Below are 273749 nucleotides of genomic sequence, written 5' to 3' on the forward strand. Positions count from 1 at the left end.
TATTCTGATTGGCTAATTGCACATCACATGTTATTCCGTAAGCAATTGCATGAGACAATAACATTTCATTCATGATGACACGAGGTCCCACAATAAAGTTCACAGGTGAATTAAAAATTAAACTTCATGAAAATCGTGTTTTTATAATCCTAGCTAAAAAATGTAATTATAAGTATTGAATGCTTCTTTTTGTAACTTTATAGGGTTGTAAAAGCGTTGACCGTGCGTACATTTTTAGAATGAAGCGCTTCCGCGCTTCATACAAAATGTACTTCGGTCAACGCTTTTACACCCCAATAAATTTACAAAAAGAAGCATTCAATTCTTAAGTAAACATATTAACTTCCTTATATACAATCGAATTTGTCTATAGGTTACACAAAGCTGGTTCTTGAAAAGTTTGTATCAGGGAAAACATTTTTCTTTGACTTTTAAAACACGTAGTGGAAACGGATTTCCTAACCATTCACATATAATATTCCGTATTTCTAATTTTTTGTTCGATAACGTAAATAATACGACTTTTTTTTATGACTACGTGAACTTGTGCCATTTATTTTTGCTTGTCTTTAGGAAGACAATTTACAATTGTGCAGTAACGGAGACACTTATACATAACCTTATAATTCTGTTTGGAAACCAAAATAAAATTCCCAATATATAAATATACATGTATTATATGTCGTGTACATGATTGGAATTTGTAGATATAGCTACCACAGAAAAATCATCATGGATTTCGAGGCTTTCATATTCAAGGTTTGGAATTCTACCCATGTTGAAAACCTGTGGAGACCTCTACAGTTTCTTAAAACATCAATTATTTTTTTGTAAATTGAGTGCCGTCTCCCTGAACATGCTAACACTTAAGTCAGGATCTCTTTTCATTTTCATATTTTTTTCCCTGTTTGTCTCTGTTGTCTTGATTGTTGGAACGATTAGTGGTATCTAACAATATTTCCGGAAACTTTCTGAGAATTATGAATATTTCTTCTCTGTCAGATATGGATCATTACCAACGATAAAATGAAATGCCGTACATCACATCTTATAGAGGTTTAAATTTCAAATTTTCATCAATAACTTAAGATATAGAGCAATTTTGTCTTCAACATTTCAAATGTTAAAGGGTACATTTGTATTTTTTACTTCGATTTGAAGGAAATTTATTTCAGTTTTTTCTGTGACAAAGTACAAGCATGTCGGTATTGCAACAATGTACGATTGACATAATCCCGGGAAAATAATAAACAGATAGGTATGAAAAAGAAAAGATATGGGGTATTCTGTATCAGACGAAAGAAAAACTATTAGTGATGAATCCCATAAATATTCACAGTGCAAGCAGTAAATAATATCTACATTGAGCAAATCGATGAGGTCATGTTTATTGTAGAAACGATGGATGCGACCCCGATAAAGTCATGATCAATGAAAAAATATTTTACTGTGTTAAAAAAAACTTCGACTTAAACAACGAAAACTTACACGTTGGACATGAAATATTTTGTCGATGAAGAAAATTAAATTATGTCACTTCTGAAATAAGTTTGTCGATAACGTAACTTATTCTGACGGTAAAGAAACGCGAATTCGATCACTTCTCTGTTACGGGCTGTACATTTGTATTAATAATGGGCTTAATATGAGTCAGAAAAGAGTAGAATAGTGGGTCGCGTTGGGGTATAAGCGTGACGCGGGATTGCCGATTTTTTGTAAGCGTGACACGTGAAAGTCAAATGATTGTGTCGTGAAAACGGTAAATAAAGTATAGCGGGACACGGAAAATTTCCAAAAATGAGAACTGCATAGTATAATATAAGCGGGATACGTGAATCTGACAAAACAGTAAGCGGGATCAGGGATCATACCCCCCCCCCCCATGAGACCCCAGAATAAGATATTTATTTATCTTTATCGTATTGTTACAGTCATGCCTTCAATAACAAATGTATTCTATGCATGCATTTTTTTTTATATTTTTGGTCCCTTTTTTAAGTTTGTGGTCTCCAAATTTATAGACAAAGGTCCTTATGGATATTTGGGGTTCTTTGACATGCTGAATCTAACCGTGTATCCAGTTTGGGGATTTTTTGCCAAGTTACCGAAATAGCCCACATAGAGGTCCAAAGGGTCTAAGACCATCAAACATGAATTGTAGCATGCATGTCGTGTACAATTATCCAAATGTGCATTGTTTGACCTCTGTGGTAGTATCCACTCGCGGATCTAGAAATTTTCATAAGTAGGGGCCCAATGACTGCCTAAGAGGGGGCCCGCTCCTGTGATTCCATATAAAAGTAACCAAATGTTTTCCCCAAAAAAGGGACAACCCTCCTAAATCCTCCTCTGGTATCGAGCTGTGCATTACGGATCATTTTTTTTTTTGTATCAAGGGTGCTCTACGTCACGTACCAATGCAAACAAAAAAGGTCGCCCACACACCTTACATTTCATGTTTTAATTACTGTGGATAATTTATGCCACATACCGTTTCACCTTATACAGTAAAAATCATGCAAGCAACAATCGAGTCAAGAACATTTATTCTACCAAAAACTATATATTTTTCAGAATATGGAAATTGAAGCAGTTGAGGGTACAACTTAAAAAGTTAATCTTTTATAAGCTTTTCTGTCACCATTGCGTTTCAAGATGCATATTTCTCTGTTCGCAAGTGTATGTATTGCGTGGAAGATAACGTCCTCAAATGTACTCGTCTCAATTTTACACAGACTGCACTTAAACTCCGCCATATCAATCTTTGACTGCAAAAAAATACAAAAATATCTTTTAAATTTTTTTTTTAATCAAGGAAAAACGTAATTTGAAGAATACAATTTGACATTTTGAGAAGCGTTTTTGTTACAAATTTGAAAAGCTATAGATTTGATAAAGAATGAATGAGACGTTTGTATTTCAATTTGAAAATACTTTATCATAAATTCTAAAGTGATCAACTAAGTTTTTTCATTTGTTTGAAGTGCATTTATCACATAATTCTACAATGAAAATTCCTCGCATCTTCGAAAATTCCACATCAGAAATGCCTGCACTAACAGTGATAATTTATCGCATCTATAGTTAAAATGGATCGCTTTCAATAATCGATATGCTATATTATGTTGCTTTTATAACACTTATTTGAACTTTAATGCTATGTTTATACATAATATAGACATATCACTATGAAAATATGTAAAAACTTTCCTTCAAATCAATTAATTTGGTATTTTCAAAACGTAAACATATACAGTTTTCCCATGATCCTTTATTCTACAATAGACATACCCGCATATGACAGTGAAAATGAACTAACTGGATTCCTACTTTATATACACTGCACAATTAGAAGTTTTAAATCTTTTAATGTTGATAATTATATTAATGATCTCGATAATATACATTTTTTTACATGATTCAGATGAATGTATAGATGATATAAATTTGGTATATAATGATTTTGAAACTAAAGTCTCTGATTTGATAAATTGTCATGCACCAATGAAATACAGATACCCTCGAAAAAAACTCGGCACCATATATGAATAAACTGAGCTTTCTCATCATAGATACCAGGACTAAATTTTGTATATATGCCAGACGCGCGTTTCGTCTACAAAAAGACTCATCAGTGACGCTCAAATCCAAAAAAGTAAAAAAGCCAAATAAAGTACAAAGTTGAAGAGCATTGAGTACCTAAATTCCTATAAGTTTTGCCAAATCCAGCTAAGGTAATCTGTGCATGAGGTAGAAATGCCGAGAACTAAGAAAAGCCTTTTTTCACAAACAAATGCTGAGAACAAAATGTGAAAAATACAAAACAAGCAAAACTTGGGAAACATATAGAAAACAAAGAAATATGGTCACAAAATTAAAAAGAAAATCAGTGAACATTTATTTTCAAGAAAGATGTGCTGGAGGACAAAAATCAAAACACTTTTGTAGCACAGTCAAACCATTTTTATCTAAAACGTCTACCTACATCCAACAAAAAATTGTACTTGTGGATGATAATAACATTTAAACGACACTAAAGATGTTTGTGACTACTTAAATATTTTTTTTGTTAATGTTGCCAATGACATAGGCAAAGGTACTATTATTGAAGAAAAAACCCAATCCAGTATTTCAAAAAATTAAATCTAGCATACAACATGACAAATCTTTTGATTTTAAACCTATACATGTTGACACTGTAGACAAACTGGTGAAAAAGATCAATATAAAAAAGCTACTGGTGTAGATCAGATATCATCTAAACTATTACGAGCTGGTGCTCTCGTACTCAACAAACTCATAACAACATTAATAAATAACACTATAGAATCCAGTGAGTTTCCAAACAGACTTAAAGAAGCTCAGGTCGTACCATTACATAAAAACAATGATCCACTGTATAAAAATAACTATAGACCTGTGAGCATTTTACCAACAATTTTAAAAGTATATGAAATGGTCATGTCTGACCAGTTGACTGAATTTTTTGAAAATATATTTCATGCTTTTTTATGTGCAATCAGAAAAGGTCATGGATGTCAGACCACTCGACCACTTGGGCTTCATTTTTATGAAGCCTCGGTGGCCGGGTGTTACCTTTCCACATCAGTTTTAATCTAGCGTCGTACTACAGTACATGATATGTAAGGCATGTAGATGTTACATATATATAGAGCCCAGGTGGTCGTGTGGTCTAGCGGGACGGCTGCAGTGCAGGCGATTTGGTGTCACGATATCACAGTAGCATGGGTTCGAATCCTGGCGAGGGAAGAACAAAAAATTTGCGAAAGCAAATTTACAAATCTAACATTGTTGGGTTGATGTTTAGACGAGTTGTATATATTATATATACGGGGAAAAAGACATGTCCATCGCAATATTCAGACAGTAAAACATATCCTTTTCAAATATGCTCAAGCACACTTCAAGTTTTTTTTAAAATATAAATCCTATCAGAAGATCAACTGCAAAACAATCAATAAATATTTTCTACTAACATGAAAAAAAAACATGTCCATCGCAATAATGCCAATATTCAGTAAAAAATATCCCTTTCAAATATTCTATGGATCGAGCACACTGTGACAGTTGGAAGTCAGAAGATTATTTTTAGATGGGCGTTTTTCAATAAAAATGTGATTTCTTGTCCTAGTCACTTTTAAAAAAATGTGTTTGATCTTTAGTATTTTTTGTGCAGTCAGTACATTGAATTAGATTTAACATTTTAAGCAACGAAACACTATTTTATAGGAATTAATAAAATATTGATTCCTGAATGGTTAAAAAAACCCAAAATGGCATGTCCCTAGAATCCCCAACTGTTACGGCAACATTCATACTCTAAAATATTGTAAAAAAGGTAGAAATAAATGTTATTTTTACTTTATATAACTTGAGTTCTTTAACTATTCAAAAGTATGTTTAAAACCATCATATTTTAATAAACAGCTTTTTACAAAGAATTTTTATTCTTAGAAGTTGTGTCCCTGACATTTCTGACAAAATGTCCACTACGAAACGACGTCATTAAATTTTGCTAATAAACAGTTTTATTAAATCAATTTTTGCAGGAACTATAACACTATAGGGTGTAACTACAGAAGTGATGCTTGAAAGTTATAACGTTGGCAAAAAAAAAAAAATCAAAGTACTGAAGTACTGAAGTACTGAACATCAGAGGACCTCAAGTTGTGTTGAATTATTGATAAATGACAGGTGTTTATATTATACCGGACAGATATGTTCACCTTACAATATAGTACAAATAATATAATTTGCTATGCTATATTATATCTGAGATACTGACTTGAACTAGGATACTTAACTTTGAATTATCAATGATTATGTGGTCAAATGAGAACTGTTAGATTTGCATTATGACCATATATTTGCACACATACAAAAATAGTTAGCATAAAACTTATAATAGAGAATCAACATAGCAAACAATTCTTCGAGTAGCTATATAGTCACTCACCAATGCTCTGACACTAAAGAGGTTTAAGACAATCATATTAAAACAGACAAATTGTAATATTGGAGCTAAATTAAAGATACCAGATGAACAGCAAACTCATAAACCGAAACTTACAATTCCATGACTAAAACTAAAAAAGACATGCAGACAAATACAAGTACACTAAAAACAACATAGAAAACTAAAGACTGAGCAACAAGAACCCCACCAAAACTTGGTGGTGATCTCAGGTGCTCTGGATGGGTAAGCAGATCCTGCTCTACAAATGACATTTATTAACAATGTTTGTTCATGTAGTATCCATGGCCAGGTCTTCTACTTTCTGGAACATTTAGCTTTTGGATCAATCACTAATGGAGTGGATGTTAACACAGCAATATTACTATCCCTTATTCTAGATTTCTGTTGCAGTCAACAAAAACTTTTTTAATATTCAGAAATAGCTTCACTGAGTTATCTTGGTTTTATTGCAACACAGTCAATCATTTATCCATTATATTTAAAAAAAAATAAATAAGAATCTGCAGCTATACATGTACATTGTACGCCCCCCTCTGAATCCGCCACTGACAGTATATATACATATGTACAAATGTATAATCTCATTCCATCATTAATATTGGTCATTGTTGGTATAAATTTATCTTTAAGCTATCTTCTAACAGATACTTAGTATATAGTATGGTTAATAGTGTGAAACCACTGATTCACTTCTTGTCCAAAATGGCCTAAAATATTAACTTTAACATAATTTATAAAGCTCCAAAAAGTTCACAATTTAGTTTCTCAAATATGGGTATATTTCTAAAGTCTTAACGCTCAATAAATCAGTTCTTTTCATAAAAGTACATTTTATGTTCCAAATTTTGTCAAAACATGATGATTTAGGGCAATTTTCAGACCCGAAAGCTTTAAGCCTTTAAGAATAAAGATTTGGCCACCACCTACAGTGTACCATCCAAAATGTTTTGTGACCAAAAGAATCCAAATCTGATATATAATTCATCAATATAAAAACTTTTTGGATCTTGGATGGCAGCCATTGCTGCCAAGTTTAATTGTTCCAACAACAATTAAAGTTTTACAATAGTTACATGTATCTGTGGTATAATTTTCACAATTATTCAATAGTTTTGTTGTGTATGATTTACAAAAAGAAAAATAGTGATGGCAAGACTTGAAGAAGGCGGCCTGATTTTTTTAAGTGACATGAACAACAGAGTCAGTGTGGGGCCACTAAGCTAAACTGCCCGCTTTGCACCAGTCAATATAAATGAATGCCTAGGGTGGGAATCGAACCCACATACACCAACTCTGTTGTCCCTATATTTTTAAATGAACAAAAAATTGTCAAAAACATATTAAAAAAAATGTATAAATTGGTTAAAATAATTATCAATTTATACATGAAAATATCTATAGATAGCTCAAAGGTGTCAGTATTCACCTCAGAAACTAACAAAACCTTTGAATAGACTTATTAAGAAGGGATATAGTAACGATACTGTTATCAGGTCATTAAAGATTGCATATTTTGGCGTTCATATTGATTCACTTATCGGGTCTTTGCATTGGAACTGAACAACTTTATTCAAAAAACAGTTGTTGGCATGACAAGTTATGTTCTTCTTATATGTTGTGATGGTATCATTGGTATGATAATAAACCCCTAACAGGAAGGATTGTGCTTGATATTCATACGATAAAATCATAATCTTTCAGTCAGTTTTATTGAAGTCTGGAGCTGGCATGTCAGTTAACTGCTAGTAGTCTGTTGTTATTTATGTATTATTGTCATTTTATTTATTTTCTATGGTTACATCTTCTGACATCAGACTCGGACTTCTCTTGAACTGAATTTTAATGTGCGTATTGTTATGCGTTTACTTTTCTACATTACTCATAAATGTAAGTGATCATATTTGCGCAATTTAAGATCTCATGGGTGCTCGTAGTGACAGTTAACTGATTGTATTTGCTCAAGTAATCATGTATGCGTGAACAAATGTCTAATTCAAATACCTAAAATTTTACATGGATATGGTTACACAACTTAATAATTTTGGCAATACATGTAATGTGACATGTATTGTATTGTCCAAAATTATACAATACTACAACTACAAGGAAGACTTAAAAAACATAACAGTTACATTTGTAATCTATATTTATACCTCTAAAACTGTAAGGATTCTCCAAATATATCTAGAGGCTAGTAAATGGTACGGACAACGCCACTAATTGTAATTCAGTAAATGTGATTCACCCAAATTCTGACTTTCAGTGTAAAATAAGACTCTTGCTTTTACGAGCGAGCAAGAGTCATAATTCACACTCAAAAATAGTCCATCTCTATCGGAAGAATAAGAAGTCGAAGATTCTCTGAATATTACAAAAAATACAATTATTTCAACCAATAATTATATATAATTACTTACAAATTCATTAACAAAATCCACTTTTTTCTAGTCAAGGGACATAATTCAAATATACTAATGCAAGTAACTAAGTCGGAGAAGGAGCGAAAATCCGAAACAATACCTTAAAAACAGAAAATAGTTCAACGTGTGTGTCCAAAGTGATCAATCTACTTGTTATTTACGAAGAAAAGAAATTAAACTTAAAAAATTGTTGAGATCTTTAAAAAAACCAAATAGTTGCATTTAAGAATACAAAGAAAGTAACCTTATCTTTAAGGGCCTTGCAGGTTCTTGTTACTCCTACACAATCTGCTGGTATTGTCAAAATGGCTGCGGAGGACGCGGCCTGAAATAATATTTTAATATTGTGTCAGATTAAATATTCCTGATTTTGCTACTAAAATATTATTATAGACAAATATGCTACAAACGGTTTAAAGATGTTACTCTAAATCAAATAATTGAAATATAATTACCTTTCAGGGGCGGATCCAGGATTTTGGAAAGGGGGGGGGCGAAGATTTAAAAATTTTGGGACCTTTTTTCGGCTAAAAAAAACATAAAATAAGTGTAATATGCACACTTTAAACGGTTCCTGGCTTGGGGCATGTATATTTTATAGTTGCTGTATTAAAAGTGTAAGGGTTGGACATTTTTATGGACATGGACATTCGATGAAATTTACAATACGACCAACACGAGTTAAAAAAGAAAAACAAACAGTATTTATCAAAATGTTTGATTGATATGTTTCACCCAACATAACTTAGAGAACCGAAGTGAGGGGTTCCAAATCCCACAAAGATTACGAAAGTGTCTGAAATGACAACGAATTTAGAATGATGGTCGACAAATGGAGACATAAAGGTCACACCCAGTAGGCAGGTAACAAAGTATTCACTATATATAAGTCCGGCAAAACAGACATTCAAGTCAGACACGCAAACTCCGGCCACATTTTCATCATGTTCATTTCATGCTAAATAATTTTGTTGGAAATTTTCGTTTTTAAAAGCAAATAACTGGACAAGACTATTGTTTTCAATCCAGATACGGTTCAGAATTTTTGTTTAAGGCAAGAATCAGAGTCAATTTTTCTCTCTCAAATATCTAAGACTGTCTCCTCAAATCAAATGGTTCGTACCTGAGACTTGAAATTTTTCTAGAGCTTATACTAAAATTGAGAATGGAAATGGGGAATGTGTCAAAGAGACAACAACCCGACCACAGAAAAACAACAGCGGAAGGTCACGAATAGGTGTTCAATGTAGCGAGAAATTTCCGCACCTGGAGGCGTCCTTCAGCTGGTCCCTTAACAAATATAGTTCAGTGAAAATGAACGTCATACTAATTTCCAAATTGTACACAAGAAACTAAAAATAACATAATACAATACTAACAAAGGCCAGAGGCTCCTGACTTGGAACAATCGCAAAAATGCGGCGGGGTAACAGGGGTTTATTATATTCAACTTTGTTATTTATAAAATAAGCTGGTGCATTTGGGGTTAAACATGTTTTCGTAGATAAATGATATTGTGGAACTTTCTTTTTCTTGAGAGTGCAATAGTCTATAGAGTATTTACTATTAATTTCTGTTTGGTGGAATAGTGAAATAGAAGTCAATACGTTCTTGCTCAATCCTGTGTTGCTTTGAAGGTTTCCTGATTGTCATGACATCCTTAGCCTAAGCAATGTTTATTACTGTAATTTTGATTTCAAAATGACCGTGTGCCGTTTTTTCAACGCACTGGTCAACTTCACCATAGCAAATCACATGACTTTGACGATCAGTAAATACCACCGAAAAATATCTTTATAAGTAAAGAATTGTCGTATAAAAAATAAATACTCGGGAAATGGCAAAGTTCACGAAGTCTAGTCTGATAAATAATTTTCCAACAAAAAAAAAAAAAAAAAAAGTCCGAGCAAAGGCAAAAAAGTATGCCCTCTACGCCCCCCCCCCCCCCCTGAATCCGCCACTGCCTTTCTGTGTGTAATTGCGTGAATTGATTTTCTCTCGTTTATCTTCAAGCTCACTCTTGCTCACCTGATGAATATGCATTCTTGATATTCATCCGCAACAACAATTTTTCGGTATATCATTGATATTGAAGATCGTTTGATTAATATACGAATATTTCTAACAACAAAACTTTTTCATATTAATAATTTGCATTTAAAAAAATCAAAAAAATCTTAGTATCCATTGAAAACGTGAATTTAAAAGAAGCGACAAGGAATTTTATTCTGCACTATTTCATAATGTCGGTTATTTTCCCAACACTAATTATATATGCATTTCTTTGATCTTTGAAGATCTTTGAAAAGTAGGCGATGGCAATACACCCGAGGCCCCTCAGGGGCCTCTGATGTAAAAATGAGCACATCAAATCAAGGACGTATAACTAATCGGGTGATATCAAGCCGATACCGGGAGTTTCCTATCCTTCTAATATACGTCCTTGCAGTTAATTTGAAGGAAATCCATTGAATACTTTTAAACAGTTAGTGAAGTTTCAATAAGTCCGATCAAAGATGTTTAGGTCATATTTCATTTCAGGTCCAAGTTTTTGGCATGAATAATCTGTTTTTTATTTAGATCTTTTTATTTAGATCTTTTTTTTTTTTTTTAGATCTTTTCATTCAATAAAATTTTAACTTGAAGAAAATCCATTCAAAAATAAGTAAGGGTATAATTTTTGAACAAATCATGTGGTATATATCTTTCAGGTCTATTCAGGTCTTTTCGGGTCCACTTTCAGGTCTTTAGTGTATCCCATTAAAAATGGCTACCTTTGAACGATGCTATTTGTGGTTTTCATTTCTCACTCTCTTAAGTTGTGAGAGCATAACGTTTAGAGAAAATGACACATTTAATGAAGAGCTCTTTGTCAAACCATTTAAAAGTGGCCACGAGTTATTTTTTTTCCAGTTTACAACACTCTGGAACTCGAGAAAGCCATGTGAGTATATATCCGTGTTAAATGGCAATGCTATACCTCAAAATTCTCGATAACTATGAAGACCTATGAAGTATAATAGTCCAAGCTCGAACGACCGAATAACATAGTTATTATCCGAAAAACACTTGTAATGACAGAATAACACTAGAAATTTTGATATCAGCACATATTGGTGACTTTTAAACATTAAATAATATTATAAATATAAGCAATGCCAATCTGTATCTAAACTGGACCCCTGTTGTGTTCACTTATCGCTTCACTGACAACATGTATGGCCTAAATCCCGTGGTCAGAATTCTGACCACGGAATTTAACAATTCGACGAGACTTGTACATCATGGGCTATGTTTAATTATGTATTATACTGATTGCAAATCAAAGAAAAATTAGCACATTTATTATCCTACTGAGTTCTGTAGGGAATAAAAGATACCGGCTCAGTTTGTCAAGAACATGCTAACACGCTCGTTGGTCATTTATCTGCGCTACTACCATGGGGTTAATTAACAGATACTTGTTTATTTTGCGGCATCGAAGTATTAACATTTGAGGTCAATTTCCTATCACTTTAATTGGCCAATCTTATTAGCAAATCATTGAATTTGTAAGACTCGTCCAATTAATGCCAATGTGACAATAGCTCCAACCCGTTCCTTCGGTGCGAAGCTTAAGATAGAACGGCGGACCAGTTTAATCTGTATCTGTATGTAATCTTCACCTCCTTTATAGGAGATCAGTGATTTCTCACTAAAGTATAAATAGGTCATGTATCCATCTAAACTGGACCCCTGTTGTGTTCACTTATCGCTACACTGACAACAGGTATGGCCTAAATCCTGTGGTCAGAATTCTGACCACGGGATTTGATAATTCGACGAGACTAGTGCATCATATGCTATGTTTATTATGTGTTATACTGATAAGAAATCAAACAAGAAATTAGCACATTTATAACCCTACTGAGTTCTTAAGGGAATAAAAGATACCGGCTCAGTTTGTCAAGAACATGATAACACGCTCGTTGGTCATTTATCTGCGCTACCACAATGGGGTTAATAAACAGAGACTAATTTATTTTGCGGCATCACTATAATTGGTCAATTTTATTAGCGAATCATTGAATTTGTAAATCTCGTCCAATTAATGCCAATGTGACAATGGCACCAACCCGTTCCTTCGGTGCAAAGCTATAGATGGAACGGCGGACCAGTTTAGTATCCATCCACCACAATGTTAAAAATAATCCATCACCAGTTATATAACATCATGTACACTTGGCTAAAACAGACTTTCTATATATGGACCATAATTTGCTATTGGGCTCCGTTTCCTATAACTATAGAAAAGTGATAAAATGTGAATTACTGTAAGAAAAGTTGTAACTACATCTAAAGATGCCATTATTTTTATCAACATACAAGTGTATGCTACTCTTCCCTAGAATTTTTTTTAAAATATACAAATTTCAAAGATTCTACAACCGTATTTTTGTGTCGTTTCTCGCGTTACTTTTTGCTTCCAAAGAGCATATCGCTGACTGATTTATAGATAATGGTCACCGGCAAATTCGTAACTTTTGCTTTCAAATAACAAAGAACATCGACCAATAAGAATAGTGAGAAGAAAATGCAGAGAACTATAAGTATTTATGTAGCAGATGTAAGAACAGTGGCGTGATTTTTGTGTCCGATTTCGTAACGCAATTTTTAGATGATGTAATCTGCTTTGTTGTAATAGAATTCTTAAAAACAATATGCAAATATGAACTCTCGCGAGATGTTCAAACAGGTAAATCTGAGATGATTTACATTCTTGTTTTGATCTTCGTAATAATTAAGTAAGAAAATTACGTTATCGTAATAAATGCGTTACATTTCACACGAAACAGAAGTCCAGTTATTTATTAAAATTGTTTTTGTCCTTAAGTTCTAATCATTTCCGGTCATACGTGAAACATGTGACTAACATGTGATAACGCCATTACGGCCGGATGTACGAAATACTAGGTCTAAACATTGTTTTTGTTTCCAACGGGATGTTAGCAAACATAATCTGTAGACTTGTTTCGTCTTGTTTAAAAGAGGAAAATACAATTGTCAAAGAGATTGCGCCGGTGGTCTTATTTTTCCTATGTGCATAATGTTACATACGATCCTGTGTGAAAATAAATGCCCAATGACTTGACAAAATCGATTTCATATTTGACAGATGTTAGAACACACTTCGTTTCCCGATAATGACGTGAAGAGTCCTTGGAAAAATCAATCGAAATTACGTCTCTTATCATTGTACCAATGCTCGTTGGATTGATTTAACTTCAGCAGTAAATATTACTGGATATTTTAGGTGAATAAATATAATTTAATAAAAAATACATGTTAATATACCTTTACACTTGGAATGTACAAAGTTGGAGTCTTTGTCACATTTTTTAATTAATATTTTTTATTCATGTTCTGCAAACACTTATCAGAAACGCAATAAACTTGTCAAAGGAGAAGTAAACTTTTACCATGCATGACTTGAAAGGAAGTACTTTATTGATTTTAGCCCACTAAAGTAGGTTAAAATGTGGAAACCATGTAGATGGTGTACAGGTCACAAGTATCACATTGTGCCTATTTTAAAGATTTTAATTCCAAGTTAAAAGTTTTTTTCTTTACTGGATTTAAAGACTGTTACATTGCCAATGATTTGGAATAAATTGTATATAACTGGAATATCAAAACCAAATATAAATCAGTGATATTGTTTGCCTTAAATTAGTGGAGAATAAAGGCTTTTTCCCCTGGAAAAGAATCCCAATTTGAAAAAAAAATGGCTTAAAATTATTCCCCAAAAGACCACTTTTTTCCCAAACAGTGCAGTCTCAGTAGTAATTGTGCATAAATACAAACTGAAAAACACTCATTTAAACAATTTTCTGGCCTAAAATGACTATATGTGCACATTTTGAGGGTCTATTTATGTATCATCACTCACAAAATGGAGTCTTATTTTAAAGCAGGGTTTGACTCATGAAAATGGGTCTGTAAATTAAAGTTTCAGTCAAACTCATGGTTTATTTTAAATTTCCCAATTTGATGAAAATGACGCATATTTTCCCAAAAAAAAAAGGTAGAGGTAGTTTTGAAAAAAGCCAACAATATCACTGTAAATACATTTTTTTGGCTTAAACATCAAGATACAACGATTATGGTATCCTGTATCAATGAAGAAAATATGGAAAATTCTGAATAAATTGTACTAATTGTTTTAAAAACAAGCACATATTTAGGAGTTTTATAATACTGTTACATTTAAGATGGATTTTAAGAAAAAGTATACTGTTTAGATTATTTTAAGCAGATTTTGCAATAAAATAAAACTAAAAATATGCTTTCGGTTTCTTATGGTTTCCTGTCAGGTTTAAAAAAAACTTTATTATAACATTGAAAATAGATTTTAAATATTAACATGAAGCAAGTAACACTAGTAATGGTGTTTATTTATGCCTTTTGAATTATATTGTGCAAAATAAAGAAAATAAAGATTTGTTTCCTGTTTGGTTTCCTGTCGTGAAACGGTGAATCAAAATGTATTAATTTTTTCTCGAAAAACTCAATTGTTCCATTCATACTATTCTAACACCAACACAGCCCACAAAATAAAAGTTAAAATTTTAGAACTTATAAAAAAGGATACAAAAAGAAACCAAAGGCCGAATACCAAATTATGGTCCATATACAGTCAATAAAAGTGTCTCTCTATTTACTAATATTTCATCGTTATTTTAAAACTCATATTTGTGATATTTATAAAAACTGTAATAAAAGCTAAAATTCTAAGTTTATTTATATATAGCCTATTTAAAATTATTCAGATCTAGTTCAATTGGATAATATTAAAATAATATTCAATATTAAAATTTAAAATAGAGTATAGTTAAATCTTAGCTTTATATTTAAATAGATGAGTTCTAAATTTGTATATATATATATATTTAATGGGTTATGCTAACTTGAGATGTCCCTATTGTTTCCTCCAACAATGATATAAAGTGTATTTAAATAATACTATAGTATAATAGATACTGGCTACAGTTCAGGGTATGAAATTAGCAGGGGCCTACAGGCCAATGGCCTTTAAAATTTGGTGTGGGCTACTGGAATTTCTGCTTTTCTTGTATAGGACTATATACATTGTATGTGGGCAACAAAATTTATTATGTGGGCGACCATTACCAAAGTCGTTTCGTAACTAGTCGATTCATAACTTACTAGGTCGTTTCGTACCTGAGATGTTTTGACACCTTATATAAATATATAATAATAATATGAGTCATAGGTTACTTTAAAAATAATAAAAAGACCTATTGATGTACATATATATCTATATTTATTTATTAAAATAATTGATTGCACATAATTTTACACTTTACAAGTACAATTTTGCACACATGCGAATAGAACAGAAGAATTTAAATTGTCCATCATCATTTAGATGTACCCCGTCTTTATCAAAGTATTTAGTCTTCTGTCACGTGCTTTGATGTCTCCAATACTTACACCGCTCTTCTTTATGTTGCTGAGTTCTTTATTAATCTTCTTTTTTTCTATCATAAGTTGTTTCTTTCCTGTTTCTTGTTTTTAGTCTGACTATATTGGAGCCTATAACTACAGAAGGAACACCTAAGCATGCTAAGCGCTTGACATCTTTTGCTAGTTGTACAATCTCTGAGGCTTTGTGTGATGCAGATAATTTGTCTCATATGTCATTCTCCCCAATCTGTATGAAAACAAAGTCTGCTTTAAATTTCTTCACTATATGGAGATCAAAATGTCTCAATGACTTTACTTTTCTCCCGCCTACCCTGTGAAGCTTTGTTTCGACAGAACTTGATAAGTCGGATTGAAACAGAGAGGGATGGCATAACGGCCTTAATACCCAAGCTGTCATCAGCAACCCTCCGTTCTACCTTCTTTGTTGACTTTAACACGGGGAGACATCATTTCTTCCTCTACAGGTCAAGTTAGTATCCGAAGGTAAACTAAAAAGGTATCAGCGTGTTAGGACCCATTTTATCCGGCCAACTTAGACCTTGTTTCATGTTTATACCAGGGTTTTTCAGATGAAAAATCAGGCTTTATGGTAGTATAAACATGCAAGCAAAGAATAACATAGTGATGTCTCTGAAAGAAAGAAAAAAAAAAATAGAGTAAGATAAGCATTCTAAAAAAAACCCAATTTAACTCCGTCAACGCTGGTCCCCAGCCTGGGTGAAAAAAGAGTAGGGTTATGCATTGGCATGTAAAAGTGAGAAAAAAGTAGAAAATGATTATTTTTAGGTCGTGTGCCATTGGTCATGTGCCATTTATCAACTTAATCACTTTACACCTAACATAATTACTTTTTATTAACTATCATTAGTTGTCATAAAAACATTAAAGCTGTTACCGATCGTAATTACCAATTAGCCAATTAGTCAATAATTAAAAAGATTTGAGAAAGTTTTAAATTAAAAACATTACAATATTGTTATTATAAGATGAACAATTTGATCATTTATAAGTAATAACTTTAACTGTTTCATTTAAACTGATTAATTTAAACTAACACTTTATAAACACTAGAACACACCCGTGATGTCGCGGGTCCGTGACTGAATTAAAGTATATAACTATGCGCAAGCCTTATTTTAGTATTAGTATTGTCATCTGATAAAGTCATGCCGATTATAAGATACAGTTTTCTCTACTTTCAAATCTTTCTGTTTGAACCCGTGGAACTGGAACTTATCAATTATTGGTAATATTATTTTTTTGGCAAACAAAATGTCCTTGAATGGAGTATTTTTTAATCAACAGCATTGTCCTATAATAGTTAAAAATAAAGTTGAATTCTTAGATTCGCTGTTTTACGTCATGCACGCTAACAAATTAAAAACTGTACCCGTATACGCCTGATTTTTTAGACCAGATTTTTATAGTATTCTTATTGTTAACTTAGAAATTCTAACTGATTAAAATACTACAATAGACCTGTAACAATTTGACAATTTAGTAGTGTCAACCCTGTGATTATGACCCGTGTATATAGCATATCAATCCTGAATAAGCATATTAATCCTGAATACACCGTTTGCTGGTGCGCCTGTCAGATGCGGAACGTACAGATAAGGTAATAGGTAACAGGTGAATATACTTTTGGTATCGGTATCGGACTTGACCCAGAACTTCTTAATTATTGGCAATGTTAATTACGTGGGAAACAAAAGGGCCTGGAGTGGTGTAATTTTTAATCTACACCTTTGTACTATATTAGTTGTATATAAAGTTGAATTCTTTGATTCATTGTTTTTACGTGATGACGGCTGACAAATTGGACCTCGTAATTTTAGTATTATAGATATATAATTACGCCAGGTACGAAACGTCTCAGTTACAATCATCGTAGTTATGAATCGACCAGGTACGAAACGACCAGGTTACGAAACAACATGCATTCACAATGATATAAATATTATTGTTACCTTGGAGACAAATTGCTGGAATGCAGGGTTGGGTAAGGAAACAAATAATTACGAATGTAACAATAATATTTGTGTCTATAGCAATATTGCGTCATTGTTTCATCTTCATCAATGCACTGCAATGTACGATGAGACTTGAAATAATAATATGTATTAAAATAAAACTTGAAAACTTTTATTTGATATCAACAATATATTGCATACAATTTTTCAAAGTTCTATTTACTTATTACAGGTATGTTGTTTTTGGAGCATGTTTAAGTCAGACACTTTTTAGTGAAACCACTCCAAGCAGCCATTACAAACTCATGATATGGCATTGTGCACATCTTTATTGTTCAATTCTGTACTTCTTTGAAGTTAAAAATTTCAGTCTTGGTATTGTTTTAGTTTAGATTCAAAAGCATTCACAATTTATTTTTTTTTCACTTAAAACAAATTTGGTAATAGGAATCACTTCATGAAGTTCATCCATTGTTCAAAGTATAATGACAATAATAAGGGTAAGAAACGAACACTTTTCTTTGTCAAAGTTCTTTACAATGAACCATTGAACTATATGTTTTGCCCGTTTGGCACTACTAAACTGTAGCAGTACATATCTTTAAGAACATTTAAAACAATTTATATTAATTATATTATTCATGTTAAACTATTAAAACACATTTTTTTTTAACATGAATAATATAATTAATATTATTATTAAAGTCATAAGAAACCTCAAATTAAAAAAAAAAATATATATGTTTTTTTTATAACTTTAATACTGGATAGTTTTCTAAGTTTCAAGTTGATTGGACTTTAACTTCATCCAAAATTACCTTGACCAAAAACTTTAACCTGAAGCGGGATGAATGGACACACGGACGAACAGATGGACGGACAAACGAATGGACGCAATGACCAGAAAACATAATGCCCCTTTACTATTGTTGATGGGACATAAAAAGAAAATCCGCATAAAAGCATGCCAAAATCTTTAGTTGCTTGCACTCCGTTTTCATCTAGCTACACCCCTGGGATTTAAGTATAAAGGGAAAATTCATGACTTTTTTAGTTACATGTATAGTTTATGTATGTTCATTATGACATAAAAATACATATTCACAAAGTTTTATTGGTTTTATGAACAATTATAAAATCAAATCACTGTAAGCACTGTAGGCAATTTACCAAAAACCAAGGGAAACATAATTATGAAAACTGTGGCAGTGTTGCTTCAATTTTTTTTAAGATTTGAAAGAACAAACATTTTACCTTTGTATAATTTACATTTATTTTTTTAGTTTAAATGCCAAATTAAAGTTTTTACTCCAATTTCACGGTCCACTGAACATGCTGAACAAAGAAAAAAAATAGTGCGAAGCTCAGGTTAAAGGTAGATTTAATACGATGGCAAACATTGAAAATTTTTTGGTCGTATATTGGTATCAAGTTGGCGTTGTCATTGTCGTTTTCGTCCAAAGACATTTGGTTTTCGCACTATAACTTTAGTGTTAAAGTGAATAGAAATCTATGAAATTTAAAAACAAAGTTTATGACCACAAAAGGAAGGTTGGGATTGATTTTGGGAGTTTTGGTCCCAACAGTTAAGAAATTAGGGGCCCAAAAAGGGCCCAAATAAGCATTATTCTTGGTTTTCGCACAATTACTTTAGTATAAGTAAATAGAATATCAATGAAATTTAAACACAAGGTTCATGACCACAAATAAAAGGTTGGGATTCATTTTGGGAGTTGAGGTCCCATCAGTCTAGGAATTAGGGTCCAAAAAGGGGCCAAAATAAGCATTTTTCTTGGTTTCGGCACAATAACTTTAGTATAAGTAAATAGAATATCAATGAAATTTAAATACAAGGTTTATGACCACAAAAGGAAGGTTGGGATTGATTTTGGGAGTTGAATTTAAAATTAAAATAGAAATCTATGAAATTTTTACACAAGGTTTATGACCACAAAAGGAAGGTTGGGATTGATTTTGTGAGTTTTGGTTCCACTAGTTTAGGAATTATGGCCATAAAAGAGCCCACATAAGCATTATTCTTGGTTTTCGCACAATAAATTTAGTATCAGTAAATAGAAATCAATGAAATTTAAACACAAGGTTCATGACCACAAATAAAAGGTTGGGATTCATTTTGGGAGTTGAGGTCCCATCAGTGTAGGAATTAAGGTCCAAAAAGGGGCCAAAATAAGCATTTTTCTTGGTTTCGCACCATAACTTTAGTATAAGTAAATAGAAATCTATGAAATTTAAACACAAGATTTATGACCGTAAAAGGAAATTTGGGATTGATTTTGGGAGTTTTGGTCCCAATAGTTTTGGAATAAGGGGCCCAAAGGGTTCAAAATTAAACTTTGTTTGATTTCATCAAAAATTGAATAATTGGGGTTCTTTGATATATGCCAAATCTAACTGTGTATGTAGATTCTTAATTTCTGGTCCCGTTTTCAAATTGGTCTACATTAAGGTCCAAAGGGTTAAAACAAAAATTGAATCCTTGGGGTTCTTTGATATGCTGAATCTTAAAATGTACTTAGATTTTTGATTATTGGCCCAGTTTTCAAGTTGGTCTAAATTGGGGTCCAAAATTAAACTTTGTTTGATTTCATCAAAAATTGAATAATTTGGGTTCTTTGATATGCCAAATCTAACTGTGTATGTAGATTCTTAATTTTTGGTCCCGTTTTCAAAGTGGTCTACATTAAGGTCCAAAGGGTCCAAAATTAAACTAAGTTTGATTTTAACAAAAGTTGAATTCTTTGGCTTCTTTGATATGCTGAATCTAAACATGTACTTAGATTTTTGATAATGGGCCCAGTTTTCAAGTTAGTCCAAATCAGGATCTAAAATTATTATTTTAAGTATTGTGCAATAGCAAGAAATTTTCAATTGCACAGTATTCAGCAGTAGCAAGAAATCTTCAATTGCACAGTATTGTGCAATATGAAGAAATTTTCAATTGTACACTTATTGCGCAATAGCAAGAAATCTTCAATTGCATAGTATTGTGCAATAGCAAGTATTTTCAATTGCACAGTATTGTGCAATAGCAAGAAATATCTAATTGCACAATATTGCGCAATAGCAAGAAGTTTTCAATTGAAGTTATCTTTCTTTGTCCAGAATAGTAGTTGATTCAACTTAAATCATTGTTTTATACAATATACAATGTATATTCACTTTTACTACCAACTGATAAATTAAAACAATCTTTACCATTCAATGATAACAAGCACTTATTTTTACATTATAATATTTTATGATGTATTTAAATGAGTAGTTATCATGGTTATTGTTGCAAACTCCATTAGAAATTTGAATTGAGATCAGTTTTGGAAAAGGGAAAGGGGGATGTGGAAAAAAAATGGGGGGGGGGGGGGGGGGGGAGTGAGGGTTCAATTTTTCTCATTTCAGATTTCATAAATTAAAAGAAAATTTCTTCAAACATTTTTTTGAGAGGATTAATATTCAACAGCATAGTGAATTGCTCAAAGGCAAAACTTTTTTTTAAGTTCATTAGACCACATTCATTCTGTGTTAGAAACCTATGTTGTGTCAACTATTTAATCACAATCCAAATTTAGAGCTGAATCCAGCTTGAATGTTGTGTCCAAACTTGCCCCAACCTCTGCGGTCGTATAAAGCTGACCCTGCATCTGGGGTCTGATTTTGGGGGTTATGGTCCAAACTGTTTAGGAATAAGGGACCAAGAAAGGGGCCAAAAACAATACTTTGTATCAATTGCTTATTTCTTGACCAATTTCAAGGGTTTTATTCTTGAATTCTTGGGGTTAATATGCTGATTCTAACAGTGTATTTAGTTTTTGGTGGAAGAAGACTTCAAGTCTTCTGAAGGCCTATGGTGCAGACTTTAAAATCATTGAACCTCTGTATGCCGCATTCGTTTCTGTGTATTACAATTTCATAACAACTTCCGATTCCTGACACCGATTTTTACACATGATTAAGCATCTGAACCATTTAATTTGTAATTAAGGATTGAAAAACAATCACTATCGTAAATATGCACCTTTTAATTTATGTAAATTATTAGATTTCATCTCATCTACATGAATGTTATTTGTGTACTTGTAACCTATGTTTTTACTGTAGATATTTGTAGTACGCATGCATGAATTTGGTATCAGGACAACTTGCCCCGTTTACATGTTCTCCCTTGGTCTGTTTGTCCTGAGTTCTTTCGCCCATATAGTATGTTCGCCCTGTGTTCATTCTCTTTACTCTTATCAATGACGTTTTATGATACGTAATTAAAAAATATTTAAATTAAGGGTATATCGTTAAAAACTCTAAAACACTATTTAGTGAAAATCATCGGTTCCTTATTTTGTTTCCAAGGTAAGACAATCGTGTTAAGCCAATCAAATGTTTCTCATGATCAATTAATAAGCCAATCAAAAACGTTTTCTCAGAAGATTATTCTAACATGTTAGATTTTGAACTTGTGTTGTTTTTATCTAGTTGTAAAATCGTGAGCATGGCATGTGAATTTATCTGCCATCAGGTTCTTACGCAGCTTAAGGATGATTGACAAAATTCAATGATGCAGTACTACCATAAAGTTAATAAATAGTATTTTTTTTCACTAATTTATTGACGTAATACTTGTTGTAACATTTTTGTATTCAATTAAGTCATTTAAAGGACAATGTAGTATTCTTTTTTCACAAAGACCTACAAACAGGTTGGGACCATTCTCCCCCCTCCCATTATGAGCCAGGAGTCCCTTTAATGAGGGACTGATCCTAGAACAAGGGGTCATTTTACTGTTGAAAAAAAAAAAGAAAGAACATTTTTAAGATTTTTAACTCAAAAACTTTTCTAAATTAGCGGTCAAATTAATAAAGGAGATATAAGTTTAGAAACATCACAAAATTCTTTTGACATGTTTTGACCATTTAATACTTTCATCAACTAATATGAATATAAAGGTTTTCATTTTTTACAGTGGGTTGTAATGTTCTTCCCCTCATTTGAAGTGTTGTTCCCAACCTGTTAAACGGTCCATCTTTGTGCATAATTCATAATTCAACAAGCATCTAATATTCTTACACAAGAAATTAAACCCTGGTCTGCTAGCTACATGTTCATCTCTTCTACCGATTTAATAACTAGAATCATGCAAACAGAATTAGGAAAAAGGCATGTAAGTTTTTTCTAGACAATCCAGATCGAACAAAATACTTCGCTAAAAATTGTAACCTTTAAAATTGTTGTCGCTCACTAAAAAAACCCATAGGAACTTTCAAAAGTTGGCGGGTATGTAACAAGTCTTACTATTTTTATGCCCCATTTATGGGCATTATGTTTTCTGGTCTGTCCGTCAGTCCTGCTTCAGGTTAAAGTTTATGGTCAAGGTAGTTTTTGATGAAGTTGAAATCCAATCAACTTGAAACTTGGTACCACATGTTCTTTATGATATGATCTTTCTAATTTTACTGCCAAATTAAAGATTTTACCTAAGTTTCACAGTCCACTGAACATAGAAAATGATTTGTACGGATGGGAAATCCATGTACTAATGACACATTCTTGTTTAAGAAAAAAAAATATGTCATAACGATAATGGAACAAAGCAGGCTGGGTTAGTGGGGCTGCTTTTATGGTAATTCAAGTAACCTTTTATTCACCTTCTTCCACCTCAGAGCTATCAGCTCTTTGATTGGAATTTGTTCCTTGTTTCTAAATTTGTCCACATTGGGGTGCAAAGGGTCCAAAATTAGATTAAGCATTTCGAAGAACCCCATATATTCAATTTTTGTTTTTAAATCAAACAACGTTTTATTTTGGACCCTAATTTGGACCAAAATTAAACTTAAATTTAACTTTGTTTGATTTCAACAAAAAATGAATGTATGGGGTTCTTTGATATGCTAAATCTAACCATGTATTTAGATTTTTGATTTTTGGGCCCTGTTGGTGTAACACCACTAATTCAGGCCCGGCCAGAAAGCACATACCAGAAAGTAGTACATATTTAACACAAAATAGTTCCTACGCATGAGTGTAACTTTCAAAATATGTAGAATATTTAGGTATTTTTGGTATCAAATGAAAGCTGAAGGACTGGTGATCATTGTAGAACACTTTTGGACTTTTAGTTTTGAATATTTAAAAAACTGCACCAAATTTTAAAAAGAGGGTACTTTTTGTCTGTTTGTCAGATCTGAAGTACCTGTATTGGTACATCTGAAGTTCCGGGAACCAGTTCTTTCTTATATGCCATGCAAGGTATGTTGATTTTTTCAGTACAAGACACCATTAAGTGTTGCTTTGAAATGCAATGATTGCCACTTTATTTGAACTTAAAATAAAAGAGGTGTGCCTGCTGGAAACGGAGGAATTTAACATAGAAAGCAATGGGACCATGAATTAGTGGTGTACTTCCTGTTATCAAAGTGGTTCACATTGCGTTCAAAAGGGTCTAAATTAAACTTTGTTTGATTTCATAAAAAAATGAATTCTTGGGGTATGCTGAATCAATCCATGTATTTAGATTTTGGATATTGGACCATAATAGGTATTTTATTTTAATTTAAGTTCATTAGACCACATTCATTCTGTGTCAGAAACCTAGACTGTGTCAAAATCAAATATTTAATCACAATCCAATTCAGAGCTGTATCAATCTTGAATGTTGTGTCCATGCTGGCCTCAATTGTTCAGAGTTTGACATCTGCGGTCATATTAAGCTTCGCCCTGCAAAGCATTTTATTTGTAAATGTTATCATGTTCACTTGGTGATTTAAATACTCCCTCTTGAGCTCCTTTTCTAAGGGCATCAATATTTCTTTCAGAATTTTGATTTCTGATGTGAATCAATTTTGCACATTTACCAAGCAAGGCTTCATAGGGTGATCCTCCAATGCCTAAATGTTAGGACTCACCAAAAGTTGTAAAATTAACAGTTAGATTAAAAGCCACCGCAGAGGCACATTTTGCAGTAAGAGCTTTAATGTTACAAAGAAACTTATTATTATTTTTTACAGTCAATATTTATTTATTTTTTTTATTTTATTTTTTGCTTAAGAAATATTTTCTCTCAAAATAAGTACGGTCATTCGGGCGTGACGCAATTTATTGAATGACATCATTGTTTGGTATGTTCATGTGACGTCAAGAACATCAAGTTTTCATATTTGTTTGGCACACTAAATGCAACTATAAAAATACAAAACACACGAAAAAATACAATAATAAACATGATAAACAAAATATTTTTAAAACAACAGCACGCAAATTGTAATGTTACCCAGGTGCTTTGGATAAGTAATTGAGCATTTCTTTTAAGGCTTTTAAAATAAGACAAAAGTACAACTAAAGGTTACCCAGTGAACAGTTCATATAATATAACTCTCCTGTTGAAATATATGATAAAGCGTATAAAACATGGCAAAATCCGTATCACATGCCGTATCACCCTCGACCAATATCATCCCTCAGGCCTTAAGGCTTTTGGGCTGATATTGGTGTCTCAGAATGATACGACATATGATACAGATTTTGTCATTTATTATTCTCTATTTATCAAAATGGTTACCAGAATATTTATTTCTAAAATCTGCCAGGCCCCTATCTCAAATTCAAATTGTTATCCCCTAACATATAATGAATATTATTTTGTTACAAAATGTATATATATGATAAACAGATCAATACATGGGGAAATCTGTGTCACATGCTGTATGAAACCACTCAACCAATATCAGAACTCAAGACCTTTGGCCCTTGGGACTGATATTTGTTTCTCCTTGTGGTACAGCATGCGATACAGATTTTCTCATGATTTCTATATTATATAGATATACATGTATATAGGTCTGATGTTTAGAAAATTATAAATGTCCCTAGAATTTATTAAAAAAAAAGATTCCATCACTCAGTTCTGTAAAACATTTAGTGAATATATATATTTCAGTTTAGACTTGTTTATTTTTATTTCGTTTGGGGCTGTATTATTTTTTCCCTTCGGTTTATATAATCTATTCATCCTATTTCATCCTGTTTCGACCTCTTTGAAATTCTAATTTTGATTTCTCAAAGACTTTAGAACTATTGAAGACAAAAAGATGTGTTATGATGCCATTTTTAGAGAATTTCTGCTATTAGGGACTAAATAACACAGAAATTAACAACTATAGGTCATTGCCCTAAAAAATTAGTAAAACTCATACCACATAGTCAAGCTTGAAAAGGCCCTTCTATGACAAATGCAAGCTTAAGACAATTCAAATATATTTATAAACGAGAAAACTAACTTCAACCTTTACAACTCCCTGATTCATCTGTAGTTCATTTTATGTAATCATATTGTAAATATAATTTAATGACAATGTGAGGAAATGTCCTTTACTTTATCTTTTTCAGATACTCATTACAGATTATTTCCAAGATCTTTGGGTGATGTTCTGTCAACTTATAATGTACAAGAATTGCACTTAACACAAGCACAAGGATTTTGGAAACACAAAAAGTGGGGGTATCCTCCAGAAGATGCACCACCTGGTGTTGAATTATGGGTGTGGTTCAAACTTGGAACATTAAAGTAAGTAATGACTAAATGTTAAGAATGAAAGATTCTTTGATAGTTTTATATAGTGGTATAATGCTGTGACATTGTTGGCATCTGTGTTGTTTATTTCCCAAGACAATAGTTTTCCAGACAATTACTTCTGTAAAAGTATTAATGAATATGACATTATACCACATGGTTCCATTTATACCACAAAAGGAAAGTTTGGATTGATTTTGGGAGTGATTGTCCTAATGTTTAAGGAATAAGGAGCCATAAACTGTAGGAATTAATAGTGTCCCTCATGTGTCCCTCATTTCTTAGTAAATACTGTCCATGGACACAATTTCCTATGAAAATATGTCCTTAGGTATGAAAAACATGAACATTATATGTTATTCAGGTCTTAGACAGGGTATATACTGTGACATTCCTGGCTTAGAGTTGATATCCCTTGAGCCAAAGGAGAAGCGGATATAAGCCCTAAGCCGGGAATGTCACAGTATATACCCTTTCTGAGACCTGAATTACACATATATTACGGATTACCCCTGACTTAATGTTATTTTCCAGTGCAGGTATTTGTTGACAACACATATATAAGTTGAAAAACCCAACCTGATCTGTTCAGCATACGTGAAGGATTTTCTAATTTGCTGTGAACATAATTTTATCGTGTATGTTATAATTTATAATAACACTTTTAACATTAAATTTAAGTATTAAAAGTGTTAATAGCGTGATTTTGTATCAAAAATGTATTATTGACTGAAGCACGTCATTTTTTCCCTCTGTGAGCCTCTGACAGTTGGCTAGCTTTTGACTACGTCATATGGTAACCGTGGTTATGATGACATTTTTAGCTCACCTGGCCCGAAGGGCCAAGTGAGCTTTTCCCATCACTTTGCGTCCGTCGTCCGTAGTCCGTCGTCGTCCGTCGTCGTTAACTTTTACAAAAATCTTCTCATCTGAAACTACTGAGCCAAATTTAACCAAACTTGGCCACAATCATTATCAGGGTATCTAGTTTAAAAATTGTGTCCGGTGACTGGGTCAACCAACCAAGATGGCCGCCATGGCTAAAAATAGAACATAGGGGTAAAATGCAGTTTTTGGCTTATAACTCAAAAACCAAAGCATTTAGAGCAAATCTGACATGGGGGTAAATTTGTTTATCAGGATAAGATCTATCTGCCCTGAAATTTTCAGACGAATCAGACAACCTTTTGTTGGGTTGCTGCCCCTGAATTGGTAATTTTAAGGAAATTTGCTGTTTTTGGTTATTATCTTGAATATTATTATAGATAGAGATAAACTGTAAACAGCAATAGTGTTCAGCAAAGTAAGATTTACAAATAAGTCAACATGACCAAAATGGTCATTTGACCCCTTTAGGAGTTATTGTCCTTTATAGTCAATTTTTAACAATTTTCATAAAATTTGTAAATTTTTACTTACATTTTCCACTAAAACTACTGGGCCAAGTTCATTATACATAGAAATAATTGTAAGCAGCAAGAATATTTAGTTAAGTAAGATGTACAAACACATAACCATCACCAAAACACAATTTTGTCATGAATCCATCTGCTTCTTTTGTTTAATATTCATATAGACCAAGGTGAGCGACAAAGGCTCTTTAGAGCCTCTAGTTTGATTATGGGCCCAGTTTTCAAGTTGGCCCAAATCTGGGTCCAAAATTAAGCTTTGTTTGATTTCAACAAAAATGATGAATCTAACCATGTATTTAGCTTTTGGATATTGGAGTTATGGCTCAAACTGTTAAGGAATAAGGTGCAAAAAGGGGGGAAAAGGGTTTCCAGGTTGATGGACAATGACTTAAGTACAAAACATTATTTAAAAGCAGTGTAAGGTTGGTAATTGAAGCTGATTTAATATCTCACCCAAGGGTCCACAAACCGTCATATATACCAGTCATGACTGATTAGGAAACTCAAAAGTCTGAACTTAATTGTTGGGATTTTGGTCTTTTTTTTTTTACAGAAATAATATCGGTCATTTTGTTGAGATCGGTTTTCTTTATCTCCATTTTGAACTTATTTTTAGCTCACCTGGCCCAAAGGGTCAAGTGAGCTTTTCCCATCACTTGGCGTCCTGTGTCCGTCGTCCGTCGTTAGCTTTTACAAAAATCTTCTCCTCTAAAACTACTGGGCCAAATTAAACCAAACTTGTCCACAATCATCATTTGGGTATGTAGTATAAAAAAATGTGTCCGATGACCCGGCCATCCAACCAAGATGGCTGCCACGGCTAAAAATAGAACATAGGGGGTAAAATGCAGTTTTTGGCTCATTACTTAAAAACCAAAGCATTTAGAGCAAATCTGACATGGGATAACATTGTTTATCAGGTCAAGATCTATCTGCCCCTAAATTTTCAGATGACTCAGACTACCTGTTGTTGGGTTGCTACCCTTGAATTAGTAATTTCAAGGAAATTTTGTGGTTTTTGGTTATCATCTTGAATATTATTATATATAGAGATAAACTGTAAACAGCAATAATGTTCAGCAAAGTAAGATAAACAAATAAGTCAACATGATGGAAATGGTCAATTGACCCCTTAAGGAGTTATTGTCCTTAATAGTAAATTTTTAACAATTTTCATAAAATTTGTAAATATTTACTTACATTTTCCACTAAAACTATTGGGCCAAGTTCATTATACATAGAAATAATTGTAAGCAGCAAGAATATTTAGTTAAGTAAGATGTACAAACACATCACCATCACCAAAACACAATTTTGTCATGAATCCATCTGCTTCTTTTGTTTAATATTCATATAGACCAAGGTGAGCGACAAAGGCTCTTTAGAGCCTCTAGTTTGATTATGGGCCCAGTTTTCAAGTTGGCCCAAATCTGGGTCCAAAATTAAGCTTTGTTTGATTTCAACAAAAATTCAATATATGGGGTTCTTCAATATGCTGAATGTAACCATGTACAAATGTATTTAGATTTTTAATATTTGGGAATGGTTATCAAATTGGTTCACATTGAGGTCTAAAGGGTCCAAATTTGAACTTTATTTGATTTCATCCAAAATGATGAATCTAGCCATGTATTTAGCTTTTGGATATTGGAGTTATGGCTCAAACTGTTAAGGATTAAGGTGCAAAAAGGGGGGAAAAGGGTTTCCAGGTTAATGGACAATGACTTAAGTACAAAACATTATTTAAAAGCAGTGTAAGGTTGGTAATTGAAGCTGATTTAATATCTCACCCAAGGGTCCACAAACCGTCATATATACCAGTTATGACTGATTAGGAAACTCAAAAGTCTGAACTTAATTGTTGGGATTTTGGTCTTTTTTTTTTTACAGAAATAATATCGGTCATTTTGTTGAGATCGGTTTTCTTTATCTCCATTTTGAACTTATTTTTAGCTCACCTGGCCCAAAGGGCCAAGTGAGCTTTTCCCATCACTTGGCGTCCTGCGTCCGTCGTCCGTCGTTAGCTTTTACAAAAATCTTCTCCTCTAAAACTACTGGGCCAAATTAAACCAAACTTGTCCACAATCATCATTAGGGTATGTAGTATAAAAAAATGTGTCCATTGACCCGGCCATCCAACCAAGATGGCTGCCACGGCTAAAAATAGAACATAGGGGTAAAATGCAGTTTTTGGCTCATTAATTAAAAACCAAAGCATTTAGAGCAAATCTGACATGGGATAACATTGTTTATCAGATCAAGATCTATCTGCCCTGAAATTTTCAGATGACTCAAACAACCCGTTTTTGGGTGGCTGTCCCTAAATTCGTAATTTTAAGGAAATTTTTCTGTTTTTGGTTATTATCTTGAATATTATTATAGATAGAGATAAACTTAAGGAGTTTTGCCCTTTATATTCAATTTTTAACCATTTTTCGTAAATCTTAGTTATCTTTTACAAAAATCTTCTCCTCTGAGACTACTGGGCAAAATTAATCCAAACTTGGCAACAATCATCTTTGGGGTATCTAGTTTAAAAAATGTGTTGCTTACCCGGGCAACCAACCAAGATGGCCACCACGGCTAAAAATAGAACATAGGGGTAAAATGCAGTTTTTGGCTTATAACTTAAAAACGAAAGCATTTAGAGCAAGTCTGACATTGATTTAAGTCAAGATCTATCTGGCCTGAAATTTTCAGATGAATTGGACAACCCGTTGTTGGGTTGCTGCCCCTGAATTGGTAATTTTAAGGAAATTTTGCTGTTTTTGGTTATTATCTTGAAATTATTATAGAAAGAGATAAACTGTTAACAGCATTAAGGTTCAGCAAAGTAAGATTTACAAATAAGTCAACATGACCGAAATGGTCAGTTTACCCCTTTAGGAGTTATTGCCAGTGTAGTGTTATAATCCTGAGGGCCCTCCTAATAACTTTTGTTTATATGCCCCAGGGGAATATTGGCTAATGATTGCTGATCTACCTGAGTTTTTGATTCACACCTGACTTTTGATCACGAGCTCAGAACTATTAAAATTGTAAAGAAATTAAAATTCCACATAAACAACAGTCTTCATTATTTAATTATTATTCAGCTAAGACAATACCAATTCTGATTTAAGATAAAACTTGTTTAATTTAAGTTAAAAAAAGTATTTTTTCACTGCTAACACACATGCTTTTTACTATGTAATATGCATGCTTGAAATTCTCTTCCGCAGATTAGACAATAAGTTGTAAATTTAAAATGATTTCATGCTAAATTAAGCAAGTGCAACTATTATCACTAATACTATTACACTATTTAAGGCAATATATTAAAAAGCCGATGATTTCCTGTGAATTTGATAAACAAAACTAATCCCGGAAACGAGTCTGGAATTGTCTGTTTTAGTGTTAATCGCATTACATCCGATTTGAATTTTGACTTCAGAATCGAAAGAAACTTTAGCGATGACTGAGAAAATTATACTTTTGAGTCATTAAAATTATTTCAATTTTAAACTGTTACCTTCCCTTTATTGCTCTTCATTGATTTTAGGAAAATGGAAGGATAAATCATGAAGAAAATTCGATACAACAATCAACATTGAAACAAGTTCGTTGATGCTTCGAGTATGAGTGCAGTAATGATAATTCAACCATCTTTTTTTGAAAAGGGGCACAAACTTTATTAAAAAGTTATTTGAAAATGACCGAAATTAGGTGAAAAAATTTCCGGATCCTTGATCTCACCTAAACTGCTCTTAAATTATGTATATATTGGAAATTTGCCAAAAACTTTATTATTAATAAATTCCATTGGAAATTTGCCAAAAATTGAGGTTAATGAACTTCATTGGAAATTTGCCAATATAAAATGTTGCGTTGGAGTTATCTTTCTTTGTCCAGATTCCAGAATAGTAGTTAAATCAACTAAAATCATGACTGAATGACATTTTATATTTTATGATGTATTTAAATGAGTAGTTATTGTTGAAAACTCCATAAGAAATTTGAATTGAGATCATTTTTGGAATAAGGGAAAAGGGGAGGTGAAAAAAATTGGTGGAGTTCAATTTTTTTTATTTCAGATTTCAGAAATGAAAAAGAAAATTTCTTCAAATATCAAAGGATTAATATTCAACAGCAGACTGAATTGCTCAAAAGCAAAAAAAAAACATTTTAAGTTCATTAAACCACATTCATTCTGTGTCAGAAACTTATGCTGTGTCAACTATTTAATAACACTCCAAATTCAGAGCTGTATCCAGTTTGAATGTTATCTCTATACTAGCCCCAAGCGTTCAGGGTTCGACCTTTGCGGTTGTATAAAGCTGCGCCCTGGGGGGATCTGGTTTGTTTCTTTTCTTTCAGAAACTGTAAATTCATGTACCATTTTCGCGATAACATTCCCTGTTTGACTATTTTCCCTTTGAGGCACAATGTGCGATTGTGCATTGGGAACTGACGAGTAATGGTCAACATAGATCATATGAATAAGTGTTGGGCTTAACATCCAATTATTATCTATAGACAATATAAAAATGTAGGTGTTAAATGTTAAAAAACTTCTAAATGATAAATGGAAAGTAACCAGTAACTGTTTTAATCATAGTTATTTTACTTTTTGTACAAAATCCAGCATATAGATTAAAAAAAGTAATTTTAATGAAAATCGTAGCTAGTATCCGTTTAATGAACTACTGCAACAGTTTGTCATCACAACTCCTCTGAAACCACACAACAGAATTTCATGAAACCTTTTAAGATAATAAGGACATAATATGAAGATGTGCATATGGACAGGAAATTACGATTCATTTTTTTTTCTAGGAGTTGCGTCCCTTTGAACTTACTTGCCTTAATGTACTACTGCAACAGTTTGTCATCGCAACTCCTCTAAAACCACTCAACAAAATTTCATGAAACTTTGTAGATAATAAGAACATACTACGTAGATGTGCATATCGTCAAGAAATTACGATTCAATTTTTTTCCAGGATACGCCCCTTTGAACTTATTTGCTTTTATGTACTACTGCAACAGTTCATCATCACAACTGCTCTGAAACCATACAACAGCATTTCATGAAACTTTGTAGATAATAAGGACATACTATGCAGAAGTGCATATCGACAGGAAATTCGATTCAATTTTTTATGCCCCACCTACGATAGTAGAGGGGCATTATGTTTTCTGGCTCTGTGGCTCCTTTGGTTAGTCCCTCTGTGCGTCTGTCCGTCCGTCCCATTTCAGGTTAAAGTTTTTGGTCAAGGTAGTTTTTGATGAAGCTGAAGTACAATCAACTTGAAACTTAATACACTTGTTGCTTATGATATGATCTTTCTAATTTTAAAGCCAAACTAGACTTTTGACCCCAATTTCACGGTCCACTGAACATAGAAAATGAAAGTGGGAATTTCAGGTTAAAGTTTTTGTTCAAGGTAGTTTTTGATGAAGCTGAAGTCCAATGAAATTGAAACTTAATACACTTGTTGCTTATGATATGATCTTTCTAATTTTAAAGCCAAATTAGACTTTTGACCCCAATTTCACAGTCTACTGAACATAGAAAATGAAAGTGGGAATTTCAGGTTAAAGTTTTTGGTCAAGGTAGTTTTTGATGAAGCTGAAGTCCAATCAACTTGAAACTTAATACACTTGTTGCTTATGATATGATCCTTCTAATTTTAAAGCCAAATTAGACTTTTGACCCTAATTTTAGGGTCCACTGAACTTAGAAAAAGAAAGTGGGAATTTCAGGTTAAAGTTTTTGGTCAAGGTAGTTTTTGATAAAATTGAAGTCCAATCAACTTGAAACTTAGTACACATGTTCCCTATAGTATGATCTTTCTTATTTTAATGCCAAATTAGATTATTACCCAATTTCACGGTCCATGGAACATGGAAAAGGATAGTGCAAGTTGGGTATCCGTGTACTTTGGACACATTTTTGTTTTCTAGGAGTTAATAGGCCCCTTTGAACTTATTTGCCTCAATGTACTTCTGCAACAGTTTGTCATCGCAACTCCTCTGAAACCACACAAGTGACAACTGAATTTCATGAAACTTTGTAGATAATTAGGACATACAATGTAGTTGTGCATATTGACAGGAAATTATGATTTGTTTTTTTCTTCTTATACAAATTTCTTTTCTTACACTTATTTAATTTCTCCAATGACAATGTGGGGACGTGGGGTATGTGAGCGTGCTCACTAATGTCTTTAATTTTCCAAGGACATGGAATACTTTAATAACAATAACTACAAAACATTGTCCATGTGGATAGACCTTATTTCATACCGGTAACTGTTAATGTAAAATGCTGTCCACTTAGGGAACAATATTTCATTACAAATGGACTTAATTTAATACCAAAATTCTGTATTTTTTATTGCCTTCTTCTCATAATTAATTTAGTAAAGTTGTTAAAAACTGATTTTTATACTTTACACACTTTCTTTGTCTTATTGTCATAAGCATTGATTGGGTATTTCTGAGAACTTCAATGTCTCTATAATCCCTTCCATCCACTATTTGTTTGTTTATATTTGTATATTAATTGGTTTCTTTTCAATTGTTTAGATTTTATCAAACTTCAAGTATATTAAAACTTTTTAATGACCTTTGTATTACTTCCTTTGGAGGACATAATTTAAAAGCAGCTACTATGCAAACTTGTCCTGTGGGTGGACACTATTTCATGACTTTGACAGTTAAAATCTGTCCACTTAAGGGACACTATTTCATGGCAATGGACATTATTAAATACCAAAATTCCATGAAAAACGGTTCAAGAGGACATATTTTCACAGAACACTATTATGTCTTACAAAACAAGCATTTTCTGGTTTCCAGACAATAACCTTAGTATAAGTGTAGTGATCTTTATGAAATTGTAACACAAGGTTCCATACCATGAAAGAAAGGCAAGGATTGATTATGTTGGTTTTGTTCCTTATAGTTACAGAAAAAAGGGTCCAAAAACAAAACTTTTTAATAGGATTTTTGAAGAAAATATTGGTTATTGATTAATGGATGTACAGCTCGCAGACTGGTGGCTTTTTCAGGTTTTATCTTCTCCCTTTATGGTTTAGTCCGTTTGGTATCATGTGAGTGTTTGACATGATCACTTGCAATTAGAGATTCAGACTCAGAGCATTGGTTTGAAATTGATGTCGAAAGTTTGGAAATCATGACGAACTTTCAACTTTGCCCTGTGTGTCTTTATACTTGGAAGAGCAGGGTTCATTAAAAAAAATATTTTCCAAAACAAAATTATCATTATTTGCATATAGAAATTTTGTAAATGGTTGTTGTATCCTAAGTAGGGGTGGCCTTTGTCATTAAAGGCATGATTTTACATCTTAAACTTTAGAATTTTGGTGGGATTGTAAAACAAGTTGCTTTCTTAAAAAAAAAAAGCAATACGTGATCCAAGGACCGCTGACTGCTGGAGTCATTTGGTATTTTGAACCCCCTAAAAAGTGAACCTGGTGTCAAAATACCATGGGGTAAAATGACCGGGTGGTCATTATACAGCATGTTTTTTTGACCCCAGGGTCATGTTTATACGACTGCAAAAAATGTTTTTGGTCGTATATTGGTATCACATTGGCATCCTCATCTGTGTTGTCCTTGTCATTCGGTTTTTCGCACTATATTAATTTTTAGTATAAGTAAATATAAATCTATGAAATTTGGACATAAGGTTTATGACCACAAAAAGAAGGTTGGGATTGATTTTGGGAGTTTTGGTCCCAACAGTTTAGGAATTAGGGGCCAAAAATGGCCCAAATGAGCATTTTCTTGTTTTTTCGCACTATAACTTTAGTTTAAGTAAATACAAATCTATGAAATTTGACACAAGGTTTATGACCACAAAAGGAAGGTTGGGATTGATTTTGGGAGTTTTGGTTCCAACAGTTTAGGAATAAGGGGCCAAAAAAGGGCCCAAATAAGCATTAATCTTGGTTTTCGCACAATAACTTTAGTATAAGTAAATAGAAATCAATGAAATTTATTCCTAAACACAAGGTTTATGACCACAAAAGGAAGATTGGGATAGATTTTGGGAGCTGAGGTCCCAACCGTTTAGGAATTAGGGGCCAAAAAGGGCCCCAAATAAGCATTTTTCTTGGTTTTTGCACCATAACTTTAGTATAACTTAATAGAAATCCATGAAATTTAAACACAAGGTTTATGACCATTAAAGGAAGGTTGGGATTGATTTTTGGAGTTTTGGTCCCTACAGTTTAGGAAAAAGGGGCCCAAAGGGTCCAAAATTAAACTTTGTTTGATTTCAACAAAAATTGAATTAATGGGGGTTCTTTGATATGCCAAATCTAACTGTGTATGTAAATTCTTAATTTTTGGTCCCATTTTCAAATTAGTCTACATTCAGGTCCAAAGGGTCCAAAATTAAACTTAGTTTGATTTGAACAAAACTGAAATCCTTGGGGTTCTTTAATATGCTGAATCTAAAAATGTACTTGGTTTTTATATTATTAGCCCAGTTTTCAAGTCAATCCAAATTGGGGTCCAAAATTAAACTTTGTTTGATTTCATCAAAAATTGAATAATTGGGGTTCTTTGATATGCCAAATCTAACTGTGTATGTGGATTCTTAATTTTTGGTCCCGTTTTCAAATTGGGTCCACATTAAAGTCCAAAGGGTCCAAATTTAAACTAAGTTTGATTTTAACAAAAATTTAATCCTTGGGGCTGGTTGATATGCTGAATCTAAAACTGACTTAGATTTTTGATTATTAGCCCAGTTGATAGATAGTCAGTCCAAATCGGGGTCCAAAATTAAACTTTGTTTTATTTCATCAAAAATTGAATAATTGGGGTTCTTTGATATGCCAAATCTAACTGTGTATATTGATTCTTAATTTTTGGTCCCGTTTTCCAATTGGTCCACATTAAAGTCCAAAGAGTCCAAAATTAAACTAAGTTTGATTTTAACAAAAATTGAGTCCTTGGGGTTCATTGATATGCTGAATCTAAAAATGTACTTAGATTTTTTATTATTGGCCCAGTTTTCAAGTTGGACCAAATCAGGATCCAAAATTATTATATAAAGTATTGTGCAATAGCAAGAAATTTTCAATTGCATAGTATTCAGCAATAGCAAGAAATCTTCAGTTGCACAGTATTGTGCAATAGCAGGAAATTTTTCAATTGCACAATAGCAAGAAATCTTCAATTGCACAGTATTGTGCAATAGCAAGTATTTTCGATTGCACAGTATTGCGCAATAGAAGAAATATTTAATTGCACAATATTGCGCAATAGCAAGACATTTTCAATTGGAGTTATCTTTCTTTGTCCAGAATAGTAGTTGAATCAACTTAAATCATTGTTTAATAAAATATACAATGTATATTCACTTTTACTACCAACTGATAAATTAAAACGATCTTTACCATTCATTGATAACAAGCACTTTTTTTACATTTTAATATTTTATGATATATTTAAATAAGTAGTTATTGCTAGGGGCCATTAGAAATTTGAATTGAGATCAGTTTTGAAATAAGGGAAAGAGGGATGTGAAAATAAAATTGGGTGGGGGGGGGCGGGGGTCATTTTTTTCTCATTTCAGATTTCATAAATAAAAAGAAAATGTCTTCAAACATTTTTTTGAGAGGATTAATATTCAACAGCATAGTGAATTGCTCATAGGCAAAAAAAAAAGATTTTAAGTTCATTAGACCACATTCATTCTATGTCAGATACCTATGCTGTGTCAACTATTTAATCACAATCCAAATTTAGAGCTGAATCATGCTTGAATGTTGTGTCCATACTTGCTGCAACCGTTCAGGGTTCAACCTCTGTGGTCGTATAAAGCTGCGCCCTGCAGAGCATCTGGTTCCCACATGGTATTTTGAACCCACTTCCAATATACTGGACCAAATTAAACCAAACTTGGCCACAATCATCATTGGGGTATTTAGTTTCAAAAATGTGTGGTGTGACCCGACCACCCAACCAAGATGGCCGCCATGGCTAAAAATAGAACATAGGGGTAAAATGCAGTTTTTGGCTTATAACTCAAAAACCAAAGCATTTAAAGCAAATCTGACATGGGCAAAATTGTTTCTAAGGTCAAGATCTATCTGCCCTGAAATTTTCAGATGAATCTGACAACCTGTTGTTGGGTTGCTGCCCCTGAATTAGTAATTTAAGGGAAATTTTGCTGTTTTTGGTTATTATCTTGAATATTATTATAGATAGAGATAAACTGTAAACAGCAATAATGTTCAGCAAAGTAAGCTTTACAAATAAGTCAACATGACCAAAATGATCAGTTGACCCCTTTAGGAGTAATTGCCCTTTATAGTCAATTTTTAACCATTTTTCGTAAATCTTAGTAATCTTTTACAAAAATCTTCTCCTCTGAAACTACTGGGCCAAATTAATCCAAACTTGGCCACAATCATCATTGGGGTATCTAGTTTAAAAAATGTGTGGAGTGACCGGCCAAACCAACCAAGATGGCCGCCATGTCTAAAAATAGAACATAGGGGTATAATGCAGTTTTTGGCTTATAACTCATAAACCAAAGCATTTAGAGCAAATCTGACGAGATTAAATTGTTTACCAGGTCAAGATCTATCTGCCCTGTAATTTTCAGACCAATTGGACAACCTGTTGTTGGGTTGCTGCCCCTGAATTTGTTATTTGAAGGAAATTTTGCAGTTTTCGGTTATTATCTTGAATATTATTATAGATAGAGATAAACTGTAAACAGCAATAATGTTCAGCAAAGTAAGATTTGCAAATAAGTAAACATGACCAAATTGTCAGTCAACCCCTTAAGGAGTTATTGCCCTTCATAGTCAATTTTTAACAACTTTTTGGGTTTTTTTGTAACTTGTTCAAAAATGTCTTCTCTGAAACAACTGGGCCAAATTTAAAAAATGTGTCTGATGACCCCACCTACCAAACAAAATGGCTGACATGGCTTAAATTAGAACATAGTAGTGAAATGCAATTTTTGCTTTATATCTTTGAAAATAAGACATTAAGGACAAATATTTCAAGATTTAAATGTCCATCAGAATAAGATCTATCCCCTCACAAATTTTCAGATGAATCCAACAACCTGTTGTTGGGTTGCTGCCCTAAAATTAGTAATTTTATTATTTTAAGGAAATTTTGCAGTTTTTGGCTATTATCTTGAATACTATTATAGATAGGGATAAACTGTCAACAGCAACAATTTTCAGATCTACAAATAAGTCAACATTACCAAAATTGTCAGTAAACCCCTTAAGGAGTTATTGCCCTTAATAGTCAATTTTTAACAACTTTTCATCATTTTTTGTAATTTGTACAAAAATCTTCTTTTCTCAAACTTTGGACCAAATTGAACCAAACTTAGCCACAATCATTACTAGGGTATCTATTTAAAAAAAGTGTCTAATGACCCGGCCTATCAAACATGGCTGACATCAGTAAATACATTACCAGGTGAGCGACACAGGCTCTTGAGAGCCTTTAGTTTAGCTCACCTGGCCTAAAAGGCCCAGTGAGCTTGCCCATCACTTTGCGTCCAGCGTCCGGCCTCCTGCGTCCGTCATTGTCCTGCGTCGTTAATTTTTACAAAAATCTTCTCCTCTGAAACTACTGAGCCAAATTTAATCAAACTTGGCCACAATCATCATTGGGGTATCTAGTTTAAAAAATGTGTCTGGTGACCCGGTCAACCATCCAAGATGGCTGCCATGGCTAAAAATAGGACATAGGGGTAAAATGCAGTTTTTGGCTTATAACTCAAAAACCAAAGCATTTAGAGCAAATCTGACGTGGGTAAAATTTGTTTGTCCTGAAATTTTCAGATAAATCGGATAACTCGTTGTTGGGTTGCTGCCCCTGAATTTGAAATTTTAAGGAAATTTTGCTGTTTTTGGTTATTATCTTGAATATTATTATAGAAAGAGATATACTGTAAAGAAGAATAATGTTCAGCAAAGTAAGATTTACAAATAAGTCAACATGACCAAAATGGTCAGTTGACCCCTTTAGGAGTTATTGCCCTTTAAAGGCAAATTTTAACCATTTTTCGTAAATTTTATATATATTTTACAAAAATCTTCTCCTCTGAAACTGCTGGGCCAAATTAATCCAAACTTAGCCACAATCATCTTTAGGGTATTTTGTTTAAAAAATGTGTGGTGTGACCCGCCAAACCAACCAAAATGGCGGCCATGGCTTAAAATAGTACATAGGGGTAAAACACAGTTTTTGGCTTATAACTCAAAAACCAAAGCATTTAGAGCAAATCTGACATGGGGTTAAAATTGTTAATCAGGTCAAGATCTATCAATTTTTAACAATTTTCACAAAATTGTAAATTTTTACTAACATTTTCCACTGAAACTACTTGGCCAAGTTCATTATAGATAGAGATAATTTTAAGCAGCAAGAATTTCAGTAAAGTAATATGTACAAACACATCACCATCACTAAAACACAATATTGTCATGATTCCATCCTCTGCCTTTGTTTTATATTCACAAAGACTAAGGTCAGCGACACAGGCTCTTTAGAGCCTCTAGTTTTAATTGAGAGGTTTTTAATAGGGGGTTAAAATTTTACTAAGCCATGGTATTTAGTAAAATTTTCAAATTATCTTTTCCATCATGTTAATTACAGACAAACTACTTATTGGAGTATTATAACTATGTTAAGGAATTAGAATAGCTAGAATTTTGGAAATGAGAGGTCTATAGTAGGGGGTTCAATATACCGTGAAGGGTCTAATTACCATGGCTAAGTAAAGTTTTCAAGAAGTCTTTTCCAGCATGTTAAGTTCATACAAACTACTTATTGGAGTATAATAACTTTGTAAAGGAGTTACAGTAGCTAGAATTTTTGGAATAAAAGGTCTATAGTGGGGGGGTCAAAATACCATGGTTTTGGGGGGGGGGGGGGGCAAAGTAAAATTTTCTACTGTAACTCCTTTACATAGTTATCATACTCCTCCAATAAGTGGTTTGTATGTGTTTTACTTGCTTGAAAAAATATTTTGAAAATTTTACTTTGCATTGTCATTTTGACCCCCTACCATGGTATATTGAATCCCTACTATAGACCTTGGATTTAAAAAAATCAGCTGTTATAAATCTTTTACATAGTAATTATATTCCAATAAGTATTTGTAAGTATTTTCCTTGCTTGAAAAGATGTTTTGAAAATTTTATTTAGCCATGGTATTTTGACCCCCCTGTGGTATATTGAACCCTCTACTATAGACATCTCATTTCCAAAATTCTAGCTATTCTAACTCCTTAACATAGTAGTAATACTCCAATAAGTAGTTTGTATTTTATTTATAGAAAAAAAAGGTTTGTTTTTATTTATAGAAAAAATAGCGAAATCCTATATATAAAAAAAAAGAAAGATTTATACCCCCTTGATTGGCACAAAACCAACATTTATGTACATTCATGATTATGAATTATGAATTAAAGACTTAGTATCTCAAGTAAGTCAATTTACCATGTGAAACATTTTTTCTCAATCTTTCAGCATAGACAAACAGTGGTCAGATCTTGTTAATGCTCTCGGTGGTCTGTTTTGCTCATCTCTGAATTTTATGGATTTGAAATCTACTGTGAGTCCCCACTGGTCCTTTAGACCCCAAGGTGTGGCCACTAAAAGTTATCATATGAAATCAATGTATCTGAGATATTCAGCTTTACCCAAAGAGATAGTATGTACAGAAAATCTAACACCATGGAGGAAATTATTGCCTTGTGATAAGGTAAGAGTTTAAAGCATGACACATAGACTTGTATAATGTAGCCTTACACTTCGAATTGGGTGGTTATTGTTGATTTTTTGTGCCTCTCCACAAAGTGGTTGTGAACACCTATACTATAAGCCTTATTTGTCATTTTGTCATTCTGCATCAAACAATATTCATCTTTCTTCTAAATACTGTCACATATTGAGATACTTTTAAGTATGTGAGTAACTCATTGATTTTACCGGTATGTTTGGTTCTGCTCCACAGATTTTTGCTGAAATTACAGACTTTATATAGACTTTGAAAATTTATTAAAAATAGCAGTTATCTGGAAAGTAAAAACAACAAAAATACTGAACTTCACTTTTACATTTCCACTTCTGAAAATGACCTCAAGCTTTTAATAATGTCGATCCGACACATCTAGGTTCATAACATATACATGTATATATCTTTTGTATTTTGTCTGAATTTTTATACGACCGCTAAAATTGAAAATTTTTTGGTCATATATTAGTTTCACGTTGGCGTTGTCATCTGCGTTGTTGTCATCGACAGCATCGTCGTAGTTGTCATCGGCGGTGTTCGAAGACTTTTAGTTTTCGCACTCTAACTTAAGTTTAAGTCAATAGAAATCTATGAAATTTAAACACAAGGTTTATGACCTTAAAAGGAAGGTTGGGATTGATTTTGGAAGTTTTGGTCTCAACAGTTTAGGAATAAGGGGCCAAAAAGGGCCCAAATAAGCATTTTCTTGGTTTTCGCACTATAAATTAAGTTTAAGTCAATAGAAAACTATGAAATTTTGACACAAGGTTTATGACTACAAAAGGAAGGTTGGGATTGATTTTGGGAGTTGAGGTCCCAACAGTTTAGGAATTAGGGACCAAAAAGGGGCCCAAATAAGCATTTTTCTTGGTTTTCGCACCATAACTTTAGTAGAAGAAAATAGAAATCTATGAAATTTAAACACAAGGTTTATGACCATAAAAGAAAGGTTGGAATCGACTTTGGGAGATTTGGTCCCAACAGTTTAGGAAAAAGGGGCCCAAAGGGTCCAAAATTAAACTTTTGTTTGATTTCATAAAAAAATGAATAAATGGGGTTCTTTGATATGCCAAATCTAACTGTGTATGAAAATTCTTAATTTTTGGTCCCGTTTTCAAATTGGTCTACATTAAAGGGATAATTTGCGATTTTTCACTTTTCATCTTATTATGTTCATATACCATAAAAAATATATTCACCAAGTTTTATTTTGATATGAAATCTAATAGAGAAGAAAATTGGGAATTATTAATTTTATTTTTTGAAACTTTCTGACTTATGTGACGTAGTTTAAGTCTTTGATGCATGCCGGGAGTGAAAATATCTCATTTAAGTCTTGTTCGTTAACCATCTAATAACGCGGTTTAAAGCGCATCGACGACTTTTGGTGTAGCTATTAACCAACGAAAAATAAGTGATTGCCATGAACTTTTAAAATTAGATCGTGTGGATTTTTTAAAACGAGTTTTTATAATAAAAGTAAATCATACAATAGAACATTTTTATGATTTTTTTTTCTAAAAATACTTTAAACAAACATATGAAACAGACATGATCGATAGTGTATTAAAAATACATGTTTGTATTCTGACCTTTTTGCTTCATTCCAGCAATCATTTTCACTTGCTTGTACGGTGGAAACAATAAAATGTGTATTGTTTTGTGACACCTAAAGAATGTGGAATGCGTAGTTTAACCCAAGGTAATTAAAAGATTAGTATTATGTAATTCTAATCTTTTGATCTTCATTCAGCGAAATCTAGGCGTCGGGGTTCACTGGCATTTCAGGTGTGAAAAATATTTCGTATCAATTGTAAACGGGAGTCAGACAAAGTTTCAGACACATAAATGTAAAATAAAAAATTAAAATTGATAAACGGGAATAATGGGAATAATAAGATAGGACGATAACTGGATAGCTATTGTATATTTTTAGCTCACCCGGCCCAAAGGGCCAAGTGAGCTTTTCTCATCACTTGGCGTCCGTCATCCGTCGTCATTAACTTTTACAAAAATCTTCTCCTCTGAAACTACTGGGCCAAATTAAACCAAACTTGGCCACAATCATCATTGGGGTATCTAGTTTAAAAAATGTGTGGCGTGACCCGCCAAACCAACCAAGATGGCTGCCATGGCTAAAAATAGAAAATAGGGGTAAAATGCAGTTTTTGACTTATAACTCAAAAACCAAAGCATTTACAGCAAATCTGACAGTGGTAAAATGTTTATCAGGTCAAGATCTATCTGCCCTGGAATTTTCAGATGAATCAGAGAACCCGTTGTTGGGTTGCTGCCCCTGAATTGGTAATTTTAAGGAAATTTTGCTGTTTTTGGTTATTATATTGAATATTATTATAGATAGAGATATACTGTAAACAGCAATAATGTTCAGCAAAGTAAGATTTACAAATAAGTCAACATGACCAAAATGGTAATTGACCCCTTTAGGAGTTATTGTCCTTTATAGTCAATTTTTAACCATTTTTCGTTAATTTAATATATCTTTTACAAAAATCTTCTCCTCTGAAACTGCTGGGCCAAATTAATCCAAACTTGGCCACAATCATCTTTGGGGTATCTTGTTTATAAAATGTGTGGCGTGACCCCCCAAACCAACCAAGATGGCCGCCATGGTTAAAAATAGAACATAGGGGTAAAACGCAGTTTTTGGCTTATAACTCAAAAACCAAAGCCTTTAGAGCAAATCTGACACTGGGTAAAATTGTTTGTCAGATCTATTTGCCCTGAAATTTTTAGATGAATCAGAGAACCCGTTGTTGGGTTGCTGCCCCTGAATTGGTAATTTTAAGGAAATTTTGCTGTTTTTGGTTATTATTTTGAATATTATTATGGATAGAGATAAACTGTAAACAGCAATAATGTTCAGCAAAGTAAGATTTACAAATAAGTCACCATGACCAAAATGGTCAGTTGACCCCTTTAGGAGTTATTGCCCTTTATAGTCAATTTTTAACCATTTTTCATAAATCTAAGTAATCTTTTACAAAAATCTTCTCCTGAAACTACTGAGCCAAATTAATCCAAACTTGGCCACAATCATCTTTGGGGTATCTAGTTTAAAAAATGTGTGGTGTGACCCGGTCAACCAACCAAGATGGCCGCCACGGCTAAAAATAGAACATATGGGGTAAAATGCAGTTTTTGGCTTATAACTCAAAAACCAAAGCATTTTGAGGAAATTTGACATGGGATAAAAATGTTTATCAAGTCAATATCTATCTGCCCTGAAATTTTCAGATGAATTGGACAATCGGTTGTTAGCTTGCTGCCCTCCAATTGGTAATTTTTAAAGAAATTTTGCCGTTTGTGGTTATTATCTTGAATACTATTATAGATAGAGATAAACTGTAAACAGCAATAATGTTCAGCAAAGTAAGATCTACAAATAAGTCAACATGACCTAAATGGTCAATTGACCCCTTAAGGAGTTATTGCCCTTTATAGTCAGTTTTTAACAATTTTCATTAATTCGGTAAATTTATGTAAATTTTTACCAAATATTTTTCTCTGTTACTAATGGGCAAGGTTCATTATAGATATAATTGTAAGAAGCAAGAACGTTCAGTAAAGTAAGAACTTCAAACACATCACCATCACCAAAATACAATTTTGTCATGAATCCATTTGTGTCCTTTGTTTAATATGCACATAGACCAAGGTGAGCGACACAGGCTCTTTAGAGCCTCTAGTTTAATGTAATTATAAGTCTGTTTCAACTGGCAAGAATACGGCCACTAAAGCGGACAAGCAGTTTATTCTTTAAATTGCTGTCATTGAATATCAAGAGAGAAAATAAATTCCGAAATTGATTTGAAACTTTGATTCTCTATAGTTTTCCTGGAAAATATTCACATCCCTTTGTATTATTTTTTCAATTTTTTTTTCACTTGATTGGAAGAGTCAGATAGATGAATTACGTTTCACGTAACTAGTAAGAGTGGGGCGATATTTGAATGAAATCAGCCGATTATTGATTTTCTGTCAAAATCTTAATGAGTTCAAAGTGAATTCCTAGTATTGTCTGATCGGTAAAATCAGAGAAACCCTAAAAAAAGTAAATAAACAAGATGGATGAAAATAAATCGTTATATATTTCTTTGGCAAAATTCTTTCGCAAATGACGAATTTTAATCGCCACAATTGTTATCTTTTCGCAAATTGCAAAAATGGTGATCGCCAGCGGAAACCCTGGTTGCAAACTCCATTAGAAATTTGAATTGAGATCCGGTTTGGAATAAAGGAAAAGGGGATGTGAAAAAAAATTGAGGTGGGGGGGGGGGGGGGGGGGTCAATTTTTCTCATTTGAAATTTCATAAATAAAAATAAAATTTCTTCAAACATTTTTTTGAAAGGATTAATATTCAACAGCATAGTGAATTGCTCAAAGGCAAAACAAAAATTTTAAGTTTATTAGACCACATTGATTCTGTGTCAGAAACCTATGCTGTGTCAACTATTTAATCACAATCCAAAAGTTAGAGCTGAATCCAGCTTGAATGTTGTGTCCATTCTTGCCCCAACCATTCAGGGTTCAACCTCTGCGATCGTATAAAGCTGCGCCCTGCAGAGCATCTGGTTGATGTTTGGCCCCGGTTATCAAATTGGTCCACATTGAAATTTAAAGGCCCAAAATTGAACTTTATTTGATATCTTGGGGTTTTTTGTTATGCTGAATCTAACCATGTATTTAGATTTTGGATATTGGAACATAATAGGTAATGTTTTAAGTTTTTAAGTTTAAGGTCTTAGACCATATTCATTATGTGTCAGAAACCTGTGTTGTTTCAAATATTTAATCACAATCCAAATTCAGAGCTGTATCAAGCTTGAATGTTGTGTCCATACTTGCCCCAATGTTCAGGGTTCGAACTCTGTGGTTGTATATAGCTGTACCAAGCATCTGGTTAAAAAGATTCGAATTTCTTTGAACTGTTTCTCTCATAAAGAAACTGGACAGATTATAGCTACTAAATCATTGATTATAGCTACTAAATTATTGATTATAGCTCTTACACTTGAATTGTACATTGGATTTTCAATTACTGCTAATTTTATACGACTGCAAAAATTAAAAAAAATTTGGTCATATATTGGTATCACGTTGTCATTGTAAGCGTTGTCCAAAGACAGATGGTTTCCAGATAACTTTAGTGTAAGTAAATAGAAACCAATAAAATTTTAACACAAAGTTTATAACCACAAAAGGAAGCTTGGGATTAATTTTGGGGGTTATGGTCCCTAAGGTTTAGGAATTAGGAGCCCAAAGGGGCCCAAAACAACCATTTTCTAGTTTCAGGACAATAAGTTGTTTATAAGTATTTCAATTGCTCTGAAATTGTACCACAATGTTAAATACCAAAAGTAGAAGGTTGTGATTTATTTTTAGGGGTTAAGAAGGCAAACAGTATAGGATAAAGGGCCAAAAAGGGACCAAAAACAAGCATTTTTGTAGTTTTAAGACAAGACTGAAATTATGCCTTAAGATTCCATACTACTTAGGGATTAACTTTGGGGGGTTATGGCTCAAACCTTATGGGTGAATTCAAAATAAATGAGGCGCAGCATATTTGGCCAATTTACTTAATTTACAGACAGTCTGAATGATTTGAGGCACACCATATCATGTGTCATGATATTCTGCACTTGTATACGGACAGTGCAAGGTTAGCCACTAGTCCAATGCCCCAGACTAGTGAAATTTTATATGGACTAGTAAGTTATTGCAAAACTTTGTTTGGACCTTTAAGAAAAATGATGGAATATTGGTCTTCAGACTAGTAGTTGAAAAAGTTTTTGGTGCAGACTGTAAACCGAAAATCTAGGAGATATCTTCCAAAATAATGAATTGGTGCATGAAAATTATGCTAATGTCAGGAGTGCAACACCTTTTTGTGACATAAAAAAAAGAGACTTTTTTCAAAGTCTTGCCTTTTAAAATGAAAAGATTTATCTGTTGTTTCAAAAACTTCAAAGTATATACCTTTAATTTCCAATAATGATTAGACATTTGAGGCATAACTCAAAAAAGTGTAGTACCCTGTCAGGAATGCAACACACACAATGTTCCTTCATCCAAGCATATCTTGGATGTGCAGGATGAAGGTCATTCTTAGAATATGAGCCTTCGGTCTCAAGTAATGAATTAGCTTAACTTCTCTTTGAGGGGTGAAGCTTACATATAATATCTCTGTTTAAAGAAACAAACTATACCTGACCAGACCATAGCTGGCCAGTGACCTTGACCCTAGTATATAAGCACCTGTTCCATAATAACTTGTCATAATTTAAAGCAAGTTTGTGTCGACCAAATATAAAACCCAGTGGAAAAGGGTGGGTCTGACTGATAATCCCTAGGGTGGGAATTAATTAGTTTCGAGCCTCAGGCTTCTAAGAATGACCTTCATCCTGCACATCCAAGATATGCTTGGATGAAGGAACATTCTTATTCATATTTCGCCTTCGGTCTCAAGTAATGAATTAGCTTGTTTAAAGTGTAGACACAAACTAAAAACAATTTTTATATAAATGCCAACATTTAATAAAGGATAAAAATCACAAGATCATCCAGTAACTACAACTGAAGAAAAGTGTTTTAGTACTGATATTATTTACTTTCCTGTTATAGAACTTGAAAAAGTTTTACCATATGTCCAGACAAAACTGTTGCCATAATGTCCTTAATAGAACATCCTGAAGCTAAATGCACTTAAGAAGAGGTTCCTCTAAATAAGTTAACCTTAAAACCTCGGATAAAATTAGAACTCTCTCTAACTATCTAAACTTTACGAAAAGACTTAGATGAATTCTCTCACCTATTTTGTACACAAAACATGATAAATCATTGTCTTAACAACACAAAGTTTTGGTTTATCAAAACCTTTGATCACCTCATAAGGTAAACTAACTAACAGATCTAGTATTTTTCAAAAACTCATGTATATGAAAAAATAAAGTGCCATGTCTCTGAATGAAAGACATAGAATGTAAATCTACAGCTGATAAAGATAGTACTTTAAGGCAGATGTAGTCAAGGCAAATAAAGACACAAGTATAAAAGACAGTCTTCAATGTTAAATACTCCAATGAATATTAAGAACCTAAAAAAGATAGCACTAAATTCATCTCCCAAGTGAAAGAGTATCTAACTCTTCAATTGCAGATTCAGGTTTAAGCAACCTTACACAAATACATGTAGTAAACAAACAAATTAAGTAACATCTTTTTCTTAAAGGATAAAGTCTGTTTCAACATAGAACAAGGAAAATTCACATTAAACATGCTGAATATGAAAAACTTGCGTTTTACAAAAAATTCAATAATCACTAACATCCTTTTTAGATGGTGATAAGGAATTGATCACACCAAATAATGAAATTTCTCAAAAAATATTGATAATGCTTGATTATAGATGCAAGGTCTCCAAGATGAAGTGTACATATATTTTACAAATGATTCTGAAATCTCCTGTTTATATTAAAGTGATTTCTGAGTATAATACACACGTTTTTACCCTACTGCACAATCAACCCTTCAGGTGTTGGTTCACTTATATTTTTTACAATATACAGTTAAATTAAGTCTCTTCCTGACGGAAAGACATTATCTTCAGTATACAACATTGTTACTAATTTTTAGGCAGTTAAGCTGCCTTATGCGAGCACCCTGGATGTGTGTGCTACCCAATAAATGCTCAAATACGTGCCATTGTTATCATCTAGCTGGCTACTATATTATTTGTAACTTATTGGACAGTTTTTTTATACTTTTCATTCTGGATTACAAAAAATATGACCAGAAAAACCTTAAATGATCGTCGATTTTCCCAAAAGTTTCGAAGTTGCACATAGGAAGTAGAGCCCATTAGGAATCCATATGTAGTTTATTATCCCCTGAGCTTTTGGCTAAGATGTCAAAGAACAAATGTATGAAATATCTAATCGCCAAAAATCTCTAAAGACAAGTAGTTAAAATTTCCCAAATTGCAAAAGTCGTAGGAATATTGTTTGTCGTCAATACATAGTCAACTACGTATATAAGTTCAACTGATCACGCTGTTGGCGGCAATTTTGAATTTAAAGAAGACGAAATTTTCGTATCTTTTTAAGTTGGACGCAGGGGTTCAAATTAGCGTTGGTCCGAGGTCGTATCTGAGGTCTATGACCTTTCACGTTTGCAGTCGGGCTTTCTATTTGGTTACTAGCTACGCACGACATGCCCGACAGACCTTGAAAGAATATAAAAAATAACTGTGCAAACATTTTTACCAAAGTTTCCTAATAAACGATCTCCAACTTATTTTCATGATAACTATTCATGACAGCGATGTTCAATTTGTTAAACCGCTAGCTTTATACATAAAATCGCCGATAAATAATGTGTAAATCCGAGTAAAATCGTATCTCACTATCTGTCAAAAACAACATTGAAACCAGAATGGCTGCCGCGAGATTACAATATCGGATCCGATTCCGGAAGCGGATAAGGGTAATCCCGGATTTTGCTATCAACTAGAAAAATCCAGACAGGTGACAAAATACATCTATGCATGGTAAATAAATATAAACACTAGAATTGAAAACCAAAAGACATGCAAAAGAAAGAAAAGGCAGAAATATTTGTACACCAATTTTGATGTGAAAATACAATACATTGTGACAGCTGGGAACAGTTTATCTAACAATATACATGTTCCTGGTAACAGCATCATTTTTTTTTATCAGTGATAAATGTTGGTAATGCATGTTAAATGCTTTTCAAGTTAAACATATTACTGCAATTTCAAGGGGTATTTTTTTCTTCTCAATTTTGATAGGTCAGTTAAAATAGCTGGAAGTTTCTTATATAAAACAAAAGATGTGGTATGATTGCCAATGAGACATTTTTACTATCCACAAGAGACAAAAATTACCAAAAACTTGGTAACAGTCAAGATCCCGGCCCACCCCTAAACCATATATATTCATGTATGGTACAATATAACAAATCATATGAACTATAGGTGGAGTTCGTGGGGCCACTCTAGCCCTTTCTGTTTGAGAATTTATAATGGTCGAGATCCACAATCTTAAACAATATATATATTTATGTATGGGACAATATTACAAATCAAATGAATTATGGTTACTGTACACCCTCCTGTTTGAGAACTTGGAAACATTTGAGATCATCACCCCTTAACCACATATACTCATGTATAAGACTATATAACAAATCAAATGAAATATAGGGGAAATCCCTGTTGTCAACCTACCCCTCGTGTTGAAGAACTTTGAAACAGTTGGGATCCCCAACTCTAAATTAAATGAAATATAGGGAGAGTCCCTGCAGTCACCGGATTGATAAATTGGAAACAGTCGAGATCCCCACCTATAAATTAAACCATATATATTCATGTATGAGAACTAATCAAATGAAATATAGGGAGAGTCCTTAGGGCCACCCTACCAACTCCTGTTTGATAACTGAGAAACAGATGAGATCCCCACCCCTCAACCATATATATATTCATGTATTGGACAATATAACAAATCAAATGAAATATAGGGGAAGTCACTGGGGTTTCCCACCCCCTCCTGTTTGAAAACTTGATTACGGCAGAGATCCCCACCCATAAACCACGTTCATGTATATTCATATATGGGACAAAAATCAAATGAAAAATAGGTTCACCCCACACCCTCTTGTGTGTGTTTTGAGAACTTGTAAAAGATTGAGATACCAATGCCTAAACCATATTCATTCATGTTTGTCATTTCAAAAAAGATTGAATGACATACAAGGTCAATCACATAGGCGAAACATAGGCATATCACTTTGCTAGACCCTAACACCTGTCATTTTATTCCAAACTTAGACATGGACTTGGGGTGAAGGTGGGAGTCATTCACATTTACTATGGACAGGTCAGTCAGACCTCACCATTGATCCCTGTAGTAGTAAACATTTGTCTGATTTGTGTCTCATAACTTTTGTACTTTACAACACAAACTCAGTTTTCTTTCCAGGGAAGCAAGTTCATTCATACTTTTACAAGCTCGTACTAAAGTCAACTTGAACTACTGTTTGTATCATTTTGGTCTTTTGTGGATAGTTGTCTCATTGGCAATCATACCACATCTTCTATTTTATATACTAACAGTCAACTAATACGAACAATTACGATCAACTAGAAGAACTGCAATCATTGCAAATTCGTACCACTGCTGAGTCATGAAAGACTCATGACCATTCGTGGTAATTAGCGTGGTAATAAGCGTTGCTATTGAAGATGGTGGTAAATGGTTATTTTCGTGCAATGTGATCGCCGTTTTTTATTTCACGTTCAGTTTTGCAAGACGATGTCTCGTTAAACATGTTCTGCTTGTGTATCGTGATTTTCATAGTCTTATTTTGCGTGCTCTGTATTTTTCAAATAAAATTCAAACACTTGGCAGGGATTGTTAAGAAATACTTTTTTTAAAGCCGTAAACCAATTATATCATAAATGTGTATACTAAATCGAGAATATCAAGGAGCTCATCAAGTAAAACACAGAGTTAATAGGCTCTATATATACAAGAAGACATTAACTCAGTCACAAAAGGTTCAAATAAAAGTATTTATTTTTCGTGCAACATTTATTACAGAAATTGTTATGTCTTATTTCATGTTTTTTTCGTGCAAGCACCCCCCTTTACCACCCTCATTGAGAACCTTGATAAACTATGAATTATTTGCCTTAATGATTTATTCATTAAATGGACATAGATGTACAATTATATATGAATGTTTAATGTTTGTTCTTTTAAATCTTTAAAAAAAGTTGAAGCAACATTGCCACAGTTTTCATAATTATGTTTGCCTTGGTTTTTGGTTAACTGCCTACAGTGCTTACAGCGCTTTGATTATGCTTAGCAGTTTAACTGGCAAATAAATTAAAATTGGTCTTAGCAAAGAAAACCAACTCTGAGCAAGCCAAAAAGGATAACCAAAAGAGCCTTCTGAACTTTATCACTAATAATTTTCTTTATAATTATCCCCAACAATGAAAAAGATGGGAAAATATAAGGTCTTAATTCTGATCATGAAAAATACAAACATCTCTGAAAGAAGCTTGTTGGTCTAAAGACAATGAAGTAATTATCTACAGATTTGAAAATGAAAATGTAATAACAACAAAACAAATACATCTTCTTTCAATTGCCATCCTTTTGAATCTGTAAATTTTTTAGACATATGATAAGCATCAAAATTTTCTTACCAGGAATAAAAAGAGCTGTGATAAAAATGTTCTTTCTTGAACACCAAGCCCAAATAATGAAATATTTGTAGTAAGTATGTTAAGTGACAAAGAGGTTATACCTCCTATTGCATAATAAAAGCTACTGAAATAGTATTTTCTGATTGTATAACTCTCTGTGACTAAAACTTTTTCTCCAAAAGAAAAATATAGCCAACAATACTATGAAATCTATATTAAATGAGTGCATACTCTTAAAGAACCTCCAATAAATTCTACCAACAGAAACATTTTCTTCAAATTTGGATCCCAAATCCTTCTTTTGTCAGAGGAATCTGGTTCAATCCAAAAACTTATTTGGATGGGTCTATAAATCAAATTTTTAATTTCTGATTTTAAATTGTTAAAAAATTTCACCTATCATGCCTATTGATGATAATAAACACTGTAACAACTATACAGTGTTTCAACATTATTTCTCGCCATGTTTCTGCAATGTAACATTCCCACAGATACTACATTAAAAGCATTCGTCACAAGACCAATATATGATGTAAATCATCTAAAATACAGTTACACAATTCTATTAAAGAAAAATTTCCCAAGGGAGATAACTTTACCATTTCTCATCTGTCAGAAAAAACTTAAATAGCTCAGTATCAATAATGAGACAAAGGAAAACAATGTGCTTCCAAGGAATGAGTACCAACTTCTCAAAATTTATTCCGAAGCACAGCTTATCAAGCATTTGCACCACTTCTTCTGTATTCACAATACAATCATCTAAACTCTGATCCATAATAAAAGAATCATCAATGGGTTCGAATCCCGGCGAGGGAAGAACCAAAAATTTGTGAAAGCAAATTTACAGATCTAACATTGTTGGGTTGATGTTTAGACGAGTTGTATAAACTATAGCATGTATATACTTCAAGTGACATTATTTCATAAATACATAAGACAGGTTTTAAAACCTTAGTAAAAACTCTTGATGCAGAAGCCAATCCAAAACAAAAAACATAAATATCATATCAATGTCTTTTCCACATGAATCAGGAAATTGTGATATAATCATAAATGATACCTAAATATGCATCTGTGAGATCTATAGATGTTAGCTCTCTCTCTCTATGTATATAGATAATTATTCTAAAAAGAATTACATCTAAACAAAAGATAAATGGTCCTGCTCCAAATGCTGATTAGCCACAAACTAAGTTTGTTTGAATTTTTCAAATAGATACAGGCCTTGAAGACCAATCTTTCTTAGGAACTAAGAAAATATAGGAAATAAACTGATTTTCCATTGATCGATCAACCTCTTAAATAGCTCCCTTAGCTATCAATTTTTGGACTTATGAAAATAATTCATCCTTATGAAAGGTGAAATGTATTTAATTCAAAAATGATAAACCTTGTGGTACATCATTAAAAATAATTTTATAACCATTTCTTAATATATCTAATATCAATAGATCATTAGAAACATTTTCCAAATCATAATATTTAAGTTATCTACTGTATATATAGCAAATGGTTGAGAAAAGTGACCTCTTCGAAATTCTCTGTTCCCTTTTTGGAAACCACTCCCTCTCAATGAAGGGAATTGCCTACTAGTATAGTACACTAGTTGACCAACAGAGCATCTGCAGTTAAAAAACTGATATTTCCTTTCCCATAACAGCTGGAAGTAAATTAATTGCTAGACCTGGAACCTCTTCCCAGGAATCTATAATTTGCTTTAGAATCTTTGTATAAACACAAAATTGCTTTTTGCAATCATAACTAGAAATGTGATAAAGCAACTATCACAACAGAATTACAAAAAAGTTTTATCATCTAAATATTTCTGAGCATCTCCTATGGGTTTAACTAGAAACAAAAAACAAACAAATAGAATTTTACAATAAAATCCTTGTATTATCAAGATCCAATGGCTCATTCTTACAACAAGAAATAGCCAACTCAACAATAGGGGTAATGATCAACCCCTTAAGAAAGTATCTCTGGGTTTCCTGCATCTTTGAAACCACAGAGTGGGCCTGTCTAGGCAGTGCCATTTCGATTTTAATTTATCCTCGACACACTAGGATTGTAGCAGTTCTCAGTGTGATAGTATTATTTCCTCTATGAACTTTATATTTTCCTGATTTTATCAAAATCATGATTAAACTGTTCAACAAACAGGATGAGATAATGGACCATTAATCTCACTAAAAGAAGCCTTAAAGGCTTCTGAAAACCTTAATGCAGGATCAAAAGACGTATCAAATTCAACTCCGGCTGGACTATCATCAGCCATGGCACAAACTCCAAAAAGTGGTACATACACCATATCATTTCAGTAGATCAGATCAAAAATTAGAACTAAATCTTCATAAAAGTAAGCCTCTAATGGCAAAATTCAAATAAAGCAGCAGGTTTCTCTACAAACTGCTAGAGTTGAAGGCAGTGAAACTGTCTCAAACCTCATGATTCATACAGGTTCTTTACTACATTAATAATAATGAGTAAATGTATCAATATACATGCCTATCTTAAATCTCAACAGCACTTTCGTGAGAAACATTCACAAAACAAGTAGAATTTGAAGTTATACAAGTAGCACTAGATTTTAAAACTTACTTTTTATACGACCGCAAATTTTGAAAAAAATTTCGTCGTATATTGCTATCATGTTGGCGTCGTCGTCGGCGTCGTCGTCGTCGTCGTCGTCGTCGTCCGAATACTTTTAGTTTTCGCACTCTAACTTTAGTAAAAATGAATATAAATCTATAAAATTTTATCACAAGGTTTATGACCACAAAAGGAAGGTTGGTATTGATTTTGGGAGTTTTGGTCCCAACATTTTAGGAATTAGGGGCCAAATAGGGCCCAAATAAGCATTTTCTTGGTTTTCGCACTATAACTTTAGCTTAAGTTAATAGAAATCTATGAAATTTTGACACAAGGTTTATGATCACAAAAGAAAGGTTGGGATTGATTTTGGGAGTTTTGGTTTCAATAGTGTAGGAATTAGGGGCCAAAAAAGGGCCCAAATAAGCATTATTCTTGGTTTTCGCACAATAACTTTAGTTTAAGTAAATAGAAAATAATGAAATTTAAACACAATGTTTATGACCACAAAAGGAAAGTTGGTATTGATTTTGGGAGTTTAGGTCCCAACAGTTTAGGAATTAGGGGCCAAAAAGGGACCCACATAAGCATTTTTCTTGGTTTTCGCACCATAACTTTAGTATAAGTAAATAGAAATCTATGAAATTTAAACACAAGGTTTATGACCATAAAAGAAAGGTTGGTAATGATTTTGGGAGTTTTGGTCCCAACAGTTTAGGAATAAGGGGCCCAAAGGGTCCAAAATTAAACTTTGTTTGATTTCATCAAAATTGAATAATTGGGGTTCTTTGATATGCCGAATCTAACTGTGTATGTAGATTTTTAACTTTTGGTCCCGTTTTCAAATTGGTCTACATTAAGGTCCAAAGGGTCCAAAATTAAACTTCGTTTGATTTTGACAAAAAATTAATCGGTTGGGTTCTTTGATATGCTGAATCTAAAAATGTACTTAGATTCTTGATTATCGGCCCAGTTTTCAAGTTGGTCCAAATCGGGGTCCAAAATTAAACTTTGTTTGATTTCATCAAAAATTGAATAAATGGGGTTCTTTGATATGCCAAATCTAACTGTGTATGTAGATTCCTCATTTTTGGTCTTGTTTTCAAATTGGTCTACATTAAAGTCCAAAGGGTCCAAAATTAAACTTAGTTTGATTTTAACAAAAATTGAAATCTTAGGGTTCTTTGATATGCTGAATCCAAACATGTACTTAGATTTTTGATTCTAGGCCCAGTTTTCAAGTTGGTCCAAATCAGGATCTAAAATTATTATATTAAGTTTTGTGCAATAGCAAGTCTTTTCAATTGCACAGTATTGCGCAATGGCAAGAAATATCTTATTGCAAAGTATTGTGAAATAGCAATTTTGTTTTTAATTAGAGTTATCTTTCTTTGTCCAGAATAGTAAGCAAGAAATATCTAATTGTAAGAATTTTTTTTATTTGGAGTTATCTTTCTTTGTCCAGAATCAACTTAAATCTTTGTTATATATACAATATACAATGTATATATATATTCACTTTTTACTACCAACTGATAAATTAAAATAATCTTTACCATTCAGTGATAACAAGCAGTTTTTTTACATCTTAATATTTTATGATGTATTTAAATGAGTAGTAATTGTTGCAAACTCCATTAGAAATTTTAATTGAGATTAGTTTTGGAATAAGGGAAAGGGGGATGTGATTAAAAAAATTGGGTTCAATTTTCTCATTTGAAATTTCATAAATAAAAAGAAAATTTCTTCAAACATTTTTTTTGGGAGGAATAATATTCAACAGCATAGTGAATTGCTCTAAGAGAAAACAAAAATTTTAATTTCATTAGAACACATTCATTCTGTGTCAGAAACCTATGCTGTGTCAACTATTTAATCACAATCCAAATTTAGAGCTGAATCCAGCTTGAATGTTGTGTCCATACTTGCCCCAACCGTTCAGGGTTCGACCTCTGCAGTCGTATAAAGCTACGCCCTGCGGAGCATCTGGTTACAGGTTCTGTTGCTTTGTCAATTATTTCCAATTGCCATACCATTATGACCTATTATAAAACTACTAGGTTTTATAACTGTTTAAGAAGAGGATTTATTCAAAATACCTCTTGATTTCCTATTAAATTTATCATCTTTAATTTCTAAAACATTCCAGAGGTGATGAAAATCATAACCATCACCCTAGTAAGTGTAAACATCATTCTAAACATCTTGCAAAAACAATACATTTGCATAAACAAATTCAGCCATTGTAATACAAAAATGTGTACCTGTGCAGGTAAAACACGTGTAAATTGTGAAGAGTACTCACGACTTTCAGGTGAATAGAAATACTTTTAAATCTCTACCTGTTTGACAAACAGGAGTATGAATTAAGTAACACATGTGCCGTACATCTTACTAATACAAAAACTTAATGAATATATAAAATTGTCATACATTGTAGACAATAAAATATTTAATTAATTTCCATGAACACTTGTCATACATCGTAGACAAGAAATTTTTAAATTCATTTCCATCAACACTTGTCATACATCGTAGACAATTGAGGAATTATTATTTGTAAATAACAAAATAACTTTAGAACTTGTCCTACTTCGTAGACAAATTAATGTAACTTTAATAACTTTCTCCCAAATTTAAGATAAAAATAAAATAACTAAAAAGAACTCACGTGAAGTGTCCACTTCACCCTCAAGAAAAATAATGACAAGTTATTATGGAACAGGTGCTTATATACTAGGGTCAAGGTCACTGGCCAGCTATGGTCTGGTCAGGTATAGTTTGTTTCTTTAAACAGAGATATTATATGTAAGCTTCACCCCTCAAAGAGAAGTTAAGCTAATTCATTACTTGAGACCGAAGGCGAAATATGAATAAGAATTACCAATTTGTATCAAATGGTGTATTTTTAATTCAAGGATTGCAATGTATGTACAAAAGACATTTAAACTTTCAAAACAATATCTCATCTTTCCAATCAAACAAATATTTCACTGCTGGAACTAGCCAATTTAATGAGCATACCCTACATGGTCAGGAGTGCAACATTTTGACTTTTGACAGTTACCATGCTAAAATAATCACTTTATATAATCACAAAATATAAACTTTTGCTTTATTTTTCTGGAGAGGCAGTATATGAGACTGGATTCCTGTAAAAAGGAAAAAGATTTTATTTTTCCAATAGGGCTATTTATTCTAGTATCAGGATTGCAACACTTTTATAATACAATTATTTAGCTTTGATATTTATCATTGATAAGTACTTTTATATGTAAATTATTGTCAATGCATTAATTCTTACCATTAGTAGAGATGTTTAAGCAAACAAACAAAAAATAGTATTTTGTTATTGATTTATTTATATGATACAGTTTTCCAATTGAAAATTAGAAGAAATCGTATTGATAATATATGATTTCTGCTATTTTTCATTTATATTTGTTGTTTCTCATTTCTTAAAGATAAATATTACTTAGTGAATGAATCCTTGAAAAGAATTATGAATGCAAAACACAATCTTTTATAGTTTTAGTCCATTTTATAATTGTTCTACATATTAAACAGTGTCAGGAGTGCAACAGAAATCTTGGAAACAGGTGAAATGGTGGTATATTTCTATGTACATGCAGAAAAGCAAATTTAATAGATATGTATGACCAAAATCATATGTTTGCTTTGAGAATATTTATCATTTAAAAAAAGATTCTTTTAAGGATCCAATTGGTGATCTACTTCAACTACTTTTTAGCTCACCTGGCCTAAAAGGCCATGTGAGCTTTTCTCATCACTTGGCGTCCTTCGTCGTCATTGTCGTCGTCGTCTGTCGTCGTTAACAATTTTTCAAACATCTTCTCCTCTGAAACTACTGAATGAATTTGAATGAAACTTAGCATGATTGTTCCTTAGATTATCCTGCACAAAGTGTGTGCTTCAATTTTTGATCCGTCAAAAAACATGGCCGCCGTTACTTAAAATAGAACATAGCCTTAGGGGTCAAATGCAGTTTTTGGCTTATATCTCAAAAACGAAAGCATTTAGACTTAATCTGACATGACGTGAATATGTTCATTAGGTCAATATCTATCAGCCCTGAAATTTTTAAGGAGTTATTGCCCTTTAAAGACTTTTTTCACAATTTGTTTATCATGTTGACTTACTTTAAAAAATCTTCTCCTTTGAAACTGCTGTATCAATTTCAGCCAAACTTAGGCTAAATGAGTTTCAGAGTATCTAGTATAAATTTTATATTTCATTTCCTTGTATGTCAAGAAACATAGCTCCTATGGCTAAAATAGAACATGGGAGAAAATGATTTTTTTTTGCTTTTGAAGAAAATAGGACGATTCAAAGAACATTTAAATAAATTGAAAAGCCAAAATAATCATTGATGAGAGATTTAACCAAAAAATTAAGGTGAGCGATTCAGGCTCTTGAGAGCCTCTTGTTATACAACCGAAAAAATTGAAAATGTTTTGGTGGTATATCGGTATCAACTTGGCGTCGTCGTCCACTGCGTCGTCCACTGCGTCGTCCGAATACTTTTAGTTTTCGCACTCTTACTTTAGTTTAAGTCTATAGAAATCTATGAAATTTGAACACAAGGTTTGTGACCACAAAAGGAAGGTTGGGATTGATTTGGAAGTTTTGGTCCCAACAGTTAAGGAACTAGGGGCCAAAAAGGGCAAAAATAAGCATTTTCTTGTTACTTAAGTACAAAGCATTATAATTTAAAAGCAGTGTAAGGTTGGTAACTGAAACTCATTTTAATATCTCACCTAAACTGCTCTTTAATTATGTATATTTGAAATTTGCCAAAAACTTTATTATTGATAAATTCCATCGGAAATTTGCCACAAACTTTAGGTTAATGAACTTCCTCGGAAATTTGCCAATATAACATGCTGCATTGGAGTTATCCTTCTTTGTCTAGAAAAGTAGTTAAATTATTTTAAATAATGACTGTATGACATTTTATATCTTATGATGTATTTAAATGAGTAGTTATTGTTGAAAACTCCATAAGAAATTTGAATTGAGATCATGTTTGGAAAAAGGGAAAGTGGGAGGTGAAAAATATGGATAGGGTTAAATTTTTCTTATTTCAGATTTCAGAAATGAAAAGAGAATCTCTTCAAATATCAAAGGAATAATATTCAACAGCATACTGAATTGCTCAAAAGCAAAAAAAACCATTTTAAGTTCATAAGACCACATTCATTCTGTGTCAGAAACCTATGCTGTGTCAACTATTTAATCACAATCCAAATTTAGAGCTGAATCCAGCTTGAATGTTGTGTCCATACTTGCCCCAACAGTTCAGGGTTCAACCTCTGAGGTCGTATAAAGATGAGCCCTGCGGAGCATCTGGTTTTATATGATTTCCAAAACCCAAGTAGAGTGAGGTGAGCGATACAAATATTTGCTACAGGATGATTCTTGGAAAGTATAGAATTGTGTGTATGTCTTTTAAGTGGTAACAGATATCAACCTTCTATAAACTGCAAAAATTATCAGTAGTTTAAGACCTTCAATTTGAGGTCAATGTAGGATCATGATGAAATTTGACCTTGACCTTTAAAGTTAACTATGACATTGACCTTCTAATATTTGAAAGGTCAAGTGGTGCTGAGTTAAATAGTGGTAGTCCCTTGTCTTTACGACTTCCAGTTCTCACGTTTTGTATTGCATCATATATTTGATTCATTGTGACCTCGATGAATTAAGGAATTGTCCCAATTTTTTGGGTGGGGTCATTGAGTGCAATTTTTCTCATTTCAGAATTCAGAAATTAAAAATAAAATTCTTCAAAAGGACTGTTTCGGGATAATAACTTTTGAATTAATAAATGGAAATCAATAAATTTTTAATTAGTTAAAAGAAATTAATAAATTTTGAATTAGTTAAAAGAAATAAATAAATTTTGAATTAGTTAAAAGAAATCAATAAATTTTTAACACAATGGTTATAACCACAAAAGGAAGCTTGGGATTGGTTTTGGGGGTTATAGTCCCAAAGATTTAGGAATTAGGGACATAAAGGGACCAAAAACAGCATTTATTTAGTTTCAGGACAAAAAAAATATGTATACTATTAGTATTTCAATTGTTCTGAAATTGTACCACAATGTTTAATATCATAACTTGAAGGTTGGTATATATTTTAAGAGGGGATTGGGAAACAATCTAGGAATTAAGGGCCAAAAAAGGGCCAAAACAATAATTTTTCTAGTTTTACGACAATAACTGTGATCTTTCTGACATTGTAGCCCATTTAGTTTCCATATATATCACAGGTAAGGCTTGGATTCAGTTTGGGGTTAATTTTTCAAAAAAAAAAGGGCATAAAAGAAGCATTTTTCTACTTTACAGACAATTACTTGTGTTTAAGTGTATATATGGATCTCTATAAATATTTCTATAAAATACAAAAAAGGTTCTATACCGCTAAAGGAAGGTTGTGATTGATTTTGGGGGTTATGGTCCCAATAGTTCAAGAAAAAGGGGCCAAATAGGGGGCCCAAAATAATCATTTTTGTATGAATCTCTCTGAAATTAAACCACAAGTTTCCATGCCATGAAGGAATGGTTTGTATTGACTTTGGAGGGGATGGTTATGGATCAAAATGTTTCGGAATTACGGGCAAAAAAGTGCAAAAACTGGGTATTTCTGGTCAATTGACAATTGAGACAATTTAAAAGCAGTGTAAGGGAGGTAATTCTAAAACATTTAACATACAATGTTGAGTATGTTCGATATAACCTCCCTTACACTACTTGTATACTAGTACTATGTATAAAGAAATTTCAGGTTTTGAACTTTAATATTGCCAAAAAAGAGGTAGGGTAGGGGTTTTCTGAAATTCATTTTTTTTCTTCAAATTTCTCAAATCCCAAATTTGCGAAAAGTTAAAAGAAGAAATCTTTAATTGCACAATATTGCGCAATTCATTTGTAAGATCTTGACATATGTTTTGTGTCAGAAACTCATACTAGTATGTAAAACATTTCAATGCAATCCAAATTGAGAGCTATATCGATCTTGAATGTTGTGTTTATACTTGTGCCAACTGTTCAGGGTTCGACTTCTGGGGTCATATAAAGCTACGCCCATGCGGAGCACCTGGTTACCTTTGTTAACGATCATCAGATGTTCAACATCACAATAAGAGAAAATTGTTAGATCATTTGAAGACAAGTAAAATTATTCTCATCCGTATTTAAAAAAAAAATTATGACATATTTTATACATAAAGCACCATTTATGAAATATTATATCATTTGGTTTCAAGTTCACAGAAATATTTTACTTTTATATAAAATAGAAGATGTGGTATAATTGCTAATGAGACAACTTTTCAAAAGGGACCAAAATGACACGGAAATGTTTAATTTTGAATTTTAAATAGACTTTGATTGAAAAACATTGTGTTTTGTTGTGTATACTAGAATATGTGTATTGTGTGTTTATCTAGATATGTTTTTTTCCATTGGGTATTTATCTCAAAATGTATGATATTTTGTTTATTGTGTAAATAATTACTAAAACTTTTTTCATTTTGTATGCAAAATCTTCATAAACATGGAGGAAATAAAGATTCATTATTATAAAAAAAATGAACGAAAAACAAATATTTAACACATAAACAAATGACAACCACTGAATTACAGGCTCCTGACTTGGGACAGGCACATACATACATAATGTCATGAATGTGGCAAGTTAGATATTTTAGTTGGATCTTAACCCTCCCCCTAACCTGGAACAGTGGTATAACAGTACAACATAAGGCCACAATTAAAAATATTTTGGTTTGCCCAAACCCTACCCAAAGGTTGAGACAATGGGTAGGTGGGTAGGCATTTTCTTTTTTTTTCAAAAAGAGAAATTGAAGTATTGGGTGTTTATTAGTCTTCATGCCTATCTGATTAAAAAAAAACTTCTTCAAATCAGGACAATAAAAGAATTTGAGTAGGCAGCTTTTTTCTGGGTAGGTAGCGTTTGGGCAAACAAACCTATTCTTTTTTATGGCCTAAGAAGGAACTATAAAAATCAATTGAAAAAGGTTTAACTCTTCAGATGGACAATAAACATCTTTATATGGTATAACATCTCTGCTGCAAGTTTATTGTTTTTCTGTTTAGTATCAAATTCATATTAACATCCATTTTGTTACATCTTGTGATCAATTTATTTGGCAATTGCCAATGGCAGTCAGCAGGTTTAAGAACATCAGTTGTTTGACCTGTTAGTCAAATGCGTTTTGTTAAAATATACTTTTCCACTTTTTTGGTCTATTGGAAAATGTTGTTTGTGCTGTTTTTAGACCCTTCTACAACGAAATTTGTTTTACATGTACATGTATAAAAATTGTTGTTTTTATCCACCACAATCATAAGTTTGAAAGTAGTTTTCAATTTAGACTTGTTTATATTTTTTAGTTTGGGCTTGAATCATATTTTCCCTCCAGTTTATATGATCCCTTCATCCAACTTTGACTCTTTAAATTCAAGAGTCTATCCTAAATTGAGATAAATTATATGGCCTTCCTAATTCTGTTTCGATCCCTAACATCACTGAAGAGAAATTTATTGTCGAAATTAGGATCTGGTGTACAAAAAATGTTTTTTTTTGCACCTCATGTTTGTGGTATAACATCTTTGCTGCAAGTTTATTGCTTTTCTGTTTAGTATAAAATTAAGATCCATTTTGTAACATCTTGTGATCAATTTATTTGGCAATTGTCAACGGCAGTCAGCAGGATTTAAGAACATCAGTTGTTCGACCTGTTAGTCAAATGCATTTTGTTAAAATAAACTTTTTCACTTTTTTGGTCTTTTGAAAAATGTTGTTTGTGCTGTATTTAGACCCTTCTACAACGATATTTGTTTTACATGCACACGTATAAAAATTGCGGATTTTATCCAACGGGGTCATAGGTTTGAAAGCAGTTTTCAATATATATTAATATAGTTTCAACTAATGTCTAGTTTCAATTTCAGAATACTGTTAATTCAGAAACTATTGTGTGCATTTATTATTGCATTTTTTTTCATTTTTGTCCAAAAGCAATTTTTATTTTTGCACTATTGAGAAAAATCCTACATAGTTCATATAAAATTTTTCAAAATGCGAGTTTAAATTTTTGCCATCATAACACTGTCACATTTTTAGTAATAATGAAAATATTGCAATAATTTCTGAATTGACAGTACCATTTTAATCTCTTTCTAGGTTGGGTTATCAAGTCTTTTCCATACAGCTAAGTTGTATGATTCATCATATCATTCAATAGGCATTCATGTCAGACCTATCTGTCTGGTAAGTAGTTAATACATGGGATTGGAACCAAACTTGCATATATATCAAAAGCTCTTTTTTAATAGCCTAGGTGGTCTAGTGGTCTAGCGCGTGGGACATAGTGCAACAAGATTTAGTGCAACGATATCTCAGGAGCATGAGTTTGAATCCCAGCGAGGGAAGAACAAAAACTTTGCTAACTCAGTCTTTGTGTAATAAAGAAAATTAAAAGTTAAAATTCTCAATTCATCATAAACTTGATAAAATATTATAGAATAACAAAGTCAATCACATAGCTTCAAAAAGCAAAAATGTTTAAATTAAACTTGTTTTTGAAATAAAGAAAAAGACTGACAGTTAAAAAAATCTGAGATTTTATTCTAATGCATATACATAACAATAGACTGTCACTACCTGCTTTTAGAAATAATTACAACTACATATTAACTAGAGGCTCTAAAGAGCCTGTGTCGCTCACCTTGGTCTATTTGAATATTAAACAAAGGAAGCAGATGGATTCATGACAAAATTGTTTTTTTGGTGATGGTGATGTGTTTGTACATCTTACTTTACTGAACATTCTTGCTGCTTACAATTATCTCTATCTATAATGAACTTTGCCGAGTAGTTTAAGTGGAAAATGTTATTAAAATTTTACAAATTTTATGAAAAATTGTAAAAAAATTGACTATAAAGGACAATAACTTAAGGGTTCAATTGACCATTTCGGTCATATGGACTTATTTGTAAATCTTACTTTGCTAAATATTATTGCTGTTCACAGTTTATCTCGATCTATAATAATATTCAAGATAATAACCAAAAACAGCAAAATTTTCTTAAAATTACCAATTCAGGGGCAGTAACCGGGCACATTTTTAAACTAGATACCCCAAAGATGATTGTGGCCAAGTTTGGATTAACTTTGGCCTGGCAGTTTCAGAGAAGTTTTTGTAACAGATTTTCTAAGATTTACAAAAATGGTTAAAAAATGACTAAAAAGGGCAATTACTCCTAAAGGGGTCAACTGACCATTTCGGTCATGTTGACTTATTTGTAAATCTGACTTTGCTGAACATTATTGCTGTTTACAGTTTATCTCTATCTATAATAATATTCGAGATAATAACCAAAAACAGTAAAATTTCCTTAAAATTACCAATTTAGGGGCAGCAACCCAACAACAGGTTGTCCGATTCATCTGAAAATGCAGGGCAGATAGATCTTGACCTGATAAACAATTTTTACCCCATTTCAGATTTTCTCTAAATGCTTTGGTTTTTAAGTTATAAGCCAAAAACTGCAAAATACCCCTATGTTCTATATTTAGCCATGGCGGCCATTTTGGTTTGTTGGCCTGGTCACTGGACACATTTTTGAAACAAGATACCCCAATGATGATTGTGGCCAAGTTTGGTTTAATTTGGCCCAGTAGTTTCAGAGGAGAAGATTTTTGTAAAAGTTAATGACGACAGACGACGATGGACGCTGCCGCCAGATGCAAAGTGATGGGAAAAGCTCACTTGACCCTGTGGGCCAGGTGAGCTAAAAAGAAGATGTAGTATGATTGCCAATGAAACAACTGTCCACAAGAGACCAAAATGACACAGAAATTAACAACATTAGGTCACTTTACGGCCTTCTACAATGAGCAAAGCCAATACTGCATACATAGTCAGCTATAAAAGCCCCGAACCCGAAATGACAATGTAAAACAATTCAAATGAAAAAACTAACAGCCTTATTTATAAAAAAATATAAACAAAAATCAAATATATAACTCATTAACATACGACAACCACTGAATTCTGACTTGGAACAGGCACATACATACATAATGTATTGGGGTCCCAACCTTCCCCTAACCTGGGACAGTGGTAAAGCAGTACAGCATAAGAACAAACATGTTTAGATATGTTAACAAACTTTCCTTGAAAAACTGTAGGGAAATTGTGAACTGAATTTCTGGATCCCATGAAAGAATCTTTTTATAAAAAGGGCCACCCAGTCAAGTCATACAATAACTACCAATCATGTCCAAGTCCTTTAAAATCTGAAAAAGATGTAGCTAGTTATACTCATTCTTGATTTTAGTAATGTGCAAAATGCCCCCAAAATCCTAGCCTAAACCCTGATTACATGAGATATAAGGCATGAAGATGGAATTGTTACAGATCAGCTGAATTATCTATTATAAAGGATCCTACAAATTAATGTAAGATACAGTCACAGAAATAATTATATTCATAAGCACATCTGAACCAGTGACAACTCTACTACAGATTTATCCATTGGATCACCAGCAGAGATGGGGATACAAGACTGACAATATATTCTGTATATATAATCCGTCTAAACTTTAGCCCAACAATGTTAGATCTGTAAATTATATATACAATGTATACATATTTTATGTAGATATAAAAAACAGAAGATGTGGTATGATTGCAATTTAGACAATTATACAAAAATAAGGAATATATTGTGGATTTTTTATTATTCGTTAGATACCAAGTTTCATGGGTACAGGTGAGCCACATATTTAAATGGTCAAGGAAATACAAATTCTGATTTTCTTTGAAGACCAAGAAATTGTGCAATTTTTTCCATTTTATCCACATAGAAATATCACACATCTTTAGATACTTGATACAGGATCAGATAAATTGGCATATGAGTCTGTAAAGAGTATTAATCAATGTTCTTTAGACTTTCTAAGTTTGGATATTTAATTTTGTATTAATTGTTTTAAGCTTTCTGATTACTTTATTCAACTTTGATTGAGTTTTAGCTTCACTTAGCTTTCAGAGTAGTATGTAATTTATGTGAGATATTTTTATGCGACCACAAAAATTAAAAACATTTTGGTCATATAATGGTATTACGTCGTCGTTGTCTGCGTCATCATCATCAGCATCGTCCAAAGACGTATGATTTCCAGATGATAACTTTAGTAGAAGTAAATAGAAATCTATGAAGTTTAAACACAAGGTTTATAACAACAAACGGAAAGTTGGGATTGATTTTGGGAGTTATTGTCCCAATAAGGAAAAAGGGGCCAAAGGGCCCAAATAAGCATTTTTTGGTACATGTATATGGATCTCTCTCAAATTATACAAGTTTGCATACCACAAAGGGATGGTAAGAATTGGTTTTATGGCTCAAACCCCTTAGGAATTAGGAGCAAAAGAGGGATAAACAAGGGTGTCCTAGTTAATGGACAACAAACATGATTTTAAAGCAGTGTAAGGGAGGTTATTCAAACACAACATTTACAATGACCTCCTTTACACTGGGGTTAAATTATGTATAAAGAAATGTTGTCTTGTCTTGAGGTGGTTAGCTGTCAATTTATTTGTAGAAGTTACAATTTTAAAAATGCTGCATATAAATGTTTATTTAATTTTAGCCAGGATTATGTACGTCATTTCTATTTTAAGACTTTTATGATGTATTCAAATGGGTTATTATGGTTGCAAACTCTATTGGAAATATGAATTGAGATAATGACCATATCTTCAGGGAAAGAAATTTATTTTTAAAAAAGGGTGAGGTTTTAAAAAAATGAGGTTTGTGGTGGTGACAATTTGTTCTCAAGATTTCAGAAATTAAAAATAAAATTTCCGTAATTTTTAAACGACCGCAAAAATGGATTTTTTTACGTTGTATATTGCTATCATGTTTGTGTAGTCGTCTGTGGCGTCCGAAAACTTTTAGTTTTCACACTCTAACATTAGTAAAATTGAATAGAAATCTATGAAATTTTAACACAAGGTTTATGACCACAAGAGGATTAAGTTGGGATTGGTTTTGGGAGTTTTGGTCCCAACATTTTAGAAATTAGGGGCCAAAAAGGGCCCAAATATTTTTTCTTGGTCTTCGCATTATAACTTTATTTTAAGTAAATAGAAATCCATGAAATTTTGACATAAGGTTTATGACCACAAAAGAAAGGTTGGGATTGATTTTGGAAGTTTTGGTTTTTTAACAGTTTAGGAATTAGGGGCCAACAAAGGGCCCAAAAAAGCATTATTCTTGGTTTTGCACAATAACTTAAGTATAAGTCCTTGGCCAAATCTAACTATGTATGTAGATTCTTTATTTTTGGTCCCGTTTTCAAATTGGTCAACATTAAAGTCCAAAGGGTCCAAAATTAAATTAAGTTTGATTTTAACATAAATTGAATTCTTGGGCTTCTTTGATATGCTGAATCTAAACATGTACTTAGATTTTTGATTATGGGCCCAGTTTTCAAGTTGGTCCAAATCAGGATCCAAAATTATTATATTAAGTATTGTGCAATAGCAAGAAATTTTCAATTGCACAGTATTCAGCAATTGCAATAAATCTTCAATTGCTCAGTATTGTGCAATAGCAAGAAACTTTCAATTGCACAGTATTCAGCAATAGTAAGAAATCTTCAATTGCACAGTATTGCGCAATGGCAAGAAATTTTCAATTGGAGTTATCTTTTGTTGTCCAGAATAGTAGTTGAATCAACTTAAATCATTGTTTTATACAATATACAATGTAAATTCACTTTTACTACCAACTGATAAATTAAAACAATCTTTACCATTCAGTGATAACAAGTATTCTTTTTACGTTTTAATATTTTATGTATTTGAATGAGTAGTTATTGTTGCAAACTCCATTAGAAATTTGAATTGAGATCAGTTTTGAATAAGGGAAAGGGGGATGTGAAAAAAAATTGGGGGGGGGGGGGTCAATTTTTCTCATTTCAGATTTCATAAATAAAAGAAAATTTCTTCAAACATTTTTTTGTTTTGAGAGCATTAATTTACTCAAAGACAAAATAATAAAATTTAAGTTCATTAGACCACATTCATTCTATGTCAGAAACCTATGCTGTGTCAACTATTTAATCACAATCCAAATTTAGAGCTGAATCCAGCTTGATTGTTGTGTCCATACTTGCCCCAACCGTTCAGGGTCCAACCTATTAGGTCGTATAAAGCTGCACCTGTGAAGCATCTGGTTTTTTTTGCAAAAATAAAGGGGGGAGGGGGTGGTTTGGTGTATTACACTTAAGCAAAAAATGAATACAAATTCAAATCACATAACCAATTCAAGTTCTTTGAGTACCTTTATTCTCTGTCAGAAAACTATTATGTGTCAAAAAAGTGATTATTGTGTCTTTATTTGCCCCATCTGTTCAGGGTTGGACCTCTGCAGATGTATCCAGCTGCACTTGGCGAAGCAATTTATTCTTTATTATGGAAGAGTCATGGGAGTCGAAATAATATTTCATCTATATATCCCATGCCACAATTGAAGAACAAGCCTTGTCTTATACTGCTGAATATGCAGTTTCTGTCAAACGAACAAGAGCTTCCTGTGACTTGTTTCCAGCAAACAACACACCTTTTTTAAAACCTTAATTTGCCTTGGCTATATTTCAATAAGAGTGTGGGTATTGCTTTACGAAATGTTTGATTGAGTCACAACAACCATAACAACTATCAGGTTTATTTGGATTGACAGATTTGTTGATTTTTTATAGGACCACAAATTGGTATCATGTCCTCATGGTCTGTGTCGTCCAAAGACATTTGGTTTCCAGACAATAACTTTAGTATGAGTGAATAGAAAGCACAATGTTTATAACCACAAAAGGGAAGTTGGGATAGATTTTAGGGGTTGTGGTCCTAACAGTTTGGGAATCAGAGGCCAAAGCGGGGCATAATTAGCATTTTTCTAGTGTCCAGACAATATCTTGTGGAACGGTGTATGGATATCTCTGAAATTATACCAGAAGGTTCCATAGCAGAAAGGGATGGTTAGGATTTGCTTTGGGGGGTTATGGCTCAAACTGTTTAGGAATTATGGACAAAAAAAGATGGAATAAAACAAGGTTGTCCTGGTTCATGGACAATTACTTTTAAGTCAAAAGTTTAGTTTGAATGACTCCACTGCTTTTAAATTATTAAATAGGTAATTATGATTGCAAACTCCATTGGAAATTTGAAGTGAGATTTTGAAAATTTGAATTGAGATTTTGAAAAATCTCTTGAGGGAAAGGATTGAGTTTTTTTTAAAGGGAGAGGGGAGGGTGAGTGTAAAAAAAGGGGGGGGGACTAAAAAGAAACTGTTGTGTGGATATTTGTTTCTTAATATTTCAAAAATTAAATAGAAAATTTTATTATATTTTTTTTTGCCAAAAAAAAAGGCAGGGTAGGGGTAAAAAAAAAATAAGGGAGATTTATTTTTTTTGTGTTGGGGGAGGGTGGGTCGGTTAAATTCTCAACAGCAAAAATTTAATATAAATTCAAATCATATAACCAATTCTAAGTTCATTTGCTAGTTATGTTGTGTCAGAAACATATAATGTGTCAAATATTTAATTACAATCCGAATTCGGACCTGTATCAATGGTGAATACTGTGTTTATTTTTGCCCAACTGTTCAGGGTTGGACCTCTTGGGTCATATCCTGCTGTGCTAGGTGAAGCAATTTATTCTTTGTTATTAAGTTTGCTTGGTGGCCTATAGCTATAATCGCTTGTTCTTTTGTAGCATGATTTCCTCTGAATCATCTACCTTGTCCAAAACAATTGTTTGAATAATTTAAATCTTCATTCGCCATACATGCATGATGATGCAGATTCCACTCTAATTCTGTCTCCTATATCTTTGCCTGCTTGCTGTCTTATTATATTTTATAAAGAGAAGTTGGCATCTGCTTGAAGATTGCTTGATCATACCTAACAGTTTCAATTTAAAGTTTTAAGCTCACCTGGCCCAAAGGGCCAAGTGAGCTTTTCTCATCACTTGGCGTCCGGGGTCGTCCGTCGTCGTCCTGCGTTAACTTTTACAAAAATCTTCTCCTCTGAAACTACTGGGCAAAATTTAACCAAACTTGACCACAATCATCATTGGGTATCTAGTTTCAAAAATGTGTCCAGTGACCCGGCCAACCAACCAAGATGACTGCCATGGCTAAAAATGGAGCATAGGGGTAAAATGCAGTTTTTGGCTTATAACTCAAAAAACCAAAGTATTTAGAGCAAATCTGACATGGTGTAAAATTGTTTATCAGGTTCATATCTATCTGCTCTGAAATTTTCGGATGAATCCGACATTCCGTTGTTAGGTTGCTGCCCCTGAATTGGTAATTTTAAGGAAATGTTTGCTGTTTTTGGTTATTATCTTGAATATTATTATAGATAGAGATAAACTGTAAACAGCAATAATGTTCAGCAAAGTAAGATCTACAAATAAATCAACATGACCAAAATGGTCAATTGACCACTTTAGGATTTATTGCCCTTTATAGTCAATTTTTAACCATTTTTCGTAAATCTTAGTAATCTTTTAGAAAAATCTTTTCCTCTGAAACTACTGGGCCAAATTAAACCAAACTTGGCTATAATCATCATTTGGGTATCTTGTTTAAAAAATGTGTCTGGTAACTCGACTAACAAACCAAGATGGCCGCCATGGCTAAAAATAGAACATGGGGGTAAAATGCAGTTTTTGGCTTATAACTCAAAAACCAAAGCCCTAAGAGCAAATCTGACAGCCAGTAAAAATGAAGATCTATCTGCCCTGGAATTTTCAGATGAATCCGATAATGGGTTGTTAGGTTGCTGAATTGGTAATTTTGAGGAAATTTTGCTGTTTTTTTGTTATTATCTTGAATATTATTATAGATAGAGGTAAACTGTAAATGGCAATAATGTACAGCAAAGTAAGAACTAAAAATAAATTAACATGACCAAAATAGTCAATTGACCCCCTAAGTAGTTACTGCCCTTCATAGTAAATTTTTAACAATTTTCATAAAATTTGTAGATTTTAACTTACATTTTCCAAAGAAACTACTGTTACATATAGAGATAATTGTAAGCAGCAAGAATGTTTAGTAAAGTAAGATCTACAAACACATCACCATCACCAAAACACAATTTTGTCATGAATCCATCTGTGTCCATTGTTTAATATTCACATAGACAAAGGTGAGCTACACAGGCTCTTTATAGCCTCTAGTTGGTTTTGTTATGCCCCACCTACGATAGTAGAGGGGCATTATGGTTTCTGGTCTGTGGCTCCGTTCGTTCGTTCGTCCGTCCGTCTGTCCATCCGTCCGTCCGTCCGTCCGTCCGTCCGTCCGTCCGTCCCATTTCAGGTTTAAGTTTTTGGTCAAGGTAGTTTTTGATGAAGCTAAAGTCTAATCAACTTGAAACTTAATACACTTGTTGCTTATGATATGATCTTTCTAATTTTAAAGCCAAATTGGACTTTTGATCCCAATTTCAAGGTCCACTGAACATAGAAAATGAAAGTGGGAATTTCAGGTTAAAGTTTTTGGTCAAGGTAGATTTTGATAAAATTGAAGTCCAATCAACTTGAAACTTTATAGTTCACATAGATATAGGAAGATGTGGTGTGAGTGCCAATGAGACAACTCTCCATCCAAATAACAATTTAAAAAGTAAACCATTATAGGTTAAAGTACGGCCTTCAATACGGAGCCTTGGCTCACACCGAACAACAAGCTATAAAGGGCCCCAAAATTACTAGTGTAAAACCATTCAAACGGGAAAACCAACGGTCTATTATCTATATAAACAAAACGAGAAACGAGAAACACTTATATATTACATGTTCCCTATTAGTATAATCTTTCTTATTTTAATGCCAAATTAGATTATTACCCAATTTCACAGTCCATGGAACATGGAAAAGGATAGTGCAAGTGGGGCATCTGTGTACTTTGGACACATTCTTGATATACAATTTTTCAAATTCTGTTACATATATACTCCTCAATTTAACTAACCTTTCTCCGCCTATATCTATCAAATTCAGAATATCCTTCTTAAGCTTCACTTATCTCATCTTTTTTGAAAATTTTGTCCATAAATTCAATGAACTTATGTACTCCATCATCTGTATTTAAGGCTTCTAAACTTAAGTCGCTAAACACTTAATCTCGAATAGAATTTAGTCCTTCTTCAGGGAGTGACAATGCTATCTCTATAGCCATCTTCTTTTTGTCTATATCAGTCAAGGCCTTCCATGCTTTAATTTCATAAACCCATCAGCTATTCAGTTACTGTTCAGTTAATACAGGTGATACTTTAATTATAGTTGACTGATGCTGAAATCCACAGTACACTTGTCTTATCTACAATACACTTGGCTAAACTACAATACACTTGGCTAAACTACAATACACTTGGCTTATCTACAATACACTTGGCTTATCTACAATACACTTGGCTAAACTACAATACACTAAAAGCTAATCTTCACTAAGATGGTTGTCTCTTAACTACACTAGAAATCACAACCCTGAAATAAGTCTTTACACTACAACAATGTAATTTCCCTACAAAAATCAATTTCTAATCTGTTTTCTTCAAAATTGGACGAATTCACACTCTGCTGCCATGTAAAACTTGGTTGGTTAAGAATATATTATAACTCCAGCTCCTATGGAGATAAAAGTAAACATAACATAGTAATATAAATATAAAAGTGTGAGCTTAATAACTTGAGCAAAGAAAATTACCTACCTGGGCAAGTAATTGTTTCTGGGGAGATCCCGGCGGGAACCCATCCCTAGATTTTCCATCATCTATCATGGAAATTTTCATGGAATTCCATGGAATATTTTTCCATGGAATTCCATGAAAATATATTCCATAGAGTTTCTTTTTCCATGGAATTCCGTGGAAATATTTCCATCATTTCCATTTAAAATTGATTGCTTCAATTAATCTTTTGGCAATATACCCTGTTTACTGTACCTGTAATAATGAAGGTGTAAAAACTAGGTGTCATGCTTTTAAGCTCACCTGGCCCAAAGGGCCAAGTGAGGTTTTCTCATCATTTGGCGTCCGGTGTCCAGCGCCGTCGTTAGCTTTTACAAAAATCTTCTCTGAAACTACTGGGCCAAATTGAACCAAACTTAGCCTCAATCATCATTGGGGTATCTAGTTTAAAAATTGTGTCTGGTGACCCGGTCAACCAACCAAGATGGCTACCATGGCTAAATATAGAAAATAGGGGTAACATGCAGTTTTTGACTTATAACTCAAAAACCAAAGCATTTAGATCAAATCTGACACGTGTAGAATTGTTTATCAAGTCAAGATCTATCTGCCCTGAAACTTTCAGATGAATCGGACAACCTGTTGTTAGGTTGCTGCCCCTGAATTGGTAATTTTAATGAAATTGTGTCATTTTTGGTCATTATCTTGAAAATTATTATAGATAGAGATAAACTATAAACAGCAAAAATGTTCAGCAAAGTAAGATTTACATATAAGTCAACAGGTCCAAAATGGTAAGTTGACCCGTTTAGGAGTTATTGCCTTTTATAGTCAATTTTTAACAATTTTTCGTAAATCTTAGTAATCTTTTATAAAATCTTCTTCTCATAAACTACGTAGCCAAATTAAACCATACTTTGCCACAATCATCATTGGGGTATCTAGATTAAAAGTTGTGTCCTGTGACCCGGCCAACCAACCAAGATGGCCACCATGGCTACAAATAGAACAGAGGGGTAAAATGCAGTTTTGGGCTTATAACTCAAAAACCAAAGCATTTAGAGCAAATCTGATAGGGGGTGAATTGGTTTATCAGATCAATATCTATCTGCTCCAATATTTTCGCATAAATTGTACAACTGGTTGTTAGGTTGCTGCCCCTGAATTGGTAATTTTAAGGAAATTTTGCCGTTTTTGGTTATTATCTTGAATATTATTATAGATAGAGATAAACTGTAAACAGCAATAATTTACAGCAAAGTAAGACCTACAAATAAATCAACATGACCAAAATATTCAATTGACCCTCTAAGTGATGACATCAAAAGATCGATGTAGGATAAAAAAAACTTAAATCAAACAGTTTTGGGGTGGGGGTGGGTTAAAATTCTGCAAGTTTTGTATATCAAAAATCGATTTTTATACGACCGCAAATTTAGAAAAAATTTTCGTCGTATATTGCTCTCACGTTGGCGTCGTCGTCTGCGTCGTCGTCGTCGTCGTCGTCGTCGTCGTCGTCGTCCGAATACTTTTAGTTTTCGCACTCTAACTTTAGTAAAAGTGAATAGAAATCTATGAAATTTTAATACAAGGTTTATGACCATAAAAGGAAGGCTGGTATTGATTTTGGGAGTTTTGGTCCCAACATTTTAGGAATGAGGGGCCAAAAAGGGCCCAAATAAGCATTTTCTTGGTTTTCGCACTATAACTTTAGTTAAAGTTAATAGAAATCTATGAAGTTTTGACACAAGGTTTATGACCACAAAAGAAATGTTGGGATTGATTTTGGGAGTTTTGGTGTCAACAGTTTAGGACTTAGGGGCCAAAAAAGGGCCCAAATAAGCATTATTCTTGGTTTTTGCACAATAACTTTAGGCTAAGAAAATAGAAATCAATGAAATTTAAACACAATGTTTATGACCACAAAAGGAAGATTGGTATTGATTTTGGGAGTTTAGGTCCCAACAGTTTAGGAATAAGGGGCCAAAAAGGGACCCAAATAAGCATTTTTCTTGGTTTTAGCACCATAACGTTAGAATAAGTAAATAGAAATCTATGAAATTTAAACACAAGGTTTATGACCATTAAAGGAAGGTTGGTATTGATTTTGGGAGTTTTGGTCCCAACAGTTTAGGAAAAAGGGGCCCAAAGGGTCCAAAATTAAACTGTGTTTGATTTCATCAAAATTGAATAATTGGGGTTCTTTGATATGCCGAATCTAACTGTGTATGTAGATTCTTAACTTTTGGTCATGTTTTCAAATTGGCCTACATTAAGGTCCAAAGGGTCCAAAATTAAACTAAGTTTGATTTTAACAAAAATTAAATTCTTGGGCCTTTTTGATATGCTGAATCTAAACATGTACTTTGATTTTTATACGACCGCAAATTTTGAAAAAAATTTCGTCGTATATTGCTATCACGTTGGCGTCGTCGTCGTCCGAATACTTTTAGTTTTCGCACTCTAACTTTAGTAAAAGTGAATAGAAATCTATGAAATTTTAACACAAGGTTTATGACCATAAAAGGAAGGCTGGTATTGATTTTGGGAGTTTTGATCCTAACATTTTAGGAATTAGGGGCCAAAAAGGGCCCAAATAAGCATTTTCTTGGTTTTCGCACTATAACTTTAGTTTAAGTTAATAGAAAACATGAAATTTTGACACAAGGTTTATGACCACAAAAGAAAGGTTGGGATTGATTTTGGGAGTTTTGGTTTCAACAGTTTAGGAATTAGGGGCCAAAAAAGGGCCCAAATAAGCATTATTCTTGGTTTTCGCACAATAACTTTAGTTAAAGTAAATAGAAATCAATGAAATTTAAACACAATGTTTATGACCACAAAAGAAAGGTTGGTATTGATTTTGGGAGTTTCGGTCCCAACAGTTTAGGAATTAGTGGCCAAAAAGGGACCCAAATAAGCATTTTTCTTGGTTTTCGCACCATAGCATTAGTATAAGTAAATAGAAATCTATGAAATTTAAACACAAGGTTTATGACTATAAAAGGAAGGTTGGTATTGATTTTGGGAGTTTTGGTCCCAACAGTTAAGGAAAAGGGGGCCCAAAGGGTCCAAAATTAAACTTTGTTTGATTTCATCAAAATTGAATAATTGGGGTTCTTTAATATGCCGAATCTAACTGTGAATGTAGATTCTTAATTTTTGGTCCCGTTTTCAAATTGGTCTACATTAAGGTCCAAAGGGTCCAAAATTAAACTTAGTTTGATTTTAACAAAAATTGAAACCTTGGGGTTCTTTGATATGCTGAATCTAAATATGTACTTAGATTTTTGATTATTGGCCCAGTTTTCAAGTTGGCCCAAATCGAGGTCCAAAATTAAACATTGTTTGATTTCATCAAAAATTGAATAATTGGGGTTCTTTGATATGCCAAATCTAACTGTGTATGTAGATTCTTAATTTTTGGTCCAGTTTTAAAATTGGTCTAAATTAAAGTGCAAAGGGTCCAAAATTAAACGTAAGTTTGATTTTAACAAAAATTAAATTCTTGGGCCTCTTTGATATGCTGAATTTAAACATGTACTTAGATTTTTGATTATGGGCCCAGTTTTCAAGTTGGTCCAAATCAGGATCTAAAATTATTATATTAAGTATTGTGCAATAGCAAGTCTTTTCAATTGCACAGAATGGTGCAATGGCAAGAAATATCTAATTTCACAATATTGTGAAATAGCAAATTTTTTTTTAATTAAGAGTTATCTTTCTTTGTCCAGTATAGTAAGCAAGAAATATCTGCAAGAATTTTTTTTAATTGGAGTTATCTTTCTTTGTCCAGAATCAACTTAAATCTTTGTTATATACAATATACAATGTATATTCACTTTTTACTACCAACTGATAAATTTAAATAATCTTTACCATTCAGTGATAACAAGCAGTTTTTTTTACATCTTAATATTTTATGATGTATTTAAATGAGTAGTAATTGTTGCAAACTCCATTAGAATATTTTAATTGAAATTAGTTTTGGAATAAGGGAAAAAGGGATGTGATTAAAAAATTGGGTTCAATTTTTCTCATTTGAAATTTCATAAATAAAAAGAAAATTTCTTCAAACATTTTTTTGAGAGGATTAATATTCAACAGCATAGTGAATTGCTCTAAGAGAAAACAAAAATTTTAAGTTCATTTGAATACATTCATTCTGTGTCAGAAACCTATGCTGTGTCAACTATTTAATCACAATCCAAATTTAGAGCGGAATCCAGCTTGAATGTTGTGTCCATACTTGCCCCAACCGTTCAGGGTTCAACCTCTGCGGTCGTATAAAGCTACGCCCTGCGGAGCATCTGGTTGATTATGGGCCCAGTTTTCAAGTTGGTCCAAATCAGGATCAACAGTTTTGTATTAATATTATATTAAGTATTGTGCAATAGCAAGTCTTTTCAATTGCACAGTATTGTGCAATGGCAAGACATATCTAATTTCACAATATTGTGAAATAGCAATTTTTTTTTTAATTAGAGTTATCTTTCTTTGTCCAGAATAGGAAGCAAGAAATATCTTATTGCAAGATTTTTTTTTAATTAGAGTTATCTTTCTTTGTCCAGAACTAACTTAAATCTTTGTTATATACAATATACAATGTATATTCACTTTTTACTACCAACTGATAAATTTAAATAATCTTTACCATTCAGTGATAACAAGCATTTTTTTTTACATCTTAATATTTTATGATGTATTTAAATGAGTAGTTATTGTTGCAAACTCCATTAGAATATTTTAATTGAGATTAGTTTTGGAATAAGGGAAAGGGGGATGCGATTAAAAATTGGGTTCCATTTTTCTCATTTGAAATTTCATAAATAAAAAGAAAATTTCTTCAAACATTTTTTTGAGAGGATTAATATTCAACAGCATAGTGAATTGCTCTAAGAGAAAACAAAAGTTTAAGTTAATTAGAACACATTCATTCTGTGTCAGAAACCTATGCTGTGTCAACTGTTAAATCACAATCCAAATTTAGAGCGGAATCCAGCTTAAATGTTGTGTCCATACTTGCCCCAACCTTTCAGGGTTCAACCTCTGCGGTAGTATAAAGCTACGCCCTGCGGAGCATCTGGTTGATTATGGGCCCAGTTTTCAAGTTGGTCCAAATCAGGATCAACAGTTTTGTATTAATTATTATATTAAGTATTGTGCAATAGCAAGTCTTTTCAATTGCACAGTATTGTGCAATGGCAAGAAATATCTAATTTCACAATATTGTGAAATAGCAATTTTTTTTTTAATTAGAGTTATCTTTCTTTGTCCAGAATAGGAAGCAAGAAATATCTTATTGCAAGATTTTTTTTTAATTAGAGTTATCTTTCTTTGTCCAGAACTAACTTAAATCTTTGTTATATACAATATACAATGTATATTCACTTTTTACTACCAACTGATAAATTTAAATAATCTTTACCATTCAGTGATAACAAGCATTTTTTTTTACATCTTAATATTTTATGATGTATTTAAATGAGTAGTTATTGTTGCAAACTCCATTAGAATATTTTAATTGAGATTAGTTTTGGAATAAGGGAAAGGGGGATGTGATTAAAAATTGGGTTCAATTTTTATACGACCGCAAATTTTGAAAAAATTTTCGTCGTATATTGCTATCACGTTGGCGTCGTCGGCGTCGTCGTCGTCGTCGTCGTCGTCGTCGTCGTCGTCGTCCGAATACTTTTAGTTTTCGCACTCTAACTTTAGTAAAAGTGAATAGAAATCTATGAAATTTTAACACAAGGTTTATGACCATAAAAGGAAGGCTGGTATTGATTTTGGGAGTTTTGGTCCCAACATTTTAGGAATTAGGGGCCAAAAAGGGCCCAAATAAGCATTTTCTTGGTTTTCGCACTATAACTTTAGTTTAAGTTAATAGAAATCTATGAAATTTTGACACAAGGTTTATGACCACAAAAGAAAGGTTGGGATTGATTTTGGGAGTTTTGGTTTCAACAGTTTAGGAATTAGGGGCCAAAAAAGGGCCCAAATAAGCATTATTCTTGGTTTTCGCACAATAACTTTAGTTAAAGTAAATAGAAATCAATGAAATTTAAACACAATGTTTATGACCACAAAAGGAAGGTTGGTATTGATTTTGGGAGTTTTGGTCCCAACAGTTAAGGAAAAAGGGGCCCAAAGGGTCCAAAATTAAACTTTGTTTGATTTCATCAAAATTGAATAATTGGGGTTCTTTAATATGCCGAATCTAACTGTGTATGTAGGTTCTTAATTTTTGGTCCCGTTTTCAAATTGGTCTACATTAAGGTCCAAAGGGTCCAAAATTAAACTTAGTTTGATTTTAACAAAAATTGAAACCTTGGGGTTCTTTGATATGCTGAATCTAAAAATGTACTTAGATTTTTGATTATTGGCCCAGTTTTCAAGTTGGCCCAAATCGAGGTCCAAAATTAAACATTGTTTGATTTCATCAAAAATTGAATAATTGGGGTTCTTTGATATGCCAAATCTAACTGTGTATGTAGATTCTTAATTTTTGGTCCAGTTTTAAAATTGGTCTAAATTAAAGTGCAAAGGGTCCAAAATTAAACTAAGTTTGATTTTAACAAAAATTAAATTATTGGGCCTCTTTGATATGCTGAATCTAAACATGTACTTAGATTTTTGATTATGGGCCCAGTTTTCAAGTTGGTCCAAATCAGGATCTAAAATTATTATATTAAGTATTGTGCAATAGCAAGTCTTTTCAATTGCACAGTATTGTGCAATGGCAAGAAATATCTAATTTCACAATATTGTGAAATTGCAAATTTTTTTTTAATTAAGAGTTATCTTTCTTTGTCCAGTATAGTAAGCAAGAAATATCTGCAAGAATTTTTTTTAATTGGAGTTATCTTTCTTTGTCCAGAATCAACTTAAATCTTTGTTATATACAATATACAATGTATATTTACTTTTTACTACCAACTGATAAATTTAAATAATCTTTACCATTCAGTGATAACAAGCAGTTTTTTTGCATCTTAATATTTTATGATGTATTTAAATGAGTAGTAATTGTTGCAAACTCCATTAGAATATTTTAATTGAAATTAGTTTTGGAATAAGGGAAAGGGGGATGTGATTAAAAATTGGGTTCAATTTTTCTCATTTGAAATTTCATAAATAAAAAGAAAATTTCTTCAAACATTTTTTTGAGAGGATTAATATTCAACAGCATAGTGAATTGCTCTAAGAGAAAAAAAAAATTTTAAGTTCATTTGAATACATTCATTCTGTGTCAGAAACCTATGCTGTGTCAACTATTTAATCACAATCCAAATTTAGAGCGGAATCCAGCTTGAATGTTGTGTCCATACTTGCCCCAACCGTTCAGGGTTCAACCTCTGCGGTCGTATAAAGCTACGCCCTGCGGAGCATCTGGTTCTCATTTGAAATTTCATAAATAAAAAGAAAATTTCTTCAAACATTTTTTTGAGAGGATTAATATTCAACAGCATAGTGAATTGCTCTAAGAGAAAACAAAAGTTTAAGTTAATTAGAACACATTCATTCTGTGTCAGAAACCTATGCTGTGTCAACTGTTAAATCACAATCCAAATTTAGAGCGGAATCCAGCTTAAATGTTGTGTCCATACTTGCCCCAACCTTTCAGGGTTCAACCTCTGCGGTCGTATAAAGCTACGCCCTGCGGAGCATCTGGTTACATATATCCCTATTTGGTAAATCATTTTTTCCCAAATTAAGTCAAGAGGGGGGTGTGGGGGTCATTGAAAAATTAAGTTTTTTATCCTACATTGAACTTTTGATGTTGTCCCTAAGGAGTTATCGCCTTTATAGTCATTTTTTAACAATTTTCCTATAATTTGTAAATTTTTGCTAACATTTTCCACTGTAAAAAACTAGGCCAATTTAAAGATAGGGATAATTGTAAGCAGCAAGAATGTTCAGTAAAGTAAGATCTACAAACATATCACCATCACCAAAACACCATTTTGTCATGAATCCATCTGTGTCCTTAGTCGAATATTCACATAGACCAAGTTGCATGAGGTGAGCGACACTTTTAAAAAGACTCCCAATTGAATACTGTTATTTGCCTATATCTTGAATATTTTATATATAAATTTTAATAAAAGATTATCCATTTATTGTTTTTTTTCCATTTTTATGTTTTAAGTAGAAATTATTGCACAAAAATGTATAAATCCATGTGCTACCCTTCATTTGGCCTCACACTATGGTCATACCACTTCCTGTTTTCTACACAAAGACTTATGAAAAACAGATGGCTTTTTTTTCACTGGCTCACATGTCTTAAATTGCTGATAAAGAATTAATGTATGTAATTTGTGTGTACATTTTTTCTATGACTTTCCATCTCAAAAATATTCTAAGTCAAGCTTCTATAATTTTTCCATAAGTCAAGCTTCTATAATTTTCCATAAGTCAAGATTCTTTCCTCTTTTCCATCTCAAAAATATTCTTAGTCCACTTTCCATCCTTTTTTTTATCTACAAAGTTTTATTAGTCTACTTTCCATCCCATTTTCCATCCATCAAGTATTTTTTCCATGGAAAGTTTTCCATCTTATGGAAAGTTTTCCATCTTATGGAAAGTTTTCCATCTTATGGAAAATGATGGAATAAGTAACACATCTATCTAAGTTTTCAATCTGTGATGGAATATTTTTCCATGACATTCCATGGACCCCTTGGAAAAAAACAAAGTTTCCATCATTTTCCATCATTTTTTCATGGGAAAGTTGAAGTGCATGGACAATCCTGGGATGGGGATTAACCTATCTGATGAATTATTTAATTGGGTGATTATAATTTGAATTTTAAAGGCCAAACACATCAACCCTAAATTTGACGATCATTATTTTGTAAGAAATAAGTGTTTAAACAAGTATTTATTGATTTTTTTTTAATTAAATTTAAGACCTTTGAAAGTCTTATTTACAAAATTTTATGTCTTCTGCAGGAACCAAAATGTTCTTCAGCATCAGTTGAACTCAAGCAGACATTGAGTGTTGTCTTTGACAAATCCTACTCCAAAGTTGGAAAACAAGGTTTGTTTTATTATAAGTTTGACTTTATATTAGTTATCTGAGTACAAATGTATTAAGAATCTACTTTTAACCGTTCATGATTTATGGTGCGATTACACATCAAATCAATTTTGAAGAATTTACGCAATCGAAAGCCAGTATAGTTGCATGTTCAAAGATTATTTTTATGCCCCAATTATTGCCATTATGTTTTCTGGTCTCTGTGTCTGTTCGTCCTTCCGTTAGAACATTTGTCTGTCTGTCCCATTTCAGGTTAAAGTTTTTGGTCAAGGTAGTTTTTGATGAAGATAAAGTGCTATCAACTTGAAACTTAATTTACATTTTTCTTAAGATATTATCTTTTTAATTTAATGCAAAATTAGAGTTTTGACCTCAATTACATGGTCCACTGAACATAGAAAAAGATATGTCGCCACAAAAGACAACACTTAAATTTTCGGAGCATTGTATTGGTTTATTAGGTCGACAGGTTTGGACAACAAGCGTGCTGTCTTCAGGACAAATATATAGTTGAAACAAAACAGTTCAGTACATATTTTGCGGTTATTGCGGTTAACTGGAAGTTATGTTGCAATTATGGTTGTTACGACTACTTTATCAATAAAAATAGAAAGTGTGAGTGAAAAGAAAAATAGTTAAGATGAATAGAAAATGATAGTGTGATTGGGGCATCCATGTACAATGGACACATTCTTCTTTAACTAGCTTTTATATTTTAGCTCACAATTTTTATACCACCGCAAATTGCTGTATAGTATTATGTTATGTGTTGTCTTGGTCTTCATCTGAAAACATTTTGGTTTGCAGATATTAACATTAGTATCGATCATGGATCTCTTTGAAAATTTAGCACACGGTTCCATGCCCTTGATGCAGAATTAGGGTCATACATAATTTCTTTTGCTTTAAGGACAATGGACAGTCCTAGATTTTACTCTAGGGGACTGAGTCTACAAGGATTTTTATGCCCCACCTACGATAGTAGAGGGACATTATGTTTTCTGGTCTGTGCCTCCGTTCGTCCGTCCGTCTGTGCGTCCGTTCGCTTCAGGTTAAAGTTTTTGGTCAAGGTAGTTTTTGAAGAAGATGAAGTCTAATCAACTTGAAACTTAGTACACTTGTTCCCTATGATATTATCTTTCTAATTCCAAATTAAAGTTTTGACCTTAATTTCACGGTCCACTGAACATAGAAAATGATAGTGCGAGTGGGGCATCCGTGTTCTTGGGACACATTCTTGTTTTCATCTTTTTTTATTGAAAATCATAAATCAATTCAGAGAAAACAAATCCTGGTTTCAAACTAAAACTAAAGGCAACACATCAAATATTAAAGGAAAACAACAAAACAACAGAAATTCTTAAGTTCAACAAATATCCAAACAACAATGCAACACACACAGAAACGAACTATAAGATAATAATTGCCATTTTCCTGACTTGGTACAGGACATTTTAAGAAAAAAATGGTGGGTTGAACCTGGTTTTGTGGCTAACCAAATAGTTATCAAAATTACCAGGATTATAATTTTATACGCCAGACGCGCGTTTCGTCTACATAAGACTCATCAGTGACGCTCAGATCAAAATAGTTAAAAAGCCAAATAAATACAAAGTTGAAGAGCATTGAGGATCCAAAATTCCAAAAAGTTGTGCCAAATACGGCTAAGGTAATCTACTCCTGGGGTAAGAAAATCCTTAGTTTTCGAAAAATTCAAAGTTTAGTAAACAGAAAATTTACAAAAAATGACCATATAATTGATATTCATGTCAACACCGAAGTGCTGACTACTGGGCTGGTGATACCCTCGGGGACGAAACGTCCACCAGCAGTGGCATCGACCCAGTGGTGTAAATAGTTATCAAAATTACCAGGATTATAATTTTATACGCCAGACACGCGTTTCGTCTACATAAGACTCATCAGTGACGCTCAGATCAAAATAGTTAAAAAGCCAAATAAATACAAAGTTGAAGAGCATTGAGGATCCAAAATTCCAAAAAGTTGTGCCAAATACGGCTAAGGTAATCTACTCCTGGGGTAAGAAAATCAAATGTCTTGTTTTCATGGAAATGTAAATTATAACACTAAAAAAAATCACACAAATAGTTATCAAAAGTACCAGGATTATAATTTTATACGCCAGACGCGCGTTTCGTCTACATAAGACTCATCAGTGACGCTCAGATCAAAATAGTTAAAAAGCCAAACAAATACAAAGTTGAAGAGCATTGAGGACCCAAAATTCCAAAAAGTTGTGCCAAATACGGCTAAGGTAATCTACTCCTGGGGTAAGAAAATCCTTAGTTTTTCGAATAATTCAAAGTTTTGTAAACAGAAAATTTATAAAAATGACCATATAATTGATATTCATGTCAACACCGAAGTGCTGACTACTGGGCTGGTGATACCCTCGGGGACGAAACGTCCACCAGCAGTGGCATCGACCCAGTGGTGTAAATAGTTATCAAAAGTACCAGGATTATAATTTTATACGCCAGACGCGCGTTTCGTCTACATAAGACTCATCAGTGACGCTCAGATCAAAATAGTTAAAAAGCCAAACAAATACAAAGTTGAAGAGCATTGAGGACCCAAAATTCCAAAAAGTTGTGCCAAATACGGCTAAGGTAATCTACTCCTGGGGTAAGAAAATCCTTAGTTTTTCGAATAATTCAAAGTTTTGTAAACAGAAAATTTATAAAAATGACCATATAATTGATATTCATGTCAACACCGAAGTGCTGACTACTGGGCTGGTGATACCCTCGGGGACGAAACGTCCACCAGCAGTGGCATCGACCCAGTGGTGTAAATAGTTATCAAAAGTACCAGGATTATAATTTTATACGCCAGACGCGCGTTTCGTCTACATAAGACTCATCAGTGACGCTCAGATCAAAATAGTTAAAAAGCCAAACAAATACAAAGTTGAAGAGCATTGAGGACCCAAAATTCCAAAAAGTTGTGCCAAATACGGCTAAGGTAATCTACTCCTGGGGTAAGAAAATCCTTAGTTTTTCGAATAATTCAAAGTTTTGTAAACAGAAAATTTATAAAAATGACCATATAATTGATATTCATGTCAACACCGAAGTGCTGACTACTGGGCTGGTGATACCCTCGGGGACGAAACGTCCACCAGCAGTGGCATCGAAAAATTGATGCCATCGCTTAATGCCATCGCTTAAAAAACAATATGAATTTATTTTTATTTCCAATTTCATAGTCTGCGCTTGTGCATACTTTTTTTTAATCACTTATGAATTAAGAGTATTGCCATGAGAATGTGCTATCAATCAAAATGAACGTTACAAAGGATGCTGCATTAGAATTGCACTTTATTGTACAATAGCAAGAAGTCTATAAATACACAGTTTTTGGAAAGAACACAGTTTTTCGCAATAGCAAGATATCTTCAATTGCACAGAGTTGCGCAACAACACAGTATTGCACAATAACAAGAATTCTTCAATTGCACAAAATGGAACAATAGCACAGTATTGCACAATAGCAAGAAATCTTCAACTGCATAGTATTGCACAATAGCAAGAAAGCTTCAATTGAAAATAAATACATTTTTTTACCAATTTTAATGGGATTAAATTTAACTCGTTAATTTTTTTTGGTTCTAACCTTGTATTACTTTTTTGGATATTGAACCCTATTTTTAAATTGGTTAACATTGAAGTCAAAAGGGTCCAAAATTTAAGTTTGTTTGATTTCATCAAAAACTGTATTATTGCAACTGTATGATATGCTGAATCTTGTTGTGCATTAAGATTTTAAACCAGAATTTCAAAGTAAAAATTGGATATAGAATTAGGTATGTAAGGCGGGCAGGCAGGCAATCAGGGGACTGCCTAAATGTTTCGATTCATTTTCAAACGCTTTGCCAATTTTAAATTTAGATACATTGCATGATGTTTTCTGTGACTAAATGAAGGTTATTTAGTTCAATTTTCACCCCTTTAGCCTTTCTCGTTTTTGATTTCATCACCCTTTCAGTAGATTATTATTGATGCTTATTATGTGATTGACTTTTTTTCCTATGAACAGCATGGGTGAAGAAATCCACTAGCCCAATGCCTAAGCATAAATTTACAACTCTGCAATTGAAAGTGTAACCAAATATGACTGACAGACTAGTAACAAAAAGTTCTCTCTATTCTATCTTAGCAAATAAAATTTAATTAAGTCATCTGGAATTCAAATTATTTAAACTGAAATTTTATGTTTTAAAAATATCTGTGACAAACTTTTAATACAACCACAAAATATTTGCAGTCCTATATTGTTATCATGTCTATGCAGACATTTGACTTTCATACAATAACTATAGTATAAGTAAATATAAATCTATGAAATTTTAACACAGTGTTTATGACAAAAAAAGAAAGGTTGGGTTAGATTTTGGGGGTTATGGTCCCAACAGTTTAGGAATTAGGGTTAAACAAGGGCCCTAATAAGCATTTTTCTAGTTTCCAGACAAGAACTTGTGGAATGGTGAATGGATCTCTGAAATTATGCCACTAGTTTCCATACCACAAAGGGATGGCTCAAACCATTTAGGAATTAAGGGACAAAAAAGGGGAAAACAAGGGTTTCCTGGTTAATACAACAAATGGAAGTTTTTAACAACCTTGACTGGCTTTACAGCCCTTACGCAATTGGTTATTCTTAATGTACAATTAATTTTATACAAAACATAATTTAAAAGCAGTGTACGGGAAGTAATTCAAACACAACAAGACAATTTGTTCTCAAGATTTTAGAAATGAAGAAGAAAATTTCTTCAAATATTTTTTTTGGGGGTTGGGGGGAGGATCGCAATTTGAAACAGTATAGACCTGAAAACTATCCCGATTTTCATGGTATCATCCTGATTTTCATCCCTCAACTCAAATCCCGATATCCGGATCGTAAAACAGGGCAAAATCCTGATTATCTACGCTAATCAATGGTCACACCACGTATCACTATTTGTTGTTGCAAGTAATCAGATTACCTGATAGCTCATAACAATCCTCAAAATTAATTATTACTTGAAAACAGAAATTTGGACAGATGGCCTTTCATTTTTAATTAATTTATCATACAAGCACAATTTGCACCATTTATCGAAGTCCCATGACAAAATTGTAATTATCTGACAGTTGAGAACTGTAATGAACTCTTGAAGAAGACTTCGTTTATATTGAAATCCGTTTAATTTTTAAATCAGACATGTGTCTTTTGATGTAAAATCGATGCCATTTTGTAATCACTTCTACTGTGTATAAGCCTCCGCCGGTAAGAGCACCTCTGAACTCAAAGAGAGATAACTCAAATTTTATCCATATTCTCATTAATACTGATAAACTCTATCAAAATCTATATAATTCATCCTTTTAACTTGAGGACATTTAGGTTTAGTTCTTTTGAGTCATAGTTCAAAGACCTCTGTGGTCGTATCCAGCTGTGCTCAGCAAAGCAATTTATTTTCATCATGCTTGAAGATATGGCTTGATAATTGGTATATTATTACATAGGCAGATCCAGGGGGGGGGGGGGGGGGGGTGTTTCCAGGTGTTGGAATCCCCCATATTTTGATTTTTTTTTTTTAAATGGCTGGATCCGCCCCTGTTATTACCATGTCATGATAAAACTATATTATATATTTTTATCATGACATGTTACAGTTTTTGATTTGGTCTGATTATTTTTTCTTGGACTTGGAAAAGTCACTCATATAATCAGTTTTCCACACTTTGTAGTCATGTTTGCAGTTTGACTTGATATTTTGTTTACCCCATGGCAAGTTATAAAACACGTTAGCATTTTGTTCCAGTAAAATGAATTTAATCCCGTAGGGGACTATGTTTTGCCATGCAATACTCTCAGAATGCTGGTTGCTATTGACATGAGCTCCCATTAGCTCTTTCATAAATTTTTTATATGACCTTTAGAAGTAAATGGAATGTTATTCTTTGAAAAAGCGACAGGCTCATCATACACTAATGACACATAGTCGGATTTGTCATCCTTGCGTGTGATTATTCTGTATGGGCTATTTTGGGAGGAAAACGTAGAAAAAGGCTGTCGGATATTGTTTCCGTCATTGGACGGAATTTTTATTCAAACTTGACTTCTAGTTTGCGTTTTTCTATGTAAGTTGAATATACATATACAATGAATAAAGTGTATTTGCTATCTGCTATCATTTTCAAATTTACTACCCACGACTGTCACAGAGTTTATTGAATATAATATATCGCTTAGTAAACTAAGAATTGAAAGTAAAAGCAAATACACTTTATTTATAGTAATGAATGTTCATAATTTCCAGATAAATGCCAACATTATCATGTGTTATTGAAATTTTAAATAGAAAACATAAAAAAGGGACTGAACTTTGGAAAAAAAGGAGGAGCTGGGCTTGAAAAACAAATGTCCTAAGACAGTAACGTCCCCAAGTACCTATGACTTTTGATACCTTTCCTGAAATTCTCTGGTCATCTTTTACAAAAATTCTCCCTACAACACTTAACATACTTTGAACACCGCTTTAATGTCCACGATCGCATGGGTGTTTTCTAGTTCTATTGATTGCTGTACTCCATATAACTTTGTACATAAGAACACTAACTTTTTACTAAAATGAATGAGAAGGATATATGTCATGGTGTGTTATTTGGCTTATATTTTCTTATAGTTTGATTTTGTATAAAAAATATGTTTTTATTTTTAGAAAGAAATTTTATGTTTATATTTTGTAGAATTTTAATTAATTTGTTTAACTAATTTTACCTATGATGTGGCATTAGTACTTGAAATGTCACAGTTTGCTCAAAGCACCGTGTTTTGAAATATTAATTGTTATTAGAAAATGTAACTTGGATATTTGAAGATTTTATCAAAACATTATAGGGTAAGGCTTTGTAAATTATAGCCTATTTTTATACGACCGCCCAAAAAAATTGTGTTCTTATATTGGTATCACATCGTCGGCACCCATCATTAGATTTTCCATGCAGTTCAACTTTTTCCATGAAAAAATGATGGAAATTTCGTTTTTTTCCATGAAATTTCATGGAAAATAAAGGCAACAGTAGTATACGGCTGTTCAAAACTCATAAATCCATGGACAAAAAACAAAATCGAGGTAACAAACTAAAACCGAGGGAAACGCATTAAATATTAGAGGAGAACAATGACATAACACTAAAATGTAACACACACAGAAATGGACCGAGCAACAGACAAAATCCCATGAGAATAACAAATATAACATCAAAACCAAATACATGAATTTGGGATCCAGTAGACAAGTACAGTGACATGTCTTATCGCAATGTGAATTTACACTCAAAAATAAGAGAAAACAAACGACAAAACATTAAAATGTAATACACACAGAAACAAAACTATAATATAACAATGGCCATATTCCTGACTTGGTACAGGGCATTTTTAAAGGAAAAAATGGTGGGTTGAACCTGATTTTGTGGCATGCCAAACCTCACACTTTTATGGACATGTGAAATATAACATCAAAATGGCCACACAACACCACAGGACTACAATATAAATAAATTGGAGAATACAATTGACAAAGAATCACAGGAACAACAGCCAAACAAAAGGCAACAAGTTAAAAATGTTAATACGCCAGAAGTGCATTTTGTCCACACAAGACCTACTAGTGACGCCCAGATACGAAAGTTTGAAAGCCGAAACAAGTACACAGTTGAACAGCATCGAGGACCAAAAGATAAAAAAAGTTGTGAAAAAATCGGCAAGGTTTTTCTGTTAGTTACCAGAACAGCCCTATTATTTAGAATAATTTATACTTTTTCAAACAGTAAATTTTATAAAATGACTATACAAAAGATGTACATGATAAAACTGAAGTATTAACTAATTACAGGAAACAACTGAAATACATTACATAACCAGACATTTGAAACACAAAAGTAGACACATCCAAATAAGTTTAAACCTCAACGCCAAGTGAGGTCATATTTGAAAGTGTAAAAAATTACCAAAAAAATGACGTCATTTGAATTTGTAACAGATCATCAAAAAATGAAAAACGACGTCAAATGAAAAATATTCCATAACAGATGGAAAACTTATATGTGTAACTTATTCCATCATTTTCCATGACAAGATGGAAAACTTTCCATGGAATTCAATGGAAAAAAACCTTTTTGGATGAAAAATGGAATGGAAAATAAACTAATAAAACTTTGTAGATGGAAAAGAGGATGGAAAGTGGACATAGAATATTTTTGAGATGGAAAAGAGGATGGAATTTTGACTTAGAATATTTTTAACATGGACAAATTATAGAATGTTAACTTAGAATATTTTTGAAATGGAAAATCATGGAAAAAATGTACACATAAATTACATTCATTAATTCTTTATCATTAATTAGACATGTGAGCCAGTGAAAGAAATGTAATAAGCCATCTGGTACGGGGACCTAATTATTTGCCCCATTGGAACGCATTGAAAATCATAGTACAATCAATGGGTCCTGTGCAATAAATAATTTTGATAGCCACATTGGGACTTCTGGTTCATGTTAGGCATTCATTTTGAAGTGTCTAAGTACAATCTCAGTGCCTCATGACCGGCATTCTTTTGCAAAATTTGTTTTAATTGACAACAGTGTCAGTCTGTCTATTTCCAGGGAAGAATAAAGGCTAGAATTGAGGCAATTTACTCTGTGTACTGACGCCAGATTACATTTGAATCAATCAAAATTTTTACAGAAATTCAAACTAGAAAACCTACCCTTTCAAATAAATCTACATTCAGTTAAATAACTAGTGAAATAATAACACTACATAATTTATAACAAAAGTTATATATTTTTTTTAAGAACTACATTTGTGGGTACCGGACTGGTTGGCCTAACTGGGATCCTTTTCCATCTGTTAATCATTAGTCTTTGTGTAGAAGACAGGAAGTGATATGAAGATACAGTGTAAGGCCAAATGTAGGGTAGCACATAGATTTATACATTTTTGTGCAATTATTATTACTTAAAACATAAAAATGGTAAATAAACGATAAATGAATAATCTTTTATTTGAAATATATATAAAATATTCAAGATATAGGTAAATAACAGTATTCAATTGGGGCTTTTTAAAAATAAATCAGATAACTCCTCATACAACCCCCAACACATTGAAAATTTGAACTTGCAATGGATATGCAGGCAACAAACAAAGATGTCTTCTCTCCTGAACAAAATCCAAAGTTATATTGGACTTAGATTAAATAGTTCCAAATAGTTCTTGACATTGAAAAGTGCAGATTTATTCTCTGATGACTTGCATTGACTGTTGGATTTAGGATCATATTTTTGGTAAGTACACTGAATTAGATTCTACCATTTGAATGGGTGCAAGCTCCTTTAATTCAACTTAATGAAAACACCTATAGTAGATTTTTCACTTATAATTATAATGTTTTCAGATGGAAATATTATTATTTCCTTTTTTTCTCTATTATTTTCCATGGATTCCATGTGTTAATCTAATGTCATTTGGGCTATATAAAGAGAGATAACTTAATATTATGTTTGAACACTAACTGGTTTCCTGTTGAAGTTATCCTCTTCCTGTTAATGGTGAATTGTGTAACATGTGCTAATAATTATTAAAGTATTAAAACTAATCGATGTCCTTCTGAGTGCATTAACAAATGGTAGCAGAGCGTGGTTTTACAATTACAATGCAAAACTGAAATCATACGAACTTTACAAGCAAGAACTTTTGGCCTGGAAAGAAATAACCGATTTAGATAAGAAAAAACAGGGTGTTGTAATTGCCTTATCCCTACCTGAAGATGATGAATCAAAAATAAGAGAAAAAGTGTTTGATCAGATAAGTTTAGATGATTTAAAGGAAGACACAGGTTTGACCACACTAATTACTTTCATGGACAAGCATCTTGCAAAAGATGATTTAGCTGACAGTCTTGCAAAATTCGAAGACTTTGAAGATTTTCAAAGGGGTCCTAATCAATCAATTCAAGATTATGTAGAAACATTTGATGCTAAATATCGAAAAATCGAAAAGAAAAACATGAAGTTGCCCTCTGAAATATTGGCATTTAAATTACTGAGAAGAGCAAAAATTACAAAAGAAGAAAAAATGTTAGTCCTTACAGGCATGAATTATGAAAACAAACCAACATTGTATGATGAAGCAAAGAGATCTCTAAAGAAATTTAAGGGTGAAATGTGTGATTCGGACAAAATTTCTGCCTCAATAAGTAGCATTAAACTTGAACCTGCTTTTTTGGCTGAGAATGAAGAAGCCCTCATGGCAGCAGGGTATTCTAGAAATAGACAAAAACCATTTCAATATAATGCTAAGGGGGATTTGTCAAGAGGTAGAGACAATTTTTATAAAGGATTTAATAAAAGTCAACGGGGTGGACAAACAAATTGGACAAAAGGAGGCAGCTCTACAGTAAAGAAGAGTATAAATCCAAAAGGTTCAGACGGCACATTATTGACATGTAGTTCTTGTGGATCTTTTCGACATATGATGGCAAACTGTCCACATAGCTGGGAGAATATGCAGGAGAAAGTAAATATAACAGAGGAAGAAGAAGTAGTCATGTTTACAGGGAATGTGCGTGAGGATATCACTCGTCTTGGGATAGATGCACGAAACTGTGCTGTTCTTGATAGTGCATGTAGTAGCACGGTTTGTGGACAATTATGGATGAGAAGTTATGTTGACTCTTTAAATGAAACAGATAAAGCGAAGATTTTTAAGGAAGATGGCAACAAGGTATTTAAATTTGGAGGTGGAACACGGTTAAAATCAATTGGAGAGTATAGTCTGCCAGCAGTTATCGCAGGTAAAGATGTCACAATAAAAACTGATGTTGTAGATTCGGACATACCACTTTTATTGTCTCGAACAGCAACGAAAAAGGCAGGTGTGAAAATGGACCTGGAAAATGATACTGCAGAGATATTTGGTCAACATATATCATTGAATTTAACTTCATCAGGCCACTACTGCATTCCAATAGATAAAACTGAAGAAATTCCAGTCGCAGATGTATGTGCTGTGAGACTTGAAGAGTTAGACTCGAAAAAGAGATATGCAACCTTACTGAAGTTGCACAGACAATTTGCACACCCACCAATGAAGCGTTTAATTGCCCTTTTGAAAGATGCTGGGGTATGGAAAGAGGAATATGAACAAGAATTGTTGACTATAGAGGAACAATGTGAAATTTGTAAGCGATATGCAAAAACTCCACCAAGACCAGTAGTGTCCCTACCTATGGCATCTCAATTTAATGAAAAAGTGGCAATGGACCTAAAACAATTGAATGGACGGTGGATTTTGCACATGATCGACATGTGGTCACGGTACACTGTATCTGTTTTTATTGATAGGAAAAAGACAACAGGTGTTATTGAGAAAATGATGACTAATTGGATCGGAATATTTGGTGTTATGGGAACTATATTAACAGATAATGGCGGTGAGTTCAGCTCAGATGAAATGAGAGAGGTTGCATCAATACTAAATGTTAAAGTTTATACCACAGCTGGTGAAAGTCCTTTCCAAAACGGACTATGTGAGAGAGTCCATGCAATTACGGATACTATGCTTATGAAGCTAGAAGCAGATTATAGACAGGTGAATAATCAGAGCCTTCTTTGTTGATAATATTAAATGGTGTCCAGGAGACAAACAATTAGCAAACTGCATGACAAAGTTTGGAGCTTCATCTTATGAACTTTTGCAAGTTATTCAAACAGGAAAAATGTTGAAGGACTTTGTTTAAAATTGTGAAATAACTCATAGCATTTTATCATTTTATGTTTGTCACATGGGGCAGAATAATCCCCTAGATCTGAGGGTAGTCTAAACCCTGTGACGATCTTGAAAGTAGAGGGAGTGTTAATCTAATGTCATTTGGACTATATAAAGAGAGATAACTCAATATTATGTTTGAACACTAACTGGTTTCCTGTTGAAGTTATCCTCTTCCTGTTAATGGTAAATTGTGTAACATGTGCTAATAATTATTAAAGTATTAAAACTTATTGATGTCCTTCTGAGTGCATTAACACCATGGAAAACAGATTCTAATACTTAATGGAATTCCATGGAAAAATATTCCGTGAAATTCAATGAAGTTTTCTATGAAAGATGATGCAAAATCTAGGGATTGTCGTCTTCGTCATAGTCAGCTTCTTCCCTAAGACACTAAGTTTCCGAACAATACTTATAGTTTAAGTGAAATGAAATTCAAACAAGGTTTTAAACCACAAAAGGAAGGCTTGGATTGATTTTGAGGGGTAATGGTCCCAACCGTTTAATAACAAGGGACCAAAAAATGGTCTAAATAAGTATTTTTCTAGTTTCCAGACAATAACTTGTCTATAAAAGGAGGTTATCCAATTCCATTAAAGGAATACTGTTATATATATGTTTGATTACCTCCCTTACACTGCTTGAAAATTAAATATTAAGAAAGGATGATAAGCTGATATTTTTTTGTACGACTTGAAAAAAAATTTGGGATCATATAATGGTTTGATTTTAAACATATTTTGTTCATTAAGATATGAAAAGGATTGAGCAACAGGCACAGCCTTTAAAAGCTCTCTCCATCTCATCATCTGCGTCGTCGTCAAAAATTGGATTCTTGGGATTCTCTGATATGCTGATTCAATCCATGTATTTAGATTTAGGATATTGGATCATAAAAGACAAATTTAATTTATTTAAGTTCATTCGACCACATTCGTTTTGTATCAGCACCTATGCTGCGTCAAATATTTGATAACAATCCAAGTTCAGAGCTGTATCAAGCTTGAAGGTTGAGTCTATACTGGTGCCAATTTTTCAGAGTTTGACCTCTGCAGTTGTATCAAACTACCTCCTTTCAAGCCCTTTATTACTAATGAAAGTACTATTAACATGTTGAGACATATTTATTGCCATTGACTTTAGTTGAAACAGCGAGACATAGCAATCCTACATTCTGTCATTGGGGAGGGGGGGCGGGGTCGTCATCGTTGTTTTAGTTGGCGGCGTTGGTTTCCACAAATATTCTCTCTATGGTTAAAAAATTTGAAATTTTAATAACTTTCTTAAAATATCCTGGATTTCTAAGAAACTTGGACGAAAGCTTGTTTATGATCATAATTTATGATCCAGAAACTTTTTTTGTAAAATGAAACATCCAATCCATTTTTCTGTATGTTATTTATAAATGGACTTAGTTTTCTGCAGAATATATTCACTCTATGGTTAAAGTTTTTTAAATTTTAATAACTTTCTTAATCTATTTTAGATTTGTACCAAACTTGGATAGAACCTTCTTTATGATTAAAAGCTAGTATCTAGAAGGACATTTTTTTTTAATTTTGTACCTGTTTATTAGTATTTTACTTATAAATTGACTTGGTTTTTTTCCAGTTTTAAAACATAACATACAGTCTGCAGTTAAAGTTTTTAAAACATTTATTAGATTCATAAACTATCCTGGATTTTTATCAAACTTATACACTAGCTTCTTACAATATCCAGAGGAATATTTTTATGAATTTTTTCCTCTATTTTGTTGAGCTTGCGATTAGCAGAAAAAGTAGGCAAGACACTGCGTTTTCGCGGAACCCTTACAATTTTTTAATTTTGGTATTTAGTATAAATATTGTTGTGAAATTTTGGAAAAAGAGTCAGTGTTTCAGGAGCCTAACCTCTTACTACTCATGTCATTATACTGGACCTATCTACCAATTGACTGTGTTACATGTGTTGAGACTCATAATTTAATTTTGGAAAATACGTTAAGAATCTTTTATTTTGAGACTCTTACATTTTGAGATTAAGGTGGTATCTAACACTTCAGGGAGATAACTCTGTAAAATCAACTAAACGTTTTAATTACGTTTTGTCGTTAAGGGAATATTAAGCTTCTCAATGATCAAAATTAGTGTTTGTCAAATTGCTATTTAACCAGTGTAATTTTTCAGATAAATTGGTTGGTTCAAATATTTTGAAATTTTTATATTTTTGTCTAAGGGTCAAAGTAAATACTTTGTCAAAAATATATGAAAATTAAACGAACCAAATTAATTTTAGTGAAGGTGTTTGGTACCACTTTAAGTTCATTTTATGATTATGTAGTTTTGGCATTTTATACTTTTATGCCCCACCTACGATAGTAGAGGGGCATTATGTTTTCTGGTCTGTGCGTCCATTCGTCCGTCTGTTCATTCGTCCGTCCGTTCCTTCGTCTGTCCGTTCCTTCGTCCGTCTGTTCGTCTGTCTGTCCCGCTTCAGGTTAAATTTTTTGGTCGAGGTAGTTTTTGATGAAGTTGAAGTCCAATTGACTTCAAACTTAGTATACATTTTCCCTATGATGTGATCTTTTTAATTTGAATGCCAAATTAGAGGGTTTATCCCAATTTCACGGTCCACTGAACATAGAAAATGATAGTGCGAGTGGGGCATTCGTGTACTGGGGACACATTCTTGTTATATTGTAAACAGAAATAGGTTTACCTTGGAGTTGATATTTAGATTTGATACTTTGTATTTTAAATAGATTATTATTATTTGGCATTGTTTACTAATTGATTATTTTCATTATTCATTTAAATTGTTATCGCTGATTAAATTATGAAAACCTTCCTTGCGTTTTAGCTATGCCTATCAGAACATTTAGTCTAGCGATAGACTGACACCCCTGTCCCTTGGTTCCAGCACAAATGCGTTAGCTCCCCTTATCTAACAATGCTCTGTGGTACCTTGGTGACAGATAAACAAATAATTTAAAATAGGCAACATCAATGTCTGCACAACAGTAATCCTGCTAATAATTCAGATTTTGTTTAAATTACACATATTGTATATCATCATATCACCTCATTATATGTACTTTTTATAGCAGATGACCTTGAGGGCATTTAAGTGTATTGTTGACTCAGACATTTCTACCCACTTGACATGTTTTTGACCCATTACAGAACGTATTACACGGATATTATACAGTGTAAAATAACAATCCTTATTATTCCACTGTATGTATATTGATAGCTAAATCAATATTTGATTGGTTGAGATTATCCCACTTATCATTGAACAAAACTTCATATTCCCTTCTGAGCATCATATTCCACTCTGATCATCATATTTCCCTCTGTAGATCAGGACCTCATCGTATGAAATTACGCACGGTTTATAATGTTCATTAAGTTTTGACTGTGTTTTTATACGACCGCAAAAATTGAAAGTATTGTATAGTGATATCAAGTTGGCATTCATCGTCAATGTCGTTCAAAGACATTTGGTTTTCGCACTCTAACTAAAGAAAAAGTAAATAGAAATCTATGAAATTTAGACACAAGGTTTATGACCATAAAAGGAAGGTTGGGAATGATTTTGGGAGTTTTGGTCTCAACAGTTTAGGAATTAGTGGCCACAACGGGCCCAAATAATCATTTTTCTTTGGGTTTTTTAACTTTAGTATTAGTAAACAGAAATCTATGAAATTTTAACATAAGGTCTATGACCACGAGGGTTCGGATTGATTTTAGGAGTTTTAGTCCAAACAGTTGGTCCAAAAACAGGTCCCAAATAAGCATTTTTAGCTCAAATGGCCCATAGGGCCAAGTGAGCTTTTCCCATCACTTGGCGTCCGGCGTCGTCGTCGCCCGTTGTCGTCGTCGTTAGCTTTTACAAAAATCTTCTCCTCTGAAACTACTGGGCCAAATTAAACCAAACTTGGCCACAATAATTATTGGGGTATCTAGTTTAAAAATGTGTGGCGTGACCCGTTCAACCAACCAAGATGGCCGCACAGGTAAAAATAAAACAGAGAGGTAAAATGCAGTTTTTGGCTTATAACTCGAAAACCAAAGCATTGAGAGGAAATCTGCCGGTGGTATAATTCTTTATCAGGTCAAGATCTATATGCCCTGAAATTTTCAGACGAATCGGACAACCCGTTGCTGCCCCTGAATTGGTAATTTTAAGGAATTTTTTTCTGTTTTTGGTTATTATCTTAAATATTATTATAGATAGAGATAAACTGTAAACAGCAATAATGTTCAGTAAAGTAAGATTTACAAATAAGACAACATGACCGAAATGGTCAGTTGACCCCTTTAGGAGTTATTGCCCTTTATAGTCAATTTTTAACCATTTTTCGTAAATCTTTTAGTTAAAGTGAATAGAAATCTATGAAATTTTAACACAAGGTTTATGACCACAAAAGGAAGGTTGGTATTGATTTTGGGAGTTTTGGTCCCAATATTTTAGGAATTAGGGGCCAAAAAGGGCCCAAATAAGCATTGTCTTGGTTTTCGCACTATAACTTTAGTTTAAGTGAATAGAAATCTATGAAATTTTGACACAAGGTTTATGACCACAAAAGAAAGGTTGGTATTGATTTTGGGAGTTTTGTTTTTAACAGTTTAGGAATTAGGGGCCAAAAAAGGGCCCAAATAAGCATTATTCTTTGTTTTCGCACAATAACTTTAGTTTTAAGTAAATAGAAATCTATGAAATTTAAACACATTGTTTATGACCATAAAAGGAAGGTTGGTATTGATTTTGGGAGTTTTGGTCCCAACAGTTAAGGAATAAGGGGCCCAAAGGGTCTAAAATTAAACTTTGTTTGATTTCATCAAAATTGAATAATTGGGGTTCTTTGATATGCGGAATCTAACTGTGTATGTAGATTCTAAACTTTTGGTCCCGTTTTCAATTTGGTCTACATTAAGGTCCAAAGGGTCCAAAATTAAACTAAGTTTGATTTTGACAAAAAATGAATCGGTTGGGTTCTTTGATATGCTGAATCTAAAAATGTACTAAGTTTTTTGATTATTGGCCCAGTTTTCAAGTTGGTCCAAATCGGGGTCCAAAATTAAACTTTGTTTGATTTCATCAAAAATTGAATAAATGGGATTCTTTGATACGCCAAATCTAACTGTGTATGTAGATTCTTAATTTTTAGTCCTGTTTTCAAATTGGTCTACATTAAAGTCCAAAGGGTCCAAAATTAAAATTAGTTTGATTATTACAAAAATTGAATTCGTGCGATTCTTTGATATACTGAATCCAAACATGTACTTAGATTTTTGATTATGGGCCCAGTTTTCAAATTGGTCCAAATCAGGATCCAAAATTATTATATTAAGCAAGAAATTTTCCATTGCACAGTATTGAGCAATAGCAAAAAATCTTCAATTGCATAGTATTGTGCAATAGCAAGTCTTTTCAATTGCACAGTATTGCGCAATAGCAAGAAATATCTAATTGCACAATATTGTGTAATAGCAGCAATTTTTTTTTAATTAGAGTTATCTTTCTTTGTCCAGAATAGTAAGCAAGAAATATCAGTTTTGGAATAAGGGAAAGTGGGATGTGAAAAAAAAATTGGGTGGGGTGGTTCAATTTTTTCTCATTTGAAATTTCAAAAATAAAAAGAAAATTTCTTCAAACATTTTTTTGAGAGGTTTAATATTCAACAGCATATTGAATTGCTCTAAGAGAAAACAAAAATTTTAAGTTAGAACACATTCATTCTGTGTCAGAAACCTATGCTGTGTCAACTATTTAATCACAATCCAAATTTAGAGCTGGATTCAGCTTGAATGTTGTGTCCATACTTGCCCCAACCGTTCAGGGTTCAACCTCTGCGGTCTTATAAAGCTGCGCCCTGCGGAGCATCTGGTTAACCATTTTTTTCGTAAATTTTATATTTCTTTTACAAAAATCTTCTCTGAAACTACCAGGCCAAATTAATGCAAACTTGGCCACAATCATCATTGGGGTATCTTGTTTTAAAAATGTGTGGTGTGACCCGCCAAACCAACCAAGATGGCCGCCATGGCTTAAAATAGAACATAGGGGTAAAATGCAGTTTTTGGCTTAAAACTCAAAAACCAAAGCATTCAGAGCAAATCTGACAGGGTAAAATTGTTTAACAGGTCAAGATCTATCTGCCCTGAAATTTTCCGATGAATCTGACAACCCCTTGTTGGGTTGCTGCCCCTGAATTGGCAATTTTAGGGAAATTTTGCTGTTTTTGGTAATTATCTTAAATATTTTTATAGATAGAGATCAACTGTAAACAACAATAATGTTCAGCAAAGTAAGATTTACAAATAAGTCAACATGACCAAAATGGAGTTGACCCCTTTAGGAGTTATTGCCCTTTATAGTCAATTTTTAACCAATTTTAACTCACCTGGGCCAAAGGGCCTAGTGAGCTTTTCTCATCATTGGGGTATCTAGTTTAAAAAATGTGTGGCGTGAACCGCAAAACCAACCAAGATGGCCGCCATGGCTAAAAATAGAACATAGGGGTAAAATGCAGTTTTTGGCTTATAACTCAAAAACCAAAGCATTTAGAGCAAATCTGACATGGAATAAAACTGTTTTTCAGTTCAAGATCTATCTGCCTTGAAATTTTTAGATGAATCTGACAACCCGTTGTTGGGTTGCTGCCCCTGAATTGGTAATTTTAGGGAAATTTTGCTGTTTTTGGTTATTATCTTGAATATTATTACAGATACAGATAAACTGTAAACAGCAATAATGTTCAGCAAAGTAAGAAATACGTGAACATAACCAAAATGGTCAGTTGACCCCTTTAGGAGTTATTGCCCTTTATAGTAAATTTTTAACCATTTTTTCGTAAATTTTATATTTCTTTTACAAAAATCTTCTCCTCTGAAACTGCTATGCCAAATTAATCTTAACTTGGCCACAATCATCTTTAGGGTATTTAGTTTAAGAAATGTGTGACAAAAACTGCATTCTACCCGCCAAACCAATAAAGATGGCCGCCATGGCTTAAAATAGAACATAGGGGTAAAATGCAGTTTTTGGCTTATAACTCAAAAACCAAAGCATTTAGAGCAAATCTGACAGGGATAAAATTGTTTATCAGGTCAAGATCTACTTGCCCTGAAATTTTCAGATGAATATGAGAACCCGTTGTTGGGTTGCTGTCCCTGAATTGGTAATTTTAAAGAAATTTTGCTGTTTTTTGGTTATTATCTTGAATATTATTATAGATAGAAATAAACTGTAAACAGCAATAATGTTCAGCAAAGTAAGATTTACATATAAGTCAACATGACCAAAATGGTAAGGAGTTATTGTCCTTTGTAGTCAATTTTAAACAATTTTCATAAAATTTGTAAATTTTTACTACTGGTAACATTTTCCACAGAAACTACTGGACCAAGTTCATTATAGATAGTGATAATTGTAAGCAGCAAGAATGTTCAGTACAGTAAGATGTACAAACATATCACCATCACCAAAACACAATTTTGTCATGAATCCATCTGCTTCCTTTGTTTAATATTCACATAGACCAAGGTGAGCGACACAGTCTCTTTAGAGCCTCTAGTTCGTAAATCTTAGTAATCTTTTACAAAAATCTTCTCCTGAAACTACCAGGCCAAATTAATACAAACTTGGGCACAATCATCATTGGGGTATCTTGTTTAAAAAATGTGTGGCGTGACCCGGCCAACCAACCAAGATGGCCGCCATGTCTAAAAATAGAACATAGGGGTAAAATGCAGTTTTTGGCTTATAACTCAAAAACCAAAGCATTCAGAGCAAATCTGACAGGAAGTAAAATTGTTCATCAGGTCAATATCTATCTGCCCTGAAGTTTTCAGATGAATCGGACAACCCCTTGTTGGGTTTCTGCCCCTGAATTGGTAATTTTAGGGAAATTTTGCTGTTTTTGGTTATCTTGAATATTATTATAGATAAAGATAAACTGTTTACAGCAATAATGTTCAGCAAAGTAAGATCTACAAATAAGTGAACATGACCAAATCGGTCAGTTGATCCCTTTAGGAGTTATTGCTCTTTTTACTAAATTTTTAACTATTTTACGTAAATCTTAGTAATCTTTTACAAAAATCTTCTCCTCTGAAACTACCAGGCCAAATTAAAACAAACTTGCCCGCAATCATCATTGGGGTATCTAGTTTAAAAAAAATGTGTGGCATGACCTGGCCAACCAACCAACATGGCTGCCATGACTAAAATATAACATAGGGGTAAAATGCAGTTTTGGCTTATAACTCAAAAACCAAAGCATTAGAGCAAATCTGACGGGGAGTAAAATTGTTTATCAGGTCAAGATCAATCTGCCATGAAATTTGACGATGGATCGGACAACCTGCTGTTAGGTTGCTGCCCCTGAATTAGTCATTTGAAGGAAATTTTGCTGGTTTTAATACGACTGCAAAATTAGAATTTTTTTTCGTCGTATATTGCTATCACGTTGGCGTCGTCGTCGTCGTCTTCTTCATCGTCGTCGTCCGAATACTTTTAGTTTTTGCACTCTAACTTTAGTAAAAGTGATTAGAAATCTATGAAATTTTAACACAAGGTTAATGACCACAAAAGGAAGGTTGGTTATGATTTTGAGAGTTTTGGTCCCAACATTTTAGGAATTAGGGGCCAAAAAGGGCCCAAATAAGCATTTTCTTGGTTTTCGCACTATAACTTGAGTTTAAGTGAATAGAAATCTATGAAATGTTGACACAAGGTTTAAGACCACAAAAGAAAGGTTGGGATTGATTTTGGGAGTTTTGGTTTCAACAGTTTAGGAATTAGGGTGCAAAAAGGGACCCAAATAAGCATTTTTCTTGGGTTTCGCACCATAACTTAAGTATTTATAAATAGCATTCTATGAAATTTAAACATAAGGTTTATGACCATAAAAGGAAGGTTGGTATTGATTTTGGGAGTTTTGGTCCCAATAGTTTAGGAATAAAGGGCCCAAAGGGTCGAAAATTAAACTTTGTTTGATTTCATCAAAAATTGAATAATTGGGGTTCTTTGATATGCCGAATCTAACTGTGTATGTAGATTCTTAATTTTTGGTTCCGTTTTCCAATTGGTCTACATAAAGGTCCAAAGGGTCCAAAATTAAACTAAGTTTGATTTTGACAAAAAATGAATCGGTTGGGTTCTTTGATATGCTGAATCTAAAAATGTACTAAGTTTTTTGATTATTGGCCCAGTTTTCAAGTTGGTCCAAATCGGGGTCCAAAATTAAACTTTGTTTGATTTCATCAAAAATTTAATAATTGGGGTTCTTTGATATGCCTAATCTAACTGTATGTAGATTCTTAATTTTTGGTCCCGTTTTAAAATTGGTCTACATTAAAGTCCGAAGGGTCCAAAATTAAACTAAGTTTGATTTTAATAAAAATTGAATTCTTGGGCCTCTTTGATATGCTGAATCTAAACATGTACTTAGATTTTTGATTATGGACCCAGTTTTCAAGTATTGTGCAATAGCAAGAACGTTTCAATTGCACAGTTATAAATTCAGAAATAGCAAAAAATCTTCAATTGCACAGTATTGCGCAATAGCAAGAAATCTTCAATTGCACAGTGTTGTGCAATAGCAAATATTTTCAATTGCACAGTATTGCACAATAGCAAGAAATATCTAATTGCACAGTATTGCACAATAGCAAGAAATATCTAATTGCACAATATTGTGAAATAGCAAGAAATTCCAATTGGAATTCAATTGGAGTCATCTTTCTTTGTCCAGAATAGTAGTTGAATCAACTTAAATCATTGTTTTATACAATATACAATGTATATTCACTTTTACTACCTACTGATAGATTAAAACAACCTTTCCCATTCAGTCATTGTCAGTGATAAAAAGCACTTTTTTACATTTTAATATTTTATGATGTATTTAAATGAGTAGTTATTGTTGCAAACTTCATTAGAAATTTGAATTGAGATCAGTTTTGAAATAAGGGAAAGGGGGATGTGAAAAAAAAAATTGGGGGGGGGGGGGGGGGCAATTTTTTTCATTTCAGAATTCATAAATAAATAGAAAATTTCTTCAAACATTTTTTTGAGAGGATTAATATTCAACAGCATAGTGAATTGCTCAAAGGCAAAAAAAAATTTTTAAGTTCATTAGACCACATTCAATCTGTGTCAGAAACCTATGCTGTGTCAACTATTTATTTTAGATAAATTCTTTAGTGGGAAATTATGTTACTAATTAAATACTGAATATAAAGCTGAGCATCGTGACCATTGATCCTAGCAGTTAATACCAAACACATGCACACACTGTTGAATCAAAACAGTTCCATAGACTGTTCATTCTTGCTATCTGACTTTGAACTTATTCTCCTGAATTTACATGTACTCAGAAAACAGATAATTGGATATTTTTCAACTAGACTTTAATTCCATTTACTATGATTTAGCAAAAAACAAAAGCCAACACATCCAGGCCCGTAGCCAGGAATTTCCAAAGGGGGGATCGTTGGACTCACAAACTCTACTTTAAGTCACATTTCGAACAGAACATTGACTTTAACAGTGCTTATTTGTTTTGAAGGTGGGGTTCCTCGAACCCCCCTGGCTACGGGTATGACATCCACCAGAGACATGTGAAACGCATCTGAGTGTTTAAAACAACTGAAACAACTGACATTCAACATGACAAACAGGCTTACATTATTACTGAACTAGTATATATATTTGTTTAGGGGCCAGCTGAAGGACACCTCCAGGAGAGGGAATTTCTCGCTACATTGAAGACCTGTTGGTGACCTTCTGCTGTTGTTTTTATACGCCTGTCTTAAAGACGGGATGTATTATGGTATACCGTTGTCCGTCCGTCCGTCCGTCTGTCAGTCCGTAGTCCACACTTCGGACAATAACTCAAAAACGCTTTCACCAATTTCCATGAAACTTAAGTGAATTGTTTAAATCTATTGACGTAAGCTCCCTTTCGGTTTTTTTTAAATTTCAGATTTTAAGTTTTTGATTTATGGGGCTTTATTCATACAAAAAGGGGGATTTTTAACACTTCGGACAATAACTCTAAAAGGCTTTCACATGAATGGCCATGAAACTTTAATGAATTGTTTATATCTATTGATGTAAGCTCCCTTTCAATTTTTATAAATTTCAGATTTTACATTTCCGTGTTTTGAATTTTTATGCTTAAAAAAGGGGGGATTTTCCAATTTTGGGACAATACAGTTTTCATAATATTACGGTTGCCTTGATTTTTTTTAACTGCCTTCAGCGCTAATTTACAGCGTTTTGATTGATTATGGACCCAGTTTTCAAGTTAGTATAAATCGGGGTCCAAAATTATTATATTAACTTTTGTGCAATAGCAAGAAATTTTCAATTTCACAGTATTCCGCAATAGCAAGAAATCTTCAATTGCACAGTATTGTGCAATAGCAAGAAATTTTCAATTGCACAGTATTGCTCAATAGCCTGAAATCTTCAATTGCACAGTATTTTGCAATAGCAAGAAATGTTCAATTGCACAGTATTGCGCAATAGCAAGAAATATCTAATTGCACAATATTGCTAAATACCAAGAAATTTTCAATTGCACAGTTTTTTGCAATAGCAAGAAATATTCGGCACAGTATTGTCTCGTTCTCAAATTGGTCTACATTAAGGTCCAAAGGATCAAAAATTAAACTTTGTTTGATTTCAACAAAAATTTAATATCTGGGGTTCTTCAATATGCTGAATCTAACCATGTATTTAGATTTTTAATATTTGGGCCCGGTTATCAAATTGGTCCACATTGAGGTATATAAAGGGTCTAAAATTGAACATTATTTGATTTCATAAAAAATTGAATTCTTGGGTTTCTATGATATGCTGAATCTAACCATGTATTTAGATTTTGGATATTGGACCATAATAGGTAAACGTCCAATTTAAAATTTTTAAGTTTTTAAGTTTAAGTTCTTTGACCACATTCATTTTGTGTCAGAAACCTATGTTGTGTCAAAGTAACTACGTACGTACCAAGAGAAAACGAAAACGGGATCCATCAAAAATTTATGTTTTGTTACCTGACCAACAAACCAAGATGGCCACCATGGCTAAAAATAGAACATATGGGTAAAATTCAGTTTTTGGCTTATAACTCAAAAACCAAAGCATTTAGAGCAAATCTTACATTGGGTAAAATTGTTTATCTGGTCAAGATCTATCTGCCCTGAAATTTTTAGATGAATCAGACAACCCATTGTTGGGTTGCTGCCCCTATATTGGTAATTTTAAGGAAATTTTACTGTTTTTGGTTATTATCTTGAATATTATTATAGATGGAGATAAACTGTAAACAGCAATAATGTTCACCAAAGTAAGATTTACAAATAAGTCAACAGGATCAAAATGGTCAGTTGACCCCTTTAGGAGTTATTGCCCTTTATAGTAAATTTTTAACCTTTTTTCGTAAATCTCCATGATCTTTTACAAAAATCTTTTTCTCTGAAACTACCGGTCAAATTAATCCAAACTTGGCCACAATCATCATTGATGTATCTTATTTAAAATTTTGTTTTGTTACCCGGCAAACAAACCAAGATGGCCGCCATGGCTAAAAATAGAACATAGGGGTAAAATGCAGTTTTTGGCTTATAACTCAAAAACCAAAGCATTTAGAGCAAATCTGACATAGGGTAAAATGGTTTATCTGGTCAAGATCTATCTGCCCTGAAATTTTTAGATGAATCGGACAACTCTTTGTTAGGTTGCTGCCCCTAAATTGGTAATTTTAAGGAAATTTTGCTGTTTTGGGTTATTATCGTGAATATTATTATAGATAGAGATAAACTGTTAACAGCAATAATGTTCAGCAATTTAAGACTCAACAATTATTCAAAATGACCAAAATGGTCAATTGACCCCCTAAGAAGTTATTGTCCTTTATAATCAATTTTTAACAATTTTCATAAAATTTGTAAATTTTTACTAACATTTTTTTTACTGAAACTACACGGACAAGTTCATTATAGATAGAGATAATTGTAAGCAGCAAGAATGTTCAGTAAAGTAAGATGTACAAACACATCACAATCACCTAAACACAATTTTGTCATGGACTGGCTGCTTTCTTTGTTTAATTCACATATATCAAGGTGAGCGTCCCAGGCTCTTTAGTGCCTCTAGTTTCGGGGAATCCCAGTATATTCCAATCAAAATCACAGTATATTTCCACTGGGATTTACATCGGGATCCTGCTTCTTTTTTTGGGAATCCGGAAATTTTATCCCAGTATATTTCCACTGGGATTTACATCGAGATCCCGCTTCTTTTGCTGGAATCCGTAAATTTTATCCCAGTGGAATTAGGCAGGATTCCAATTGAAATCTCACAATATTCAAGTGGGATCCCAGTATATTTCAACCGGGATTTACATCGGGATTCCACGTCTTTTGCAGGATTCCTGAAATTTTATCCAGGTGGAATTAGGTGGTATCCCAATTGGAATCCCATCCTAATTCCAGCCGGAATCCCAGTGGAATCCCAGATTTATTTTCTTATGGATTTATTTAATCACAATCCAAATTCAGATTTGTATCAAGCTTAAATGTTGTGTCCAAACTTGCTCCAACTGTTCAGGGTTTGACTTTTGCGGTCGTATAAAGCTGTGCTCTGTAGAGCATCTGGTTTTAAATAGCCCTAGTAAAGTCATTACCGTTTTTGTTCAAGTTATTCTGGAACTTTAAAAGTCTTTTATACTTATAAAGTTAGTATAATAGTACCAGATTTATTCCAGCGTAAAAACAAAAAGACAACAATTAATTTAATTTTGATCCATACTGTGTATCAATGTTTATGTCGTGTTTAGTTATTTAAACAAGCAAATAAGAAAACAAAGTACGTACATTCATATCTTATAATCTGATAGTAAACAAAGTATAGGCATTGGAATAAAACATTCATTCTCCTTAGCTTTGAGAGATATGAAGATTTGATCACCCTAAAAAAATCAAACATTTCTTAAAATGTTCATGAAAATATTTTTTTTAAAAAGAACAAAGAAAATGTTTTGTCCTGAGAAATATAAATATCAAGAATACCGAAAATTTGTGTTAAACGCATTATTAGAAGAATATATCAAGAACTTTTTTTTCGCAACAAAAGCAAGAAAATTTGAGTCTCTTTTCCAATCTAATTTATTAGAATAACGAGTTATTCAAGAATTGAATGCTTCTTTTTGTAACTTTATTTGGGTGTAAAAGTGTTGCAAAAGTACATTTTGTATGAAGCACTTCATTATAGAAATGTGCGCACGGTCAACACTTTTACAACCCTATGAAGTTTCAAAAAGAAGCATTCAAAACTTATAATTACACTTTTTAGCTAGGATCAGGAAAACACGATTTTTATCATGTTTTTATTTAATTAATCTGTGCACTTTGCACTTTATTGTGGGACCTCGTGTCATCACAAATGGTAAGTTTTTTTGGGTAATGAAGTTAATTGAGGAATAAGGTGAGATTGCAGTGTAGCCAATCGGAATAACATATTTTAATGAAACATACATCTAATGTAATTACAACAGAATAGTGTCCACCATGCACTTGCACTGCCTTATACTTAGAATAGTTGAATAGAAGGATATACAAATGAATGAAAATTGTATATAAATGTTATACAAATATTTATGTATTAAATAACAACAAAGCAGAGTATACTGATAACAGAGATAACAGAGACATATAGTCATATATACATATATTTTCTGGTCTGTGCCTCTGTTCGTGCATCCGTATGTTCGTTCCTTCTTTCGTCGTTTGTCCTACATCAGGTTAAAATTTTTGGTCAAGGTAGTTTTTTCATGAAGTTGAAGTCCAATCAACTTGAAACTTAGTACACATGTTCCCTATGATATGATCTTTCTAATTTTAATGCCAAATTAGAGTTTTTACCCAAAATTCAGGGTCCACTGAACATAGAAAATGAGTCATGTGGGGCATCTGTGTACTGGGGACACATTCTTGTTTCAATTATCATATTTAAAGTGGTAATATCGCAACAAATAGAATAAAAATATAAGGAGACAAGGATCACCTTGTCTATAGACTTATTCTTTAAAGAGAAAACTGATTAGTGTTCTCCCTGATTTATAGCTGATTTAATATTGATATAAAAATATTTGGTTTTTGCAAAAGCTAAAGGCAATAGATTGAAACTGTTCAAAGAAAAATTGATCAGCAATTGATAATATTGACTTTTAGGTGACTTCTTCAATTTGCTAGTTGATTCAGTTTTTATATCATTGAATACATTTTAATTGTAGATTGGAGTTTTAAGAAGACATTGGGACAGTCATTAAGTTCACAGTGTTCTATGGCCACACTTAGTAAAATATATGTTGATATAACATATCAGCAGGTATGATCAATTTAAAGGGAAAATTCGCAAAAAAAAGAAAAAATATATTATGTTGTTTGTGCATACAAACACAAATTTATTGATATTATTATTTCTTATTAACATGGATTTTAAATTCAGATTGTCAATTTTCTACATGTAGCCATCTTGACGTCTTCCTGATTAAAAACAACTAGCATGTTTATCTATTGTCATAAAAATTCATAATATCTCATAAAATTAGTAGATTTATAGCTAACAAAGTCCTTATACTTGAATAAAGTAACATTATTTGCTAGTGGAAAATTGTTTGAATGTTAATTAGGCTTAAATTAAAAATTGTTGTTTCCTCTCTGTGATTAAAGTAAGATGACTCTGGTAAATTTTTCCAATATTCCATTACTATGGGAAGATTATATATTTCTGTTTTCCTTTATAGTATTTCTCAGAAAAGTTCTAATTGTTTTGGGTAGGTTCCAATTACAATTTTTCACTTTAGCATTCGGCATCAGTTAAGAGCTTCTGGAATAAAGTGGTGGCCATGGTGTACTGTTTTGTGTTTGAGCGTATATGAGTTTGTGTTTGAGCATATGTGTGTTTGTGTTAGGCGTTATTACACTTCTTTCATGTATGTGTCTTTAGGGATCAAGTAAAGCAGATAAGTTACATCAGCATTTCTGCTTCATTTGAGTTCTGACATAATTGTATACACCATATTGATTGTAGGATCAAATTCCTTTACGAGATGAAGGACAAATGCTGTTGGACATTTTTAGCTCAAGTGAGCTTTTCTCATCACTGTCCATTGTCTGTTGTTTGTCGTCGTCGTCCGTCGTCGTCAAAACTTTTTACATTATGAACTTCTTCTAGAGAACCACTGAATGGAACGAAACCAAACATGGTATGAATGTTTCTTTTATGAGGTGCTGACCAAGCGTTGTTACTTTGTAGCCGATCCATCATCCAAGATGGCCGCCAGCGGGGACTTAGTTTAACATAGGACCCTATGGGAAATGCATACAAATGACTTCTTTTAGAGAATTACTGAAAGGAATGAAACCAAATATAGCATGAATGTTTCTTATGAGGTGCTGACCATATGTTGTTACTTTGTAGCCGATCCATTATCCAAGATGGCTGCCAACGGTGGACTTAATTTAACATAGGACTATGGAAAATACATACAAATTTCTTCTTTAAGGGAATCACTGAATTGAATGAAACCAAACATGTTTGTTCCTTTACTTTTGAGGTGCTGGCCAAGTGTTGTTACTTTGATGTCAAATTTTATATTTTTAGCTCACCTGACCTAAAAGGTCAAGTTAACTTTTCTCATCACTTGGCGTCCGTCGTCCCGCGTCCGTCGTCCGTCGTCCGTAAACTTTTACAAAAAATCTTCTCCTCTGAAACTACTGGGCCAAATTTAACCAAACTTGGCCACAATCATCCTTGGGGTATCTTGTTTAAAAAATGTGTACAATGACCTGGCCATCCAACCAAGATGGCCGCCATGGCTAAAAATAGAACACAGGGGTAAAATGTATATTTTGGCTTATATCTTTGAAATCAAAGCATTTAGAGCAATCTGACAAGGGTTAAATTGTTGATCAGGTCAAGATCTATCTGCCCTGAATTTTTCAGACGAATCAAACAACTTGTTGTTGGGTTGCTGCTCATGAATTGGTTATTTTAAGGCAATTTTGCTGTTTTTATGCCCCACCTACGATAGTAGAGGGGCATTATGTTTTCTGGTCTGTGGCCCCTGTTCGTTCGTCTGTGGTTACGTTCGTCCGTCTGTGCGTCCGTTCGTTCAGGTTAAAGTTTTTGGTCAAGGTAGTTTTTGATGAAATTGAAGTCCAATCAACTTGAAACTTATTACATATGTTCCCTATAGTATAATCTTTCTTATTTTAATGCCAAATTTGATTATTACCCAATTTCACTGTCCATTGAACATGCAAAAGGATAGTGCGAGTGGGGCATCCGTGTACTTCGGACACATTCTTGTTGGTTATTAATTTGAATACTATTATAGATAGAGATAATCTGTAAACAGCAATGATGTTCAGCAAAGTAAGACCTACAAATAAGTCAACATGACCAAACTTGTCAGTCAACCCCTTAAGGAGTTATTGCCCTTTATAGTCAATTTTTAACAATTTTTCATCATTTTTTATACGACCGCAAAATTTGAAAAAATTTTCGTCGTATATTGCTATCACGTTGGCGTCGTCGTCTGCGTCGTCGTCGTCCGAATACTTTTAGTTTTCGCACTCTAACTTTAGTAAAAGTGAATAGAAATCTATGAAATTTTATCACAAGCTTTATGACCACAAAAGGAAGGTTGGTATTGATTTTGGAAGTTATGGTCCCAACATTTTGGGAATTAGGGGCCAAAAAGGGCCCAAATAAGTATTTTCCTGGTTTTCGCACTATAACTTTAGTTTAAGTTAATAGAAATCTATGAAATTTTGAAACAAGGTTTATGACGACAAAAGAAAGGTTGGGATTGATTTTGGGAGTTTTGGTTTCAACAGTTTAGGAATTAGGGGCCAAAAAAGGGCCCAAATAAGCATTATTCTTGGTTTTCGCACAATAACTTTAGTTTGAGTAAATAGAAATCAATGAAATTGAAACACAATGTTTATGACCACAAAAGGAAGGTTGGTATTAATTTTGGGAGTTTTGGTCCCAACAGTTTAGGAATTAGGGGCCAAAAAAGGGCCCAAATAAGCATTATTCTCGGTTTTCCCACCATAACTTTAGTTTAAGTAAATAGAAATCAATGAAATTTAAACACAAGGTTTATGACCACAAAAGGAAGGTTGGTATTGATTTTGGGAGTTTAGGTCCCAATAGTTTAGGAATTAGGGGCCAAAAAGGGACCCAAATAAGCATTTTTCTTGGTTTTCGCACCATTACTTTAGTATAAGTAAATAGAAATCTATGAAATTTAAACACAAGGTTTATGACCATAAAAGGTAGGTTGGTATTAATTTTGGGAGTTTTGGTCCCAACCATTTAGGAAAAATGGGCCCAAAGGGTCCAAAATTAAACTTTGTTTGATTTCATCAAGAATTGAATAATTGGGGTTCTTTGATATGCTGAATATAACTGTGTATGTAGATTTTTAATTTTTGGTTCCGTTCTCCAATTGGTCTACATAAAGGTCCAAAGGGTCAAAATTAAACTTAGTTTGATTTTGACAAAAATTGAATCCTTGGGGTTCTTTGATATACTGAATCTAAAAATGTAATTATATTTTTAGCTCACCTGGCCCAAAGGGCCAAGTGAGCTTTTCTCATCACTTTGCGTCCGGCGTCCGGCGTCGTCGTCCGTCGTCGTCCGTCGTCGTCGTCCGGCGTTAACTTTTACAAAAATCTTCTCCTCTGAAACTACTGGGCCAAATTAAACCAAACTTGGCCACAATCATCATTGGGGTATCTAGTTTAAAAATTGTGTCCGGTGACCCGGTCAACCAACCAAGATGGCCGCCATGGCTAAAAATAGAACATAGGGGTAAAATGCAGTTTTTGGCTTATAACTCAAAAACCAAAGCATTTAGAGCAATTCTGACATGGGGTAAAATTGTTTATAAGGTCAAGATCTATCTGCTCTGAAAATTTCAGATGAATAGAACAACCTGTTGTTGGGTTGCTACCCCTAAATTGGTAATTTTAAGGAAATTTTGCTGTTTTTGGTTATTATCTTGAATAATATTATAGATAGAGATAAACTGTAAACAGCAATAATGTTCAGCAAAATAAGATTTACAAATAAGTCAACATGACCGAAATGGTCAAATCACCCCTTTAGGAGTTATTGCCCTTTATAGTCAATTTTTAACCATTTTTCGTAAATCTTATTAATCTTTTATAAAAATCTTCTCCTCTGAAACTACTGGGCCAAATTAAACCAAACTTGGCCACAATCATCATTGGGGTATCTAGTTTAAAAATTGTGTCCGGTGACCCGGTCAACCAACCAAGATGGCCGCCATGGCTAAAAATAGAACATAGGGGTAAAATGCAGTTTTTGGCTTATAACTCAAAAACCAAAGCATTTAGAGCAATTCTGACATGGGGTAAAATTGTTTATAAGGTCAAGATCTATCTGCTCTGAAAATTTCAGATGAATAGAACAACCTGTTGTTGGGTTGCTACCCCTAAATTGGTAATTTTAAGGAAATTTTGCTGTTTTTGGTTATTATCTTGAATAATATTATAGATAGAGATAAACTGTAAACAGCAATAATGTTCAGCAAAATAAGATTTACAAATAAGTCAACATGACCGAAATGGTCAAATGACCCCTTTAGGAGTTATTGCCCTTTATAGTCAATTTTTAACCATTTTTCGTAAATCTTATTAATCTTTTATAAAAATCTTCTCCTCTGAAACTACTGGGCCAAATTTAACCAAACTTGGCCACAATCATCATTGGGGTATCTAGTTTAAAAATTGTGTCCGTTGACCCGTCAAACCAACCAAGATGGCGACCATGGCTAAAAATAGAACATGGGGTAAAATGCAGTTTTTGTCTTATAACTCAAAAACAAAAGCATTAAGAGCAAAACTGGCATGGGGTTAAATTGTTTATCATGTCATGATCTATCTGCCCTGAAAATTTCAGACAAATCGATAGTCAATTTTTTAACAATTTTCATAAAATTTGTAAATTTTTACTAACACTTTCAACTGAAACTACTGGGCCAATCATTATAGATGGTGATATATGTACGCAGCAAGAATGTTCAGTAAAGTTAGATGATTAGATCAACAAGCACATCACCATCACCAAAACACAATTTTTTCACGAATCCATCTGTGTCCTTTGTTGAATATTCACATATACCAAGGTGAGCGACACAGGCTCTTTAGAGCCTCTAGTTTATTATTGGCCCAGTTTTCAAGTTGGTCCAAATCGGGATCCAAAATCAAACTTTGTTTGATTTCATCAAAAATTGAATAAATGGGGTTCTTTGATATGCCAAATCTAACTGTGTATGTAGATTCTTAATTTTTGGTCCTGTTTTCAAATTGGTCTACATTAAGTCCAAAGGGTCCAAAATTAAACTTAGTTTGATTTTAACAAAAATTGAATTGTTGCGATTCTTTGATATACTGCATCCAAACATGTACTTAGATTTTTGATTATGGGCCCAGTTTTCAAGTTGGTCCAAATCAGGATCCAAAATTATTATATTAAGTATTGTGCAATAAATAGCAAGAAATTTTCCATTGCACAGTATTGAGCAATAGCAAAAAATCTTCAATTGCACAGTATTGTGCAATAGCAAGTCTTTTCAATTGCACAGTATTGCGCAATAGCAAGAAATATCTAATTGCACAATATTGTGTAATAGCAGCAATTTGTTTTAATTAGAGTTATCTTTCTTTGTCCAGAATAGTAAGCAAGAAGTATCTAATTGCACAATATTGTGAAATAGCAAGAATTTTTTTAATTGGAGTTATCTATCTTTGTCCAGAATCAACTTAAATCTTTTTTATATACAATATACAATGTATATTCACTTTTTACTACCAACTTATAACAATCTTTACCATTCAGTGATAACAAGCAGTTTTTTACATCTTAATATTTTATGATGTATTTAAATGAGTGGTTATTGTTGCAAACTCCATTAGAAATTTTAATTGAGATCAGTTTTGGAATAAGGGAAAGTGGGATGTGAAAAAAAAATTGGGTGGGGTGGTTCAATTTTTCTCATTTGAAATTTCAAAAATAAAAGGAAAATTTCTTCAAACATTTTTTTGAGAGGTTTAATATTCAACAGCATAGTGAATTGCTCTAAGAGAAAATAAAAATTTTAAGTTCATTAGAACACATTCATTCTGTGTCAGAAACCTATGCTGTGTCAACTATTTAATCACAATCCAAATTTATAGCTGGATTCAGCTTGAATGTTGTGTCCATACTTGCCCCAACCGTTCAGGGTTCAACCTCTGCGGTCGTATAAAGCTGCACCCTGCGGAGCATCTGGTTTTTAATAATTTCCAGGATATGGTTTTAAAAGAGAGCAATTTCATGAATACTTGGAAGAAGATGTTTTGTCTGTGATATAGGCACTTGTTTCAAAATATTTCCCCCTATGTACCTTAATGTTATATTTATGTTACAGAATTTTTTTATTAGCTCACCTGGCCCAAAGGGCTATCTGAGCTTATGCCATCACTGTCGTCGTCGGTCTAAACTATTTCAAGAATCTTCTCCTCTGAAACTACTAGGCCAAATACTTCCAAACTTTAACTGAATGTTCCTTAGGGTATCTAGTTTATAAATTGTATCCGAAGTTTTGATCTATTAACAAACATGATCGCCATTGCTAAAAATAGAACATAGGGGTCAAATGCAGTTTTTGGCTTATATCTCAAAAACGAAAGCATTAAGAGCAAATCTGACATGGGGTAAAAATGTTCATTAGGTCAAAATTGTCAATTGACCCCTTAAGGGGTTATTGTCCTTTAATGACATTTTTTCACAATTTGTTCATCATATTTGCTAACTTTTAAAATCTTCTCCTCTAAAACTACTCAACCAAATTCAACCAAACTTCAACTGAATGATCAGTAGGGTGTATAAAATAAAGTTTGCGTTTTATTTCTATTTCGTCTAAAACATGGCCATCATGGCTAAAAATAGAACACAGGGTAAAAATGCAGTTTTTGGCTTATATCTCAAAAACTCCAGCATTTAGAGCAAATAAGACAAGAAGTTAAAGTATTTATTAGGTCTACCTGTCCTGAAATTTTTAGCCGAATTGGGTAACTTGTTTTTCAGGTATAATGCCCCTGAATTGATGATTTTAAAGAAATTTTGCAGTTTTTGGTTATTATCTTGAATATTATTATAGATACAGATAAACTGTTACTAGCAAAAATGTTAAGCAAAGTAAGATCTACAAATAAGTCAACTTGACCAAAATTGTCAATTGACCCCTTAAGGAGTTATTGTCCTTTAAAGACTTTTTTCAAAATTTGTTCATTATGTTGACTTACTTTAAAAAATCTTCTCCTTTAAAACTGCTGTATCAATTTCAGCCAAACTTAGGCTAAATGAGTTTCATAGTACATGTATCTAGTATAAATTTTATATTTTATTTCCTTGTATGTCAAGAAACATAGCTCCTATGGCTAAAATAGTACATAGGAGAATTTTTATTTTTTTTTGCTTTTGAAGAAAATAGTACGATTCAAAGAACATTAAAATAAATTGAAAAACCAAAATAATCATTGATGAGAGATTTAACCAAAAAAAATAAGGTGAGCGATTCAGGCTCTTGAGAGCCTCTTGTTCTGAACCAAATGCCTGTGATCTGTGATTTAGAGCAGTTTGTCGCATCGCACTAAGAAACTTGTTGGTGATGAGGGTAGATTTGACCTTGCTCATTTGTGACATTTTTGTCTAAATATTTGAATGTAACAGAAACATATTCATAAGATAATGAAATAATTCTTTATATTGGTATTGATGAATTTTCAACATTTAAAAAACAAATAAAAGAAATTATAGGTAACATAAATGTCTTTGATAAACTAATGAAAAAAACGAGTATCTAGTACACATACAGATTTTGTAACGATTTTAAATTCAATAAAAAAAAGCTATATATTTTAAAGATAAAATTATAACCCTGTTTAACAGGTCGAGAACTCTAGATTTTCTGACGTCAGAATATATTTGCATAGTAATTTCCAAAACACAAGGCCAATATGGCCTTGCAAAAACCGACCAATCGACTCAATGAACCACAATGCATTGTGGGCTACTATGAGTAAACTACTACTTAAAACACGTGGAATTAGTGGGAAAACAGTCAACTAATATATTGTCTGGGACTCTCATTACCAAAGTTTTTATTCTGCACACATATTTAATGTAAAATATATAACGTAATCTTCAATTTGCATTCTCAGATTAAAAAAATATTGTTTATTGGCTTCACGACTCGACTTTCTTTTTCGCCGTGCAAAAGTAGTTGAACCGGTTTTGTGCTTTGTTATGAATTGAACCTGCATTAATTTTTCGACATGACACAGTGAAATATCCAATGAAGTGACCACTGTCCAGTAAGAAAATCATTTGGGCTCGTTTAAACTGTATAATGTGATTCCCAAATCATTTCTGTCTAGAAAAACACGAAAACTTTCATTGAAACACTTCTTTCTGTACTGATTGTGTATTTTTTGTTTATTAGGACCTGAACTATATGTAAGAACATCATAATATTCAGTATGCTAAAAATAAGTGTTATGAAAGCGGCAGGGGCGGATCCAGCCATTTTAAAAAGGGGGGTCCTAACCCTGGACAAAAGGGGAGGGGGTTACATCTACATGTGCCAATCCAAATGCACTTATCGTCCAAAAAAGGGGTCCATCCCCCGCCTCCTGGATCCGCATCTGAGCGGGTACGGTATATAGCTCAATACATTTTTTTATAGTTTCATCCATCGATAATATCCGTTTGTTGCTAATTTTATCACAACATATACCTCAGAGGTTTTTTTTATCGTTCGTCTGCTGTCTTGTTGACATATGTATAATATCTCCAATATTAAAAGTATCTGGATCATAGTGGGTGCCATATTACCTATTATTTTTTTTCTAAAACTCGCTTTGTATATAGAAATAAGAAGATGAGGAATGAGTGCCAAATAAGACATCTTTCCAACAAAGACATAATTTAGTAAAGTAAGCAGTTTCAATGCTGAAAAGTAAGCTATTAATGACCCAAATATTACTTGTGTAAAACAATCCAAACAAAATTAAACCCAAATAAACCGGCCCAATTAAATATATAAAAGAACAAGAAATCTATCCCATCAAAAAAATATATATTGTATATATAGGAGCCTGTATTTCAGTGGTTGTCGTTTGTTTATGTGTTACATATTCGTTTTTCGTTCATTTTTTTTTTTATATATAATTAAGGCCGTTAGTTTTCTCGTTTGAATTGTTTTACATTTTCATATTGGGGTCTTTTATAGCTGACTATGCGATATGGGCTTTGCTCATTGTTGAAGGCCGTACGGTGATACATAAATGTTAATTTATGTGTCATTTTGGTCTCTTGTGGACAGCTGTCTCATTGGCAATCATACCACATCTTCTTTTTTATTATAGGTCCAACTCTGCAATTTTCACAAAACATATCAAATTTTCCACCTTGTCGCACATACATATGGATAAAATCATTACAGCTTATTACCTAATGCATGTAGAGCAAAACTTTGGTTAGCTTGCTTGCTTTGTTTGTATATTGTACAAAATATAAAATATACAAGTTAAACTATGCCTTTATATACATTGTTTAAAGATGTCACTCTTATTTTCAAAGCTTGTATAAACAACTATACAAACAAAGCAAGCAAGCCAACCAAAGTTTTACTTTGCAGGTATAAGAAATCAGCTGTAATGATTTTATTCAGTTTGGCAAATGTCCGAGCCCGTTAAAAAACGAACAAACTGAAACTACAGTTGCTGACTTCATTACCTTTAAAACAAAGGGAACAGTTTGGAAGTCCCATATACTGAAATGTGACAAAAAAAAAACTTATAGATTTTGTTAACACTGCCATGTATGTAAATATTTCTTCGCCTTTTTTATGAACACAAAATTCAAGGATCCCACATTAATTATCTTTTCGAACATTGCTGTACTTGTGAATATCAGCGACGGCTTACTTTACACTAGTAAGTTTGTCTCATGGGTAATTGTCTTTTTTCTCTGTTGTTTCGTTGCTGTCTGGTAGACAAATACATGAAATCTCTGTGCCATCATCAAACATGTTAATGGCTATATATTGGGTAATTCAAACCCCTTTTTCTTCACATAGAAACAAATCTTCGCTAATCTGAGCATGGAAGTAATACTCTATATCACGAACAATAAATGAAGATATACAAAATGAAAAACTAAGCGAAATTGTGAATCCCGCATTGCACGAAAAAATGTGTTGTATATCAGTAAATAACACGTGTTCTTGGTTGCTTGTAAACACATAGTAGTCCATCATGCATTGCGACTCATTTAGTGGATTGGTCAAAAACCTAGGTAAAAATAAATTGCGTCACATGTAAATAAACAATTACATGTGCGATAACATAAGTATGCTAATTTATGCATTTCCATATAAGGTAGTGGTCCTGACCTGTTTAAGGTAGACAATCAACACACTGACTTTATGAAATTGACTATAAAGGGCAATAACTCCTTAAAGGGTTAACTGACCATTTTGGTCATGTTGACTTATTTGTAGATCTCAGCAGCAACCCAACAACAAGTTGTCCAATTCATCTGAAAATTTCAGGACAGATAGATATTGACATGATGAACTATTTAACCCCTTGTAAGATTTGCCCTAAATGATTTGGTTTCAAGTTATAAGCCAAAATCTGCATTTTACCCCTATGTTCTATTTTAGCTCACTCGGCCCAGAGGGCCAAGTGAGCTTTTCTTATCACTTGGCGTCCGGCGTCGTCCGACGTCCGGCTTCGTCCATTGTCCTTCGTCTGTAAACTTTTACAAAAATCTTCTCCTCTGAAACTACTGGGCCAAATTTATACAAACTTAGCCACCATCATCAATAGGGTATCTAGTTTAAAAATTGTGTCCGGTGACCCGGCATACTAACCAAGATGGCCGCCACGGCTAAAAATATAACATATGGGTAAAGGCAGTTTTTAGCTTAGAACTCAAAAACCAAAGCATTTAGAGCAAATCTTACATCGGGTGAAAGTGTTTATTAGGTCAAGATCTATCTGTCCTGAAATTTTCAGATGAATCAGACAACCCGTTGTTAGGTTGCTGCCCCTGAATTGGTAATTTTAAGGAAATTTTGCTGTATTTGGTTATTATCTTGAATATTATTATAGATAGAGATAAACTGTAAACAGCAAAAATGTTCAACAAAGTAAGATCTACAAATAAGTCAAATTACCAAAATGGTCAATTGACCCCCTAAGGAGTTATTGCCCTTTATAGTCAATTTTTTTTTTTTCGTAAATCTTAGTTATCTTTTTTTTTAAATCTTCTCCTCTGAAACTATTGGGACAAATTAAACCAAACTTTGCCACAATCATCATTGGGGTATTTAGTTTTAAAATTGTGTCTGGTGACCCGGCATACCAACCAAGATGGCCGCCATGGCTAAAAATAGAACATAGGGGTAAAATGCAGTTTTTGGCTTATAACTCAAAAAACAAAGCATTTAAAGCAAATCTGACATGAGTAAAATTGTTAATCAGGTCAAGATCTATCTGCCCTGAAATTTTCAGATGAATCAGACAACCTGTTGTTAAGCTGCTGCCCCTGAATTGGTAATTTTAAGGAAATTTTGCTGTTTTTTGGTTATTATCTTGAATATTATTATAGATAGAGATAAACTGTAAACAGCAAAAATATTCAGCAAAGTAAGATCTACGAATAAGTCAAACATTACCAAAATGGTCAATTGCCCCCCTAAGGAGTTATTGCCCTTTATAGTCAATTTTTAACAATTTTTCGTAAATCTTAGTTATCTTTTAGAAAAATCTTCTCCTCTGAAACTACTGATTCAAATTTCACCAAACTTGGACACAATCATCATTGGGGTATTTAGTTTAAAAATTGTGTCCGATGACCCGGCATACCAACCAAGATGGCCACCACGGCTTAAAATAGAACATAGGGGTAAAATGCAGTTTTTGGATTATAACTATAAAAAAACAAAGTATTTAGAGCAAATCTGACATGGTGTAAAAGTGTTTAGCAGGTCAAGATCTATCTGCCCTGAAATTTTCAGATGAATCAGACAACCTGTTGTTAAGCTGCTGCCCCTGAATTGGTAATTTTAAGGAAATTTTGCTGTTTTTGGTTATTATCTTGAATATTATTATAGATAGAGATAAACTGTAAACAGCAAAAAGATCAGCAAAGTAAGATCTACAAATAAGTCAAATTACCAAAATGGTCAATTGCCCCCCTAAGGAGTTATTGCCCTTTATAGTCAATTTTTAACAATTTTTCGTAAATCTTAGTTATCTTTTAGAAAAATCTTCTCGTCTGATGCTACTAGTCTAAATTAGTTCAAACTCAGCTACAATCATCATTGGGGTATTTTGTTTGAAAATTGTGTCGGGTGACCCTGCCAACCAACCAAGATGGCCACCATGGCTAAAAATAGAACATAGGGGTAAAATGCAGTTTTTGGCTTCTAATTCAAAAACCAAAGCATTTAGAGTAAATCTGATAGGGGTTGATATAATTGATCAGGTCAAGATCAATCTGCTCTAAAATTTTCAGATTAATTGGACAACTGGTTGCTGCCCCTGAATTGGAAAATTTAAGGAAATTTTGCCGTTTTTGTTATTATCTTGAATATTATTATAGATAGAGATAAACTAAACGACAATAATTTACAGCAAAGTAAGACCTAAAAATAAGTCAACATGACCAAAATTGTCAATTGACCCCCTAATGAGTTATTGCCCTTTTATAGTCAATTTTTAGCAATTTTTATAAAATTTGTAAATTTTTACTAACATTTTCCACTGAAAGTACTGGGCCAATCATTATAGATAGGGAAAATTGTACACAGCAAGAATGTTCAGTAAGGTAAGATCTACAAACACATCACCATCACCAAAACACAATTTTGTCATGAATCCATCTGTGTCCTTTGTTGAATATTCACATAGAACAAGGTGACCGACACTGGCTCTTTAGAGCCTCTAGTTTTCATTTTCAGACAATAACTTGTGGAACAGTATATGGATTTCTTTGAAATTCTACCACAAGTTTCGATACTACAAAGGGATGTTGGGATTGGCTTTTGGGGGTTATGGCTCTAACTGTTTAGGAATAAGGGGCAAAAAAGGGGAAAGTACCGTGATTTGTTTACCTCCCTTACACTGCTTTTAAATTATGTATAAAGAAATGTTGTATTGTCTTGAATTGATCAGCTATCAAATTGTTTAAAAAAAATACTATTAAGGGGGTCATGGGTCTAAATCAATTTTTTTATTTAATATAGGATTTCTCTATATTTTTTTTGGTCGCATATTGGTATCATGTTGGCGTCGTCATCTGCATCATCGTTGTAGTCGTTGTCCGAATACTTTTAGTTTTTGAACTCTAACTGTAGTAAAAGTGAATGGAAATCTATGAAATTTCAACACAAGGTTTATGACCATGAAAGGAAGGTTGGGATTGATTTTTGAATTTTTGGTCCAAACATTTTAGGAATTAGGGGCCAAAAAGGGTCCAAAAAAGCATTTTCTTGGTTTTTCGCATTCTAACTTTAGTAAAAGTAAATGGAAATCTAGGAAATTTTAACACAAGGTTTATTACCATTAACAGAAGGTTGGGATTTATTTTTGAATTTTTGGTCCAACTATTTTAGGAATTAGGGGCCAAAAAGGGTCCAAATAAGCATTTTCTTGGTTTTTCGTACTATAACTTTAGTTTAAGTAAATAGAAATTTATGAAATTTGGACACAAGGTTTATGACCACAAAAGGAAGGTTGGGATTGATTGTAGGAGTTTTATTTCCAACAGTTTAGGAATAAGGGATCCAAAGGGTCCAAAATTTTACTTTGTTTGATTTCATCAAAAATTTAAAAATTGGGGTGCTTTGATATACTGAATCTAACTGTAGGTAGATTCTTAATTTTTGGTCCTGTTTTCAAATTGGTCTACATCAAGGTCTTAAAGGTCCAAAATTAAACTTAGTTTGAATTTAACAAAAAATAAATCCTTGGGGTTGGTCCAAATCACTGTCCAAAATTAAACTTTGTTTGAATTCATCAAAAATTAAATAAATGGGGTTATTTGATATGCCAAATCTAACTTTGTATGTAGACTCTTAATTTTTTGTCCTGTTTTCAAATTGGTTTTCATTAAAGTCCAATAGGTCCAGAATTAAACTAAGTTTGAGTTTAACAAAAATTGAATTCTTGGGCTTCTTTGATATGCTGAATCTAAACATGTACTTAGAATTTTGATTTTGGGCCCAGTTTTCAAGTTGGTTCAAATCAGGATCTAAAATTATTATATTAAGTATTATGCAATAGCAAGAAATTTTCAATTGCACAGTACTCAGCAATAGCAAAAAATCTTCAATTGCACAGTATTGTAATATAGCAAAAAAATTCAATTGTACAGTATTGCGCAATAGCAAGAAATCTTCAAATGCACAGTATTGTGCAATAGCAAGTATTTTCAATTGTACAGTATTGGGCAATAACAAGAAATATCTAATTGCACAATATTGTGCAATAGCAAGAAATTTTCAATTGGAGTAATCGTTCTTTGTCCAGAATAGTAGTTGAATCAACTTAAATCATTGTTTTATACAATATACAATACTTTTACTACCAACTGATAAATTAAAACAATCTTTACCATTCAGTGATAACAAGCACTTTTTTACATTTTAAATAAATAAATAATCTTTATTTCAAGAGGATGATCCCATTAGTTAAAAATAATCTTCCTGAGAGTCCTTAAAATAATAATAGCATAGTTATAAGTACACAGAGTATTATAAAGTTATATTATACACAATATACAATTGTATTGAAATAATAATGAAAAAGCAGATTAGTTTGCACAATTGATGAAAAATTTGTAACATTTTGTTTTATAAGATACAGGTGTATTACTCATTTTGATTTCATTTGGTAAACTGTTTCATATTTGAGAACCTGAATATGTAAATGTTTTCTTTTTAAAAAATTGTTTTTGGTTTTGGAAGATTTGATAGTTTTTCATCAGCTGAAAGTGAGTTATAGTTTTGATTATCAGTAAAAAGAAAAAAATTTCTTGTAAATAGTTAGGAACCATACCATTAATTGATTTAAATACAAGTTTTGCCTTTTGGTATTGAATTCGTTTTTCCACATTTAACCAGTGTAAACTATTAAACAATAAACTGGATTATGTCATTATGTCAGCTTTTACTATAACCCTAGCATATTTCTTTAATAACTTATTATTAAGTTTATTTATTCCACTTTCACAACAACTTCCCCAAATATTGCACCAATAATCAAATAATGGCAGAATATAAGCACTAAAATAGATAATACGTATATGCATAGGTAAATATTTTCTTATCTTTTGTAATAAATTGATTCTATTTGATATAGTAATTGACATTTTATCTATTTGCTGATTCCAATTTAAGTTTTTGTCAATATACAAATGATATATAAACCAAGTAGTTTTTCACAATCTACATTTTCTATTTGTTGATTTGAAACATTGATATCTAAACTGTTTCCAGTTGAACCAATACTTATTGATTTTACACTTTTTAGCTCATCTGGACGAACGACCAAGCGAGCTTTTCTCATCACTTGGAGTCCGGCGTCCGTCTTCGTCCGTCGTCGTCCGTTGTCGTTAACTTTTACAAAAATTTTCTCCTCTGAAACTACTGGGCCAAATTTAACTAAACTTGGCCACAATCATCATTGTAGTATCTAGTTTTGAAAATGTGTTGCGTGACCCGATCAACCAACCAAGATGGCCGCCATGGCTAAAAATAGAACATAGGGGTAAAATGCAGTTTTTGGCTTATAACTCAAAAAACAAAGCATTTAGAGAAAATCTGACATGGGGGTGAATTTGTTCATCAGGTCAAGATCTATCTGCCCTGAAATTTTCAGATGAATCGGGCAACCCTTTGTTGGGTTGCTGCCCCTGATTTGGTAATTTCAAGGAAATTTTGTCCGTTTTCGCTCATCTTGAAAATTATTATAGATAAAGATAAACTGTAAACAGCAATAATGTTCAGCAAAGTAAGATCTACAAATAAGTCAACATGATCAATATGGTCAGTTGACCCCTTATTGCTTAATAGTAATTTTTTACCAATTTTTCGTAAATTTTGTAATCTTTTACAAAAATCTTCTCCTGAAACTACTGGGCCAAATTAAACCAAACTTGGCCACAATCATCATTGGGGTATCTTGTTTGAAAAATGTGTGGCGTGCCCCGCCCAACCAACCAAGATGGCCGCCACAGCTAGAAATAGAACATAGGTGTAAAATGCAGTTTTTGGGCTTATAACTCAAAAACTAAAGCATTTAGAGCAAATCTGACAAGGCTAAATTGTTCATTAGGTGAAGATCTATCTGCCCTGAAATTTTCAGATGAATCGGACAACCCGTTGTTGGGTTGCTGCCCCTGAATTGTTTATTTTGAGGAAATTTGCTGTTTTTGGTTATTATCTTGAATATTGTTATAGATAAAGATCAACTGTAAACAGCAATAATGTTCAACAAAGTAAGATTTACAAATAAGTCAACATGACCGAAATGGAGTTATTGCCCTTTATAGTCAATTTTTAACAATTTTTCGTAAATCTTAGTTATCTTTTAGAAAAATCTTCTCCTCTGAAACTACTGATTCAAATTTCACCAAACTTGGACACAATCATCATTGGGGTATTTAGTTTAAAAATTGTGTCCGATGACCCGGCATACCAACCAAGATGGCCACCACGGCTTAAAATAGAACATAGGGGTAAAATGCAGTTTTTGGATTATAACTATAAAAAAACAAAGTATTTAGAGCAAATCTGACATGGTGTAAAAGTGTTTAGCAGGTCAAGATCTATCTGCCCTGAAATTTTCAGATGAATCAGACAACCTGTTGTTAAGCTGCTGCCCCTGAATTGGTAATTTTAAGGAAATTTTGCTGTTTTTGGTTATTATCTTGAATATTATTATAGATAGAGATAAACTGTAAACAGCAAAAATGATCAGCAAAGTAAGATCTACAAATAAGTCAAATTACCAAAATGGTCAATTGCCCCCCTAAGGAGTTATTGCCCTTTATAGTCAATTTTTAACAATTTTTCGTAAATCTTAGTTATCTTTTAGAAAAATCTTCTCGTCTGATGCTACTAGTCTAAATTAGTTCAAACTCAGCTACAATCATCATTGGGGTATTTTGTTTGAAAATTGTGTCGGGTGACCCTGCCAACCAACCAAGATGGCCACCATGGCTAAAAATAGAACATAGGGGTAAAATGCAGTTTTTGGCTTCTAATTCAAAAACCAAAGCATTTAGAGTAAATCTGATAGGGGTTGATATAATTGATCAGGTCAAGATCAATCTGCTCTAAAATTTTCAGATTAATTGGACAACTGGTTGCTGCCCCTGAATTGGAAAATTTAAGGAAATTTTGCCGTTTTTGTTATTATCTTGAATATTATTATAGATAGAGATAAACTAAACGACAATAATTTACAGCAAAGTAAGACCTAAAAATAAGTCAACATGACCAAAATTGTCAATTGACCCCCTAATGAGTTATTGCCCTTTTATAGTCAATTTTTAGCAATTTTTATAAAATTTGTAAATTTTTACTAACATTTTCCACTGAAAGTACTGGGCCAATCATTATAGATAGGGAAAATTGTACACAGCAAGAATGTTCAGTAAGGTAAGATCTACAAACACATCACCATCACCAAAACACAATTTTGTCATGAATCCATCTGTGTCCTTTGTTGAATATTCACATAGAACAAGGTGACCGACACTGGCTCTTTAGAGCCTCTAGTTTTCATTTTCAGACAATAACTTGTGGAACAGTATATGGATTTCTTTGAAATTCTACCACAAGTTTCGATACTACAAAGGGATGTTGGGATTGGCTTTTGGGGGTTATGGCTCTAACTGTTTAGGAATAAGGGGCAAAAAAGGGGAAAGTACCGTGATTTGTTTACCTCCCTTACACTGCTTTTAAATTATGTATAAAGAAATGTTGTATTGTCTTGAATTGATCAGCTATCAAATTGTTTAAAAAAAATACTATTAAGGGGGTCATGGGTCTAAATCAATTTTTTTATTTAATATAGGATTTCTCTATATTTTTTTTGGTCGCATATTGGTATCATGTTGGCGTCGTCATCTGCATCATCGTTGTAGTCGTTGTCCGAATACTTTTAGTTTTTGAACTCTAACTGTAGTAAAAGTGAATGGAAATCTATGAAATTTCAACACAAGGTTTATGACCATGAAAGGAAGGTTGGGATTGATTTTTGAATTTTTGGTCCAAACATTTTAGGAATTAGGGGCCAAAAAGGGTCCAAAAAAGCATTTTCTTGGTTTTTCGCATTCTAACTTTAGTAAAAGTAAATGGAAATCTAGGAAATTTTAACACAAGGTTTATTACCATTAACAGAAGGTTGGGATTTATTTTTGAATTTTTGGTCCAACTATTTTAGGAATTAGGGGCCAAAAAGGGTCCAAATAAGCATTTTCTTGGTTTTTCGTACTATAACTTTAGTTTAAGTAAATAGAAATTTATGAAATTTGGACACAAGGTTTATGACCACAAAAGGAAGGTTGGGATTGATTGTAGGAGTTTTATTTCCAACAGTTTAGGAATAAGGGATCCAAAGGGTCCAAAATTTTACTTTGTTTGATTTCATCAAAAATTTAAAAATTGGGGTGCTTTGATATACTGAATCTAACTGTAGGTAGATTCTTAATTTTTGGTCCTGTTTTCAAATTGGTCTACATCAAGGTCTTAAAGGTCCAAAATTAAACTTAGTTTGAATTTAACAAAAAATAAATCCTTGGGGTTGGTCCAAATCACTGTCCAAAATTAAACTTTGTTTGAATTCATCAAAAATTAAATAAATGGGGTTATTTGATATGCCAAATCTAACTTTGTATGTAGACTCTTAATTTTTTGTCCTGTTTTCAAATTGGTTTTCATTAAAGTCCAATAGGTCCAGAATTAAACTAAGTTTGAGTTTAACAAAAATTGAATTCTTGGGCTTCTTTGATATGCTGAATCTAAACATGTACTTAGAATTTTGATTTTGGGCCCAGTTTTCAAGTTGGTTCAAATCAGGATCTAAAATTATTATATTAAGTATTATGCAATAGCAAGAAATTTTCAATTGCACAGTACTCAGCAATAGCAAAAAATCTTCAATTGCACAGTATTGTAATATAGCAAAAAAATTCAATTGTACAGTATTGCGCAATAGCAAGAAATCTTCAAATGCACAGTATTGTGCAATAGCAAGTATTTTCAATTGTACAGTATTGGGCAATAACAAGAAATATCTAATTGCACAATATTGTGCAATAGCAAGAAATTTTCAATTGGAGTAATCGTTCTTTGTCCAGAATAGTAGTTGAATCAACTTAAATCATTGTTTTATACAATATACAATACTTTTACTACCAACTGATAAATTAAAACAATCTTTACCATTCAGTGATAACAAGCACTTTTTTACATTTTAAATAAATAAATAATCTTTATTTCAAGAGGATGATCCCATTAGTTAAAAATAATCTTCCTGAGAGTCCTTAAAATAATAATAGCATAGTTATAAGTACACAGAGTATTATAAAGTTATATTATACACAATATACAATTGTATTGAAATAATAATGAAAAAGCAGATTAGTTTGCACAATTGATGAAAAATTTGTAACATTTTGTTTTATAAGATACAGGTGTATTACTCATTTTGATTTCATTTGGTAAACTGTTTCATATTTGAGAACCTGAATATGTAAATGTTTTCTTTTTAAAAAATTGTTTTTGGTTTTGGAAGATTTGATAGTTTTTCATCAGCTGAAAGTGAGTTATAGTTTTGATTATCAGTAAAAAGAAAAAAATTTCTTGTAAATAGTTAGGAACCATACCATTAATTGATTTAAATACAAGTTTTGCCTTTTGGTATTGAATTCGTTTTTCCACATTTAACCAGTGTAAACTATTAAACAATAAACTGGATTATGTCATTATGTCAGCTTTTACTATAACCCTAGCATATTTCTTTAATAACTTATTATTAAGTTTATTTATTCCACTTTCACAACAACTTCCCCAAATATTGCACCAATAATCAAATAATGGCAGAATATAAGCACTAAAATAGATAATACGTATATGCATAGGTAAATATTTTCTTATCTTTTGTAATAAATTGATTCTATTTGATATAGTAATTGACATTTTATCTATTTGCTGATTCCAATTTAAGTTTTTGTCAATATACAAATGATATATAAACCAAGTAGTTTTTCACAATCTACATTTTCTATTTGTTGATTTGAAACATTGATATCTAAACTGTTTCCAGTTGAACCAATACTTATTGATTTTACACTTTTTAGCTCATCTGGACGAACGACCAAGCGAGCTTTTCTCATCACTTGGAGTCCGGCGTCCGTCTTCGTCCGTCGTCGTCCGTTGTCGTTAACTTTTACAAAAATTTTCTCCTCTGAAACTACTGGGCCAAATTTAACTAAACTTGGCCACAATCATCATTGTAGTATCTAGTTTTGAAAATGTGTTGCGTGACCCGATCAACCAACCAAGATGGCCGCCATGGCTAAAAATAGAACATAGGGGTAAAATGCAGTTTTTGGCTTATAACTCAAAAAACAAAGCATTTAGAGAAAATCTGACATGGGGGTGAATTTGTTCATCAGGTCAAGATCTATCTGCCCTGAAATTTTCAGATGAATCGGGCAACCCTTTGTTGGGTTGCTGCCCCTGATTTGGTAATTTCAAGGAAATTTTGTCCGTTTTCGCTCATCTTGAAAATTATTATAGATAAAGATAAACTGTAAACAGCAATAATGTTCAGCAAAGTAAGATCTACAAATAAGTCAACATGATCAATATGGTCAGTTGACCCCTTATTGCTTAATAGTAATTTTTTACCAATTTTTCGTAAATTTTGTAATCTTTTACAAAAATCTTCTCCTGAAACTACTGGGCCAAATTAAACCAAACTTGGCCACAATCATCATTGGGGTATCTTGTTTGAAAAATGTGTGGCGTGCCCCGCCCAACCAACCAAGATGGCCGCCACAGCTAGAAATAGAACATAGGTGTAAAATGCAGTTTTTGGGCTTATAACTCAAAAACTAAAGCATTTAGAGCAAATCTGACAAGGCTAAATTGTTCATTAGGTGAAGATCTATCTGCCCTGAAATTTTCAGATGAATCGGACAACCCGTTGTTGGGTTGCTGCCCCTGAATTGTTTATTTTGAGGAAATTTGCTGTTTTTGGTTATTATCTTGAATATTGTTATAGATAAAGATCAACTGTAAACAGCAATAATGTTCAACAAAGTAAGATTTACAAATAAGTCAACATGACCGAAATGGAGTTATTGCCCTTTATAGTCAATTTTTAACAATTTTTCGTAAATCTTAGTTATCTTTTACAAAAATCTTCTCATCTGATACTACGTGGTCAAATTAAACCAAACTTGGCTGCAATCGTCATTTGGGAATATAGTTTAAAAAATGTGTGGGGTGACCCGGTCAACCAACCAAGATGGCCGCCATGGCTAAAAATAGAACATAGGGGTGAAATTCAGTTTTTGGCTTATAACTCAAAAACCAAAGCATTTAAAGCAAATCTGACACGAAGGTAAAATTGTTTATCAGGACAAAATCTATCTGCCCTGAAATATTCAGATGAATCGGAAACCCCTTGTTAGGTTGCTGCCCGTGAACTGGTAACTTTAAGGATTTTTTGCTGTTTTTGGCTATTATCTTGAATATTATTATAGATAGAGATAAACTGTAAAAAAAACAATAAATGTTGGCAAAGTAAGATCTACAAATAAGTCAACATGACCGAAATTGTCAGTTGACCCCTTTAGGAGTTATTGCCCTTTATAGTCAAGTTTTAACCATTTTTTTTGTAAATCTTAGTTATCTTTTACAAAAATCTTCTCCTGAAACTACTGGTCCAAGTTAATTATAGATAGATATAATCGTAAGCAGCTAGAAGGTTCAGTAAATTAAGATGTACAAACACATCACCATCACAAAAACACAATTTTGTCATGAATCCATCTGCGTCCTTTGTTTAATATTCACATAGACCAAGGTGAGCGACACAGGCTCTTTAGAGCCTCTAGGTGGCATTTAATTTCATACAATTTTATGATGTATTTAAATGAATAGTTATTGTTGCAAACTCCATTAGAAATTTGAATTGAGATCAATTTTGGAATAATAGAAAGGGGGATATGAAAAAAATTTAGGGGGGTTTCAATTTTTCTCATTTTAGATTTCATAAATAAAAAGAAAATTTCTTTTAACATTTTTTTGAGAGGATTAATATTTAACATAGTGAATTGCTCAAAGGCAAAACATTTTTTTTAAGTTCATTAGACCACATTCATTCTGTGTCAGAAGCTTATGCTGTGTGAACTATTTAATCACAATCCAAATTTAGAGCTTAATCCAGCTTGAATGGTGTGTCCATACTTGCTCAAACCGTTCGGGGTTCAACCTCTGCGGTCTTATAAAGCTGCGCCCTGCGGTTGTATAAAGCTGCGCCCTGCGGAGCGTCTTGTTTTCTGTTGAACTAAGAAGAGAAATTGTGGTAATATCGAAATTAAAAAAGAACTAAATACAGAAATCGCTTGTTTTTTACAATTATTTAGTTTATGTACAGCTTATTCGAAAACAACAATAAAAAATATGGGTCATTGATGAGTAAAAAAAGATATTTCAATTTTAATGCCAAAAAATGGCGTTTATTCACCAAATGAATATAATATGGAGCTTTTTCAATGATATCTACATTTTAAATGTCACCATAGGCCGACACGAATTGATTTTTTGGAATGATTTTTGTATCATATGATAAAGTAACCACTACTAAAGGTAATAAATAAAAATTGTAATGAAAACTAAAAGTTTATTTTTTTTCTTAAAATCTTATACCGTGAGCCGTCTTAATTAGTTATCAAAAGTACCAGGATTATAATTTAGTACGCCATACACGCGTTTCGTCTACATAAGACTCATCAGTGACGCTCAAGTCCAAATATTTATAAAGCCAAACAAGTACAAAGTTGAAGAGCATTGAGGATAAAAAATTCCAAAAAGTTGAGCCAAATACGGCTATAAAGGTAATCTATGCCTGGAATAAGAAAGTCTTTAGTTTTCCGAAAATTTTTACGTTTTGTAAACAGGAAATTTATAAAAAAAAAATGACCACATGATTGATATTCATGTCAACACCGAAATGTTGACTACTTGGCTGGTGCTGATTAAGGAACATTAATTATGATTATGTATGTCATTTTCTATTTTAAAACTTTTATGATGTATTAAAATTGGTTATTATGGTTGCAAATTCCATTGGAAATTTATATTGAGATTATGACCATATCTGGAGGGAAAGCATTGTTTTTTGAACGACTGCAAAAATTGGTCGTATATTGGTATCACTTTGTCGTTGTCTCGGTCTGCATTGTCGGTGTCGTCCAAAGATGGATGATTTCCAGATAATAACTTTAGTATATAAGTAAATAGAAATCAATAAAATTTTAACACAAGGTTTATAATCATTAAAGGAAGGTTGGCATTGATTTGAGGGGTTTTGGTCCCAACAGTTTGGACAAACGGGTCCAAAATTAAACTTTTTCTCATCACTTGGCGTCCGTCGTCCGTCGTCTGTCGTCTGTCGTTAACTTTTACAAAAATCTTCTCCTCTGAAACTACTGAGCCAAATTAAACCAAACTTTGCCACAATCATCATTGATGTATCTAGTTTAAAATTTGTGTTTTTGACCCGGCCAACCAACCAAGATGGCCCCCATGGCTTAAAATAGAACATAGGGGAAAAATGCAGTTTTTGGCTTATAACTCAAAAACCAAAGCATTTAGAGCAAATCTGACATGGGTTAAATTGTTTATTAGGTCAAGATCTATCTGCCCTGTAATTGTCAGATGAATCAGACAACCCATTGTTGGGTTGCTGCCCCTAAATTGGTAATTTTAAGGAAATTTTACTGTTTTTGGTTATTATCTTGAATATTATTATAGATGGAGATAAACTGTAAACAGCAATAATGTTCAGCAAAGTAAGATTTACAAATAATTCAACATGACCAAAATGGTCAGTTGACCCCTTTAGGAGTTATTGCCCTTTATAGTCAATTTTTAACCATTTTTCATAAATCTTAGTTAACTTTTACAAAAATCTTCTACTCTGAAACTTCTCTGCCAAATTTTACCAAGTATAGCCAGAATCATTATTAGGCTATCTAGTTTAAAAATTGTGTTTTGTGACCGGGCAAACCAACCAAGATGTTCGCTACGGCTAAAAATAGAACATAGGGGTAAAATGCAGTTTTTGGCTTATAACTCAAAAACCAAAGCATTTAGAGCAAATCTGACATCAGGTTAAATTGTTTTTCAGGTCGGGATCTATCTGCCCTGAAATTCTCAGATGAATCAGACAACCCATTAACGGGTTGCTGCCCCTTAATTGGTAATTTTAAGGAAATTTTACTGTTTTTGGTTTTTATCTTGAATATTATTATAGATGGAGATAAACTGTAAACAGCAATAATGTACAGCAATTTAAGACTCAATAATAAGTCAAAATGACCAAAATGGTCAATTGACCCCCTAAGAGGTAATTGTCCTATATAATCAATTTTTAACAATTTTCATAAAATTTGTACATTTTTACTAACATTTTCCACTGAAACTACACACACAAGTTCATTATAGATAGAGATAATTGTAAGCAGCAAGAATGTTCAGTAAAGTAAGACGTACAAACACATCACAATCACCTAAACAAATTTTGTCATGAACTGTCTGCTTCCTTTGTTTAATTCACATATACCAAGGTGAGCGACACAGGCTCTCTAGAGCCTCTAGTTTTGATTTCATCAAAATTTGAATTATTGGGGTTCACAATCCAAATTCAGAGCCGTATCAAGCTTGAATGTTGTATCCATACTTGCCCCAACTGTTCAGAGTTTGACCTCTGTGGTTGTATTAAGCTGCGCCCTGTGGATAATTTTATTTGGAAAAAAGGGAGGGGGATGGAGAGTTAAATGAAAAGAAATTAGTTGAGGAGGGAGTAAAAATAGGGGTGGGCAATTTTTTTTCATTTCAGAATTCAGAAATTAAAAAGAAAATTTCTTCTTGTAATGTTAATTTTTCTCTTTTTATGAGTAATAGGATAAATATATTTGGTAGGTGCATACCTCAAAGGTCTAATGCCCGTCAGACAGTTTTCACTTGACATCGACCTCATTTTATGGATCAGTGAACAAGGTTAAATTTTGTGGTCAAGTCCATATCTCGGAATAAGCAATAGGTCTAGTATATTTGGTGTATTGAAGAATTGTAAGGTGTACATGTCCAACTTGACCTCATTTTCATGAATCTTAAGTTTTTGTGTTTTGGTATGTTTTTTTTTATACTGTATGCAATAGGTCTACCCATTTGGAGTATCATATTTGTAAGGTGTGCATGTTCAACTGGCACTTAGTTTCTGGACAATAACTTAAGTTTAAGTTAATGGATCTCTATGAAATTTAAACACAAGGTTTGAAACCACAAAAGGAAGTTTGGGATTAATTTTTGGGGTTATGGTCCCAATTAACAGTTTAGGAACAAGGGGGCAAAAATAAGTATTTTTCTAGTTTCCAGACAATAAATTGTGTGTTAGGGACATCAAAAGTTCAATGAAAGATAAAAATTTAATTCATATAGTTATTTTACTGACGCTCCTACCCAACCCTCTCTCTTAACTTAATTTGGGAAAAAATAAGGTTATATGTAAAATCAATGTCAATTTATACAACACTTGATAAGTATTATTCTAGGTATTCGCACAATAACTTTAGTATAAGTCAATTGAAATCAATGAAATTTAAACACAAGGTTTATGAACACAAAAGGAATGTTGGGATTGATTTTGGGAGTTGAAGTCCCAACAGTTAAGGAATTAGGGGCTAAAAAGGGGCCCAAATAAACATTTTTCTTAGTTTTCGCACCATTACTATAGTACAAGTAAATAGTAATCTATGAAATTGAAACACAAGGTTTATGACCATAAGAGGAAGGTTGGGATTGATTTTGGGAGTTTTGGCCCCAATGCATAATGGGCCAAAAGGGGCCAAAATTAAACATTGTTTGATTTCATAAAAAATTGAACTATTGGGGTTCTCTGATATAGCAAATCTAACCGTGTATTTAGATTCTTAATTTTTGGTCCCGTTTTCAAATTGGTCTACATTAAGGTCCAATGGGTCAAATTAAACTTTAACAAAAATTGAATTCTTGGGCTTCTTTGATATGCTGAATCTAAACATGTACTTAGTTTTTTGATTATGGGCTCAGTTTTCAAGTTGGTCCAAAGTTGGTACAAATCGGGGTCCAAAATTAAACTTTGTTTGATTTCATCAAAATTTCAATATACGGGGTTCTTTAATATGCTGAATCTAACCATGTATTTAGATTTTTAGTATTTAGGACCAGTTATCAAATTGGTTCATATTGAGGTCTTAATGGTCCAAAATTAAACTTTATTTGATTTCATCGAAAATTGAATTTCTTGGGGTTCTTTGATATGACGAATCTAACCATGTATTTAGATTTTGAATATAGGAATACCACAAAGGGATGGTAAGAATTGTCTTTGGTAGTTATGGCTCTAACCGTTAAGGAATAAGGGGCAAAAAAGGCGAGAAAAGGGTTTCCAGGTTAATGGACAATTACTTAAGTACAAAACATAATTAAAAATGTGTAAGGTTGGTAATTGAAACTCATTTTAATATCTTACCTAAACTGCTCTTCAGTTATGTATATTGGAAATTTGCCAAAAACTTTATTATTAATAAATTCCATTGAAAATTTGCCAATATAAAATGCTGCATTGGAGTTATCTCTCTTTGTCCAGAATAAGATATAATCTTATATCTTAATATCCAGGGATAAGAAAATCCTTAGTTTTTCGTATAATTCAAAGTTTTGTTAACAGGAAATTTATAAAAATGACCACATAATTGATATTCATGTCAACACCTAAGTGCTGACTACTGGGCTGGTGATACCCTCGGGGACGAAAGGTCCACCAGCAGAGGCATCGACCCAGTGGTGTAAATAGTTATCAAAGGTACCGGGATTATAATTTAGTACACCAGACGCGCGTTTCGTCTACATAAGACTCATCAGTGACGCTCATATCAAAAAAGTTATAGTCCAAACGAATACAAAGTTGAAGAACCTGAGGATTCGAAATTCCAAATAAGTTGTGCCAAATATGGCTAAGGTAATCTATGCCTGGGATAAGAAAATCCTTAGTTTTTCGAAAAATTCAAAGTTTCGTAAACAGGAAATTTATAAAAATGACAACATAATTGATATTCGTGTCAACACCGAAATGCTGACTACTGGGCTGGTGATTCACTCGGGGACGAAAGGTCCACCAGCATACTTATCACAGGTACCGGGATTATAATTATCTTCAAAATTAATTTTGTTGAATATTTTACCGATTATCTTTGATTTGAGCCCAACATGGCATGTGAATGACCATTAATGCGAATGCAGTATTGATTTAAACTTTGATAGTGTCTTTTCCATAGGTAAAGGTCTAAAATACCTGAAAGGGAAAGGGTTAATTGGCTTTCACACCGGTACAGATTACCGGTGAAGCGAATATCAAGAGGATGCGTCATTATGTACAACTTCCTTGTACAAAGGTCAAGGTCAAAAACTTTGGTTTCGGTTATCAACCTTATGTCCTATTGTAAAGATCTTGTATGCTCTATATCTTGAGAACCATTATGATTTTAAAGTTTATACTTGACATGTATATTTACCAACATAAGAGTGTGTATGTTGTCATAAAAGAGGGGCAAAAGATACCAGAGGGACAGTCAAACTCAAAATAAACTGACAATGCCATGACTAACAAGTAAAAGGCCAACTGGCAAATAATAGTACACAGGGCACATCATAAAAAACTAAAGCTTGAGCAACATGACCCACCAAAAAACTGGGGTTGATCTCAGGTACTCCGGAAGGGGAAGCAGATCCTGCACCACATGTGGCATTCTTGGTGTTGCTCATGTAAATACAAATCTGTAAAAAGTCAAATTCGGTAGGTAACATTCGTGAAAAGGTAAGGGGATTGTAGTCAAGACATAAGGAACACATTCAATATCATCTGTATAACAGCTATTCCATAACGTATGAAATTTTTTGGAAGATAGTTGAACTCTGTCATTTTCGGAGAATATTCTTGCTTCATAGTCTGGCTGTTTGTCATTTTCTCAAATTTAAAAGTTCGCCGTTCTTGAAAACCAAAGATTACATTTTGTTTTTCAGTCACGCTTTTTTTGTTCATTCTTTAGTTTTCTGAGATGCCTCTTTTATAGACTTTTTTGTCTTTTGGTCGGGTTTTTCATGGCATTGTCATTTATTATAATCTTTAACTTCAGGAAATCAAGCTCACATTGAAGCCTGATGCTGATAAAATAGTTAAAATGGAACTTGCTGGAGATGAAAGGATATATGCTGTATATGATGTTTCTACACAGCTTCCTAGGAACTACCATTCATTTAATCTTCAAGGCAGCTACAATGAAGTTATCAACCGTAATGTTACAACAGACGCATCAGTACATGCTACTAGATATGTAACTGGTAAGGGAAAATATTTGAGTTGAATTCATCAGTACATGCTACAAGATATGTAACTGGTCAATGAAAATACCTAGGTTAAATTCAACAGTTCATGCTAAAAGATTTGTAACCATGGTTATACTCTATCGACCTCTTGGATACTATGCATATTTCATGTAATGATGTCATGATGAAAGTAGTTGGGTGTCACATTTGAATTTAAAATAAACTGGTACCTGGAAGTGAAAATACCTTGGTTAAATTCATCAGTACATGCTACCAGATATGCAACTTGTCAGTGAAGATACCTGGGTCAAATAGTGTTTACAAATTCCTATAATTGATCCTGTAATAATAATGGAAGACAACTCAAAAGGGGGTCTCTTCCATTATAAGTTAGAGATGGAGATAAACTGTAAACAGCAATAATGTTCAGCAAAGTAAGATTTACAAATATGTCAAACATGACCAAAATTAGGAGTAATTGCCCTTTACAGTCAATTTTTTAACAACTTTTCGTAAATTTTTGTAATCTTTTAAAAAAATCTTCTCTAAAACCACTATGACAAATTAAACCAAACTTGTCCACAATCAGCATTAGGGTATCTTGTTCAAAAAGTGTCCGATGACCCCGCCCTTGAACCAAGATGGCCGTTATGGCTAGAAATAAAAACCCAATCAATAAGAGCAAATCTCACAGGATATGATTGTTCATTAGGTCAAGATCTATCTACCCTGAAATTTTCAAACCATTTAAGCAATGTGCCTCTGAATCTCACAGGATATGATTGTTCATTAGGTCAAGATCTATCTACCCTGAAATTTTCAAACCATTTAAGCAATGTGCCTCTGAATTGGTAATTTTAAGAAAGCTTTTGGTTATTATCTTGAATATTATTATACGACCGCAAAAATTGAAAAATTTTTGGTCTTATATTGGTATGAAGTTGGGGTTGGCGTTGGTGTCGTTGTCCGAAGACATTTGGTTTTCGCACTATAACTTTAGATTAAATAAATATAAATTTAAGGTTCATGACCATAAAAGGAAGATTGGGATTGATTTTGGGAGTTTTGGTCCCAACAGTTAGGATTAAGGAGCCAAAAGGGGCCAAAATTAAAATTTGTTTGATTTCATCAAAAAATGAGTTATTGAAGTTCTTTGATATGCCAAATCTAACCGTGTATTTAGATTCCTAAATTTTGGTCCTGTTTTCAAATTGGTCTACATTAAGGTCCAAAGGGTCCAAAATTACACTTAGTTTGATTTTAACAAAAATTGAACTTTTGGGGTTCTTTGATATGCTGAATCTAAACATGAACTTTAGATTTTTGATGATGGGCCCAGTTTTCAAGTTGGTCCAAATCGAGGTCCAAAATTATTATATTAAGTATTGTGCAATAGCAAGAAATTTTCAATCGCACATTATTCCGCAATAGCAAGAAATCTTCAATTGCATAATATTGTGCAATAGCAAGAAATTTTCAATTGCACAGATTTGCGCAATAGCAAGAAATCTTCAATTGCACAGTATTGTGCAATAGCCAGAAATATCTAATTGCACAATATTGCCCAATAGCAAGACATATTCAATTGCACAGTATTGTCCCGTTTTCAAATTTGTCTACATTAATAATAATAATTCTTTATCATAAGTATGAGTAAGTGTGTGTAAATTATTATGCATATAAAAAAGGCACAGCTTCTTAATGTTCCAACAAGTATTTGTTTTAATCTTTTTTTGATGAGTTTGTACTTGAGGTTGATTTTTTCAGGGATATTGGTAAGTTATTCCATAAAATAGATACTGAATATATAAAAGATTTCTTATAAAGCTCTGTTTTGGCTTTTGGAACTTGTTAATTTTTCAAACAATATTGGTTTATTTCTGGCATTTCTTTAAGTTTTTTAGTGAAATATACAGGGGCTTCATTCTTAAGGCATTTCTGCATCAAAACTGATTTGTGGTATGAGATTCTGTTCTCTACTGTCATCCACCCAAGCTGTTTAAACAGAGGAGCCGATGATGAAAGTGGGTCAGCATCTAAAATAAGTCTTGCAGCCCTTTTCTGCAATTTTATTATTCTGACTAGCTCATTTTTAGAAACAACCACTCCAAATAATACAACAATAATCTATCAGTGGGAGAATATAACCATTATAAAATAATTTTCTTAGATCAATATTTAGAAATTTCTTGATTTTAAAGAGTTAAAGAAGTCTAGATGAAATTGATGAACATAAGTAATTGATATCGCCTGTCCAGGACAGATAAGAGTCAATTCTAACACCTAAAAGTTTTTCTATTGATGATTTTTGAAGAATATTATTCTCAATAGTTAATACTGGTTATGCTCGATTTAAACGCAGCCTTTGTCTTGTACCTATAACCATACATTTCCTCTTATCAGAATTTATGAACAAGCTATTTTCATGACACCATTTTCAACACATTGGAGATCATCTTGTACTTTTAATTGTATGGCAATAGTCTTTCCTGATGTATGCATAGTTGTGTCATTAGCATACAAGTCTGTATGGCAGTTTTTGATGTGTAATGGAAGGTCATTTATGAACAAAACAAACATAATGGGACCAAGTATTGAGCCGTGTGGAACACCAACATTTATAAATTTTTATCAGAAAACGGATTATTTATATGGATTTGCTGTGTTCTTTCACTAAAATATGATTTTAAAAAAATCAACAGTATCTTCATGGAAGCCATGAATTAGAAGTTTTTACATATAATTATATGATCAACAACATCAAAAGCTTTTTTAAAATGCAAAAGGACTGCCAAATTGATATTTCCATTATTCATTTCATGTAGCCATTTATCAATAATACTAATGAGGGTAGTTTGACATGAATGGTTGGGTCTAAAACCAGATAGGGAAGGGTGTAAAATATCAAACTTTGTCAAATATTTATACAGATGTTTAGATACATGTCTCTCTATTAATTTCGATAATGTTGGCAAAACAGATCAGTAATTGCTAGCTACATTTTTTTTACCAGATTTGAAAATTGGAGCTACTTTGGCATTTTTTAAAAACAGATGGATAAATACCAGTATCAATCCATTAGAAATGCATGTTAAGGAAGATGCTATGAAAGGAGCACTCAGTTTTAAAATCTTTGGATCTATATTGTCAGAACCAGAAGATGTCTTAACATCTAGTATAGTTATTTCAGCAAATAGTTCTGAAACTTTTACTTGAGGAATGATGAATTTATTATGCTTTTTTTTTCAAGATTTTCATTTGTACAGTTTGTCAGAGTATTAAAATTTGAGTCGCTTGGTGCCCTACTATGCCTTAATTTTTCAACACACGAGGTGAAATAATTATTGAACGTATTAGCAATTTCTTTATGATCTGTTGTTTTATGGTCTCCAGTTGTAATAAGTTCATGTGGTTTTGGTGGATTAGATGGATTTAGTCTGTGAATAATTTCCATAGTGTTATAGAATCTTTTGAGTCTTTTATCATATCATTATAATTTTTCTGTTTAAATGTTTCAATGATATGTTTTGTTCTGTTTTTCCAGAATCTATATTCAGCCCACATTCCCAGTGAGTGATATTTATTTCTCATTTTTCTTGCATATGAGATTTCTTTATTGTACCATTCAGGCTGTCTGTCTTTTTTACCCTCTTTTTCACAATAGGGGCATGTTTATTTAAAATGTTATTAAAAATGTTGTACCACATTTCAATACAAACAGATAGATCATTTTCAAATTCAATATGTTGAAAAGGTGCACTTTTTTTAAATCTTTTAAATAATTTTGCTCATTAAGGGGACATATATTTATTCTAGTGAGCTTCCTCCAGGCATGCTTGGAGTTTGCTCTGAGCCTTTTAGAGAAGCTTATATCGTTAATACACCATTACAATCCCATAAATGTCAATCAGATAGAAAAGTTTATAATTAAGAGCTTGTATAAGGCTTTTGTAAGCCATTTGAACGCCTGAAATAATAAAGTTTAACTATGTTGTCATATTATAATGATTAATTGACACAAAATTAGATATATCAACAACGAAGGTTAAACAGTTAAGGGACAATTTCTCAAAATTAGAACGAAAAGCTCTAATAGAACTAAATCATAATATCATAATGATAACATTTAAATATCTAAAGCCAATAGAAATAACACAACAGTAATTGTATAAATATGGATTATATCAAAGCAGGAACAAGTTTCCTTAACGGTAATCATTACTTAAAAAATAAATGAACCAGCTACATTGTTGTCAAATCTATAAAAGATAATGTTAAAAAATTATCAAGGAAAATAAAATAGATTTACAAACTTTGAATTTCTTTAAGAATAATAACGAATCAAAACACATGTAACTTCTTGAAAAAGTTCATAAAATCAATTTGGAAAAATTGATAAGGCATTTCAAACTGGTCAAATAGTTGGCAACATAAACATTTCTTACCGACCAATCATCAATAAGACTAGTGTAACTCTACTACGAAACGCAATTAAAGAATCCTGAAATTATTTTGAAAACTATCTATATTGAAAAGGCATTACTTTTATATTGTGGATACTAAAGACTTCATTAACTAGTATCTCAATTGTTTGTAAAACAATTGAAAGGTCTTTCCTGTAAAAGTGATGTTTTCGTAATGTACTTTGTACGACTTTTTGTTTGATATACGACAAGCATACGTTCTGAAACTTTTCACTTTTTACATAATGACCTCATCCGCCTTCATTTTTGAGATCGGAAGTATGATATATGTAACACAGGTTAGATGAGCTTTATTTGATATGCGACAACGCCATGTTCTAAAAAGTTTGATTTTTGCATTTAATAATCCCACCCATTTAGTTTTTGGAGGTCGGGAATTTGATATTTCAAATGTACACATCATAACCTTTAATTTGATATACAACAACCATTTCGTAAAAGAAAATTTATTTTTTGCACTCAAAGACCCCATTCAATCAATTTTTTAGGGACGTCAATTTGAAATTTGAAATGTACGCTTTATGTTCTTTCATTTGATATGTGACAACCTTACCATCTCAGAAATTTGAATTTTTGCACTAGATGACACCACCCTTCTCCCTGGAATGAAAAAGAGGTTCAAAACTTTAATTTTTAAGGAGAGTTTATTGAATCCTTCAATGTGATATATCAGATGACCCCTTTAGGCAAAGTGCCAAAAATGATGCAATATCAACTTTATAAATAGAAGTTATGAAAATTACAAAGTCAATGCAAAGCATGAAAATTTCAAAATGATTTTCTGATGTTTTTATACGACCGCCAAAATTTTAATTTTTTGGTCGTATATTTGTATCACGTTGGCGTTGTCGTCGTCGTTCGAATATTTTTGGTTTTCGCACTGTAACTTTAGTTTACTGTTTAAGTAAATAGAAATCTATGAGATTTAAACACAATGTATATGACCATAAAAGGAAGGTTGATATTGATTTTATCAGTTTTGGTCCCAATAGTTTAGGAATTAGGGGCCAAAAAGGGCCCAAAGAAGCATTTTCTTGGTTTTCACACTATAACTTTAGTTTAAGTAAATAGAAATCAATGAAATTTAAACACAAGGTTTATGAACATTAAAGGAAGGTTGAGATTGATTTTAGAAGTTGAGATCCCAACAGTTTAGGAATAAGGGACCAAAAAGGGGCCCAAATAATCATTTTTCTTGGTTTTTGCACCATAACTTTAGTATAAGTTAATAGAAATCTATGACATTTAAATGCAAGGTTTATGACCTTAAAAGGAAGGTTGGGATTGATTTTGGGAGTTTTGGTCCTAACAGTTTGGGAATAAGGGGCCCAAAAGGGTCCAAAACTAAACCTTGTTTGATTTCATCGAAAGTTTAATAATTATGGTTCTTTGATTTGCTGAATCTAACTGTGTATGTAGATTCTTAATTTTTGGTCCCGTTTTCAAAATTGGTCTACATTAAGGTCCAAAGGGTCCAAAATTAAACTTAGTTTGATTTTAACAAAAATTGAATTCTTGGAGTTCTTTGATATGCTGAATCTAAAAATGTACTCAGATTTTTGATTATTGACCCAGTTTTCAAGTTGGTCCAAATTGGGGTCCAAAATTAAACTTTGTTTGATTTCATCAAAAATTGAATAATTGGGGTTCTTTGATATGCCAAATCTTACTGTTTATGTAGATTCTTAATTTTTGGTCCCGTTTTTAAATTGGTCTACATTAAGGTCTAAAGGGTCAAAAATTAAATAAATTTGATTTTAACAAAAATTAAATTCTTTGGCTTCTTTGATATGCTGAATCTAAACATGTACTTAGATTTTTGATTATGGGCCCAGTTTTCAAGTTTGTACAAATCAGGATTCAAAATTATTATATTAAGTATTGTGCAATAGCAAGAAATTTTCAGTTGCACAGTATTCAGTAATAGCAAGAAATCTTCAATTGTACAGTACTGTATTGTGCAATAGCAAAAAATTTTCAATTGCACAGTATTGTTCAATAGCAAGAAATCTTCAAATGTACATTATTGTGCAATAGCAAGTATCTTCAATTGTACAGTATTGTGCAAAAGCAAGAAATATATAATTGCACAATATTGTGCAATAGCAAGAAATTTTTCAATTGGAGTTATCTTTCTTTGTCCAGAATATTAGTTGAATCAACTCAAATCTTTGTTTTATACAATGTACAATGTATTTTCACTTTTACTACCAATACAATCTTGACAGTGATTCAGTGATAACAAGCAATTTTTTTTATATTTTAATATTTTATGATGTATTTAAATGAGCAATTATTGTTGCAAACTCCATTAGAAATTTGAATTGAAATCAGTTTTGGAATAAGAGAAAGGGGGATGTGAAAAAAAAATTGGGGAGGGTCAATTTTTCTCATTTCAAATCATAAATAAAAAGAAAATGTCGTTAAACATTTTTTGGAGAGGATTAATATTCAACAGCATAGTGAATTGCTCCAAGAGAAAACACAAATTATAAGTTCATTAGACCACATTCATTCTGTGTCAGAAACCAATGCTGTACGTGTCAACTATTTAATCACAATCCAAATTTAGAGCTAAAGCCAGCTTGAATGTTGTGTCCATACTTGCCCCAACCGTTTAGGGTTCAACCTCTGCGGTCGTATAAAGCTGTGCCCTGCGGAGCATCTAGTCTATCGATGGTTCTATTTTGGTATTGATAACTCCAATAGAAGCGGAAGGAGGGCCTGCCAAAAAAAAATGCTGGATGAAAAAAAAGAAAAAAAAACATTAGAAAAACAATAAGGTCTTTAAGACCTTAATAAAATAGAGTTGCACCAGGTCAAAATATAATGCATTCTTATTGCATATGATGTATTGTCAATGTACACAAATATGAAGATTGATAACTGAAAAAAAAAACTGTTATCAAAGCATAAGAATCAGTTGACACACAATAGTATACTTAAAATATTCCCCCAAAAAAGGATTTAACGGCATTTGTCAAATCAACTTTAAAACAATGTTATACATAAGTATCATATGAGCGTCTATTAATTATATATGTTCTCCAACATGCACTTTTTATAAATATTAAAGATGGTGTAAAGTCTTGCATTTGGTTGAGAACGTATGTTGGCTGAAGGAGCCGCATTTAATCATTATGTAACACCAGAAGATCACGGTGTCTCACAACGACTATGCAAATCTGCCTGGTAATTGTCCATTTAATTCAAATTCATTGTTTAATAGTATTAATTTAACAAATGCCGTTAAATCTTTATTGTTAAATTTTTTTAAAGTATATTCTTCTCTGTCAACTGATTTTAATGCATTGATAACTGTTTCTTTTAAGTTATCAATCTTCATATTTGTGTTTTTTGAAGTCACATCATTGGCAATTTTTCTTGACCTTGTGCAACTAATTTATTAATGAAATCTTTACTATCTTGAATATAAAAGTGATGCGTCTTCAATAACGGTTTGAAAATTAGATCCAGTAATCTCTCAATGCGTCTCGTAGTAAAGTTACACTTATTGATGATTGGTCGGATTGTTGCAAACTATTTGACCAGTTTGAAATGCCTCATTATTTATTTCTAGATTATTTTTGTGAGGTGCATGTGTCCATGTTTTGATTCGTAATAATCTTTTAGAAATTTAAAGTTGTGGAATCTATTTTTTTTCCTTGATAGTTTTTTAACCCTGTCTTTTATAAAAAAGAGTTCTTATAGCTGGGTTAAACTTCAAACCACATAGTTTCAATATTACTTTTTTCAAAATATTTTTTTCTAGAAAAGGAGGTGGTTTCTGTTAGATAGACAGCCCAACCACCCCCACTATCCGTTAGTCTATCTTTCCTTTGTAAAATATATAAATATATCCAGGTATATCTATTTCTCTATCAGAAGTATTTTTACCCAAAAGTTTCGACGTTACGCGCGATGTTCGTACCGCATTGGAAAATCGGTGTAGTTGACATGATGCAAGTCCAAATATTATATTTTATGATATCATATTCATTGCTATTGTACGCAATTTGAACAAAAACGTTTTTTTTTAAATAAAAAAGAAAAATATTTGTTGAAACTATGTTTTATGCTGCATGCGACAAGCTTCAGTTTTGAAAAACGGCTATTTTTAGTCTGTCCCGCGTAACAAATTTCAGTTATTGTAACCACTAAAATGTGATTTTCGTCTAAACTATTTAATATTTTGAAAAACGATTTTTTCCATTATTTAACAAAAAGGTTCCTTCATCTTTTATGCATTTTCTATGACGTTTTGATGACGTCATAGAAAAAATAAAGTGTTCCATACTAAAAGGGCAAATCTGTCCCGCGGGAGAAAAAAAAATGGTATTCCAGATTTGAGAATCAAAAACATTTATCTAAAAGGAAAAAGGTTAGTATTTGTAATTACTACATCAATGTTATTTTGCTTAATTTTATGAATTTAAAGACAAATATCCTGAAAAATGATATATGGTAATTTATAAGCGATTTTTCAAAGGCTTACAAGGTTGTCGCACCGCCATTTTTTGACGTAAAAACGATCTCAACTGAAATTTACGTCAATTGTTTGCTTATCTGAGCTCTTATAATGGTCGAATTTTATTATTTTTTAAAATGTTATTTTTCTTAATTTTTCAAAAATCTAAAGTACATCAATTTTCGATAAGTATTTAAAACGCACCGTCGATTTTGCGGAGTCTTACAAGAATGTCGCACATGCTTAAAACCAACGTTTCAGTCGAAGTTTTGGTTTGAACGTTACGAAATATTCGCTACGTTATGTTACGCTTACATGTACGAACATCGCGGGTAACGTCTTCGCAATAACCAATTATATCTGGTGGATTTTGAGTGGACATTAGATTGTGTCTAATCTCATCAAACTTGCATTCCAATTTATTCACATTGTGGGAACATATTTTAAGACCTTTGCATTTCTTAAATCCATATGTTATAAGATCATCATTTTCTGTATCCTTATCAATAAGATAAGTATTGTCAATAACACATAAACATGATACACATATTATATAATAAGTAAATAAATATATTAAAAAATCCTCAATACTAAAAGTGTCCTCACTGACTTGTATTACAAAAGTGTTTGTTTTGTACATTATGTCTTGAGGAACTCGAAATGGCAAAGATATGGATAGGTCTGGTACCTGCTGAGAGGTTGTATCAACTTGATTTAATGCTGATGTCATTTTATCAGAGTTATTAATTACATCCTTATGCTTAGATAATTGGTAAAAAGATTTTGAACAGCTGGATTCCAATTTCTGATTACCTAAATTCTTAATACAATAGAGACATGTGCAGAAAATATTATTACATTCTTGACATATGTGGTTTAAAATTTCAAAAGAATTTTTAAAAATTTGATTTTGTAGGGCTTTGTCCTCTTTGCCATCACCCTTATTATAAAATTCATCTTTGTGACCAAAATTGTTACAAGAGTGACATAGAACCTTTCTACCATGTCTACATGATTTTGAATTATGATTTGGTTCACCACAGTGAACACAGTACCTATCTGATTGATCTTTACGTTTTAATATACTAACATGCATATTGACTGATCTTAGGAACGCTGATGGCCCTTTTTTGACAAATGAATCCCATCATGATGAAAAAAAGAATAAGAAAGATTATCATAAAACATGTTTGTATGATCAATAAATTGTAGATTAAACTTTTCACATAGGTCTTTCGGCATTTCATTCGGGTAATGCATATGAAGTCGATTTCTTGGTAGAATTCAAGAAACTACAAATTTACAATGTGGGTGACATTTAATATTCAGTAAATATAAAAGAGTATCGTAATTATCTCTTATGCTTTGGAGATTCTCGCCATGAACTAAGTCATTTCCACCAATATGGATAATAATTGTTCTGTATGTTGACATATCCTTCTTTTGTAGTACATCTATCAGTCTATCTATGTTGGCTCCTCTGTTGGTACATACCTCAGTGTTTTGTAGACCACAGGGTTGAATACCCTTTATAAAATGAAACTCCTAATTATAAGTGTGGTTTTGTTGTTTTCACCAGTGATACGATTGGGAATGGGAACAGTATTGTCATTTGAGTAATCTGTTGATCCAAATTCTGTTTTACTTGATTCAGGTTTTTGAGGTTTTCGTTTTGGTTGGTAGTCTATTACATTATGTGGAGGAGAGTCAAAACGTTTTTCTTTAAAATCCAATGGGTTTGTAGATCTGTGTTTAAACAATTCTATATTCAATGTGCATCGAAGTATGCCGGGTCTTAATTGTCTTTTCCTGTTTTTCTGTCTGAGTAGAAACACTTACAGTTTGTGTTGACGTATTAACAATTTTTGAAAGAGGGAGACTTTGAATGGATTGTTTTGATAATTGATTCAACCATTTGTTTTAAATCGATTACTTCTTTTTGCAAATCTAGGTTGTAATGATCTAGATTTTTAAAGATTACGAAAAGTACGGTTCACAGAAGAGTTTCTAATTGGGGTTGATGTTATCAAGGTGTTTGACATATCTGTTACTAATAACTTTGGGTCTGTTACTGAACTGCCAAAGCTTATCATTGATTCAAATAAGAGGTTTCCAGTGGACAACTGGTCAGCGTTATTTTCTATTAAAGAAGTTTGTAAATATGTGACCTCATTGTGTAATTGTTTTCCTATATATAAAACACTAAATTCTTCCTTGAACCAATTCCCACATCCTTTTCCTTAAATATGAAGAGTTGCAGACGAACTGTATAGGTCCAAAGGGTAAAACATTAAACTTTGTTTGATTTCAACAAACATGGAATATATGGGGTTCTTCAATATGCTGAATCTAACCATGTATTTAGATTTTTAATATTGGACCTTAACAGGGTTTCCCCTGGGTCAATTATTTTTTTTCGCCACCCTTTTCGTCAAAACAATATATTTTTCGCCACTTTATTATTTTTTTCGCCAATTAACATAAATATATTTTTTGTTTAAAATTTACCTTTGTTGTAACACCCCCCCTCCCCTCCCTAAAATAAGATGATTTTGCCCCATTGAGTCTGATTATTCCCTCATACTTATTTTACAGTCTACATTTTAATGAATAAACACTAAACATTTACTTTAAAACAACAGAATTTATTAACTTATAAGGGGAAAATATTCATTGTACAATGTATTTAAAACAACTTTTTGAAAAAGTAAAAACACAAAAATACTGAACTCCGAGGAAAATTCAAAAAGGAAAATCCAAAATCAAGAGGCAAAAATCAAAAGTCCATTCACATCAAACAAATTGATAACAACTGTCATATTCCTCACTTGGTACAGGAATTTTCTAATGTAGAAAATGGTGGATTGAACCTGGTTTTATAGCTAACTAAACCTCTCACTTGTATGACAGTCGCATCAAATTCCATTACATTGTTAACGATGCATGAACAAAACAAACATTCCCAAAGAGTAAAAATGTCAAAAATAGGGGTACAGCAGTCATTATTGTGTTATCATCTTAATCACTGTAAAAACAACAAATGTAACGAAGAAGCTCAAAAAGGCATACATCAAATTAAACATACTCATTTTGGTTATCTTATACGACTTTATTTATCTTTGGAAAGTCTACCCGTAAAGGATGGAAGGTTTTCAGTACTGGTGTAAAATCGCGCGTTTGAAATTCGCATAGGTAGACATAAAATAATTTTATCGTTCAAAGTATGATAGCATACATAAATGCAGAGTCACGTCAAGTAGATATAACAAAAAAAACAGATTTAACAGTAAAAGTAATACTAATTAAATAAAATAATTGTGTGGTTCAAAGCATGACGGGATACATAAGAACAGTTTCACGTCAAATGAATATCTCAAAAAACTGACTTAACAGTAAAAATAATATTAATAAAGACAAATAAAAGAATACTACAACACGTTATTAAGATGATAACCAACGTCAGTACGCAAAATCTATACTTCAAGACCATCTTGTATTATTTGTGAAGTTGATACGGAATATTTATCAACAATTTCTTGGTATCTTCCGGTGAACGTTTTTTTAGAAAAAGGACAAGACGTTCTGTGACATACCTCTGGTTCATCAACTTTCTGCTCAGACACTGGTGACGTTTTACAAAGTCTGAATAGGAGCTGCAAGCTCTTCAATACCGAATAAGTTGGGAAATGTATATACCATATGCAGATGAAGTTGGTATATTACTACTAAGGTGGGGGAAATTGATAATTTCAAAATTAAAATCATCTCGTTTGTCATAGATTGTGGTACTGAGATGACTGTGTATCCCAAATTCGAGGTATAAGTCTAAAAATGAGGCGGAGAAAGCCGTGTCTGTAGTCTCTTTAATTTCAAGTTCTGGTGGGTATATTAATGGAACCCAATCAGAAATAATTCGGATTGTTAATGGAAAGAACATCACCTATATATCTGAAAGTGAAATTAAATGACCTGGCTTCTTTGATCTTCTTGTTTTTGACAAGTGTCTGAAGGAACTCCGATTCATATGAAAATAAGTAGAGGTCGGCAAGGAGAGGTGCACAGTTCGTTCCCATAGGAATGCCAACAATTTGTTGAAAAAGTCGCCTCCAAATTCAACAAATATGTTGTCAATAAGAAAATCCAGAATACTGATCACTTGTTCCTCTGTGTAGTATGTTTTACCCTTTTATTCCTTATTAACAAAATATGCCTTATAGTATCCCAAAGTGATAAATTTATAGCGTATGCTACCATTTTTATGATGAAAAGCATTGTGGATTATTTCTTTTAGACGTTTTTTTTTTCCATTTCACATGTGGAATGGTTGTATACAAGGTTGAAAAATCAAAAGTTTTAATAGAACTAATTTCAGAAAAAGACCGAGATTTAAAATTATCTCAAAGTTCTTTAGAGTTTTTTAGAATCCACATATGGTTAATATCACTACGCGAGTAAACAGTTTCACAGTATCTCTGGAAAAGACCTTCTTTAAATGCGGACAGAATTTTAGTCAATCTGATGGACAACTCTTAAGTAGAACATGCAGATGAGCCGGCAATGTACCGTTGTTTGTACGGAATTTTGTGAAGTTTAGGTATCCAATACAAACAAGGTAAGTCCTCCGATTTGTTGTTCAATGCAATGTTCATAGAAGCCATGAAGGACTTATGATTCGCAAAAATCTCATCTTTGTCAAATGATATGTTTTTAAACAACCGCAAAAATTTTAATTTTTTGGTCGAATATTGGTATCACGTTGGCGTCGTCGTCGTCGTCTGCGTCATTGTCGTCGTCGTCAGAATACTTTTGGTTTTCGCACTATAACTTTAGTTTAAGTGAATAGAAATCAATGAAATTTAAACACAAGGTTTATGACCATTAAAGGAAGGTTGGGATTGATTTTGTAAGTTTTGGTCCCAACAGTTTAGGAATAAGGGCCCAAAAAGGGCCCAAATAAGCATTTTCTTGGTTTTTGCACAATAACTTTAGTATAAGTGAATAGAAATCTATGAAATTTATACACAAAGTTTATGAACACAAAAGGTTGGTTTGGATCGATTTGGGGAGTTATGATCCAAACAGTAAAGAAATTAGGGGCCAAAAAGGGGCTAAAAAAAGGATTTTTATTGGTTTTCGCACCATTTCTTTATTATAAGTAAAGAAAAATCAATGAAATTTAAACACAAGGTTTATGACAATAAAAGGAAGGTTGGGATTGATGTTGGGAGTTTTGGTCCCAACATTTTGGGAATAAGGGGCCCAAAGGGTCCAAAACTAAACTTTGTTTGATTTCATCAAAAATTGAATAATTGGGGTTCTTTGATATGCCGAATCTTACTGTGTATGTAGATTCTTAATTTTTGGTCCCGTTTCCAAATTGGTCTACATTAAGGTCCAAAGGGTCCAAAATTAAACTTAGTTTGATTTTAACAAAAATTGAAATCTTGGGGTTCTTTGATATGCTGAATCCAAACATGTACTTAGATTTTTGATTATGGGCCCAGTTTTCAAGTTGGTCCAAATCAGGATCTAAAATTATTATATTTAGTATTGTGCAATAGCAAGTCTTTTCAATTGCACAGTATTGCGCAATGGCAAGAAATATCTAATTACACAATATTGTGAAATAGCATTTTTTTTTAATTAGAGTTATCTTTCTTTGTCCAGAATAGTAAGCAAGAAATATCTAATTGCACAATATTGTGCAATTGCAAGATTTTTTTTAAATTGGAGTTATCTTTCTTTGTCCAGAATCAACTTAAATCTTTGTTATATACAATATACAATGTATATTCACTTTTTACTACCGACTGATAAATTAAAATAATCTTTATACCATTCAGTGATAACAAGCAGTTTTTTTATATCTTAATATTTTATGATGTATTTAAATGAGTAGTTATTGTTGCAAACTCCATTAGAAATTTTAATTGAGATTAGTTTTGGAATAAGGGAAAGGGGGATGTGATTAAAAAATTGGGTTCAATTTCCTCATTTGAAATATCATAAATAAAATGAAAATTTCTTCAAACATTTTTTTGAGAGGATTAATATTCAACAGCATAGTGAATTGCTGTAAGAGAAAACAAAAATTTTAAGTTCATTAGAACACATTCATTCTGTGTCAGAAACCTATGCTGTGTCAACTATTTAATCACAATCCAAATTTAGAGCTGAATCCAGCTTGAATGTTGTGTCCATACTTGCCCCAACCGTTCAGGGTTCAACCTCTGCGGTCGTATAAAGCTACGCCCTGCGGAGCATCTGGTTGATTATTGACCCAGTTTTCAAGTTGGTCCAAATCGGGGTCCAAAATTAAACTTTGTTTGATTTCATCAAAAATTTAATAATTGGGGTTCTTTGATATGCCTAATCAAACTGTGTATGTAGATTCTTAATTTTTGGTCCCGTTTTCAAATTGGTCTACATTAAGGTCCAAAGGGTCCAAAAAATTGATTTTAACAAGATTAAATTCTTTGGCTTATTTGATATGCTGAATCTAAACATGTACTTAGATTTTTTATTGTGCGCCCAGTTTTAAAGTTGGTCCATATCAGGATTCAAAATTATTATATTAAGTATTGTGCAATAGCAAGAAATTTTCAATTGCACAGTATCCAGCAATAGTAAGACATTTTCAATTGTACAGTATTGTGCAATAGCAAGAAATTTTCAATTGCACAGTATTGTTCAATAGCAAGAAATCTTCAATTGCACAGTATTGTGCAATAGCAAGTATTTTCAATTGCACAGTATTGCGCAATAGCAAGAAATATCTAGTTGCACAATATTGTGCAATAGCAAGAAATTTTTTAATTGGAGTTATCTTTCATTGTCCAGAATAATAGTTGAATCAACTTAAATGTATTTTCACTTTTACTACCAACTGATAAATTGAAACAATCTTTACCATTTAGTGATAACAAGCACTTTTTTTAGCTCACCTGGCCTAAAAGGCCAAGTGAGCTTTTCTCATCACTTGGCGTCCGTCGTCCGTCGTCTTTAACTTTTACAAAAATCTTCTCTAAAACTACTGGGCCAAATTAAAGCAAACTTGGCCACAATCATCATTGATGTATCTAGTTTAAAAACTGTGTTTTGTGACCTAGCCAACCAACCAAGATGGCCGCCATGGCTTATAATAGAACATAGGGGTAACATGCAGTTTTTGGCTTATAACTTAAAAACCAAAGCATTTAGAGCAATTCTGACAAAGTGAATTTGTTAATCAGGTCAAGATCTATCTGCCCTGAAATTTTCAGATGAATCAGACAACCAATTGTTGGGTTGCTGCCCCTAAATTGGTAATTATAAGGAAATTTTACTGTTTTTGGTTATTATCTTGAATATTATTATAGATGGAGATAAACTGTAAACAGCAATAATGTTCAGCAAAGTAAGATTTACAAATAAGTCAACATGACCAAAATGGTCAGTTGACCCCTTTAGGAGTAATTGCCCTTTATAGTCCATTTTTAACCATTTTTCTAAATCTTCGTTAACTTTTACAAAAATCTTCTCCTCTGAAACTACTGGGCCAAATTTTACCAAACTTTGCCAGAATCATTATTAGGCTATCTTGTTTAAAAATTGTGTTTTGTGACCGGGCAAACCAACCAAGATGGCCACTACGGCTAAAATTAGAACATGGGGTAAAATGCAATTTTTGGCTTATAACTCAAAAACCAAAGCATTTAGAGCAAATCTGACTGGGGTAAAATTGTTTTTCTCGTCAAGATCTATCTGCCCTGAAATTTTAGATGAATCGGACAACTCGTTGTTAGGTTGCTGCCCCTAAATTGGTAATTTTAAGGAAATTTTGCTGTTTTGGGTTATTATCTTGAATATTATTATAGATAGAGATAAACTGTAAACAGCAATAATGTACAGCAATTTAAGACTAAAAAAGAAGTCAAAATGACCAAAATGGTCAATTGACCCCCTAAGAAGTTATTGTCCTTTATAAACAATTTTTAACAATTTTCATAAAATTTGTAAATTTTTACTAACATTTCCCACTGAAAGTACACGGAGAAGTTCATTATAGATAGAGATAATTGTAAGCAGCAAGAATGTTCAGTAAAGTAAGATGTACAAACACATCACAATCACCTAAACACAATTTTGTCATGAACTGTCAGCTTCCTTTGTTTGATTCATATATACCAAGGTGAGCGGGTGTCTTCCTCCTATTCCCACTTTTTAAAAATACTATTCCTTCTATTCCCACTTGCAAATAACAATAGATGTTTTGATAAATAATGTGTTTTTATAACAATCAAGGTTAATTAGAATTTCACCTAAGAATTACCTGTATTTTTTGAAAAAAAATTGGGGGGGGGGGGGGGGTCAATTTTTCTCATTTCAGATTTCATAAATAAAAAGAAAATTTCTTCAAACATTTTTTGAGAGGATTAATAATCAACAACATAGTGAGATGCTCAAAGGCAAAAAAATTTTTTTAAGTTGATTAGACCACATTCATTCTGTGTCAGAAACCTATGCTGTGTCAACTATTTAATCACAATCCAAATTAAGAGCTGAATCCAGCTTGAATGGTGTGTCCATGCTTGCCCCAACCGTTCAGTGTTCAACCTCTGCGGTCGTATAAAGCTGCGCCCTGCGGAGCATCTTGTTGATTATTGGCCCAGTTTTCAAGTTGGTCTTAATCAGGATACAAAATTAAACTTTGTTTGATTTCAACAAAAATTGAATTCTTAGGTTCTTTGATATGCTGAATCTAAACATGTACTGAGAATTTTTGATTATAGGCACAGTTTTCAAGTTGGTTCTAATTTGGGTCCAAAATTAAACTTTGTTTGATTTCAACAAAAATTGTATATATGGGATTTTTTGATATATGCTTAATCTCTCCATGTTTTTAGATTTTTGATGTTTGGGTCCGATATCAAATAGGTCCACACTGAGGTCCTAAGGGTCCGAAATTGAACTTTTTTATATGATTTCATCAAAAATCGAATTATTGGGGTTCTTTGATATGCCGAATCTAACCATGTATTTAGATATTGGATATTAAACCATTATAGGTAAATTAATGTCCAATTGGAAATTTTAAGTTTTTAATTTTAAGTTCTTAGACCACATTCATTATGTGTCAGAAACCTGTTTTGTGTCAACTATTTATTGATTATTGGCCCAGTTTTCAAGTTGTTCCAAATTGTGGTCCAAAATTAAACTTTTTTTGATTTCAACAAAAATTGAATTATTGGGGTTCTTTGGTATGCTGAATCTAAACATGTATTTAGATTTTTTATTATAAACCCAGTTTTCAAGTTGGTTCAAATTGGGGTCCAAAATTAAAGTTTGTTTAATTTCAACAAAAAAATTGTATATATGGGGTTCTTTGATATATGCTTAATCTAACCATGTATTAAGAAGAGGGGCTGTTATTGTAAGGTGAGTAGGAACAGTCACATGTCAGAGGTTTTTATACGACCGCAAATTTTGAAAAAATTTTCGTCGTATATTGCTATCACGTTGGCGTCGTCGTCGTCGTCGTCGTCGTCGTCGTCGTCGTCGTCGTCGTCGTCGTCCGAATACTTTTAGTTTTCGCACTCTAACTTTAGTAAAAGTGAATAGAAATCTATGAAATTTTAACACAAGGTTTATGACCATAAAAGGAAGGCTGGTATTGAATTGGGAGTTTTGGTCCCAACATTTTAGGAATTAGGGGCCAAAAAGGGCCCAAATAAGCATTTTCTTGGTTTTGGCACTATAACTTTAGTTTAAGTTAATAGAAATCTATGAAATTTTGACACAAGGTTTATGACCACAAAAGAAAGGTTGGGATTGATTTTGGGAGTTTTGGTTTCAACAGTTTAGGAATTAGGGGCCAAAAAAGGGCCCAAATAAGCATTATTCTTGGTTTTCGCACAATAACTTTAGTTAAAGTAAATAGAAATCAATAAAATTTAAACACAATGTTTATGACCACAAAAGAAAGGTTGGTATTGATTTTGGGAGTTTCGGTCCCAACAGTTTGGGAATTAGGGGCCAAAAAGGGACCCAAATAAGCATTTTTCTTGGTTTTCGCACCATAGCTTTAGTATAAGTAAATAGAAATCTATGAAATTTAAACACAAGGTTTATGACTATTAAAGGAAGGTTGGTATTGATTTTGGGAGTTTTGGTCCCAACAGTTAAGTAAAAAGGGGCCCAAAGGGTCCAAAATTAAATTTTGTTTGATTTCATCAAAATTGAATACTTGGGGTTCTTTAATATGCCGAATCTAACTGTGTATGTAGATTCTTAATTTTTGGTCCCGTTTTCAAATTGGTCTACATTAAGGTCCAAAGGGTCCAAAATTAAACTTAGTTTGATTTTAACAAAAATTGAAACCTTTGGGTTCTTTGATATGCTGAATCTAAAAATGTACTTAGATTTTTAATTATTGGCCCAGTTTTCAAGTTGGCCCAAATCAAGGTCCAAAATTAAACATTGTTTGATTTCATCAAAAATTGAATAATTGGGGTTCTTTGATATGCCAAATCTAACTGTGTATGTAGATTCTTAATTTTTGGTCCAGTTTTAAAATTGGTCTAAATTAAAGTGCAAAGGGTCCAAAATTAAACTAAGTTTGATTTTAACAAAAATTAAATTCTTGGGCCTCTTTGATATGCTGAATCTAAACATGTACTTTGATTTTTGATTATGGGCCCAGTTTTCAAGTTGGTCCAAATCAGGATCTAAAATTATTATATTAAGTATTGTGCAATAGCAAGTCTTTTCAATTGCACAGTATTGTGCAATGGCAAGAAATATCTAATTTCACAATATTGTGAAACAGCAAAATTTTTTTTAATTAAGAGTTATCTTTCTTTGTCCAGTATAGTAAGCAAGAAATATCTGCAAGAATTTTTTTAATTGGAGTTATCTTTCTTTGTCCAGAATCAACTTAAATCTTTGTTATTTACAATAAACAATGTCACTTTTTACTACCAACTGATAAATTTAAATAATCTTTACCATTCAGTGATAACAAGCAGTTTTTTTACATCTTAATATTTTATGATGTATTTAAATGAGTAGTAATTGTTGCAAACTCCATTAGAATATTTTAATTGAAATTAGTTTTGGAATAAGGGAAAGGGGGATGTGATTAAAAAATTGGGTTCAATTTTTCTCATTTGAAATTTCATAGATAAAAAGAAAATTTCTTCAAACATTTTTTTGAGAGGATTAATATTCAACAGCATAGTGAATTGCTCTAAGAGAAAACAAAAATTTTAAGTTCATTTGAATACATTCATTCTGTGTCAGAAACCTATGCTGTGTCAACTATTTAACCACAATCCAAATTTAGAGCGGAATCCAGCTTGAATGTTGTGTCCATACTTGCCCCAACCGTTCAGGGTTCAACCTCTGCGGTCGTATAAAGCTACGCCCTGCGGAGCATCTGGTTTAAGGTATTGTTCTAAATCAAGGTCCTGTAATGCTTGTTTATAGTTAAATATTTTGGGTTCAATGGTTTTGGTGTAATTGTAGGATACAATAGGAACAGACTGATTTTGAAAATTAATAGGAATTTTAGATGTTACCTCATTGTGATGTAGAACGTTGCTGATGTTGATAGCATCAATTCCTCTATTGGTAAAGTAAACAGGAAGGAATTTCCTCTTTTCCTGATGTAAAGGTTCCGATCTTTCTGGTTTAAAGAGACGGAAAAGAGCTACATCACAAATTATACTGACAAGTCTGTATACTGGAGAAAATGTATTGGTGCCTCCTTTGTCAAGTGCATCATCTCTCAAACATTTTTGAAAACTAACCGGCAGTAAAAAAATGAATAATTCTAATGTAATGTAACCCTAACGGATGATGTAGATGAGAAAGAAGGTCATTAAAGCTTCCAGAGGCCGATCTCGATTTTGAAGATTTTACATTAGGCCGATGGTAACGTTTTTGTCCATGACTACGTTGGTTTCGTAAGGTAGTTTTAAATAAACTCATTACGTTAACATCACTGCAGGATGGACTTGAAAAATTTCCTACCCCTTTGACATTATCATTGCAACCATATGGCATTGCAGTACCTAGTTCCCTTATCCAGAAATGTTCTCTATTTTTTCGGAAAGGAGTACTAAGTACATTCTAAATGAGGAGGCCACTATACTTTTAATAATAAAGAAGATATAAGTCCTGGAATATAACAAAATAAATGGACATGATTTGATCATATAATACCAGTATAGTTAGCAGGGAAAGGTTCTTTAAAAGAAAGATACTGATGTGCCCTTTTGTTCTAAGAAGTGGTTTTAACAACAAAACAAAAGATTTTATCACATGAAGTTGATCCCTCATTTCATGTGTAGTCATTACATTGAAGGGTTACTCTCATGGTTTTTATACGACCGCAACAATTCGTCGTCGAAGACTTTTTGTTTTCGCACTCTAACTTTAGTAAAAGTAAATAGAAATCCATGAAATTTAAACATAAGGTCTATGACCACAAAAGGAAGGTTTGGATTGATTTTGGGAGTTTTGGTCCCAACGAATTAGGAGCCAAAAGGGTCCAAAATTAAACTTTGTTTGATTTCATCAAAAAATAAATTATTTGGGTTCTTTGATATGCCAAATCTAACTGTATTCCGATTCCTAATTTTTGGTCCTGTTTTCAAATTGGTCTACATTAAAGTCCAAAGGGTCCAAAATTAAACTTAGCTTGGTTTAAACAAAAATTGAATTCTTGGGGTTCTTTGATAGGCTGAATCCAAACATGTACTTAGATTTTTGATTATGTGCCCAGTTTTCAAGTTGGTCCAAATCGGGTTCCAAAATTATTATATTAAGTGTTGTGCAATAGCAAGAAAGTTTCAACTGCACAGTACTCAGAAATAACACTAAATCTTCAATTGCACAGTATGGTGCAATAGCAAGACAATTTCAATTGCACAGTATTGCGCAAAAGCAAGACATCTTCAGTTGCACATTATTGTGCACAATGTTGTGCAATAGTAAGAAATTTTTAATTGCACAGTATTGTGCAATAGCAAGAAATATTCAATTAAACAGCATTGTCCGTTTTCAAATTGGTCTACAGTAAGGTCCAAAGGGTAAAAAATTAAAGTTTGTTTGATTATAACAAAAATTGAATATATGGGGTTCTTCAATATGCTGAATCTAACCATGTATTTAGATTTTTAATATTTGGGCCCGGTTATCAAATTGGTCCACATTGAGGTCTAAATGGTATAAAGTTGAACATTATTTGATTTCATCAAAAATTGAATTCTTGGGGTTCTATGATATGCTGAATCTAACCATGTATTTAGATTTTGGATATTGGACCATAATAGGTAAAGGTCCAAATTAAAAGTTTTTAAGTTTTAGTTCTTAGACCACATTCATTCTGTGTCAGAAACCTATGTTTTGTCAACTATTTAATCACAATCCAAATTCAGAGCTGTATCAAGCTTAAATGTTGAGTCCATACTTGCCCCAACTGGTCATGGTTCGACCTCTGCGGTCGTATAAAGCTGCGTCCTGCGGAGCATCTGGTTGTCTAACGATATATTAGTGTTCCATATTAATAAAACATTATGTTTGGGGATAATACAAAATAATTTTTCAACTTCAAATATTTTTAGAAATTAGCTTTAACATTGCAGGCAGTTCAAAGTAAAAAAAAATCTTTATACAAAACTGAAAAATTAATTGCTGTTAAAAATAAAAGATTAGGTATTTTTGTTGCAGAAAACTCGACATAGGGATAGTGATCCGGCGTCGGCGGTGTTAGCTCACTTCTTTAAAGCTTTATATTTTGGAAGGTAGAAGACCTGGATGTTTCATACTTTGTATATATATGCCTCATGTTACGAACTTTCCGTCAGTGACATGTCCAATGTCCTTGACCTCATTTCATGGTTCAGTGACACCTTTGAAAAAAAGTTAATTTTTTGTAATGTTAAATTCTCTCTTATTATAAGTAATTGGATAACTATATTTGGTATGTGCGTACCTTGCAAGGTCCTCATGCCTGTCAGACAGTTTTCACTTGACCTCGACCTCATTTCATGGATCAGTGAACAAGGTTAAGTGTTCGTGGTCAAGTTCATATCTCAGATACTATAAGCAATAGGTCTAGTATGTTCGGTGTATGGAAGGACTGTAAGGTGTACATGTCAAACTGGCAGGTGTCATCTGACCTTGACTTCATTTTCATGGTTCAGTGGTTAAAGTTAAGTTTTTGTGTTTTGGTCTGTTTTTCTTATTCTATATGCAATAGGTCTACTATAATTGGTGTATGGAATGATTGTAAGGTGAACATGTCTAGCTGACAGGTGTTATCTGACCTTGACCTCATTTTCATGGTTCAGTGGTCAAAGTTAAGTTTTTTAGTTATGGTCTATTTTTCTAATACTTTATGCATTAGGTCAACTATATTTGGTGTATGAAAATATTTTATGATCTATATGTCGGTTACTCAGGTTTTATTTTACCTTGACCTCATTTTCAAGGTCCATTGCTAAGTTTTAAGTGTTTGTGTTTTGGTCTCTTTTTCTTTATTTATAAGCAATAAGTCAACTATATTTGAAATATTGAAGAATTGTTAGCTGTACATGTCTGCTTGGCATGGTTTATTTTACATTGACCTCATTTCCATGGTTCATTAATCAATGTTTCATTTTCTTGGTTAATGTTGAGTTTATGTGACAGTTGTAATAAAGCTTTATACTAAGGACTATCAACATAATATCAATGATTAGTAAAGGAGGCGAGACATTTCAGCGTGTGCATTCTTGCTTACAAGAGTTGGAATGATAAGATATTTTTACATTGTAAATGTGTTTATGAATTGATAGACATAGAATTGTTGTATGCTATATTGTCTCTTATATGAGAAAGAAATACGTGATTCATCTGAGGGAATAAATAACCAAAATAAACAAAACCACTTTTATTTTCTTTGAAATTCATCTGATTATCTGTCTTTCAATTATTTTATTTTATTTTTTTTTATTTTTTTTTAAATTTTTTTGGTGTTTTTTTTTCTCGATACTTGAATTTTAAAAATCTACAATCATACTTTAAACATACATCTTATGTATCTTTATATTTTACTTCTTAAAAAACACAAATTATATATTTTTCTTAACCTGTGCATTTGTTATATTATATAATTATGTTTGATAATCTTAATGGTAAGCAACTTTATTGATATTACTGACATATATATAATTTGTTTTAAGTTAAGAAAAATGTATGTATAGTTCTAACAAAAACTAACATCTGTATAAATATTTTATTTACTAATGTTGACGAGACGGGATAAGGTACCGGTGCTTGATGTTTTCCCCTTACAAATGTACAGATTTCAACGAATTATGATAAATTAAAAAAATGAATAAGAAAAATTAATGTTTATCATATCCCTGGCCATATGTAAATTTACAAAAAAATGTATGGCTTCCATGAATTATTTCGATTCTAATTGACACATATGGTTATTAAGCTAGGGTGTGTATGCCTTGTGTGTTGCCGTTCTATTTTACCCCCTTGTAGATAGAGCTAAACAATACCTATGAAAATATAGCATATTGCTTTAATATCAGCTTTAAAAAAATGTTTAACTCTTAAATCTCAACCCTCCCAAACTTTGCCATCTTTTATTTATATTATTTTCTCCTGAGCACCATGAAATTCACAGTTGACATCTCGTAACTAAGAAACCACCATATTGAATTGCTGAAATAAGTAAATGTGCAAATAATGCAATAAAATAAAAATAAAACAACTCAAACCTCATTTTTAGCTCACCTGGCCCAAAGGCCAAGGGAGCTTTTCCCATCACTTGGCGTCCGGCGTCCGTCGTCGTCGTCGTCCTGCGTCCGTCGTCGTTAACTTGTACAAAAATCTTCTCCTCTGAAACTACTGGGCCAAATTAAACCAAACTTGGCCACACTCATCATTGATGTATCTAGTTTAAAGTTTGTGTTTAATTACCCGGCCAACCATCCAAGATGGCCGCCATGGCTAAAAATAGAACATAGGGGTAAAAAGCATTTAGAGCAAATCTGACATGGGGTAAAATTGTTTATCAGGTCAAGATCTATCTGCCCTGAAATTTTGAGATGAATCAGACAACCCATTGTTGGGTTGCTGCCCCTAAATTGGTAATTTAAAGGAAATTTTACTGTTTTTGGTTATTATCTTGAATATTATTATAGATGGAGATAAAATGTAAACAGCAATAATGTTCAGCAAAGTAAGATTTACAAATAAGTCAACATGACCAAAATGGTCAGTTGACCCCTATAAGAGTTATTGCCCTTTATAGTCAATTTTTAACCATTTTTAGCTCACCTGGCTCGAAGGGCCAAGTGAGCTTTTCCCATCACTTTGCGTCCGGCGTCCGTCGTCGTCGTCCGTCGTCGTCGTCGTTAACTTTTACAAAAATCTTCTCCTCTGAAACTACTGGGCCAAATCAAACCAAACTTGGCCACAATCATTATTAGGGTATGTAGTTTAAAAATTGTTTCCGGTGACCCGGTCAACCATCCAAGATGGCCGCCTTGGCTATGAATAGAACATAGGGGTAAAATGCAGTTTTTGGCTAATAACTCAAAAACCAAAGCAATTAGAGCAAATCTGTAAAGAAGTTCAATTGTTTATCAGGTCAAGATCTAACTGCTGTAAAAATTTCAGATGAATCGAACAAACCGTTGTTTGGTTGCTGCCCCTGAATTGGTAATTTTAAGGAAATTACGCTGTTTTTGGTTATTATCTTGAATAATATTATAGATAGAGATAAACTGTAAACTGCAATAATGTTCAGCAAAATAAGATTTACAAATAAGTCAACATGACCAAAAAGGTCAGTTGACCCCTTTAGGAGTTATTGCCCTTTTTAGTCAATTTTTAATCATTTTTCGTAAATCTTAGTAATCTTTTACAAAAATCTTCTCCTCTGAAACTACTGGGCCAAATTAAACTAAACTTGCCCATAATCATCATTGGGGTATCTAGTTTAAAACTTGTGTCCATTGACCCGGGCAACCAACCAAGATGGCCACCATGGCTCAAAATAGAACATAGGGGTAAAATGCAGTTTTTGGCTTATAACTCAAAAACCAAAGCATAAAGAGCAAAACTGGCCTGAGTTAAATTGTTTATCAGATCAAGATCTATCTGCCTTGAAAGTTTCAGATGAATAGAACAACTCGTTGTTGGGTTGCTGCCTCTGAATTGGTAATTTTAAGGAAATTTTGCTGTTTTTGGTTAATATCTTGAATAATATTATAGATAGAGATAAACAGTAAACAGCAATAATGTTCAGCAAAGTAAGATTTACAAATAAGTCAACATGACTGATATGGTCAGTTGACCTCTCTTTTGGAGTTATTGCCCTTTATAGTCAATTTTTTACATTTTTCATAAATTTTTGGTAGATTTTTAGAAAATATTTTCCACTGTAATTACTGGGTCACTTCATTATAGATAGAGATAATTGTAGCAACAAGAATGTCCAGTAAAGCAAGATCTACAAACACATCACCATCCCCAAAACACAATTTTGTTATGAATTTATCTGTGTCCATTGTTTTATATGCAAATAAACCAAGGTGAGCGACACAGGCTCTTGAGAGCCTCTAGTTCGTAAATATCCATGATCTTTTACAAAAATCTTCTCCTCTGAAACTACCGGGCCAAATTAATCCAAACTTGGCCACAATCATCATTGATGTATTTAGTTTAAAGTTTGTGTTTAATTACCCGGCCAACCATCTAAGATGGCTGCCATGGCTAAAAATAGAACATAGGGGTAAAATGCAGTTTTTGGCTTATAACTCAAAAACCAAAGCATTTAGAGCAAATCTGACAAGGGTAAAATTGTTTATCAGGTCAAGATCTATCTGCCCTGAAATTTTGAGATGAATCAGACAACCCATTGTTGGGTTGCTGCCCATAAATTGGTTATTTTAAGGAAATTTTACTGTTTTTGGTTATTATCTTGAATAAAATATATAGATGGAGATAAACTGTAAACAGCAATAATGTACAGCAATGTAAGACTGAAAAATAAGTCAAATGACCAAAATGGTCAATTGACCCCCTAAGAAGTTATTGTCCTTTACAATCAATTTTTAACAATTTTCATAAAATTTGTAAATTTTTACTAACATTTTCCACAAACTACACGGACAAGTTCATTATAGATAGAGATAATTGTAAGCAGCAAGAATGTTCAGTAAAGTAAGATGTACAAACACATCACAATCACCTAAACACAATTTTGTCATGAACTGTCTGCTTCCTTTGTTTAAATCACATATACCAAGGTGAGCGACACAGGCTCTTTAGAGCCTCTAGTTTAATATTATCCAAATTAGAGGATTCATACATGTTACAGAAAAAGCTTTAGCTTTAATGTTTTCATTCATATGACGTCATTTTTATACGACCGCAAATTTTGAAAAAATTTTCGTCGTATATTGCTATCACGTTGGCGTCGTCGTCGTCGTCGTCGTCGTCCGAATACTTTTAGTTTTCGCACTCTAACTTTAGTAAAAGTGAATAGAAATCTATAAAATTTTATCACAAGGTTTATGACCACAAAAGAAAGGTTGGGATTGATTTGGGAGTTTTGGTTTCAACAGTGTAGGAATTAGGGGCCAAAAAAGGGCCCAAATAAGCATTATTCTTGGTTTTCGCACAATAACTTTAGTTTAAGTAAATAGAAAATAATGAAATTTGAACACAATGTTTATGACCACAAAAGGAAGGTTGGTATTGATTTTGGGAGTTTAGATCCCAACAGTTTAGGAATTAGGGGCCAAAAAGGGACCCAAATAAACATTTTCTTGGTTTTCGCACCATAACTTTAGTATAAGTAAATAGAAATCTATGAAATTTAAACACAAGGTTTATGACCATAAAAGGAAGGTTGGTAATGATTTTGGGAGTTTTGGTCCCAACAGTTTAGGAATAAGGGGCCCAAAAGGTCCAAAATTAAACTTTGTTTGATTTCATCAAAATTGAATAATTGGGGTTCTTTGATATGCCGAATCTAACTGTGTATGTAGATTTTTAACTTTTGGTCCCGTTTTCAAATTGGTCTACATTAAGGTCCAAAGGGTCCAAAATTAAACTTCGTTTGATTTTGACAAAAAATTAATCGGTTGGGTTCTTTGATATGCTGAATCTAAAAATGAAAAAAAGATTCTTGATTATCGGCCCAGTTTTCAAGTTGGTCCAAATCGGGGTCCAAAATTAAACTTTGCTTGATTTCATCAAAAATTGAATAAATGGGGTTCTTTGATATGCCAAATCTAACTGTGTATGTAGATTCCTCATTTTTGGTCTTGTTTTTAAATTGGTCTACATTAAAGTCCAAAGGGTCCAAAATTAAACTTAGTTTGATTTTAACAAAAATTGAAATCTTTGGGTTCTTTGATATGCTGAATCCAAACATGTACTTAGATTTTTGATTATGGGCCCAGTTTTCAAGTTGGTCCAAATCAGGATCTAAAATTATTATATTCAAGGGAAAATTCACGATTTTTTACTTATGGTTTAAATATGTTCATTGTGACATAATATATATATTCACAAAGTTTTATCGCTATATGTGCAGTAATAAAGGAGAAATTCAATAATTAATGAAAAAATATCAACTACTTCCTGTAGGTCGTGACGTTTTCTCCTGATTTTTGCATGCCGGGATTTAAAATACAATCATTAAAAGTCTTGGTTTTTAATCATATTTTAACGTAATCGTAAGCGCGCCGATGACTTATGCTTTATCCAATAACCATCCGATAATAAGAAGATAAAACGCACAGACGTTCAATTGTACTCATTCGTGAGATAAATTATCTATGTTAAACGTATATATTCGAATTATTTTTGTAGACAACACAAAAAGTTATAAATTTATTTTTTAAAATGCATTTTCGGACTGAAATGGTGAACAAATTAAAGTACAATAATCTGTAAAGACAATATGTTGGTGTACTATTATTGACCTTTTACTATCTCTGCTATGACTAGGTTTATACAATGTGTGTATTCACGGTTCTGTGGCAATACTCGTAGATGGCTTGTTGAAAGGTAAATTGTTATTTGCACTTCGGTATTAAACCACGCCTCTAGGGCACACCTTGCCAGGTGTGACTGTCTATTCGGATCAATGGGAGCATTTAATACACACAAAAAAAATACATATTCAAATTGGGGACAAATAAAAATTGGTCGCCGTGGAACTATTTAATTATATTTGGTGCTATTATTTATTTGAATTCAAATAAGTTAATTTACTAAGAAATACACAATTTTCGGTTAAAGACGGGAAACTTAATTCATATGTCAGAATGAAATGATATACAAGTCTTGTCCTTGATTTATGTCTCATAAAAAAGGGGGACTTAGAAATTGGAAATAGCTTTACTAAATCATTTTTATTTGTCTTTATTAGGCGAAAAAATGTACGAGAACACTTACATTTAGACTTTTGAAAGCCATGTATTAATTAATATATGAAACTATCTGAAGATAACTCTACCGAAGCGGAATATAATATGTACGAATAAAGAAAAAATACTTTTGTATTGGAATGGAATCGAAAAATTACGAATAGATATTCTTTTCAAGTGTGAAAAACGTCAACCAAATTTATTCATAATCGGGAACGTCCTTATTAAAATCTGAGACTACTATAATAATCGTCGTCTCCCAACGTATATATATACTTAAATAACTATTTGACCAACGATGTTTAAAATTAAAAGACAACGAATTTAATGTTATCTTTCCCTATTTTTGAATGTTATTATAAGTCTGTTCAACTTGCAAGAATACCCCTAAAGCGGACAAATATCCGACAAGCAGTTTATTCTTTAAATTGCTGTCATTGAATATCAAGAAAGAAAATAAATCCCGAAATTGATACTCAATAGTTTTCCTAGAAAATATTCACATCCCTTGGGGATTATTAGTGTACGTCCAGTTGCATATATTTTACATGAATGTTGGAACAATTGTGATGATGACGAATTTCGTCCTTCATTCGAAAACAATCTAATTGATATATATTAATCTGTGAGTTTACTATATTCTTAACTTCGATGAACCAAAGCAAGTGTTAAATTGACCTGTATTTAAATCAAATTGTTTCTTTTTTTCTTCTTCTTCTTTTGGTATACAATAGTCTATCGAATTTCGTTGATTCCATACTGTTGGCATACGTGGACTAGTCTATTTACAAAACTTTTACCACAATTTCCCCTAAATGTATGTTTCTTTCTTATGTTCAATGTATACATGTATACATATTTTAAATTGCGCTACTGACTATAGTTCCGTAACTTTCTACCCAGGCGTATGTATACATGAATCGTCGACAAGTGCGCACATTTTTTTAAATCAATAATTCTGGTATGTTCCAATCTGTCCTAAACTATTGACAACGAGTATATATTACATTTTCCCTAATTAACCCTTGGAAAAATATGTAAATAGATTTGTATTTCTTCAAAATTTATTTTTTGTATTTATTTTTTTTAATAAATAATATTCTTTACACCAGAAATGTTATTTATAAACAAGCGTATGAGTTCAGTAATGACTAGTATATTATATCACTTTCGGACACGCAAGACAAAAATGTATATTATACATGCACCTGATAGTTCAAAATGGAAAGTTATAAGTAACGGTCGTGTACACTGATCAATACCTACAGAAGTGAAACGATGCATGAACTTGCAAGCCCGCCGGACAGGAAATCGATTGAATACCTGGACGTGTCACCTTACACCCCTTCCAATACCTTTGGGAGTAATACCTTTAGCCATGCTGGTGATCAGATGAGGGAAGATCCGAATTTATTTAAATAAAGTTTATTACTTGAAAGAATTATGAACGAATTAGATTTTCGAAAACAATTTCCACGGAACACTTATTTATGATTTGAACTTTGACTTTTTAACTAATTGCAATATTATCAGTTTAAAAATAACAGACTATAGGGTTATTTTAAAATATAAGACCATTTTCCGTATCAAGTTAGTCAGTCAGATAAAACAACCGTACGATTGACTAGATATCGACACGCAATTACGACTACATCGTTTACTGTAGTTTTGTTCCTTTGTGGTTTATAGACATATCGGGATTTTTCATCGGAGAAGGTGACAAGATGGCGGAGAGCAGAAGCTGATACTCAAAATTTAAAATCGATGGTGATCTCTTATTTAGCGGAATAAAACTTTAATATCTATAAATTTGAGCATTTTTATACAGAATGGACATAATATCAATTTTTGATTTTTTTGCGAAGTTTCCCTTTAAGTTTTGTGCAATAGCAAGTCTTTTCAATTGCACAGTATTGCGCAATGGCAAGAAATATCTTATTGCAAAATATTGTGAAATAGCAATTTTGTTTTTAATTAGAGTTATCTTTCTTTGTCCAGAATAGTAAGCAAGAAATATCTAATTGTAAGAATTTTTTTTATTTGGAGTTATCTTTCTTTGTCCAGAATCAACTTAAATCTTTGTTATATATACAATATACAATGTATATTCACTTTTTACTACCAACTGATAAATTAAAATAATCTTTACCATTCAGTGATAACAAGCAGTTTTTTTACATCTTAATATTTTATGATGTATTTAAATGAGTAGTAATTGTTGCAAACTCCATTAGAAACTTTAATTGAGATTAGTTTTGGAATAAGGGAAAGGGGGATGTGATTAAAAAAAAATGGGTTCAATTTTCTCATTTGAAATTTCATAAATAAAAAGAAAATTTCTTCAAACATTTTTTTGAGAGGAATAATATTCAACAGCATAGTGAATTGCTCTAAGAGAAAACAAAAATTTCAATTTCATTAGAACACATTCATTCTGTGTCAGAAACCTATGCTGTGTCAACTATTTAATCACAATCCAAATTTAGAGCTGAATCCAGCTTGAATGTTATGTCCATACTTGCCCCAACCGTTCAGGGTTCAACCTCTGCGGTCGTATAAAGCTACGCCCTGCGGAGCATCTGGTTTTAAATGACATTAATGTGCTAAATGCATTAATTGAATTTCTCGAAACTTTATTTTATTTTAATTTTCTACATTTTCCTTTGCTGTTATGCACTTATAAGTCCCCTACTAACAAAGTTGAATGGGAATTTTGGTTTTCACTATGTCTTTCTGTCCATCCGTCAGTCGAGCAAAAGAGTTTTAGCAAGACTTTTTCCCTCATGCTTGAAGATATTGATTTAATATTTGGTGTATTGTTTTATCATGACAATTTGCAGGTCAAGTTCGCTTTTCATGGTTTAATTTTTCTCCTTGTTAACTTAAAGCCCTTTCCCTATAATTTAATTTTTTGATGAAATACTCATTAATTACTTAATTTCTGCTCAAAGGAAAATAACTATTTTTTTAAAAGACATTGTATTAAGATAAGTTATATTTTGGATTTCTTTCCTTTTTCTTTAGTTAATTGTTTGAATTTAAGACATTTTCTTAAGCTAAATAATATTTTGGATTTCTTTCCTTTTTTCTAGTTAATTGTTTGAATAAAAGACATTGTCTTAATAATTTTAAGATAAATAATATTTTGGATTTCTTTCCTTTTCTTTAGTTAATTGTTTGAATTAAAGACATTGTATTAAGATAAATAATATTTTGGATGTCTTTCCTTTTCTTTAGACATTGTATTAATAATTAAGATAAGTTATATTTTGGATTTCTTTCCTTTTCTTTAGTTAATTGTTTGAATTAAAGACATTTTCTTAAGCTAAACAATATTTTGAATTTCTTTCCTTTTCTTTAGTTAATTGTTTGAATAAAAGACATTATATTAATAATTAAGATAAATAATATTTTGGATTTCTTTCCTTTTCTTTAGTTAATTGTTTGAATAAAAGACATTGTATTAATAATTAAGATAAATAATATTTTGGATGTCTTTCCTTACCTTAAGTTAATTGTTTGAATAAAAGACATTGTATTAATAATTAAGATAAATAATGTTTTGGATTTCTTTTCCTTTCTTTAGTTAATTGTTTGAAGAATTTAGTGGTAGATTTGTTTGTTATTTTATGTAGTTTACACAATGACAAATTATAGATCAAGTTAGAATTTCTTTCCATTACAATGAATACTCACAGAATGCTTGTTCTTTTTGGTATGCATCAGAATTAGAATAAAGGCCCTATATTTTTTTTAATTGAAATTTTTAACCCTTCATAATCGGTATAGAGGTTGCTCATAGATTACAATATATGTGGATTTATAGGTGAGGTATATTATAACAGTCATTAGTATGTACACTTCTGAGTTCTAAGAATAAATATATCAAGAAATTTATCAAGGTGTTGTTTACAAAGTGAAAGACGCATGTCATATTAGAATCAATCAACTTGTCTGTTAGTTATTCCATTAGTTTGTGCAACAAATATTTTTGTCATTTTCTCAGGTACTAGCTACTGAACTTTATGACTACACAACTGGTCTGTAGCTTGACAATGATAAAATGTAATGAATAAATGCTTATCTTTTCTGATAGATATCAACTCCCTGTTTTCTGATACTTTCAATTAGGAGTTGGGGTATGCTTTGCATTACAATATGTGCATAGGGATAACGTGGAATGGTTGTAGGTTACTGTATAGTTACAATTCCTATTCATTTCAGGTTTTGGACTACAGAGAGGAGGAATAACCTGTCAGATTTATAACAACTTGCCAGTTAATATGACAGTAATCTATATGGAAACAATACCCTGGTTTATTAAGATCTTCTTCAATTCATTACAAATACAAAACAATAAAACTATGGTAAAGCCATGTAAGTATATACCAGACAAATTTAAGATATGCTGTAGACATTCATAAGCCTTAAAGGATTAACATACATTGAAAATTATAGAGAAGGTGACATACTGAAATGCTGCTGATAGAAAATTCAGGTCTAAATAAAACCTTGCAATCTCTTGTTTAAGAGTAGTTCTTCATTGAATTTAGAAATTAGAAAATTTTGACCCTGCCAACCTTCTATATACCAAAGTTCTTCAAAGAGGGTTCTTTATATCTATATTAAACTTGATATTTAGCTGGATCATGATATGTAAATATTAATGTAAGTAGGATATGCATGTTTCTGCAACATCACAGAAAAAACAATTGAAACAAGTTCAAATGTATATGAGCCAATAATAACACCCCCCCCAAAAAAAAAAATGATCAACTAAAAGAAATCCCATCAATTTTGATTCTTTGATACAATTGATTTTATTTCTTTTAGTATCAACATTTCCTAATCCTGGTCATTTTTTTATACAACGACAAAATAGTTTTTTGGTTCATATAATGCTAAAATGTGGTCGTCTGCATCATTGTCCGAAGATTTGGTTTCCGGACAATAACTTTAGTTTAAGCGAAATGGATCACTATGATTTTAAGCTCACCTGACCTGAAAGGTGAAGTGAGCTTTTCTCATCACTTGAAGTCCGTTGTCCGTAAACTTTTACAAAAATCTTCTCCTCTGAAACTACTTGTCCAAATTTAATCAAACTTGGCCATAATCATCATTGGGGTATCTAGTTTTAAAAAGGTGTGGTGTGACCCTGCTAAACAACCAAAATGGCAGTTATGGCTAAAAATAGTACATAGGGGCAAAATGTAGATTTTAGCTTACATCTCTGAAACCAAAGCATTTAGGGCAAATCTGAAAGGTATTAAATTGTTAATCAGGTCAAGATCTATCTGCCCTGAAATTTTCGGACAAACCAGACAACCTGTTGTTTGTTTGCTGCCCCAAATAAGTATTTTTAAGGAAATTTTGCAGGTTTTTGTTATTATCTTGAATAATGTTATAGATAACAATAAACTAGAAACAGCAATAATATTCAGCAAATTAAGATCTACAAATAAGTCAACATGACGAAAATTGTCAGTTTACCCCTTAAGAAGTTATTGTCCTTTAGAGTCAATTTTAACCATTTTTGTAAAATTTTAGTATTCTTTTAAAAAATCGTCTCCTCTGAAACTACTGGGTCAAATTAAACTAAACTTGGCCATAATCATTATTGGTGTATCTAGTTTAAAAATGTGTGGCGTGACCCTGGTACCCAACCAAAATGGCCGCCATGGCTAAAAATTGTACATAAGGGCGAAATGTAGATTTTGGCTTTTTTTTCTGAAATCAAAGTATTTAGAGCAAATCTGACAAGATTAAATTGTTTATCAGGTCAGGATCTATCTGCCTTGAAATTTTCAGACAAAACAGACAACCTGTTGTTGGGTTGCTGCCCAAGAATTAGTAATTTTTAGGAAATTTTGCAGTATTATCTTGAATATTATTATAGATAGATATAAACTGTAAACAGCAATAATGTTCAGCAAAGTAAGATCTACAAACAAGTCAACATGACCAAAATTGTCAGTTTATCACTTAAGGAGTATTGGCCCTTTATAGTCATTTTTTTAACAATTTTCATAATTTTTTGTAAATTTTTTTCAGAAATTATTTTCCATTTTAATTACTGGGCCAAGTTCATTATAGATAGAGCTAATTGTAGCAACAAGAATGTTCAGTAAAGTAAAATCTACAAACACATCATGATCACAAAAACACAATTTTGTCATGAATTTATCTATGTCCATTGTTTAATATGCACATAGATCAAGGTGAGCGACACAGGCTCTTGAGAGCCTCTAGTTTTTTAAAAGGTTCAATACCAAAAAAGGACGCTTGGGATTGATTTTTGGGATGATGGTCCCAATCGTTTAGGAATTAGGTGCCCAAACCAAGCATTTTTCTAGTTTTAGGATAATAACTTGTGTATAAGTATTTCAATTGCTCTGAAATTGTACCACAATGTTTAATACCAAAAGAGGATGGTTGGGATTCATTTTGGGGGTTTTAGGGTTGTTGTTTCCAGACAATAACTTGTGTGTAAGTGTATGGATCTCTCTGACAATGTACCAGCAGGTTCCATATCACAAAGGGATGGCTAGTATCGATTTGGGGTAATTGCCCCAAACGTGCAGGAATTAGGGTAAAAAAGTGGTAAAAAACTCCCATTTTATTATTTTCCGGACAATAACTTATGTGTAAGTGTATAATACTCTCTAAAATTCCATACTGCAGAGAAGAGGCTGATTACCACAAAATATAGATCAAGTTTGAATTTTGGTGGGGTCACTTTAACCGTTCTAGAGTAATGCCCCCTTATAAATGGAAAAATTTAAATTTTCAGTTTCTGTTCTCTAACTTTAGTTTCCCTCAACCAAATGTTATGAAACTTATACACAATGCTTTTAACCACAAACCACAGATCAAGTTGAATTTTTGGTGGCATCACTTTATCTATTATCGAATTATGCCCTTTTATCAATAAAAAAAATTGCAAAATGTTTAGTTTCCATTCTTTTACTTTAGTTTGACCTAACCAAACATGTAACCTATATAATACACAATACTTATTACCACAAAACTCAGATCAAGTACACATTTGGGTAGTGTCACTTTTATTGTTCTTGAGTTATGTCCCTTTATAATGTTGTATGCAAGCAGGGGCATTATCTGTGTCCATTGGGACACATTCTCAATAACTGGAATCTGATTGTTTTTTCTCATCAGAACAGTCAAGGTGGTCTATAATTTATGAAAGTCGAAAAGTGTGGGAAATAAAGGAAATAAAGGAAAAGATTCAATAGCACAAAAGAAGAGGTTGGTCGTATATTGGTATGATGTTGGCGTTGTCGTCATCATTGTCCGAAGATACATTGGTTTTTCGCACTATAACTTTAGTTTAGATAAATAGAAATCTATACACAAGGTTTATGACCACAAAAGGAAGGTTGAGATTGATTTTGGAAGTTTTGGTCCCAACAGTTTAGAAATTATGGGCCAAAAAAGGCCCAAATAAGCATTTTTCTTGGTTTTTGGACAATAACTTTAGTATAAGTAAATAGTAATCTATCAAATTTAAAAACAAGGTTTATGACCATAAAAGGAAGGTTGGGGTCGATTTTGGGAGTTTTAGTGTCAACAGTTTAGGAATTAGGGGCCAAAAAGGTCCTCATTTAAACTTGGTTTAATTTCTTCAAAAATTGAATAATTGGGGTTAATGCCGAATATGCCGAATCTAACTGTGTATGTAGATTCTTAATTTTTGGTCCCGTTTTCAAATTGATCTACATTAAGGCCCAAAAGGTCCAAAATTAAACTTAGTTTGCACTTACATTTTTGATTATGGGCCCAGTTTGCAAGTTGTTCCAAATCGGTGTCCAAAATTAAGTTTTGTTTGATTTCAACAAAAATTGAATTCTTAGGGTTCTTTGATATGCTGAATCCAAACATGTATTAAGATTTTGATTATAGGCCCAGTTTTCAAGTTGTTTCAAATCAGGGTCCAAAATTAAACTTTCTTTGATACCAAAAAAAAATGAATATATAGGGTTCTTTCATATATGCTGAATCTAACCATGTGTTTAGATTTTTGATATTTGAGCTTGGTTATCAAATTAGGCCACATTGAGGTCTATAGGGTCCAAAATTGAACTTAACTTGATTTCATCAAAAATTGAATTCTTGGGGTTCTTTGATTATATAATAGGTAAATGTCCAATTTTATATTTTTAAGTTTTTAAGTTTTTGTTCTTAGACCACATTCATTCTGTGTCAGAAACCTATCTTGTGTCAACTTTTTAATCACAATCCAAATTCAGAGCTGTATCAAGATTGAATGTTGTGTCCATACTTGCCCCGATTGTTCAGGGTTAGACCCTGCGGTCATATAAAGCTGTACCCTGCAGAGCATATGGTTGTAGTTTCAGTACTTCAGCTAGTGTTCATTCTGAAATTGTTTCACAAGGTTCCATATCACAAAGAGAAAGCTGTTTGCCTCTGGGACATAATATATCATCATGCAGTATACTGAAAATTCAGGAATAATTGAGTGCATTTATTATTGCAATTTTTACAGAATGGACAAAATTAACAGATTTAATATTACGAGTTGTGTAAAAGCTGCGTTCAAATAATTAAAATTCTTGCATTGATAGCAATAATAAAAAAAACTTGCAATAATTTTAGAATTTAAAGTACAACATGTACAAGAGCGGGACTTTAACAATTGAATAAAAAAAGTAAAAAATTTGTATTTCCTCAGATAAGGTTAGATGTTTTAATTATTTTTTACAGACAAAATACATTACATGCCTGGTAAAGACAGGAGTAGATCATATCATCTTGAAGTTGTATTTAGACTACGTGCAAATTCTGTAACTAAAATAAATGTGTTGTTTGAGAGGACATTTTTAAAATGGACAGAATATCCACCAGATGCCAATCATGGATTCTATATAAACTCTGCTGTTGTAACAACTGAATTACCAGAGGATAATAATTATATTTCTGGACAGCCAAATGTTTCTATATTCAAAAGGTTTGTTGATTTATATTTATTGTACATTGCTTCTTACAGTACCATGCATTCCCACTTGCATATTTGTTAACCTAAGTTGATTACTGATACAAAGTCCATAAAGCTTGTTGGAATATCCTCTGCATCCAGGTTTAGAATTACAGTCATGTGTGATATGAGAAACCTACATATAACAAATTCTGAATTTGCAACCTTTTCCTATAATTAATTCATCAGAGACATATCAAAGGACAAGGTACGATTGGACCTGTTTTTGACACCCCTATTTTCTCATTTATCAAATTATGTTTTGGATATCTACTTATTTTGCTAAAATATTCCCTGATGTTTGAAGTTTTTTTCTGTTTTGATACAAATATTGTTATTATTATTCACTTTGCCAGTGTTCTGTAAAACAAATTTTTAGTTTTTACACGACCGCAAAAATTTTGATCGTGTATTGGTATGACATCGGCCGGGCAGCTTCATCGTCAGCTTTAACCGAAGACAGGTGGTTTCCTGATTTCAGTGTAAGGGAGGTAATCCCAATTCCATTTTAAAGAATACTGTTATATGTATGTTTGATTACCTAGGGGTAAAATGTAGATTTAAGGTTATAACTCTGAAACCGAGGTATTTGTTAAATTGTTTATCAAGTAAAAATCTATCTGTCCTTGAGTTTTCAGACGAATCAGACAACCGGTTGTGGGGTTGCCTGAATTGGCAATTTTAAGGAAATTTTGCCGTTTTTGGTTATTATCTTGAAGATTATTATAGATAAAGATAAAATGTAAACAGCAATAATGTTCAGCAAAGTAAGATCTACAAATAATTCAACATGACCAAAATGGACCGTTGACCACTTAAGGAGTTATTGCCCTTTATTGTCATATTTTACAAATTTTTCGTAAATTTTTGTATTCTTTTACAAAAAAATCTTCTCCTGAAACTATTTGGCCAAATTTAATCATACTTGGCCACAATCATCATTTGGATATGTTGTTTTTAAAAATGTGTGCGGTGACCCAGCAAACCAACAAAGATGGCCGCCATGGCTAAAAATAGAACATGGGGGTAAAATGTAGATTTTGGCTTATAAATCTGACACCAAAGCATTTTGAACAAATCGAACAGGGGTTAAATTGCTTATCAAGACAAACTCTATCTGCTCTTAAATTTTCAGATGAATAAGCCAACCAGGTGTTGGGTTGCTGCCCCTGAATTGGTAATTTTTTTTAGGAAATTTTGCCGTTTTTGGTTATCTTGACTTATTATAGAAAGAGATAAACTGTAAACAGCAATAATGTTCAGCAAAGTAAGATCTACAAATAAGTTAACATGACCAAAATGGTCAGTTGACCTCTTAAGGAGTTATTGCCCATTATTGTCATATTTTACCAAATTTTCGTAAATTTTTGTATTCTTTTACAAAATTCTTCTCCTCTGAAACTATTTGGCCAAATTTAACCATACTTGGCCACAATCATCATTTGGATATGTTGTTTGTAAAAATGTGTGCGGTGACCCAGCAAACCAACAAAGATGGCCGCCATTGGCTAAAAATAGAACATGGGGGTAAAATGTAGATTTTGGCTTATAAATCTGAAACCAAAGCATTTTGAACAAATCGAACAGGGGTTAAATTGCTTATCAAGACAAACTCTATCTGCTCATAATTTTCCAATGAATAAGCCAAACAGGTGTTGGGTTGCTGCCCCTGAATTGGTACTTTTTTTAGGAAATTTTGCCGTTTTTGGTTATATTGACTTATTATAGAAAGAGATAAACTGTAAACAGCAATAATGTTCAGCAAAGTAAGATCTACAAATAAGTTAACATGACCAAAATGGTCAGTTGACCTCTTAAGGAGTTATTGCCCTTTATTGTCATCTTTTACCAAATTTTCGTAAATTTTTGTATTCGTTTACAAAATTCTTCTCCTCTGAAACTATTCGGCCAAATTTAACCATACTTGGCCACAATCATCATTTGGATATGTTGTTTTTAAAAATGTGTGCGGTGACCCAGCAAACCAACAAAGATGGCCGCCATGGCTAAAAATAGAACATGGGGGTAAAATGTAGATTTTGGCTTATAAATCTGAAACCAAAGTATTTTGAACAAATCGAACAGGGGTTAAATTGCTTATCAAGACAAACTCTATCTGCTCTTAAATTTTCAGATGAATTAGACAACCAGGTGTTGGGTTGCTGCCCCTGAATTGGTAATTTTTTGTCAAGCCTACAACTTTTGTTGCAGAAAGCTTGACATAGGGATAGTGATCGGGCGGCGGCGGCAGTGTTAGCTCATTTCTTAAAAGCTTTATATTTTAGAAGGTAGAAGACCTGGATGCTTCATACTTTGTATATAGATGCCTCATGTTACGAACTTTCAGTCAGTCACATGTCCAATGTCCTTGACCTCATTTTCATGGTTCAGTGACTACTTGAAAAAAAAGTTAAGATTTTTTGTAATGTTGAATTCTCTCTTATTATAAGTAATTGGATAACTATATTTGGTATGCGCGTACCTTGCAAGGTCCTCATGCCTGTCAGACAGTTTTCACTTAACCTAGACCTCATTTCATGGATCAGTGAACAAGGTTAAGTTTTCGTGGTCAAGTCAATATCGCAGATACTATAAGCAATAGGTCTAGTATATTAGGTGTATGGAAGGACTATAAGGTGTACATGTCCAACTGGCAGGTGTCACCTGACCTTGACCTCATTTTCATGGTTCAGTGGTTATAGATGTTTTTGTCTGTTTTTTTCTTATACTATATGCAATAGGTCTACTATATTTGGTGTATGGATTGATTGTCAGGTGTCATCTGACCTTGACCTCATTTTCATGGTTCAGTGGTCAAAGTTAAGTTTTTTAGCTTTGGTCTATTTTTCTAAAACTTTATGCATTAGGTCAACTATATTTGGTACATGGAAATATTTTATGATCTAGATGTCGGTTAAGCAGGTTTCATTTGACCTTGACCTCAATTTCACGGTCCATTGCTAAGTTTTAAGTGTTTGTGTTTTGGTCTGTTTTTCATTATTTATAAGCAATAAGTCAACTATATTTGTAATATTGAAGAATTGTTAGCTGTACATGTCTGCCTGGCATGGTTTATCAGACCTTGACCTCATTTTTATGGTTCATTGATCAATGTTTCATTTTCTTGGTTAATGTTGAGTTTATGTGACAGTTGAAATAAAGCTTTATATTTAGGTCTATCAAGATAGTATCAAGGATTAGTAAAGAAGGCGAGACATTTCAGCGTGTGAACTCTTGTTTAGGAAATTTTGCCGTTTTTGGTTAATATCTTGACTTATCATACGACTGCAAAATTTGCAAAATTTTCGTCGTATATTGCTATCATGTTGGCGTCATCGTCTGCGTCGTCGTCGTCGTCCGAATATTTTTAGTTTTCGCACTCTAACTTATGTAAAAGTGAATATAAATCTATGAAATTTTAACACAAGGTTTTTGACCACATAAGGAAGGTTGGGATTGATTTTGGGAGTTTTTATCCCAACATTTTAGGAATTAGGGGCCAAAACGGGCCCAAATAAGCAATTTCTTGTTTTTCGCACAGTAACTTCAGTAAAAGTTAAGAGAAATCTATGAAATTTTGACACAAGGTTTATGACCACATAAGGAAGGTTGGTATTGATTTTGGGAGTTTCGGTCCTAACAGTTTAGGAATTAGGGGCCAAAAAGGGGCTCAAATGAGCATTTTTCTAGGTTTTTGCACCATTACTTTAGTATAAGTGAATAGAAATCTATGAAATTTAACCACAAGGTTTATGACCATAAAAGGAAGGTTGGTATTGATTTTGGGAGTTTTGGTCCTAACATTTTAGGAATAAGGGGCCCTAAGGTTCCAAAATTAAACTTTGTTTGATTTCATCAAGAATTGAATAATTAGGGTTCTTTGATATGCCGAATCTAACTGTGTATTTAGATTCTTAATTTTTGGTCCCATTTTCAATTTGGTCTACATTAAGGTCCAAAGGGTCCAAAATTAAACTTAGTTAGATTTTGACAAAAATTGAATCATTGGTGTACTTTGGTATGCTAAATCTAAAAATGTACTTAGATTTTTTTATTATTGGCCCAGTTTTTAAGTTGGTCCAAATTCGGGTCCAAAATCGGACTTTGTTTAATTTCATCAAAAATTGAATAAATGGGGTTCTTTGATATGCAAAATGTAACTGTGTATGTAGATTCTTAATTTTTGGTCCTGTATTCAAATTGGTCTACATTAAAGTCCAAAGGGTCCAAAATTAAACTTAGTTTGATTTTAACAATAATTGAATTCTTGGGGTTCTTTGATATTCTGAATCCAAACATGTACTTAGATTTTTGATTATGGGCCCAGTTTTCAAGTTGGTCCAAATAAGGATCTAAAATAAGTAAGTATTGTGCAATAGCAAGAAATTTACCATTGCATGGTATTGTGCAATAGCAAGAAATCTTCAATTGCACAGTATTGTGCAATAGCAAGTCTTTTCAATTGAACAGTATTGCGCAATAGCAATAAATATGTAATTGCACAATATTGTGCAATAGCAAATTTTGTTTTAATTTGAGTTATCTTTCTTTGTCCAGATTAGTAAGCAAGAAATATCTAATTCACGAAATTTTTTAATTGGAGTTATCTTTCTTTGTCCAGAATCAACTTAAATCTTTGTTATATACAATATACAATGTATATTCACTTTTTACTACCAACTGATAAATTAAAACAATCTTTACCATTCAGTGATAACGAGTTGTTTTTTATACGACCGCAAATTTTGAAAAAAATTTCGTCGTATATTGCTATCACGTTGGCGTCGTCGTCGTCGTCGTCGTCGTCGTCGTCGTCCGAATACTTTTAGTTTTCGCACTCTAACTTTAGTAAAAGTGAATAGAAATCTATGAAATTTTAACACAAGGTTTATGACCATAAAAGGAAGGCTGGTATTGATTTTGGGAGTTTTGGTCCCAACATTTTAGGAATTAGGGGCCAAACAGGGCCCAAATAAGCATTTTCTTGGTTTTCGCACTATAACTTTAGTTTAAGTTAATAGAAATCTATGAAATTTTGACACAAGGTTTATGACCACAAAAGAAAGGTTGGGATTGATTTTGGGAGTTTTGGTTACAACAGTTTAGGAATAAGGGGCCAAAAAAGGGCCCAAATAAGCATTATTCTTGGTTTTCGCACAATAACTTTAGTTAAAGTAAATAGAAATCAATGAAATTTAAACACAATGTTTATGACCACAAAAGGAAGGTTGGTATTGATTTTGGGAGTTTCGGTCCCAACAGTTTAGGAATTAGGGGCCAAAAAGGGACCCAAATAAGCATTTTTCTTGGTTTTCGCACCATAGCGTTAGTATAAGTAAATAGAAATCTATGAAATTTAAACACAAGGTTTATGACTATTAAAGGAAGGTTGGTATTGATTTTGGGAGTTTTGGTCCCAACAGTTATGGAAAAAGGGGCCCCAAGGGTCCAAAATTAAATTTTGTTTGATTTCATCAAAATTGAATAATTGGGGTTCTTTAATATGCTGAATCTAACTGTGTATGTAGATTCTTAATTTTTGGTCCCGTTTTCAAATTGGTCTACATTAAGGTCCAAAGGGTCCAAAATTAAACTTAGTTTGATTTTAACAAAAATTGAAACCTTTGGGTTTTTTGATATGCTAAATCTAAAAATGTACTTAGATTTTTGATTATTGGCCCAGTTTTCAAGTTGGCCCAAATCGAGGTCCAAAATTAAACATTGTTTGATTTCATCAAAAATTGAATAATTGGGGTTCTTTGATATGCCAAATCTAACTGTGTATGTAGATTTTTAATTTTTGGTCCAGTTTTAAAATTGGTCTAAATTAAAGTGCAAAGGGTCCAAAATTAAACTTAGTTTGATTTTAACAAAAATTAAATTCTTGGGCCTCTTTGATATGCTGAATCTAAACATGTACTTAGATTTTTGATTATGGGCCCAGTTTTCAAGTTGGTCCAAATCAGGACCTAAAATTATTATATTAAGTATTGTGCAATAGCAAGTCTTTTCAATTGCACAGTATTGTGCAATGGCAAGAAATATCTAATTTCACAATATTGTGAAATAGCTAATTTTTTTTTAATTAAGAGTTATCTTTCTTTGTCCAGTATAGTAAGCAAGAAATATCTGCAAGAATTTTTTTTAATTGGAGTTATCTTTCTTTGTCCAGAATCAACTTAAATCTTTGTTATATACAATATACAATGTATATTCACTTTTTACTACCAACTGATAAATTTAAATAATCTTTACCATTCAGTGATAACAAGCAGTTTTTTTACATCTTAATATTTTATGATGTATTTAAATGAGTAGTAATTGTTGCAAACTCCATTAGAATATTTTAATTGAAATTAGTTTTGGAATAAGGGAAAGGGGGATGTGATTAAAAAATTGGGTTCAATTTTTCTCATTTGAAATTTCATAAATAAAAAGAAAATTTCTTCAAACATTTTTTTGAGAGGATTAATATTCAACAGCATAGTGAATTGCTCTAAGAGAAAACAAAAATTTTAAGTTCATTTGAATACATTCATTCTGTGTCAGAAACCTATGCTGTGTCAACTATTTAATCACAATCCAAATTTAGAGCGGAATCCAGCTTGAATGTTGTGTCCATACTTGCCCCAACCGTTCAGGGTTCAACCTCTGCGGTCGTATAAAGCTACGCCCTGCGGAGCATCTGGTTTACAATTAATATTCTATTAAGTATTTAAATGAGTAGTTATTGTTGCAAACTCCATTAGAAATTTTAATTAAGATCAGTTTTGGAAAAAGGGAAAGGGGGATGTGAAAAAAACAATTGGGTGGGGGGGGGGTCAATTTTTCTCATTTGAAATTTCATAAATAAAAAGAAAATTTCTTCAAACATTTTTTTGAGAGGATTTATATTCAACAGCATAGTGAATTGCTTCAAGAGAAAACAAATTTAGAGCTGGATTCAGCTTGAATGTTGTATCCATACTTGGCCAACTGTTCAGGGTTCAACCTGTGCGGTCGTATAAAGCTGCGTCCTGCGGAGCATCTGGTTATAGATAAAGATAAACTGTAAACAGCAATAATGTTCAGCAAAGTAAGATCTACAAATAAGTTAACATTACCAAAATGGTCAGTTGATCCCTTAAGGAGTTAGGGACGACATCAAAAGTTCAATGTAGGATAAAAAACTTAATTCACATAATTTGTTCACTGACCCCACATCTCTCTTAACTTAATTTGGAGAAAAAAATGATTGACCAATAGGGATATATGTAAAATCGATTTACAAAACTTTCAGCCATGTTGACCCACTCCCCCACCCCAAATCTATGTGATTTAAGTTTTTTTTATCCCACATCGATCTTTTGATTTTGTCCCTTATTTCCCTTTATAGTCACTTTTTAACAATTTTCATAAATTTTAACAAAATATTTTCCTCTGTAACTAAATTATTGACCAAGTTCATTATAGACTGAGATAATTGAAAGTAGCAAGAATGTTCAGTAAAGGAAGATCTACAAACAAATCACCATCATCAAAACACAATTTTGTTATTAATCCATCTGTGTATTTTGTTTAATATGCACACAGACCAAGGTGAGCGACACAGGATCTTAAGAGCCTCTAGTTTGTGGTTAAAGAAACTTTCAATGTCTGTCATTCTTCAGATGACAATATATTTATTTACTCTTTCGATCAAGGATTTGTAAGTAAAAATACTTGTTGCGATGTTTATATTTTCGTCTATTTTTTTTTGTTGGTAGCATATGTGAGGTTGTAATATGATTTCATTGCTGTCCATTACTGATCTCATGTTCACCTCCGATTTCCATATTCAACTAAGCATAGCTAAAAAAACCAATAAAACATAAAAATACAATTCAATTGTGAAGGCAATTAATGTTAACATTTGCAGAGATGTTGAAACGAATGTAGGAAAAAAGTCAGGTTTCCTATATTCTACATTGTACCAATTGTTTTTACTTGATGATGCTTTACCCGCTCTACTCAGAACAAATCCTTCTTGTGAATATCATCACCTGCCATTTTAAAGTTCACTTTTTGGTCCGTTTTTTGGAAAATGACGCGTCAGCGGCATTGTTCCGATACCATTGACCAGAACAACAGGAAGTCGATTATTGCCTCCGCCTACCGCACTCGGTTTCATATTTACTATTTTACAAACGAACTGGTATCTGCTTGTATTCCGCTATACTTGAACAAAGTGTTGTAGTCGGACAGTAACCAGTTTACATACTTTATTTTATTTACAAAAAAAATGTTGACCTGTCCATAGAAAGGCTTGTATAGTCCGCGGTTTTATTCTCCAAAATTGGACCTTCCAGAGGGGGTGCGGACTATAGAGCATGTACCAATAAGCAAGAAATAAGAGAAAAAGTTCAATTTCGCGGCGAGGTGGTTTGTTTACGTTCCGCCATCTTTGTCATTGATATTGTAGAGGGCGCTCTCATCATTTTTCAAAATAATAATTTTAAATCATCCATGTTAATACGTTATTTCTATTTAATATCAAATTAAAACTGATAGATATAAAACTAAACCTTTCATTACAAATTTCTCGTTTCTTTTAAATGCATTTAAAATAAACTTGTATCTGCTAGATTGAAACGATCCAAACTTAGTAGAAAAGACAACTGTAAACAAGCTTAGAATTTGTAAATTCCAAATGTAATCGGTTATTGGTCATTCCGTTTTGGTGTTTCATACCGACTTATATGGTTTGTATAAGCTTAATACTCTTCAAACATTAATGTGATATGTATATTAAAGACTGTTTTACAAAAGTATGAAACTGTTTTACTTTCAAAGTCGTATCATAGTGATATCTGTCATGTACGGATTTCGACTCTCACCAGTTAATTCTTCTTTTACACATGCTTTTTAAACTTCCTGTTTAAACATCGCAAGTTTCAAAAATTGTTTTTTAAGTGAATTCAACTTATTTTAACAATCATGAAGCGTTCTAGAATCATTTTCAAGCAGTTTCTACTTCTGTTTGATGATGGAAAACAGGTTTTCTCAAGGAAATACCGCAAACGACCGCAGAGGATTTGAAATGTACAAGTCAAGTCGGCACCTGGTTGAATTAACATCTAGTCAAATCAGCACCTATTTTAAGGCAATTCGGTATCCAAAAATATATGTTATAATATTTTTTATTCTATTAATTAATAACTTATATCAAGTACATAGTTAATGTGTTGTTGTGTTACATGTATAAAGGTAAACAACGAACCCTTACACAAGCTGTTGTTTTAACAATGAGGCAATTAGAAAAATAAAATCAAACTTTCATGCCAAATAATAAGCAAATTTAAGGTGTGTTTTTTTTTCAGGAAAGTTTAAACAGCATTAAACCAACAATCCTGTAAAATGCTCAATTGGTTAACAAAATGCATAAAAAATATCCAATACCTCATATATATGATTAAAAATACACATTTAGTTGAGAAAAATAAAAATATACAAAATGTACATAAACCCCCAAAAATGTGAAATTTAATATTTTTGGACAATCATTTCCTTAGGTATTTAACTCTTTTTGCTTAAATACTGAAAAAAATTCTGGGAAACCTTTTCTTATTTTAACTCTTTGCTTAACATACTGTTAAAAATATATATTTAACATGGGTGACGAATTGATCGAATTGACTATATCAGAATTCTTTGAAACTACCTGAGTTTTAGACCTTTAATAACAGTAACAAAAAGATTATTTACCTAAAATGTTGTGGGAGAAGGGGGTTCGGACTATGTACCAATGAGAAATACACAAGCCTTTCTACGGTATTTATTTGTACAATTCAGGTAGTCTTGACCTATTCATTTGTCTTAGAATAAACAGCCAGTTGTCATCTTCACTTCACACACACACATATACAAATATCAATTATACTAGAACACACCCGCGAAATTTCGCGGGCATTCAAAGCGTATTTGAATTTTAAAGGATGTAAAGTGTTGTAGGAAGAATTTTGTAAAAGATTTAATGACTTGAGAATTTCAGGGAAAGTATCAAAAGTCATAGGTACTTGGGGACAGGAAAATGGTTTTTTTAACCCTTCTCCTTTATTTCCAAAATTCCCATTTTTTTTTCTATTAATTTCATTATGAACATACATTTAGTGTACATGTATTATGAACATTTCAGTCAGGAGCCTGAATTCAGTGGTTCAGTGATATTTGTTTTTCGTTCATTTTTTGTACATAAATACGGCTGTTAGTTTTCTTATTTGAATTGATTTCGGGGCCTTTTATATCAGACTATGCAGTATCGGCTTTTGCTTATTGTTGAAGGCCGTAAGGTGATCTTTAAATGTTAATTTCGATGTCATGTTGGTCTCTTGTGGAGAGCTGTCTCATTGGCATTCATACCACATCTTCTTTTTTTTGGAAAACATTTAGTGATTTGAGAATTTCAGAAATTTGGGACAGGTTAATTGTTTTTCTAGCCCGGCTCCTCCTTTTTTTTTGTTCTCTATTAATTTTAATGACACAGGAATAATTTTAGCGCTTATCTGTATATTATGAACATTCATTGAAGGGGTCGGGGTAAAGGCGGATTAAGGGGGCCCGTCCCCCTTTTCTTGAAAATAATTGGTTGCTTATATGGGAAATCACTGAAGCATGACCGGAGCGGGCCCCTCTTAGGCAGTCAACGGGCCCCTGCGTATGAAAATTTCTGGATCCACCACTACGGAGGGGCCCTGATCCTAATATCCCGGGCTTTAAAACATGGAATCCCGAGGTTCTGAATTTATTATACAAATTAAATATCAGGGTCGACATCCCGAAATTCGAAAAAAGAAATCCCGGATCCCGAAATGGTCAATCCTGAAATTTCGATCTTAAAAAACCCCGTTCCAGACGTCCCGAAAGTGTATTTTCTTTTTACAGTCAATTCTCAGTTTAATAATTGATCCATGGTGGTCATTGATATAATATACAGACCCTCTCTATTCAATAAACTCTGTTACCGCCGTAAACTTGAAAATGATATCAGACAGAAAATACACTTTATTCGTAGTATGTGTATTTGTTTCAAAGTAAAAAGAAAAACGCAAACCGGAGGTCTAATCTGACTTGAATTTCGTCCAATGACGAATATAAGACAGAAAATACACTGTATTCGTAGTATTAATGTATGTTCAAAGTATGTATACAGAAAAACGCAAACCGGAAGTCTTATCTGACTTAAAATTTCGCCCAATGACGGAAACATATCCGGACGTCTTTTTTCTCGATTTTCACCAAAAATAACTCAATCTGAATAATCATATGAATGGATGACAAATGCGATTATGCACTGTACCCATAGCACACAGAGGCATGATGATTAGTTTATTGTGGAAAGAAGAGAAGCGACACCCAAAATGAGGTCTTTTCGTTTAATAGTATAGATGGTTACGAGACATGTTGCATTGTTAAACTAATTACGGTATGTGAAAATGCGAAGACTTGCATAAAAAATATCCCAATATTAGAGACAGTGGCGTCATTTTTCCTCAGAGCTTTCAGCTCTTTGATTAAAAGTAATGCTTTATTACACTCAGAATTAACACTTCTACTGTGTACTTCAGAAGTTGCTTGCTCATTGCTCTGTTCACTCACTGGAGTATCTTCATGATTATCATTATCAAGCTCTGAGTCACCTCCTGATCGACTTTCCTCATAAGATTCATACCCTTGATTCATAGGATTATCGCTGTCTAGTTCAGAGTCACCTGCCGGACTTCCTAATTCAGATTCATGTCCTTCTACCTCTTTTTCACTTTTACCTATTTCCTTGTCTGACTGATTGTTGGCATGCAAGCCTTCCTCTTCATCACTATCAATATTAAGGACTTCATGCTCAGCCTTATTCTTGTTCAACTTTGGAGTTTTTTTTACCTTCTTTCAATGTTACTCTCTTTTCCTGTTGTTTGTTTTTCTTATCTTTTTTTTTATTTCATCAATATCTCTTAAAATCCTACATTCATGCACTCTTACATAAGTTCCTCCATATCTTATAAACACAACAACATTATCCTGTCCAATAACTGAACCAGGTCCTTTCCATTGATTGTCTCCAAGAAAGTATACTTTATCTCCATTTCTGAATTTCTCACCTGAGGGACGAACCTGCTTTCGAAGAGCACGCCTAATTTTCTTTGAGGATTCTGATGCTACAAATGCTTTCCTTGCCTCGTGTAGACCAACTTAGTGTTTTCCCATTGTTTGACTCATTGTTTCTCCTTCAAGGTCTGGAGGTTTATTGACAAATGTAGTTGTCAGGTTAGGATTTCTTCCAAACACAATTTGATAAGGACTGTAACCATACACATTAACATGACTATTTTTGACATTCACAGCCCAGCTAATTACAGTTTCCCAAGATAGATTTGAGCGTTCTCTGACTTTGTTTACAGTTTCAGTTAGAGTTTCATTATGTCGTTCTACAATCCATTTGAGTCTTTTCTCCTGATAATAGCTGCACTCAAACGGCCAAACAAGTCAATTATGTGCAAATAGTAGAAATGTGATCAATCTCATGTAAATCCATAGCAACAATTTGGTTAAAATCATTTGCATGTGAAAATCCCAATATTGGCTTTGGTTTCGGACGTTGGTACTTGAAACAGACAATGCACTTTGAGCAAACATCATTCACTATTGCCTTTGTATCTGAGTCAACTGAGCCTGCACTGTTCAATAGAGATAACAACTTTTCAGATGAGGCATGACCAAATTGTTTATGCAGTTTTGATATAATATCCCTCTTTCTTTTCTTCGAGAATCCAGAATCTACCTTCAGGATTTCCTCCTCACTCACTACATAATCAGTCTGTCCAGTTCTTCTGTCTTTGATGTTTATGCAATAATGCCCATTTGAGGTGAAATGACATCAACTGGTTTTCCAAACATTGTCACTTCATGGAGATCAAAAACTGTTGTGCTAACTTCACTGATTGATAAGAATGAACTGTTTTAACATCACCAAATTTGAAAGGTGTATTACTTACCTTGCGTTTTATTTCTTCATTAGCAGAGTCGAAAGTGTCTAAAAACTGATGTAACCATTTTGTCCCGCAAACTGTTTTGGTACATGTTGTATCTACAACTGCAGCATTAAATGCCTCGGCTACAAATATTTCTTGAGGTGTAATGTTTTGTTGAGAAGTTATAATTAGAGTTATGTTTACAGTTTCAGATGTGTCTGTTTGTTCCTCTGTCAGTTTAACATCATAAGTTTTATGTGAACAATCCCTGAACCAGTAATATTTTGAATCACAACATCTACAACGGGATATGCTTCCATGTATAGTTGGATTAAGTCGGGATGGAGTATTTCTTTGATCAAATTATCTATTCATGCAATTGCGAGCACCAAATCTCCTAGAACTACGCCTTTATCAAAACGATTTTCTCCTACAAATGCAGATTCTTCTTTAACAGTAACTATATCATTATCACTCTGTGATTTTGAAGAAAATATCCTATTAAAAGAGGGACGAAAGATACCAAAGGGACAGTCAAACTCATAAATCTAAAACAAACTGACAATGCCATGGCTTAAAAACGAAAAAGACAAACAGAAAAACAATAGTACACGTGACACAACATAGAAAACTAAAGAATAAACAACACGAACCCCACCAAAAACTAGGGGAGATCTCAGGTGCCCCGGAAGGGTAAGCAGATCCTGCTCCACATGCGGCACCCGTCGTGTTGCTTATGTGATTACAAATCCGGTAAATAGTCTAATTCGGTGGGTCAAATTCATGAAAGGGAAGGGGATTGTAGTTACGACGTAAGGAACATATCCGATATCATTTGTGAAACGGTTATTCCATAACGGTCAACCAACTCGTGATGGCGTCCGTAAAATTTACGAAGGGATGATTTCAACTTCACCATTTGGAACTCTTGGTTTAATAGCTTCATTGTGAGCAGTAACCCTCTATCAAGAAAATCATGATAGGAAATGCAAGCACGGGAATATCGTATCAATTGGGAGATATATACCCCGTATGCAGGTGCTGCTGGAATGTTGCTACTTAGAAATGGAAAGTTCACAATTGGAAAGCTGAAATCATCACTTTTGTCGTAAAGTTTTGTCTTCAACCGACCCTCATTGTCAATTTCTAGATGTAAGTCAAGATATGAAGCCGACTTAACTGTATCTGTAGTATCCTTTATCTCCAATTCGAAGGGATAGATCCGATCCACATAGTCACCAAATTTTGAATTGTTTAGTGAAAGAACGTCATCTATATAGCGGAAAGTAGAGTTAAAGGATATTGCTAACTTCTTATCTTTCTTCCTAAGAAGTTCCTGCATGAAGTCAGCCTCATAATAATAAAGAAACAAGTCAGCAAGTAGAGGGGCACAGTTTGTTCCCATTGGGATGCCGACAGTCGGTTGAAAAACACGTCCTCCAAACGTAACAAATATGTTGTCAATCAAGAAATCAAGCATCTTGATAATATCGGTTTCAGAGAATTTTTGGTTTGAATCAGAGTGATTCTTTACAAAGTAGGATTTATCCCTCCCTAAGACAAGATACTTGTATCTACGTTGGCCATTCTTTTTTATGAAGCAAAGTAATACCAACTTTTATAATTTGTCTTTTAGTTTGGAATGTGGAATACTTGTGTGAAGAGTAGAAAAGTCAAATGTTTTAATACTGTTACAAGATGAAAGAGAGTTAGATTATATGTACTCTAAAAGATCTTTGGAATTTTTTAAGTATCCACATCTGATTCACGCCACCTCTAGAATAGGCAGTTTCACAATAACTTTGAAGCCCGTCTTTGATTGCTGATAAAATAGATGTTAATAATTTAGAAAGGGGTTTCGTGGAGCACTTGGAAAACCCAGCAATATACCGTTGTTTGGGCTGCCTTCGTGGTTTCAAACTTTAAATCAAAACATGCAGTTAAAGCTAAATGTCGATCACTTTCACCTAGTCCTGCATTATATAAGAGCTTTTAAAAATGCTAATATTGCATCAGGAAGTGGCATGTCATATTTCTTGCATTTGTTATACTTCTGTTCAAACTCAATTATATAGTCACACATTTTAATCGATGACTCCCTGTCATATTTATCAAAAGCTTTATGTGCTGCATAAGCATACGCAATCTGTCTTGTCATTTTCAAACAATTTATCTAATTTTATAATCAACTTGTCAACTCCTCCATGAACATTCAAATCCTCTGGTTTTATTTCTAACGCTACTTCTCTTGGCTTCCCTTGTAACGACAACGCAAGTGCTAGACCTATCTTCTTTTTGTCCAATTATGTAACCAGTTGCCACATCTTCACTTCATTCTTTCATTGCTGATATGGCTTCTCTTTTGTCAAGCTTGATGGGTTCTTATAACTCAGAGCCGTCCCCATCTCCCCGGATGTTGTGAGCTCTGCTACTACTGTCAATTGATTATAAATGACTGAAGTGTTCTTTGTACAACTTTAATCCAAACCCACCAAGTCACTGTAAATACAAAGATACATACAAATAGAACTACAGACTATATAGACTAAACTATGGTAACTATAAACTACTAAACTAAATAGTTAACACACCTCAAATTGATGAGTAGTTATCCACCTAAAGAAACGTTTATGTATCTGAACACTTAAAATGTGATATTTATGACAAATTCAATTATAACAAAATGTTGTGTACTGGTCAAGATAATCTTTTTAATGATAAAAAAAAATATTTTCAAATGGCTTTTTGTAGTTTAAACATATTTAAATGGAAATTTAGAACTAAATAGACTTTTCAGTCCTCACTTAATCGAGACAAAAATCAAAGATCAAAGTGCCCTGTCAGAAATACTCTAGCTTGCAGTTCAGTGGTATACAATAAAAAAAAATGTCATTGTACATGTAGTTATTTAATGATAGATTCAATTGAATTTTAGATAATTAACTTTCAACTTTAATGAAATGTTTTGAATTAGAAGGTGTCAATATATTTTATTGGTCCAAATTTACTCTATGATGAATTCTTGACGAAGGAAACGAAATTACATTACATGTAACCAGCAATTAATTTTAATATTATCAATCGTTTAACATGTTTTTGCTCATTCTTTGTACGACTATCAAAAGATACAAAAAATTAGGAACATCGGCCGTCTTTTCTTTCAGAGCTTTAGCCATCACTTGGCGTCCGTCGTCGTCCGTCTGGTGTAAACTATTTCAAACATCTTCTCCTCTGAAACTACAGAACCTATTCCAACCAAACATAAGCTGAATGATCCTTGGGGTATCAAGAAAAAAAATTGTGTTTTATTTTCTGTTTCGTCAAAAAACATGGCCACCATGTTCTATCAGCCCTGAAATATTCAGATCAATCTATTAACTCATTGTTGGCTTGCTGCCACTGAATTGGTAATTTTAAGGAAATTTTGCTGTTTTTTGGTTATCTTGAATATTATTATAGATAGAGATAAACTGTAAACAGCAATAATGTTCAGCAAAGTAAGATTTACAAATAAGTCAACATGACCAAAATGGTCAGTTGACCACATTAGGAGTTATTGACCTTTATAGTAAATTTTTAACCAAGATGGCTGACACGGCTAAAAATAGAACATAGGGATAAAATGCATGTTTTTACCTATAACTCAAAACCAAAGCTTTTAGAGAAAATCTGACTAGGATTTAATTATTTATCAGGTCAAAATCTATCTGCCCTAAAATTTTAGATTGATCAGACAACCCGTTGTTAGGTTGCTGCCCCTGGATTGGTTATTTTAAGGAAATTTTGCCGTTTTTTAGCTAACCTGGTCCGAAGGGCCAAGTGAGCTTTTCCCATCACTTTGCGTCCGTCGTCGTCACTCGTCGTCTGTCGTCGTTAACTTTTACAAAAATCTTCTCCTGAAACTACAGGGCCAAATTTAACCAAACTTGGCCACAATCATCATTGGGGTATCTAGTTTTAAAAATGTGTTCGGTGACCCGGCCAACCAACCAAAATGGCCGCCATGGCTAAAATAGAACATAGGGGTAAAATGCAGTCTTTGGCTTATAACTCCAAAACCAAAGCATTAAGAGCAAATCTGACACGAGGTAAAATTCTTTATCAGGTCAAGATCTATCTGCCCTGAAATTTTCAGATGAATCGGACAACCTCTATTGGGTTGCTGCCCCTGAATTGGTAATTTTAAGGAAATTTTGCTGTTTTTGGTTATTATCTTGAATATTATTATAGATAAAGATAAACTGTAGACAGAAATAATATTCAGCAAAGTAAGATTTACCAATAAATCAACATGACCAAAATGGTCAAATGACCCCTTTAGGAATTAATGCCCTTTCGTTCGTCCGTCCGTCCACACTTCGGACAATAACTCAAAAACACTTTCACCAATTTCCATGAAACTTTGGTGAATTGTTTATATCTATTGATGTATGCTCCCTTTCAATTTTTGTAAATTTTAGATTTTAAGTTTTGGATTTATGGGGCTTTATTCATAAAAAAGGGGGACTTTTAACACTTCGGACAATAATTCAAAAAGGCTTTTACCAATGTCCATGAAACTTTGGTGAATTGTTTATATCTATTGATGTAAGCTCTCTTTTAATTTTTATAAATTTTAGATTTTAAACTTTGGATTTATGGGGCTTTATTCATAAAAAAAAAGGGGGGATTTTTAACACTTCGGACAATAACTCAAAAAGGCTTTCACCAATGTCCATGAAACTTTGGTGAATTGTTTATAGCTATTGATGTAAGCTCCCTTTCAATGTTTATAAATTTCAGATTTTACATTTCCGTGTTATGAATTTTTATGCCTAAAAAAGGGGGGATTTTCCAATTTTGGGACCATAACTAACACTTTCACAAAATTTTATGCAACTTTGATAAATTGTTTAATTGTTTATATCTATTGACCTTAATAGTGCCAATTTTTTTGTGCATTTTTATTTATTATTTGGGGGGGGGGGGGGGGGGGGGTATTTGACAGGGCTCACACTATTTCTAGTTGATCATATAAATTTATTTAAAGCATAAAAGACAAGTTAAAAGAGCAACGGGCGTATCATGCGCTAAAGTGCAGCCCTTTATTGGAAATTGTATGATGATGGCAATAATATTTCATGGAGCTAGAATTAAAGAAAGGATGACAAAATAGCATGCCAAACATATTGTTATGTTAGTAAGGTGAAATATACTTTTTTAGCTCACCTGGCCCAAAGGGCCAAGTGTGCTTATGCCATCACTTGTCGTCCGTCGTCGTTTGTCGTCTGTCGTCGTAAACTATTTCAAGAATCTTCTTCTCTGAAACTACATGGCCAAATACTTCCAAACTTTAACTGAATGTTCCTTAGGATATCTAGTTTATAAATTGTATCCGAAGTTTTGAACTATCAACAAACATGGTCGCCATTGCTAAAAATAGAACATAGGGGTCAAATGCAGTTTTTTGCTTATATCTCAAAAATGAAAGCATTTAGAGCAAATCTGACTGGGTAAAAATGTTCATTAGGTCAAGATATATCAGCCCTGAAATTTTCAGATGAATCAAACAACCCATTGTTGGGTTGCTGCCACTTAATTGGTAATTTTAAGGAAATTTTGCAGTTTTTGGTCATTATCTTGAATATTATTATAGATAAAGATAAACTGTAAACAGCAAAAATGATCAGCAAAGTAAGATCTACAAATAAGTTCATATGACCAAAATTGTCAATTGACACCTTAAGGGGTTATTGTCCTTTAATGACAATTTTTCACAATTTGTTCATCATATTTACTAACTTTAAAAAAATCTTCTCCTTTAAACCACTACTTAACCAAATCCAACCAAACTTCAACTGAATGATCAGTAGGGTGTTTAAAATAAAGTTTGTGTTTTATTTTCTATTTCGTCAAACAACATGGCCGTCATGGCTAAAAATAGAACACAGGGTAAAATGCAGTTTTTGGCTTGTATCTCAAAAACTCCAGCATTTAGAGCAAATAAGATATGAAGTTAAAGTATTTATTAGGTCAAGGTCTACCTGTCCTGAAATTTTCAGCCGATTTGGGTAACTGGTTTTTCAGTTATAATGCCCCTGAATTGATGATTTTAAAGAAATTGTGCTGTTTTTGGTTATTATCTTGAATATTATTATAGATACAGATAAACTGTTTATAGCAAAAATGTTGAGCAAAGTAAGATCTACAAATAAGTCAATATGACCAAAATTGTCAATTGACCCCTTAAGGAGTTATTGCCCTTTAAAGACTTTTTTCACAATTTGTTCATCATGTTGACTTACTTTAAAAAATCTTCTCCTTTGAAACTGCTGTATCAATTTCAGCCAAACTTAGGCTAAATGAGTTTCAGAGTATCTAGTATAAATTTTATATTTTATTTCCTTGTATGTCAAGAAACATAGCTCCTATGGCTAAAATAGAACATAGGAGAAAATGATTTTTTTTTTTAGCTTTTGAAGAAAATAGGACGATTAAAAGAACATTTAAATAAAATGAAAAGCCAAAATAATCATTGATGAGAGATTTAACCAAAAAAATTAAGGTGAGCAATTCAGGCTCTTGAGAGCCTCTTGTTCTTTTTTTCATGACCGACCGACATTTTTATGTGAAAAATCCGCAAAAAAACTGGCCTAACAAACTAATGAATACACAGACCAGAGTCGGATCTTAATTTTCAATATAATTTTGCTATATACAATAAACACTAAATTGATGAATAAGGTTATTTGTTTAAAATCATAAAATGCAAAAAATATAACATTTCATTTTAAAGTTTATAATTAAATATGAAAATATAAAATAAAATATATGAAATTACATCAACTGAAATCATATCAATTGAAAAAATGACAAAAAATAGGAAAGGTGGGAGATAAATCTGGCCGAATAATAAACATATAAGCATATATCTAAAGATGAAATTAACTTTTTGTTTGATTTCATCAAAAACTGAATTTTAGGGTTCTTTGATATACTAAATGTAACCATGTATTTAGATTTTGGGTATCGGACCATTATAGGTAAATGTCAAATTTAAATGTTTTAAAAGTTCTTAGACCACATTCATTCTGTGTCAGAAACCTATGCTGTGTCAACTATTTAATCACATTCCAAATTCAGAGCTGTAATAACTGTGCAGGGTTTGACCTCTGCAGTCGTATAAAGCTGCGCCCTGCAGAGCAATTAGTTTATTTTATATTTAAACAAATGAGGTGCCGATGTGTCCTGTTCGGATCTGAAATGTCCAAATGGATCTCGAAATGTCTCCAAACTTTGGTGCTGATTTGTCTGGGTGTCAAAATGTCTTGATAGCCAGTTAATTATGGATGCATTTTAAAAGGGGATTGGGCTGTTATTTTATTGCTTTATACAAAAATGGAAAAAGCACTCATTTACGATGGACATGAATAATAAACATACTTATTTATTTCAGATTTGATGACAAATCCTCTGGAATTTTCATAAGAATACACACAGAAACATTACTGGTATCTCTGCCAACACCAGACTTCAGTATGCCCTATAATGTCATTTGTTTGGCATGCACCGTTGTAGCAATAGCATTTGGATCATTGCATAATTTAACAACAAGACAGTTTAAAGTTGTGGAATCTACAAAAATTAAAGGCTTAGTACAGAAAGTCAAAGACCTATTTAAGATTAAAAAAAAGGATATAGCAAATAACATTAAAACAGAAGATCAAGATTCTAAACAATCAGACAATGAGTGCTGTATATTAAAGGAGTAATGTACTTAGACAAGAATGTCAAATTGCGCGTATTATCTAAACTAAATAACTTGCACATCTCAATCATCTAGGATCTGTAGAAGCTGTATATATATGTTACAGTAAATAGATGAAATAAGGAATAACATGTAATTACTGAACAATTCAGTAAATACCTGAAATTACAAATCAATTAAGTAATTACATGTAATTGCTGATTGATTCAGTAAATACCTGAAATTACTAATCAATTCAGTAATTACATGTAATTGCTGATTGATTCAGTGATTACAGGTTATCATTGATTTTTTATTGTAATTTTTTACAGCTATATACTAAATGGATATTTTTGTTTTGATATTTTGAACATTAATCAAGAAACCTTAGAAAAAAGAAAACAATACATTATAAACTTCATGCGTCTGAAGCGCTATTATGGATTAACCTTCATTAGGAACGCCCAAAGCCGAATATTTGAAAGCTACGAATGTATAGCTGATGTCACGTTGGCGCGGTCGTCCTCGTCCGAAGACATTTGGTTTTCGCTCTCTAACTTTAGTAAAAGTCAATAGAAATCTATGAAATTTAAATATAAGTTCTATGACCATCAAACGAAGGTTAGGATTGATTTTGGGTGTTTTGGTCTCAACAGCTTACGAATTGGGGGGCCGATAAGGGCCCAAAACAAGCATTTATCTTGGTTTTCGCACTATAACTGTAGTATAAGTAAACAGAAATTTATGAAATTTAAATATAAGGTCTATGACCTCAAAAGGAAGGTTGGGATTGATTTTGGGAGTTTAAGTCCCTATAGTTAATGAATTAGGGGCCAAAAACAGGTACCAAAATAAGCATTTTTCTTGGTTTATGCACAATAACGTTAGTATAAATTAATAAAAATCTATGAAATTTTAACACAAGGTTTTTGACCACAAAAGGAAGATTTGGATTGATTTTGGGAGTTTTGGTTTCAACGAATTAGTGGCCAAAAGGGTCCAAAATTAAACTTTGTTTTATTTCATCAAAAAATGATCTATTGGGGTTCTTTGATATGCCAAATCTAACCGTGTATTCAGATACTTAATTTTTGGTCCTGTTTTTATTTTATTTCAAAACATGTTGCTCGCTTAACCACTAAAGATCGCTTTATTTCAGTTAATTGACACAGTTCATGTTTTTAAAAAGATCTTTACATAGCAAATTTACAGTATATGTTTAACTTATCACAGGAATAAAACATTTTCAAAAATATCAAATAAATATTTTTATATATATTAATATATTAAGAAAGGGTATATTATGTTTGTATTTTTTAACTGATATGACGATGAGCAATTTTTGCTTAAAGTATTACAAGAATAGAATGATAAATGTGTTTGTCAACAGTTAGAAAATAGTTATAAAACTTCATTTAAAAATTAGTTATTACTGGTAATAACTGGGTAGTTCTAGGAACGCCTTGTAATAACTAAGAGCACCAGGAATTATATGTAATGTCTAAATGTTAACGATTACATGTAATTTCTAATTTCACCTACTTTAAACTGTAACATATATACTAGTATACAATATGTCATCTATATTTAGTGAATGGAAACATTTTATGATGTACATGTCAGTCTCGCAGGTTTTATTTTACATTGACCTCATTTTCATTGTTCATGGCTTAGTGTTAAGTTTTTGTGATTTGGTCTGTTATTCTTAAAACTATAGACAATATATCAACGTTATTTATTGTATGGTATGATTGTAAGGTGTTTATTTCTATCTGGAAGGTGTCATCTGATCTTGACCTCATTTTCATGGTTAATTGGTCAATGTTTAGTTTTCATGGTTAAGTTTGTTTCTTAGTTCCTGGAAGCAATAGGTCAACTATTTTTTTACGACCGCAAAAAATGTTTTGGGATCTGATAATGGTATGATGTCGTCGTCGTCTGTGTCGTCCGAAGACACATTGGTTTTTGGACAGTAACCGTTTAGGAATTAGGGGCCCAAAAGGAGTCCAAAACAAGCTTTTCTCTACTTTTAGGATAATAACTTGTGTATTAGTGTTTCAACTGCTCTAAAATTGTTCCACAATGTTTTTTCAAATACCACAAGTAGAAAGTTTGGATTCATTTTGTTGGTTATTGTGTCTACAGTTAAGGAATTAAGGGCCAAAAACAAGCATTTTGTAGTTTCTGGATAATATCTTGTATGCAAAAGAATGGATCTACAGGATCTATCTGACCTTGTAACTCAATGTTCCATATCACAAAAGGAAGGCTTGAATTGAGTTCGGGGGGTTATTGCCCCATTCATGCAGGAATTAAGGGTTAAAACGAGCATATATATAGTTTCCAGATAATAATTTGTGTTTTAGTGCATGGATCGCTCTGAAATTGTACTACAAGGCTCCACATAACAAAGGAAAGGCAGGGATCGAGTGTGAGGGTAATTGATCCAAGCGGGGATTCAAAAAGTTTTGTGGGTTCCAAATTTTTCAAGGGATTCAATTTGTTTTTCAAATTTTTTATTAAGTATCAAAAATACATTTTAAATTGCACAGTATTGCACAATAAATTTGTAAGATCTTGATATTAAATATGAGTAAGAAACCTATATTATGTCAAAATTTTGATAACAATCCAAATTCAGGCAGAATCAAGCTTGAATTGTGTGTCCAAATTTGTCCCAATTGTTCAAGATTCAACCTCTGCGGTTCTATCAAGCTGCGCTCGGCTCAGTGAAGCATTTTATTAAATCATTGATTGATTGTAAGGTGTATATTTCTGTCTGGCATGGTTAATCTTACCCTGACATCATTTGCATGGTTCAATGGTCAATGTTAAGTTTTCTTGGTTATGTCTGTTTCTTAGATACTATAAGCAAAAGGTATGATTGTAAGGTGTACATGCATGACATGCATTTCTTGTTTATATTATCTGACCTTGGCCTCATTTCCTTGGATCATGTTAAGTTTGTGTGATACTTGTAGTAAGGTTTTATATTAAGGACTATCAACATAAAATCAATGTACAAAATCACTGAAATATACAAGACCTTTTTTTTTTATATAGATCCCTTCTTGAGTTCTGTGATTTTGTATTTTCTATTAAAAATTCTTCAAAAGATGTCTTCAGTAGTTACACTCGACAAGTTTCACTGGCGTTAAACTGATCACCGTAACTGCAGTTACGGTTATCCCAACATAACGGAGCCCAAAGCAGGTGAAATCGTCTTTTTGTAATATCTCCGTTACCCAGCCGTTAGTTTGATATATATAATATTGTTGTATGTGTGCGTTCTTAATATCCTATGTGACTTTGTTACTGAAATATTATTCATTGGAAATTAACGGAAGATCATCGTAACTCCAAGAATTTTGTTTGTTGTGATAGTGTTAACTTGATTATTAGATAGTCGTAACTTTTACATGATCATAGTAACTTGTCAGTGATGATTGTAAATTTCTTTATATGCTGATGTGCGACTATATAACTCGTGTTTGAATGTTTAATAACTAGACAATATTTTACTTATTTTCAAGGTATAGTCTTTATATTTTTCAAGTCATAGTTTACCGTAAATGTTCATCATGAACAAGGAGAGGCAAGCATTTTCCATGTTCAGACATTATTATTGGGAACTATAATGTTTACTTTACGTTCGTTTTCAAGTAACGATATGCTTATGGTAACGGCATCTTATGTTTATGTGAATCTCGTTTCCTTTTCAAACACTTTTTTTGTAATCTGAATGTTGTATTAGTTCCTTTGGTGTGGGTAGTTAAGATGTGCGCCAAAACTGCTTCTGCACTTACCATTAAAGGAACACATATAGAGCATATAACCGACGAAAAAATTTTGTATTTTCTATTAAAAATTCTTCAAAAGATGTCTTCAGTAGTTACACTCGACAAGTTTCACTGGCGTTAAACTGATCACCGTAACTGCAGTTACGGTTATCCCAACATAACGGAGCCCAAAGCAGGTGAAATCGTCTTTTTGTAATATCTCCGTTACCCAGCCGTTAGTTTGATATATATAATATTGTTGTATGTGTGCGTTCTTAATATCCTATGTGACTTTGTTACTGAAATATTATTCATTGGAAATTAACGGAAGATCATCGTAACTCCAAGAATTTTGTTTGTTGTGATAGTGTTAACTTGATTATTAGATAGTCGTAACTTTTACATGATCATAGTAACTTGTCAGTGATGATTGTAAATTTCTTTATATGCTGATGTGCGACTATATAACTCGTGTTTGAATGTTTAATAACTAGACAATATTTTACTTATTTTCAAGGTATAGTCTTTATATTTTTCAAGTCATAGTTTACCGTAAATGTTCATCATGAACAAGGAGAGGCAAGCATTTTCCATGTTCAGACATTATTATTGGGAACTATAATGTTTACTTTACGTTCGTTTTCAAGTAACGATATGCTTATGGTAACGGCATCTTATGTTTATGTGAATCTCGTTTCCTTTTCAAACACTTTTTTTGTAATCTGAATGTTGTATTAGTTCCTTTGGTGTGGGTAGTTAAGATGTGCGCCAAAACTGCTTCTGCACTTACCATTAAAGGAACACATATAGAGCATATAACCGACGAAAAAATGAAGTTACTGAGAGTGTTTAATAAAGATATTGTGACAGAATGTTTTTTTTTTTATATTCAAATTATGTGTAGTATGGCTTGTTTCTATTTTTATACGACCGCAAAAATGGAAAATTTTTGGTCGTATATTGGTATCACGTTGGCGTCGTCCGAAGACATTTGGTTTTCGCACTCTAACTTTAGAAAAAGTAAATAGAAATCTATGAAATTTAAACACAAGTTATATGACCACAAAAGGAAGGTTGGAATTGATTTTGGGAGTTTTACTCCCAACAATTAGGGAATTAGGGACCAAAAAACAGGTCCCAAATAAGCATTTTTCTTGGTTTTTGCACAATAACTTCAGTATAAGTTAATAGAAATCTATGAAATTTTAACACAAGGTGTATGACCACAAAAGGAAGGTTTGGATTGATTTTTGGAGTTTTGGTCTCAACGAATTAGGGGCCAAAAGGGGCCAAAATTAAACTTTGTTTGATTTCATAAAAAAAAATGAATTATTGGGGTTCTTTGATATGACTAATCTAACCGTGTATTCAGATTCTTAATTTTTGGTCCTGTTTTCAAATTGGTCTACATTAAGGTCCAAAGGGTCCAAAACTAAACTTAGCTTGATGTTAACAAAAATTGAATTCTTAGGGTTCTTTGATATGCTGAATCTAAACATGTACTTAGGTATTTGATTATGGGCCCAGTTTTCAAGTTGGCCCAAATCTAGTTTGATTATAATTAAACTACAAGTAAGCAAAAATTAACAAATAAAGTAAACACATTTTCCTGATATATATACATGTATATACTTTAATAATATGCACGTATTTAAAGTTCAATTTCACAACGGTGTCGATGTACACAAAGTCCATGGACACCTTTTCCACACCTCAAGCAAACAGTTTAGGATCGTTTACGGCTGATAGCAGTTGAACATACGACACAGTTTTTTTCACGTTTACCAGGTAATCTCTGTAAGGTTACATAGGGCATTGCATCAACATTTCTCTCTACTCCACCACGATCACGGTGTTGTCTATGTTCAGTTGCAAGCGATTCAATTATACAGACAATAAATTCATAAGTCGATATTTGCTGGTTTTCGTCAGTATTATATTTATACAGTATATAAGCATTGGGAAGCATTCTGTGAAAAATATTGATAGCGACTCTTTTCCACATGGTTTTTATTTTTCTTTTATCTTCATAAATACCACACATCATATCGTTTAAATCAACTCCACCAATATATTGATTATAGCTTATAGCAAGGCTTGGTTTTTCATTTTGATTGTGTATACCGTTATGATATGTAGATACAAAACGTACAACTTTTCTATTTGGCCTCTCTCTAAATGCACAACATAAAAGCGGACCTCGTCTGGCGAACACAGACTGATTGGCATTAGGGTTTGCCTCTTTTATTAATCTAGGTAAATGTCTATATTTTCGGATGGTGCCAGTTAGATAGGTGTTTTCAGTATACAAACGACTAGCAAGTGATATCGACGTAAAAAAATATCACAAAAGACATTAAACCATTTACCTAAGAGACCGGCAGATCTCAATAATTTAAAGACAACATGACACCCTTGCGTTTCATTATTTGGGATGGGATCATACCGTTTCCCCTATACGGTAGAAAATGTATAATATATCCTGTTGAAGCCTCTACCAACATCCAAAGCTTGATACCAAACTTGCTACTCTTCGATTGTATATATTGGGTCATGATAGTTCTAGCTTTGGTACCTATCAAAGATTCATCTATTGAAACACGTATATATTACATAAACAAACGACAACTACTGTACATCAGATTCCTGACTAAGGACAGGTGCAAACATTTGCAGCGGGATTAAACGTTTTAATGGATCCAAACCTTCTCCCTTTTTCCTGAAACAATAGCATAACATCACAATATAGAAAAACATACGACAAAATATCAATTGGCAGACTTAACTCAATCAAAAAACGTATGATTACACAATGAACGAATAAATTTGATCTGCGATATCTGAATACAAATGCACAGTTAATTAAATATTAGAGACAAACATTCATGACCAAAAAGCTAACAAACAAATTCAAACACTGGACATCAATGAGAAATATTTAACCAATCAAAGTTCACTTTAGAAAAAAAAACGTTTTTTTATAATCTTGAAGTTTATACAAATGTTGTAAGAACAAGTGAAAAATTGAAGATATTACAAATAATCAAAGCTGGTGCACAGACAAGATCCATATAAATAAAAATAACAAAAAAGCATTATAAACAGTATCAACAGGTCGAATTAACAAGAAAATACGATTTGAGAGTACTCGCAGTTACTGACAGCTAGTTAAAAATTAGCATGTTCTACTATCGGCTTGAACCATGCGGACGGATCGCAAAACTCGCTGTTTCTTTGCGGGGTGTTTTTATTATTAACTAGGTGTAGACATCAAAGTTGAAAGCTATTCTTGAAAACATTTCTGAAAACCAAGGTGTTTTTTGACTTTTGAACTTTTTTTACCAATAATCTTATATACTAGGTTTTCGAATAAGGCCCATGTTAAAAATTGTCGCTTAAAAGCCTTTCATTTCTGTGACAGTAAATTTTCCATTCCATTCAATCATTCTAAGTCTAGAAGATGCATGTAGTGTATTATTTCGGTGTTTTCTTGTAAGTAGCTGTTTTGCATATCTAAAAGGAACAAGAAATGACAAGAGTTTCACAATAATCCATTAAAATCAGATTACTTATAATAGCCTGATACTACTATAACACAGTTATAGTAGTCTCAGTAATAGCCTACTATTACATGTATAAGTTGAACTACTATAATGTCCATAAGAAGAAAAATAGTCGGTCGAGTGTTATATGCATTTTAGTACTTAGTGGTTAACGTAACTTGATTCTTAATTTTTTTTATCAATTCAATTAATGTGTCTTATTCAAAATGATTCTTAAATTTTAGTTTTGCAAAACATTGTAGCTTGGCTATAAAGTTGATATATCTATGACACGGAATAAGTTTAAATGATGGTTGTTTAACGTTCAGTGGCAAATAGTTAATGCATGTTTAGGACGATGGACGGTTATGAGTATGGCATTTGTTAAAACATAAAATCAAAGAGCTGAAGTTCTTTATGTTCAGCAGTGTTCGAAACGTTCACATGGGGTTTTGCTATTGGTTTGTAAAGAACTGTGTGTACAGCAAAGCTTTGCAAATAGTTGTAAAAAGAAATTTATTTACTTGTCAAATACTTGCAGAGATACAAAATAAATAGTCAAAACTTTTACACGTTACCTGTTTGTTTCTCTTGTTATTTTTTTCAGTGTTATATGTCAGTTTGGTATGGCAAGTCGTTTGGTAAAGTTAACATACTTTTATGAGAGTTATCTCTCCTTAACCAGTCTTTGGTGTATTCATGCGGATTGCATTCCGTATTTGTATTATATGTTAGTTTATGTTGTTCTCTTGATTTATTGTTATGATACCATGTGGATGTGTTTTGGAAAAATAGAACATTATTATCTTGAAATAGTTATATTATTTATGCCAGATTGCAACATAAAATGGTGGAGGAACCCGGTTTTATAAGTAAGAACATCCAAACACATTACTTATAACAAAACAACATCTATATAAGCACGATCCTGTAAAATTAACCCCAGTGGGAAGGCGGCCATGCGGTCGGACACGTGGAAGTATTGCATTTTCTTGCGTAAATAGCCTATAGAAAATCATTGGTAGACTTTGAACTGATTATTATAATTTCGATTAACAAACATTTGGGTAAACTTTCCACAAATGCAAAGATTCCCATCACCAACATACATTCTTAAACCTCAAGACTTGACACCGTTTTTATAGAGTCGTAATGACTTATTGCCTTTTTTACTAGAAATATATATATAGTTAATTAACGGTGTTTCGGGATTTTTTAGCTAAGTTTTATTTTAGCAAGGGTCCCTTCTCAAAAGTCTCCCTATTTAAAAGTCTTGTTTTTGCTAGGTGCTCTTTTAAATTTTTACTGCGTTTATATGCAATAATAGGCATCTGTTTAAATATTGTTTTACAATATTCATCTCTTTGCAAAATTTGCCAATGCTTCTTAATAGCTCTGTTAAGATTTATAACTGTAGGGTTATATTTAGTTACTAGTGTAAGTGGAATTTCCCTTTGTCTAAAATTATCTGACAGAGTACTGCATCGTTTAATCTTGTATTTCACATCTTTAATGTTTTTTGCAGTTTCCAACTTATCATAGCCTCTATCTATAAGTTTATTCTCCAAAGTCAGGAGATGTTTGTTGAGATCAGTTTCGTTGCTATTATTTCTTATGTGACGAATTGTTTCACCTGTAACAATACTTCTAAAAGTATGTTTAGGATGTGCACTTGTAATTGGGAGGTACTGATACGTTTCAGTTGGTTTGACATGTAACCTGATGTCAAGGACACCACTCGATTTAAAACGCTCCCCTTTGTACACCTCAGTATCTAAGTACGTCACTTCTGTATTGGAGAAATTATACGTAAACTTAAGTAGAGGGTCAATGTTGTTTGCAATTGCAAAGAACTCATCAATTTGTGATTTGTTGCACTCTGTAATCATGAAACCATCGTCACGATATTGACAAATCATACTAATGCTATTTTTAAATTGAAATTTGTCTAAGATTTTTCTAAGTATTGTTGACAGATGCAGATCGGTGGCAGTGGGTGATAATATTCCACCTTGTGGTGCCCCTATAACTTGTTTATATAAAGTCCCATTAAATTGGAACTCATTGTTTTCCAATATAATTTTTGCAAAAGATATTAGATCTGATTTGTTTGGTACTTTAAACTTATACTTTGTTCGATCAATTTGATCTAAGAAATTCTTGGTTGTATCTAGTAAATTGTCGATGTTCATGTTTGTATACATTGAAGTTACATCATAGGCAATTAGTGTACAGTTACATACACAGGTCTTAGACTCTATCCTATTGATAAAATCTTTTGTGTCTTGAATGTAAAACTCTAGTTTCCTCAATAAAGGTTTTAATATTAAATCTAAAAACTTTTCAATTCTTCTTGTTGGAGAATTGCATTTATTGATTATAGGCCTAAAAGGCACAGCTAATTCTCCAATTTTATACCCATCTAATTTGATAGCTTCTAACGAGTCTTGCCGAATTTTATGTATCTTTGGAAGAAGGTACATGTATCCATGTTTAGGATTTTTGCAGTCACTTAAGAAGTTATAAGTGTGCTCATCAATTTCTTTGTTTGTAAATAGTTTATTTACAATCTTTGAAATAGATCTAGCGATAAGCTCTGTGTTTGTATGATTTATTTTCTTGTAATGATCACTGTTTAAGTGATTAGTTCCTGCATTAATATATTCAAGTGTGTTTACGACCACAGTTGTGTTGTTTTTATCTGCCTTAGATATATAGATGCTGTCATCTTTTATGAGATAATTGAAAGCTGTACGCTCTGCTAGTGTAAGGTTGTGTTTGAACTGTTTAACCTTTAATCTAGAAATTTCAAGTTTTGTATCAGTTATGTAACCTTCAAGGGCATTATTTCCGTTAGGAGAAATATGTCCTGTTTGTAAGTATAAAGGATGGATTTCTTTAATTGTGTTTGTAGAGTAGTGAAATCTACATCTCAATTTTCTAGCTAGTTCAAGAAAATCCTTCATGATTTGTTTACGTATGTAAGTACTTGAAACTTTAGGGGTAGGAATAAACTTCATCCCTTTTCCCAAGAGGAGATATTCCTCATTTGTCAGTAGTCTACTGGACAAGTTCAACACAAACTTTTTGCAAGATTCTTCTCGAATCTTTCTTGATTTGTACTTGTTATTTAGTTTACGGGTTTTAAGTTTTTCCCGTTTTCTTTTGTTCCTATATCTACAGGAACTCTTAAATCTTCTGCAAACCATCCTAACAGTAATAGTAAATTGGTAAGACTGTTTGCAGAAGGAAGAGCAGCATATGACAAGCATGCGCAATGAACAACAAACTATTAACCAATAGACGCTAGGCAGAAGATAACACACAGGTGAATGAAAAGATTTAATTTTTCCAATTATAATATAAACACGTAAATCCAATATTGTAATAAATCAAAGTGAGATAACACACACATAACTAACAACCTAGAAATTAAAATCCTTATAAGATTCACTGAACTGTACAGTAACTAAAATCCTACACTATACTAATAGAGTTATTGTATCTTAAAATTTTCTGAATTTGTCCTTTGGTTTAAAACCACTGCTGTAAGTTTGTTTACGAGGTAAATTTTCTTTGTATTTAGCCAATTTAGTGGCATATTCCTCCTTTATTTCAATGGCTGATTTGAAGAACCTGTTTCTTTCCTCAAACTGTTCTGCTTATGATGATAAAGTAAGGTACGGTGACAGTGAGGAAGACTTATACACAAACCCTTCGTATCGAGATATAACGATTCTAGACAATACTTTTGTAAACAAATACCTTACAACATCGATAAACCATGATTCCGCAAATATACCTGCCTTCAATGATTTACCTTATTCTTTGAACGACCAACCCAATAAAAGCAAACCACCAAAGAAAAACATTATGGATAAATTAGCCTCCTGTAAAAAGTTTTCCGGATACCCCAAAGACAATGGCTCAAAATTTATTAAAGAATTTGAATCCTTTGCCACTCTCCATGAGCTTGATGACGCCAAAATTCTAGCAGCATTTGACCTCCATCTTCAGGGCCCCGCGCTAACATGGTACAACGGACTAACTTCTGATTTAGACTGGAACACAATTAAAGAACTTTTTAACGCTAAATATGTTAAATTCAACTGGGAAAATCCATCCGTCGTTATTGAAAATCAGTTATTCAATAGTTTGAAATTAAACCCCGGACAAGAGATTGAAGATTTTTATTGTCAGCTCGTAGAAAAAGCGGACTTGCTTTCCAAACCTGAACACGAAGTCATGTCAAAATTTGTTGATGGATTGCCTAACAAACTTGCATTTTATGTCCGCGCAAGTAAACCAAAAGATGCATCAGACGCATTAACACTAGCGAAAACAGGCGAGGCGTATAAATACAGGGAATGTGAAAATACAGTTGCCGCCGCACGGAATATTTCAGCAAGCCAATCCGAAATTTCGAGTTTAAGATCACAAATGAATCAGCTGACCGATCTCGTGAGTGACATGAAAACACAAAAACAAACAGACTTCAATGTGAAACCACCGATGGGTTACAATAATTTTTCTCACAACACATATCCAAGCGCACCACGCCGAAATTTGCCCTGCTATAAATGTAATGCAACAGGACATTTCAAAAGAAATTGTAATTGGAACGGTACGGGAAATCTCTCTCCTCAAAACATATGCCAGTTATGCTCTCAAAATGGACACGTTGCTTTGCAGTGTTTAATTTTCGGACAAACAGTTCAACACAATGACACAAACATGCAATGCCAAATATGTAGACAGACGGGACATTCGGCAAAAGAATGCTGTCAATTTCAGAAGGGAAACTCTTTCCTCCTGGGGGCCACACAGCACGCTCCCCTAGGAGACCGTCGATAAGTGCTTCAAGAATTCGGAGTAGATCTAGATCTCGTGTAAATAAATGTATGAATGTAAATAAAGATGTTTGTGTTGAGAATATGACATTGTATAATGATGAAAATGATGTAATTACGTCATCCGAAAATGATTCTGGTACTGATTCCTTTATTTCTTCAGACTCTAAATTTTTATATTTAACTGTTCGTTTTGATTCTTTGAAAGTTTCTGCATTGGTTGATACGGGAAGTTCAGTGAACATTATTTCAGAACAACTTTATGATTCGTTGCCGTATAGTAAGAAGTCAGATTTTAATACAGATGTTCGTGAGTCTATTGTTTTAGCTAACAGTCAAAAGATTGAAGTTGTTGGTACGGCTTACGTACAAATGAATATTTCAAGAGCCAATCATCGTGTTTTTACTTATATTTTGAAAATGTCATCACATCCTATTATTTTGGGAACAAACTATTTAATTGCGAATAAAATGGTGATTGATTTTAGTGAAATGTCCGCTGTTCCAAAAACATCAAATGTATATTGTACAAAAAGGACAACGATTTTACCACATACAGAGACAATTTTATGGGGAAAAGTTCCGTCTTATTCCAATTAAAATATTAAATCCAAACAGTTGTAGTATTGACTTGTATAAAGGAAAAACATTAGCTATGTTTGACGAAATTACACTTGAACACTCGCTTCTTCCGTTTAACGATACTACAGATTATTGCGTTCAAAACGTGAATTTGATAAATGATACAAATAGTGTAAACAGTAAAAGTGACCCGGTTAAGCTTGATTCTACTGTACAATCTGAGAATAACAACACGTTTAACAGTGAAATCACGGATTTTATTGGGAATTTTCTGTTTGAAAAATCTAATTTGGACAAAGTTCAGCGTAACGATTTACACAAGTTTTTGTATAGCAATAAACATATTTTTGTGACAAAGTCAGATTCACGGATTTAGTTAAACATAAAATACTGTTAAAACCTGATGCCAAACCGAAGTATCAGAGACCTTATCGTTTGTCGCCCGATAAAAAGGACGTTTTAAGGCATCATTTGGACAATTTGCTTGAGCAAGGAATTATTTCTCCTGTATTTCCAGATGAAGACCTACCGATAACAAGTCCGATTGTGCTAGTTACTAAGCGTGTACATGGAACAAAACAAGGACCTCCATATGACAAAGACTCTAGTCTTTCGCAATTTCGTTTTTGCTGCGACTTCAGATATCTCAATTCTCAGTGTAAAATCTTCTCATATAATATACCGGATTTACAAGACTTAACAGAATCTTTTTCACAAAGAAAACCAAATTTCATAACATCCATTGACATGAGTTCCGGATTTTTCCAAATGAAAATAGACCCTTCAAGTTCGAAATTTACGGCTTTCAATACATGTTTTGGGACATACAAATTTAATCGATTACCCATGGGACTTAGCTCAGCACCGAACTCGTTTCAACTTTTAATGGACAAAGTTTTGTCCGGACTAACTTTCAGGTCATGTCTTTGCTATTTGGACGATGTGTTAATCTGTTCAGAGACATTTCAAGAACATATTCATGACTTGACCGATGTATTCAATCGTTTTAGAAGCGCTGGTCTTAAACTGAACCCGAAAAAGTGTCAATTTGCAGAACAGTCATGTATATTTCTTGGACACCATATTTCGTCAGAAGGAATAAAACCGCCCCCAGATCGTGTCCAAGCTTTACAAACATATCCGTCACCTCGAAATATTAAAGAACTCCGCAGAGCTTTAGGTTTATTTGGATGGTTCCGAAAGTTTATACCGAACTATAGTGAAATAACTCAATCATTGATAAAGTTATTGCGAAAAGGCGCCTTATTTCAATGGAACAAAGAACAAGAAACGGCATTAAACGAACTTAAAACACGTTTACTCAACTCGGAAATCTTCAGTAGCCTTTCCTCAATTTAACCTTCCGTTTTATTTAGCCGTTGATTCATCTTCAAAAGGGATAGGATATATGTTGTACCAGAAACATCCTGATGAAAATAAAAACATTGAAAAAGTTCGAGTAGTCCGTTTTGGTTCAAAAGCTTTAAATCATTGGCAAAGATCATACGGTCCAACTAAACTCGAGTTATTAGGGGTCGTTACAAGCGTTACTGATTGTTCAAGTTACCTAAGAGGCAATGAATTCATCGTTGAGTGTGACCACAAAGCATTGCGACCGCTAATTGAAAAACAACTGAAAGGAGCGATATATGATCGTTGGCTTGCAATATTACAACAGTACAATTTCGAAATTCGTTACAAACCAGCCGCGCAAATGCAAGTACCGGATGCACTATCTCGTTGTATTGGAAGTGATGTGTCCGGTGAGAATTCAAGTCCGGCTGAAGATGACCTCTTTTTCCCGTATGTTCAGGAAACGACAGGACAAATTAGTATTTTGAATCCCGCTGAGAACAATACACAAACTTTAAACTTTATCGACTTTGAAACAGAAGAAACCGATCATGACGCAGGATATACAGCCGATACCGAAGATGAATATATTTCTCCAAAATTTAGCGAAAATCATTGCGTTAGTACAGTATTTACATTGCCTAAATATAGACCGATTGAGCAGACCGAGGACAAAGTGAATCATATTGAATCTTTCGGTTCTCCGTGTGAAGATACAACTGCGCTTTTGAAACCGACGTTGCAACAAAAATGTAAACATTCCGCCGATGCTCAGGACGTAGCAAAGGTGGAAACTGAATGCATTACTGAAGATCAATGTTTTGCACTTAACAACATAGACAATATTAGTATGTTAAAACCGTTGGAACCCATAGATAGTCCTTATTTGATAAATGAGAGTGCTCATGATAAACAAGGCAATGTTTTGCATGAGTTTGACCCTTTGAAAGTTAAGACACAAGATGAACCATTAAACGACGAAATAGATTGCAGTTCCGCGTTGAACTTGCACGAGCGTGAATGGTTGAAATTCACAAATGCTTCTAATTTAAATGACATTTCTGTAAATGCAGTGCAGACAATTTTATTAGGTGAAAAAAGTGACAATGAACTTACAAATGAAAGTCAAAAGAATAATGATATATCGACAGAGGACGATACATCGATTGAAAATAAACCTGTTCCGATAGTTTCAAGTGACGAGGAACTTGTAAAACGAAGTATAGAACTATTTAAGCGAAGCGATTTTAGTCCAGATAGTGTGAAAGAATTGCAACAAAATGATGTTAATTTACGACAAATTATTAACTATCTTGAAAATGGAATTTTGCCACATTTACAACGAGATGCACGACGGCTTATACTACGTTCTGCAGATTATTCACTGATGAATAATTTGCTTTTTCACACCCGAAATGCTAAGTGTAAACGAACTAGAGACCACATGCCAAAATATCAGTTAGCTTTACCGAATATACTCATAAGACCAACTATGGAAATTTTTCACGATTCGCCTATGGGAGGCCATGGAGGCATACAAAACGCTATAGATTTAATAAGTGAGCATTTTTATTTCGACAAATTACCATCTCTTGTAACAGAATATGTCAAATCTTGTCATGACTGTCAATCTAGAAAAATGACAAAAGCTCATACCAAAACTGGAATTATATCGTACCGTACACCTTCTGGACCATTTCAAATATGGCAAGTTGACCTCTATGGGCCTTTACCGATATCACAAAGATCGTAAACACATTCTATCAGCTATAGATATGTTCAGTAAATTTGTAAATAATGTGCCTATTCCAAACTGTGACGCAATGACAGTTTCATATGCTCTTTTTGATATGTTTTGTCAATTTGGTGTTTGTGATACGATTATATCTGACAACGGAAGTGAGTTTATTTCAAACTGTACTAAGGAAATGTGTAAATTGCTTGAAATTCGTCAAAATTTTACGCCCAGTATGATTCATCATTGTTTAGGAGCATGCGAGAGAACTCATCGAACGTTAGCCGAGAGACTAACTCCATACATTCAAAAGGGAACGCAATGGGACAGTGTACTACCTGCCGTTACGTTTTCTATGAACGCTTCGATAAATTCCTCTACAAAATATTCGCCTTATGAGATTATATATGGAACAAGACCTAAATTTCCGCTTTGTTTGTCACATCAAACCGATTTCTCAACTTTACCCGACGATTATCGTGACTATGTAGAAAAACAGGCCAAAAAGTTAGATATAATTAGAGAAGAAATTCGTACAAATGCGCAACGATCAGGAGAACTTATGATGGATCGATATAACAAAAAGACTAATCCGTTGTATTTATCTGTTGGAGACTATGTATATATGCTTAAAGAACCGAGTGGCCCAGGACGAAAGTTTCAACCAAAATACAGTGGACCCTTTATCGTAAACGCTATAAAATCACCTCACATTGTGAATCTTAAAGAACCATCTTCCGGCAAAATTCTTAAATATGACACACATTTGGATAGACTAAAAATTGCATATGTTCGTGCACCCGAACCGTCAGACTATTTCTTATCAAAAGTTCATACAGCCGAAATTAACCGTGAATCAGATGATCCTACTACAGACAGTGATTCAGACATACAGAAGCTATTCTACCGTTACCACAGACTCAGCCGGTTGTCAGACGTTCAACACGAACTCGAAAACGTCCTATTCGTTTTCAACTTTCCACTTTAGATACAAACTCGTCCGATGAATTTACGACCCAATCAGACACTTATTATAAAAACTGAATACCGTGTGCAATTTAAAGGCGAACCGGCACAAAATGCGTTGTGGATTCCATTTGAACAGCTAAATGAACATACAAAGAAGATGGTACAGTCGAAACCACCGCCATTTGCTGACTAATTGTGTATTTTTTAGAATAAAGTGTGTTCATATGTTTTATGGCATTTAAAACCATGTAAATTTTTGACAAGAACTATTTCAAGGACAAAATTCTTTTAAAAGTACAATGTGTTTAATTTTAATTTCGGAACAGTAATAATATGTTAGTAAAATGTTTTTGAGAAAAAGAAAAGAATATTGACAATGTAATCGATGGGTGTCATTTGATCGAAGAAAAAGAAGTATTTTGTAAATAGATTTGTTGAAATATTGTTGAAGTATTACTCTGTAATAAGAATTTGTTTTATAAAAAATATCGAGAGAATATTTTCGTAAATATTGCTATGACAATGTATGATAGCAGTTTTAAATGATTGTTACTTCAAAGTTACTGTTTTTTGAATTTTTGTTGAAGTTTTATTCTTAATTGTATTTTTTTTTAGTTAAGGATCAGTTACGATTTGAGAAGAAAAGTTAATTTAGTAGAGAAAGATTGAATTTAAGTAATTCATTTTATTGAAGAAATATATATTTTAGAGTTTGCTTTCAAATGAATAGTTTTTTTTGAAGTTTGATAAAAAGCAAATATTGCATTTAGGCAATTAAAATGAAATTACTGCGTTTTAATGAGCATTTACAGTGTTGTCATTTGTAATGACGGATTTGGTGTACAATACCAGAAATAACCTATTTGTTTATGGTTATATTTTTTGAGGCAGCGTTAATGGCCATTGTGTTGCTTTAATTGTATTTCCATTTAATAAGAGCCAGGGTCTCTGCTGGTGTCATCATTTATTAAAGTTTGCTCTATATAACCAATTTTATTATGGAAGATGCAGTAGGAAGTGATTTTTATTTTGAGTATAGTCAAAGATTTTGATATTGATTGAATGAATAATAGCTTGGAAGAAATAAAAAGCCATAATTTTTATGAAATTAATTAATATTTTGAACTATTTTAAATGACCAAACGCCTTGACCATTGAAAACAAACGGGGTTTGTTTATTTGTTCGGGGGGATGTTATATGTCAGTTTGGTATGGCAAGTCGTTTGGTAAAGTTAACATACTTTTATGAGAGTTATCTCTCCTTAACCAGTCTTTGGTGTATTCATGCGGATTGCATTCCGTATTTGTATTATATGTTAGTTTATGTTGTTCTCTTGATTTATTGTTATGATACCATGTGGATGTGTTTTGGAAAAATAGAACATTATTATCTTGAAATAGTTATATTATTTATGCCAGATTGCAACATAAAATCAGAATGTTTATTGAGAATATTAGATTAAAATAGGTAGTGAATTTCTTATTGGCATAATTTTTACTCCTGGAACATCACCATGAACATTGTGTTGTTTTACTGGTTATGGAATGTAAACACGGAACCACGGAGCTTCCGCAGCCATCATGAAAACGCCGTCAATGCTTTGTGACGTCATTGCCTTTGTGATGCCGTTAACGACAGAGCCGAAAATAACAAAGCCGAAAAATCGGCTCTTGGCACTACACAAGGTATCGATGATTAGACAATAAACGTATAGTGTCTTGAAATTAAGGAATAACAGTACTGTAGTTGAAGAGTTGCCACCGTCAATTGTAGATTTGACGGTCGCAAATGCAGTTTTACTGGCGACGCGTAGCGGAGACAGTAAAACGGAGATTTGCGACCGTCAAATCAAAATTGACGGTGGCAACTCTTCAACTACAGTACTGTTATTCCGATTCTAATGCATTACAAAAAGAAAAAATCCGATAAAACTTGAAAAAATGTCTAAATATGTCAAATAAAAAAAATCCGCGAAACTTCTTGAATGATTTTGGCACAAAGACGTCATGGCTAAACGTGACGTCATACAAATGAAAACTTGCAAACTGGACGTTACCCGTACGCTTCAAATTCGGATAAAATTACATAAAAACGGCGAATTCGAGGTAGGTGTTGTTTTATTTTCGATTATATAGTAGTAATCGAACATTTGTTGATTCACCAATTCAAAATGGCTGGTCCCTCCTTAGTTACGCCTAGTCAACTGTGGATTTGACGGCAACTTTTAGCCAATGAAAAAAATTGTTACATCCAAATTGCATTAGAATTAGGAGATAACTGTATTGTATTTTAAGCTTGGCCTTCGTAAAACGTAGATTTTACTGTCGCAAATTGAGTTTACCTAGCGACGCGGAGCGGAGATAGGTAAACGGATATTTGCGACAGTAAAATCAAGTTTTACGAAGGCCAAGATTAAAATACAATACAGTTATCTCCATTCTAATGCCACATATTAAAATAAATGTCATTTAATAAATATTTTGGCTTAAAAATGGCATAGATGAAAAGTCCGCGAAACTGTTGCATTGTCTTTAGCATCTAAACAATGTGACGTCATGTGTTTACTCTGGATGTCAAACATGAATACTAAACATATTTTTACTTTTCCTACGCTTCAAAATGGTTTCAATATAGACTAAAAGAAGATTTTGAGGCTCAAAATGTGAATATCTTGTTTATTTTTTGAGAAATTACATATCCCAGAATTCAAAATGGTGGCTTTCTTAGTTACGGACTGGTAGAACGTGGAATCTAACCCCTCAAAATATTTCTCAGCGTCCAATGAAAATTATCGTTACAAACTAATTGCATTAGAATATGAAATTTATTTGTATGAGGCTTAGAAACGGGGAAAATGCGAGGTTCTACCGAGCATTTTCCCGTTTCGTGCCGAATACAAATAAATTCATATTTCAAGACACTATACGTATATTTTTTTTATACTGAAATCGAAAAAAATATTTAAAAATGAAAAAACTATGGAACAAAAATTGTTAAAAAAAGTGTTTGGAATTTCCTTCTTGGGGTACCGTTTTGGGGTATTTCCCTAAGAGCGTAGTCCAGGCGGTAAAACATTGACATATTAAGGAATTAAAAAGGGAAAATGAACTTAATTGATAACATTTGATAACCATGGTATATAAATAACCAATTTGAAGACATAAAAGTTTAAATTCATAAAAGTTTGACCATTGTTACTTTACGTTGTCATGGTCGTGACGTGACGTTGTTGATGAAATACAATAAGGGAGGCGGGGCTTATAGGTTAGTTGGGGTCATTGACGTATAAAGCTTAAGTTTATACGTATAGCTTTATCTGAATAGTAAAATAGCTGATTGCAGTATAAAAGCCGATATTGCATAGTAATGGAAAAACGAAATCCCGAGTTCCTGAATTTAAATAAAGTAAATTCTGACGTCCCGAAATCCGAAAAATGGATTCCCGGATCCCGAAATCCTGAGCTTAAAAATACCCGATACCAGAGTTCCGATAAAGGTCCTATCCTCCCTTCTAATGACAACTGGCTTTATCAGCGGAAACCGTGTATTCGCAAATTCTATGTCTTTCGCCTGCTATGGACGATTCCATACAACATGTTGTATTTTAGGGGTTTACATTATGGACGATTCCATATAACATTGTAGTTCAGGGTATTGCGTATAGTGGGTAAGATTTCGTACAATGGCATGAAGTAAAATAACAGACGTCTTGCTAGTTTGATAATGTAATGAAAGCTAAAGGAAGTACGTCAACTTTAGTAACGTTACAATCGAGTGGCGCGCTTTACTATACATCTAGTAAGCAGACTTTACAACACAGGGGTTGTTTACATGTTTAGTCGTATCTTATCTTAATGATAATGATGTACATTTTTTCTACATATTTGTTTATGTTTCTTGAAGGAAACAGCTCAATTTCAGGATAATTTAGTATACAGATCGAAACATGACGCAAGTTTTTTTGTACACTTGTGATGTGTATAAATGACCTACATTCATGGACATTTTTGGTGTTCCTTAACGTATCTGTGTCATGGGCCGATTTTAGTCCGATTTTATATACTACGTTGACTGCCACCATGCACGGGCCGATTTTCGGCCGATGTTTTTTTTCTTGACGTCGAACAATAGGTTTCAGTGACGTCGCTTTTTTTTTTGTGTACTGTGGGTGGGGCTAAAAAGTTTAATTACTGAAACCAATTTTGATCCACTGCATGTGCACCTTTTATGGAATAATGATTCTTCAAAAGTACGCTGAATCGAATTTAAACAATACAACAAGCATAAAACATTCAATGAGCGAATTCTAATTTAAATAGAATGACCGATTAAAATCAATTAAAAAAACCGAAATACCATCTAGAAATAAGTCAAGTAGGGTAATTTTAAAAGTGCTTGTCATGCTCCTGGTACAGAGACATCTTTAAGTGAGGGATGAGAATTCGATGCATTATAAATGACTAATTCGTGTAATTGTAATGGGTTGTCTGAACACCTGTTATAAAATAAAAAACATTTGATTAGAAACAAAAAATATATTTTAATCATGATTCAACACATAAATGGTTGTCTTTGCACTCCCGGTGAACACCTTTACCGCAAACTCGACATACAGTCCTACTCCTCCTTCGACCCCCATAACCATTTCTGTCTGAACATACATCGCAATCTTTTTCTCTGTGACCGGGCAACTTTCTGATCCCGTGTTTGTTCTTTTTTTGTCTATTGTCGTCTTGGTTTTTGTTTCTTAGCACCATGTGATCTTTAGCGAGATCCTCTATAAGCCTTAGTGTGAAGGATAGTCTCGACAATTTCGGATTATCGGAAGAGTTTTCTTTATAAATAATGTATGCATTTATTACCATACGGTGCATAAGATTAAAAACAACCTTTTTCCAATCCTTTAACGTTAACTTTTTCGTCCATCGTACCACTCTGTCATCATGTCAGCCAAATCTACGCCATATCCAACTAAGTTAGACATCACGTGACTTTTGTGACGTATAATAGCCGCCATTTTGTATTATATTTCCCCATATAAAATGCGTATATGCTTCAATAAAGTTTAATTTTCTCATAAACCTGATCCGTTTTCTTACTTTTGCAAATCAATCCTTGATATTCAAACATATTTCTATTAAACAATGTTGGTCCTAACAGTTTAATTTTTAATTTAATTCGGTCAAATCGGAATCGTAAAACATACACTTTTTATCGTCATTTCTCCGTTGACGCAATGCTAAATTACCGATACCCATGTCTACTTTTACAACAAATAAAGAAATTCTGTAAATGAAACACAAACTTTGCAAATCAATTAAGTATATTCAAACATATAGCTAGCAAGGAATACTACTTAAAACAGTTTAATTTCAGGGCAAATTCGGTCAAACATCGAATTTAAAAAAAAAGGGAATTTTCCGAGATTTTTCAAAATGGCGGCTGATGTATCATATGAAAATGTTGCATCAAATCAATGATTTCTATCGTAAGACTTTCCTAGATTATATTTAATTTTTCATAAAGAATCTCTGATGTTTCTGTTATTTTCCTTTAGTGATATTTCGATATCATTGCTTTCAAAATTTCTTAATAAAAAAATTTATTTTAAGTGTGACACGGGAACATTTATTTTGACAGATATGCATCCAGGAGATGGTGTCTTCCTCCTATTCCCACTTTTTAAAAATACCATTCCTTCTATTCCCACATGCAAATAACAATAGATGTTTTGATAAATAATTTGTTTTTATAACAATTAAGGTTAATTAGAATTTCACCTAAAATTTACCTGTATTTTTTTAAAAAGCATAACATAATTGGTACCATACCTTGTTTATTTGTAATAATTTTCTTTTTCATCAAAGAAATACTTAGAAATAAAGAAAAAATATGATAAATAGATTGGGGTTAGATTTATTTTAAAAGTTTTGAATTTGAACTTAAAAATTAAAAAAAAATTAAGATGAAAAGATTGGAGTCAGATTTATTAAAAAAAAAAATGTCTGTTGTACAAATAAATCATGATATAAATAATATTATAGCAAAGTATAATCTTAAGATGTAGAATAGAAGTACTCTCAAAATATAATTACTTGGACCAATAATCAAAGATATAAAATAATAGGTGGAAACAATAATCATCAACTAGTACGCCGTGCCGCTGTTCTTCCACGAATACCCTTTGCTGAGGTTGAAAATTTGTGGTTTAATGCCCTAACAGACATACATGTAGATCAGATTGGTACCAACATCACCTACAAAGACTTTAGATTGTGTAACAACATACTGGGTTGAACAGAACAGTCACCTTTGGGATCACTACTTAACACATGGACCAAGGACAACAAATCATCTAGAAGATGGCACAACAACCTGAAGAAACACGCTTCCACATCCGAACATCTTTCAACTTATTAAACGTATGAACCATGAGGAAGCCTTCAACGCCCTGACAATGATTCAGTATGCAGCCGGTGGGAAGAGAGTGACCCCCAAAAAGAAGTATGTAGAAATCAACAACAGATAAGATGAACTTAAGGTTAGACACCGCAACCAGGAAGTCACAACAGAAGAATTTGGTGATGCAGACTCCCATCTACTTCACGTGGAAAAGATTGACATACTATAATATAGTGGAGTGACAAATCACGAAAAAGGTGCTTATTTTACGAGTTTAATGGACCGGCATACCTGCAGGCTGAAAATTATATTTTTGCAAAGCCAATACATTAATCTAACTTTTTTGCCCGGTCGTAGACATTTCGTACGGTGCAATTTTTTTTGAGAGTGAAAAGAAAATGAATTTTCGATTTTAACATGAAATGCATTCCAAAAACATTTTTTAACATGATTTCATTTTTATAATCCACAAACTCTTAATTTTGGATTTTATTAAGAGAGTAACTACACATGTATATTATAAAATGAAAATTTGTTCCATTGAACCTTTTTTTTTAACTTTTTTTTATCCCCTTTGAAAAATGCATACTCTATTTTTTATTTGAACGGAGAGGTTACAAAACTTTTAATTCATAATTTATCGATATATTACAAAGTTTTTTATGTAAAAGGATTAAAACTTCATTTTCTAAACTTATGAGACCAACTTTGGCTTATTTGGATGAGTATATCTATATTTTTAGCAATTTATAAACATTGCTATGAAATTCATTGAATTTCCGGATTTTTATATTCCTTACCGATCTTACAATCTTAAAGACACTCCCAATGCGAATCAACAATGTTGTTCCCATCCTGTTCAGACCAGATAAATGTTCACGCCGTTTGATTGGACTACTTGCATTTTCTGTAAGCACAAGTCGTATAAGCGCGACAAAAACCTACGTCACTTAGAAAGTAATGAAAGACTACAAAAAATAAGTGAATTAGCAGACCATAAACGTGATCTAGAGTTGAAGTCACCTCTTTTTTCGGAAGAATTTAAATCTAAAGCTCTTTACCACAGAGCTTGCATTGCTAATTATTTACTTAGCATTTCAAAGAAAGAAGAACTTAATGATGAGGTGGACATTTCTGTACATGACAAGGCTTTTCAGTCCTTCGTTGGTCACACAAATGAAGACTTGCTTTTTCACAAAAAGGCATACTTAATGTCTTTTCTTTTAGAAAAATACTGTTTCTTCTTACATCCCGAATTAAAAACGAGATATACTTCAGCCAAACTTCAACGAAGGCTAGAAAAGCATTATGGCCATTCTATCGTCATTCAGACACAGAAAGGGCAGGGAAGATCCAATATAGTATTCAGCAGTTCTATATCAATTGCCGAAGCCATTCAAGCAGCTAGCCATTTAAAATGTGAGTTAAAACTTTCAGAAATTGAAGCTGAAGTTGAAAAAGGACCTATAAATGAAGACCAGACTTTACATGCAGCCGGCCGCTTCAATAATCCGTAGACAATTGCAGTCCTTAGATATATCAAATGAGACTTACCCAACACCATCTGAAATATCGTTGTCTTATTCTACACAGCACGCTCCTTGCTTATTAACAAAGTTTTTGTTGTGGATTATTGATGATAAGTCATACAATGAAGAGGGTAATGTTTCTGACCTTCCTGTCGATGTGATGCATAAAGTCCTTGCAATAGCCGAATGTATGGTTTTATTGAATAAAGGCATTTTTACCCCATTTCATCTTGATTGAAAATGTAAATTCACATGGCATTTGTTCATCATACTCAGAAAGTACGAAGATATCTGACTAGTCTAGCAAATTTTGAAATAGGCAGAATCCAAGACACATCGTATTTACCTAATGGGATTGCTTCTTTTGAAAAAGGTGGTCATATTATTCAGGAGGGGGCTGATAATATTGATATTAATGCTGAAACTATAGATGGTAAGAATACCTTTCACTCAATGCCTAGAGCTGTCTTTCAGTATCAAAATGACACATACAACGCAAGTATAAGTTCCATTAAGGTTAAACGTGGACCAGAAAGATCTCTGACGTCTGAAAATTATAATACCAAACTTATGGCATGCTTACCTTACGACAAGCCAAAAGAATGTTATGGCCCCCACGATATTCAGATGCTTATGACAAGATTGTGTCGAGCTTTATTGATTCAAGACTAGATGTTGCTGACATGTCTTCCTTCGAATACTGTCGAGACGCAGCATTGATCCTATTCCTATTTCTGTAGAAAGTAATGAACAAATTGTCCCATTTTGAACCGGTTTCTACAAAAGATAATCTGATTCAAAATATGAATTTACGTTTGTAGCCTATGCTCCAGTCATTGACGCCAAACCTAGCGACATGGCAACAGTATATACCACCATGAAATGATGTTTAGATATGTCACATTGTGCTGGTCATCAATACGCTGTACAAACTTTTGATCAGCAATTATAGGCTCTCGCCCAACAGGTAAAATGGTCTATGGTCTATGTCGGATGCTTTTAACTCCCATATAATAAGACTCGGTGGGTTTCACGGGCTTTCTTGTTTTATAGCAACAGTTGGTAAATTATGGGCATCAGCTGGGCTCTCTGACTTACTTGTAGACTCTGGAATTTATGCTTCAAATACAGTTGATCAAATGCTAGTTGGTAAACAGTTTAATCGTGGTGTTCGAGGATTAACATTGACCTATGAGGTTTTTATGGTTCTTTTGTTTAAGGCATTCTTTAATTGGTGTAGAAATGACAACCGTATGAAAACGATTCAACTAAATGTGTTGAAGGTGCTCCTTGACTGTCATAGCTCCTTTGCTGTCCCCAGCACACCACAAAGCACTGAAGATATTGAGGAGTTCTTCAATGTTTTTGAAGAACATATTTTACCTTTGTTTGAAGAAATCAGAACACATTATTGCAGTATATCACCAAACTTAGCATTTTGGGATATGTTTCTTCGTGCAGTTGAATTATTGTTACAGAGTATAAGAGCTGAACGGGATGGTTTGTGGCTTTTACATTTGAAATCAGTGTCTGCAATGTTGCCATACTTCTCCATAACTAACCGGACAAACTATGCTAGGTGGACTCCAGCCTAGTACGTTTTGGATATGTTTTTACCAGAAACGGTTAAGTCCTCCTTTTTATCAGGTGAGTTTGCAGTCAGACAAAAGCCTGGAACCTTTAATGGTATCTGGAGTGAATGGCCACAGAAAAAACTATCATTAAAGATTCCAAAGGTTGTGGCGGCATTGTAGCATTGACAAGAAAAAAAGCAGCATTACTTCGATGGATGCTTACAAGGCATATTCTAGCGCATTTCAGTGCTGAAATGAGAGCAACATCTGGATTATCGACCGACACAGAAGGTGATCACGAAGAAAAGAAACCAACAGCAATGAATCGCGACGCCCAAAAGGTGTCTGATTTGGTTAGTTATGTGCATTCAAACATGACTGATCCATTTAACATCACCAATCATCCAAAATACTTGATCAATATTTCTACAAGGATGCAAGCCTCAAAAGACGTTTAAGATTCTCTTCTAAAATCTCTTATCCCCAAGGGTGACTGGGGTATAGAAATATGGTCACTTGGTCTTCTCCCGACCGGCAGTAAAACGCTAGCCGAAGTGGGGCGTCCGTTTGGCTGTGCGGGATGTATCAAGTTCGCAGTCACGTCCGGTCAGAAGGGGGACGTTAAATCCGATGCCTCGTGTAAAGAGAGTGCCATGCTCTTTGCACGTTAAGAACCCTTGCAACAACTCTCTGAGGGGTCCGTAGGTGGCCTGTTGCAAGGCAAAATTTCTGTCCCTATCCAATATACCCTCTTTTTCCGGTGGCAGTCCAAATTTCTCCGACCATAATCCCAAGTAGCCTCTATTGTATCAACCTACCTATTGTATTTATTGTGAACTTGTTCTCGTCCTGAATATGCATGAAATATTTGCCACTGGACGTTAAGCAACCAACAATCAATCAATCAATCTAAAATCTCTTAAACGTGGCAACCAAATGGTCAATTCATTTGTCAAAGGTTGCTTTAATGAAGGTGAAAACCGTGTTTTCTACAGTTCTATTTCGAGGTCTCCAATAAAGACATTTGAGGATATGACTTAGACTTCAAAACTCAAATGTAAAACAGGTGACTTTGTGAAAGCCCATATAAACCCAGAAATGATATTTCGTCGCGCTTTAGCCCTGGCTAATGTTCGAGAAGATGTTACAGGAGACAAGATCTTGGCATATCCTATTGGTTCAATACCTTCAGCACTTTTCCACGATGATGGTACCATGCATAAGTGTTGCAAATCAGATATAATTCACCTACTTGAAGATGAAATCTGCTCTTCCTTCAACCTTCCAAGTTATGACACAGCAAATACAGTTTTGATACGTGATGGTATGGGAATTATTCAATGAATGGATGTCAAGAAATGCAACACATTTGGTGATCTGCTACGAAACTATGTAACAATGCTTCTGATGTGTTTTTTAAATGCGGGATCAGTGGTCGATGTTTTTCATCGCTACGATGTAAAACATTCAATCAAAGCAGCGGAAAGATTGCGTCGAACCTTGTCATTTGGAGCTCAAAAGGTTTATCAGGTTATTGAAGGAAGAGCAATTCCGGACAGGAAAAAGTTCCTTTGCAATCCAGAAAATAATAGACAGTCACTTATCAGATTACTTGGTGAGTATTGCGAACGGTATTTTGGACAGTCCCCTTTAGAGGGAGGTACCGAATTGTTTCTCGCGGGTGTTTTTGAAAACTTAGAATTTGTCAAGAGATTTTCTTGTGATGGCCTGTCAAAATGTACTGATTTATACAGCACACAAGAAGAAGCAGATACACGAATGATTCTTCATTCGGTGTATGCAGATGCCAATATTTTTTCGAATGATAGAAAAGGTCGTATTATTATAAAGTCATCTGACACTGATGTGTTAGTGCTCTGTGTCCACTATTTTCCTAAACTTGAAAATACAGAGGATATGTGGTTCCAAACTGGGTCAGTATCAAATTTGAAAGATAGAAGGCGTTTTCTACCTGTTCACGATATATGCCGCTCTCTTGAACCCTCAATCTATATTTTACTGCCAGTCACACATGCCCTCACAGGATGCGATACGACTTCTTCTTTTTTTGGTCTCGGAAAAAAATCTATGTACAAACTTTTGCAGAAAAGTGCAGACAATTTCCAATCCCTTCAGATAGGTTTTTCCACGGGAGATCAGGAATCCGCCATTCATGATGGACGCAAATTTGTTGCTTTGTTATACGATCCGAAGAGGAAATTCAGTGATTTACATGAAGACCTGAACAAGTTAAGGGTGAAATTTTCCACAACAAAAGATATGAATCTTGTTAGATTACCCCCATGTGAGGCGTCCTTTTTACAACACATCCTCCGTGCAATGTTACAGGCGCAAGTTTGGATGCATTCACACATTGCAAAACCAGCAACCAGACAGCCCAAAAACTCTGGTTGGCAAGAGGGTAAAAATGGTTTACTATCGATTTTGTTTGAAGGACCTATGTCAGCAGATTTCCTTCAAGACCTTATTTGCACATGCAAGGGTAAAAAGGCTTGCGATAAAAATTGTGTCTGCAACCAGCAAAATCTAGGTTGTACAACTATTTGTTCGTGTGAAGGTTCTGAGAGTTGTAGAAACTATCTTACTCACATTTAAATTAGTGAAGAAGATGACGATGAAAATGGGGTCTGAGTGAATCATGTAAAGCTGTATATATTCATGACAATATTTTTAACAAAATGATTACTGTTGGTTTCTTTGTGGTTAATATCACTTCGACTAAGCGATTATTTGAACCTGTGTATTTTGTTTGGTTCTTTGATTTTGTGCATTTTTTGTTTTGCATTTGCAACTGCCCTTTATGACTGACCCCTTTTTACTTGTTTTATGGGTTTCATGTATGCATAGCTGTCCTGCAATAAGGGGAATTTTGTTTTTCTATCCGTACAATATGTATTTTTATTGGAGTACACATAACATTGACGCATTGGAATTAATTGTTTCGATCTCATTCACATACCTTTGGTGAAATATTTGCCACTGACAAATGACATATACCATACCAGAAGCATAATTTATTCTCTTTTAATTTGAAAAAACGTATAAATCAGAAAAACATCGTAAAATGTATATGTGAAGAAAAAAATAACAATTAAAGGTCATAAACATGTTTATTTTGTGTGTAAATATTGTTGCTGATCTAAATTTTCTTTAAAATCACCATTTTTTTTTTTTTTTTTTTTTTTTTTTTTGTGGGATAGTGAATTGTTACAGTTTATTGCTTCATTTAAGAATTAAATTTTGTTTATTAAAGCAAATGTGATATTATTTTTTTTATTCTTCATAACCCCGTGTGAAATAAATGTACTTCGGTGAAAAAATCGACCACTGCACTTTAACCCCAAATTAAAAAAAAAATGCATCATATTTCGATTCTACGACCAGGCAAACATTAAACTTTAATCAATTCTCTATCCAAAAATGTATAATTAAGCCTGCAGGTAGGGTGGTCCATTAAAGTTGAAAATTTATCGACTTTGTCACTCCACTAATAGACTTGTAAACAGTGATTGTCTAATGTTTGTGTTACAATGTGTGATTTGATTTAGTGCTGTTGAATAATTTGTGTTATATTATGCTTGCTTAAATCTACCAGTGTTCTCCCCAGGATTTTTGGATAGCGCTGTGGTAAGCGCGTGATTTTCCATAATTCTCAGTAACTTTGTCGCGTCGCGCGGTTGGTTTGTAATTGTTTTTTATGTGTTTTTCCTATATTATGCTTTTGATGTTTTCTCTTGTAATGATGTCCTCATCATGCTCATGGAAGTTACCCTTTGTTTGCTAATGTTATTGTCTGGATATAGACATGATAGAAGAAAAGTCTTTTTCTCCATTGTAAATTCATACAATCCTCATATTATTATCTGTCTGTAAACCCCAAGGAGAAGTCTTTTCCATGGTGGTTCTATACCAGACTGCCTATGTGAAAGACTTCTTATTACTAACAGGTGATGTTGCAGAACATGTAGGACCAACAATAAAGTCATTGTCAGCTTCTGTGAGAAAGTGTTCAATGACAAGATTGGTATTTTTTACATTTACTTTTATAAACATTTCTAGTGCAACTTTGCAATAAAAATGAGTATAGTATTTCAAAGGAAGAAATAAACTTGCCCTTTCAATAATATTTAAATGTTATCAAAGATTTGCTTAAAAAAGGCTAAAATATTCCAATTATCAATTATGAATATAACATGTATGAAAGAAATACTATAAAAATATTTTAAAGATATTTTTTATTTTAAAGGTAAATTACCAATCAAATTCATTATGTATGCCAATTAAAGCAACTACCACATTTAGAGGTTGTGTTTGATAATTCTATAAACATTTGAATACGTGCCACCAGATAAGTTTGTCAAGATTTGACAATACTTCTTTTAGGTCTTTCCCTCCCAAATTATCTCCCTTACTGGCTGACATAATTTCCTGTTTACATTTGTGGCCTTTTAGCATTAAATACTATTCCTAATCCAAGCCATCCTCTGTTTACAGTAAATTTAAAGCAATATTTAAATAATATATATTGATGATTGGTTGACAAATATCGATATTTCATATATATCTACACAAAATTTTCGTTTTGTCTTATTCCCTTATCCATTTGAAAAAGAGCCACGGATGGACAAGTAATCGTAATATACGGGCTTATAATGAATCCCTTGATAACAGGGTTGCCTCCTTCAAACAATTCAGGTTCAACAGTTCGGTAGTAAACGCGAAAAAGTAATGATATAGTCATAGATGGTTCAAGCAATGGTCGAGACCACGTTGTCAGAGAAGGGGGTAACACTTCCGTTATATTTTTTAAAAATGAACTTTTCAGCACCCGAGACATGCATCAAATGTCTCTGTCCATTCCTTTCATAAGTTTCGGTATCTTATGAAAGCGGAAAACTCGAGGAAGGAAAGGTTAATTTGGCAGTAAAAGTTTTGCAAATGGCGCCATTTTGATCATTTATTGAACTGGTCCCTACGATATTTGACATCGTTGGGTGAAATAACGATCTCTCGGATAAATAAACCAGTCGATCACGTGATCGGAATGTGTACAAAATAATACAGGATGTTTGAAATTCAAAAACAATAGCGCTGATTTTTGATTGGATAGCGCCGCGGTCTGCCCAAATACCACCGCGGTGAATTCAAATAGCGCTGAACATCGCAGCGCTAAAACGGCCTGGGGAGAACACTGTCTACAGTTGAATTTGTGTTATAAAAGTAATAAAATAATTTACTTATATTTATTACATGCAGCAATAGTATATCTAAGGTCATAAGCATAAACATGCAGCAATATTATACATTGTATATCTAAGGTCATAAGCAAAAGACAATCAACAGACAGCAATAGTATATCTAAGGTCATAAGCATAAACATGCAGCAATAATATATCTAAGGTCATAAGCAAGTGACAATCAACATACAACAATAATGTATCTAAGGTCATAAGCATTAACATACAGCAATAATGTATCTAAGGTCATAAGCATTAACATGCAGCAATGATATATCTAAGGTCATAAGCAAGTGACAATCAACATACAGCAATAATATATCTAAGGTCATAAGCATAAACATACAGCATTTATAATATATATCTAAGATCATAAGCAAGAGACAATAAACAGGTCTTGTATAAGAATATTAACAGTATCTGGGACAAGTTTGCAATTCCGCTGAGTGCAAAAGTTGTCACCTTAATTTTTGGAGTTAAGTCAAAATAAAGTTGATAACTTGATTGGTATTGGTTCTCTGATATTTGTCCTAAAAATGTTTGGCTCTAGCACCACTGTTGAAAAAGTTATGCCCCTTTTTTCAACAATTTCCTTAGAGGAAAAAGAGTTTTCCTCAAGGGAAAAAGATTTCCCTTAGGGAATTTGCTGCATAATTATTTCCTTTGAGGAAATTCTTTTTCTTTTGAGGAAATTTGCCGCTTTAAATTTTCCTTTGAGGAAATTTCCTCTAAGGAAATCATTGTTCTTCAAATTTCCTCTAAGGAAAATTCTGAACATCAAATTTCCCTTAAGGAAATGTTTTTCCTCTTTGGAAATTTCATAACAGTACAAACAGTATAAATATATTTTCTCCTAGACTGAATTATTGATACAAAAGATATTAATATAAACTTTAATACAATTTTTCATGGTGAGTATTAAACATACAAAAACAAAAGGCTGACTGTTTAACATGTTTAAGACAATACAATAATAAGCAAAACACTGAATATCATACTATTTGTGATGTTATTTATATTGTGCTTATATTTGCATATTAAATAAAATAAACACTTTTCATGTCAAATTAACTTGTCTTCTGTTTCAGCTGCTGTGTATAATTATTCTAACCCCTACATAACAGTTCAGTGCATAAATAATTCCATCCACAAGACATCTTCCTTCAATTGGTTGAATAAATTTTGGCAACTTGTTCTTCAAACATCTTCTCTGTATATTTGATATGATGGAGAGCCATGTACATAATATTATGTACATGAATGGATAACGCATGTGTTCATTTCAACATGTTCAACAACAAACATGACAAAGATACTATTTTTTTTCTTAATTTCTCCATAATCCATCAGTGAATATGTAGGTTGTTACATTTTACACCATTGTGTTCTTGTGCATCTTTGATAGTACTCCATTTTGTTTATAGCAATTTTGTAGAATTTTTTCTATTTCTTTTTCCAGAAAAACACACAATTGAGTTCATTTCACATTAATTAATCCAATTAGCACATTATGTAGAAAAGTATTAATAAATAAGTTTCCTCTTCAGTATAGACTTGCAGGACCTGACGATGATCATAAAAACCAAGATATTTGACCTATAAATACACAAAATAAAAAAAATAAAGTTATAAACATGATAAATGCATAAAAAAACAGAAATATAAATAAGCTTATTTTATCATGTTTTAATTAAAGTCATAAGAAATCTCAAATTAAAAAAAAATATGCATATGTTTTTTATAACTAAATGGATAGTTTTCATTATACATGTACAACTTAAGTACATATACTTTTTTCTGAGGAAAATTCTTTAATTTGTCCACATTTAGAAGAAGTTTACTTATTTTTAATTGCTTGCTTCCAGGAAGCAATACGCCTATATATATTTTCCATATGCATAGTGACCCGAGCGTAACCCTCCTCGTAAAAATCCGGTGACCACAAAATATGCAAGGATCTGTCATTGAAATAAACAAATAGCTGATTATACATGTTAAACACGTGCTCAATACCCATGCTTTTTGGGATTTGTTTACTATAAGGTGACAATCGGTAAAACTCAGCTTCAAAACACGGCATTTAATGAGCAGCATTATTTGTTAAATCATAACAAACAGAGAGACAAAAAAATTGACGATTTATATGATATACTTGTGAATGAAGTTTATGATGTATACATGCATTGCTTCAAAAATTGGACAAACTTTATTTTTCTTCACTCACTCGTTTCATATGACTTTAACATTTGAGAACTTTCATTTGATATTCTTACTTGTCATGCTTTATATGAGTTCTCTTATTTCAGTGCTTTATGTCCAAGATTTAATATTCGTTGTTTAGTGCCTTGCAGTGATATTTAAAGTTTAGCCACTTGCAAAAGTTGATATAGAATGTTCATATGTTGTGTTATTTGAACCACTGTCCTATATTATGGTCAGGTAAGAGGTTGAGTGCTCACAGACATGATTTTTTTTTTATTAATTGTTATTGTTTTTGAACATATTGAGGCCGTAGTTTTTTTATTTTTAGTTTTACGAACCCTCCTACCCTAATTTTTGCCAAATAGGAAAAAAAATAAAATTAAAAATGTTGATTTTTATTTTTTTTTCTCCTCCGACCCAGTGTTTTTCATGCAAAAAAAAATAAATTTTAGTTCATAACTGCATGAAAGAATCTAAATTTATGCTCTTGGTGATTTAGTAAGTTTTTGCACATTGATTTTCAATTCAAACCTTGTGGCTTGTCAAGAAAAAAAAATAGTTGTTACACTAGTAGAAAATCTCCTGGTGAAATAAAAAAAAAAATAATTTGATATTGACGGTTGGTATTAAAAAAAAATCAGCAGCAGCAGCATTTTTTTTTTTTTTTTTTTCGTCCTCCTACCCATTGGTTTTGTCAAAAAATTTCATAAAACTAAAAATATAATAACCATGGCCTGAACTAAATTGGATTGTTTAAATCTTTTCATGTTGGGATCTTACTGGCTGACTTATAAAGGAAGTGTTGTCTCATTATTGAAGGCCAGTCCATCATTGGCCTTTAATTTCTTGCATCCACTTTTTTTAACTCTAGTGGATAAGTCACTCATTTACCATACCACATCTTCTTATTTTTATAAGAGTCATCATTCAAAGGCAATTACTTTTATCATGTTTATTACTGTAATTCAAAAATCATCCAGAGGTTTTTAGTAATGCAAGTAATGTAAAAAATCATATTTTGATAACAGAAACACATATATATATCATGTATATATAATTGATGCAGATTTTTTTTGTAATCACAATGAGTTGTCATTGGTTGTCATTTCCCTAAAAAATCACAATAATAAATGCTAGCAATAATTTCTGAATTTACAGTTTATAGAAGTGGTCTTACCATTTAGGCCTTGTTGTATTCTGTTTATCTTGTTTTGTCGCTCATTTCTATTGAAACTGTTTATATTTTTCATTATTTTTCTATATATATTTCTTGTCCTATAAAACATGAAAAGGGTAAAAACTATTATTAAACATCAGTATTTTCTTTATATACAATAATATTTAATTTGAATGGAATATTTGTGTTATTTCATTTCACAAACTTTTTGTCAGTCATGAATTTCAAAGACTTTCACCCTGGTCAATAGTTTAAAAAACAAACATTCCCATACTTTTTCTTCTTGTTTGTACTAATTTTTCATTGGACAACAAAAACATGATTCAACTTTTCTTCTATGATTTGTTTTGCTTGACTACGTTAAACTCTGAAATATTGTTTACAGTATAATCTGTATGTGTCTCACTCGTCAAAATTTGAAATTAATATATATAAATAACCAATAAGAATGCTATGCATGGCTCAGCTTGATACAAACGTAAACTTTAAACCCTGAACAGTTGGGACAAGTATGGACACAACATTCAAGCTGGATACAACTCTGAATTTTAAATTTGGATTGTGATTCAATAGTTGATGCAGCATAGGTTTCTGACATTGAATGAATGTGGTCCAAGTACTTAAAAATTTTAAATTGACAATTAACCTCTAAAATGTTCCAATATTCAAAATCTTAATACATGGTTAGATGCAGCATATCAACATGATCAAAGAACCCAAATAATTCATTTTTTGATGAAATCAAATAAAGTTCAATTTTGGACCCTTTAGATCTCAATGTGGACCAATTTGATAACGGGCCAGAATATCAAAAATCTAAATGAATGGTTAGATTCAGCATATCAAAGAACCCCATATATTCAATTTTTTGGAAATCAAACAAAGTAAAATATTGGACACCAATTTGGACCAACTTGAATTTGGGCCCATACTAAAAATCTAAGTAAATATTCAGATTCGGCATATTAAAGAACACCAAGAATTTAAATATTATTAAAATCAAAATAAGTTTAATTTTGGACCCTTTGAACCTTAAGATAGACCAATTTAAACAGGACCAAAAAACTAGGAATCTAAATACACAGTTAGATTTGGAATATATATATATATCAAAGTACCCCAATAATTCAATTTTCTATAAAATCAAACAAGTTTAATATTGGCCCCTTTTCGCCCCTAATTCATGTAATTCCTAAACTCTGGTCACAAACCCTGTGTTTGAGTTTCATAGATTTCTGTTAACTTATACTTTTAGTAACTATGCGAAAACCAAGTGACTTTGGACTACGACAACTACATGATAAAATTGAGAATGGAAATGGGGAATGTGTCAAAGACCCCCCATTTTTTGGACTATCAATGCATTTGAATGGGGACATGTAATTAACCCCCCCTTTTTTTTGTCCTGGGTTAGGAACTCCCTTTTTAGAATGGCTGGATCCGCCCCTGAAGGGTCTATTATTAAGTTTGACAACTGCTGACATACTACTTTACCAAAAAAATTGACACATTTCATCCAATTTAATTTCATCCTTTACTTGCTATTTCATCCATAATATTTTCAAGAGCTTATTTTCAGTGGACAACAACAAATGGAAGTTTTTAACGACCATGACTGGCTATAATATATATATAGCACTTGCACGGTCGTTCCAGTGGACCGACCTTGCAACTGGGCTGTATAGCCAGTCAAGGTTGTTAAAAACTTCCATTTGTTGTTCCAGTGGACATATTTCATACCAGATAACTTATTCTTTTTATATATATGACAATTGTTGTTCAATCTGATACACGTACCTATAATGCACAGTATTTTGAACAGCTTCAAATATATGGGGTCCGTAGTAATACCGCAAATGGCAGATTCCATGTAAGAAATGGAAATGTCTGTCAAAATGAATAAATAGATAAAAATAATAATTACTGTTATTTGAAACATAATCTGTGAATGTTTTGATGAATAATGATGTAAGATGAAATTATAAAAATAATTTTTGGATATGATTGTTTCTGTTTAAAGTAGAAATGATTAATACAAGTTGAAAAAATGCAAAAAAATTGACAGAATTAACTCCCATTTTTTAACACAATGTGTATGTGTCACAATGCTTTATGTTGACACTTGTATACTGGTATTTAATAGTGTAGTCAGGTTATTCAAACATTCCTGTTCCCAAATCTGTTACTTTTTTTAGTCAAAAACCTCTGTGATATATATTGATTTCACTTTCAAATATCTTGCTTTATAGCTCAGTGTCAGTCAATAAATCTTATGTGAGGAACATCGCTGTAAAATCTTTCAAAATCATTGTTGGTTCCAATTTATGACAGTTAAAACTGTAAATCATGCTGTGCATAAGAAAAAACACATGTTGATTCTTTCATTTAACTTTATTCAAGCAATAGTTTAAACTTATATGTTTCCTACATAAGATCTGTCAAACTTGTTTTCTTATGTCTGAAAAATTTGAATGTGCTAACAGTTAAAATTGTTTGACCTGAGGTGAAATCTTGTTAGATGTTAGGCTGCAGTATTTTCCAGGAGTTTTAAAAATGACTTTCAACTAGGATTTGATTTCCAATGTCAGTAAAAAAAAAATAATATATATTGTCTGTCAAAATATCTTATGTATGAAAAATCTTATGTCAGAATCAAGGCTGTCAAAATCTTATGTCAGAAACTCAATTTGTCTGTCAAATCTTATGTATGAAAAAATAAAGTCTGTCAAATCTTATGTATGAAAAAATAAAGTCTGTCAAATCTTATGTATGAAAAAATAAAGTCTGTCAAATCTTATGTATGAAAAAATAAAGTCTGTCAAATCTTATGTCAGAAATAATAAAGTCTGTCAAATCTTATGTCAGAAACAATAAAGTCTGTCAAATCTTATGTATGAAAAAATAAAGTCTGTCAAATCTTATGTATGAAAAAATAAAGTCTGTCAAATCTTATGTATGAAAAAATAAAGTCTGTCAAATCTTATGTATGAAAAAATAAAGTCTGTCAAATCTTATGTCAGAAATAATAAAGTCTGTCAAATCTTATGTCAGAAACAATAAAGTCTGTCAAATCTTATGTATGAAAAAATAAAGTCTGTCAAATCTTATGTCTGAAAATAACATTTAAGGCCTCGTTTATTTAAAAAGGATGATGCTCATAATTTTCTTTGGGGTCAAATTGTCTTTATCTTTATTAGTAAAGCATGTATTCAAAAACAGAAGTTCATTGCTTATTATTTTTGCCTAACATGTTTATGGGAGTTGTTTCACTTTCTTATATGGAATCTGCCAAAGGACCTCCTTAGTGCACTAAGAACAAAAATGTGCACTAAGGACCTGATGGAATAATACAACTGTTACAAAGGACATGGCATATAAAAATAGACTTTGTAAAAATTCATAATTTAATATGGTATGATTGCCTTTTACAGCTGACTATGCGGTATGGGCTTTACCTCGGGCTTTGCTCATTGTTGAAGGCTGTATAGTGACCTAGTATGGTTGTTAATGTCTGTGTCATTTTGGTCTCTTGTGGACAGTTGTCTCATTGGCAATCATACCACATCTTTTTTATATTGGCTCATTGTTGAAGGCCTTAAAGACCTAAAGTTGTTAAAATCTGTGTCATTTTGGTCTCTTGTGGACAGTTGTCTCATTGGCAATCATGCCACATCTATTTTATATTGGCTCATTGTTGAAGGCCGTAAAGACCTAAAGTTGTTAATGTCTGTGTCATTTTGGTCTCTTGTGGACAGTTGTCTCATTGGCAATCATACCACATCTTCTTTTTTATATTATTATGAACAATTTCTTTAAATTAAAAATGGATGTATGTATATACATGTAATAAAAAGAAGATATTTCAAGACCTTTTTTTCATTTATATTCAAACAATTGTCAACAAATTGTTTGTGACTTTTTGTCCTATCAACTTTGTTACTTTATGTCTGAGTCAGACATGTGTCTGACTTTTTGTCCTGTGACTTGTCGGAATGTCCTGTGGCTTTCCATCTTAATCAGTGAACTGAATAACTGTTGTTTTCAGAAGTCAAGGGAGTGTTAAAAAATCACATGTGCAAATTGAGAGTCAACACTTACACAGGGACTACACAATACTTTTTCAGAATGTCAGCGAAAAAGAATCACTGGTGACAGGGGAGTGTAACCGATGAATCAGATAAGATTTTCCCGGTACGTCTAAACACCGCTCAGGAGGACTTCCTGAGTGCACACATGCAGGGCATACAAAGTGCACTCATGACAGACCCTATATAGTCGTCGTATCTACACACATGATGGATGTATATATTCGTTATAGATCGTTATACACTTCTCATTTTAGAGTTAAATTTGCAAGTAACTGCTGGGGAACCTCTTAAGATTTTAAAATAATAATGCTAAAAGCACCCTTGCCTTGCATACTGAGGTGGCAAACTGGTGTGTGTCAGTATTTTGATGTAAAACTGCGTAGTTTCATATCGTTTGATTCAACGTTTGGTTGGTTATTTGCACAGGCACTTGTCTCAACAAAAAAGTTCCTATATACCTTAATATGTGTTATATTAAGGTATATATAGGAAATTTTTTTTTGAGACAAGTGCCTGTGGTTATTTGTTAAGGATCGTTGTAAAATTATATCTAAATCTTTGTTAAAATACGATTTTAAATTGTTCAATTCTTTCTATTTCATAATTTTGTCAAAGTCTTCTTTTTAAAGTTTTAAATTTTAAAGAAAAAATGAATATTCCATTTTGATTTGGAGAAAATCTTTTTGAACTGTTATGACATGGTGTTGCAAAGCTGATTACAGGTAACTATAACATACAGTAATTTTCCATTACGACAGTGCGTGTATTCTCGGGTGTGTATAACGTATAGTTTTCTAGAGAACATCCTGTCTACGTGTAATACAGATTGATGACATTATACAACATTTCTTTTGTTAAATGTGATAAGGTATCTGTGTCCATTCCCTATTTCAACACCACTAATTTTTCGAAGAAAAAAAATCCAAAAATAATTTATATGAAATTAAGAAGAAAAGAAGCAAATATATATAAACTTCAGTAATTACACATTGAGTAAACATAATTTCAAAATTGCATGAACAAATCCGTGAGAAAACATATACATGTATGAATTAAGATGTGTTTAAAAAGACCCATTGGCTTTAGTTCACACTAGGACCTAAGATAACTAGAACTAAGCAATGGTTGATCCAGAAATGTTCATAAGTGGGGACTCATTGGCTGCCTTATAGGGGTCACGTCCAGTCATGCTTCCGTGATTCCCTATATAATCTACCATTTGTTTCCCAAGATTAAGGGGGTGCAGCTGGAAAAAAACGAAATCCGCCTCTGCTAATTGGGAAGTCATTTGGTCTGATAAACACATATATATATAAATATACCTCTGTGGCGGATCCAGCAATTTGAAAAGGGGGGCAACCCAGGACAAAACGGGTAGGGGGTGGTTCCATCCATATGCCCCCATTCAAATGCATTGATCGTACAAAAAAGGGGTGGTTCCAACCCCCCGAAACCCTCCCCCTGGATCCGCCACTGATACATAGTATGCATATAATTAAGAACAGCTTTTGTTGCACACAGGACATTAAGTAACTTAGGACATGTATATATAATAATGAGAGTTCAGGGTTTACATTAGATTGATAACTTATTTTATGATTTTGTTATTTTGTTTTTTGTTCAGAGACATATAATACATGTATTGAGACATATATAATACATGGACATATAATACATGTGTCTCTGGAAAAATCAAACCATCTTTTAAGAAGTTATTTCAGTTTGAATCGACTGGCTTTTGCATTTGGATTCCTACACGTTAATGTCATTTACAAATGCCAAAACCTGCAAATATATTTTAGGCAGAAAGAAACATTTATATTCGGTGATTTTTACACTAAACGTTTTCGTAATTTGTTTTGAAAATATTAAAAAGTACATGTACATCGTTTTTTCAAGATTTGTATAGTAACTGGTTTAATTAAGTCGCCTTGATGAAATTTAAATTGCGAAACGCTAATTAATAAACTATCTATCTATCGGTATGCGCCGTTATTCGGGATACGTCACGGATGACCGATGGTCATATTTTAAAATACGATATACCAATCACCATTTGATCTTTAATAATTAGGACTAACTGGTGATGGCAGAGAATATGTCGCTGGTGATGGTTAAAATTATATAGAAGTAAACTTTGCAAAAAAAAAAGGTTTCCTCGGAAAAAATTATGAAATTATATGAATATGCTAAATATTTTTTTTCTTTCCGAAATAATAATTAAAGACGTTTAGAAATAACAAATTTTCACAGTTGGGAGATTTTCAATTCAAGTTATTTCATTTTGAAAACGTTGAAAAATATAAATCTTATTCGATGTACAATGTGGGCCGCTTGGGGATCAACTTGTGAAACCCTGCTTAATGAAGGTTTGTCTACATTCGTCTTTTTATATTGCCAAACATTCTATAATCAAGGATTTGTACAAGGCCTTGTTATAAAATAATGAATCTTATCGCCAATATCACCATAATTACATAAAGAACAGATACAATATTCTCCTAAAGAGTTTGCCATCTAACAATTCAAAAAGAAATGTTGAGTCGAAACTGAGGTACCAAATCTATAAAAAGAATCACTACTTTAGTCGAAATTGATGGATGCATATATTCGTTATACGCTTCTTATTTTAGAGTTAAATTTGGTAGAATTTGAACTTAGATATTTATGTTAATTCTTATAAAATAATGAGGGCACGTGTCACTGATTACACAACTACTGAGCCATGAATTATCCAATCAACAAAATTGATTGGATTATCTTTATTGTTTATAGATTGTATTGTTAGTACAGTGTGACCATGCGGGAAGTAATATTGTGACGTTTAAAATGAATAAATCACGAGGTTTTAAGATTTTCGTATTTTATTAAAATTTCGTTCCATAAATTTTTAAGTTTTATTCTTAATTTTATTATCCTGTCCTGGACCCGCAGTAATTAATTCTTTGCACGAGTTTGAAAAGGGAAATAAATGTTCATACTTTTAAAGAATTCATATTAATTAAAGATTTGTATATGGAATTCGTTCTTAACTGTAAAAGCCGTACATTTTTTAAACAATCAAACTCATATACATGTAGTTAGATGTTATTTCTCATTTTTATGGAACTTGTTCAGGAATCTCATTTTTGAGTTAAGAAATCCGCATTTATTAAGGTTTTTTTTTTCTCTAATTAAAGTCGTTTTGTCCAGTTTCACAAGCCTGAAACGAATTTCAATGTGAAAATAAATTTTGAAAATGAACTTTTCACCGTTTTCGTCTCCGTTTTTTGAAAATTATGATATTTTGGGTATAATTATTTATTATTTATTACAATATGTAAGTTAGATTGTAGTAAGATTCTAAATTTAATTTGAAAAAATGATTTTTTTTACAGCGAGAAAGACTATTTCGAAGACAGTTTATTGACACGAAATCCGTTCAAGCCACGACTAAGTTTTCGTATAATGGTTTGTTGAGAATAAAGATATACAAATTCAATAAAATTTAATATTCATTCAACATTGTGTTTGTTGAAAAACTTGATTTAGAGAGAGAGAGAAAAGAATCACACTGAAAAACAAAAATCGAACTTGTTACAGAAAAAACGCAACTATATATAAAATAATTTTATTTATTCGTGAACTGCAAAACACAACAAATATATTTACCCGTCATCATCTGAAGCATTCTTTCAGTGTTATGTGTGATATTTATGTAAAACTATTTAATGTAATTTTTGATACAGGTATTGTACCCGAAGAATGGTTATGGGGTGATATAATTCCAGTGTTTAAAAATAAAGGGGATAAATTTGATCCAAAGAATTTTAGACCTATCACCATAATAAGCTGCTTTGGGAAACTTTTCACATCTGTATTAAATAACAGATTAAATAAATATTCGAAAGAATATAGCTTAATATGCGAAAACCAAGGAGGCTTCCGGAAAGGATACTCCACTATTGATAATTTATTTATTTTATATTCTCTCATTCAGACGATGAAAAACAAAAAGAGGAAACTTTTTTGTGCTTTTATCGATTTTGCTAAAGCTTTTGATACCGTTTGGAGTAATGGCCTGTGGCAAAAATTACTATTAAATGATATAAATGGTAAAATGTATACTGTAATTTTTAATATGTATAGTAGTATTAAATCTCGTATTTCATTTAATGGTGATACTACCGAATACTTTCCATGTAATATAGGTGTTAGACAAGGAGAAAATTTATCTCCTTTTCTTTTTTCTTTATATCTGAATGACTTGGAAGATTTTTTTCATAGAAATGATGTAATAGGTCTAAACACAGTGACACATGAAATAGAAGAACAAATTAATATCTACTTGAAACTTTATGTATTACTTTATGCAGATGATACTGTTTTATTTTCTGAAACTGCACAAGATCTTCAAAAACAGCTAAATACATTTTATGAATACTGTGATATATGGAAACTGAAAGTTAATCCAACCAAAACAAAAATTGTTATTTTTGGTAATGGTAGATTGAGAAGCAAATTAAATTTTACACTTGCTGGTAATGATTTAGAAATTGTCAAGGATATTTCATATTTAGGCATTATTTTTTCCAAAACAGGTAGTTTTAAAAGTGCTAAAAATCAACTCATTAGTAAAGCCACCAAAGCTATGTATGAAGTTCTAAGAAAAGGCCGCTTACATAACCTGACAGTTAAATGTCAGTACGATCTTTTTGATAAAATTGTAAGGCCTATATTGCTATATGGTTGTGAAATTTGGGGATTTAGTAATACTGATGAAATAGAGAGAGTGCATTTGAAGTTTTGTAAACTTTTGTTAAACTTGAAAAAATCAACCCCAAGCTTTATGGTATATGGAGAGCTAGGCGCTTATCCTATGTCAGTATATGTGGAACACCGTATGGTATCTTTTTGGTCTAATATTGTAAACAGTTCTGATAGTAAAATGACAAATATTCTATATAGATATATTTATAAACTTAACGTAGATGGTGGATTTACTTTCGAATGGTTGATTTGTATAAAAAATATCTTAAATAAATATGGATTTTCAAATATTTGGTTAAATCAGGGTAACTACAGTTTTAATCCAAAATGGTTAAAGTTAAGCATTAAACAAAGAATTTTTGACCAATTTAAGCAGACTTGGAAATCAGAAATGGAGAATTCTCCAAAAGCATTATGTTACAAACTAATTAAAGAAAACTTTGAATTTGAAGAATATTTAGATTTATTACCTTATAAAGATAAAATAACGCTATGTAGGTTTAGAACTGGAAATCACCGGTTTCCTATAGAAACCGGTAGATGGCGTAAAATTATTAGACAGGAAAGGTACTGTGTACTTTCTAATTCTCATGTGATAGGTGATGAATTTCACTATATTTTAAAATGTACAGCTCTAACAGAAAGTAGAAGAGCTTTTCTTAAACCTTACTATATAAGCCGAGTAAATGTTTTGAAATTCGGCAGTTTATTTATTTCAAAAAATATTCGTGTATTGAAAAATTTGTGTAAATTAATTAGAATTATCAATGTAGAAGTATGTTCTCCTGGTTGAACAATAATCTCTCATTCTTGTTGCTCGTTTTTGTGCAAACTTGTCATGCGCAAAATCTGTATGTTATTGTATGTAAAAATATCTTTCTTTGTACCATTTGCTTGGTTTTATAAGAAATAAAGAAAAAGTTCGATTGAAAAATAAACTGAAAAAGTACATCGAAAGAGATATTTTATTTTTCTATATGCAAATTCATGTTAAAGGTAAAACTTAACTAACAATACAATTCCTAAAAAAACAATAAAGATAATCCAATCAATTTTGTTGGATAGTTCATGGCTCAGTAGTTGTGTAATCAGTGACACGTGCCCTCATTATTTTATTATAAGAATTAACATATCTATCTAAGTTCGATTCAGGCGCGGATCCAGAGGGGGGTTCCGGGGGTTGGACCCCCCCCCCTTTTTTTGGCCGATCAATGCATTTGAATGGGGACATGTAGTTGAACCTCCCCTTTTGTCCTGGGTTAGGACCCCCCTTTTTAAAATGGCTAGATCCGCCCCTGCGATTTCAAATTCTCCCAAAATTTAATTCTAAAATAAGAAGCGTATAACGAATATAAACATCCATCATGTGTGCAGATACGATGATGGTAATGGGTCCTGAGTGCACTTTTTATGTCCTGAGTGCACTCAGGAGGTCCTAAGCGGTTGTTTAGACGTACCCGAAGAATAAATCACTTCCTGAACCTAAAATACATTTATCTGTAATTAAAGAAAATCAAAACGTGATAATTCATCTGTGGTTCTCGATGTTGAGGTATTGACGATATACAATCACATTTATCAATATACAGCAAGTAAGTAATTTGGGGTTTAATGCCAGTAGATCAGAATTTGTTAATTGAACTTTACCTGTTTAAGGGGCACTAGCTGCCAAATTCATGTTCTTCATCGATTTTAATAAAATTCACATAACGGGTATATAGTGTTGAATAGTTTATTAAAATGTTACGCACACTCTTGGCTGATATGCATAAAACCATTATATTTCATGACACTGCATGAAAAAGAAAATTGACTTATCCTGAGACTACTATAACACTGTTATAGTAGTCTCAGACTTATCGTATAATACCAGAACCAGAGACATATATATTGTATCTAATATCTCTGCCAGAACTGAAAAATAAACTACATAGTCCACATAAGAGGGTATGGATGTGAATTAACAGAATAGACAACAAAGGACAAAGAAAAAAAAGGAATAAAGAATAGTGAAAGAAAGAGAATAATGGAAAAAAGTGTAAGTTATAAAAAATATAACTAAAAAAAAGAAGACAGAAAAAAAGACACCCCTTCCGAGACGAGCCTTACATGCACTGTTATTTGACGCTGCCGAGTTATTTTGAGATTAATACATGTATTAGTAGTCAGCCCGTAAAGCCTCTTTCACCAATTTGAGGATTACCCAAGGTTAATTTTACGGCGGCTCATTTATTTTGGCTTAGAAATAAACATAATTGACAAGTTTCTTTCCCCTGCATTCTCGATCCCACATGTAAATAGCACGGTGATTTCAAATAAGCAGAAGACATTGATTGTATTACAACACTTGCCGTCAGTATTTGAATATATTGATTAATAAGGTATAGAAGACTAATGCACGCACACTATTATCCACCACTGGCCTAAATAGTTAGTCCGCAAACAACGAGCTCATAAAAACCTAGCACTTTGAACACAGCCACCGGCATGATGTGAATCTGAAAGCTTCCGGCCCACTATATCCATTTCTACCCATAGAAAACTTTTGCTATTCATTTATCAAAAATGAAATATGTTGATATTAATGGTATATAAGAATTATTGGGGAATTCAAACCATTCCTATTGTAAGTGATAAAACTAAATTTATATCAGGGTGATTGAAAAGGGGGGACCAGGAGTTCAGGGCCCCCTGTTTGGGAAAAAAAATTGGTTGATTATACATGGAATCACTGATGTATGCCAGGAGCAGGCCCCTCTTAGGCAGTCGGTGGGCCCCCACTTATGAAAAATTCTGGATCCCACCACTGTGGTCTTCAGTTGTATTATCTTTTAAAAAAAAATTACACCTGTATAGTGTCAGACCAGTGATATTGTTGGCTTTTTTCAAAACTACCTCTACCCTTTTTTATTGGGAAAATATGCGTCATTTTCATCAAATTGGGAAATTTAAAATATACCATGAATTTGACTGAAACTTCAATATACAGACCCATTTTCAATAGTCAAACCCTGCTATAAAATAAGACCCCATTTTATCAGTGATGATTCATAAATAGACCCTCAAATCTGCACCTAAAGTCATTTTAGGCATGAAAATTCTTTGAATGAGTGTTTTCAGTTTGTATTCTTGCACAATTACTACTGAGACTGCACTGATTGGGAAAAAAATTGTCTTTTGGGAATAATTTAAGCCATTTTTTCTTCAAATTGGGATTCTTCTCCAGGGGAAAAAGCCTGTATTCTCCACTTATTTAAGGCAAACAATATCACTGCAGTGAGGGGTGATAGGACCTTTATCGGGACTCCGGGATTGGGTGTTTTTAAGGTCGGGATTTCGGGATTCAGGAATTCTTTATTCGAATTTTGGGACGTTGGGATTATGTTGTTTTAAGCTGGGATTTCGGGATTAGGAGCCCCCCTACCCTCCCTCTATAGTGTATATTCTAAAGTGTAAATCAAGGGAAAATAATGTTAACTATCTGTGCATTGGGAACTATTAAAAGGTATTTTGGGGGGAAGAAAGAAGGGAGGGTGAGTCTTTGGCAGGTAATCCCCACCCCCTTCAATTTGAGAGTATGCTATTATCTTGTCAATGGTCCATATCCCCAGCCCTAAACCATATATATTCTTGAATGGGACAATAAAACAAATCAAATGAAATTAAAAGGAAGTGTTTGGGGGTTACCCCACCCTGTTCAATTTGATAATGTGCTATTATCTTGTGAACGATCCAGATCCCCACCCTAAACCATATATATTCTTGTGGGGGACAATAAAATTAATAAAATAAAATAATAAGGGAAGTCCGTCCCCCTCTAGTAAGTAGTTTGAAAACTTGTAAACGGTCAAGATCCCCACCCCTAAACCATATATATATATTCTTGTATAGAACAATAAAACAAATAAAATGAAATATAGGGAGAGTCCATTGGGGTGACCCCCACCCCCACATGTTCGAGAAACTTTTAAATGGTTGAGATCCCCAGTGGGTAGGTTAAAAAATTCGGGATTCCTGTTTCCCACCCTCAAACCATATATATTCTTGTATGAGACAATAAAATAAACCAAATGAATATAGGACCATCCCCTTTGTCTTGGGTTGGGAACCCCCCCTTTTGAAAATGGCTGGATCCGCCCCGGCATAGCATCTAGCTAGCTATAAAGGCTTTAATAATATGAAATCAAACAAGGAAATTAACAGTGTAGGCAACTGTTTTGAATTTAAAAAAAAAGAGCCTTTTGCATATATATAACAATGTTAGATTTTTTGTGCATTTATTTTTGCTTACCGTATTTTCAATAATGGACAAAATTGCATGATTGAATATTGTAATTTAAGAAAAATCAGCATACATGTTATAAAATGGGAAGTGGAAACTGGGAATTTGACAAAGAGACAACAACCCAATCAAAGAGCAGACAACGACCAAAGGTCACCTATAGGTCTTCAATGCAGTGAGAAATTTTCGGCACTGGTCTTCGGCTCATAAATATGTATCAGAAATGAAAATGAGATACAGCTTTCAGTTGTATTAATAAAAACCTCACAATAAGTTCTGAATATCAGAATATACAGTATTGCAAGATTCTCTCAAAATGTACACATAGAGCTGAAAAACTGTAAAATTTATCATGCTTATTTAACTTTAAAGTCCATGGAGTCCATCTAAATATGCATACTCTCGAACAAAGGAATATAAGTATGCAATAGACATCAAGTTTTCAAAAATAAGAGTATCTATGCCATTAACTTACGACAAGATCTTCAATCAAGTAATAATTTCGGTTTGTTGTTTAAATATTTCGGAGGTTAGTATGACCTCTTTTTTGGTGATGATGTTTTCGTTTTAAAGTTGGGAACATTTTTTGTACCAACAAAAATAAAAACACAAAGTCAATCTAGAATTATGTTTTTATCATTTTTTTATGTTTAGGTTGTCAGCAAGATGAAAAGGACAAGTATGCAGTTCAAAATTCAAAATGTGGATAAGCTGAGGTTCAAGGTCTTACCTTTGCAGATTTTTCATATTTTGCATGAATGAATTCAAAGGTTATATGATGGACGGCAGAGAAAGAAAAAAAAACTTTTCAATTATCCTGCTCCTGGATAAATGTAAAACATCTTGTTTTTTGGTAAGTTTTATGCTCTGTTTTGATAGTGTAAGTGCATTCATCTGTCCAGTCTTTCCTCTAAATTGTAAGTTTTTGGTGAGTGTTCGCCATGAATTTCAGTAAGTAACTTGTGGATTTAGTAAATCAAGTTTATAAATGAATTTATTATAAATTTGATCTTTTGGACTAAATCAATTAGATACAAACCGCTGAAATGTACGAAAGTAATTGTGAATGGACAGATTAATTTATACGATGTCCGGTACTAAAATTAGTTTACCTGTCACCTGAACAGGTAGTTTTCAGCTGTCCAACACCTAATTAGCCGTGATTAAAATTAGAGAGTATTGAAGTAAGGGTTGTTTTGATAGTAATTAATCAACATGTCACTTTTATGACCGGAAATGTATGGCTGTTAAAGGCAAAATGTTGGGTCAAAAAGATCGTGAATTATATTAAAATGACCGAAAAAGCCTTGAAAACTAAAAAGTATATGACCGTTTCATGCTTTTCCCAGTCGGTCTTTTACCGGACATTATACAAATGACCGGAATATATGACCGTTTTGGAAGCCCCGATTTACATGTATATATACTCAAAATTTAGTACTAATATTAATGGGATTTTAGCATGACATCCTGCCAAATACTTGTTAATCATGTTTATGTTTCAGAACATACAAGTATTTGGACTGTACGCATAGTCTGCCCAATTTTAAGAAGTTGGTCAAGTTTATTAGAAACAAATGTACAGTACAGATCAACATAACTGAAATATTTAATAGATTAATACAAAAAGTTTAATTGCAGTTAAAATAAAAACACAGGTTTGGTCCAGCTGGTACCAGACAGTACAAGTATACTTAAATGGTCTGACTGTACACTTATGGTGGGACTGTAAGTTCTGGACCGTAAACGTAAGATCAAAATACTAATATGGTCTGGAACATTTATACATGTCTTAAAATTAATATCAAACACGTTGGTGTTTTTGAACTTGGTATGATCTATATGTCAGTGGTGCAGGTTTTATTTGACCTTGATCTCATTTTCATGGTTTATTGATCAGTGTTTTTGTGATTTGGACTATTTTTCTTAAACTATAAGTAATAGGTCAACTATAATTGTTGTATTGAAGCCTTGATAGCTGTATATGTCTGCCTGGCATGGTTCATTAGTCTTTATTTATTTATCTTGGTTAATGTTAAGTTTATGTGACAGTTGTGATAAAGCTGTATACTTAGGACTATCAACATATTATCAATGATTAGTAAAAGAAGGCGAGACATTTCAGCGTGTGCACTCTTCACACATTAATATACATCATGTACATTAAACAGCAAAAAAAAATATTGATGCAAGATGCCATTCAATAATAACTTTTACTCTTTTATGTATAGGACAAGAACTATAGAAGATACAGAGAAATTATAAACAGCAGAAATGATAGGCAATTTAAAATTTGCAGAAGCAAACTAAACCTAAATGGTAAGACCACTTTTTTTTTTTTTTTTTTTTTTTTTTTTTTTTTTTTTAAAGTTGTTGAACTTGAAGAATGATAATCATGATTACTATAAAAATTAAACAGATGTGGTGTATTAAATATGAAAACTATCATGGCTTTAAGAAAGCAATTGTAGGCCTGTGACAACCTTCAATAATGAGAAAATCCATACCCTAAAGTCAAAGTAGGCAGCTATAAAAGACCCAAAGATGAAAAAATGAAACAATCCAAACTGTAAAACTAATTGCCTAGTTTATTACAAAATAAATTACAAAAAATAAATATGACCGATATGAAACAACAACAACAACAACCACTAAATTTTAGTGTCAGACTAAACTTACAAAAACTACAGGCTCTGAACTTTGGACAGGCACAATAGGAATATGGCAACCAATGATGTTAATTTCCCGCAAACACAGACTGCCAGGACTAATGTAAATCAACTTATTTTTTTGTGAATACTTTATTTTGCATTTAATACTTTCTAGTCTACATCGCAGCTAATCATTTTTCGCGAGGTTCAAGTTTACTTAATGTATTTTAATAAATAAAGATACATATGAAAAACATTTATTGCTGTTTCTCTCTCCATTTATAACATTTTATTTGTTTATTTTGTGTATTTATAGGTGATCAGACATCTTGGTTTTCATGATCAATAGGTCATTACTGAAGAGGAAACTTAAAGTTGAAATTTATTTACAAAGTGCATAATTGGATTAATTTGAACTGGAAAGTGTGCTTTCCTGCAAAAAAGAAACAGGAAATTTCATCATTATCACATGATAATGCCCATAAACAAAATGGAGTTCTATCATAGATACACAAAAACACTATTGCATAAAAGCAACAACATATTATATATATTAATCGAAAGAAAGGAGAATGCAGAACAAATTCTATTTTGTTGTTGAAAAAGGAACACCAGTTTTATCCACTCATTTACATCGCTCCCTCATATCAAATGTACGGAAGGAGATCTTGAAGAACAATTTGCAAAAATGTTTTCTCTTAGAATTGAAGGAAAATGTTAAGTGAATGGAATAATGTATTCACTGATTTCTTCCGTAGTGGATTGAATAACTGTATACAAGTTGAAACAGAAGAAAATTTTAATTTAAAATAACACGAAAAGTGTTTATTTTATTATTTAATCTGCAAACATATAAACAAATTCTTTAGAACACCACAAATGGTATGACATTCAAATTGGTTGCTTATTAATGTATTGCATTGAAACAATTACAAGGAAAACAGAATCATTTGCTACAAAAAAAAATTATAAATCAAAGTTAAATTTGATAAAAAGTATGAACAATACCTAGATCTAAACAGTCAGACTTTATCAATTTTCAATGTCATTAAAAAATGTTGAGTCAAACATTTATGAAAGTTTTGAATATCATTTGCATCAACTATACAGTCTTGTAATAATTATATATATTCATACTGTTTATATGTATACATGGTATAGCGAAGAAATGTTTAACAAGTAAAAATAAGGGAAAACATTTCCTTAAGGGAAATTTGTTGTCTTGAAGGAAATCTTTTTCCCTTGAAAAAACAATTTCCCTTGAGGAAAAAAACAATTTCCCTTTGAGGAAAAATCTTTTTCCTCTATGGAAATTTGATTTCCCTTGAGGAAAACTACTTTTCCTTTAAGGAAATTGTTGAAAAAAGGGGCATAACTTTTTCAACAGTGGTGCTAGAGCCAAAAAATTAGGACAAATATCAGGGAACCAATACCAACCAAGTTATCAACTTCATTTTGACTTAACTCCAAAAATTAAGGTGAACAACTTTTGCTCTCAGCGGATTTGCAAACTTGACCCCATAGACAAATCTGCTTTTCTGAGATGTTTTATAAGGTTCCAAAAATATGTTATGCCCTACAGCTTTCCATCCAGCTAAGGCAGAAGTGTATTCTCTTTTATTCTCATATATCCAGTATTTGCAATAAATTGTAATTTTTATGAAGAAAAAAATTTAAATGGAAAATAATGTTTGTATTGTAATATAATATGTTCCCATGGGAAGAAAAAATGTTCCTATGTGAAAAACAATTGTTCCCATGGGAAGAAAAATTGTTCCCATGGGAAGAAGATTTGTTCCCATGGGAAGAAATATTGTTCCCATGGGAAGAAATGTTGTTCCCATGGGAAGAAAATTTGTTCCCATGGGAAGAATTAATTCCCATGGGAACTTTTTGTATTCATCTTTTCCCATGGGAACTTTAAAGTTCCTATGGGAACTCTAAACTTCCCATGGGAAAAGTAATGAAGTTCCCATGGGAAATTCTAATATTCCCATGGGAATTATCAAATTTCCCTTGGGAAATGTACTTTTAATCAGCTGCAGTGACAAGAGTGACAACAGTGACAAGTTGGGACATATGGCATTTTTTTAATTTTTCAATAATCTATCACTGGGCAAATTTTTTTTTGATATCTTGTAAACCGACAAAGTCAGATTTGCCGATACCGGAATGGCAAATTTGTCCCGCACAGTGTTATATTATCTGCAATCGTAAGTGCTTACTTTTGAGTGGAGGAACAATTTTGAGTGTTTTCATAAGAGAAATGGAGCATTTGGACATTTTAAGTTTTGATCCCCTCAATTCTCAACTGGCAGACACATACGTACAATCGGTATTAACACCCGTTAATGTTAGTAAAGTGACTACTACAGCAGAAATTCACCCAGGAAAAACTGTGAGTAACGTTAATAATCACGAAATAAAAGGCGACTATCAAATGAATCTGTTGGAGGGACATCGAAAAAGTTGAAATTTTTAGTTTAATGATGACCATGAAGATATTATACGCTTAACACAATCCACACAGTGTAAAGATAGTTCTATTTGTATAAATGAACATAACTCAAGTGATTTTAGTGAATTAAAGTCCCTAGTTGTTGGTCTAACGGGATCTATGAACAGTTTTTGTCAGATGATTACACAAAGAATGGATAATCTTGAAAAAAAACAATCCCGAATACAATAGCGACATTGATCGATAGTAAAATTTCATCAGAAATGAAAAAAGTTAAACAACAGTTCCAAAAAGAATTAAAAACTGTGTCTGACAAAGTTGAAAATATAGAAAAGTCCTATGCAAACGCGGCGAAACAGCAACCAACTTCAGACGAGGCTATACGGGTTATTGTTAGGAATTTACCCGAGTCCAACGGAGAGAATGTCTTAAACAAGGTGAACGCTTTAATTAAAGATGGTCTACAATTAAAAGACGTAAAAGCGGTATCTGCAGATCGTAAGAAGAGTTACAAAGAAGGGAAATACGGTGTAGTAATTGTAGTTTTCAAATCGTTGAACGAAAAAAGAAAAGTCATGGATAAAAAGCGCAATTTAAAGGATTCTCGAAACTTTAAAGACATATTTATTGAAAATGATCTGTCGAAGTCACAACGGATTATGAATAACAACTTACGGAATATTGTGAACGCAATTGGCGAAAATAGACTAGAAAGAAAGGAGGCAGAGTCCGATCTCGAGAATCAAGATTTCGTGACAACAGAATCGACAGCAACACACGTCGTAGTGAAAACCAACAAAGAGATCACCTACCAATAGATGAAGAATATGAAAATCGAAATTATAATACACAGGGATACAACAGCACACGAAGTGGAAATCGACGAGGGAAACACTACAAAAGTGGGCGTGGCGGTTATTAGGTAGAATGCGGATTTTGGAACATTAACGGAGGGAATTGTAATGTAAATAGTGACAAATATAGTCTTTTAAGTTCTTGTATTATGCAACGCAATTTTCACATACTGGGTATTGCCGAAACACACCTGATGGGTTCTAAGTCTGTAAACGTGGATGGTTACTGCTGGTACGGACATAACCGACGGAATATACATATTCGAGCGAAGAATGGATCGGGTGGTGTAGGAATTCTGGTCCGTAATGACTTTGATCAACAATTTAACATTGAAATTGTCGATGATAACACTGATGGTATAATGTGGGTACAGTTTAAACATAAACGTTGTAATGCCAATATGTTTTACGTTTGCGTCGTCTACCTGCCACCAGAAAACTCAACTAGAGCAGTCAATGTACACGAATTTATGGAAACATTAATGACACATATATACACAATCCCGCAAGGTAATTTGTTCTATCTGTGTGGTGATTTTAACAGTCGTTGTTCTGATTTCTCGGATTCAATCGAAGGAATAGATTGCTTACCAGAACGCGATATAGTCGATTTTCAGACAAACGGATATGGGAACATTTTTTGTGATTTTCTAATTGATGTTAATTGTTGCATACTTAATGGTCGGAAAACTGTAACTAACGACTTTACCTTTGTATCAACACGCGGTTCCAGTGTAGTGGACTACTGTATTTTACCTTATGAAAAATTGGATTCATTTAACTCCTTTAACGTAACAAGAGCTACTACTATCATTCAAAGTCTTGGCGAGCCCGGTAGATATGATCTTCGTAAAATAGTACCTGACCATTCACTATTGACATGGAATATGTGCCTATATTTTCCAATTGAAGACCAAGTCAGTAAAAAGAAAGACAACAATCAAACTGTTACCAAAATTAAATATGATACTAAAAGTTTACCGGAAAATTGGCTTATCGGTGATTCTATTGTAACAGAAATTAATCGTGTGCTATTACAGTTGGAACAATCTGAAGCGTCACAACAAAATATCGATAACATGTATGAAAATTTTGTATCGGTACTGAAAACAGAAATGTCCGAAAAGTTATCAAGTAAGGAAATTCGAATTAGTAATGCGTTTAACAACAAAGCTAGAAAATGTAAAAAACCGTGGTGGAATTCCGAGCTTACTATGTTGTGGGATGATGTTTGTAAAGCGGAGAAAAACTGGAATAAATGTCGTCTTAGTAACAAAAAAAGGGAACTGCGTCATATCTTTGTCCAAAAGCGAAAATTTTTTGATCGAGGTGTCCAAAGATCAAAACGTCAATATTGGCATTCAATGCAAGAGGAATTAATTAATACGCAAGGAAACCCGAAAGAATTTTGGCGGAAAATTGGCAGAATCAGAGTAGGGAGCGAGCGTCAAAATACTATTCCAATGGAGATAAAATTAAATGATGGATCAATATGTGATGATAAGGATATAGTTATAAACAAATGGAAAAGTGATTTTGAAGAAATGTTAAATAAAGATAGCGATACTGGTATTAGTAATGAAATAAAAAATTGTAATAGTGATATAATTTGTCATGAAATTTTAGATGGGGAAATTACCAGTAGTGAAGTGTATAATGTAGTGAAAATATCAAAATGTGGCAAATCTCCTGGCGTTGATGATATTCCAGTTGAATTATATAAAAATCCTACAGCATTGAATGCGCTTATTCGTGTTTTCAATATATGTTATAATTCCGGTAAAGTGCCAGCTATGTGGAATAAATGTATCATTACACCGATTTCCAAGTCATCCACGGCAGATCCCAGAGATCCGATGTCCTATAGAGGAATAAGTCTAGCACCAGTGGCGTATAAACTATACTGTGGCGTCCTAAATGAACGTCTGACCGGAAAACTTACCGATCTTGAAGTGATCAATGACGAACAGAATGGTTTCATAAAGAGTCGCAGTACCATAGACCATCTATCAACTTTTACAACTATCATTGAAACCAGAAAACTTTGTAAACTTTCAACATTCTGTGCATTTGTAGATTTTTAAAAAGCATATGACTGGGTTAATCGTAATTTGTTGTTTAGTAAAATAGAATCCTTAGGTTTAAGTACCAAAATGTTAAATGCTTTACATTCTTTATATTATAATGTTCAATCCTGTGTCAAGATAAATTGCAATTTGACTGATTGGTTTGGAGTAAATTCTGGCCTAAAACAAGGCTGCATATTGTCGCCGTTATTATTCAATATTTTCATAAATAACTTAGTTGATGACATCAAGAGCTTAGATATTGGTATAAATATAAATGGTGAAAAGATTTGTATATTGTTATATGCAGATGATGTAGTATTATTAGCCGAAAATGAAAATGATCTTCAAAGAATATTAGATGTTTTAAGTATATGGTGTAATGCAAATGACTTAATTGTAAATATGGATAAGTCAAAAATTGTTCATTTTAGAACACAATCTGTAACACAAACAAATTTTGAATTTATGTTGAACGGAAACCAGTTAGATATTGTATCAAAATATATGTATCTTGGTTTATTATTAAATGAGTTTTTGGATTATAATGAGATGGCGAAAATTGTAGCAAAATCAGCCAGCAGATCACTAGGTTTACTAATTTCTAAATGCAAAGCAAATGGTGGTTTTGAATTTTCTACTTTTACAAAATTTTTTGACACTCTTGTTATGTCTGTAATTGAATATGGTGCTGCGATATGGGGAAGTAAAGAATACTCTTGTATAAATGCTGTAAAAAATAGGGCAATGCGTTTTTTCATGGGTGTTGGAAAGTACACACCTAATTTAGCCCTTTATGGTGATATGGGCTGGATGCCATGTATTGTAAAACAATGGACATGTATTTTTAGAACTTATAGTAGATTTACGAAAATGTGTGATAATAGAATAAACAAATAATTTTTTATATGGGCAAATAATATATGCAATAATAGACTAAACAATTGGAATTTCAGAGTACACACAAAGTTTAAAGAACTTGACATGGAACATTTTTGTAATACTAATTTGATTATTGATAAACATGTTATAAAAAATATTGAGAAAATCTGTTTCAATAGATTTAAAGAGCAATGGTATATTGATTTAATGTCAAACGAGCGTAGTAAACTACGTACTTACAGACTGTTCAAAAATGAATTTGGTGAAGAAAATTATTTATTAAAAACTATACCTGGTAAATATAGGAGTGCCTTAATTCATGTTATTATGAAATGTATTAGCAAATTATTTAGAATATGTCGTTTAAAATTTAGGTTCCGCCTTTCATTTTTAAACAGGTATTTCGTTGCGGCTACTCTCTATCTTTAAATCACAGATGACTAATGAAGTTAAAAAAATGTTTCTTTAATTCTGATCAGTTATCTATGGTGTCCTCTGTGAACCAAAGCCTCATGGGACAGCACATTTTCATAACACAAATTCTAATGAGAAAATCATGCCAATCCCCAGTCAGTTTCATTTGAGAAAAGTGAAGTAAAAAGCTTCCAACTAGAGAAACACAGTCTGTAGAAGTAATTAATCCCAGGCATGATCATCAATGCGAGCACTCCATCAAAATTCTGTTGTAGTTTTTGGGAATTTGAGTGACTGCTTTTAATATGAATTACATATGTTTTTGTATATTATTTTTGTTTATGGTGTATGAAATACTACTTAAATCAATAGTTATCATTTTCCTTTTTATTTCATTTATTGTGTAATTCTCATGCAAGATCCCTCAAAGTGAAAAACACAAGTGCAGAAGCAATAACTGTCTCTTTCCCTTTCAAGGTGAATTTTGATTGGTAATTTCATTTGAAAGTAACAGTATAATCTTGACTCAAACCAATATGTTATAAAGAAAGAAAACCAATTATTCTGATTGATTGGTGATAGTTGTTCAACTATTTCAGGGAGAACAAAATTTAGTCAAATAAAACCTTAAAATGCATTATCTGATTTGTCTCTTGACAGACAATAGAAAATAATTTGTACAAGCTTTGAAAACAAAAAGATTCTTATTTATCCGTTCTACAAGCCAGAACAATTTTAAATGGCTATAATTTATTTCCATGTTCTTATACTTTTTATTCAAGACACTGATTTCATGTCAACTCCCGGCTGTTTCCTGGCTATCAGAGGGACTCCGGCATATCTCAAACAAACAAGAGGCAACTCATTTGACAAAAAGTTAAAGTCAAGGAAAACTGGATTGGATATACACACATTAGTGTGTTCATGGCTGCAATTTCTATTATGTAGATATTTACATATATATTATAGACACTAGAACACACCCGTGATATCGCGGGTCCGTGACTGAATTAAAGTATATCACTAATCTATAAGCCTTATTTTAGTATTGGTATTGTCATCTGATAAAGTCATGCCGATTATAATAAGTTTTGTATGCACAGTTTTCTCTGATTTCAAACTCTTCCTTTTTGAACCCGTCGACCTTGAACTTATCAATTGTTGGTTATAAAAAAAACACAAATTTACCAAACAACGCTTCTAGCAATATGATGCCTGATTGTTATGTTACACTTCATTTTATACATCTATACTGCCTACATGACACCTTAGTCCTGAGTGTAAATAGTCACCCGAGTATGTTAAAAAAAAATATTATAAGGCCGGCCTATTTGGTCTAATTGTATTCTAAAACTATATTTCATTGTGCATGTTAAACATTTGTCATTCATTTGTTTATTTCTTAATCATTTTAATTTTTGCAAGTTAACAGCAATTATTAATTACTACAATACACTTTCATACCACAACAACACTGCCTTACTGTATTGGTACATGTATTACCTACAATTGTATTCATATCACAAAATGAATTGAAAAGAGAATATTTTTGCAATACCTTTTTCATATTGAATACTTTAACTTTTTAGATCTTTAGACATATTAAGTAGATGTTCAAGTCCACTTGAAATTTTATTAGATGACTTCTGTAGCAGTTATATTTTGTATGAGTCTTTGAAGCATGCTTACAACTTAAGGTTCTTTTGATGATATCATTTTTTTAATTTTTTTTTGCCCTTACCTGCTTTGGAGGAAATATTTTCAAATAATTAATATAAAATAACACAGAAGTTTACTCCCTAGCTCATCTAGCCCCAAGCAATGGCAAGCATCATGTCAGACATTGTCATTACTAATGTCTTCTAAACTGAGTAAATTAATTCCTAAAACAATCAAATGTCTTCCAATCTGAGAAACAATTTCGACATTAAAACAATATCGTTTACTTATGATCATGATGATCCTCCACAAAATAATATAAATAGAACCATACAAACAGTTAGCAAATGCATGTTCTCAGCCTTATCTCCCATATATATATATAAAAAAAATCACATCATGAAAAAATTAACCTGTTATGTGTTTCTCTCCTAGCTTCAAAATGTATCCAAAATCAAAGATGTGGAACATATTCTATCATAATCATATGGCAATTAATGCAATTTTTTTGCGGTTTTGAACATAAAAAAAATAATTTAATAAACAACTCCTAATGCTCAGGTTGGTTGTCATATTGCGCAACACAGTTGATGATATGGGAAAATTATACAAAACACTGCCAAACATCCAAATATACTATCCACACTGATCTGTGTCCACACTTGTTATATAACAAAATATTGATTGCAGTACGTCTATTTTTTACATTTTAACCCATTATGTGTTTGTTTTGTTAACACATCGTTTTCAATATAGTGGATTGGTATGGTACTGTCATACAAGTTAGAGGTTTTGGCTATCTATACAGCCATGTTTAATCACCTATTTCTACGTTAACGAATGCATGTACCAGAGACATATATATATATATATATGTCTCTCTCAGCACACATATATACACATGTGTATGTATGTCTCTGCATGTACCAAGTCAGGAACATGAATGTCGTTATCCATTCATTGCATGTGTTTAAGCTTTTAATTTTTTTATTTGTGTAGAGGCTTTCAATTGTTTTTTTTTGTATTTTTTACTTCACAGAGCGGTTTTAAATAAGAGGGGTCATCACTGAATGCTACAGTTTATCACTGAATTTTAGCTCAACATAATCCACATCTAGACAGAAATGAATAGTAAGCAGAAACTTCTATGCATTTTGCATGCATTACTTTCAGTTTTGGTAATGTGGTTTGTCGATATGTCTTTTGTGGTTCTTACATATTTGTTTGTTTTATAGTGATTAAGATTATTCCATAATGATGACTGCTATGCCCCTATTTTTGACATCTTTTCCTATTATTTCTGTTTGTTTTGTTCACACAACTTTTTCAGGATAATGGAATTTGATGCGACGGTCATACAAAAGTAAAATCACAAAATAGATTTATCAGAAATAAAATATCATTAAATATGTAAAAAAAGTAAAATCACAAAAATACTGAAAACCGTGGAATTTTTCAAAACGGAAAGTCCCTAATCAAATGGCTCAAACACATCAAACGAATTGAAACAACCTTCATATTCCTGACTTGGTAAGGCATTATAACACAGTGATGACTGCTGTACCATATTTTATTTATCATGTATGTTTCGTTCACGCATCTTTGTAAATATAACAGAATTTGATGAGACTGTCGTACAAGTGAGAGGAGTAGCATAATTTCAATACAGTGTCTAAGATTTACCTTGACTTGTTTCAGACATTTTCGATAGGTGAAAAGGGCAAGACTTGAAAATCTTTTTAAAAATCATTCTTGTTCTTTCTTATTTTAAATAATTGCTATTTTTCGTAGAATAAACATAACTGCTTTTTCAAAATCTAGGGCCACCTTTACTGCTATTTCGAACAAACTTTTAGACTAAGCATTCTGAAGTGGTTGGAGAATGCTTTGATTTATATATTTAAGCGATTTTAAGTGTAAATATAAGTAAACCATCTGCATGAAATTCTATGATATTGAAAAATGCATCTCGGTGGCGCAATATGCTAATGATTGTGTAATGAGTGTCACTATTGAAAACAAGATGCTGAAAATTGGATAGCGTCACGGTGGAATGCAATATATTCAGGAGAAAGTAATTTGTTACGTCACTACGGAATTGAAGATGACAGCTGTGCAGAGTGTCATATACATACAGAATTATTCAGGAATACGTCCAATGAATTCTGTCATTATTTAGGAATTTTCCTGTTGCATGGCTATTATAGGGTCTTGAATAGAACCGGATGCGACATTGTTCAGTAACTAAGTTATTGATTAAACTGAATTAGCAATGGTGTCTGGCATAATTAATGTTTGAAAAATATATTTGCATACAACAGTACAATGATATATATTTGGCTAAAGAAAATTAATACTTACAGAAGAAATAATACATCATATGTTTTCTCAAAATCAAAATCTGGTTACAGTACCAAAATACTGAAAGTATCCAACCTCCCATTAGGTCGTAAATGTAAGAAAAAGGGAATAAATGAACAGGATATAGATTTAGACGATGTGGATCATATTCAGAATCAGAACTGAAGTATTTGATATGTACCGAAAGTCCTTGGTACATTAAGTAGGTTTTTGTGGGCATTACACATAAGAATAGAACTACAAAATTGGTTAAAGCAGCGTGTCAAGTGATTAACGCAAAGGGGACAAAAGCCAAAATGGATTCGTCTGGAACACAGTGGCGAATATGTTAGCAGGCTAGTAATATGCTAGTTTCGATGAAGCAGTAATTCAGATGACGAAGACTGTAATGTTGAAATCATCCCTTTTTAAATTGTACGGACGCTATCATGAATTGGTTGACCGTTATAATGCCCGCGTCACACTGTCCCGATTTTTATATACGATGGACACCCGAATGCGAAAATTGTAAGTTCGTACGAAGTTGGTCCCGATCTCGTTAAAATACCAAAAAGTGACCGAAGCAAGTACGATGAATAACGAAGTCTATACGATGGTGCCGAAATTATATACGATAGTAAAAGGTGGACATACGAAGGTTAACCGAAGACGTGTATTTAAGCTTCATATCTCAGCCGAAGCCTACACGATGGATCACGAAGGCTATACGATGGATTACGAAGGCTACACGATGGATAAAGATGATAAGGCGATGGCCATACGATGTTTAAAAGACGTCGTGTACAGCTTACGAAGCATTCCAAAAAAAGGTAACATACATGTTTGTATACATAATACAAGTATACAAACGATCTAAAAATGCGTTCTACCTGTTTTGAACTTTTTTATGATACGAACAGAATTTCGACAACATATCGTTTCTATACAAGTCTGCCATGCATGGCGGGAAATCGATTTTTGTCTAATTCTTATAAAAGTTTATTATCCCCTCGGCTTCTACATGTTAGTTGCGTGTTTATAAAATTGACTTTAAAGTTCAAAGGTCAAGGTCACAGTTGCAGTTGTAATACAAGGCAATATCACCCTTATGGACACTCTAAAACCAATATGCTTTAAAAGATGTTAACCACATTTGGTATTTTGTTCCTCCTTGTAACGATCTGACATTTTTTACGTTCAAGGCCAAAGGTCAAGGTCATGGAGATGGACTTGTATAGATAACAAAAAATAAATCTTCATAAAAAGTTTAAAAAACCAGTAAATAATCTTAAACAGGTAATTAAAATAAATAAACTGATAGACATTTGGAGGCTATTAAATAAAACCAAAAAAACAATACACTTGGAAAAGAAAAATTCTACAAATGAGGCAAGTAGGATTGACTTTTTTATAATAAGTTCACAAGTACGCATGCTGACAGTATCAGCGGACATCAGACCTGCTCAAATTTAAAGTACAGACCACCAAGCTATTTCTTTAAAATTAGATATATATTCAAGTAATCGAGGAAAGGGTTACTTTAAAATGAATAATAGTTAATAATTAAAATGAAAGCTGACTTTCAATATCAAGAAATAATAAATAAATTGATTGATAAATATGAGAATAAATTTAATAATGAAAATCTTCTTACTCAGTGGGACTTGTTCAAAATTGATACCAGAGACACTACAATTAAATATTGTAAATCGAAAGCCAAAGAAAGAAAAAATAAAATCAATATTTTGGAAAACGAAATTAAAACTTTAAACGAAAGGTTAGATACATTACCTACAAGAATCTTGGTTTGAACTATGTTTGGACTGCACATAATTATGTAAATATACAGTAAGATGTTATAAAAACTCGTATAAAGGACCAGTATTTACAAACTTGGTATGCATCAATAAATGATTGTGAAAAACTATGTATTTATAAACACCTCAAAACAGACTTTGTAATAGAGAATTATTTAGATTTTTTTTATTAATAGTAACTTACTTACAAAATTGAGAAGTGGTACTCTGAAACTGAATTTGGAATTAGGGCGATATAAAAATATTCCTAGACATATGCGTCTATGTATATGCTGCAATATGGCTTGTATTGAAAATGAATACCACTTTATACTTGTATGTCCAGCTTACAGAACTGTGAGACAAGAACATTTGCCAAAATATTATTGTTCTTGGCCAAATAATTTTAAACTTTTTCATTTACTTCAAGCAAAATCAAAATCAATCACAACTAAACTGTGTAACTAACTGAATTATGCTTGGAAAATTAGATCATGTATTGTGAATTAATTGTACCTTTATTGTATTATGTATTGTTCTCTGCTATCTGTTGTTTTGTCACATTGTATATACTTGTTAATGTATTGCCATAGCATATTATTTATGCTTTCGATAATAAAATATTCATTCGTACCTACAGACACAAATAATATGTTTCTTAATGAAATTAAACAATTAGAAAATGAACTAGATCATATATACTCATTAAAGGCGAAAGGGGCACAAATTAGGTCAAGAATTAAATGGGTTGAGGAAGGTGAAAAAAATACAAAATTCTTTTTATCTTTAGAAAAACACAGACAATCAAAAAAATCTATTAATAAGTTATTGTCCAAAAATGGGGAGGTAACTGTAGATCAAAGTGAAATTCTTAATATGAGTAAAGAGTATTACAACGTCCTATATAAAAGCTCTATCCCTGATACGGAAATCTTAAAATCACATATTGAGGGTACAAACATAAATCATTCTTTGACATCTTCTGAAAGTAAACAGGTAGATGGTAAATTAACATTAGAAGAGTTTTAAAACATCCTCCATTTTTAAAATGAAACTAAACAAAACACCTGGAAAGGACGGTCTGACTGCAGAGTTTTACCACCCGATGCAACCCATGTCATCCTATTAAATAGATCTTATGTTAGTGGTGTTACGTTGTTCAATAGAGGGTATGGTATACCATGTTAACACATGTTATGGGGTTATTCTATTGAAATAGAGTAACATATAGTATTATAACCATGCTAGTATATGGTGTGAGGTTATCTTATTCGAATAAAATAACACTGCAATGATACAAATTTAGCATATAGTATGGAGTTATATTATTCAATAAGGGTAACACAGAAATTATACAATGTTAGCATATAGGATATAGTCAGAGATATAGTATGGGGTTATCTTATTCAAGTAAATAACACAGATATTTTGGCATGACACAGAGGCTGACTATTGGCGAATCATTGACTTTCTTGTATAATCATATAAAAAAAACTCATCATGACCCAAAAACTTTCAAAAGCCACATGTATACAGAGAGCCTAGAGGTAATTGTTATATATTTATTGAGCAAACTATTATATGTTGTCATGATACGACTAATGCTGCATCATGTAAAATAAAGATTCAAGTAAGTTGAGAATTAATGCCGCGGATACTTGTAAACACTGAATTATACATTATACTTGAAAATACTATGTTCTGGCTCCAATTGTGGTTACCATTTTTGACTCTAATTTTTGAATCATCACTTTACTTCCTGCTTGTTTTGAAAACAACTTGAGATACACTCTTTTTATATCTATAATATTGTCATATATGTTTTATTCTACCCCCGTAAACGTTTTTTTATGAGAAATCCCTATCGTAAAGTTAAATTTTTTGATATGACATGTGTATAATTTTCCACGCCAAAAATTGTAAATCTATGGAACGCCATTCGTGACATTTATGTATTCGTCACTACTTATAGTATGTATGGCACGCCATTTGGGACACTTTTGATTAATATTTCATTTTTGTCATTTTTATTGTATTTTTGAGTAGAGAAACATTTTATGAATGCTTTTATGATGTTTTGATCAGATTGTAAAGGTTGTTTATTTTTTCTTTTCAGTTTTTACCTTATATTAGAATGATGCACTACGCACCCATTTGATGTCTTGTCGGTGCCTTATATGAATAAAGTTGTGCAATTAAAATTCTTGTTGGTTATCTGGTTGTTTATCTTAGAAACAGCACATACTACGATTTTCCCAATAATTCCCATCCCTCGCCTCGTCCCTGGTTGATTTAAAATATAACACATTTTATTATAAAATATTAAACGAGTGTCTTTAATTTAAACTGGAACACATTTTAATCGCCCTGCAATTAATATTGTATGAAGAACACAGGCACTTGTCTCAAAATAAAAATTTCCTATAAACCTATAACACAAGGTACTTAACTAAATTTTTGAATTATGACACCCAGTCCCAAATTCCCGTTATTTTTTTTATTTCTCGGTTGTCAATCCTACTTAAACTTAATATGCCGTAAATCTAAATTGATTTATCTACATAATGGTATATGACACGACTATCATTGTTGTCGGGATCATTAGCAGCATGTCTCAGAAGTCGGTCAACGGGATGTTTTTTTGGCATTCGTCTCAATTTTTGGCAACACCCAGCCCGCAGTGATTGAATTATTATAAAGAATTATTAAAATAAAAACTGTCAGCTTCTCTCTGACTATGAGTTATTACCTTTATTGTAAATTCTTTACAGATTATGTGAAACAAACCCAAATAAGTTTGTTATGAAACACACGTGTACACAACGACACTAATGTAGAGTTATAAAATGTCCCACATTTATTTTTAGTTAGACGATTGACCAATGAGAAACCAGTATAAAATTACATGCGGACTGGGTGTTGCCAAAAATTGAGACGATCCCATTGACCGACTTCTGAGACATGCTACTAACTGTGAACCAAAACCCACCCGCAGATTATGCCAGTATTGTCCGTCGATTTCATGAACAACTGTGAAACATTTGATAAACATAAATAATTGTCAAACGTTTATATTGATTAACGAAGTAGTTTTCAACTGCAAAACGCCCAGCCGATAGCAAAATGGACAGTGGCAGTAGTACAGTCCGGAATTGTTTCATACGTTAAGACCGGAAGTTGTGAAATTTATTTACCGTTTAGGTAGCAATACACAGTTAGGAAACAAACTTAAAATTGACACTCATAATTTTTAAACACCCTCTTTCCCCTCCTGTCTAACAAAGAAGGCTTTATATGTGTGTTATGCATGTACATCCCTAATTAACTGGGCATTTAAAAAGTCGGAATGCGAGTACATATGTTCAAACTCTTTTAGATCATTTTTCAGTAGCAATAAACAAAAGAACTATGTCAATTTGGACATGCTTTGAATAACATTTTTGTTCGCTTTGGAGATTCCGTATATCGTCAAGTTATTGGAATTCCAATGGGGACTAACTGTGCACCACTTATTGCGGACCTCTTTTTGTATTGTTATGAGTTACAATTTATGACTAAAATTAGCAAAGACCCATCAAAACAACATTTGATACAAAAATTTAACTATACTTTTAGATATTTGGATGAAATATTGGCTCTCAAAAATGACGACTTCAGTATGTATACTAAAGACATTTATCCTGTAGAACTTTCTTTAAATAAAGCTAATGATAACAATGACAATGACCACTGCCCTTTCCTCGATCTTGATATCTATATCATAAACGGGAAGCTTAATACAAAAAATTATGATAAAAGAGATGATTTTTCATTTCCTATTGTTAATTATCCATTTTTAGATGGTGACGTTGAACTTCCCTTGTCACCATCTTATGGTGTTTATATATCTCAACTTGTACGATTCGCTCGTGTATGTAACAACGTATTAGATTTTAGCGAGAGAAATTTATGTATTACTGAAAAATTATTACACCAGGGTTTTCGATATCACAAACTGGTCAAAACATTTACTAAATTTTATCACCGGTATAAGGAAATAATTCGTAAATATAACTCAACATGCAGACATCTTATACGTTCAGGTATTTCACATCCAAAATTTTATGGAAATATTCTTTATAAAACACAACAATGTCAGTATTCTCCTCAGAAACTAACAAAACCTTTAAATAGACTTATTAAAAGGGGATATAGTTACGATACTGTTGTCAGGTCATTAAAGATTGCATATTTTGGCTTTAACATTGATTCCCTGATAGGGTCTTTGCATCGGAACTAAACACATTTATTTCTAAAAAAACAGTTGTTGGCATGACACGGGTTATGTTCTTCTCATATATTTTATGATAGTATGATACTAAACCCCTAACGGGAGGGATTGTACCTGATATTCATATGATGAAGACATAATCTTTCAATCAGTTTAATTGAGGTCTGGAGCTGGCATGTCAGTTAATTGCTAGTAGTCTGTTGTTATTTATGTATTATTGTCATTTTATTTATTTTCTTTTGTTACATCTTTTGACATCGGACTTGGACTTCTCTTGAACTGAATTTTAATGTGCGTATTGTTATTCTTTTACTTTTCTACATTGGCTAGAGGTATAGGGGGAGGGTTGAGATCTCATAAACATGTTTAACCCCGCCGCAATCTTGCGCCTGTCCCAAGTCAGGAGCCTCTGGCCTTTGTTAGTCTTGTATGATTTTAAATTTTAGTTTCTTGTGTATAATTCGGAGTTTAGTATGACGTCCATTATCACTATACTATTTTAATTTAATTGTTGATACCGCTATTCGATTTTTTGTAAACCAAACTCAATTGCATATATTAAAATGTCTGACGCAAAAAAATTGACGACATCCCTATCTCAGTTTATTATCACAAAAAGACTTGAATATAAATGTGCAGGTACAGTCTAATAATGATCCTTATAAAGATAAAATATGACTAGTTTGAAATGTTAGAAGGCATCGAATTGAAACATAAACCTAATCCTATCACCTCAATTTTGCAAAAAAATGGATAAAAAAGGGCGAAAGCCTTGACATTGCAGTCATAAAAATTTCGAGCACAAATATTGTAGCCAGACTCAGAAATTAACCAATCAAAATACTGGATTATGTGCTTCGATCACAAAATCGGTACTCCGAGTTCTGTGCAAAAAAGTTTTATGACCGCCAATTTTCGTTTTTCGCCGCATCACGACTAAGATATGACACATAACTGTAATCTTTTTTAGGAGTTCTGTCTGATGAAAAGCATTCTTTATTTCCTAACCATCGTTGTGTCATTAACACGGTTAGCACGTGCTGATATGGTCTAATTTTAGAATGACTTGCGATTGTTGTCAGCCAATTAAAAGTATGGGTTTGTGCGCTTCTTTATGAAGGTGAATTCATAACAGCAATTCAGACGCAACGAAATATAAACAAATCAATTGTAATTTCATTTGCAACATATAAAAACAACTCCAATATCATTATTTTGCAGCAGGTTTTATTTTCTGAAACATAATTGTCCTGCTGTATTGGTATTATCATGATTAGGACATAGGCCTACACTCAGTGTAGCTAATTGTCTTGTCCGCAAAACTGATATTACATTTGCAGTTGTAAACCTTATCTTTTATCTGATATGGTAAGGTCTCTTGATCACCATGACAATCTCCATTCATGTCTTCACATTCTGTAATAAAAACACATTTTGAGCTTGCTTCAATTTAAGATGGTACCAAACACCTCAACTAAAATTATTTTGGCTCGTTTAACTTTCATAAAAAAAAATATTAAGATATTTACGTTGGCTACTAGTTCATGGTGTAGATACCTACATTGCTCAATACAATGCAATAATCCAATAATAAAATAAAAAAATAAAAAAAACGGAAAATGAACGCAATATCAACGACAACATGTGTTATTTGTGACGTTGTTATCATAAAACAAATAGAAGCGTAAAAAAACAAATAGATATAAGAAGATGGGGTGTGAGTGCAAATGAGACAACTCTCCATCCAAATAACAATTTATAAAAGTAAACCATTATAGGTCAATGAACGGTCTTCAACACGGAGCTTTGACTCACACTGAACAACAAGCTATATAGAACCCCAAAATTACTAGTGTAAAACCATTCAAACGGGAAAACTAAAGGTATAATCTATATAAAAAACGAGAAACGAGAAACACGTATAAATCACATAAACAAACGACAACTACTTTACATCAGATTCCTTGACTTCCAATGACTTGATAAAGTTCGAACTCTAATAATTGTCGCATAAAGATGTAATTGTTTTTTTCTTAATTTCATATGTATGAATGCTTCTGTGTGTAATTTTTTTTTTATGCTAATGCGTCGATTAAACCATTTGTATGAACCGCTTAAAGAAAACAGATAACAGATATATAATATTTAATTCATCACAATCACTGAAAACAGATATATTTGGATGAGACATTGCTGATACATGTATAAACCTTTGATACAATTTTCATAAATGTGGAAACAAATTGTACCCATAAGAGTCCTTACAATACTAGACAATGTTTTCTTTTCCATTCACAAAATCCTATAATTGTGAGTCAGAAAAATTTCAATACTTGCTATCATTTTTAGAAGTTAGATCGTTTCTGAAAGGTGTAATTAAAGTCTTTTACAATATATACCTTTCTGATTTGATCATGTTGATAATGTGCATATGATAAACAGTTCCAGGAATCCAGAGGTTTTCTGATGCTAAGCTTAATGTCTGTACCTTGCCGAACAAATTTCTCCATGCATTTTCAACAGTTCCTAAATTATTCGTCAGTTATAACAGTAATTATATATTCTGCCAATATAAATGAGAAGGTTGACCTGATATGTATGATAAAGATTTCAATATGTACAAATCATAATTTCCAGATCACTCCTAAAAGATGTAGTGGAACTAATATATGAACATAAAATGTTTTCATAAAATTTTAATGAGTAAATTTTTACAAAACAATATTTTCCTTTGAGGTAAAGCCTAAAACAAGTAAAGGTATGTTTTTTTCTATTAGGCCTAAGGGATGATCAATTTAAACATACTTGGTGTTCATGGGAGGCCATTTTAAAATGAGGGTATCCACCAATATATATATACTAGTATATAAAATATAATTTCATTTTTATTTTCACCATGTTCACTCATGTACATCTTTTATCTTACTTGACACTCTATCATAAAGCAGATTTTAAAGTGGCTTTACTGATTTTCATGTGTGTTTATTAAGGTAAACAGCCTTTTTGTATTTGGGTTTGGTGGAAATAAACTCTCAATAATTAAACTAGAAAAGATCAAATTTTGGAAATCACATGTACAAATTTAGGATATAAACGACATCAAATCTAAAATAAATGATTGTTTGTATTGTAAAAAAATCTTTGTTTTATCATATTCAATATATATATATTGGACATATGAACAACCCTGGTTAAATATTAAAATGTTTTTTTATTACATCTATTCTTTCATTTGCTTTGTTTTGTACATAAATCAAGTAACTTAGTTTTTTCCCTTAGAATTGTTTTAAATTTGTTATTTCAGGGCCTTTTTAAGTTGACTATGCATGGGTTTTGTTCATTATTGAAGGCAATACATATATACAGTGTGTCTATGTTATAATGTTACACTGTTGTTTCAGATAAAAGTGGAGGTTGGTACCTATCAAAACGTTCAATCCAACTGCATTTGTTTGCATCTGAACTATTAGCCAGGAACATGATGTTTAGTGGTTGCCATTTGTTGATGAGGTTCATAAGTCTTTCTCGTTTTTATATAGATTAGACTGTTGGTTTTCCTTTTTGAATGGTTTCACACTTGTCATTTTTTCGGCCCTTTATAGCTTGCTGTTTGGTGAAAGCCAAGGCTCCATGTTGAAGACCTATAATGATTTACAAATAGTGACTTGGATGGAGAATTGTTTCATTGGCATTCATACATGTCATATAAAATTTTCATATATATATCTAGTGACCCATCAGTCAAATATATGAATGGTGACAGAACTATATATTGTTCAATGTATGTGATTACTGTAACTTATATATTTAAAGTTCAATTTTGTCAAAATAAGCAACAACAAAATAATTGATTTTGAATTATTCACTTGCAAGTGAATAATTCCACCTCAGGCATAACTGACATTGAATCCATATTCATATGAACTTTAATTAAACCCCTTAGCTTGAGATGGATAACACATGAATTGTATGTGTAAAGTTATTTAAAGGAAGAGAATATCAACATTAAAAGTGAAACAAAGGTAAATCATTTGATTGACTGATTCAATCCACAAATAAACCTTCTAATACAGGTAAAACCGATGATAAACATTTATTTTTTTATCTGTAATATAAAATTTAATAGACCTAGAATAATTCAACAGCAACTGTGTGCTTAATCTATTTATTATTATATATATTTATGTTTACATTGCTTATATGGTCATCTGATGACTATAGAGGTCAACCATGCTTGATCATTCTTGATCATTCTACTTTCGTTTAAACTAGTTTTATATAATCAAAACAAATGACGGCAAGAATCCGGTTATTTGGTGTTCCTTTTATTGCTTTCTTATATGATTGTTTATATATAGGATCACTGAATAATATATATGTATTGTGTGCTCGTATAAATATTTTGTAAAATGCAACTAACACAAAATATAAATATAAGATATATTTTGCTAATCAAATCCCCTGGTTTCATTAGCAATTAACAACACATGGAGGAACCTTAGCGTCAATGTTGTAGCGTTACGGGACATTGTTCACAACCAGTAGTGAAATAAAATATTTAAAGTTGAAAAAAAAAAGAAAAAAGTAGGCGTGTTATTCTAGTACACATTATACTAGTACACATTGTGAAGATAACTCAATTTAGATTTACGATATAACACGTTTAAGTGCGGTTGACAGCCGAGAAATCGGTATATAACGTATTTTACTTATAAATGGACTTAATTTTTCTGCTGGAAAACATTACATTCACTCTGTGGTTAAAGTTTTTAAAATTTTAATAATTTTCTTAAACTATCCTGGGTTTGTACCAAACTTTGACAGTAGTTTGTTTATGATCATAAGATAGTATCCAGAAGTAAATTTTGTCAAAAACTATATCCGTTTTTTACTTTTAAATGGACTTAGTTTTTCTGCCAGGAAATAACACATTCACTCTGTGGTTAAAGTTTTTAGAATTATGATAACTTTCCTATACTATTTTTAGCTCACCTGGCCTATAGGGCCGAGTGAGCTTTTCCAATCACTTTGCGTCCGGCGTCCGTCATTCGTCGTCCGGCGTCGTTAACTTTTACAAAAATCTTCTCCTCTGAAACTACTGGGTCAAATTAATCCAAACTTGGCCACAATCATCATTGGGGTATCTAGTTTAAAAGATGTGTCCGGTGACCCGGCCAACCAACAAAGATGGCCGTAATGGCTAACAAGTATGGACACAACATTTAAGCTGCATTCAGCTCTAAATTTGGATTGTGATTAAATAGTTGACACAGCATAGGTTTCTGACACAGAATGAATGTGGTCTAATGAACTTAAAAAATTTTGTTTTGCCTTTGAGCAATTCACTATGCTTTATTCCAAAACCGATCTCAATTCAAATTTCTAACGGAGTTTGCAACAATAATCACTCATTTAAATACATCATAAAATATCAAAATGTAAAAAAAAGTGCTTGTTATCACTGAATGGTAAAGATTGTTTCAATTTATCAGTTGGTAGTAAAAGTGAATATACATTGTATATTGTATAAAAATGATTTAAGTTGATTAAACTACTATTCTGGACAAAGAAAGATAACCCCAATTGAAATTTCTTGCTATTGCACAATATTGTGCAATTGGATATTTCTTGCTATTGCGCAATACTGTGCAATTGAAAATACTTGCTATTGCACAATACTGTGCAATTGAAGATTTCTTGCTATTGCGCAATACTGTGCAATTGAAAATTTCTTGCTATTGCACAATACTGTGCAATTGAAGATTTCTTGTTATTGCTGAGTACTGTGCAATAGAAAATTTCTTGCTATTGCACAATATTTAATATAATAATTTTGGATCCTGATTTGGACCAACTTGAAAACTGGGCCCATAATCAAAAATCTAGGTTCATGTTTGAATTCAGCATATCAGGGAACCCAAAGAATTCAATTTTTGTTAAAATCAAACTAAGTTTAATTTTGGACCCTTTGGACTTTAATGTATACCTTTTCGAAAACAGGGCCAAAAATTAGGAATTTACATACACACAGTTAGATTTGGCATATCAAAAAACCCCATTTATTCAATTTTTGATGAAATCAAACAAAGTTTAATTTTGGACCCTTTGGGCCCCTTATTCCTAAACTGTTTGGACCAAAACTCCCAAACTCAATACCAACCTTCCTTTTATGATCATAAACCTTGTGTTTAAATTTCATTGATTTCTATTTGCTTAAACTAAAGTTATTGTGCGAAAACTAAGAATAATGCTTATTTTGGCCATTTTTTGGCCCATAATTCCAAAACTGTTGGAACCAAAACTCCCAAAATCAATCCAAACCTTTCTTTTGTGGTCATTAACCTTGTGTCAAAATTTCATAGATTTCTATTAACTTAAACTAAAGTTATAGTGCGAAAACCAAGAAAATGCTTATTTGGGCCCTTTTTGGCCCCTAATTCTTAAACTGTTGGGACCTAAACTCCCAAAATCAATACCAACCTTCCTTTTGTGGTCATAAACATTGTGTTTAAATTTCATTGATTTCTATTTACCTAAACTAAAGTTATTGTGCGAAAACCAAGAAAATGCTTATTTGGGCCCTTTTTGGCCCCTTATTCCTAAAATGTTGGGACCAAAACTTTCAAAATCAATCCCAACCTTCCTTTTGTGGTCATAAACCTTGTGTTAAAATTTCATAGATTTCTATTCACTTTTACTAAAGTTAGAGTGCGAAAACTAAAAGTATTCGGACGACGACATCGACGACGAAGTCAACGTGATAGCAATATACGACGAAAATTTTTTCAAATTTTGCGGTCGTATAAAAAAAGAACATCGGGGTAAAATGCAGTTTTTGGCTTATAACGGAAAAACCAAAGCATTTAGAGCAAATCTGACATGGGGTAAAATTGTTTATCAGGTCAAGATCTATCTGCCCTGAAATTTTCAGATGAATCGGACATTCCGTTGTCTGGTTGCTGCCCCTGAATTGGTAATTTTAAGGAAATTTTGCTGTTTTTGGTTATAAACTTGAACATTATTATAGATAGAGATAAACTGTAAACAGCAATAATGTTCACCAAAGTAAGATTTGCAAATAAGTCAACATGACTAAAATGCCAAATTTATTATAGATAGAGATAATTGTAAGCAGCAAAAATGCTTAGTAAAGTAAGATGTACAAACACATCACCATCACCAAAACACAATTTTGTCATGAATCTATCTGCTTCCTTTGTTTAATATTCACATAGACCAAGGTGAACGACACAGGCTCTTTAGAGCCTCTAGTTTATTTGTACCAAACAAGGACAGAAGCTTGTTTATGATCAAAAGCTAGTATCTAGAAGGAAATTTAGTTAAAATTGTGTTCCTGTGTATGTTTTTACTTATAAATGGACTTAGTTTTTCTCCCAGTTAACATTACGTATAGTCTGCTATTAAAGTTTTCTTACAATCAAAAGATAGTATCAAGAGGAATATTTTATTAATTATTTATTTTTCCCCTTATTTTTGTTAAGCATGCATTTAAAGCAAAAGTAGACGAGAGACTGGGTTCCGCGGAACCCTTACGAATTTTTCTAAATCGCGACTTCAGTACCTTGTGTTATATAAAGGTATATAGGGGAAAAAATTCTGAGATGAGTGGTCGAGCTTTCTGCAACAAAAGTCGAGAACATGGGAGTTTTAACGAAAATTTTTGCCACCAATTTAGTCGTTGATAGGAGAATTTCTTGAGAAATATGTTTATGCTGTTAGTAATGTTAGTACAAGAGATTGCCAAGAAGACAAATTGTAAAGAAGAATAAGATCGAAAAGATCTGAATATTCCATTATAGGAGTTATTTCCTTAGGCTGTATGCATTGGACATATATTTGCATATACAAAAAACATAAAGAAGTACCAGTTTGATTAAAAGGGCATTTATGCTGCGGAATTACATCCAATGGACGATTAGGGTAAAATATGTCAAATGACATGTACGAATATATGTTTGTTTTTAAAACATACAAAAAATATAGTGCCTAAAGGAGGGATGAACAGAAACTACTATTTTCTAAAAGATAGAATTTAGAATTTTGAGAAAAATATTTATTTGGTAAAATAAAGGCAACAGTAGTATACCGCTGTTCAAAACTCGTAAATCTATGG

General features: G+C 32.6%; 2 protein-coding genes and 4 long non-coding RNA genes across 7 annotated transcripts; 2 read left to right on the plus strand and 4 right to left on the minus strand.

Annotated features, from left to right (window-relative positions):
* Positions 1-2529: 2529 nt before the first annotated feature.
* On the minus strand, positions 2530-8490 carry LOC134723425 (uncharacterized). Its single transcript, XR_010108054.1, has 2 exons — positions 8416-8490; positions 2530-2768 (listed from the first exon to the last, which is right to left on the minus strand). It is a non-coding gene; the product is annotated as an uncharacterized LOC134723425 (long non-coding RNA).
* A 2665-nt stretch (positions 8491-11155) lies between these two features.
* LOC134721348 (GPI transamidase component PIG-T-like) lies at positions 11156-202804 on the plus strand. The gene is made up of 10 exons (XM_063584288.1): positions 11156-11362; positions 26268-26445; positions 41391-41625; positions 64748-64834; positions 83292-83379; positions 110521-110615; positions 138864-139068; positions 172662-172814; positions 177177-177420; positions 197863-202804. Exons 1-10 carry the CDS (start codon positions 11185-11187, stop codon positions 198176-198178), a joined length of 1779 nt encoding a protein of 592 aa, XP_063440358.1. The 5' UTR covers positions 11156-11184; the 3' UTR covers positions 198179-202804.
* A 3896-nt stretch (positions 202805-206700) lies between these two features.
* LOC134722711 (uncharacterized) lies at positions 206701-208683 on the minus strand. Its single transcript, XM_063586333.1, has one exon. The coding sequence runs from the start codon at positions 208681-208683 to the stop codon at positions 206701-206703; it is 1983 nt and encodes a 660-aa protein (XP_063442403.1).
* A 21902-nt stretch (positions 208684-230585) lies between these two features.
* On the minus strand, positions 230586-237274 carry LOC134723426 (uncharacterized). Its single transcript, XR_010108055.1, has 3 exons — positions 237205-237274; positions 233107-233204; positions 230586-231323 (listed from the first exon to the last, which is right to left on the minus strand). It is a non-coding gene; the product is annotated as an uncharacterized LOC134723426 (long non-coding RNA).
* A 6305-nt stretch (positions 237275-243579) lies between these two features.
* LOC134723427 (uncharacterized) lies at positions 243580-250333 on the plus strand. Of its 2 annotated transcripts, none has more exons than XR_010108057.1 (4): positions 243580-243981; positions 246880-247078; positions 248457-248544; positions 249193-250333. It is a non-coding gene; the product is annotated as an uncharacterized LOC134723427 (long non-coding RNA). The 2 variants fall into 2 exon arrangements; XR_010108056.1 differs by lacking the exon at positions 243580-243981 and adding an exon at positions 244230-244324.
* Positions 250334-266822: 16489 nt separating this feature from the next.
* On the minus strand, positions 266823-268410 carry LOC134723428 (uncharacterized). The gene is made up of 2 exons (XR_010108058.1): positions 268015-268410; positions 266823-267031 (listed from the first exon to the last, which is right to left on the minus strand). It is a non-coding gene; the product is annotated as an uncharacterized LOC134723428 (long non-coding RNA).
* Positions 268411-273749: the final 5339 nt, after the last annotated feature.

Source organism: Mytilus trossulus, chromosome 6 (genome assembly GCF_036588685.1).
Source record: "Mytilus trossulus isolate FHL-02 chromosome 6, PNRI_Mtr1.1.1.hap1, whole genome shotgun sequence".
In the NCBI taxonomy this organism is placed as follows: domain Eukaryota; kingdom Metazoa; phylum Mollusca; class Bivalvia; order Mytilida; family Mytilidae; genus Mytilus; species Mytilus trossulus.

Excerpts from the sequence above, each read along its gene's own strand:
- LOC134721348 (XM_063584288.1), top strand. The coding sequence starts at position 11,185 with ATGGCTACCTTTGAACGATGCTATTTGTGGTTTTCATTTCTCACTCTC. Across the intron at positions 139,069-172,661 it reads TGCTACTAGATATGTAACTG|GTTTTGGACTACAGAGAGGA; the intron begins GTAAGGGAAAAT and ends TATTCATTTCAG. Across the intron at positions 177,421-197,862 it reads AATGTTTCTATATTCAAAAG|ATTTGATGACAAATCCTCTG; the intron begins GTTTGTTGATTT and ends TATTTATTTCAG.
- LOC134722711 (XM_063586333.1), bottom strand. The coding sequence starts at position 208,683 with ATGGTTTGCAGAAGATTTAAGAGTTCCTGTAGATATAGGAACAAAAGA.